At 35.3% G+C, this 287,125-nt stretch overlaps 25 protein-coding genes, 3 long non-coding RNA genes and 1 other non-coding gene across 45 annotated transcripts; 14 read left to right on the forward strand and 15 right to left on the reverse strand.

The window, feature by feature from the left end:
- Positions 1-402: 402 nt before the first annotated feature.
- Positions 403-475, forward strand: TRNAK-CUU. Its single transcript has one exon. It is a non-coding gene; the product is annotated as a tRNA-Lys (tRNA).
- A 5,424-nt stretch (positions 476-5,899) lies between these two features.
- LOC122274155 lies at positions 5,900-9,994 on the forward strand. Its single transcript, XM_043083126.1, has 5 exons — positions 5,900-6,303; positions 6,411-6,484; positions 8,484-8,613; positions 8,704-8,988; positions 9,486-9,994. Exons 1-5 carry the CDS (start codon positions 6,172-6,174, stop codon positions 9,756-9,758), a joined length of 894 nt encoding a protein of 297 aa, XP_042939060.1. The 5' UTR covers positions 5,900-6,171; the 3' UTR covers positions 9,759-9,994.
- A 2,661-nt stretch (positions 9,995-12,655) lies between these two features.
- Positions 12,656-23,803, forward strand: LOC122319309. Its single transcript, XM_043137321.1, has 5 exons — positions 12,656-14,623; positions 14,728-14,890; positions 15,622-15,785; positions 23,034-23,289; positions 23,423-23,803. The coding sequence occupies exons 1-5, from the start codon at positions 13,092-13,094 to the stop codon at positions 23,525-23,527; spliced, it is 2,220 nt and encodes a 739-aa protein (XP_042993255.1). The 5' UTR covers positions 12,656-13,091; the 3' UTR covers positions 23,528-23,803.
- On the reverse strand, positions 18,272-22,057 carry LOC122319310. 2 transcript variants are annotated; one of them, XM_043137323.1, is made up of 3 exons: positions 21,787-22,057; positions 19,153-19,592; positions 18,272-19,064 (listed from the first exon to the last, which is right to left on the reverse strand). In XM_043137323.1, exons 2-3 carry the CDS (start codon positions 19,588-19,590, stop codon positions 18,378-18,380), a joined length of 1,125 nt encoding a protein of 374 aa, XP_042993257.1. In that variant the 5' UTR covers positions 19,591-19,592; positions 21,787-22,057; the 3' UTR covers positions 18,272-18,377. The 2 variants fall into 2 exon arrangements, with proteins under 2 accessions (XP_042993257.1, XP_042993256.1); XM_043137322.1 differs by lacking the exon at positions 21,787-22,057 and having other exon boundaries at positions 19,153-21,153.
- Positions 23,804-24,227: 424 nt separating the features above from the next.
- LOC122319308 (MDIS1-interacting receptor like kinase 2-like) lies at positions 24,228-27,805 on the reverse strand. Of its 2 annotated transcripts, XM_043137320.1 has the most exons (3): positions 27,484-27,805; positions 24,991-27,048; positions 24,228-24,911 (listed from the first exon to the last, which is right to left on the reverse strand). In XM_043137320.1, the coding sequence occupies exons 1-3, from the start codon at positions 27,779-27,781 to the stop codon at positions 24,583-24,585; spliced, it is 2,685 nt and encodes an 894-aa protein (XP_042993254.1). In that variant the 5' UTR covers positions 27,782-27,805; the 3' UTR covers positions 24,228-24,582. The 2 variants fall into 2 exon arrangements, with proteins under 2 accessions (XP_042993254.1, XP_042993253.1); XM_043137319.1 differs by having other exon boundaries at positions 24,991-27,805.
- A 3,110-nt stretch (positions 27,806-30,915) lies between these two features.
- On the reverse strand, positions 30,916-35,703 carry LOC122319188 (serine/arginine-rich splicing factor SC35-like). Its single transcript, XM_043137140.1, has 9 exons — positions 35,503-35,703; positions 35,315-35,393; positions 35,149-35,228; positions 35,003-35,069; positions 34,511-34,582; positions 32,554-32,787; positions 32,058-32,305; positions 31,411-31,555; positions 30,916-31,317 (listed from the first exon to the last, which is right to left on the reverse strand). Exons 1-7 carry the CDS (start codon positions 35,576-35,578, stop codon positions 32,068-32,070), a joined length of 846 nt encoding a protein of 281 aa, XP_042993074.1. The 5' UTR covers positions 35,579-35,703; the 3' UTR covers positions 30,916-31,317; positions 31,411-31,555; positions 32,058-32,067.
- Positions 35,704-50,145: 14,442 nt separating this feature from the next.
- LOC122318131 lies at positions 50,146-51,345 on the forward strand. Its single transcript, XM_043135302.1, has 2 exons — positions 50,146-50,444; positions 50,622-51,345. Exons 1-2 carry the CDS (start codon positions 50,232-50,234, stop codon positions 51,093-51,095), a joined length of 687 nt encoding a protein of 228 aa, XP_042991236.1. The 5' UTR covers positions 50,146-50,231; the 3' UTR covers positions 51,096-51,345.
- Positions 51,346-56,488: 5,143 nt separating this feature from the next.
- LOC122318329 (carbon catabolite repressor protein 4 homolog 1-like) lies at positions 56,489-64,676 on the reverse strand. The gene is made up of 11 exons (XM_043135578.1): positions 64,258-64,676; positions 61,255-61,927; positions 61,046-61,132; positions 59,275-59,358; positions 59,113-59,196; positions 58,926-59,006; positions 58,796-58,849; positions 58,616-58,704; positions 57,858-57,966; positions 57,600-57,708; positions 56,489-56,910 (listed from the first exon to the last, which is right to left on the reverse strand). Exons 1-11 carry the CDS (start codon positions 64,413-64,415, stop codon positions 56,732-56,734), a joined length of 1,707 nt encoding a protein of 568 aa, XP_042991512.1. The 5' UTR covers positions 64,416-64,676; the 3' UTR covers positions 56,489-56,731.
- A 1,683-nt stretch (positions 64,677-66,359) lies between these two features.
- Positions 66,360-67,049, forward strand: LOC122319252. Its single transcript, XR_006245042.1, has 2 exons — positions 66,360-66,598; positions 66,693-67,049. It is a non-coding gene; the product is annotated as an uncharacterized LOC122319252 (long non-coding RNA).
- Positions 67,050-68,124: 1,075 nt separating this feature from the next.
- On the reverse strand, positions 68,125-76,712 carry LOC122274323 (synaptonemal complex protein 1-like). 3 transcript variants are annotated; one of them, XR_006228297.1, is made up of 20 exons: positions 76,324-76,708; positions 76,183-76,232; positions 75,733-75,940; positions 75,528-75,653; positions 75,242-75,340; positions 73,522-74,198; positions 73,188-73,436; positions 72,977-73,105; positions 72,822-72,890; positions 72,638-72,748; positions 71,975-72,082; positions 71,776-71,886; positions 71,607-71,693; positions 70,798-70,887; positions 70,581-70,688; positions 70,366-70,452; positions 70,153-70,215; positions 69,676-69,779; positions 68,411-68,507; positions 68,125-68,315 (listed from the first exon to the last, which is right to left on the reverse strand). XR_006228297.1 is itself a non-coding variant. In XM_043083364.1 (19 exons), the coding sequence occupies exons 1-18, from the start codon at positions 76,478-76,480 to the stop codon at positions 69,678-69,680; spliced, it is 2,607 nt and encodes an 868-aa protein (XP_042939298.1). In that variant the 5' UTR covers positions 76,481-76,712; the 3' UTR covers positions 69,092-69,426; positions 69,676-69,677. The 3 variants fall into 3 exon arrangements, 2 of the variants coding, with proteins under 2 accessions (XP_042939298.1, XP_042939296.1); XM_043083364.1 differs by lacking the exons at positions 68,125-68,315; positions 68,411-68,507 and adding an exon at positions 69,092-69,426 and having other exon boundaries at positions 70,822-70,887; positions 76,324-76,712; XM_043083362.1 differs by lacking the exons at positions 68,125-68,315; positions 68,411-68,507 and adding an exon at positions 69,092-69,426 and having other exon boundaries at positions 76,324-76,707.
- On the forward strand, positions 68,201-69,042 carry LOC122274324. Its single transcript, XR_006228298.1, has 2 exons — positions 68,201-68,512; positions 68,606-69,042. It is a non-coding gene; the product is annotated as an uncharacterized LOC122274324 (long non-coding RNA).
- Positions 76,713-78,059: 1,347 nt separating the features above from the next.
- On the reverse strand, positions 78,060-78,686 carry LOC122317982 (multifunctional methyltransferase subunit TRM112 homolog A). The gene has a single exon (XM_043135087.1). The coding sequence runs from the start codon at positions 78,611-78,613 to the stop codon at positions 78,245-78,247; it is 369 nt and encodes a 122-aa protein (XP_042991021.1). The 5' UTR covers positions 78,614-78,686; the 3' UTR covers positions 78,060-78,244.
- An 8,035-nt stretch (positions 78,687-86,721) lies between these two features.
- Positions 86,722-88,543, forward strand: LOC122318257 (transcription factor MYB93-like). The gene is made up of 3 exons (XM_043135468.1): positions 86,722-87,048; positions 87,176-87,305; positions 87,416-88,543. The coding sequence occupies exons 1-3, from the start codon at positions 86,916-86,918 to the stop codon at positions 88,221-88,223; spliced, it is 1,071 nt and encodes a 356-aa protein (XP_042991402.1). The 5' UTR covers positions 86,722-86,915; the 3' UTR covers positions 88,224-88,543.
- An 11,848-nt stretch (positions 88,544-100,391) lies between these two features.
- LOC122318548 (cryptochrome-1) lies at positions 100,392-106,037 on the forward strand. Of its 2 annotated transcripts, none has more exons than XM_043136005.1 (5): positions 100,392-100,953; positions 101,596-101,814; positions 102,655-103,361; positions 104,155-104,933; positions 105,678-106,037. In XM_043136005.1, exons 1-5 carry the CDS (start codon positions 100,641-100,643, stop codon positions 105,679-105,681), a joined length of 2,022 nt encoding a protein of 673 aa, XP_042991939.1. In that variant the 5' UTR covers positions 100,392-100,640; the 3' UTR covers positions 105,682-106,037. The 2 variants fall into 2 exon arrangements, with proteins under 2 accessions (XP_042991939.1, XP_042991940.1); XM_043136006.1 differs by having other exon boundaries at positions 100,394-100,953; positions 104,161-104,933.
- Positions 106,038-107,291: 1,254 nt separating this feature from the next.
- On the forward strand, positions 107,292-111,594 carry LOC122318463 (probable protein phosphatase 2C 9). Of its 2 annotated transcripts, none has more exons than XM_043135823.1 (7): positions 107,292-107,371; positions 107,659-107,739; positions 107,933-108,102; positions 109,414-109,653; positions 109,736-110,012; positions 110,895-111,049; positions 111,202-111,594. In XM_043135823.1, the coding sequence occupies exons 3-7, from the start codon at positions 108,064-108,066 to the stop codon at positions 111,340-111,342; spliced, it is 852 nt and encodes a 283-aa protein (XP_042991757.1). In that variant the 5' UTR covers positions 107,292-107,371; positions 107,659-107,739; positions 107,933-108,063; the 3' UTR covers positions 111,343-111,594. The 2 variants fall into 2 exon arrangements, with proteins under 2 accessions (XP_042991757.1, XP_042991758.1); XM_043135824.1 differs by having other exon boundaries at positions 107,338-107,371; positions 107,656-107,739.
- Positions 111,595-112,495: 901 nt separating this feature from the next.
- Positions 112,496-116,506, reverse strand: LOC122318464 (14-3-3 protein 7). The gene is made up of 7 exons (XM_043135825.1): positions 116,144-116,506; positions 114,766-115,072; positions 114,273-114,360; positions 114,039-114,148; positions 113,815-113,963; positions 112,926-112,960; positions 112,496-112,731 (listed from the first exon to the last, which is right to left on the reverse strand). Exons 1-7 carry the CDS (start codon positions 116,208-116,210, stop codon positions 112,726-112,728), a joined length of 762 nt encoding a protein of 253 aa, XP_042991759.1. The 5' UTR covers positions 116,211-116,506; the 3' UTR covers positions 112,496-112,725.
- A 1,068-nt stretch (positions 116,507-117,574) lies between these two features.
- LOC122317828 (melanoma-associated antigen 12) lies at positions 117,575-121,926 on the forward strand. Of its 3 annotated transcripts, XR_006244658.1 has the most exons (9): positions 117,575-117,788; positions 118,501-118,549; positions 118,644-118,890; positions 119,838-119,990; positions 120,340-120,445; positions 120,558-120,669; positions 121,227-121,310; positions 121,396-121,469; positions 121,598-121,926. XR_006244658.1 is itself a non-coding variant. In XM_043134863.1 (8 exons), exons 2-7 carry the CDS (start codon positions 118,502-118,504, stop codon positions 121,432-121,434), a joined length of 705 nt encoding a protein of 234 aa, XP_042990797.1. In that variant the 5' UTR covers positions 117,577-117,788; position 118,501; the 3' UTR covers positions 121,435-121,469; positions 121,598-121,926. The 3 variants fall into 3 exon arrangements, 1 of the variants encoding a protein (XP_042990797.1); XR_006244657.1 differs by lacking the exon at positions 121,227-121,310 and having other exon boundaries at positions 121,379-121,469; XM_043134863.1 differs by lacking the exon at positions 121,227-121,310 and having other exon boundaries at positions 117,577-117,788.
- A 473-nt stretch (positions 121,927-122,399) lies between these two features.
- Positions 122,400-125,756, reverse strand: LOC122319121 (5'-adenylylsulfate reductase-like 4). Of its 3 annotated transcripts, none has more exons than XM_043137038.1 (5): positions 125,559-125,756; positions 125,050-125,268; positions 123,953-124,140; positions 123,741-123,865; positions 122,400-123,138 (listed from the first exon to the last, which is right to left on the reverse strand). In XM_043137038.1, the coding sequence occupies exons 2-5, from the start codon at positions 125,254-125,256 to the stop codon at positions 122,684-122,686; spliced, it is 975 nt and encodes a 324-aa protein (XP_042992972.1). In that variant the 5' UTR covers positions 125,257-125,268; positions 125,559-125,756; the 3' UTR covers positions 122,400-122,683. The 3 variants fall into 3 exon arrangements, with proteins under 3 accessions (XP_042992972.1, XP_042992970.1, XP_042992969.1); XM_043137036.1 differs by having other exon boundaries at positions 125,050-125,307; XM_043137035.1 differs by having other exon boundaries at positions 125,050-125,756.
- A 2,223-nt stretch (positions 125,757-127,979) lies between these two features.
- On the reverse strand, positions 127,980-132,342 carry LOC122318743 (methyl-CpG-binding domain-containing protein 8-like). Its single transcript, XM_043136335.1, is given in 5 exon segments — positions 127,980-128,417; positions 128,802-130,347; positions 131,114-131,343; positions 131,346-131,408; positions 131,750-132,342. Coding segments are annotated over 4 exon segments (1,269 nt in total). The 5' UTR covers positions 132,122-132,342; the 3' UTR covers positions 127,980-128,417; positions 128,802-129,743.
- A 3,408-nt stretch (positions 132,343-135,750) lies between these two features.
- LOC122319370 lies at positions 135,751-139,376 on the forward strand. The gene is made up of 5 exons (XM_043137414.1): positions 135,751-136,039; positions 136,425-136,834; positions 136,943-138,284; positions 138,376-138,522; positions 138,632-139,376. Exons 2-5 carry the CDS (start codon positions 136,781-136,783, stop codon positions 139,153-139,155), a joined length of 2,067 nt encoding a protein of 688 aa, XP_042993348.1. The 5' UTR covers positions 135,751-136,039; positions 136,425-136,780; the 3' UTR covers positions 139,156-139,376.
- Positions 139,377-140,456: 1,080 nt separating this feature from the next.
- Positions 140,457-142,010, reverse strand: LOC122319371 (protein WHAT'S THIS FACTOR 1 homolog, chloroplastic). The gene has a single exon (XM_043137415.1). It carries the CDS (start codon positions 141,945-141,947, stop codon positions 140,700-140,702), a length of 1,248 nt encoding a protein of 415 aa, XP_042993349.1. The 5' UTR covers positions 141,948-142,010; the 3' UTR covers positions 140,457-140,699.
- A 258-nt stretch (positions 142,011-142,268) lies between these two features.
- On the reverse strand, positions 142,269-149,516 carry LOC122319369 (probable pectin methyltransferase QUA2). 4 transcript variants are annotated; one of them, XR_006245066.1, is made up of 11 exons: positions 149,167-149,516; positions 147,803-148,517; positions 147,580-147,712; positions 146,745-146,985; positions 146,005-146,230; positions 145,636-145,811; positions 145,203-145,506; positions 144,272-144,410; positions 143,144-143,518; positions 142,673-142,742; positions 142,271-142,589 (listed from the first exon to the last, which is right to left on the reverse strand). XR_006245066.1 is itself a non-coding variant. In XM_043137411.1 (9 exons), the coding sequence occupies exons 2-9, from the start codon at positions 148,507-148,509 to the stop codon at positions 143,354-143,356; spliced, it is 2,091 nt and encodes a 696-aa protein (XP_042993345.1). In that variant the 5' UTR covers positions 148,510-148,517; positions 149,167-149,516; the 3' UTR covers positions 142,851-143,353. The 4 variants fall into 4 exon arrangements, 2 of the variants coding, with proteins under 2 accessions (XP_042993345.1, XP_042993347.1); XR_006245065.1 differs by having other exon boundaries at positions 142,269-142,742; XM_043137411.1 differs by lacking the exons at positions 142,271-142,589; positions 142,673-142,742 and having other exon boundaries at positions 142,851-143,518.
- A 12,875-nt stretch (positions 149,517-162,391) lies between these two features.
- Positions 162,392-166,415, forward strand: LOC122318082 (RNA-binding protein 38-like). Of its 2 annotated transcripts, none has more exons than XM_043135214.1 (6): positions 162,392-163,040; positions 163,168-163,291; positions 163,442-163,577; positions 164,875-164,911; positions 165,033-165,252; positions 166,228-166,415. In XM_043135214.1, exons 1-6 carry the CDS (start codon positions 162,801-162,803, stop codon positions 166,308-166,310), a joined length of 840 nt encoding a protein of 279 aa, XP_042991148.1. In that variant the 5' UTR covers positions 162,392-162,800; the 3' UTR covers positions 166,311-166,415. The 2 variants fall into 2 exon arrangements, with proteins under 2 accessions (XP_042991148.1, XP_042991149.1); XM_043135215.1 differs by having other exon boundaries at positions 162,396-163,040; positions 166,234-166,415.
- A 2,524-nt stretch (positions 166,416-168,939) lies between these two features.
- On the forward strand, positions 168,940-170,463 carry LOC122274135 (protein TRANSPARENT TESTA 1). Of its 2 annotated transcripts, XM_043083101.1 has the most exons (3): positions 168,942-169,469; positions 169,572-169,968; positions 170,217-170,463. In XM_043083101.1, the coding sequence occupies exons 1-2, from the start codon at positions 169,065-169,067 to the stop codon at positions 169,962-169,964; spliced, it is 798 nt and encodes a 265-aa protein (XP_042939035.1). In that variant the 5' UTR covers positions 168,942-169,064; the 3' UTR covers positions 169,965-169,968; positions 170,217-170,463. The 2 variants fall into 2 exon arrangements, with proteins under 2 accessions (XP_042939036.1, XP_042939035.1); XM_043083102.1 differs by lacking the exon at positions 170,217-170,463 and having other exon boundaries at positions 168,940-169,469; positions 169,572-170,151.
- Positions 170,464-192,786: 22,323 nt separating this feature from the next.
- LOC122318744 lies at positions 192,787-193,695 on the reverse strand. The gene has a single exon (XM_043136336.1). The coding sequence runs from the start codon at positions 193,693-193,695 to the stop codon at positions 192,787-192,789; it is 909 nt and encodes a 302-aa protein (XP_042992270.1).
- Positions 193,696-213,925: 20,230 nt separating this feature from the next.
- Positions 213,926-215,888, reverse strand: LOC122318100 (7-deoxyloganetin glucosyltransferase-like). Its single transcript, XM_043135238.1, has 2 exons — positions 215,240-215,888; positions 213,926-215,076 (listed from the first exon to the last, which is right to left on the reverse strand). Exons 1-2 carry the CDS (start codon positions 215,736-215,738, stop codon positions 214,133-214,135), a joined length of 1,443 nt encoding a protein of 480 aa, XP_042991172.1. The 5' UTR covers positions 215,739-215,888; the 3' UTR covers positions 213,926-214,132.
- Positions 215,889-255,149: 39,261 nt separating this feature from the next.
- LOC122274725 (7-deoxyloganetin glucosyltransferase-like) lies at positions 255,150-256,981 on the reverse strand. Its single transcript, XM_043083734.1, has 2 exons — positions 256,348-256,981; positions 255,150-256,184 (listed from the first exon to the last, which is right to left on the reverse strand). Exons 1-2 carry the CDS (start codon positions 256,844-256,846, stop codon positions 255,241-255,243), a joined length of 1,443 nt encoding a protein of 480 aa, XP_042939668.1. The 5' UTR covers positions 256,847-256,981; the 3' UTR covers positions 255,150-255,240.
- An 11,925-nt stretch (positions 256,982-268,906) lies between these two features.
- LOC122317751 (7-deoxyloganetin glucosyltransferase-like) lies at positions 268,907-271,069 on the reverse strand. 2 transcript variants are annotated; one of them, XR_006244633.1, is made up of 3 exons: positions 270,364-271,069; positions 269,130-270,200; positions 268,907-268,973 (listed from the first exon to the last, which is right to left on the reverse strand). XR_006244633.1 is itself a non-coding variant. In XM_043134743.1 (2 exons), exons 1-2 carry the CDS (start codon positions 270,860-270,862, stop codon positions 269,257-269,259), a joined length of 1,443 nt encoding a protein of 480 aa, XP_042990677.1. In that variant the 5' UTR covers positions 270,863-271,069; the 3' UTR covers positions 268,907-269,256. The 2 variants fall into 2 exon arrangements, 1 of the variants encoding a protein (XP_042990677.1); XM_043134743.1 differs by having other exon boundaries at positions 268,907-270,200.
- Positions 271,070-273,828: 2,759 nt separating this feature from the next.
- LOC122317752 lies at positions 273,829-277,635 on the forward strand. Its single transcript, XR_006244634.1, has 2 exons — positions 273,829-274,170; positions 277,149-277,635. It is a non-coding gene; the product is annotated as an uncharacterized LOC122317752 (long non-coding RNA).
- The last annotated feature ends 9,490 nt before the right edge of the window (positions 277,636-287,125 follow it).

A 287,125-nucleotide genomic window follows, 5' to 3' on the forward strand; every position in this document is an offset into this window, starting at 1 on the left:
TTTCATATATCTAAATATTACCAATTTTATATATCAAATTGACCACTTTTATCAATAAATATTAATATATACTAAAAAAACACTTTGTATCATCAACTTAATATATCAAAATCATCTTAAAACAAATTTCACAAAATTGATTTTAATGGATAGGAGAGAAAAATAATAATAAAATAATATTTGAAGAGTGGATTATGCTTCTTCAAAATTGAATAAATACTATTCATAATTATGTAAAATTTAATATAAATTAATTTAAAAGAATATTATACAAATATGAAGATGAATAGGCCATTATAAGGTAATTGCCAAGGACGTCCATTTCATGGTATGCAAAACAAACATTGCTAGGGATTCAACATTTAAAAGTCAATTAAAAGAGTTATAGATCTTCTAATAAATGCCCGTCTAGCTCAGCCGGTAGAGCGCAAGGCTCTTAACCTTGTGGTCGTGGGTTCGAGCCCCACGGTGGGCGTACAATTTTTAGTCCATTATTCCAAATCTTTTTCTCTGTTTTAGTTTAATAAGTTAGGTCAAATGGAGCATTAACAGTCAACAGAAGTGTCCAACAAAATAGCACTATGATTAGTTAATTAATTTGGCCCATTTAGGTTTTCGGTACCATGTTTCATCTGATCTTCGTCTTGTTGCCGACATAGTAACATACACACATTTCTCTCTCCCCTTGGCCCATCATGAATACGACCATTCGAGTCGATCCCCTTCTCTTATTTATTCTTCTAAATTAATGATTAGCTAGTTGGGTAATTAGATTGATTGATGTTTAGTTATTAAACAATTAGAATCAAGTGAAAACATTTCCTCGCCCTCTAGTGTTTAACAATGTCGACGTGGCTTCTTCGCTTGATAATTATGGATGTCGCTCAACCTCATTGACAATGATTATTTAATTGAAGGAAAAAGTTACCTTGTCCCCGCTCGACGTGGCACTCTCACCTAGTTGCCACGTGACATTTATAAAATAAAAACAAAAACTCCAAAGAAAAGCATGAGGGGCTCATTTCAAATTTTAATGGAAGAAGAACTAATGAATCAATACACTGTTCGATGAATTTTATACACTCTCTGTATTTAATAATGGATACTATAGAATATAATCAACTTTTCTGTATTTATTTATTAAAGATCCAATTTCGAATACAAAATTAAAATGATATATTTTTCCTTATTAACTACTTAACATAACAACTTCTGATGAGATTAGCATTTGGGTGCTACTACGTTGATCCAAGGGGGGGTGCATCGGTCACCACCTCCAATCCCCGAACGATCGACGAGGGCGTGGGGCTGACAGCTGTGATACTTTAATTGGGAACTGTATTTAGATGACTTACCAACCAATGATCATGATGGCGGTCGTAGTTAATTATAGCGACACTGACGATATTTAATTGGTAAGATGATATACATAAATCATATCTAGTAAAAGGCCGACGTTTCAGCTTCTTCCGGGAACCATTTTATTACTATTATTAATATTATTTAAAGATGGTGGGCCCACTTTTATTATCTATTTAATAATAAATCTTCTCTGTCTCTTGGGCATCTTCCATTCCTCGTCCTGTAATAAGGACTCTCCTTAGCTGGATTGACATTGATTCACCCACGAAGTTGATTAAAATAATAGAGGTGTTATCTTAACTTACTAATTTTTTTTTACGACGAATGCTAGTCAACCTTTCTAATCTCTATTTATCATATTTTTTTTAAAAACAAATTAATATTTTAAAAAAAAATTTAATTTATTTTTTTAAATTAATTAAAATTTTCTATTCATTATTCATATATTAAATTTTTAATAAAAGAAAAAAATAATAAAAATTAAAAAAAATATGGTGTGTAGAGGTGGTGTGAATAGTAAGAAGTTGTGTAGATTTTTTCTTTTTTTATATGATATTTTATATTTATTTTATAATAAAAATAATTTGATAATTTAACACATCATATCATATTATATCAGTCTATAAATTTATTTTTATTAAATTTTTTTATAATTAAAATATTTTTCTTAAAAAAATATCATATCAAATTAAAAAGCTAATTGGTTATTTATTTTAAATACAGCAATGAATAAATAAGACTATTTAATAAGACGCTTGAGATCGATTTGATCAAATTTCTTTGTATAAAACGCGTGTGCTTGCTCAACTTTTATTAATTTGAATAATTTTGTATTTATTATTTTTTAAGATTATAATATAAATATCTTAATTTTGAATAATGTTGCTTAATTACATCCTTTCCAATATAATAATTTTCATGTGACTATGTAGACTATATAATTATATGATACTTACAAAAAACCCAATTTTTTTAAAAAAACTTCTACATAAAGTTATATATATATATATATATATATATATATATATAATCTATTTCCTCAAAATTAAATATCTCGTAAATAAGCTGGTCTGACTTGAAAACTAATTGAATTGTTAATGAATATAAAATATAACTAGACAATAAGTTGAAGTTATTTTTGTGTTTGAATCAAACTTAAAAGAATAATTTTGATTATTCTTTGTTTGCTCAAATTCGACTCTTTTTTACACACTCTATATAATTATAGGATATATAGTAGAAAGTCTGTTTGTTTGATCCATAACTAGCCTTTTAAAACCTTTTACTACTGGCAACGATTGAATTTATAGACCCCACAACATAAAACATATTGTTTGTAAATAAAATGAAATCTGCAACCGCTAAGGTGATAGCCCAATTGATAAAGAAGTTCAGAGAATCGTTTTTTCATCCCTCGCTCGAGATTACAAGTTTGAAATAATTTATCTCAGTAAAACTTATGAACCAAAATTTTAGAGATTTTTGCATACTGGCACCTTAATGAGGTTACGATAATAGACTATTCCAAATAAGATTAGTAGTTATGACCCAATATTCGATAGTGAAAATCTTTATAGTCACGTCTAGAAGGGAAAGCCATACTAGCACCCTCCCCACTCTTTTGAGGAAAAAAAAAAAAAAGAAGAGAAAGGGTAAAATCTATCATTAAATTAATTAATTACTGTAAAATTCATTTGCTGTATTTTTAGTTCTGCAAATTATAAAGAAGAATGTTGAGATAAGAACTTTATACTTTAATGTCCTTTTTATTACTCCGTCCAATGTTTTTCCCGACAAGAAAATTTGCCGAAGAAAGAAAAAGAGAGAGAACGTCAACAAGAGTCAAGACCCATGCGCATCAAAGTATGATGATAGAATATAGATGGATGGGCGGGCGTTCAGAACACGCGATTGCTCTTTTGACGTACCCGGCCCACGTATGAATAAGCAAGCATATTATTACGTGCTTAAAAATTCATGGCAGATTTCACATGGGGTTGTTGCAGAGCCCAAGGACGATTTGCTTCGCCAAAAAGAAAGGATAGAGCACTCCGCAGAGGTATATTATTTTAAAATTTTAATATAAAATTATTTTTACAATTTTTTATATATTCTATTAATTTATTATTTTATTTTTTTAATTTAAAATAATTACTTTTACTCCTCTCTTTGAACTACTTAACTCACGGTTTGCATGCATATATGCCAAAGTTTTATGATCACACAGGCATCTAATTCGTATTTGGTAATCATTTGTTTCATTTTACGAGCATCTAAAAGATTAATAATTCTATTTATTATTCCAATACGTCATATATTATATCTGTTTTTTTTATAACATATATAACATATGAATAATAAATAAAATAATTTAATTAATTTAATAAAAATAATATTAAAATATATGATATGAAATGATAAGTAATATTTCTTCTAAAAGAATATTGCTATTATGTCTTCTAAAACGAACGCTCATTTTGATTGCTAGATTAATTTATAAAAAAAAGCACACACATTTTTGTGGTAGAGGTCAAAATAAGCGGTTAGTTTTAAGGGTGTAAAAAAACACCGATAAACTGGTAAATCAGACCGGACCGGATCAAACCGGTGAGATCGGTCCGGTCCCGAGTTTAGTTCAGTCCGGTACCGATTTTATTTTTCTTAAAATCGGTCCGGTTCTAATTTTTCTTTCTCTAAAATTGGACTGAACCGAACCAGACCGGTATATATATATTAATTTTTTATATTGTATATAATATTTATATATAATGTATAACTATATATAAATTAGTTTTGTATTATATGATAAATTACTAACTAATATAATATTAAATTTTAAAATCTTATATCATTTTGTTTATTGTATTAATAGTTATACTAATATTATAAAGCTATTAATAGTTATACTAATATTATATCACTATATATTATAATATACTATAATATATTATCACTATAATATTATATATTATAATATACTATATTATATGATATATAATATAGTACATTAAAACCGGTAAAACCGAATCGAACCGGACTGAAAATCGATAAAACCGGATTACCAGTTTAGGAAGTTAACGGGTACGTAATCGGTTTTGAAAAATATAAAACCGGTACATACCGGTTCGATCCTAAAGTTTGTCCAAAATCAGACCAAACCGAACCAGTTACACTCCTAATTAATTTGCAAGCAACAACATAGCATTTTTCCATCTAAAAATACACATAATTCCATATTAACATCTCTATATAGCTTTCAAAAGTTCGAAATGGTAAACGACCTCGACCCTTGAGGTACCTCCGGAAAGCTTATCTTCAAATTTTAAGAATAACGACTATTTCATAATTTATTTTGTAATATATTTATTTATTTATTTTTTAAATGTAAATATTGCGCCGTTATCCATAATTTTCAAAATAAAATTGTGAAAGAGTCAACTTAACTTGACTTGCTGAAAGTACGCAGACGCGACGGCTCCAGACTTCTCTGCCTTTCTGTCGACGGGCATTTGGATTTTGGCGTCTGAAATTCTGAATACAATGAAAGGGACATCTTGGTAATTATGGAATAAATTTAAAATAACCGGTAGATCCTCTTCAATATTCGGCATGTGGCGGTACGATATTCAAATTTAGGGAGGCAAAAGGCAGTAATGTACCCTCCCCATCTGTTTTCCATTTTTTTTTTTTATAAAAAAAATATCTATTTACTTTTTTATTTTTTCATCATTTTATCATCATTTCATAATATATGTTATTAAATAATAAATTTATAAATAAAATATAATAAATAATTTTTAATAATCTAATATTACGTCATGAGATGATAAAAATTGAGATAAAAAGTAATTTTTTTAATATATTTTCTATTGGATTTTCAAGAAATTTATCAATTGCTTTAAACAAAAAGAAGCTTAGGAGATGTTTAGAAATATTTTTTATCTTATTTTATCTTATCTAAATCTCATCTCACTTTTTTTTCTAAATATCATTTAAATATAAATACTTACAAACTAAATCATTTCAATTTTTTTAAAATTAATCATTATAATTTTCTCAATTTTTTAAATAATACATAAAAATTAACTCAAATTTTTTAAATTTTAATACAAAAATTATATTATAACAATATTTTAACTTTATAATATTATTTATTTAACTTTTTCTTTTTTAATTTCTAAAATTTAATAAATATTAATCTCAAATTATTTTAATATTATTTAGAGTCTATCTTACTACTATGAATTCATAAGATTATAATCTCATATCATTTCTTAAAGCATTCCCTTATAGCAGCAACTGCTGATCTTATAAATTCCCATCCAATCCGCTGAATGATAAAAGTAAAGAGTTACATCTTATGTTATAATTCATAAACATAATATTTTATGGATATTAATATATTATATTTAAATTAATATTTGTATAAATAAAATTAATAAGAGGAGACTTTAATACAACAGTAGGCAGAACGCAGAATCAAGCAAAAAGCTGTCGAAGTAAAGCAAAATAAAAGTAGGAAAAATTAAAAAAAAGAGTTGTTCCAGATCGAGAGGGCATCGTCGTCACTTTGCAGCGACCCGATCTCTCTGCCTGGAGAGTGAGCGAAGCACTGTACCTTTTTTTAATTTTTTTAGGAAGAAAGAGGGGAGGACGACGAGGAGAAAGACAACCTCCCCCCCCTTCTCTCTCTCTCTCTCTCTCTCTCTCTCTCACTGTTACTGTTGGGCTTGCATTAATTTCCAATTCGGGCAACTGGTTGCTGTTGTTGGTCAAAGCAGGAGAAGGACCAGGAATTCGAAGCAAGGAATGGAGAGGAGCACTCCGGTGAGGAAGCCACACACATCCACCGCAGATCTGCTCACTTGGCCCGAAAACCCCACCGTCAATTCATCGGCCTTTACGTCTGCGGCTTCGCTATCCGCCGTTCGCTCCCACCAGGTAACAGTCTCCAATGTCTTATTTCTCTCCTAACTCACACCACCTAAGGCTCTATTTTACTCATTTAGAGACTGAATTCATTCGGTTTTGTGCGAAATTAATCTTAGCCCTCGGATGGGATCAGTAAGGTGGTGTTCGGAGGTCAGGTGACGGATGAGGAGGTCGAGAGCTTAAACAAACGGTGAGATCTGGTTCTGTTTTTTGCTTCTCGTAATCATGTTATCGCATTTATTTATCATGCTCAGTTCTTTTTTGGTTTCTATTTCTTTTTTCGGTCACAATCGAGTGCAGTTAGAAGCCTGGATTTCTTATAAAGAAATGATTATTTCAGATTTTGGTTCATGCTCTGCTTTTCGTCTACTTTATTATCGGTTCTCACTGTGTTCGCGTGCCTGCTTCTATTTTATCTACAACTTGCAGTCTCGGAGTTTTTACTCGAGGTTGACTGCGTGTTTTCCGTAAATTGTGCTTTTTATAAAAAATGAAGTTCTGCTTTTCCTAATTTTAGTTTAATCCCGGGGTTTGATCTATTCAATGATCTGTGGTTGATCTCCACGCACGCACGGTGAATGAGCGGATTTAAGTCTAAATCTCTCTCTCTCTCTCTCTCTCTGTGAATTATGTTGCGTATCATTTGAGATAAAAATCTCTGAATGTATTGAATTAAAACGCCTAATCTTTCGACCTAGAATGTTTCTAGTATTGGCTCCCACATCTTAGTCGTGAAGACTATTCGGAGTCCCTTCTATGAACAGACTGGGAGTTCATCTTAGTCGTGAAGACTATTCCGAGTCCTTTCTATGAACAGACTGGGAGTTGATAGCTTTTCATGCTCCATTTTTCCATTCAGTTGCTCGTTTCGCCCAAAATCTCTCTTGGTCTAACGTTTAGGTTAACTTCAAACGGCTAAATAAGGAGGAATCTAAACCACACCCCGCGCTCCCCCCCCCCCCCCCCCCCCAGGGGTTCACTGATCTTAATCTTAATTAGGTTTGATCGAATTTGGAAGCATATGGTTTTTAAAAGTGTTGCTACAGCTGAATATCCTTGTTAGTTGGAGACAGGTGCATGGCTTCTGTATTTGGTAACCATCCAGTGAAAATCCATCTGTGGCTAAATTTTGAGGGAATTGAAGAAAATGGTTTTTGAAGAAAATGTTACCAAGCAAATTCCATGCCTAGATTTATGAGCAAATTATCTACGAGTTTTTCAATGCGTTATATCTCATAGCTTCTTCTTCTTTTTTTTTTTTTTTTTGGTGTGTTGGGGGATTTGGAGAAAAAAAGGGGGGGGGAGGGGTTGTTTTTGGATCAGAGTTCTTAATTAGAATTGCGATCTTCAAGCAGATTGAGATCCTTAAAATTTTTTGCTCAAATTGTTGGGTCTAAAAAGTGGGTGGGAGAGAGACGCATGAAAAGTAAGCTCTACAACATTTATAGCTGCCGGATTAAGTTTCTTAGGCAACATTTAATGCTCAATAGATGTTGTAGAGTCCACTTTATTTCTTTTTTCTCTTACTTTGGGCCTTAATATTTTTGGGTAAGAAGTTTGGAGGATTTGAATCTGTCTCTGGGGTCTAGACAGCTTTAGGAGTTAATGTATGCCACTTTTTCTTACCACGTGATTTTGCTTAATTGTGGCATTGATCAGAACATAAATGACTTTTTAGGACGTTAATTGTGAAAAAAATACTCGTTCTATTTTGGTTATCAATTGAAAGCATTTAATTGTATTCAGTCCATCAGAGTACATGGTAGTTATCATCTCTGCTATGAGATCAGTTTCTGGTAATTTTTAAAATGAAACAGCATACTGTTCTTTTACAAACATTGCTGAAATACCATGTAAAATGGAATTGACTCATTCAATTATGTGCATCAGTTATTCCATAGCTTTAGCCATTATATTCTATGAGCCAGAATACTCATACCATTTAATTTTAGTATCTCATCATTATGTCATGTTGTGCAGTACTATGTTTTTTTGCCAATACCACAATATTTGATTCAAACAAAAGAATGGATCTATAATCATGTCTTCAATCAAATTATGCGTTAAAAGGAACCTCTGTTTTCCATTTGATTATTTTGGACCTTCTTGTCCAAAGATGTTGTAGGGCCATATCATTGTGTACACTTTTTGTCCAAGGTTTCCAAAACAAATTACTTTGTGATTTTCAGGAAACCTTGTTCAGGGTATAAAATGAAGGAGATGACTGGTAGTGGCATATTTAATGGAGAAAATGATAAAGAAGAATCTGGCAGTGCCAACCCTATATTGACTAGCAGAACAGGAATACGCATGTACCAGGTATTTATCAATTTCTTTTTGACAGAATATTCTATGAATGGATCTCTGCACCTTAACATTGACTTGGATATAATGGGTTGGATTTGCCAGCAAGTAATTGCCGGAATTAGCCATATTTCATTTGGTGAGGAAGAGAGTGTTTCTCCCAAAAAGCCTACTAGTGGGCCTGAGGTAGCAAAGCAACGTGAACTAAGCGGGACCCTGGATAGTGAGTCAGAGGCAACGTTGAAGAAGCAGTTTTCTAATGCAAAGTGCAAGGAACTTTCTGGACATGACATCTTTGCACCCCCTCCCGAAATTTTACCTCAGCCAGTAACTGCTCGCATATTAGACTTGAAAGGAAGCATAGAAATTGGGGAACGTGCTTCGCATAATGTAGGTACATCTGTCAAAGTTTCTATTGTGAGTGAATTACCTGGATGTTCAAGTCTCTCTCTCTCTCTCTCTCTCTCTCAATATATATATATATAAAGAGAGAGATCCCAAAACTTGTGCATATATGTATGCGTGTGTGTGTATGTATGTCGATGTGTATTTTTACATTGCCTTGAAGGAACTGTGCAATCTGGGGTGGGAGAGGTTGCAAAATCCTTCTCCCCCTGGGTTGGCCACGGAGAATGTTTTGAATTTGATCCATTAGGAAGTTACTCAAAAACTAGGTTCTTCCAAATTGTACATATAGTTTTTTATTTCTCTGATGGTTAGACTACATATAATGAGTTCATAGGATCTCGTTATGTCAAATGTTTTCTTCCCTTGTGTTTTCTTGCCTTCAAGCTGCACCTTTCTTCTCTATTAATACATTTTGTTCTGTTCTTTACTGTGTACGTTATCCAAACATCTACTTGTTCCTACTTTGGGTTTATTCATAGCCTGCTGGAGGTCAGAGAAATATCATGTCCAGTGAGGAACCTGTGATGAAGACAGCCAAGAAAATATATAACCAGAAATTTTCTCAGCTTTCCGGAAATGACATATTCAAGGGTGATGTTCCCCTGTCATCTGCTGAGAAACCACCGAGTACAGCAAAATTGCGAGAGATGAGTGGCAGTGACATCTTTGCTGATGGGAAGGTAGAGTCTCGAGACTATCTAGGTGGTGTGCGCAAGCCCCCGGGCGGCGAGAGCAGCATTGCCTTGGTTTAATTCTCGTTAGATCTAACTCCTGCAGTTCTATCACATGGTGTTTGGGTTTTTGTTTTCAGTCTTAGTGGGATGTGTGATTATATTATTTCGCATTTCATTCTGGTCTCAGGAGTTGTCCTAGGTTGTAACGAGTCGACCAGCATTTGGACTATATACTAATTAATTGGTGTTTTATGTCCATAATTGTGTTGTTTCACTGCTTGAGGTATTATTACCAGGTTAATTTTTTTGAGTTATTAGTCCGTGTCGTTTGTTCTCGAATTTGATGCTTTAAGCCTTTAAAGCCGGCTCTCCAGGACCTTTCCGCTTAGAGAAATGCAAGAGGGGGATGGAAGTGGCTTTTTTTATCTTGGAAAGGGAAAACAGGCAGCCCAAGGGGCTAATATGCAGTTTGAGAGGTGAGGTGGAGATACATTGAGAGATTCAATCGATCCAACTTGGATTGAAACTAGTCTTGTGTTTGTTGGGGTGGTGGAATAATTCATGGGTTAGGATATAATTATTGTAAATAGGTATGGCTTGGGACAAAGGCAGATTCTACGAGTATGCTAATTATCGAGATATGTTCTAACAGAAAATATTTTTTTTTTGGAGAGAATCTCGTAAACAAAGTTACAGACCATACCGATACTTGATTTTCAGGCACGCATTCGAGGCCCAAAAATGTATAAATATTAATTTAAAATTGACATAATATATTATAATAAGATGAGGTAGGATGGTGCTAAAAAAAATTTTTTAAAAAAAAAAGAAAAAAAAAAGAAAAAGGATGAGGTAGGATGTGTTTCGTATTCTAAAAATATCTAATAATTATTTCAAATGTGTGTGAGCGGAAGCAGGAAAGGGATCAATTCGAACAGACCAGTGAAGACAAAAGTAAAATCTCTGTTCAAGAAAGTTGGTTTATTTTTTATGAATAATGTTAGATACGGTTATAGTTATAGATTGTATGAGTTATACTTTTTATAAAAAAAAGTAAGATTTATTATTAAAAAAAATTAATTTTTTACATGAATTTTATATTTATTCACATTTCTAAAATATATTACGTAATCTTACTCGGAAAAAACCGTGAAAGGAGTAAAAGAATTGTAGGTTACCAACCAAGAAGCTTCCTATAAAATACGCATGGGATATATTGAATCTTCTTTATCCCTTTCACTCCTTTCCGAGAGAGAGAGAGAGAGAGTTTGGGAATTGCGACAATATTTATGGTATGACTTTGTTATTCATCATCTTCACATATCATATACTATATTTTTTTAATTTATTTTAATTTATTTTTTTAAACTAATTGAATTTTTCTCTTTATTATCCAGATTCTAGATATTTGATAAGAGAAAAAAAAAAAAAAAAAAAAAGTGTGATGTGTGCACTGTGTAGACTTGTGTTTAAAATTTTTCTTTATGGTGAGGGTGGCTAACAAGGATGGAGCCTGGAAACGGTGTGTATCGAGTCTTGTCACATTAACACAATAGGAAGGACAATATACATACCATTGCTAGTTGAAACTTGAAAGTATGTATAATTTATATCCATTATATTATCTTCTTACCAATTAAATTATCTCCGAATTATAAGACTAAATTAAGAGGATTGGGATTCCCTTTTTTATATTTTAATTTTCGATTGGATTAGGATAGTCTAATTTAAAGATAGGGTAATACAACATTAAATATCTATACATGGATAACGTTAAGGACCTACATGTTATGTTTATCTAATCCATTCAATTTGGATGGAGAATCGAAGATGATTCTCAACCAAACGAAAGAGGGTAGCAAGAAAATGTAGGCACAACTAACTATTAAGTTTAAAAAATAAATTAAAATTATATTGTAAGATATTGTTCATTTCTTCTTAGTCTTTTATTATGAGTAAAAAATCCATATCCAAACTGAAAGAATAAAAAATAAAAAATAAACCAAAGATTGTTAGTAATTTACGCATTAAATTGATATATATACGATATATCACTAAATAGTAACTATATTTGTTCCCTCTCACGATCAATATTCTGGATCAAATTATCGTACCCTTAACTTTCCTATCAAAAAATGATATATATATATTAATTAATTAATGAGGCAAATTATTAGATAAATATATATAAAAATAGATAAATTCTATAGTGAAAGTCTTGCCTACATATTTCCATCTAATCAATATTTGTACGGCATTAAGTTTTATTTATAAATTGGAAAATGTTAAATGTATTTAAGAAAAATTTACAAAAAATTTACTTATTCATATGTTAGTTATTGATACGTTGAAAATTATGAAATTTGAATTTTAAAAGAAAACTAACAAAATGAATTTTTTAAGTAAAAATGTAAGTACGTATAGATAGCACTACTCTTTAGACATTTTGTCCATAGAGTGAAAGTCCTCTCCTCCACTGAAGGGTGAGGTTTGGAAACCCTGTCATCTTTTGAAGGGTGGATGATGAAATTTCTGCTTTAGACAGAGTGTTACCTCTCAGACGGTTGTCTGTAGAGAGTTATAGAAATTATGACCATATCAGTTACAAATAAATTTGTGTACTGAGAGAGTCTCAATTGTAAGTAATTTGCTTGTAATTATATCAGGTCATAGATGTAATTTCGTTTTCATGAATGAACGAAGTCCATTTCTAAAAAATATATATATACACAATTACTCTTATAAAATTTCTCGTAAAATTATATACGGAGATATATGTTTCGATGTAACGGAAAATATATTTTTTTATAAGCATGTAACAGAATATTTAAATGTTGGAGATTTGAGTATCCCTAAACTCAAGCCATGGAAGTTACGAGGAAGATTATCGAATGACTGAGCGAATCGATCAAAATAAAGTAAAAATGTAAAAGCATTAAAATTAAAATTAGACATTTTTCAGTCTGAAAATTTGTCTTCCTCGCTCTATTGGCTTCTCCTGTGTAGTGAGTGCGACGCCTTCTTCACACTTCAATGTTCATTTTAATGGCGTGAGCGTTAAGGGTGACAGAACCGTACAACCCGCACCGAAACAAACCATTAGAGACCAAAACCCTTCATTCGTGTCTCATTCTCTCTTCCCTTTCACATACTCGCATTACCAAATTGAATCGAATGTGCTATTCAAGTTAATAAAAAAAAAAAACAGCATTACATCCCAAACGAGTCGTCGCATGCTTGAGAGAGATTTTTCATGTGCCCTTGATTGATCAACTTTAGCGTCTCTGAACCCGTTCTTGATGTGGATTTTGGGATTTTGAGTCCTTTGGCTCTCTTTGTTTTCCTCGGATTTATTTATACGTAACTTTATCGTTTTTGTTTGTCCTTTGTTCATTTGTATGCATATAAAAAATGGTTGAGAAGGATCGGAGGGTTGTGGAGAACATGAAGAGGAGTGGAGAGCTTGGAATGTTGTTGAATGGGATTCCCAATTCAAATTCTTCTTACCTCAATATCTGTCATCGTCACCATCACAATCAGCTTGGGAATGGCTCACCGGTTGGTAGAGTTTCTCTGCGATCAGAGTCCTCTCCTTCGAGTTCTTTCTCTCATGGGTTTTGCTCCTCTGAGGATGCTTCACCATATCCTGATTCATTTGAGGAGGTTAAGAATCAAGCATCCAGTACCCAATACTTGAGCATCAATGGGAAGCCAGCGGATGACATGGGCTTGTGTGAGACTTTGTATAGAATACATATGGGTGTTGGACAGGGAGATAGTACTGATATGAGGGGATTTGAGGTGGGTTTCGATAGGTTTGGGTTTTATGGTCCTTATTTGGGTGTGACCACCCCATGGAATGTGAACCATGGGGAATGTAATGGTTTTAGCAACCGTTCTTCTGGCGTTGAGGGTTTTCAGTCCTCTCATCACCGCTTTGAGGGTTTTCAGTCCTCTCATCTCGGAGCTCCGGTGAGTTTCATCGAAGATAGGAGGTTGAAATCGCTTGGTTTGCAGGGTGGATATAGAGAGACTGATTCAACGGGGTCTTATCTCGCTCATCATCGGTTGAATGCTTTGGATTTTGGCCCCAGTTCTAACGCTAACCAAATGAATTATTCATTGGATAAAAGAAATGACAGTGGATGTTACTATGGTGGTATTCAAAGGCGGAATCAATCTACTGCTAGGCCTTACCTTAGAGACACTTCTGTTAGCTCACATTGGTGTGAAGTAAGTTGCAATGGAGTGACGAGTGTTATGGAGCCACTGAGTTCCCCTCCGTCAAAACAACACCCCAAGCTGGCTTTGAATGTGGATGATTCCTCAAGTAGTCGTCCCATTATAAATGAAAGGACTCGAGAAATCCTAAACATTGTGGTTCCTCAATCTTCAATGTCTACGAGAGGTGCAGAGGACGTGGAGGCTTTTTCTTGTGATGATAATTTCATCATAAAAGGTGGGCATTGTTTGAATTGTTCCATCAACGAGAAACCCAACAACACTTCAAGGAGTCATAAGAAGAATTGTCGCAATGAGATGGCAGAAACAAACCAACGAGGGAAAAGCTCTGAATGGGATAGTTACTGTAGTTTTGCAAATTGTTTTGAAAATGATCCGATTCCTAGTGGTGGTTGTCCGTTGTTCTTGCCACTACCTTCTTGTTCTTTGGTTGAAGTCCAGGGTTTTATATATTTCTTAGCAAAGGATCAATATGGTTGTCGCTTCTTACAGAGAGTGTTTGATAAGGGAGCATGTCAAGACGTGCAAATCATATTTAATGAAATTATCGGTCACGTTGTTGAACTTACCACCGACCCATTTGGAAATTACCTTGTGCAGAAGTTGTTGGATGTGTGCAATGAAGAACAGAGAATGCAGATAGTGCTCAAGGTGACAAGCCAACCAGGACAACTCATGAGAATATCTCTGGACCCACATGGGTAAATTCCTCATCTGTCATTTATTTTTGCTTTTATTCTATTAGAGCTACGATTATCTTGGCAATTTTTGTTGTTTCTGAATGGAATTGATTCTATGGTATTAGCACGCATGTGGTACAGAAGTTGATCGAGACCGTGGAAACTAAGAAACAGATTTCGCTGCTTAACTCAGCAATTGAACTGGGTTTTCTTACTCTTTTTAAGGATCCGAATGGCAACCATGTGATCCAACGTTGCTTGCAATGTTTTAGCAATGAAGATAATAAGGTTAGGTATTTTTTTTTTTAATTTCTCTATATTTTATTTCTCTTTTAATAGACTGTCGGATGTGGCTCTTGCACACCGGGGTGGGCATGTTGGGACGGGAAGAGAAGCCAATAAGCATTGTTCTATGCTGAGTTTACAGCAGAAATGTCGATAATAGGACCTAAAGTGATACTTCTTCAAGAACAAGAAAGTCTAGCAAATTAAAACGAGCAAATTTTCAAGGTCTTGAGACTATGGAGCTTTTCATTCAAATCACATAAAGGGTTGGCATTAAAAGGGGTGGAATGTACTTGCAAATAATCAACTCAACAACACTATGCACTCAACAGGTTGTTGCATCCATGCACTCTACTGATGAATAAATCCCTAGGCCTTTCACCTTCAGTGAGAGAACCTACAAGAAGACTAAGGGCCCTATATAGCTTTCCATTATACAAATTGTCTGGGACAACCAAGCAGGGGCCTAAAATAAAAAAAAATGGTTGTGTGCTATTTAGCTGAAGACAACTGTGGAATGCGAAATTCACACTAAAGGCTAGGATATTATTCATCACAGCATATGCGTTCACCAAAGCGAGATGCTTCTCGAGCATTTTTTCTTCTTGAATTATGAACTCAACCTATAACTATAATGCGGTTTTATTCTATTTCTTTGACCATTAAAAATATCTTCCTAGAGAGTTTTTTTGAAAAATATTCTAGACATGCTGTGTTCTTGTTTATCTTTGCAGTTTATTTTTGTTGCTGCTGCAAAGTTTTGTGTGGACATGGCAACTCATAGGCATGGATGTTGTGTACTGCAACGCTGCATTGCACGTTCAATTGCAGAACATCGAGAAAAGTTGATCACTGAAGTTTCTAGAGATGGAATTCTACTCGCTCAAGACCCATATGGGTAATCATTTGCAAACACTCAGAAATGAATCAGTTGCTTTTCCTTTATTTTCTGACCATATACTCCTGCTTTAACATGATAAACCACATGAATATATTTGGCATGTGGGTTCTTATTGCCAGTTCGTGATGAATTATAAAGTTTTAGTCACCTATATTTCAACCCACCTTGAGATTTTAGTGTAAGCTTGGGTTTATGATTATGGATTTGTTCACATTATTCTCTTGTACAACTTATGCTACAAACTTATTACACTATAGTCTATCTTAATGGAGAGTTTAAAGTGACACAATTGTTGAAATTTCTATGATCTAGAATTTATATCACAATCAGAGCACTCACATCAGCATCCCCATCCCCATCTCTATAATTTAACTTAAAATCACAATTTTTTAAATTTTTCTCTAAATTCTATTCATCTTCTAAAAACCTCCCACATCCCATTCCCCATCCCTATCTCTATTCTATTAAATAATATTTCTCTATTACTTTTTTATTACTTTTTTCTCTCTCTTCCATTTACAATCTTAACTACTAACTCTTTTGTCTTATTATCTTTTTTTTCAAATATCAATATCTATTAAATTTTTTTACGGTTTTGACTATCAAATACAGTAATTTTTTAACCGGAATTCGTATTATAAAAATAATAATTTTTTATTATTTTCGTAAATTTTCTAACATGATGGTCATATTTTATTATTTAGTATTCTTTATTCGTTTTTTTAAAATTTATACCCACGTATTGAATATAAAATTTAAACTCAATTTTTTAACGGTAACATTTTTTGTCTTTTCTCCAACGGTAACATTTTTCGTCTGTTCTCAAACGGTAACATTTTTTGTCTTCTCTCAAACGGTAACATTTTTCGTCCTATGTATAACGGTAACTTTTTTCTCTATAAATACGCATATTGCTAACATTCACTCTCACAAACTCTTCTTTATTTTGATCTATAGAACCGAATTTCAATAGTCTTCCCTGATCTCCCACTTCTTTCATCAAATGGCTCGTACTTTCTTTCGTAAATTGTTGACATACGTATCATCTGAAGATGATAGCGATGTTGTTTTTAATGAGGAGGCTGATGGACAGTCATCGAGGCATCGTAACAATCGCCAACGTCGTAAGTTTATTCGGCGTGATCATATTGAGGGGCACGAGCGGCTATTTCGCGATTATTTTGCAGAAAATCCAGTATATCCCTCGAATCTATTTCGAAGGAGATTTCGGATGAGCCGTCCCCTATTTCTTCGTATTCTAAATGAGGTAGAGTCTTACGAGCCGTACTTCGTCCAGAGAAGAGATTCCGCCGGAAGACTCGGTTTATCTTCTATGCAAAAGATAACTGCAGCACTTAGAATGATGGCGTATGGGGTGACTGGAGATTTTATGGATGAATACATACGTATTGGTGAAAGCACCGCAATGGAGAGCCTGAAAAAATTCTCTGAGACAATAGTAAGTGTTTTTTCAGATGAATATCTACGGTCTCCAAATGCCAATGATATTACCCGATTGCTTGCTGTAGCTGAACAACGAGGATTCCCAGGAATGCTGGGCAGCATTGACTGCATGCATTGGAAGTGGAAAAATTGTCCTGCAGCCTGGAAAGGTATGTATTCTGGCCACATCCGTGAACCCACTATTATTTTAGAAGCAGTTGCTTCATATGATCTCTGGATATGGCATGCATTTTTTGGTATGCCCGGTTCACATAACGACATTAATGTTCTAGAGAGATCTTTTATTTTCACGGAGCTTGCCCAAGGGCGTGCTCCTCCAGTCAATTACACAATCAATGGCAATGACTACACCATGGGGTATTACCTTGCTGACGGTATTTATCCCAAGTGGCGAACTTTTGTGAAGACGATTCCATCACCAAGAGGGAATAAGAAGAAAAATTTCGTGAAAGCACAAGAATCTGCAAGGAAAGATGTCGAGCGTGCATTCGGGGTTCTTCAACAACGATTTGCTATCATTAGGGGACCTTCCCGAATGTTCAAAGTGAAGGATCTAACAAATATAATGAAAGCATGTGTTATTCTACATAATATGATCATTGAGGACGAGCGTGATGATAATGAGAGTTTGAACATTGAGTATGATCAACTTGATGATGATCTCCCGGAATTGTCGCGTACTCATACTACTGAGCTTGGGGACTTCATCCAGCGTCATCATCAAATTAGAGACAGCTCGGCGCATAATCAGCTTCAAGAAGATCTAATTGAACACCAGTGGTTATTATATTCCCAAAATTAGTCGCGATCGCGTTATATTCTATTATTTCCACCAATGTTATTTTAAACTATGTTTGAGTTAATCTGCTTTGCATTTGTAATTCCTTAATATTAGTAGTGATTATATTATTTGTAATCAAGTTTGTTGTCGTATTTCTTTGAGTATAATAGCCGGGATTATTCGAGGTAATTTTCAGATGTCTGAATTTGTCTTATCCATTTTGACTTGCACAAAAATATCATTGGTGCTTTCACTAATCATAAGTACAAAAAATGTTCAATTTTACTTTTTACACATATATCATTGTCCGAAACTAAATAAATATCAAATACATAAATATAAAATCAATCCGGTCCTTGGGCATGACTTCGTCTCATGATGATTTCCCTCTGGAGTTGCTCGAAATATAGCCGCTGCATTTCTGGCATGACACTCACATCCATCATCATAATGCGCTGATCTGATTCCTTCTTCGCAAGCTCCACTTTCTCAGCCTCCAACCTCAGCCTTTCGTCCTCTTGACGGATTTTACTTTGCTCTTTTGCAGCTTCAATTTTAATCTTCTCTGCCTCCAACCTCAGTCTTTCATCTTCAAGCCGCAATTTTTTTTCCTCTTTCTCCTTGTCATACTCCATCTTCTCGGCCTTCAGGCGATAAAACTCTTTCTCCTGAGCGCGTGACTCCTCTAACATAGTATACTTCATCTTTCTGAGTTGGAAATTTTCCTCAGCTTGCCTGCCTTGGGCCTTTCGTTTTCCTTTTTCAGCTTTTCTTCCCATTGGCCGGTCCAATTCGATAACCTCATTCTCTATCACTGTCTCTGTCTCGAGATCAAAAACTGAATCCTCCGTAGCCGCGGAACATCGAGTCGGGGTCGGGGTCGGGGATGGGGACATCGTCTTCCTTCGCTTTGGATCCTCCTTTGTGGCGCGCCAAATCCACTTAGGTTGGTCCTTCAATAGGTGCCAACAATGCTCGAACTGAAAGGTGCATTTTTCTAACGACTGGTACATAATCTTCGCCTTGTCAAACTTACATGTAAACAAATAAAATTCATGTTAACAATACTTTCACAAAAAATAATGCGAACATAAAATACTAAGAGTAACAAAATTCTACCTTGTCTTGGTCGGTCATGCCACTTTGATTTAACCCTTCAATCTGAGCTAGTTTCGCACAAAATTTATTTGTGGCCTTTTGAATAACTGACCACCGATGTATTAGAGACTTTATTGTCCGCTCATTTGTGGTTTCCTTATATTGCTGAAAGTACTCAAAGATTTTTTCCCAAAGTTGGGAGTGTTTTTGATCCGTTCCTTGGACGGCATCAAGGCTACAATTTAGCCATGCAGAGACAAGTAACTTGTCTTCTTCAGGGGTGAAGTTCGCACCCCTGACTGATTTCCTAATGCCGATAGGCTCATTAGGGGGTAGGGGTGGAGAGTCACCAAGAGTCATAGGGGAGGATCCACTTTGCCCACCGGAAGTGGGGTCGAGTTGAGGATCTTGGCTAAGGAGGTTGGTGAAGTACATATGTCCATGGTCTTGTGAATCCATCTCTTCAAAAATGTTTAAATGTTAGAACCAACAAGTTTGGGGTCGGGGTGGGGGTCGGGGTCATTGGCTCAGAAACCGATTGGTGACATAATGGAAATTTGGCCACCCACTCATGGCTGCAACGTTCGGTTGCCACTACTTGATGGCCGTCCGGGTTACCTAGCCATTGAGGTGCCAACAAATTTCCGGAATGCGTGCCAAGTCGAAAACATCATCACAGCCGAGTTCGATTAGTTACCACAAGCCAATTGTATTACAACATAACAAGAAAACAACAACCAAACAACATGCAAATCATAAGAATTCAAGAAATAAGAGCATCCCCATCCGGATCTAAATAATATGTGGATATATATTTATAAATGTGGCTCAGTATGGTGTAAATATTGACAGCATGCGTAACAAAGTTGCCAAACATCAAATGGCTGCAAAACCCCACCCAAACCCCGATTGCCTTTTGTGGAAAGTACCACAAACTGCAATATGTCCATCTGGGTGGGGATTACCCCGCCATATTGATGGGACCCCATTAACACTTGTGAAACAACAACAACTAAGCACCATCATCATTGCCTAATAATACTCCCCCTTCCCCCACAGATCCGAGACACTGCAATGGACCCAAAATGATGTTAATCACAGCCTAATTAACACTTGCATGAACTTTTGTGAAAAAATAATGTTTTTAATAATGTATAATATGATATAACAGTTAGCTCTTAGGTATATTTGATATTAAGCAAGGACCCCACTGCATGTAAAAATTTCCTACATGATCATTAGATTGGCAATAAAAAGAGAATATATGCTAGATGCTAGTGGACCCCACAATAAAATATGGTTTACCATTTCCACAAATAGAATGTTGAATCCGAATATAGTATGTTGATATTAATCCATGAATATCACTGCATGTGCATCCAGCATATCACATGCTTAAACTAATCACAAGAGTAAACCATGCATCCAATTAAATAGTCCAAGTTATGACATAATAAAGGAAACGAAGATTGCATGAAAGGGGGGACAAATAACTCAGATTCTAATAGTTTAGCACAATAAATATTCTTTAATATTTAGAGCACGTTAAAGTTGCAATCTATTTTGAAGGAGAAATGTGACAATTCGGACAAGAGAGAGTTTAACTTCAAAATGGCAAAATATCATACCAATATGGGTCTGCACAGACCAACCCATAAAAATGGCATTCAAAACCAACAGCTTTAAAACCAACAATCAACAACCAAGTCTCATTTCAACCATCCATTACAACTAAGTTCAAAAACATAAAGCTCCATATTGTCACAACTACAATGGGTCTGCACAGACCAACCCATTAGAAGTATATATAGAATAGTACAATCAACCAAAACATATGGACTGAGTAGACATACAGAAAAGAGATGGCAATGTGTAAGTACATATGTGCAAGAATAAGATTTAGATATCCAGCCCCCAATAGATAGATATTTTTTTAACAATCTCACCCTACTTGGTACACCTAAATGAGATATCAAATACTAAAAAAGCAGCTAATATTGCACGGCATAAAGTCATATTATTCATCACAAAAAATCTCAGTGCAGTTCCACCACAAAACTCAGTACAATGCCAATACAAGTTGAAGATTTATCAACTTGCCAAACCCAGAGCTGAAATATACAACTACAGAAACATTTTTTGCCAAAAAATTCATACGTATTGCAGTGTTTTTGAGCAGAAAATTCCTAGCTATTGCAGAAAAAATTTCAGCCCCAAAGTCCAACAACCATTTCGGTCCTTCAACAGATCCCCATCCCCATATGTAATCTCATAGCAATGGTAATCATAACTTACAAATTCAGAGCAACCATAACCGAAACAACAAAATCAGAGCAACCCAAATCGAAGCAACAATTTCAGAGTAACCCAAATCCAAACTCAATCGGGGACATCAAGAATAGCTAGGGTTTTCAGACTGTATACATGGCAATTTAATCTATATTTTTCGCAATAATTGGTCTCCAAATACATGCAACCATGGAGGGAACCGAGTGAATTTCTCAGAAATGATAATGCAGTCCCTCGGTGGCCAACCATGGAGGATCCCGATTGAAACAAAGCCCAACAATTTTCAGATGCCGAAACTCAAGGTATGCAAGAGAGAATGTGAGAATCCGGCCATGGAGGAAACCGAAAGGGAAGAAAATCACTTACAATCGCTCGAAGACTGCTCGGATGGCGAGGGAGGAGGTGAAATCGCAACAGCACCCAACTGTCCAGAGCAAGAACCGCGGGACAAGAGAGAGAAAATCAAATTTGGGGATGTACAGTCGAGCAACAAATATGGGGATTTACTGTGCAAACCGGAAACCCAAACCCCATTTTAGGGAATGGGATGGAGGAGCCAAATTGGAGAAAACCCTATAATTTTCCCCAAATTATAGGGAAAGTATCGGTATGGGGATGCTGATGGGGATGCTCTCACAAAACCTTTGATCCGCTTGTGTTCTTTCTATGCTATTTAACCATGGTGCTGCACTTACTGGGTGCAATCCTGACATGGCTACACTATGATTAATAAGCTACACTCCTAGAGCTTGAAATGGTGTTTCTGCCTGGGTTTGATATTGAAGCAAAAGTGATATGTCAAATCAATTATAGTGCAGTCTCAACTTACTTTACTGGAAATTATTGCTGGCATGAACCTTCTTTTACGCACGTGTTATATTTCCTTTTTTCCTGCTACTTTTGTACCCAATATAATGTGTCTTTACTTCCCACATATTGTCTAGAGTATCCTCATAAGGTATGTGACATCGATACGGGTATTTACATCTGAGTTGGTTTCATTTGTGAGGCTACATTGAGTTGAGATATCACAATTTTATATAGTAAAGCACTCTTGTTTTGGAAGTATTTCATGAACTAGACATTGGTTCATTCTGTTCTTGCTCTTTTTCAATTTGTTATCTATCTCCTATAATTGATGGATTCTTTAGTTTCTTTGCGAACTACCCTATCACAAGATCTATTTGTACACACCAGATCATCTTTCATATTCATGGTTCCTTATCACCAATTTTGGTGAGAACATTGCACTCGTTTATAAGGGCTGGATGTGTGGCTTTTTCTCTACCTGTTGCATTCGCTCGATTTGTATAATTATGGGTATGATATGAAGAACAGCCATTTGATTGCTGTGTTCAATTATTCATCTGCCAGTTCCTAGCTATGATAATACCACATTGAATCAGAAAGTTGTAATTGATTTCAGAATTCACATTCCACTTTATACCTTTGTAAACATAGAAGTCAGTTTTCTCAAGGCCAAATCTCTCTCTCTCTCTCTCTCTCTCTCTCTCTCTCTCTCTCTCTCTCTCTCTCTCTCTCTCAATGTGAAATACTTCCCCAGAAATGTCAACAATCGGTCTCACCAAAAATATTTCTCTTTTGAGATGCAGAAATTACGTTGTTCAGTATCTTATAGAGCTAAAGATCCAATCTGCTATTTCCAAATTGATTTCTCAGTTTAAAGGGAACTACGCACAGCTCTCAATGCAGAAGTTCAGCAGCCATGTGGTTGAAAAATGCCTTACACATTTTGAAGAACATAGGTCAAGAATCATCTACGAATTACTCTCAGTGTCTCACTTTGACCAATTGCTGCAGGACCGTTTTGCAAACTATGTCATTCAACGTGCTTTAGCAGTTACCAAGGTATGAAAACTAAAATTCCCTCTCAAAATTGCTTTTATGCTTTGATAAGATATTATTCAATGGTGGATAATCTCTCTCTCTCTCTCTCTCTCTCTCTCTCTCTCTCTCTCTCTCTTAATTTTGTTCACTTCAGGGCCCTCTTCATGCTTCACTGGTTGAACAAGTAGAGGCTCACAAAATCTTAAGTACCAACCCATATTGTAGGAGGATTTTCTCACGGAAACTCCTGAAGAAGTGATGTGCATAAGCCTTTGGTAAAAATGTTGTTATTCTCTCAGATTGCCAAAAACTCCCGTTATCAATAACTACTTATCTATCTTGGGCACTAGTATATTAAATTTCTTGAGTCTTTTTCCAATCTCTAGAATGGAGGCTTTGTGAGCCTGAGGTGTAAAAATCGAGTTCCACTTCTATTGGCTCGTGATGAACGTATTTCTACACTGATCTGTTGCCTTGTTGTTCATCTATATTTAGTTATTTTTCATGTATGATATTTCACACGATTTGAGGAATAGTCAGTTATCTAATCAAGTCTGACGCATGCATTTCTTCTTGACATATTTCTTCTTCATTTTAGAAGCTTATTTGATAAAACCTCCTGGCATTGGGACCCAGAACTTGTATAGATTGAGGCAACATCCTCTAGACCACAAGTCTTTTGGTCTGACTGCTAATTGAAATACACATTTGCAAGGAAATGATATGTGGAACCCTTACCTCAGACCTTATTGAGGAACTCTAATGGGTTTAAAAACATTACCACGATCAATGAAACTAACAAAAACTTAAGACAATAATGTTTCTCATGTGACAACTAACAAAAGTTTCCATGTGTCTGATATGTTTGTGAAACTAACATTAACAGCTCAAGGATCCCCACACGCCAACCACCCCCCCCAAAAAAAAAAATCAGCGCCACCGTCAAAGACACCAACCACTATTGAGTGCTATCTCCGCTCCATCAATTACTTGCTTGTCAAAATACCTCTCAGGACAGAGTCGAACACTTAAACTATGTGTGTGCTCCTTGTGTCAAATTTATAACACGATTCTAATGTTAAATCAACTCAGAACTAAATCATAATAAATTGACTCCCAGGTTCAACAACTTTCTCACGAAAGACTTGACCATAAGAAGATTCACTAACCAGATAATTGTTGTACAAAATTACACGTGGTTCAAACAAGAAAATTATGGACTACATATTAGTTCTTGATAGTCTTGAACAAAGCACTCTACTTTCACAACTGTTGTCCTAAAGTGGTAGTGTCGGTACTGAATACTCATCTTGCTCATGACTTTCCTGGTGCCAGAAAACGATTTGCAGCATGGGTGGATAAGACTTGAGAAACCATGCGCATAGTAGGCCTCGATTGTGGATGGACATTTAAGCATTCTGTTGCAAGCTTTACAACTGTTTGTAGTTCATCCTCAACTTCAAGTGTTGGAGATGGAAGGCGTTGGTCCAACACATCTTTCAGCTGAATGTTTTCCTTAGCCGAAGGAGATGATAGTGAGGAGATGAAATCACCCGGGTGATTTCCCTTAATGACTTCTAATGTCAACACTCCAAAACTATATACATCACATTTCTCAGTCACCTTCGTTGTATAAGCAAGCTCTGTCAAGAAAATGGAAGAAAAAAAATTAACACATGCATGCCTTATATCTCAAACTAAAAGAACAACAAAATAAGCAACCTGGTGCTATATATCCATATGTGCCCCCAAGGGAAGTCCAACTAGACGACGAGTCTAGCTTTAGAAGCTTAGCAGAGCCAAAGTCTGAAACAAGGGCCTCATACAGTGAATCTAACAAGATGTTGCCACTTGATATGTCTCGATGTATAATTGGCGGTGAGCAATCATGGTGCATGTAAGACAAGGCATCAACCACACCTCTAACAATGTTCAACCTCTTATTCCAATCCACTACTTCAGCAACATCTCTGTTCCCCAAGATTTTGGCCAAGCTACCCCTTTCGACGTACTGATAAACCAAAAATGAATATCGTGCATTCGAACAGAAACCATGGAGTTTAACGATGTTTCGATGTCGTATTTCTGTTAATGCCACAATCTCATTTAAGAAATCTTTTTGGAATCCTTGCTCACCATCATGTCGTGGGTGGAGTTTCTTCACTGCTACAGTAACACCTGACGACAGCGTTGCTTTATAGACGCTTCCATACCCTCCCTTCCCAATGCAATATATGGCATCAAAACTGTTGGTCGTTTGTATGATATCTCGATACATTGTTCTTCCATCTAGCGTTGATGTTGGAAAAATTTCATGCATCTCACTTTCTTCGGGTTTTGGGTCTTTCTTTCTTCTTCGCATAATTTGAAAAATCGTTAAACAACTAAGCAGAACCAAAAGCGCTCCCAAAACAGGGAGAACGACAGCAAAATTGACTTTTTGGCCCTTTTTCGAGCAAGGTTGCAATCCTGTAACGTTACCACACAATCCCTTGTTCCCTTGTAATGCTTCAAACGGAGCATTTAGGAATGCATTGCTATTGGGAATTGGACCATGCAACTCGTTGTAGGATATGTCAACATGCAACAAGCCACGAATTTCTTTGAAGGCTGCTGGAATGAAACCAGAAAGATGATTGTGGGAGAGATTCAACTCCACCAAGCTATTCATTGTTGCAATTTCTGATGGTATACCCCCAGTTAAATAGTTATAGCTCATATCTAATTCAGAGACTTGAAATAAGCTCAGGAGGTTGGGTGGAATCCCTTCACTAAAATTGTTCTTGCTTAAATTCAAGTGGTGTAATTTCGTAAGGCCTCCAAAATTACTTGGAATTGACTTGCTAAGCCTATTCGAGGATAAGTCCAGAAATTCAAGATTAGTCAATGATCCAAATTCTATAGGTATAGCACCAGAGAGCTGATTGCCATTCAACCTCAATTGAACTAGAGACGTCAACCTTCCAAGTTCTTTTGGAATCACCCCAACTATACGATTGAGAGAAACATCAAGGACATGTAGTTGACTTAAGTTTTGAAGAATGCCGGGTGATATGCTTCCAACGATATTATTCCCTCTGATTTTCAAGGTTTTTAGTTGAGGGCACTGTCCCCAATTACCTGAGATTCTACCATAAAATCTATTATGGCTTAGATCCATGAAGGTCAAGTTTGGATAGTTACCAAAGTCTTCAGATATATCTCCAAGGAGTTGGTTACCTTCCAAGCGAACTCTGATCAAGCTCGTGCAATTTTTCAAGCTTTTAGGGATCCGGCCAATGAAATGGTTGTTGTTTGCAGTGAAATGTGTTAGAGATCCACCGTAACAAACGTTTGCAGGCAAAGAACCATTAAATTGGTTTGTGTCTAGTCCCAGATAAACCAAGTTCATGTGATCTCCAATCCCATGAGGAATAGGACCAGAAAGTTGGTTATCACGGAGAAATAAAGACTTCAAGTCACTCAAATTAGCAAATGAAGTTGGAATAGAACCAATAAGTTGGTTTCGGCTCAAGTATAGTCTATAGACATACTTCAATTTTCCTATCTCTTCGGGAATGGTACCGGAAAGATTGTTAAAGCTGAGTTCAAGAAGCATAAGATTGGCCAAATCGCCTAATGATGTTGGAATTGAACCATTAAGATGGTTTCCAACAAGGCTTAACTCCTCAAGGGACGTCATATTTCCTATTTCTGGAGGGATACGACCAGAAAGTGAATTGTTGTAAATATACAAGTAGTTCAGCATTTTCAAGTTCCCAAAAGTTGAAGGTATTGGACCTGTCAAACAGTTTGAGTCAATGAATAGTTCAACCAAATTGGAAAGATTTCCCATTTCTGGAGGAATGAAACCGGAAAGTTTATTGCCATAGAGATGCAAAGAAGCTAGGTCGCTCAAAATGCTTAAAGAAGTAGGAATGGAACCGTCTAAACTGTTGTTGCAAAGCTGAAGCTCACTTAGAGATTTAAGGTGACTTATTTCTTCAGGAATTGAGCCATTTAATTGATTTTCACAAAGGTAAAGGAATTGAAGATTAGTCAGGAAGCCAACTTCCGGTGGGATATTCCCTGACAACTTATTATAGGACAAATCAAGATAGATGAGTTTGGATAGAGATCTAATTTGAGACGGAATGGTACCAAGGAGAGTGTTTGAACTGAGATCAACAGATTCAAGATTTGGGAACAAGGAAAAAGAAAACTCGTGAAGCGTACCTTGTAATCCAGAGTTTGTAAGGTTTATTGTGATCACACTTCCAGCATGGTTGCAAGAAATACCAAACCAAGTACAGGGGTTAAGATTGGCAGAAGAATTGGTAGGAATGTCGGGAAGGGAAGACCATGAAAGTAGGAGGTATTGGGTTTCATTCTGAAGGCTGTTTTTCCATTTAAGAAGAGCAGTAGCTTCTTCTGCCATAGCAGAAGCAAAAGCAGCTTTTGGTGATGAAACCAACTGAACAAATAACACATAGGAGACTAGGATGCGTTGTTTCTTAAAGCTTGGCGATCCCATTGCTATTGCTTTTAGAGAATCTCTAATCGTTAAGGGCTTTATTTATAACCACCTACGTACCTAACACTCCTACAAAACTGTTCAACAAGTTCCCCATGACAATTTCGCTGCAATTAATGTTGAAAGACTATCTTGATGTTGAAAGAAGACCGCATTTTCTTCACGTTTTTCCCAAGTTAATGCGTCTTGTAGAAAGAGAAAATGTTGAAAGACTATCCTGATGTTGAAAGAAGACCGCATTTTCTACACCTTTTCCCAAGTTAACGCGTCTTGTAGAAAGAGAAAATGTTGAAAGACTACCTTGATGTTGAAAGAAGACTGTTGAGGAAAAAATGTGCGTATTGATATATTTTTATGAAAATTTGTATAAAATAGTGTTGTAACAAGTGCTGTTGCGGAAAGGTTTGAAGAATGGTCAAAGAAAGTGACTTCGCTCGACCCTCGCTCGACAGAGCGCTCGAGCGAACTTGGACAGATTGCACCGCTCGATCTTCGCTCGACATACAGCTCGAGCGAATTCAGGCAGATTCAACCGCTCGACCCTCGCTCGATACTGAGCTCGAGCGAACCCAGGCAGAGTGTGTCGCTCGACCCTCTCTCGACACTGAGCTCGAGCGAACCCAGGCAGAGTGTGTCGCTCAACCCTCACTCGACACTGAGCTCGAGCGAACTCAAGCAGAGTCGACCGCTCGATACTCGCTCGACAGGTCGCTCGAGCGAACTTTGGCAGATTGTGGCGTTCGACCTTCGCTCGAGCCAATGTTCCAGATCACTTACAATATAGGGTTTTGAACGCCTCATTTGATGGGAACTATAAATAGAACATGTTAACTTCTGTTCTATGTGTGGAGAATCAAAGCAAAAACCCTAAGGGCCTCCAAGATCTTCTTAGAGCAAACTCTCCTCCATTTGGTTGATTCTCTCTTGGATAAACATTTCTCCACCACAACACATTCAAAATCAACTCTTACTTGAGTCCATTGAAGTGGACATTTTTGTTGGCCGGAAGAGTCCGGAGTTGCCGTTGATGCAGAGATCGAGAGGTTCTCGTGGGAAGCTATAGGAAGGTCGGAGTTCCGACACTACATGCGTGTAGAGATCGAGTGGGTCACTCGTGGTGTTGCAAGCCAAGTTTAGCTACTACAAAGGTTTTGTGAGTGTCTCTAAATTGGTTGTAACAAACTAAAATTTCTATAGTAGATTTGAGGTGGTGCTTACACCTGGAGTGGTTTTAGATTTTGAAGATGTTCTTCAAATGAGTTTTCACTCCGTGATCAAAATCATGTGTTGATTATTTATGTTATTTGATTCATTTATTAACTACTTGTTTGTCTAATTTTCAAAAGGCTATAAAAATTAGATTACACCTATTCACCTCTCTTTAGGTGTAGTGTTGGGTAAAACCACTATTTTTTTAAAGACCGCAGTTTCTACACCTTTTTCCAAGTTAATGCGTCTTGTGGAAAGATAATCAGAGTGATAATTTGAGGCGTGAGAGTGCCTCTCCACTATGAATCAGTCTAAAGCAGTCAACCATGAGCTGAATGGTTAACTTAAACTTTGGTGGGGTTGGTTCAACGCGGTCGTTTTCAATCTTCAAATGAATTATGCCAGGCTCATCAGATTTCAAATGACATTTTCAATCTTTTCACCTTTTTATTTTTGTTTGAAAGTATGATTTTGATGACCACCATAAATTACTACTTCCTTTTCGTGTGGTTTGGTTTGGTAATAGAGAATTTTGAGTTTTAAGATAAAATATTAAAATATTATATTTTAATATTATTATTTTCAGATTTGAAAAAGTTAAGATAAAGTTAAATTATTTATTATATTTTATAAGGAATTTAAAAAAATTATAATAATAAGATAAAAATTTTGAGATTGAGATAAAAATTCTTATGTGCCAAATGGAACCTTAGAATTGTCCTTCATGAATATTTCCCATTGACGTTGATGAAGTCTTTGGATATGGATTCGCATCATTAAAATGAGCTAGTCTTCAAACTGAAGGAAAATAAAATGTTCCCAAAATATTAACTTATAGCTATTCTATTAAATTTCGCCCGCTCAAAAAGAAAAAAAAAAAAAAAAAAAAGTCGAAACAGGGCGAAACTATAAGTGAGACAGTAGCACGATTGCTAAAACTCCCACAAATTTAGGGGTGTTCGATCGGGTTTTGGACCGGATATTCAAGTATACCCAGTCTGAAATTCGGGTTTCAAATTCAGGCCGGGTATATCCAGATTATGACCCGGTCCGAAACTCGAATTTTTACAAATTGGAAATTTAGATTTGACTATAACCTGATTTTTTTTTTTTTTAATTGAAGTCATTCTATTATTAATTTTTTTATGTTGAAAAATGTTTATAAAAAATCCAATATTTTATTACAATTTTTTTAAGAAATAATGTTGAAATGCAAAATTTTTTTTATTATATAAAAACTCATTTTTTTTTTTTATATCATTGTCCATAATGATAAAAATATCAACTAATTAAGATGTTACATATCAACCAACGCTATAAACGTAATATATATAAATCCAGCCAGATTTTAAAATTGGATCTGGACCACATAGATCCGGATTATGTAATCCGGATTTTAGTCCAAAATTGATCCGGACTGAAATACATAATCGGAATCCGGACCTGAACATTTGCTGTGAAAATGGATCCTATCGTGTAATTATCGTGGCAGAAGAAGGATCTTATTAACGACGAAATAAGCAGTTGTCAAAACTTGAACATCGAGTTTCTTTTTTCAATAATAAGAAAGTAGATCATCAATGACAGACACTTGGTGCTAGGGTAACATAGCTCGTTACCTTAAACACTTGGATGCTAATAACAGGCTACAAATAGAAAGACCATGAAAGCAACAAAGCAAGAAAGCTGGAGCATCGATTGTTGATTATACCTATATAAAAAATAAAAAAATAAAAAGGATTGGTGATTTTCATGCTTCCATGATCGGTAATAATTACACCGCTCACTTGCGAAGAAACTGCAGTGTTTTAATCGTAATAAATTGATGTTAATATATAGTTGACTGGCCTTAATAGATGCAGGCAAAATGGTGAATCCTAAATCCCATACGTTCAATGAAAACATTAGCAGGAAATATAACATGATTGAAACCAAGACCGCAAAGAAATTAGTAAAACCAAAATCCAGTTCGAGGTGGGGTTTATAATAATACTACATTCAAAGAACACCTATGAGCTATTGTAGGATTATAACAATCATTAAAATAAAAAAATGAAAAGCGATGGGGAACGAGAAAATCATCAGGCGTTCTAATGACAATATCTATTAATTATAATTATCTCCTGCATCGGAGGTTGCCATTCACCAACACGGGCCAATCCCTATCAATGCAGACATTGCCACAAACAGCTAGCTACCCGAACCTTAGACCCCAATGAATCAAGCAGGCAGCATTCAAATGAACCTGCGCAACAGCTACATGTAAAGGCATGCGAGTTGCATCCATCTTGGGACAACCACAGCTACTAAAACTCCATGGGCCAAAACTTTGGATCAGCAAAGTTGAGAGAAGCATGGTCAGGTTTAAAAATCACAATCCCCATGGTTGTAGGACTTTAAATAGAACGAATGTCTCTTACCAATCAGAACATTATCAAAGAAAAAATGGTAAGACACAGTAGATTGCAACCAGCATGAACATGATATCCACCATCTGTGAGGCAAATCAGCACCACAGCTAGCACATCTCAGCAAACAGCAAAAATTCACTCTTCCCGCACACAACTATAGAAGGACAATATATTCGATAATGAGAAATTCCATCAACAGAAGAAAATAATAATCAATATGCAGATTCATATAAAATTTATGATGATCATAGAAAATAAAGGAAAGCAATCAAAAGATGAAGGGAAAAAAGGAGAGCAAAATGACGTAAAAGTAGGAAATGACCCACTGGAAGGAACTCTTAAGCAAGATAACAAAAACTATTCCGGAAAACTTCAAATGGTACAAACCTATAATAATCAGAATACATGAACTACCATCAAACATGAGTCAAGGACGGCATTGAATCCAACAAGGTAATGTTTAACCTCCCAAAAGGTCCATGCTGATAAAACCTAGCGATCAAGGTGTTGATCGTAGCATGCACAACTTAACATGTCCTCTCCATATCTAAAGCAGATAGACCAAATGCATTGAGCCAACGATATCTCCGTCACATCATATGCTACTCTTTCAATCCTACAAACATAATTACCACAACCAGTTTAGCTGCAAATACCTTAGTCCACTCAAAATAGAGCCAGCTTAAAGGGAAAAAACACCAAAAATGCAGCGCAGCAACTCACATCAGCATCAGGACTACGTGAAGCCGGGCTTTGAGAATCACTGCGTTGACCAAGCGGTGAAACAGTTTTTGACACAGGAGCTCCATTATGAGTGCGAGCATCAGGACTTTCAACGCCAGGAGGTGTCCTACGTGGAGATAGGCTCCTTCGAGGAAGGGGACTACGGCGAACCGGGGAAGCACTTCGACAAAATTTCCATTTGCCATCAGATAAAAAATCATGAATACATAATTTTCTGATTCAAAATTATTAATGTTTTTTATTGGCACCAGGTGTCCAACAACAAAGTCCTGGGTAATCCTGGCAGTACACAGGCCCTCAATAAGGAATTATCCTTCTTGAAGGGAGCATACCACCAAGACCAAGGCCCTTACCACTTGAGCCAACCCCTAGAGGTTCAAAATTATTAATGTACAAGTGATTGCATACCTATCATATGACCGGCTTCGACTACGCCGCTCATCTTCATGTCTGCCTCTCCCACGATCTTTCTGAGGAGCAGGACTTGCACTACGGCTCCTGCTCCGGCGACGATGCTGCTCCCTTTCCCTCCCACGAATCCTGTCACGATCAGATCGCTCCCTACTCCTACTACGACTTCTCCTTTTGTAATCCCTGTCCCTCTCCCTGTCCCTGTCCCTGTCCCTATCTTCATCCCGATGCCTGAAAAAGTATTCAATATACCATGACATAGTGAATGTGAAGAACTGAATTGCAAAAATGGAGTATGTAGAAATAGTTTGCAACACTTATCTATGAGAAGTCAATTTTCATACGATTAGTTAATAAGATCATGGTTAGCTCTATAAATGTCCTATGTCTAGTTCATGTCAATAAAATTCTTCTTTACTGACCAAAAAAAAAAGTGTCAAACAAGCCCACACTTGTCATTTCTGGTTGATGAAGACTCAAATATACAAAATGTAGGTTCTAAGGACATAAAAAAAAAAAAATAGAACAAGATGAACAAGCAGTATAGAAAGACACTCCGCCTAATAAATCATCAGGCAAAGAAAAAAAAAAACTGATTTGGGCACCTAACTTGCACCATCATCACTTCTATTCCATCTACTACTTGTACAATACGCCTTCCAGAAAATTGATATCACCCCCATTCTATTCTTAGTTCAGTAAGCAAAGGTATGCAAGCATTTTTAGTCAAGGCTACGTCCCATGGAATAAAATAATCAATTGCAAACTCCTTCCATAACATAAGCCCACAAAAATAGGACAATAATTTGGTTCTTGAGCCACCAGTTAGTATCTTACTACCTGTGAGGACTGTGTACACAGACTTAGGGTCCATTTAAATCATTAGAATATCTCAATTTATTTGTGAATAGTAGTGAAATGATTTGAGTTAAAGATGTTTTATTGGGTTTTGCAAAAGGAGAGTTGAATAAAATTTGTTTGAATATTATTTTTGTTTTGAAATTTGAAAAATTAGTATTGTTTTTTGTGTTTTGTTTGAGAGTTTAGAAAAGTTGTAATGATTAGATGAAAGTTGAATATCTGAAATTAAAAAATATTTTATGTTTGAGTGATGTTTGAAAATGAAATATCTTAGCATACTTGAGAATAGCTGTGTTGCCAAACAAACCCTAAGAACAGGTTTGAAGAGTGAGATGAGATGAGAATTTTGTGAATAGTAGTAAGATAATTTATGAATAGTAGTGAGATAATTTGAAATGAGTATTTTTTGAGTTTTGGGAAAGAAGAGAAAAAATTTTATAAAGTTAAAATAGTATAAGAATATAGTTTTATAAAATTATTTTTGTTTGAGGATTTGAAAATGTTGGAATTGTTTTTTCTTTTTAATTTGAAAGTTTGAAAATGTTGTAATGATTAGTTTGAAAATGTATTAATGATTAATTTGAAAATTTTGTATTTGAATTTTTCTTAAGAATAAGATAGAATGAGATTAGATGAGAATTTTGTGTCTAATCCCATACCCCAAACAAGCCCTTAGAGTGCATTTTATACCCATCAGGCGCAAAGTTTGTAACATAAACAATCAATGAGTCCCTACAAGCTGAACAAAGCTGAATATCAACAAGACCAAGTTAATATAGTAGTGCTACCCACAAGTTAAAGAGACATGATCATATGCTATTAAGGGTGACGAAGTAGAAGGAGGAGAGGCTGGTAGCGGTGCATTGGAGCACTCTCTCAACCCCCCCCCCCTCCCCCCCCCCCCCCCCCCAAGACGCAGCTCACACACACACAAACACAGGCCTTGCACTAAAAGCCACTTGGGATTTTCAGAAACTGTTAATTTTCATTTGGAATCAAATTATATTATACCTTCCACATAACTTACAATGCTGGAAAAGAGGTCCAGTTTAACACCCAAATTAGTAGCACTTCCACAGAAAAGGATCCTCACCTAGGACGAGGGCTCCGACTTCTTGACCTGCCTCTTGTCTTTGAAGTTGTCTCTGATATCTTTCCCTTGTGACTGAAAATTAAATCCAACATAAATTGATTAGACAACGACAAATCAGTCAAGCATGCCACTATGCAACTAGAAGTGAACACTATTAACATGTTGGTTCCAATCAAAATGTCACTTGTCTCATAACTGTCACTGTAAAGGCCATTCATTGAATTAAAATTGCTTCCCATGCCCAAGAATTCAAGACTTATCAGGCATAAATTCCAAAAACACCAATGTTGCCACCGCACAACACACTCTCGCTACCAAAGGTTTTGGAGGCGCCAGAGGAACACGAATGCCATAAATTAAGCTTGAAAGTGAGTAATTAACATTAGAACAATGGTGATAACAACAAAATTACTATAAAAAAAATAATGGTTCAAGGAGTAGTAGGGAGGCATTTACTGCAAATTTTATGCATCTCATAGTTAGCGAACTTACATTCGCTCCGCATTTGGGCCGTACTTGGCGAACTGAACCATAATCTCTCTGCCATCGACAATTTTTCCTGTAAAGCAAATAAGATCATAAATAAGACCAACCTATAATATGCTAGTATATGTCGGATTTTCGAAAGCAAAAGTAACCATCGAGCTTCTCCACGGCCTTCTGTGCCTCGTCCGCATACTTGTACCGAACAAACGCGAAACCTCGCGATTCTCCGGTCCTATAACCAATCAAAAAACAGAAAATTGAAAGCAGGAACTACCAAATTGAAATTAGAAACCGAGAGAGAGAGAGAGGGGGCGGAACCTTCGGTCTCTAGGGATAAAAACGTCGACGACCTTGCCGTACTTGTCGAAGAGAGGAAAAAGATCATCAGCGCTGGTTCCTAGCAAAAGACAAAAAAAAAAAAACGGAGGGAGGAATTAGGGATTGAGAGAGAGAGAGGCAGGGAAGGGGGAAAATCGAAAATTCGCGAGGACGAAAGGGGGAAATACTGAAAGTGATGTTGAGGACGAGGAGGGAGTAGGTGTCTCTGATATCCGGAGGTCCGGCTCTCCCAAAGTGCGACATATCTGCTGCTGCTGCTGCGAAGTGTAAATGTGAGCGCGAGAGAGATAGAGATAGAGATAGAGGAGAAAGGAAAGTAACGGGGGCTGAACTAAGCTAGGGTTTCGAAAATGAGCACACCGAAAATTAAAGAAACAAAATAATTAAGCTTTATATGAGAAGGGAAGAGATGAATTGAAATTAAATTTAAAAATTAAAAATAATATTAGTAAAACTAATAATATTATTTTTATATTAAACTTTTGAAAAATTAAATTATTTATTTTATTTTATATATAAATTTAAAAAATTATAATAATAAGATAAGATGAAATAGGATAAAAAAAATTATTTAAAAAAAATGAAGGTGGGAGGAGAAATGTTGGGATGCCGACAATTTTTTTTTTTTTTTTTTTTTTTTTTTGTATTTACAAAAATGTTATAGTCATCGATTTAGTGTTACGAGTATTCTCATCGATTTGCTTTTTTATTTTATTTTTATTTAATGATTACGTAAGAGTATTTTAATTATTCCATGATTTTTATTTATTTTTAAAACATATTTAAAGTGTGTAGAAAATGTTTAAAAAATAAACAAAATAAAAGATTTTTTTTTTCCTTCTTCGTAAGCATCCTCAATGAGGATGTTGTATTTTATTTTTAACTAAATATTTAAGTAAATATGTTTTTATTAATATTGTGAATTTTTTGAAAACAAGTTTTTATTTTTTAATAATAAAAAAAATATATGAAAAAAGAAATCTGCCACCCAAGGTCTCAACACGTAGTACACGTTCGAAATTGCGATAGAAAATATAACTTATAACTTAAATAATAAACCATTAAACCTTATACTTCAAAAGTTATTTATTATTCGATAAATATGAATTTAAAGTAATTTTAAAGTTAATTTCATTAATTTTTTTTAAAATATATAATTATCTGTATGAGTTTTTTGATAAAAGGTTTAATTTTGTGTTTTTAAAAAAAGTAAACTTTCAATTTTTTTAAGTGATTAAAATATTTTTTTATAAATTTATTAAACAATCAATTTTTTTCTTTAAAAGAAACAGTTAAAAACATCTTTTAAACTTTCAAACTCAATCCTAAATAGCCTTTTAAAGAATTACAGTAGAGTATAAACACTGAACAGAACCAAGTTAGCAGCTTATGGATGGATATGCCCTTAGCTTCTCAAAGCCAGATATAAGATTATGTTAATAATATAAATTCTACGTGAAGCCTTATATCACACTTATTCACTTAATAAGTATGTAATTTATTTATTTTTTATTCTTCTTTCTTTGTGCTTAAATATGTGTGGATTTAAATAAAATGATAAAAATAACAAATCATATGTTAATTAAGTAAATGTATGTAATGTAAGGTTTCTTCTATTTTTATGCTTAGCTCTAATATTGTGCAAAAATCACCGTGATATAATAAGAAGAAGGAAATGGAGAAAAGAATGGTAAATTTAATTATTTATATTATATTCTTAACAAAATTTACTGTACGTCTGCCAACAATTTTACACAATAATATTTTATTCATAACTCAACAGGCATAAATGTATTGAAAATGATATTTTTTAGCTTATGAGTCTATGACAAATCCCACTCCGGTTTCTTGGATTTTCTTGGCGTTGTTCATTTTTGAAGAATCGAAATAAAAATGGTGCCCAATGAAGATATTTTCAGCACATCCTATCTTGCCAAGTAATGATACATGTACAACATTTTTTTACAATCTTTATATATATATATATATAATATTATTATTTTTATAATTTATTTTATAAAAATATTATTATTTAAAATTGAATTACGTAAATAATTGTTAAAAGAGTTGTCTATATATAATTTTAGTCTGCCAATATCACTTTTCACAAAAAGAAACCATCAAGAAGTATTGTCACCTTTCTCTAGTGTGCAAATAGAGATGCAACTTTCAATGACGGATTTATTTATTGGAGAATGATATTATGCTGTCTAAGTTTGTCCTTTTAATTTTATTACTCATATATTTTATTTTATTTTTAAAATATATTTTTTACTTAATAGTTAAGGAAATAATTATTAGTGTACTAGTGTTTAAAAAAAAAAACACATTTAAAGATATTTAAAAATATATATATATACTTTGCATTAAGAACATACCAAATCGCCAAACTTAAGCAGCATAGATTGGATAGTAGCACTACCCTTATTTATTTCTAATGCCTTGTATTTCTAGTTATATCATCAACTATCATGTATTGGCTCAGATCATCTAATTGTCATTGATGGCCGTATTTGGAAAATGGCATCCACAATCGAGTCTCCCACGCCACCTCTCTACTCCATTGGATCAAACAGTTAATCAATACATTCGAAAAATGCATTAAAGGTACCATTTATTGTCATTGAAAAAGTACTGAAAATGCAGCATTGGCCAAATTTTACTGAGCAATAGCTAGTTTTTAACAGCATTCATGGTTGCTAGCCCGTAGCACCTCCTTTGCTGGTGCGGCGCAACTAATATTGTTGTGCCCGTCTTGGGCCGTATCTTGCTTGGTTTCGAGGTTGGGCTTCACTATCCATGTAAGGTTAGTTTTGTGGGCTAAAACTTATTGCCATGATAACTGTGCGATTTAGTACTACGATACTACATTTCTCTTTCACAAAGAGAAATTATTCTCATCAGTTACTATTCACTATTACACACCATACATCTTATAAAAACATCTATATATCTTATGAAAAGTGCCCATACATCCTATGAAAAAGTTAGAAGTGTGTGGTGTGAAATTAAATAATGGCTGATGCATATCAGTTCTCTTTCACAAATAGGCACCATTGAAAATTAGCTGCCTCTAACATGGTTATAAATTGTAGTTTTATTTTTATTTTTTCTGTTTTTTGTAGGATAGATGGTGTTTTACTCTTTATATTCTGAATGTATGTTAAAAATCTGAAAATCTGGGGCCCAGAAAGACCTCGTGCTGGGCGACAACAGCCCCACTTTGTGAAGCAACTTGCTGCCCAAACGTTTTAGGCTTTTTGTGGGTTTCAGAATGATGACATTTCTTCTGATGTCACTTTCTTTATTTTAAAAAAAAAAAAAAGAAGATAAATTTATTCTAATTTCTAGGTTACCTTATGTAAGAATTATAAATGGAGGAAGTAAAATAGAGAAGAGATATTATGAACTGATTGGCTTACTTTTCACTTTGTATTCAATCGTAATATATAGTAGACTACGTACAACAAACTGGAGAATTTTAAGGAATACAATCAGATTATGGTTTAATAGAATGAGAAGAATGTGTAGATGGTTCAGGTGGTTCAGGTGTTGCAACATAATCAGTGCCAGCTGCATATTTGCTGAACTGTCTTGATTCTTGTAACTGATCACTTGATTCTCGCAACTGATCATTGACTAAGTCACTGTATACTCTAACACCCCCTGCAAACTAATGGGTAGTTGGATAACCATGAGTTTGGACCTTAGAAATTGAAACCGAGCTGCAATCTGGCCTTTAGTAAACATATATGCTATCTGATATGTAGTAGAGATATATTTAACAACAATATCTTTATTTACTACATTTTCTCTAATAAAATGATAGTCAATTTCCACATGCTTGGTTCGGGAATGGAAGACAGGATTCGATGTTAAGGCTAGTGCTCCGATGTTGTCACACCAGATGGTAGGAGGCGATGAAAGATAAATCTGGAAGTCCTTCAATAACATTCTAACCCAATAAGCCTCTGCTGTAGCTAAAGCCATGCTTCGGTACTCAGCCTCGGTGCTTGAACGCGAGATGACAGCTTGTTTCTTGGCACACCATGATATTAAATTCTTTCCTTGGAAAATGCTGAATCCACTGGTGCTTCTCCTGTCATCAGGATTTCCAGCCTAGTCCGAGTTTGAGGAAACATTTAAGTTGACAGCAGAAGGTGCATAAAATTGGCCATAGTCAATTATGCCTTTCAAATAACGAAGGACCCGTTTTGTTGCGATCCAATGAGAGTCTCGTGGACTATGCATAAATTGACATAGCTGATTTACTGCATAAGAAATATCAGGACGTGTAATGGTGCAGTATTGCAATGCACCCACCACACGCCTATATTCAGTAGGATCCAATAAAAGTGTGCCATTTTCAGAAGAGAGTTTTGTTCCTGAAGTTGAAGGACAGGCCAGAGGTTTAGCACTAATCATTTTTGTGCTGTCAAGTAAATCCAAGATATATTTAGCCTGTCTGAGATGAAGGCCCCCATTGTTTCTTTGTGCTTCAATACCAAGGAAGTAACTTAGCTGTCCAATATCTCTGAGATGAAATTTTTCCTTCAAGCTGTTAATGAAAGAATGAATGGTAGAAGGGCTGGACCCAGTGACTATGATGTCATCTACGTAGACCAACACAAAAATTTTTAATGCGTTAATACAAAATATAAACAAAGAATAATCAACTTTGGATTCCTCAAAACCAAGCTCTAATAATTACTGAGATAGCCTTCGAAACCAAGCTCTTGGAGCTTGTTTGAGGCCGTAGATAGATTTATGAAGATGATACACTAGATCAGGTTGACTCTCATCAATAAATCCTTGAGGTTGTTCCATATAAACCTCTTCATCAAGGATGCCATGTAAGAATGCATTCGAGACATCTAATTGTCAGATCTGCCAACTGAATGTTACTACAAGTGATAAAACTAATTTGACCGTAGTTGGTTTAACTACTGGAGAGAAAGTGTTAAAGTAGTCGATTCTAGATTTTTTATCAAAGCCATTTGCCACAAGTCTGACTTTGTAGCATTCAATGCTACCATCAGGGTGTCGTTTAATTTTGAATACCCATTTATTCCTCACAACATGTTTACCATTTGGTCGTTGTTGCTCAGATGACTAACACAAGAGGGGGGGTGAATTGAGTTATATTTGAAAAAATAACAATTATAAATCAAATATACAATATAAAATATAAACAAAATGTGAAACAGTAATAAATATAAAGAGTAAGGGTAAGAGAGAAGCAAACTCAGTATGTTAACGAGGTTCGGCCCCAATGCCTACGTTCTCGCCTCAAGCTACCCCTTGAGAATCTCCAAATTCACTATTCAACCTACTTCAGGTGGAGATAGAAACCTATTACACCTTTGAACAACACCGCTACAAAGGATCTGTGTAGAACACCCTGTACACTTGCAATCACCTTACACGTGGTAATTCAACTATTCCCCGTGTAGAACACTTTCTACACGTACAAGGGTTATGCACACCCTTTTTCTGATACAAGAGCTGATAATGGGTAGGTTATTAGAAAACACTCATCAATGAGTGAAATAAGAACAATACAACGCAAACTATATCTCTCAAAATGAATAAGGATTAAGGCTCAATGCTTAGAGAAGATAGAATGAAAGCTTTGAATGAATGTTATATGCTCTGGATGTTGTGAATGTGAAGCTCTCAAATGATCTATTTATAGGCATATGAGACTTCATATTCAAATTTAAAAAGATTCACATGTCAAAAATAACATCATTCACTTTTTCAAAAAATTCAAATAAAAGGTTCTTCTTTTTCAATTGTCAAAGACAACATCATTCATTTTTCAAAAATTTCAAACCTAATATTTTACTTTTGGCATATGACAAAAGGAGCACACTTTACTTTTCAAATATTTCAAACCTAATATTTTACTTTTTGCATATGACAAAAGGAGCACACTTTACTTTTCAAATATTTCAAACAAAATCATCTACCTTTTGCATAAGTAAAAAAAAACATCAATCACTTTTGAAAATATTCAAATAAAATATGCACATGTTAAAGATGACAATCAATTATCTTTAATATTTTCAAAATTCAACCCTTTAATCAAAGATACAAATATAAAAGATGACAATCAATTATCTTTCAAAATTTTCAAATTTAATTTTCAAAAATATTCATGCATGTGTGAAAAATCTATTTTAATGCTTTATAATAAAATATTAATTTTGAGCATTAATCCTAATTTCAAATTTTGAAGAGATTTACAACATTACTCTATAACTTTAATGTAAACTTGTTCCCTTCTTGCTCATGCTTGTTTCCTTGATATGCTTGACTCCATTGTATAGACAACTTGAGCTTGAGACTTCTTTATTCTTTGAATTCATTTGTTATCATTAAAATTCATGTGTAGATATATAATTACACAAAACTTGAAACCTTGGATTCAACAGTCGTGGATAAAGAGACCATGTTTCATTCTCCATCAAAGCATCAAATTCACATCCCATAGCTTGTCTCCACTCAGGTTTTGCTACTGCTTGTGTATAGTAAGTTGGCTCAGATTCTATAGGGACATTAGTGAAACAATAGAAAGGATGATGAGTAGCATAAAACATTTTAAATCCAGGATATTCTTTAGGTTTTGAATTTCCTGTTTTAGAACGTGTTATGATAACTCTGTTAGGTTGTGGAGATGGAAGAGTGGGACTTGTCTGATGTAGAGATGAAGATGTGTCTAGGTGGGAAGCTGAAGGATTTTCAGGTGAGATGGTATCGTGGTCAGGAGAGGAAGGTAAAGCATGATTATTGTCTTGATCATGAGGAGAATCAGGGGCTATAATATTTGTAGAAACAGGAACAATTGAACTAGAAGTGGAATTGGTATTTAAATGTATTGGAAGTGTAGGGGATATGGGAAACAAACTTGTCGACATCTTGCTGTCATTTTCTGGTGAAATTTGGTTTTATCCTTTGCTGGAAATGAGTCCTTATCAAATATTACATGCCTCGAGATGTAGACCCTATCGGTGTCCAAAGCTAAACATCTATAACCCTTTTGTTGACCAGCATACCCAAGGAAGAGGCATTGTTTGCTTCGAAAGGATAACTTGTTATCTTCATAAGGTCTTAAGTATGGATAGCAGGAATATCCAAAGGTTCTAAGGGAACTGTATGATGGTAGCTTTTTATAGAGAATGAAGTAAGGAGAGAGATTGTGGAGGACTTTTGTAGGAAGGCGATTTATGAGAAAGACTGCTGTAAGAAAGGCATCAGTCCAATATTTAGTTGGTAGATGTGTTGTGGCTAATAAAGTTAAACCAGTTTCTTGTATATATCGATGTTTTCTTTCAGCAATACCATTTTGCTGTGAAGTATAAGGGCAAGTTAATCTATGATATATCCCATGTTTTGCTAAAAAGGATTTAAAATTGTTGGAAAGATATTCTCCCCCATTATCTGATTGTCGTTGCTGAATTTTAGTAAAAAATAAATTTTCCACAAGAGTTTTGTATTCTTGAAAAATAACAAATACATCAGATTTAAATCTCATGGGATACATCCATGTGAACTACTAAAATTATCGACAAAAAGAACATAATAGCGACAGCCACCAACAGAATTTATTGGAGAGACCCATACATCAGTGTGAACTAGCTGCAAAGGCTTTGTAGATTGACGGGTAGAATAAGGAAATGAGAGTTTTGTAGCTTTTCCTAATTGACAAGAGCTGCAGAAACTCAACTGTTTAGAAGGCTTAGAAAAAAACAGGTGAGGACACAAATGATCTAAGGTGGACTTGGCTGGATGCCCCATACCATTGTGCCAATGGTCCAACGAAGTTTTTATTCCTAGCTTGGCAGTGAGGCAACGTAATTTAAAGGCAACTGCAGACTTCCAGTGTACCTCTGAGAGGTGGCACCACCCAAATGGCAAGGTGCATTCAATACAGACTTTCAATTCTGCAGGGGGGTTGGAACTTGGGGTAGTTGCAGCCAACCAATTGCGTGAAACTGTATATGGCGCACTGCATGCTAAAAGCACAGCGATGATCAGCTAGTGATGGCGCCTAGATCACCCCCTCGGCCTTCCCATTGTACCCGCCGCTATAATGATAGTAGGTGCATGCAGCATTTCTTAGCGTCGGATACCCCCGGCCAGTAGCCTTAGCCTCGTGGATTAACGCATGCAGCAAGCTCGTACACAAGCTAAGCAATCCCTACTCAAAGTCAGAGCTAGGCACAACCGGTAATGCATGTACCGACCTCGGCTTGTGTTTTTCAATAGCTATACAATTCTTTAAACAGTTCATGATTAACTCTTAAAATATTTAATTTAATGACAAGCGAAGATTAAAATCGGAATTTGAATTCAGCTACCACTTATTTTAAGAATTTAAATTGATAAAAAATAAATAAATTTGGTTATTTAATTTATATTGCGAACGTCACTATAAGAGAAGCGGATTTTTATGACTAAAATTTAATTATCAAAAAGACTATTTTCGACGGTTTTATATGCTTGTTCAGACTTTAGGATCCTCTCAACTGTCCCATTCCAAGTGAAATATTAGGTATATCACATGTATGAAGATCCGAACAACATGCCAAAGTTAATGGATGTGCCTAGCCGTGAACTTCGCGACTTGTTTTCTCACTTTCACAAAAGTTTTTCATCTACCGGCTCTTGTATATATGCCGGCTGGATCGCAGTCTTAAGACTCTTATTGCACTTTCTTCGCCGGAGACGACGAGAATTCCTTTGGATCAATGTGTATGAAATTATCCTCCAGGCTTAGGCTTGGGCTTGGGCTTGGTCAAACTTAAGCCCAAGCAAGTATAAGGATAAAGGCTTGACCCAAATTCAAACCGAAAGCATGCAGCACAAGCCTTTTACTCTTAGGGATAGTTTATTTTTTAAAAAAACTATTCTTCATATCATATATCACACTTTATTTATTTTTAAATTTTTTTCTCTTACGAATGTCGTATAATATTTTATTTCAAGGAAAGAAACGCCCCCAACACCCCCCTCTTTCCCCCCAACCCCCCCCCCCCCCCCCCCCCCCCCAAAAAAAAAAGAAACCTTACATTTGCCACTACCCCTATTTTCAACAGATCAGAGAAAGTGGCTACAGAACATACTTCTGTATTCTTTTGGACTTCCAGTCAGAATATGCGTCCCATGGGTCATGGGTGCCTTGGGTACCTAAATACACTGAAGAATCGTAAAGAGGGCATGTTTTTAATTGATCCTATTGAAAAATGCTGGAAGAGTGAGAGGATAAGATAAACTGGGCGTTTCTATAAATTTTAAATAGATAAATGTTACGCAAGTTTTTATAAAAAAGTAAATTTCATCTTAAAAAAGTGTAAAAAAGTAAATTCTACCATGTTTGGTTATACAGATAAGAAGAGATTAGATGTTTTAAATGGTAATAAATAAAATATTGTTATAATATAATTTTTTAATATTAATTTATGTTGGGATTTAAAAAAGTTAAATTGATTATTATATTTTGTACAAGGATTTGAAAAGTTATAATGATGAATTGAGATGAGATGAGATTTTTGGTATTGTATAACCAATCTGGGATTTGTTAGAGGACCTACTTTTTAACAAAAGACTTAAAAATTTTTTTGTATATTTGAGACTTATATGTATAATTACACAATTAAATATGCTTATCCAAGCTCATAACTTGAGGTACGTACTATATATAGTGGGTTCGGACCATAAGAGTGGGTTACTAGTGAAGTAGTCTGGAAGATTGCTCTGAACATATTGCCTTCCTCGTGGCAATTTATCGGGAAGAAAGAGTTGCAGTTGGAGCCTTGGACGAATCCTATCTGTACAGGCAATATCTCTGCTGCCCAAGTCTGCTTTAGATCAACAAGACTAATTACGGGTGCATGTAACAGTTTGAAGAATCATGCACGTATCGATCCCTTACGGAGGATGGAACTTTGGATGTTCCTAATTAATGATTTTTTACCCTAGAATGCTCTAGAAACTTGAGAGGTTTACTTTTATTTTATTTTTATTTTTTGACATTCTACCAAATAACCTACAAGTTCAATATTGAGAATTGGATATGAATTGGGAGAAAAGTAAAATATCTGCTTGTTACAAATTTGGGTATATCTAAAAAGGACAATATTAATAGGGTGCACTCCAAATATGCACATTTGTGCAAATGGTGTTTTTTTTTTTTAAAGTATTTTTTAGACATATTTAATCATTAAGAAAAAAATACAAATTCATTAAGAAAAATTAAGATATCTCAGTGCAGAGTATATTTTGTGACCACATTTGAGAGTTATACTAGCATTTTTCATATGAAAAAACCTCATTTGAATCAAACGGGACATGGTATCCTTATCTCTCCTCCCCGAGGTTTCACTTTCAAGAAAACTCAACAGTATCGAAATATAAGAACAACCCCCACCCTAGTTTGGTTGTTGCCAGTTTGGGATCAAGTTGGGCGGTGTTACTCTCATTGCTGGGGCTCCCGCTAGTGATATTATTTTTATTTTTATTTTCCTATTTTTTCACATGTATTTTTTTAACATTTTTAAATTTTTTTTTTTAAAAAAATCACAATATTATAAAAAAAATATTTTAAAAAAAATAAAAAAGTCACAGTGGTAACTTCTAGCGGGAGCCGGGAAGAATAGCATTTTTCATTAGAAGCCGTCTAGATCTCTATATATATGGTTCATTAGATTTTGTTCACCAATTAATTGGTAAACGAAAAGATGAGATCGATGAATATTTTTTGGACAAATAATGATTTTTTGTTTGTGTTTTATGATCATGAGGAATAAATCCCTTTGGTTGACAGTCGTAAGTTTAAATTCTTCCTCGTTTTCAGGAGAAAATATCGCATACGTACTATATATGCTGTGCATTAAACCCATAATAGATAGCATTTGATTTTTTTTTCTTTATTTATATTTTTGTGATCTGTTCAAGATTCGATAGTCTTGTTCATTAATTATATATGGATGTGAGTAAATGCTCTAGGATTTATATATCATGTTCTTTAAGAACAAACAAAAATACTACCTGATTTCATCCCGTCCAGATCCTGGCTTACTTCAATTCAAATGCAATAAATTGCATGCGAAAATACAAAATGCATTAATTTTCACATTAGCGTATATCAAAGTGCTCAAATTCCATGAAATTTAAGATTGCTTCATATCCAATATTTATCCATGCATGATGATGATGCATTCAATGACACCTGCAGCTAGCAATATATGCATGCATGCATGCAGTTTTAATTTCTTGTTCCTTTTTCTTTTTTTTTTTATTAAAAAAAAATCCTCATAATTATTAGACGTATAAATTAGATGAAGGGTACATGATTTGAAGACGTCCTATTCAGTCTTCACAACCTTACCTAATAAAACTGGCACCGGCCAGCGACCGTCCGCAAACCTCTATGCATGATCTGCAGGTACTTCATGATCAGTTTGCTCAGTAAGGTAGGACCTCCTCAAAGATCGATTTTACGAACCCATGCAAATTGGACCCCATCCCAACATACAACTAGTTCCATCTAAATATAAAGTGAATGATTTCAGTACTAGTCATCATGCATTTTTCACTGGCCGGGGCGATGACGATTAATCAAGATCGGATCATGTACCTGAATTTGCAATTTTGTAACAATGAATCCTCTGTGTTCGATCGACTGTTTGTTGTGTAATTTGGTGTTGGCCAGGAGGCATGCATGACAATACAACTGCAGGATATGAGAGGACAAATATTCATGAAATATTATACATGATATTATATCATGTAGGGTTAGGCCGGAACTAAAAATGGGTTCCCCTAAGCACGTACCCGGCCAGCTTAATTCATATATATATATATATATACCCTAGTTATATATATATATATATATATATATATATATATATATATATATATGGCATGGAAAAACAATGGTCAGATCTGATTGTACAAAAATGCTTCTTCTTTGTTGGTGAACTTGGGTGCATGTATTAAACACCAATATTGCTTTCCCTTGTACTTTTTAATTCAACGCGAAACCTAACTGATATTTATATATTCTTTCCACTTTTCTAGCAAATAGGCACCATTTTATTTCTCAAACCATATTGCAATAAGGCATATATCCTCGATCCTAATTAATCTATAGTACTACTTCAGATCACTCATCAGCAAAGTATGGTCTTCCCAACATCATGATCATCGCTTAAATATTGGTGAGACTTCTGATCATTATTCACTTCATTTTTACACGCTAGCTAGCTAGAAGACGTTTCCAGTCCCAATCAAGAGTTTAAGAGTAAGACAAATTGCTCCATTTGACCCAGCAAAAGCAAAAAACTCATAAATGGCTACTTACTCACGATCTTATCTCGTTCGTGCCATTTAGTTTTCTTTTTAAAAAAAAAAATTATACCTTTTACGCAATCCATGGAGAGCCACTTTCTCGTTAAATTTCAGTTTCAGAAGGCTGCTGATGATCAATATCTATATATATCATGTAGTGTTGAGTTTTGCCACCTCGATCTTTCGATCCCATAATAAAAAAGTACTACATATGAGCATACGGATCAGACACTTTTAAGAATTCGTATGTATTAATAGATCAATCAGATAAAAATGAGACTAATATTTTAGAATGACTGTAATTAATGGAACGTACGAGTTGAATAGAATAAACTTTCAAATGATAAATATATGTGTATCCGCAGACTTAGCAGCTTTGTTAGGAAAATATAAACAGACCAACCAAATTGTCGGCTCAAACCACCTGATTCCATATTTCTTTCATGCACTTCTCACAACGATATTTATATATTTCAGATATTTTAATCTGGCGAGGCATGCAGTTCTGACATGATTTTTCTTTTGGTGGGACAACTTGCAATTAAGAATTTTAATTTGCGAAATTGACTAGTCGTATGGTAATTACATTATTAGTCTCTTTAACATTTATTCTTATATATATGTGTATGGGAGGAGTGGTTGAAACTTTGAGGCCATGAATGAAAGATAGGTAGTTTTAAAGAGGGAGAGGAAGGAAGAGAGGCTTAAAGAAAAAGCATAAATGAAGGGAAGGAGAGGTGGGTTGGGAGCATTAAACCGGAGGAAACAGGTGATGAGAGTGACGAAGAAAGATGTTGAACAAAGCATAGATGTTTCAATGGTCATCCTTGAATTTTCTGCATTTAAGTGAATTCAAGATGGAATTAATGAAGGCAGGTGGGCTTACTTGAAGTGAACCCTCTATCTCTCCTTCTCGATGCTTTTAATGGTTTGGGTCCCTTGATTTCCAGCATTTCTTTCTTTTAATTATTTTCCTCATCTCATTTTTCGAATTTTGCTGGCTATACCTTTTTTTTTTTTTTTTGGGTGGCTGTAGTACCTTACAATTAGAGTACTACCCTCTGTCCTATATCTACTGGATTAATTAATAAAATGGGCTTGGTATTTATGCTATTATATAAAGATTTGAGGACAATTTAAGTGTTAGGATCCCTCACCAATTCATTCATAGTTGGTGAAATTTAGCTGGCACCCTTTTCGCCTAATCCCTGATGTGTATGTTAGATCTTTTGCCAAACAGAGTAAGTTACTCAAAAAGGCCCTCAATACAGCATCTATTTTGTTGTCTTGTACACCGTATTGCGAGTGACAATTGCTAAACCCTTATCACGGCATAAGGTCATTGAGTAGTGTGCTGATCAGTTTGCATGTTGGCCAAGATCGAAGATGATAAATAAAGGAGAAGAAAACAATATTATATATAGATATTTTCTGTATATTGTATCCTTATCCAAAGGTGCTGAGATTAATCCCTTAGTATACTGTATAAAAGTAGAGGAAATACAGTTGGAGCTGGAGATTTAAGGAATGAACTCATGGGATCAATCGGTTGAGTTAATAGCCGAGAGAGGGTTGGGAGCTTTTAAAGCTCAGTTCTTGGGGGAGTGAATAATAATAAATAATAAAGGACGTCCATGGGTGTAGTTTTGTTTTAAATGACTGAGGGAGGGGTGTTGAGAGCTTTAAAAGTTTTAGTTTTTTGAGTGACCCAATTGTGGAAGTTGGAGTTATTGTGTACATTAAAGATCCATAGCATTCAAGGCTTTCCTTCAACTGTATACAGACTCCCCACATTTAATGAACCTTCCACACCTCTACCTCTTTTCCACGGCCTTCACCGCCTCTCATTAAACGAAATCTCTGGCCTTTGGCTTTTCGGTTTGGCTTAATCTCTCATGCATATTGACTCCAAATTCACATTAATATCACCAAGGTTAGGGATATTGGCCTATTAATGGGTGGCATCAAAATCAGGTGCGGCTGTTTAGTAAAAGCAGCAAGAGGTTACCAAAGAGCTAATAATCTATTAATATTCTCGAGTTTTTGTCCGAACTGTAAGACCTGTAATGAAGAGATATAGACACATATATAAACTATTTAATGGTATTTGAAATAATTCACATAGACAATTATAAATATTGTGAAATTCATTTTATGTATCTATTTCTTGATCCTCACCTTAATTCTAAGAGATCTTCATTAAGGGGGGAGATCAGGAGCATACTTCCAATGCCAGTTGGTTAGGATTTCACATCCTAAAATTTAAGAGTAGGCTAGGAGCTGCCAAGTCATTGAAGAAGAGCCAACAAGCAAGCACGTCATGCATAGGGAGGACAAGCCCTTCTAGTCCTACATTCAAAGTTTGCTCCAATATTAGATTCTGTCCCGCAGTTATAGTTGAACTCAGCCTATATAACTAGCAAAACATTTTCACCGTTTCATCACTACTAGTCTGTGAGAGAGAGAGAGAGAGAGAGAGAGAGAGAGAGAGAGAGAGAGAGAGAGAGAGAGAGAGAGAGAGAGAGGTCTTTGGAGTGAAGCGATGGTTTCCTTGCAACCAGCCCTTTCTCCAAATCCAAGAAAGGCAATCCCGGAGTTGGAGAATTTATCAAAGAAGAGAAAGTTGGAAGGTTCAAAAGCCGAACAGATTTTCGAGAAGCAATCAAAAATGGAAAGCACAACATCCATACTCGATATCGAGCTACACCTCGAGACTCCATTACCTCTAGAATGGCAACAATGCCTTGATATCCAGGTATACCCCAATGCAAGCTTGTTAATTGATCATTCAATTACAACAATAATATTGCAAGACTGATACTCCTCTACCATGAGTCTAAACCAGCTTTCTGGGTATTGTTCTCAAGCCAGAATAGCAGATAGATAATTCGAAATAACTTAACCAAAGTACTGCCATTCTTGGTGTATGCAGTCAGGTCAGATACACTTCTATAACACAAGGACCCAGAAGAGGACATCTAGGGATCCAAGGAGGAGCCCTGAGCCAGCTACTCCGGATGATGATCGTGATCATGAGCATATGAGCTTAGACCTCCAACTGACCCTACCATGCGAATCACTCAGAAAAAGCCAAGCGGACGACAATTTCACCAAGCCTACTTCAGGTAGGCCCGCACGTGGTTCAAATGACCATCGTATGTCTATGGAATTCAGCAGACAAGAGAAAAACTCGGAAGGCAGTGGCTGCACCACCGTGCAGAGTCCATCGTGGTTGACGCTCGAAGGGGATCGCCAAGAGATGGTAGCAACTGTGTGCACACACTGTCACATGTTGGTCATGCTGTGCAAGTCATCTCCTGCTTGTCCTAACTGCAAATTCATGCACCCACCAGATCAGAGCCCTCCAACCCTATTCAAGAGAAGGTGTACTACTCTCTTGTGCTAGTAAAATTAAGCAAAAAGTTTTAGTTTGTAGTGTTTGGGATCTGCTCAACTCACGTATGTTTACGTACAATTGAATCTATCTTTTAAAGCGAAGTATCTTGCTGGCTTAAGAGGCTTTAATTTGCTGGCTTTAGTTTTTCCGCCTAGCTCTACGATTGAACAGAAAAGAGTTCTGAGATTCAGAGAGAGAGAGAGAGAGAGAGACAGAGTTGTAAAAATAGTATGAGTATACGACTGTTTTTAACTTTTTATTGCCCGAAGTTTGTCTAATGCATGATCTTGTCTGGTAGAAGGTGACGACCCGCGGCTAAATAGCAGTGTCCCCGTTCCTGTACTTAGGATGGTAAAAAGTTGAAGAAGTTCTCCCACAGGTTGAGAATATAGACAACCACTCGGTCCGAACACCATCATCAAAATGATCCGCCGCATACGTACAGTATATATATATATATATACACATTTATTTTAGAGAAAATTAGCCAACCCCGTACAGGAAGATGAATGTGTTATTGACTCGAATTCAGTTTCATTCGTTAAATGAACCAAACTAGAACAAAGGGTATCTATCCTCTTTACTCTCAATAATTTAGGCGTAACTTAAATTCTTGTAAATATCAAATAATTAGTCCTTTAAAAATAATAATAATAATAATTAGTTGATATATATATGATCGTAAGAAAAGGGAATCCACTCTCTCTCTCTCTGATTTCATATAATTGGAAGCTATTCCAATACAGAGCACAGTACTCCTTAGATACGTTTTGATAGCACTGTTCATCTAGGCTTTAGGTCGGATATCCGGATATATCCGGTTCGGAATCTGGATTCCAAATTCGGGGTGAGTTTCAGCTCGGATATACCCGGGCTATAACCTAAGCCAAAACCCAGATGAATCCCGATTTTTATAACCCAAAAATTTGGGTTCCGGGCTGTATCTGGGTTGTTTTTTTTTTTTTTTTTTTACATATATATATATATATATATATATATAACAAAGGTTATACTATTAAATTTTTTTCCAGAAAAAGATATTGTAAAGCAATTGTTTTTTAAAAAAACTAAAACCTATATTCTATTACATTTGAGAAACATATTTTTTTTGATATATAAAACTAATTATCTTTTTAACTAAATGCATCTAAAAAATAGAAATTCAGTATTTATAATATAAAATGCATGCATCACATAATACAACCTACTTCATATTACATTATTTGGTATTTAATTACATTACAAAATATAAAATTACAAGCCATTATATTATCATTAGTTCAGTCAGAAAGAGCTTTTGCACTACTCTGCCAGATTCAAATCTCCTTCATTGCTCCATTTGGATCTTCATAGTCAAAATATCGACTCATCTAATGAACATCACATGAAACTAAATTTCAGATTTCTCAACTTAACAAGAACTGCTCTTGCTAATTAATAATTAAGCAAGTTATGAAAAGGCTAAAGAAAAATGGACTAAAATCTCAGCATTACTCTTATATAAAATGAAAAAATAAACTTTGGTCATTCTAGAAAAACTTGATCGAGGTTCCATGCTTGTAAGAAAATTGTATCTTATTGAAAAAAGAAAGACTTAAAAGACTATAGTATAACACACTATACATGTCATTTATCTAAGCTGATTAACAACTGATAGTACTTTGACATTTGGAATAAGCCATAAGTCACGACCGTCTAAAAACATGTCATTGAACACTTAGGGGTGTGTCTTTCTTAATATCAATTGATTTTAAGTGGATTAACAACTTTGTAACTGAAGCCAACTAAAGCAGGCCAAGACAGTCTAGTGTTTCATTTGAGAAGGTATATACATGAACTAAAAAGGGCCAGAGTTACCTATTGTTCACAAGGGCTGAATTTGCAACACATTTTGTTATCATTGTGTGTTGGTGCATGTGCATGCATTGCTAAAACTTTAGTTGTCCCTATTACAGACACAGTTTCTTGGGACTTAGGTAATGGTTAAGTAAGAGCGAATATTCACCTTAAAAATTCAAAAATATGTCTCCAGAAATTGTCAGTATTTAATGCAAAACAAGTTATGGCAAATAATTTGATGAGGAATTTATTTCATCTTGTATGTTTTTAGTAAAAGGATTGGGCAGGTGAAAAAATTACCCCCCTTTGGATGAGGCATCTTGTTGGCCTTAAAATTTCAAAAAGGAAAATCGAAGCCATCTTCTCAACAAATAGCAGATCCCAAAAAATTTAGCAAAGCATGGCAAAATGCAATTTCTACAAACCAACTTTCGATCTGCTTGGTGTCATATCTTGATGCACATAGAAAATAGAAGCAAGGAATCAAATAACAGTAAAATGATGTGTGCTTGAATGTAACACTTGCTTGGGATATAATTAATCATGATGATTAGGTATAGATCAATAAAGCATTATTATGATATTTATAAATATTGCATGTACGTCAACCATATCGAAGATCATTAATTTACTTAAGACTGGTAATTACACCAATCATAATGTCCACACTTTTTGAGCAGTTTTACTCAAGATCAAGCTCATAATGATTAGGTGTTACATACAAGCTGTTCACATCATAATCTGTATCACTTCCTTCAGATTTTCCTTAAAACATAGCCATCCATGCATATATACTTGTTCTTCCGCACAAATTATTTTCAACAGATAAGTACCCGCAACTTCAAAATTTCATTAAATATTGCTAAGAAATTAGGCACTGCATGCATATCCCAAATGAAGTAAAGAATATTGCCATACTTTTGAAACATATTCAACATACTCAACATACTTCTGAAATTTGTTAGATAGATTGATATGGGACATGGGTCTATATATATGGTAGATATATATAGCCAGTTCGTCCCTCCAAGAAACAAGCACTTATAAGGCAAGCACTTGCTCACCATTCAATTCGTCCTTGATCTCGCAAACCTGAAAATACTCGGGGAAATCTGCAATAAGGGTCAAAACATAATTACGAGGAAGACCCATGCCCCAAAACATCTCCCATTTTAGAGTTTTACTTGGTAGCCATGTGTCTCCAGCTTCTACAATTTGTTTCTTAGGCTCTCTTATGTAAATAGCAACAAACTCATTCTTCATATCTAAACTTAGGGGTGAGTTCGGTCCGGTCCGGAGAGGTTTTATGGATCAGATTGGACCTATTCGGTCCAGGGTTTTCCCACCCTGAACCGGACCGAACTCCCTCAGGATCGGTTCGGTCTGGTTCGGTCGGTCCATTCGGTCCACGGTTGACTTTTTATTTTTTATTTTTTTTAATCTAATGACATTTTGTTTAATACTTATGTAATTATATTGTGATATATTTAATATATATATAGTATACTATTATATATATTAGTAATACGCTAATACTATTAGTCTACTAGTACTAATAACTATACTAGTACTAATACTATAACTAATAACTATATGTAATGAAGTAATACTATATGTAATACTATATTAAATAATAGTAATACTCTTATTACTAATATTCTATGTAGTTATAGTGATTTAATACTAACATATTACATATTAAGCTAACTATACTAATACTATTATAAATTTACAAATATATGATATATTATAATTTATACTATAACTTTTATAATATGTTAATACATTAATATATATACTAGTACTATATATATTTTTTTGATCGGTTATACTAGTACTATATATTATAATTAATAGGTATACATTAAAGACTATAGTAATACATTGATACTAAATATATATAGTTATAGACTTATAATAATTTAGTTATTATGAATTTATGATTAGTATAACTATATAATTGTATTAGTATTAGACTATTAGTAATTCAATTTGATTATATTATATTAATAATATTAGTTATGTTGAATCAGTTAGTTAGTATAACTATATTCTACATTATTAGTATTAATATAAATATTAGTATTAGTTATAACTATATAGCCTATATTAGAATTGAGTCTTAGACTATATAATAGACTAATAGTATTAGTACAACTATATAAGTATATTGTATAGCTATATATTAGTTTTAATTATAGTGATTAGTATAACTATATAAAGTAGACTATTAGTATAACTATATATTAGTATCAGTTATATTGTTATGGTGATTTAGTATATTATAATTTATATATTATATTTATACTATAACTCTTATAATATATTAATATATACTAGTACTATATATTATAGTTATATATTAAATAATATAATAATACATTCATACTAAATATATATAGTTATATTTCTAGTGATTTAATTATTAACTTTTTTTTAGACTAGTTATTAACTTATTATAATTAGTATAACTATATAAATTATAATAGTATTAAACCATTAATATAGCTATATATTAATAATATTAGTTATGGTGAATCAGTGTTTTAGTATAACTATATAAATTATATAATAGTATATTAGTATTAATAGTAGACTATTAGTATAGGTCACTATAGCTATTGTTAAAGTATTAGTTATAGTGATTTAGTATAACTATATTAGTATAAGTATAACTATAATCTATATTAGACTATTAATATTTTTTTATACTATATATAATTATATAATTAATTATATACAACTATTATATATATAATATATATAAATAATATTTTTTTTTTAATTTTCTATTCGGTCCGGTCCAGTCCGAGGTGAAAAACCCCCGGACCGGACCGGTCTCAATTCGGTCCGGTCCAAATAGGACCGGTCCGGTCGGTTTATCCAGTCTGGACCGTCCGATTCTCAGCCCTATCTAAACCCATTCTTCCAATATTCCAAACATTCAAAATCAACAAATAGAGAACACAACAGAGGGAAGAAAGAAAACATATTCAAACGAAAATACATTATAATCCCTTGGATCCGAAAGCACTTCCACCGTTTGGTGAACCGTGCGATCAAAAGGAGATGATCGGTGAGCCGCGCGATCAAATTCAGGTTCCAGACAAAACAAAAGCGCTAGCGCTTGAAGGGATGAGAGAGAGAGAGAGAGAGAGAGAGAGAGAGAGAGGGAAATCAAAAGGGGGCGGTGCTAGAACTAGAAGTAGGGTTTTTTTTTTTTTTTTAGTTTATAAAACCCGGGTCCCCCAGACCAGATTAATCCGATTTTTTAAATCTGGATGCCAGCCCGAATTTGACTTGAGCCGTAAACCAAAACTAAAATCCGGTATAACCAGATTCCAAGCTGGCCAGATAAAATCCGGTCCGAATGAACAGCCCTACGTCATGAGACAGAGAGAAATTATATGCATGGGGGTTTCGTGGCTTGGACATGATTTGGTATTAATTTGTTGATGTGCTCGACGTGGCCAAATAAATAAAATAAAAAAGAAAAACTGGCAGAGTATGCAAATGGGGGGAAAGACATAATAGTTAACCCCTAACAACCATCACGTGAGCACTAAGGAATTATCACACATCTTTGCAAAAACCAACACAAAGTCAGGTCACATGCGACACAGGAACAGAGTTGTATGGGAATTATCACCATTTTTCAGTAATTATATACCAAAGTTTATCATATGATGAAACTTCAAAAAATGGACCAACCATAAAGATTGTTTAGACAGAACCGCATTTACATTCTGCTTTATATAACTCCCAGGCCTAACGAACTACTCGATCTGCCAATGTAGTACTACCGCTTACTGCCACGGGTTTAGAGGAAGAGGTAGCGCGTCTGGTCTCCTGAGGGAAGGTCGTTTGAGTCTGAATCTTGCCATAAGAGCAATATGATCTGATGACCAAACAGGTGATGGAAGGCTAGGATCAGTGTTTTCAAGGTACGGAAATTCCAACAAACCTTCAAGAATCATATCCTTCGCTGATTGGAAGTAAAGTAGGAAGTTAGTGGCAAAACTATTCAGAATAACTCGAAGATCAGAATATCATGAAATCATAGAAAGAAAGCAAAGCAATCTGTCTCAAAGTTCGAAGTCAACAGAATTAAACCGAAAATACTTCAGATATGAAGGGATGGCAACCTCTCTTTTGCATCTTCAGCATTGCAAAAAAGCCAAACAACATGCCTAATGAGTCAACAACTCAACGTCCCAGATAACATGGACAAAGAAATGCTAGCATTAAGGCATTATGATAACAAGCTGGGAGGATAGTATTATTCAGTTTAAGATTTGTATGCACAGATTCATCTTTACAATAATTGTTTCAGAATCATTCAGGATCTTTTTTCTTTATCATCATCATCACTATTATTATTTACTTTTTGGATTATCTGAAACGGGACCAATGCAAAATGAAAAGACTTATTGCAAGCATTACATAATATATAAATGGAATGACATGTTTTTTTCATTTTCTTCAGCATCTAATGCATTCCAAGCTAAAGGTTTAAATGCAATGTTTTTGACATGTAAAAACATGCAAAAAGATATTAAATTTGTTAAAGGAATCACAAGAAATCTTGACAAGATACTAAAATCATCCTACTGCAAAAGCCCTTTCACCAGTATTAAAAACAAAATTAGGGTAACAACTCAAGACATAAAATACCTGTGTAGAATATGTAATCTATGGTTCCACGGAAATCTCGTGTAACGTGAGTGAATACCGGCTCCTTGGTTCCAAGATCTGCTTGAGAGGAGGATGCATATGCACTTAACTGGAATAGAACCTTTTCATGCATTAGTGACATAATAATTAAAGTCACGATCCAACAATGATAGTACTACTGTATTATGCATGAAAGTAACCAATAACAACCATAATACAGTACGTACTAAATTATCATAGGAAAAGCAATTGCCTTACCAGACACAATGAATGATAAAGCTTGAGATACTGATATATACCCAATGAATCATCCACCCTTTCATGATTACGGTTAATTCTGCCACTGACTATAAAGGTATGAGGATCACTGCAATGTCATTGATAGTGCATTTGTGAGCATGATACACATCATTAGTCTTAAACCTTGGGAAGTGCTAGAAGAACATGTTATTAGAGAGAAGTTGTTTATAAGATCCTTGGTTCAACTCTTGGTACTCTCCAGTTTGCCAACTTTGGTTTTACGCATGCAAAGCCTGCATCTAGTTTAATATTATAGGCTGGCTTACAGATGAAGGGAGATTTTAGTATTAGTTTCTATAAAACAAAAAACAAATACAAAACTAGTCAAACATACTTGGTCCTTCCCAAGTCAATAATCAGGATAAACAAGTAAATAAAATTAGAGGAAAAGGTAAAATGTTAAACAAATAGGGTTCACTTTTTAGCCTAAAAAAGGTTCAAAGAAAATTAAATTAAATACGCTTCCTTCCTATATTTTCCTTCATTGATTATATTTCCTCTGTTTATTAAGTTCATCAATCAAAGGAAAATCAGTGACCATGAAAAAAATAAAGATTGGCAAATCAAAGCAGATTAGATCAGTGACATAAGATAACAAGATGCAAAACCACTACGGGTGACCAAGAACTTATTTCCTCCCACTTTTATGTTGCTTACCTATACAAGCTTGTTTGTCTTCTCAATGCGAGCCACTTTGCCAGAAACAAAAGACTAACCTTTGAGGAAGAGAGTTGATGTCCCCACACAATAGTAGAGGAATTTGTGACCGGGCAATTTTCTCAAGTCCATTTACAAGGTTTGCAACCTTGGGTCAGAAAAGAAGAAACAGTCAAACCCGTATAATTTGCTTAAAATGAAAATTTATTGAGAACATCTATGCACACATTAAACTGTACCTGAAATAATTTTACATCTGGATGTTTTGGATTTGCATGTATGTGGGTGTTTGCCTGATGATAAAAGGCCTGAGTATGCATAAATTCCCCGAATTAGCAATACAAAACTGTTAGAGTTGAAATACAGTACCACACAAATGCGAGTTTGAATGGCATCAGTGGTGCTGCCATTTTGCATTTTCTCTAATACAACGACAAGTGCAATATTGCTCTGCAAAACCAAATAGAATAAAAAAGGTGAAATGATAAACAGATGATGGAGAAGCAAGAATGACATACATATACAGCACAAGGAGGACTATGTAATAAATAAACACCTTCACCAGGCGGAAGCGGGCAGAATTTCTGAGTTCAGGCTTCAAAGCTTCAACCACTGACAATGCTGTTTTTTCAAACTCAATCTACACAAAAATACCTCCAAGTCATTTACCCTTTCAAATGGACATATTTTGTTATTCAACTGATCATATTTTGCTCACCTCATATTTCTTAATTGCTTGGAATAGATCCCTGCGGTAGAATGTTGCACACCCATCACTTACATACTTGTTGGCTGTATAAACCTGTAAGATATCAAAAAATTGGTTTTCTACATACCAAATGATAGGGTAAGTGAGTAACAAGTCATTAAGTCCCATGGATAAGAAAGCACTTCAACTACAAGAAGGGATATGTGGCAAAACATACAGAAATATTTGACAGACCTAGGATTTTATCATCATTCAAGTTGAGGGGCCACAAATTTGCCAAAGTTTTAAAAATCTAGTCAAAGGAGGTAAGTAGCATGTTTGAAAATTTATACACAAAAGAAACTATATATATTTCTTATTATTCTTTGATTTGATTCATGAAACATAAAAATCCTTGATCTAGAAGAGATAATGCTGATGTGTATTGTTGTCAAAAATATCAAAGCATAGTTCAATCACAAAACAAAGCAAACATACAAAGAAACAGAAAATTTAAGGTGGCTGTTTTTTTAATCTGATAAGTAGTGCGGTAGTTCCCTATAGTAAAGAAAGCACAGAAATAGAAGATGCGTCTCGTTCACACAGAAGTGATCAACAATGACAATGACAGAGACAGCAGTCTGACCATGTGGCCTTTATGGCGAGAGAGAAATGGCCATGCTTTTGAGGATTGAGAAATGTCAATGTTGAATTAGGAGCCAGTGGTTTTGGGTTGCTTTTGGACTGGATGGCTGCAATGGATTGCAGTGCTTTTATCTTGCTGCTTGATTTCTTAGATTTTCAAAATCCAGGAAACAGTTTTTTTCTCCTCCTTTGTTACCTTGTATATTTACTAGGTTGGCACCCTTTTTGCACTTTTTTAAAGAATTGCTATTTTATATATACATATAAAAGAATCATGGTTCTGTAATCCGCTGAGAATTGAAGTGCCATATATGTAAAGCTAAGCCACAATTTTTGAGTGGCTGAAAGCAAGATCATGACTGGAAGTAGCTAAACATATGATTAGATTAGGTCAAGATAGAATAGGTAGTAGCAAATTCCATGAATTAAATATGCTTAAGATCAGACAAAGAGACAGTTCTTCATAATCTGATGTATACAAACCATAGCATCAGTCAGTATCAATCTAACAAACTCATGCAGCTACAAGACCGGACACTCAACTGCAAAATACAATGTCAAGTAAAGCAATTAACAAGGACCAAAGAACACGTCTCCAGGTAGTTATCGATTAATCTTACTCTCACAATTTAAATTTTTCCAAAAGTTCCCAAATTTCAGAGCTTTATATAAAGTTCTCCAACATATATTAATATACATATAAGTGTTGATTGTAGGAATGCAATTAATAAATAATATTTATTTAAATTTTCAATGTTTTGTTGCAATTTTTCAATTTCTTTCATCCTATAAGTAATCTCACTAATCATATAAAAAGAAAGAGCACTTTTATTCTGTTCGTCTTTGATTTACATCTAATATAGATGTTAAGAACAAGGAAAAACTATAGAAACAATAATCCTTAGGTTTTTTTCAGATTACAAACCATTGCATTAGTCTCAAATACACTCGGGGTAAAGGATGGAGGGTGCAAACTGGTGGAGACCTGCAGCTCCACCCCATATGCAGGTCTCCATCTGTCACGCCCATCCCTCCTGATGGGTGTATGTTAAATACAAAGGTACCACATGTGTGGCAAAAGCATTTTAGGAACTCCATGGAAGAGAGGTGGATTTTAACAAATAACTGACTATATTCAGTAAGGTCTCAACCATACCCCTTGGGTCTTTCTCTTGTACACAGCTGAGTACCCACATTTTGCCAGCTGAGGCTCAAAGAAATTTTCGAAATGATCACTCTGCACCTGCCCACAAAGAAGGAACAATATATGAGCTAAAAACAATAATAAGCTACCAGGCACGACTAGGACCAACATTCATACTAAATATTCCAGGAAAAATACGCAGATAAATGTGAAAAGAAAACCTCCTGAAGACAAAGGATATCTGCACCATACTCAATAATCTCACGGAGCAAATTCTGTCGACGGTATTCCCATAAAAGAGCCCATGCTGGGCAGTAATCATAGATCCCTCTGATAGCATACATATCAGAAAGGACATTATAGGATAGCACAGTAAAAACTACATCATCAGAAGATTTCTGCATATGTCTAATTTGGACCATATGACGATGAGAAGTAGACGGAGGAGTAATCACAGGATCAGTCACTGTTATATTAACCGGAGACAAATGAATACCCTGTGAACAGTCTACAGCTGCAGATTCCAGCCTCAATCTCAAACCAACATCATCCATTGTGGGTACATAAGCTTTTGAGGAGCCCACCTTAATCCATTCTTTGCCTTCTCGTACTACCACCGTTGCACTCTGATGAAGTAATGAGGCATCACCGAAGGCAGGCCAAGAACCAGAACTCCTGAGTTTTCTAACTGATTGCTTATTGCCAGTTAAATTCCTACAGACAGCTTCAGCTGCATCATGATGACGGACCGTATGTATTTTCCATGAATCTAAGAAGCAACTTGCAGAGCAATGATAACTCTCCTTGGGAGGTAAATCCAATTCGACACAGGACATGCACTGAAAGGTACTCAACTTACCATGGTGGACAGAACAAGTAAACTGTTCTCGGTACCTAGATAAGACGATTTATTACAGAAGTTTCAGAAGCTCAACATTAGCTAAAAGCCACTATGTCTTTCAAGTAGTGAAAGAAAAACCGATTGCACTGCATGATCAGAGAATACCACCTCTTTTTGAAACAATGTTCAGGATCAACACAGGTTTGTGAACACACACACACACTACCTTCAAAGATAAGATTTCAGTATAATTAATTAAATTTGGTAAATAAATGCTAATTGAACACTGGACAGTAAAGCAAAGACTGCCAATTACGATGCATTAAATTATCTCTCTCAGTTTTTTTCCCTTAACAGGCAATACACAAATCAGATTTTATTTTCAGCGTGTAGCTGAAGTTCATATGCGCTCGTGTGTGTGATTTATTGTTGCCATATTTAATTAAAATTGAAAATTCGAGGGGGATTTGGTGAATGTTAAATTTACTGTTCCATCAACCATCGAGAAGGAACCCCACTATTAAGGATTTTTGGAAAGTGGATACACCTTTTCATGGAAAAATAAAGATATTAACCTTACATGTAAACACCACGGCTCCTGGGCCCAAAAATGTAAACTCAAAAACATAAGAACAGAAAAATAAAGTTCGCACTGCCAAATTAGATACTAGAATTAACTAACTAAAACTCACTGCAGAACTTAAGCAGGGCTGAAAGAAAGATGATATATCCACTATCGCCGTACTACTGGTATGAGTGCAATAAGAGGAATGCTATTCTTCATCTTAATCCTTGTCATTCCCAGTCCCTGATGTGTCATATTTCAAATGGCCTCTTCTGTCAACCACTTAAATGACACCTACTTGAAATCTGTCACATCAACATGTGTGACTGAGGATAACAATGATTAGGATGAAGAGTATTACCCCTGTAATAATTATCCTACAAGGTGTCTCGCACACCCATGCAACCTTATAAATTATTATGGGTTTAAACTAACCGAAAGTTAAAGATATGTGAGTTATAGAGGGACAAAAATACACCGGCTTTTCATGATGGCTGGGAATCCTCTCTAAGGGCAGAATTCTCGCCTGTAACATAATTTGTAAGGGGATCCTATCAAATCAAATTATCAAATTTTTTCTTGTAGTAACAACAATGGAGGGAGGTATGTTTATATTTTTCAAATTAATACTATCATATTCAATATTTTTCAAATTAAGGTTCTTATAAAATTGATATTTTCATTGAATTAAGAAATTTAACCATGAGGATCCTTATAATATTACCTTCGTATATTAGGATTAGACTATGAGTCAACCTTATATATGGCTATATTACCACGTTATAATGACTTAGGAAAAATTCCACCTCCGTATAGAACATTTAAGGTTCTTGTTCTTCAAAACAGCCTTCCATATTTCTCGTGCACAGTGCCTTGTAATGCTACACCTTAATGAGAGACAATGGAAGAAAAATAATAAAAAATTTTGTCGACAAACTCTTGTTGAATGTCTTCGGCTAGTGCCTAGACTCGTGTTCCCTCGTAGCTTTAACTGGAAAAGAAAAGAAAAATGAAAGAAAGAAAAATTCAACCCACCTCAGCTAAGTTCAATTGCCTAACTTAAAAGGGTCGGGAAATTATATTCCGTTATATTTTTTAAGAAACCAAAAATTGGGACAGCTGATTTTTTTTAAAATTCTTTCTCACAGTTTTCTCAGATGTTAAACAGAGCTCAGCGTCCCAAAGATTTATGTTACGTTTGAATGATGAGCTGAGTTGAGTTCTTTATTAATAGTAATGAGTTGAAAAAGTGAAATGAATTTTATAGAACCTACTTAAGATGAGTTTAGATATTAAGATAAGTATAAAATATTTATAAAAAATTCAAAAAAATTGTTGATCTCACATATAAAGAGATATTAAATTAAAAAAGTTATGGTCTACATATAAAAAAATTTCAATTGAAATAAGTTTAACAATTTAAAAATAAGTGTTTGATCGTTAAAGTCAACTTAAAATTAGATTAAATTGAATTTACGTTGAGTCTAAAAAACCAAACGGGATTACTCATCTTACGGGAAATGAAATCAACCAAAAAACGTAGAGATCGAAAGTTGAAACCTAAATTCTCCATTTGATTTCAAGATTCCGTTGGGTTCAAGAAGCTAAAACCGTTTCTCTTTATAAGGGCGAAAATTCTCGCTTCCCTTCCCATTTCTTTCTAAGCTACCAAATGGACAGTTTCGCATACACGAATATGCTAATTAACGTAAGCACGTAATTCAGATTCACATACGAGATAAAGAAACAAAGCACGAGAAAAGGCGCACAATATAAAGAAAGATATTCCGACAAAAAGAAAGAAACGATGAGACCAACCAGTTGCAAGCCAGTGAATGCGGTGGTGGGTCTATGTGAGACCCTGGGCTCCATACCCGTATGTGGGGATTGATCTCGCAGTCGACGACCGGAGTTTCCGAAAGCAGACTCACCCACAATTCGAGCTCCGTGGTCTCTGATGATTCTTGGGGACCCATCTGAGAGGGGACACCTGAATACGGCTGACAAGCATATTACACACTCAGCAACAAGAAAAGATCAATTGGGCCTCCGATTGGAGCGCTTCTTGGCAATGAAGAAGATGATTTGAGGGTATAAAGTTTGCGGTTTTGGGTCTGAAGGCAGAGGGGTTTTGGATTTCTGCTGTATCAGTTTCAGCTTGTGCTGGAATATTGGAAAGGCGCTTGCTATATACGTTGAGCTTAATAAAGACCCTCGGGCATGGGTTTTGGCTCGTAAACGTTTGCCGCCAGTTTTGCATGAGCGTTGTAATGCAACGTGGATGGCAAAATATGAAACAAATATATGAAGAAAAATTTTAAACATAAACTCACACGTCACTTTTTTTTATTTTTTATTTTATTTTTATTAAATATTTAAGATACAGATAATGAATAAAATAATTCAATTAATATAAGAATAATCAATTCAAAAATAATTTAAAAATAATAAAAAAGTATGATATGTGAACTTATGTAAGACAAGACTTATATATAAAATATTGAAAACTTTAAGAGAAAATAATATATTTATTATGTGAACTAAAAATTTATTTTCAGATTTATTTCCCAACCAGAAAATTAATGTGCTTTCAACTACCCACATCGTGCGTAGCTATTTTTATCAAAAATTAAAATAAGAAATTATCACAATATGGCATATTAAGTCATCAATAATTCTCTCTAAAATTCACAACATATACTGCCCATGCAGCAGGACTGACAGTTGATCCATCTGACAGAAAGAGATTGGATTTATGCTCAATGTCTATCTTAAGAGGATTCTGAATGTCTAGCCACAATTAATCCCTCGCCTGATTGAATAAGGCACAAGAGAGAGAGCATATGTTTATTAATCGAGTAATGCTACATATAGTTATTTTTGTGTACTTTCTATGAACTCCACTGATATGATTAGCTGGATTATTTTTTTTTAATACGCAATCAATCATATCACTGGAGTGCACAAAGGAGTCCGCGAAAATGACTATACATAAAATTTTCTTTATTAATTATATGGTTGATATTCCCGACTTGATCAGAGTTCATATCCCATTAAGTTATTGGCATATATAGCTAGGTAGATCTTGGAAAGGCGTCCGGCCATCTCTATTTTCTCCACTAAATTATTTGGGTGGTTAAAAACGATCTACATAAATTAGGACGATTTCGTATACAACTCATGTACGTACCTACTCATCACATGAATTAATATAGTAAAATTCAATATGCAAGGGGTATAAAATATTTGAAGTAGTACAGTTGTTATTTTTTTTTAATAATATTAGATACATTAATTTTAGGCTGTACAAGCTAATTGTATACTCATTTTGAAAATAAAAAATTGAGTCTATTATTAAAAAATAATTATTTCATGTGAATCTCAAATTTATTTATTAATTTACGAAACTTATATACTCTAAAACTACACTAATCATTCATCTAAAACTTAAGCAACAACACTCTAAATTTGTCCCTGCCAATTTCACAAGATAGTTAGTCAAGATCCCATTGCATGCCTTCTAACCAGACCACAAAAATTTTTCTCATCGTCCTCACACAATACACAATACTATTTTTTTAATTTTTTTCTCTTACAAAATCTGTAGTGTAGAGAAAAATTTTCCATTTAAAATGTCAACTTCCGCCATCTATCCAAAAACTCAACTGTCAAACCTCAATACTATCATTATCATGTGTATATTGTATGGATCCAAAATCTCGACTCACCTGTTTCAACTAAGAATAATGTTAGCATGCCTTCTCATTTATTACTTATATATTTATTTATTTATTATTGATTAAGAAAGTAATTATTAATATATTGATATTTTTTTATTTTAAAAAATTGTTAAAAAAATAAAATTACAAAAAACAACCCGAATCCAACAAGAAATCCAACAAAAGGTCCACTTGGTTAATCTTTAAGCCCATGCCCCCTGATGCCCAAGCCTCTCGTTTAATTATCCGGCTCCTCCCGATAACCGTTGAGAGAGAGAGAGAGAGAGAGACAGAGAGGGATGAGAATGAAAGGCGTGGGTATGGAAGCCACAGAGAAATCGAAATTAGTGATTCGCTGTGCTAAAGCTGCGCTCCTGCTATCTGAGATCAAATCCTTTCCAAACCGCTGCACGAATTGCGAGGAATACGACCGATTCGAGGTCACCACGTCACCTCTCTCTCTCTCTCCCTCTCTCTCTCTCTTACAGATCCCGGAATTTTCTTAAATTTTCCACCATTTGGAATTTTTGGCAGGGAGATGAAATGCTGAGGAGAAAAATCGGAGAGCTGAAGATTGCATTAGTGAGAGAGAGGTTGAAAACCAAGAGAATTAAGCTATGTGGCTTGATGGAGGTTGTGCTTCAAGTCGCGCTGGTTCTATCTCTTTCCACGTTCTTCTTGACGCTCACGTAGCGCTCTCTCTCATTGATTGAGCTGCGATGTGACGGCCATGTCTACGTTTTCGTTGGTGTTTGATTCTACTGCATATTTTAGTTTGATTCTGCTAGTTAGTTCCATTTAGATCATTTGCAAATGCAGAAATATGATTTTCTGAAAATAGATAAACTGTCTCTGTTTCCATGAAGGAATGAAATCATGTGATAGTTTTTTGTCAATTTCTCGTTCTCGTTTCCCAACACCCAAAAAATTACTCCACGTTGTCTTTCAAATCTGCAAGTCTCAACTCCTCTCTCTCTCTCTCTCTCCTGGAAGACTCCAAAATGATTTTAAAGTCACCACCGTTCCAATTTATTCATGTCTGTCTCTCCATGTCTCCAATCGATCCATCATCTTCACCTCCAAAATCTTTCATACCGGCAAAGAGACTATTCTTGCGATGGTAGCTCTTACTTGGCATTTTGGAATTAAAAGCGATCAGAGCTCACGGGGAATTTCATTATGGCCGGTGCAGTTGCTATCGGTGAAATTACACAATAATGTAATAAAAATTATAATAAAATTAAAATTGAAAAGAAATTAATTTAAACTGAGAGATGAAAATTTCACTTTTTTTTAAGAAGATTCAAGCCATCTACGGTGTCAAGGTCTCAAATTTATCGGTGTAACAGAATTTTTTTTGACTTAATTCATCTAAGATATAACAGTTTAACTAATCGTCGTATAGTCTAAATTCAAAGTTCCACTCAAAGAATACATCTCTATTATCTAAAAATTCTCTCTAAATATATATATATATATATATGCACGTATTTTTTTCTATCTTTTTATCCATCAAACTCTTCTTCATTATATCTCCAAAAAATAAATCGTTAGACCCTTTTTAAAAACACCATACGTGCTAAACCCTATAAAGATATTGTTTCAAATCAAGAAATAAAAGCCAAATAAATAACACCTCAATAAAGCTGAAAAATTATGAAAAAAACGTACAAAGCCATAAGGGTACTAAAAAGTCCAGCTATGAGGTATTAACACCAATGTTCGGATAAGAATTAAAAGATAACGGCAGCAAAATAATTTATTTTCACAGATAACGGTTTGTTTTTATTTAAAAAAAAGCCGGGCTATTGAATGAAAGGAAATTCAGTAAGGTTAAAGAAAATAACTACAGTCAATGTTAATCATAAACTTAAACGTTACCCACTTGAATTACCAAACAGTAATGACTCTTAAGAAAACGTTATTAATAAATATTATTTATTAAAAAAAAAAAAAACCCAACAGTTGCATTTTGTCCCTTCCGAACGTACGTAGTTACTTCACTGTCCCAACTCGCAAACAACTTTTCCAACCTTTATCCCTGTTTATATCCCAGCGGCCCAATAGCACTTTAAAGAGATATCCTGCCCTGGACTCTGGAGCTCGAGTAGCTCTTTTAGACAGCTCAGAATAATGGATTTTAGTCGAATTCCGGGGCTGCAAGAACATGGGAATCTACTCGTTACCATGAATAGTTCAAAAGTCGAAAAACCGCTGCTCTAATCCAACCGAGCTGTGGCAGGGTGATTTACCTTTGTGTTATCCAATTCCGGGAATGAATCGTTCGCTCGCTTCCTAAGCAGGCTAAGGTAGAACTTGTATTGTAATCTTGCATCTTCTTCCCAGCACCTAAGGTACATCCAAATGTGGCAAACGCAGTCGTTTAGTCATCTCTAATACGATAATATCCCACTCTTCCTAACAAATATTGTTCCTCCCACGCGCAGGTATATATACTTTTGACGGGCGGAACCAGAAATTTTAATTTGGGTGCATATATAGTTCCTCTGAGTCGTAGTTGGACTGCAGATGGCTGGATGAACCAGTTTTGAAATATCTTAGGCATGGTCAGGATGGAGTTAATCTCAAGTGAAAGCGTGGATAAAAATCTAAGCCAACTCGATGGTCACATTGAACTTCAGTTCAGGTAAGCGGACCAACTACGAAGTACCAACAACCTTAATGGCCAGTATTTACTACTTGTCTAGCAAACTTGTTGAGCCCCACAAAAAATCAATTGCACCACTGTTCTATGTGGTCGGAACCTAGACAAAGAATACGGGAAAATGTGAACTTGTTTATATATGACGTCGGACATTTGTAATATAAACTGGAAATGGAAAAAGGTGGGGTGGGGAAGGGAAAGAATATTGGTTTGTATACTCTTAAGTCATTGTACATTTCACTTTGGACGAAGAGTTTGTCATATGTCCTTCTTCAAAACATCCTAATTATTTATTTACAAAAAGAGCCAAGTATTTGTCGTTCAAAAATGGCAAAGTAATCCGAATAAGCAAAGTCAAACCGCAGAGATCCTTCGAATTTACAGTGTTAAGAGAAGAAGAAGAAGAAGAAGAATATACACGTCCCTTACACAGGCCAAAAAAAATGCCATGCTGCTAGCAGTGAAGCAGCTCAAGTCTACTCTGACCTGGAAGAAAACAAGAAGGCTGTTCTCATGCTTTATGCATGGTCTACCATTTTATAATATGATTTGCAGCAAGAAGAAGAATCCATCCATCGTAACAGAGGAAACAATGTGAATTCTCTGGACACGGGAAAACCAAGATCATATCAAACAATACTGGTTATAAGCAAACCACACAATCAAAGTAACAGAGGCAATTCGTTCTCCAAGGTATTTCAATTTTCAACAATCCCACCCAGAATGACAATTGAGAAATAAGAGTCGATGGAAAAGCTCGCAGACAGGTGCGCAAGAATAATGGGGCCTGCGGTATTTTAATTCTGAGGGACTAAAGGGAACATAATAATTAGAATGATTAATTGCAATTACCTCTAATCAAATGCATAGGGATCATCTGCATAGGGATTGAGAGACCCTTCCGAAAACAAATCACCTATGTTTGAAGGATGTGGATGACCTCCTCCTTTGACTCCCTGCACAATCAATTAATGAGAAGGAACTTCGCATAGGTCGAATCAAAAGAAGAATCATGGCACAATATTTGAACATGAAAGTATATAGTAGAAACCATATTCATTTACTATCTACCAAAGGGCGGCTTCAAATTCTCTCAAAAATCACTCAGAACGAATAAACAACTCAAGACAAAGAACTTACGAAACCAACATGGCCAAGGCTCCCTTGCCAAAGTCATTGTTAAGAAGCTCCTTAAGCAATACAAAAATGAAATTTGTGGAAGAAAGTCGGGAAAAAAATTGCTGCTGAGGTTAATTTTTTTGTTGTTTTGCTCCACTGTAAAACGAGCTCATCAAGCAAAGATGGTTAATTAGTTTAGGTTTTAGTTACCTTGACTATACTTCTGGGGGTATTGACCTTTGGCGTACTAATCTTTCTTTGTTTTCTTCGGTCCTGGTGTAACAGAAAAACGAAATTCGGCATTAGGAAATGTATGTAGGAAAAGGAATCTTCAAGGCCAGAAGCCAATCCGTTGACATACAAATGTATTTAGTAAATAGGATGCATAGGCTTAATGGTTCTCCCAGATGGCCAGGTACATACCTCAAACATGACAGTACTTCTCGTTTTCCTTCGCTTGGTAATTGTTCTTCCATTAGAAGTTTCAACTTCATATTCGTGGTGAGTTACCTGCCATCCATGAGGTATGGGACATTAGAGTATGCTCGAGTCCAACCGGAATATGTTAGCAAGTGAAATAAATTCTTCAACCATCAAATAACACACAAGTATATGTATACTCTACAGAAGTAACCAACCTTCTTATGGTGTGGGGGAATGCTCATTACACTTCCTGTGTTCACATTCTCTACTTTCTTCAGCAACTTTGACACTGGTGTCTGCATTCCTCCCAGGGAAGGAGAATTCTGTACACAAAATAAAAGATAAGACTAAAAGTGACTGTAATATCTTAACTCGGCAAAAGCTAAATTTATTGGGAAAGGCAGGTAAAATGATCTCCATTTTTTTGGTCACCTTATCTTCGTTCTCCGGTCTTACCAGAGAGTGCTGATTTCTTTTGCCACCTCCATGATTTCTCATCTTGCTTGATGAAATGGAGTAATCCTACAGTTGTAAAGTTAAGTTGATCATGTTCATAATAAAATATATAGTATTAAAATTTCACACACCAAACTTACTTAAAGCAAACTCGTTACAATCGGTTTTGCCATCTTTTATATAGAATTCGAGTGTCATATTAACTTCTTCTGTCATATAGAGAATCATCTGTCATTCTCCCTACACCACCACCACACCCCTTAATAAAATAATATATATTTACTGAAATGAAACTCATTTGAAATATCTGTGAAGGATATTTACCAATTTCATACAAATTTATTTACTCTAAGATATAGCACAACTTGTCAACTGTTCTTGGTGCAACATCAGAAAATCTTCAGGAGTTGGGAATAAGAAAATTTCCACGAAGTTTTATAAACGTATACAGTTGAAAATCTTATATCAACCCAAAACATCAATCTTGTTTTTGGATACAAAGCCTTTCTGAGTGCAGAATGAGAGGGCTGAAATCTAAATTTACCACCAACTGCCAAGCATGTAAAACTTTCCTATCAGCCTCCTGTAGTCCCATGCAATTTAAATTCTAACTGTGAAGTGGCGATCCAAACTGTCTGAACCCGCTAAGAGATGGGACAGACTAAGAAGTACTATATCTTATTTTGCATCCAAGAACGTTCATATTAACTTATCTCACAAACACTATCTTTGCTTGAAGACAAGACCACAAACATGAGAAAAGTCTATTGATTATAGTAGATTACCTTTTTTGAGTTCACTTCTTGGTCGTCCTGTGGCTTGTCACCCATCACTTTCCACTGCAACTGCAACAAAGCTCTCTGCCTCTCTTCCTGCAGTATAATATTTTTTTTTTTTAAAAGTTATTAAGGTGAGGATAAAGCGATCGGATTTGAATTGCAGGAAAATATATACTTTGGACTTCTGAAGATCCAACTCCTCTTGCAGCTTCTTACACTCATCTTCATGCTCACACCTCAAAGCTCTCGTCTGAGCTTCATGTTCACTCCTGAGTAATGTTGTTTTCTAAAAAATATATATACATATATATTGAGCAATAGAAACAAACTCTGGTTAGATCAATAACTTGAACCTAATTATGAAGCTAATGCACCTCTCTCAATTCTTTTTCAGATTGAAGTTGGGCACGTTTTAGCTCTTCAGTGTGATCAGCTTTAAGGGCCAATTCCTTTCTGTCATGCTCCTGCTGAATACGGCTGACCTACGATGGACAGTGCCAGGGTTTAAACTATTTGTTAAGGCTTCTTGTATAAAACTCGGAATAAACATCACAAGACTTTCCCTCAAAATTTAGTACCTTCCCACACAAAAGAATGGCATTTATGTAATAAGGATGAAGTTTAAACTAGGAAAGTTATGTTAATCTAATGCTATGCTCACTTTTAAATTGCTCATAAACTTATCTAACTTATTTGATAGGTCGAGACTAAAAGTTACAAGCTGAATTAAAATGTGATCTAAAATTATGGATTAAACAGATCAATTTAAAAGTTAGATGCTACCAAGTGGAAAACCAATGTCTTAAAAGCATGCAGGTAATGAAGTTTTCAGCACCGAAAAAAAAATACTCCCCCAAACATAAGAAACTGTTGATAATATCAGCGGGTTGCATGAGGAAAATATAACAAGTCTGAAATGAAATAACTCAAGCCCGATAAACTACACTGATAAACACAGAAAGTAGCAAATCCAATCTTATTGAATGCGTCGTATGCAGAAAGAAAATGATACAAGGCTCAAACTTTGAGATGCATACCAGAGCAGCGTGTTCCTCCTGCACATGCATCAAGTATAGCCTTGATTCTTCCTTACATTCTGTGAGTTTTTGGTCACATTTTCTTTCCATTTCTTCAACAGCTTTGTCCGCCTGAAGGTTTAAACAGATGAGGAGCACAATTCACAGATAATCATATTGCAACTGATGATAATAATGAGTGAACCTTCTCTTTTTCCATATTAACAATTTCCAGCTTCTCCATCTCATACTTCGTCCTCATGTCATTAATTGCCTAATCAATTTCAGCTTAGTATCAGTCTGCAGGTACTTGCACAAACTCATAGAATGTTGCATGAACTAAAGGGTTTAACATAAAACCTGATCATTCCTCAGAGATATTTCTTTCAAATGCCTTGACAACTCCAATTGTTTACTCTCTAACATCTGATCATATTGCTTCTTAGCGTCCACAAGTTTACTTTCAGCAGCAGTTAGCAATTCCTGATTCTGCTACAAACAAAAGGATATAAAAATAAATATATGTGTGGGAGAACTCCACATATTAAAAGGATATAACTGCTTTTAAAACCTCCTCCATTTGATCTTCCAGCTTCTTCTCTCTCTCCTTACAATGCATAATAAGCTGTTCCTTTTCCTCCGCAAGATCATGACTATGGCTGATTTGTTTCTCCAGCAAATCTACATGCTGCCTATGTGCCTCACACTCCTTTTGCAAAATATCTACTTCTTCTGCTTTTTTCTGTATCTCTGACTGTAATTTCTCATAATTACCTTTGTTCTCCATTTCTAAAGATGAAAGTTTCAGCAATAAATCTTGCTGCCATATATTACATTAAAAGAATTAGTGTAGCAACCAAGCATTGTAAAATGTAGTATGAAGAAGAACAAGAAAGTTTGCAGACCCTTTTATTTTCAGATGATCTCAAACTTTCTGACAGGGTACCAATGTTCTCCTCTAATTTGGACACCAACATTTCTGTTTGAAGCTTCTCAGAGACCCGCTTTTCTGCTTCAAACTCCAATTTTTGAATTCTCTCCCCAGCTAAACGGCACTCCTCTGAAAGTTGTGCCTGAACAGATTCTTGGACTTTCTGAAGTTCAATACACTTATTGTTTAACTCCTGATTTATTAGTTGTAATGCATCCATTTCTGATTTTCTGTATAAGAACTTATCATGAAGTTGATCATATTGTTTTTTGGCATGTGTTGCAGCAAGGTCTCTCTCCTGCTGGACCAACTTAAAGCAAGATTCATAAAGAGCGTTCAGATCATCAAACTTGTATGAAAAAGTCAAGTTTTGTTTGTCCAATTCAACCAACTGTGCAGCCAACACTTGAGCCAAACCTTCGAGGTTTCTTATCTCCTTTGAGGACATATCTAATTTTCTAGCAAGGTCACTGTTGTGCAGTTGAAAATCACTCTTCTCTTTCTCCAAATTTTCCTGAGTGAATATCAATTGTTTAATATCATCTTCTTTCAGTTTCAACTGAAGGCACACCTCTTCCAATTTAGAGTTCAAACTCTCTGTCACCAATCTATTAGCTGCTACTGTTTCCTCAAACTTCTTGATCATAGCATCTGTACTCAAAACATCATGATATTTATAAATCAATGATTAACAAGTAGAAGCCAAAACCTTCGAAATCCAATCAAACTATCAAAGGTGCAATTGGTGGCCGCAACATGGGACATAAGCCTTATAGTGTATGCCTTTAACAACATGGTATTTCTTTTTGAAACGGAAGCAAAGAACCTCTGGTCTCTACTAGGCCTCAAGCAGTGCCAATGGAGTAGGAAATAGGAATATCCTTGAGTTATATATTTTCCAACCGAATCGCTTGGGAGGGATTCAAAAGCAGTTCCCACTCCGTTAAACAAGAATCCTTAGGAAGACTCATCATAAAAAAATAAAATAAAAATGGAGAGGAGAGAAAAAGAAAGAAGAAGAAGAAGAAGAAGGAGGAGGAGGAGGAGGAGGAGGAGGAGGAGGAGGAGGGGGGGGGGGGAGCAGAGTGTTGCATAAAGCCATCCTTCTTACACTGTACATACTGGAATGGCTTATCTACCAACCAGCTTGTCAATTGTTTTTGTTGTGCTCCTTTCATAGAAGAGCTACCTAAATTAACTTAAACTTGCTACAAAATATAAATAACAATTATATTAAAGTTCAAATCAACCCAATGTAACTGATGTGGGACCAGGTAAAATATGGATAGTAATAACAACCACAATGATGATGAATACAACGAATAACAATATGACAATATGATGGTAATCACCAACTAAATCAACAACTTAAATTTAGTAGGTGAATGGTTGGATAATTCCACAAACCTAAAGAAAGATTGAAAAGAATAGCCATAGATTAATTTTCTGACTCTTTAAGCAGTGAATTGAACAATTACATGCAAGTTCTATGCTGTTTTGATTCTTAAGCTTATCTTCCAAAACACTGAGCATATCACAAATTGAAGCTTAATCATGCTCTTCCGCAAGCGCGTCAACCTAAATTCGTTAGGTTTCAATATTTGCCCTAAGTGTCATATTAACAAGCAATCCAAACAAGAAGGAAGTTGCCAACCTTCAGCAATAAAAATGAAAAGGCGAAGCAAAATGTTTACCCTTTTCGTCTATGAGATTGGCAGTCTTGCGCTGTTCATCTCTGAGAATTTTATCCTTTTCCTCCTCCTCAATTTTGAGTTTCTCCAGCTCCTTCCCACCTATAAGCAGGATTCAAACACAATACACAATGCCTATTAAATATGGTGCAAACACACTATTCTTAATTAACTTATTTTTATAGTTATAATACAGTTCAAATAGTCCTTACTTTACAAATTGAATATTTTCCGGAGGAAATAAAATATATATTTTTTAGAGGAAACATATCTCGAAGAATAAACTTACGAATTCTAACAGTTTCTTCTGCAGACTCTAATTTCAGGGACAGAGCATGCATTTGTTGATTCAAACCATCGAGAACTAATGAACTTGAAGATAGTTTTTCTTCAAAAAACTCCTTATCTTTCTCAGCTGTTGGAACAAGGTAGACACTATTACAACAGTGATGCTAATAAAGTATTAAGGTTCACGAGCTTGAAAGAAAACCTACCATCTTGAACCTGAACAGCCAAGTGCTGTAAAGTCTCGGTAAGTTGATCACACAGGGTTTTAGTTGAAGAGAACTTAGATTCCAACCCTTTCCAGAGCTTCTCATCTTCTTTCTGCTTCACCTTAAGCTTAGCATTTTCATTAAAGGCATTCTGCAATTTTTCCTCTAAAGCCCGGATGTGCTCCATGGATTTCTTCAGCTTGTTATTCTGAAATTGTTAAAAATGTTCACCACATCACCTTTCAATTCATGGTATATACAAGTTCCTTTCTCCCTAAAAATCGAGTGGCATGCACTTATCGGGCAAACCGTAATTAGTGAACAATGGTTCAGAAATCGAAGCACAAACGCTAGCATAAGCGCACACACGCATAGAGAGAGTGGGAGAGAAGAGACGAACACAAACAAGAAAAATCCCAGGGATATAGGGAGAAATAGAGAATATCATACCGAAATTTCCAGATCAGTCTTCACAGAAGCTTGTTCTTTCACCAATTTCTCTGAAAACAAAGAAATCAACCACACACATAATAAAATATTCTGTATTTTTTGAGATAATGAAACATACAACCAAAATCCTCCCATCAAAACCTGCGGTCAGCTTCAAATTCGCGAAACTTCCCGAAGAAATCGAATCCGAAGCAGGACGCGAAGAGAACGAGAAACTCTTCGAGGTTGCAGGGACCGATCCTGCTAATGACTTGAAGTGATCCAAACTCTTCATGCTTGGAAATCCTAGCCTCTGCATTTTCGAAAACGAACTGCAGCTACAAATTGTAGAAACTAGAAATTTGTGTACATATTTCTCCCTCGCTCTCTCTCGCTATGGAGCTCTGAGTCCTGGCTTTTCAGGGTGCACTTGGAACTGAATTAGGCGCGAAGGTTATGCGTATTTATAGCGACCGGCTTTTGAGAGTTGTAAACGTACTACTCAACGTCACGCGGTGGGACTTACGTTTGCAATTTTATCATTGTATATACTTCACACTATATTTTTATAAATCTTTTTTCCATTTTCTTAATTTTATTTCGGCTAAATTAATTAAATTATTCTATTTATTATCCATATATAACATATTTAATAAAAAAATTATGTTTAATATATAATAAAGTAATTACTCATGATAAGTAAAATTTTTCTTTAAATTTTAAGTTAGGGGACACTACTTACTTTTTTTCGAGTAATTATACATATAACTACAAAATACATAAATACTACATAATCGTTTTAAAAAATAATAAAATCTCCTATAAAAAAATAAATTCTTTTTATGTGAATCCTGTATTTTAATCTTTTTATTTTTTCAAAGCGATCACCTCTCCCATCTTCCTTGTCTTTACATCAATTTGCCTTTACAAGGTTCTACCCGAGCGTTTTCCAATGTTGCTCACCCCTCTGCATTGGTTGGTCTCTCAAACCTCTTTAACCGTCGTTGATTTAACTGAAGTTCATAATTTTTACTTGCTTATTTGTGAGTATCTTAAACAACACTCTCAATGTAGCTCAGAAAGGAGACAGGAAGAGGTTAAATGGCTCTCCAAAGACCCCAATTTGGATGAGGAAGGCATCAGACCCTACAGGTAAGTTGCTCCTAACTGATCTCTAGTCCTTGTTTACAAGGCACCACGGTGAATGTGACAAATTTGCTGGCAAAAACGTCTTTTACCTTAGAGATTAGCCGAGAACCAAAGCCTTATATGGGGCAGTAAAAGTTCTCGGATACCTCGTCATCCAAAAAACCAAAAAATTAGCTCAGAAAATGTTTGTGTTGTTCATTGTTGAGGATAATGACTTCTGAAATTTAGAGATCCCAATTCTATGGTTTTATTAGGATGTGGAAATCCCTGCTGCTCTTCAGGATTTTCGACAGATGTAGCATTCCAATTTCTAATGGTGGCAATGGGAACGGCAGAGGACTAAACTCCAACCATTTAATTATAACTGAAATGCGTGCTTACAAGATGTATGCTTTGGCTTTTGCGTGCATTGCATCTTATATGTTCCTGCGCAGTTCCCAACTGGCCTGGCATTCGCCAATGACAAGAAAAGCACAAAGCAGGCGAGCTGAGATATCCCTTCACTGCCTAGCCCTGCAATTGAGAGCTTCTTCACATGTATGGCTGAAGCTGGATATATGCGTCTATCGAAGAATTTGAAGAGAGCTAATGTGGTGATATTTAGTTTATCATCAGCCTAAAAATTTCAACAGATGTCAAAGATTCAAGATTAATCCAAGTCCTCGCACATAAGTTTGAAGCAAATTAGGTTGAGCCATTAACTGACATATGATTTGAGCTGAAACCGTCGCCACAAAATAAAATTAAAATTGAAAAAAGAGACCCTTATCATTTTCCTATTGATAACTGATAAAGCCGAAAAAAAAAAAACCCTAATTCATATTCATCACCACTTCAGACGACAGAGACTTCCTTTCCGAAAACAACACACTTTCTTCTAGGCACCCCCACACTATTAGCCAAAAATCACTGTATCTATAGTAGATTTAAGATTTCAGACCTCGTCCTCGTGAAGGAGCATGTTGGGAATACCCTTGTTGACAGGAAAGCGGCGACCGGTCTCGGGACAGATGAGAGCGCCTTCCTCGAGGTGGAGCTCCAGGAGGGCGTGGTGGAACTTGTCCAAGAAGTCGTCGGAGCCAAGAAATGAAGAGTCCGCATCCTCGGGGAGCTCGGCGTAGCCCAAGGTCCTGGCCGCTTCGGCGAAGGCCTTCCATTCGATCTTGGGGAAAATGTTCCGAAGGAAGTCGGCGTTTAACTCCACTTTCTTTTCCACCACCTTCTCCACCTCGATGCGGAGAGGGAAGCCGTTGGCGACGCCCTTGATGTTCGACGACAGCATGTTGTGAGTTAGCAACCTCATCTCTCTCTCTCTCTGCCGCTCTCTCTTTTCTAACTCTGTAATGGACTGGGAGGGTTCCTTTCGCTTCTCTGCGAAGGGTCTAGGCTTTTCCGATGGACGAAAATGCCTTTTTTTTTCTTACACTTGGCAGGGGTAAAATGGGTAAATGAACAATATTATTTCAATGTGTAGGTCTGTAGGAAGGCCCGATATACCCTACCATAAATGATTGATTTCATTTCATATTATTATTACCATTTTTATATATTTTTATATAAAATATAATAAAATAATTTAATTTTTTATTAAAATAATTTAAATTTTTTATCTTAAAATAATAATAATATTAAAAATATTAAAAAATAATATTTTATTCAAATTTTAATTTTTATATCAACTCATCAAATCTCATTTCATTATACAAACCACAAACCACACCTAAAGCAATCCAATACCAAATGAATAATCTTATTTAAAGACATTTACATAATATATTATGCATAATTTAATTTGAAAAACAGATTTTAAAATTTAAATTTTATAAATTAAATTATACTATGTGAATAATGTGTAGTGTAAATGCCTATTCAATTTCTTGAAAATTTTGAATCATATATAATAGTTAAAATAAATCGTATTTGCACTTACATCTTTTAAAAAAAGAGTGTTTCCACTCTTACCAATTTTATCATATCAAAGTTATTATTAGTGCAATTGCATTTTCTTTTTCTTTCGAATATATTTTAAACATTTTTAAAAAATACATAACTTTTATAACAGTCACTTTCATAATTTTTAAGAAAAATATCAAAATACATGAACAATAATTTTGAAGGGTAAAAGAATGGAGCCAACTAACATTATTATTTAAAAAAATAAATAAATATGAGATTTATATAAATAATTAATTAAATTTTTAATATTAAATTTTATATTTTTTTAAATATAGGTGACATTTACCCAATCTATATATATAGCATTAATTTAAAAAAATAATAATACTTGGCTTATACTTGGATCATATAGATAAGTTTGCCCATGTACGCTGGAAAGTTCTGTGGCATGGCAGGGGTGGGCGGAAAGGTGCAGACACAGTATTGCAAGTTTGCTTAGATCAAGTTGTTTAGCCCAAAATTGAACCTCCTTTATTCCGGCCTTCTAGTACTAGTTCTGTTCACATTTTTGGACCACTCAATTGGGCCTTAGACCTGCTACATAAAGCAGGCTCATTAGGTCTTATCATCCTACAAAATAAGGTCGCTATAACTGATCATGGACTGGATCGATGAACAATATGTTTGATTTTTCAAAAGTTGTATTAAAAATAACAATAAATTATAAAATTAATTAAAAATGAAAATTAATTAGATGAAAGTTGGTGTGGAATTTTATGATTTTGAAGTCTTAAAGTGATCAATTGAGGACCGAATAATGTATATGTCAAAGAGATTAGGCAGGCTCTGATCAATTGTCCTAATTCCCATCAAGGTTCGGTAAAGTGATTGTAGAAAACAAGAAAAGCCCCCCCCCCCCCCCCTCAAAAAAAATAATAATAAAAAAAAAATGAACTAATACGCCAATAGATAATGTATTGTTCATTATCTTAGCAGAGTTCCTTCCTTCACTGATCAATCAGCAAGGGATCTTGGCTTCAACTTGTTTGAATTTGTTGATTGACTTGGAGACAATAGAATTGGAAAAGAAAATAACTAATAACTAATTATAAGTTAACTTTAATTGTGAGCTAATTACTATTAATTTGGTGCATTTTGGACGACAGTGTGGTCTAGAATCTCGATCGACCAACACGGCAACATGCAAGCCAACACGGAAAGGATCCAGCTGCTGCTGTATTAATATATGTTGTTTTAGTAGCATGCAGGTTATAGCATGGCGCCCCAAGATCAGGCGTGTGTGATATTTATAATGTTAGAATTATAATTATATATGTGGGATTTGCAGGAATGGGAATATTGGATAGCACTGCTACTTGATCATGGAAGTTTTGTTTTACTTGCATGATCATTTATGTATTGGATATATGAGTAATGTACAAGTTCTAAATTATATACAAATTCCGTGCAAGTCTTTAATTTGTAAAAAAATGAGTCTTAATTACTAAAATAATATTTTTTACATTTCTTTAAGGTAGAGTTTATTTTTTTACAAAGTTTTTCTATTTAGAACTCTTATAGAGAGAGAGAGAGAGAGAGAGAGAGAGAGAGAGAGAGAGAGAGAGAGAGAGAGAGAGAGAGAGAGAGAGAGAGGAGGCTTCGGCAATTAACAAAAGTCAATATATATATAACGAATTTGTTGAAAGGAAACGCCAGTGATCAGGGAATGAGGGAAAGATAATAATGCTTCAAATTGACTAAATGAACACGGGAACCAGACTCAAAATTCATGATATCTCTCTCCATAAGTCGGCACGCATTAATGGATAGTATTCAGCCTGAATGTTGACTGCTGTAGCTGAGCAACATTAATATGAATCTCTACAGAACATATATAATTTTTTATTATTATTGAAATCTCTCGTAATATCCTAAATTTTCGAATTCATTGTTTTATCGCAATATATATATATACACAATATAGTATAATATAATCGCTAATTTTCTCTGCAGCCCGATGGCCTGTGACATGATATCACTGCTGAATGCAGACCAAGGGCGGCTAAGAATTACCTGCAGCTAGCTACCTGGGATTACATTTACAATAATTAATATATATATATATAGGATTACATTTACAATAATTAATATATATATATATAATAGGAAACAGTATATACATTTGGTATTCCATTATTTTTCTCTCAAGTGATGCAACAATATTAATAATATAATGCATTGTCTTCTTGGGTTGATCTAAACTCTCATGACTTTCGAAGGGAGAGAGCTTCGATCATAAAATGCATGCAATTTCTATTCGTAACTCAAGATCAGCATGCAATTATTAGTGAGTTCTCTAAACATTAAAAGCAAAAAATTAAAAAACGTGGTGTATTATCACAATGATCAAGAGTAGCTATATTCTCTAAATCTTAAAAAAAAATAAAAATACATGTATATCATGAAATTTAGAACTTTTCAGCAGACGAGTTAGGTCCATGCGCGCAGTTCGCTCCTAGTAGTGATGATCATGATCTTAGGTCCAGGCGCTGGAATTGTTTGAATGGAGTACGTAAGACCCTGTACGTACCGAGCTATCGTGGTATAACTAAAAGTCAATTATGTTATCTTGTGCGGTTTCTTTAAACTTGCAAAGTCCTGGTTAGGCTACCCATGATGAAGCACTTACACAAGTTACTCTGATCGATCGCAAAGGACCCGATTCCCTATCAAATATTAATATTAATCCACACACTCATGCATATACATACACACACACAGTACTATACACATACATGCATGCATGCATATATATCCTTACCATCTCAGACCCATATATGTCCAATGCGCGCTCTTCAATCTACAATATCTATATCTATGACGTTCTATCTCATTAGGCATTTCTGAGTTACTTTGTGAGACATGCAAATCAAGAACTATGTACAACGAGGTTCTAACTTACGTTCCTGATCACCTAAAAGTCAACAGTCAAAATAATAATATGATAATGATAATAATTAAAAACTCAAGTTTGAATTCAACTGTCAAAAACTTTACTTCGAACTATATATATACATGCATGCATGCATGCATGCATGCATGGTATTTTGTGTGAAAAAATATCTGTACTATATGTATGCATGGAGATCACAAAACAGACATAAAACGTGGCGCGGTTAGGCGAACGATCGAGTAGATGGCCATAAAGTCTGGGTTTTAGATGTATTGGTTGGAAACCTATTGAAGCAAGCAAATCAGTTGTTTAGCTGACGCCACATGAAACAATGATTATTTTAGAATAATTACAAACACTACACGAATTTGTCTGACATCAGAGATCAGACTCCTTTATTGAAATGCATGATACAAGTCCATCCGACAAGGAACGTTCTTGGCTGAAGGGCAAAACTCTGATCTCCGCGAGTGTATTTGTGAATTGTGCGTGATTGAGTATGGCTCTGTGATCGACAGATCAGAAAGAAAGAAAGAGAAAAACGCTTATAAAAATGGCCAGCTTCCTGGCTCGGTTCTCAGCTTTCTGTTTACAATTGACACTCATGAAACCAGACTAGCTAGGTTTATTAATATTAAATCAGAAATTAGGTTTGAAACTTGCCTGTTGAAGCAAAATCTTCAGCTTTTCATTTTTTTTTGGGGGGGCGGCTGGGTGTGTGTGTGTATATCTTTATATATATAAAGTGGCTATCTAACGGAATTTTATTGGTTTAACGGTTTTTGTTGTTTTACCGTTAAAATTAACGCCGTTAGTTACATGAATAAATTAAAGTGACTCTCTCTTCTTAAAAGTTCTTAATTTTTTAATCTCTCTCCCCAATCACTTATGAATAAATTCATAATTATTAAAATTCATGCAGCATGCATAATCCTGTAACCTATGCATTGATGATCATTTATTTATGAGGTATATTAGATATCTATATATATATATATATTCTATTATATATATCTATATAAATTATATAAATATATATTCTATATTCTATTATATATATATATGATCTTTTATATAAATTATAATTTATATATCAATTTATTTATGTGATTTAAAATTTTTATTCATTCCTTATATAAACAAAGAGAAATGTAAAATAATTAAGTTTAAATATATTTACCAACTACATTTATGAATACAATTATCCTAATAAAATATTATTTATTTATCAATTTAAATTCATTATGAAACATTAAAATCAAATAATAATATCTTATAAAAACCTTAGTATTTTATTTCTTTATAAAAATTATGTTACTTTTTAAAAATAATCGCTTTATTAAATCAAGAAAACGTGCTATGCACGTTCCTTTACTGTTAACAGTTTATCTCCTGTGCTGCACATGTTTGTTTCAAGATTTTTTTTTTTTTTTTTTTTTTTTTTTTTTTTTTATAAATTCTAAATGCTTTAAAACTGATTTAAGTCTATCTTACTATTTGATGTTAGAATTTATATATTTTTTTTCTAAAAATAGTACATTATTATTCAAAATTTTTTTCTTAATAAAAATAATATTTCTATACACTGGACGAACGTCCCTTGGACGTTGCCCAACTACTAGTATATATATATGTGTGTATATATATATGCTGAAGATTTGATAATAAGCCATATATTAATTAGTTGCCCCAAAATGATCCGGGTTCATCTCAATTCTTAGAACCTTGATCGGTTGCAATACTTGGTAATTACGCAATCTGACCTGCTTTAATTAATACACTGCCTTTCGCTATACATGGGATATTAATTAACCTTTATATAATTATATTACGTATTACGTACTTAATTAATTAGTCTTAAAGGAATTACATACCACGACTGCATGGAGAAATTTTGTATAAGAACAAGGAGAATGAGGACAAGACACCAAAGAATTCCATTGAAGTATTCTCAAGCGTGTATGTACAGATCAATGCAGTCATATATATATATATATATATATATATTAAGGACGTTACAAATTATGGTGTCGCTTAGGGCGTCGATCTGCTACACCAACTTCCGCTAGCTAACTGCTCTACCCTCTGGAAGGTCTCTGGGTCAAATGAATCACATCCTCCAGCCTCTTATGTCGTCTCTTTCTAAAGAAAAATAAGAAATATTCTTAAATATGTAACTGCTAGCTATAGCAGCATTCCTTTTCTTTTCTTTCTATGTTCATTTCTTCATGTTTGTTTTATATCGACCTCATGCTTTGATCTAATTTATAAAGTAGCGAACATGCATGAGCTTATCGTGTACTGCTTAAGCATGATTTTCAGCACCATGTTAGCAATAGGAGGTGCCAGCAGGCAGCTTCTGGTTGCAGGCCGGCCTCGACGAACATGACCAATGTATAAGTGCTAGTTTGGGTACTCTTCAAATTATAATAATTAGGGTCCAAACGTGGTCGACGTTTCAACCTTGGTTAGAAGTATATATAGCTGAAATTTTACTACATACAAGTAAAGTCGCGTACTAATCTGCATATCAATATTAATTCCTTCATATTTAAAATTTAAATTATTACTGTTTTCAATAAAATCAAATTTTTAACCAATCACGTTAGATTAATTCACATTATATATTAATATGCAGTTGTACTTGTAACTAAATTTTTTTATATAGTCATACGTATGTCGTGCCTCATGCTGATATGGCTAGGGAAATGATTTTGTTATTACCAAGAAATCCCATAAAACTTTTATATACCGTAAATGATCATTTGAAACTAGGTACAAACTTGAGCAATGCTTAATTTGTCACATCATTTTGTAGGAATACTTCCTACTAGCTACTTTGTAATTAAGAATTATACCAAGTATCCAATAATGTCAAACGCTGATCAGACTTTCTTGAAAAAATGGATCTAAATTTCAACCTTTTTTTTTGTTTTTTGTTTTTTTGTTTTTCTTAGGCACGACTCATTAAGGACTTATCAATTATTTATCCATTATTATAGTTTTCATCGTGACTTTCTTCCGTGCAGTTGGTTAGTTATTCGTAATGAAAATTAAAATTAATCACATAAAGATTACTGTGTGGAACGCGGTTCACATCCAGTACTGTACATCAGATCATATGAAGGAGATTGACGAAGATCATCAGTTGGCCGGCCCTGTAATACTACTGCCTAGCTAGCTCATGATGGAGTAGAAAATGATCATAAGACGCAATCTTTTATATAATTATTGTTTTAAGTAAATGAAATTTTTTGTAATTAATAATCATCCATTTAAAATGGAGTTGTAAGAAAAATTATGCTTCTGCCCAACGTACGTGTATATAGATAGCAGCTTAATTATCTATATATATAAGCTTAATTATATGCATGCAACTGCCAGCTGTGTCATGAATAGAAAGCTCATGTGCTGGATTTCCAAACATAATAAACCAGAACACAGAGATTCCCTAGGGCGATATGCTCCAAAATGAATGACGCAAGTCCTTTGAACTTTGAGGCCATGCAAACAGTGACGATCAGAGGCTCCTTCTTGCGTGCATGGAATGAGTTCCTCCTCTGTCAAGTTGGCACGACGTCGCACGCGCCTATGTTGTACGTGCTGCGCAATCTGATATTTCGAAATTAATTAGGTTCTAGCCTTGCCATTGCCTGCTTAATTAAGGATATTACTTTAGTACTACTGCAGGAAGTAAATACGAAACAATATTAAGTTTTAGGCTTTAGCCGATAAGGACTGCAAGTTGTCTTCTCCTTGTATTTATTTTATAATTTGTACATATATTTCCAGGTTCTCCAGGACTACTGATATCAAAATTAATGTTTTCATGGCACAAAGCGTACTACGTTATGTTCATTATGACTTGATCATGTTGTTTAATTACCATATGATCATCTTCTTGGGGCCAGTGCCAAAGTTATGTTGGACACTTCCTACACGTGTATTTAATTTATGCTTATAAACTTAATAATTAAGTTGACATATCTAACTAAAAAAAACGGAAATTTTCTAGCACATGCCTATAAGTTTGAAGATAGGCACATGATCACCAAATGCATGCCTATATATCTACAAATAACCAGATTCATATGTATTTTAGGAGAGATATATAGTTTTTGAAAACAAGAATTAGACCTACAAGTGCTACTAATTTTTGTTTGGCCGCAAATGGATCGTTCCTCTTTTTTATATTCCATTAAATACGGAGAAGAAAATAAAAGATTGATATTCTTTAAAAAAAGAGTAAATAAGAAGTTATTCTAATTTTATTAATAACTCTCACTAATTATGTAAGAGGAATATATTGTACAAGAAAAAACTTGGGATTACAATATTATTGATATATATATATATAGGCACACAAATTGATTAAGAAAAATTAGCTTTCTCAATTTGATTAAATTAAACTAATTTCTGGGTTTTGTCTCCAATCACTGAGCGCGTACATGGTACATCCGACCGCTAGGTACCTGCTCAATTTGCTCATATATATCGGCAAGATATGAAACACGAACGTGAAAGGAATCTATATTTGTCATTTCCGGGAAGATCGATGGCCGATCCCGGATCCAGTGTCCCAATCTTGATCCACCAAACGAAAATGAGAGATATTATTTATTTAACTAAGATAATGATCAACGACCAGAATTCCTTTTAAATAGCAAGCTATAGTTTCTGTGGCCCAAGTGAGGGAAACAGCTACCAAAATAAACGCAATAAAGGTCAAGATATATCGGCCGGGAACAGTACTACAATGGGAAGGTCTCCTTGCTGTGATGAGAATGGCCTCAAGAAAGGACCCTGGACTCCTGAAGAAGACGAAAAGCTTGCCCAGTACATCCATAAGCATGGCCATGGAAGTTGGAGAGCCCTTCCCAAGCTTGCAGGTTAGTTGCTTTTTTTTTTTTTTTTTTTTTTTTTTTTTAAATTATATTAACGTACAAATTAAACCAACATCGATATATATCTCTCTCATGGCCGGATTTTCTTAATTTCCTAATATTCTCTTGGCAGGTCTTAACAGATGCGGCAAGAGCTGCAGGTTAAGATGGACAAATTACCTGAGGCCAGATATCAAGAGAGGGAAATTTTCTCAGGATGAGGAGCAGACAATTCTCCATCTCCATTCCGTCCTCGGAAACAAGTAATTCTTTCCAACCATAATTTGCGCCTTCTATTCTCAAGTACTCATGTTCCTGTTATGTACGTTCATCAAAACTAAGTTTTATATATCTGCATTAAATTGTCTGCAAGATGGTCGGCTATTGCGACGCACCTACCAGGCCGGACCGACAATGAAATCAAGAATTTCTGGAACACACATCTGAAGAAGAAGTTGATTCAGATGGGTTTTGATCCAATGACCCACCAGCCAATTAGAACTGACCTGTTTTCTAGCCTTCCTCATCTTTTAGCTCTTGCTAACTTCAGAGACCTGATCATGGACCATCACCCTATAGATGAACATGCTATGAGATTACAAGCAGAAGCTGTCCAATTGGCCAAGCTTCAATACTTCCAGCATCTTCTCCAATCCGCGGCTTCGATAACAGTGCCCAACTCATCTTATGGCCAAAATGGCATAACAGACATGGAGGCTGCAGTCAATCTGTTGAATTCAATTCCTTCTATCAAAGAAAACCCACTTCTAAATCCATCACAAGTAGTACTGGAGATAAACCCAGCTGCCTCATTTTCTCGGCCTGGAAATTCTACCTCTCAACCACTCCACCACCCAAGCTTATTAGCTCACCTGTCAGACCCACAAATCCCTTTCAGTCTTCAAACATCTTTCAATGGTACTGAGATATTGGGCCGAGGTTCTGAATTTACGTTGGTCAGCCAAGGATCAGATAACCCACCGGATGATCATGATCCCTCCTCTTGGGTTAATCAGCTTCCCTTTACCACTTCTTCTGTGGAACTTCCAGCTTTGGTCGATCATGACTCTTCAATAAGCAATCCTGGAGATGCCACCAGTAGTACCCCTAGCTATGGAGGAGTTTCTTCATATTGGTCTGAACTATTTTTTGACGATCCTATCATGCATGAAATTGCCTAGTTTATTTATTACTTCAGTTTTTAGGAGGTTTGGATTTGCATCACCTTAATTTGCATGTTTGCTAGCTGCTACGTATTAATATTGTTTATTCCCACTATAGACTTAATTTAATGTGTATATAGGCACACCAACCTGCTAGTACGTACGTGAGTATGTGATCCATGCATGCATGTATACGTACAGCATATATTTACATACCATCCTTACAGATTTTGTATAGTTATATATATATATATATATATGATTGTATTACATGATCACTTTGAATTGTTTGCTTCATCGATCCTTATATATCTAACATTACTGATCTGTCATCCTCATCCGATCCTCCACAGAGTATATATGTTAATTTCGGCCTGCTCTTTAGCCTTTAATTTCTTTCCTTTATTTCTTATCCTTTTTCTTTATATATGTTGCTATTCATGCAATTTGTTTATAATTTGCGAATTGTTATAATTTCTGTCTATTTCATTAGACTATATATGGGAATTAAGGATTTAATTTTGATAATATTTTCCAGATAATAATTTAAAGAAAAGGTACTGGTCAAAGTACGTTAGTCAACGTGGGTGCTTTAGGAACTGAAATTTAATTCTAACAAGGGAGTACTACTTGGAGTAAAGATCACGTGGAATTGACGAGAGGGTACTATATATAAATATATATATATATAAATATTCAGGATGGCTATTTAACAGCAAATTAGATCTATATAATTTTACTATTTCGTTTATTATTTTCCAATATTGTAATAATTATGCATGGTAATTAATTCTAATCATCATCATCATGAACCTGCTCCATGTTTCCGCCTTCATTCAGCGAGTCAAGAAAGGGATGCTAGCATGGCTTTCCGGCCATGATGGAGCCGAATAATTTATAAATGATGCATGTTAATTGAACTCTAAGTTACAAGGCCAACATATATATATCAAATGTTTAATTAAAAAAATATGGAAATTCGAGCTGAGAATATATTATATATGCTTCTTATAATATCATGAATGCTAATTACCTAGTCATGAAAGAATATCGAATATCCCACAAATTTAAGCTAATTAACGGTGAGGTGTAAATTAATTTAATATATACTTGAGTACCATGCGCACCTTAATTAGCTTTTAATGTACGTACATGAATTCCAACCACGAATTCCTCTGATGACCTTCAAATTTATTCAAAAGATCTATAACTAATTCCTAAAAGAGAAAGTTGTTAACGAAAATATCGCTTAATTGGGTAATTTCTTGAGCAATACCCCATGCGCAAACGCCACGCATGCATTATCATCTTCATCTCACAATAATAGATCAAGAAACTCAAACTTGGCAACTAGCACTCATGCACTTTGACTTGTGACCATGTTGATCAGCTCCACTCCCACATGCTAGTCTAAACCTGTAATGTACCTTACTTTTGACCTTTTAAACTTTTGTCGGCCGGGCTTTGTACTCATGCATGTGCTGGGGGGATCGATCGATGGATGTTTATTAATTCTCGATACGCTTGCATGCTATATATGAACAGTTCAGACGTTCAATAATGCGGGCCAGTCTAGCTTTGCCCTTCCAATCAAGTCTTTCACAACACGAGAGCTAGACTCCATACATATGAAATTAATTTAAATATTGGATATGACAGTACTATTTATTGGAATAATTTAACGCAATTATATAGAGTTATGGTACATACCATCATTTTTGTATACTTCTTGTATATTTTACTAATATAATTGATTAAAATAGTTTTTTAATATTAAAAAAAATAACTCAACCAATCATATTAGTGTATTGTGTAAAAAATATATAAAAATAACTGTACATAAAATTTTTGTTATATTTAAGTATAGAGTAGAAACAATAATATTTGTAACAGAAATGCTAAAGCTCCCGAATTTAGGAACTTTTCTTTTTACCGAATTCTTTTTTTGTCTTTTTATCTTTTTTTACTTAGTGATTAAGTAAATTTTTTTAAGTGTTGTTGTGAATTTTTTTAAAAAAAATTACTTCAGAATATAAAAAAATTAATGAACAAAAAAATCAAAATTAAAAAAAAAATTAACTGCATTTGTTGAGTTGTCGGTACATTTTTTCAATACCTGTAGCACTACTCTATTTGTAATTAGCATTGTTTTATTTATATGATGAGTACTATCCCTATCAGGATGATTTAAATATGCAGATAGTCCCAATTGTTTCTTAGGATTGAAAAAGATGTAAAATGCATGAACAAGGCGCAGTCTCTAATTTCTTTTGTGAGCAGTTAGAGTACTTCATTTTCTCTTACAACAAATTAGACTGCTACAGTACCCTTAAACTTAGATTATTATTTATATATAGTGAGTTGGGTCAAGTATTAATACTAGTACGTACTGGTCGTGTTTGTCAAATCAGCATAGAAAAACCGGATCATATGGTTAGGTTTTCTTACGTACGATCTTTCTTAATTAATTTTTTATTTCCTATATATTAATTAAAAAGAGAGGAAGATTTTCCCCACCTAATCCATCCCCCACCCCATTTGTTGGATGCATTAACGTACTCAAATCATTAGTTTCTTATAATGATAATGTCATGGCATTAATCATCATGTGAAATTAGAATTTCGTGTATAATTTTACACGCCTTATAAATTATTATATATATGTATAGCACACATCGTGCGACGGATGAATTGAAATTTGAGACTACTCCATGCATGCATGCATGCATGCATCATGTGATGATAGAATATGTATATCTAGAGCTGCATGCATGGTGGCGAGGACATGGAAAGATGGCTCCAAGTGGAACATCGAGAGTAGTACTATTTAATATTTAATATATATTGAGTATATATATATTTATTTAAATATTACACACCTATCATAAATTTAATCACACGCTTAATTAACTGACTCTCTTAATTTTTCTTAGCAATAAATTATATTTATAGTTCTAAGTGGAGGATTGCGTGTGCAGACCCATTTATATATGGGGACAGGGAAAAAAGTATCATTTTAATAAGTATATTATAATAATTTTTATAAAAAAATTAAAGATAACCATATAGAGTGCATAAGTAGTTCCCAAATGGGACTGTGCATAGACTCTTTCTTAGCTAATTAGTTTAGATAGTTACAGCCTCAAATATGTGCCACTTTTCATCAATTGAGGTACATTTTTCAAGGGACTTGAACAATCGAAAAAGCTGCTGGGCCAGTATACAGGCTCATAAAGCCCACATATGTCAAAAGGAGCCCAGTCATAAGTAAGGGCCAGTATAAGGTCCATACATATCGGCCGAAGATGGCTACCTAAGTTTTGGTCAAATTGAAATGGACGATGCTACTCACACCACTCCCACCTACCGTTAGGTATAAGTGTATTTTTTTATATGTATTTTTATAATATTTTTAATATTTTTTAAAAAAATAAAAAATTTATAACATTATTAAAAAATACTTCATTAATCACGAAATAAAAAAATTAAAAACAATTCAAATTATCAACAATATAGCTAAGAGCGGTGTTACTATCATTTTCCAATTGAAATATTGTTGCAGTCTCTACATTTTCTGACCCACTTGTTTGAAAATTTACACATTGGACAATATTCATCCTGTAATTAATTAACCATAATGTCGTATTACCAAACCTGATTGGTCAAAATTTAAGTTTTTTCACGGTCCATTTTTCTCTTTCACACACACACGTCTTCTCTTTTGTCCGCAAGCAATTGGGTTTTTTCAACCCTTACTTGAGAGCCTTCAATAATTCTTAATTAGAACATCTTATTTATTTATTTTACAATTATATATAGAATTCAAGACAGTACTCCCAATCCCCGCCACTCTTCAAACCAACGAGTCAAAGGAGAAATGATCAAAGAGACCTGGGACATTTTCCGACCCACATAACTTTAATGTTGTCTGCGTTGGTTCTTTGAGATTGGAAGATAATAACTCCCACATCTTTAACTGCAGATTCTTTTTCAAAAAACAAAAACACCGCAGATTCTCTTATTATTAAAGGTACTTGAAATGTAGCCATTGTAGCGTAGTGGACTGCTGTCTTGGTCGGTAGATATATATGATCACAATTCACAGAGAGCCTCGGGAGGCCCCCCCCTCCACGACTAATTATAGTACTACTGGGGAAATGTATCGCACCCACATGATGACACGTGTGCTTGTGTCAATGCTCTTCCTTTTCTAGTTACTTCTCTTGTTGCGTTACATTTGTCAAGAGTGGACAATTATAGAGGGAGAGGGCCGGATTTTAAACCAAAAGTGATCCAATTATGACACGTGAAAGTGAAACACGTGTTCAATGGTAAAATAAGATAAATGATGTTTATTATTATAGAGTGTATATATTTTAAAAAAATAAATATAAGATTTATATAAAAATTTATTTTTTTAAATAGACTTTACTTTTTTTTTTTAAATGTTACATTTGTATAAGCATTGGCTGTACTTAACATTCCGCGTAGAATATATTTTCTATTAATCCATTAATTTTAGAAATTATAGTTTATATCGTTTTATTTTTATTTTTCCATTTACAAATAATTATCACTATATCCATGGAGAGATGTAGCGCGAATTGCCATTGAAAAAGGTTAAAAAGAAAAATTCATTATTTTTTCATATTCTTAAATATTTTTTTATTTTAAAAATTTAAAATATCATTAAAAAATACTTTTTTAATTATTAAATAAATAAATAAATAATTTTTGGGACACTTTTTGGATCTAGAATTCGAGCCTTCGGGATCTAAAGTGTTTCTCTTTTCATAATAAGCTTTGGTCATTTATACACGTTGAGCAATGCTACATACAGTCACTTTTATATATTTCCTGTGCACTCCACTGATATGATTAGTTGGATTAATTTTTTTTTTAATATTCAATCAATCATATCACTGGAGTGCACAAAAAAGTGTATAAAAAAAGCTGCACATAAAATTTTTGATACACGTTATATCGATTATGAGAGATTACAATGATGGACACAGATTCAAACTTTTAAGAGTCTTGATCTTTGCATTATATTCTCATCATGTCTAAGGTTGGAGTACTAGATGCAAATAATTTATATATATGTCCATCGGACTAGAAAATTTTTCTTCAGGTTATTTTTAGATGTACTTACAAAAATACTTTTTATTGAAAGTTTATAAAATAGAATTGTAGGAATATCATTAATTTTTAAATAATATATTTTATTTAAAATAGATTTGTAAAAGAAAATGTGTTTCTATCCTTACTAAAGCAAATAAACAAATAACTTATTCAACTAAAAACTCTCTCTCCACAGACTCTTGGATTAATCTCCCAATTGAAGGAGCTCATTCATTTGGATTGAGAGATTCTATCTCGTATTTTCTGATTATTATAATTCTTTTAAATTCATACATAAAATATAATAAATAATTTTATTTTTTTAATCTAAAAATAAAAATAATATTTTAATAATATTTTATTTAACTTTTAACTCATCTTATCCAATCTCAACTTATTATTCAAACCTTCCCTTAACTTGTATAGTTGACATTTTCAATAATTATTACATAATATGATAATATGATTATGATGGCATGCATTACTTCCACCCTTGATGTAACGCCCCCAAATTTCGTTTGGGATCGGACGGACATTTGAAGCATCGAGACATGCAACACAAGGTTACCTGTCCCCGTTCATGACAAATAAGATGCAATATTCCTAACATGCATCTAACAATATGCAATATTCGCAGTGGATAAATTTTTTTCTTTAGCAATACTATGCATCAAATTGAAAATATCTCAAATACTTAAAACATACTTCATACATAAAAATCCATTGAACAACTAAGATCACAACACTAGTCCAAAATGGTTATGATCCAAAAAGTACTAGAGATCCAACTCAATCGTACAAGTAGTAATTTACGTTAATTACTATATTAACATTTATGTCGCACCGTCGCTTAGTCAACTGTGTCTAGTTGATCAGCTCTTGATTCTCCTTCAGGTCTTGTAACAAGATCTATCATTCGGGGGGGAATGGTAGTTGAGACTACCAAAATGAAATTTGATTACAAATCTCAGTAAGTTAACAAAAAACTTCCACACAAGCTAATAATGTATGAATGACAGTAAAAGTATAAATGTATAATCAAATTCATAAGTAATTAAAACATAACTTGGTGTACAACATAGCATAATTGACATAACTTAAATTGAAACATGAACTGAACTTGACTTGACATGAACTTGATCTGAAACTTGACTTAGCATGAACTTGCTTTGAAACTTGAATTAACATGAAAAATACATACTCCACAGTTGTTATGGCCCCATGTATTCTACGTGTAAATACATATTGCACAGTTGTTGTGGCCCCATGTATTCTACACAAACTTGACTTAACATGAAAAATACATACTCCACAGTTGTTGTGACCCCATGTATTCTACGTGTAAATACATACTCCACAGTTATTGTGGCCCCATGTATTCTACGGAAACTTATTCTTTAACTGCTTAAATACATACTCCACAGTTGTTGTGGCCCCATGTATTCTACGTGTCACAATTGCTGTGTCTCACGTAGTGTATGCGCCACAATTGTTGTGATCCCATACATAAGTAATCGAGATGAAACGTGACTGGAATACGAAATGACTGAAGCCATGACATAACATAACGTGACTTGAACATAACTTGAAATACATGACCAACTTGAGATAGAAACATTTCGTAACATGGCATAACATATAATAGACAACATATTTAATATGACATACTTGCAACAGTGAATATTACATGACTTGACATACATTTAATAGATGGCATACTTAGCATGACGTACTTGTAAGGTACAGTAATACATGACAGAATATATTATGTAATAGATAAAAAATTGATGACAGAATAAATTCTGTATAATAGACAATTACGTGATAACTTGGCATGGCATGGCATGACATATATGATAACACACATACATACACTGTAGTTCCTTTACTTAGCATACATACACAGTAGACTGCTAGTAAGTTAAAAGCTAACTTACCTCGATTTTTGCGTTTCTTATAAAACTTCAAGTGCGATCACAAGGAACTGTAATTAGTGATTCTAAAAGTTAGAACTAAATCACTAATAATTTGAAAAATGGAAAATACTAACTTAAAGAGTAAAATTTTCATTTTACTCTCTACATGTGGGAAAATGACCTTTAACTTAAGGATTTTGCATACTAACTCCAAAAGTTTCCAAAATTTACATTCCTCATGTAAATTTTGTCCTAAACTTAAATATCAACTTAGAAAAATTTAAAACAAAACACAACTATGAAGAACACACTATGGCCGAAACATCCATAGGCCATTTCCCTTGATTTTTGTTGCAATTCCTTTCAATTTCAAAACTCATGCTTAAACCAAAATTTTGCAACAAACATCTTCCAATCCTAAGTTCAAAACCATACTTAAAACATCCATTTAGAAAAAACTAATAATTAACACCAAACTTTTTTGTAAAAAGATCCAAGTACTTGAATCACAAGTTTTGACCTTAAATAAAAACATCTCCAAGAATTTCAAAAATCAAATCTTACTTCTAACATATTCATAATATCATCCTAACATCAACCATGCTTTAAATCATTAAACTAAAGTCACTAAAATCACAAAATAACATTTGGAGTTTTTGGTTTTACACTTAGTCCAAAAACAGAAACTTTTTCCTCAACTAGTTTTGATAAATCTCTTGATCTATGACTTATAAATATATGATCTTCAAACCAAACCATCACATGGTTTAAAAAGATGTCCTAAAACATATATAAGCTTCTAATTCAAGATCACATGGTTAGAAATTAACCAAAACATAAATTTAGCCAAGAATATCCACATTTTCGCTTATCTGAATATCTTTTTGCATAAAATTTCATATATTTGAAACTAATATCAAATATATTCAAAATAATAATATAACATGTATATAATATGCTTAGGATCTTCCAATAAAATTATTAAAGTCATTAGAATAGGTTTAGACCACCAAAGAGTTAAACTTTCTCAAAACAGAAACTGTTTTTCTTCTTCCAGTTTCTAAGTTTCTAAATCTAAGAAAATCTTTCATCAAAACCTTTAATCATGCAAAAATACTCAACCAATAGTCACATATACATGTTAACAATACTCCATAAAAATTTCGGACCAATATCTATCCATTAGCTTGGTCAAAAACTCCAAACTATAACATATTCTCCAATTTATCTCCTAGAATGACCTTTTTATAATTTATATAATATTTTACTGACCAAATGATCTTCAAATGGGGCAAATAATATATCCATGTAAACTAGACTAAAAAAGAAACAACTTATATGAAGAAGACTTTATAATAAAACACTTACAAAAGTTTTGAAATGGGCGTACAAAAAAATTCCTAAAAGCTGTCCGAGAGAAAGTATTTGATATTCTTTTAAAGGAACGTGTAAATGAAGATAAGTTTGTAGGTGATTGCTGGAGCTACTTATGAACGAGATAAGGAAGATGATAAGGCTGGAGTTGAGAGTTGAGTGTAGTTTTCTTCTACCCAAAATATCTATAAAAGATTATCTCATAATATTCTATCCAATAATATCTACAAAAAATCAACTTAAGATATTTTTATCTAATAATATCTATAAAAATCAATTCAAAATATTTTTACCCAATAATATTCACGAAAATTACCTCAAGATATTTCTTTTTATCCAATAATATCTACAGTTTTGAACAGACGTTTTGTCCGAAAATATGAAAAAATGTTATTGCGCCATAAGACTTTAAATAACCCTCCGAGTCTAATGGCACAAACCATAATACATTTTGACACTTCTAACTATCTCCAATAATCAAAAATACACTTCTGATACCATAGTAAATAATAACACTAACTATGTAGTTAGACAAAAACCTATATGATTAATGGATTCGTGAAAATTTATGGGGTTTTCACGAGATTTCTAAAGTTAATAGAAATTTCACAATTGAATTTCTAATGGGCTGTTACACTTGAGCTCGGCAACTGCTTTTAGTCGGATTTTAGAAAATAAATCTATAAAATAATAGTATTTGATGCAATATGTTATATTATAAATTTACTTTATTATAAAATATAATTAAGGTATTATATGAAATTATATTAATTTATAAATTTAATTTTGTGCAATATTTTATAACTATAACAGTTCTATTTTAATTGCATGGGCTCAGCCCTGAGGCATTGATTCTAAGGACAGTACGACAAAAGAAAATCAGCATAAAAGAGTAGGATGGGTCGCGCCAAGCCAAGAAGGGCAAAGCCGGCCGAGGAAGCCCAAAAAGAAGCAGCAAAATAGTACACGCAGGACATGGACTTGGGTACAAAAGACTTAACACCTCTACTGGCCAACAATCCACTCACACAGGGTCAAGGACAACTTTGGCTGCTAGGCATTGACGGTTGGGCATACCTAGAAGGTGGGCGTGCTTGACTGAAGTTATATTGTATTTAATGAAGGATAGAGACAGTCATGCCACGACACGAACATTGGATTGTCAGCGGTCGCCACAATTAGGCATGAATGGCCTGTTGCATGGCAAAACATTGGAAAATGGCACAACTTGAGTACAGAGTAACATCACTATGATCGGCTTGCCAAGGGCCCGCCCTTACAAGGAATATATACTCTTCCTTGTAGGGAGACTCTCTAAGCACTTTCATTTTGAGCTCCCTTAAATCATTAATGAGAATCCCAACTAACTTAGGCATTTGAGGTATCCACCACCATCCTAAGCCTTTATTTCCTATATTTGCGGGAATAGACAAATCTACTGTAGAGTTATTGTCAGAATTCTAAGGAAAGTGGCATCAGGCCACACCTTGACATTGCCCTTAGCATGTCAGGACAACCCCACTGCCCAGCCATGACACGCCCCTGACACTCAGTAGCAAGGCTAGTGGCATGTTTTAGCAGGAATGCCATCCAACACATGCCTCTAGCCCGTGCCATGCAGACGAGGCTAGTGGCATGCTCATCAGGCATGTCATCCAACGCATGACACCAGCCTGTGCTTTGCAGTATCAACACCCAGGCCACCTGCATAGGCCATGTAGAGTTAGCGCACGGCACCATGCTGTGCCTACCAGCAAGTCAACACAAAGCACTATGTCGTGCCCACCATCAAGCCAACGCACAGCACCATGCCATGCCCACTAGCAGACATGAGCCAGACTAGTCCAGCATTAGGCCATGAACCACACTAACCCATCCATTGGCCATTGCATGTCACTGGCCACCATGGCCCTTGCAAGACTATTTTATTACTTTTATTTACTTTTATTTAAGTATTTTTCAATGGACCTTTTGGGAGTTTCCACTCTGTAATCTTTATATATAGGACCTTTAGTCATTTCTTTTACATCTTTTGTCAAATTCCTTAGAGGACGGCTACATTGTTCTTAATAGTATTTTTTGGTGCTTATGCACTTGAGCTACTTGAGTGCAATCCCTGAATCACAAGGAGAGGATCACCACATTTCAATTCGCAAACATGTGTGATTCATTCTATTTAATATATTAGAAGTTTCCTTTCAACATTATGCAATTCGTGAAGTGATGTTGAATTGTTTATCATTGTGTTCTTGCTTATTTCATACGTGTTTTTCATATTTTCCATTGTGTTCATCCATTTTCTTGCATATATCCCACCTCCCAAACACACTACACGCCCACCATATTACCCTCCATACTTTTCTTACTAGGCGTTACCATAAATTGACATTCTTCCAATTTCTCAATTGACCTAGCCGAAATCCTCACTTACCATATAAGATTTCCTAAACTTTAGGAACTCTAATTACCTCCCATAATCAAACCCTTATCCCTTTTGTCAACTGGTCATACCTTCCATAAATAACTCCTGCATTCTAGGAATTCAATGAATCTCTCTCATCAAATCAATCACCATCCTTTGACCCTAGCTGAAATCAATCACTCCTAAATTACCTCCCAAAATTTTGAAACCATTGTCCAACCCTAGCCTCCATTTGCATCCAAACTCTAATTCCATCTCAAGGTAGTGCTAACTCCAAGAACAAGCATCAAGCCGTGCCTCTTGGAACCAAGTTTACAAGTTTATCACTTAGATCACCCTTTGCATCATCATACATTATTCTACCACTAAATACTAAACCTCCATTAACTTAGGGATCAATCTTTGCTAGGATTTGTTCAAGGCCAAGTAATATGGCTACCACATTTGGTCATGACAAGGAGAATCAAAACGAGAGGAGCATAGTATTTAAGAACTAGATCGAAGTATTTAATAGTTACTTGGACCGTGAAACATGAAATCAATAACTTTAAATCTCATTTATTATATTATAAATTATAAATAATTATATATATCAGTTGAAGTAATTTGTGTGATAAAATTTATGAAAAACATAATTTAAGGGAAAAAAACATTAATGAATAGGAAAATGATTTATACACAATATTTTTTACAATAAATTTCATAATAATGTGTTAAATGAGGGGTATTTTTGTAAAATATCTTATAAAAATAATATTATTTAAAAAAAATATTTTTATCTTATAATATTATTATGAAATATGTTGTAAAAATATATTGTGTGCATCATTAATAAATATTTTGAAGACCAAAACATGGGGGCTTTCTGCACAAAACAGAAACTCTGTTCTGTTGGACAATAACATATTGATGGCTTTTCGCCAATAGGTGCTCCAGTCTATTAAAATAATGGCTTCGAAAAAACAGACTACAAATAAAGCAGAAAAATATAATTTACAAATTTCCACTCTGTCAAAGAGAGGATTAGGGAAGAAACTAGAGAGGTGGGTGCGGATTCGTTGTTGTTGCATAGGATAAGAAAAAACATAAATAAAAAAATCTATGAGAAAAAAAGTTGTGGCTGCAATTTGCCGATCAATTCGTATCCCCACCTCCACTACCCAATGGTCGTCACTCGCCCTCCAATCTCTCTCTCTCTCTCTCTCTCTCTCTCTCTCCCCCCTGCAAAGAGCATTTTGGCTGCAACTAGTCTAATAAAGACTACGCATGAAAAGGAAACTCACCCATGACCCAACAAAGTGGGAAAATGAATAAATAAATATTATATTTGATCATATCTGAAAGAGAAGAAAAGATAAATGCAAAATATTTCCACCCCAAAATGGATCGCGCTTTATTCCTGCTTATGGTCTTAAATCCCTCTCCACATTACCAAAATGGTATACGGAAAAAACAAAAGATAAGGATTAATTACAATACCCTTTTGTGCTCAACAACGAGAGAGAGAGAGAGAGAGAGAGGATATGGTCTAGTTGAGAAAGAGAGGGGGGGTGTGTGTGTGTCTCGATTGAGGTTAGTAGTTTTTTTTCTTTTTTTTTGGAGATGTCAGGTGGAGGATGTAGTATTGTATGGTTCAGGAGAGATCTGAGACTTGAGGATAACCCAGCTCTGGCCGCTGGAGTGAGAGCAGGTGCTGTGGTTCCTGTCTTCATCTGGGCACCCGAGGAGGAAGGCCACTTCCACCCAGGAAGGGTTTCAAGGTGGTGGCTTAAGAACAGTTTGGCTCACCTTGATTCCTCTTTGAGGAGCCTTGGCACTTTTCTTGTCACCAAGAGATCAACTGACAGTGTTTCTTCTCTTCTTGAGGTTGTCAAGTCGACCGGTGCTACTCAAGTCTTCTTCAACCATTTATATGGTCTGTTTCTATGATTTCCTCCTGTTTTATGGAACATGTTGATTGGCCTTGATTATACTTATTGTTGTCATACGCTTTTACCATTTTTCTTCTTTTGAGTTTTGGTTAATTTATTATTTTCTTATTTTGATTTGGGACTATGAACTTTTGGATGGCCAATTAACTCTGTTTACATTCTTAATTACCCAAGAAACTGTTTATATTCTTTAAAACTTCCAAGATTGTTTGTTATGGTGAATGTATGGGATGAAGTGGGGTCGCTTTTTCTATCATATTTTGTTTTGGGTAATTTATTGATCATTAGATGCTTACAATATAATGGGTTTGATACTTGCTCTATGGGTGCCATCTATATGATATAAACATATATATTGGGATTTTTCTTTTTCTTCATCCGTTTGTGTTCATCTTGTCCACGACATCGGATAAGATCAATCACTTTCTTTTATATCTATTCATCTTTCTTGACCAAAGTTTTGAGCATAAAAATTTTATTTGATATACTGAAAAGGGAAAAGGGTTTCTCTACTCTGCATAAAGTTATTCATATTCATCATCTGCTTACAGAATATCCAATTGTGGTTCAAGTCAACAGATTTCACTTTTCCATTTTAAATTTACTGGCTAATTTCTGTGTTTTAGACCCTTTGTCACTTGTTAGGGATCACCGGGCAAAGGAGGTTTTAAGTGCCCAAGGGATAGCTGTCCGTTCCTTTAATGCGGATTTGCTCTATGAACCGTGGGATGTTAATGATGCTTATGGCCAACCGTTCACAACTTTCGCCTCCTTCTGGGAAAGATGCCTTAGCATGCCTTATGACCCGGAGGCACCACTTCTCCCACCTAAGAGGATAATTTCAGGTCAATGTTCGTCCAAATCTCTATGTATTTTTATGAGGATGAAATCTTTGATTTTTTAACAAGAGATTGCGTATTGAATTTATTCAAAATGGCAAGCCCCCTGATATGGGAGATCTTGTATGCTTGCTCTCAGTTCTAATTAGGCAATTACTTGGAAAGTATCACAAACATTGGTAAAAATCAAGAGAACAAAATGGTTTATGTGGATTTCCAGTGGTGAAATAATCAAATTGTGTTATGTTAGCTATTTAACGTGGCACATTGTGTGCTGACAGTATTGAAGCTAATAAAAAGGACTTTATTGCAAAGATTGCAACTTTTAAATGTCTAGACAGATTATAGTTCAGGTGGCATGATTAACAGATAATCCAGACCATAAAAACGTGGTGAAACTTTTAACTGGCCTTCACAAGTTACCTATTGACCACTGGTTGGGGCCACGGAGTACTTGTCGGAAAAAACTAAAAACCCGATAAAAAAAAGTTACCTATTGACATGGAAAGTTGGAAACTTTTTTAGCCTGTCTACCAAGTGATGCATATTCTATGTCCTGTTCTTCCCTCTCATTTACCGAGGCATCTTAGCCTCCAAAATATCTGATGGATCTTAGAATGTCGCAACTCACCCCGAGGGGCTAATACGACCATGTTAACATCTAAATGAAATTACTACTTGGAAATAAAAAAAGAATATAGGAATAAGTTTTTCAACATTTAAAGTGGATAATATTACCAAACCAAGGTTGCAGTTAACTCTAAGATGTTATAATTTAGAAGTATGAACAAGGACCTTATGTGTCTCCAAGCCTCACGTCTTTTCTTGCATCCTTCGCATTCTCAGGTGATGTATCAAGGTGCCCATCAGATGCATTAATTTTTGAAGATGAATCAGAGAAGGGAAGCAATGCACTTCTTGCTCGAGCATGGTCACCCGGTTGGAGCAATGCTGATAAGGCTCTGACTACGTTCATAAATGGGCCATTGTTAGAGTATTCTAAAAATCGCAGGAAAGCAGATAGTGCCACGACCTCATTCCTCTCTCCCCACCTGCATTTTGGGGAGGTGAGTGTGCGGAAAGTATTTCATCTTGTCCGCATCAAGCAGGTTCTATGGGCCAATGAAGGAAACGAGGCCGGTGAAGAGAGTGTAAACTTATTTCTGAAGTCTATCGGTCTTAGAGAATATTCAAGATACTTGAGTTTTAACCATCCTAACAGCCATGAAAGGCCTCTTCTTGGACACCTCAAGTACTTCCCTTGGGTCGTGAATGAAGGTTATTTTAAGGCATGGAGACAAGGTAGAACTGGTTATCCATTGGTGGATGCTGGGATGAGGGAGCTATGGGCCACTGGATGGTTGCATGATCGGATACGAGTAGTGGTTTCTAGTTTCTTTGTGAAGGTTCTTCAACTTCCCTGGAGATGGGGGATGAAATACTTTTGGGATACACTCCTAGATGCGGATCTTGAGAGTGACGCTCTTGGTTGGCAGTATATATCTGGTACTGTCCCTGACGGCCGTGAATTTGACCGAATAGATAATCCACAGGTGAGGATGGATTTACCTAGTTCTGGCCAACTTGGTTCTGTTTCTGACCTTCCAGATACCACCACATCTTTAAATCTATGCTAATTCTGATTTACTGTTCTACATATTCTCTGGACTTTCCAATATAGATGTATTACCTCAGATCAAGATTCTAGCTTTCCTAATCGAAGGCTTTTAAAGAATAATTTGTGTCCTAGCATAACTTCTTGTCAGCCTCTGCACCTGTCTGTCTGAATGAGTGCATGTGGTGGAAATGTAGGAGACATGTTTGTGAGGTTATGCCTGGGTAACCTGGTGAAGCCCTGAGGACTGATCAAGTGGTATCAAATTCATACCTGGGCTTATGTTCTTATGCTTAAAGTTAACAGTGTTTTTCCCTTCAGAAACCTGCGTACTGTATTCTATAGCTTAGTTTTGGGGGCTTTCAGCAGGCTCCAGGTTCATGCTCTAGTTGGTTTACATTCGGATTTTGCATGGCTCTTAATGCATTTTTTTTTTCTTTGTATTCAAATATAGTTCAAAAGATTTTGCCCGTGGGCATAACCACACACATGACATTGAGAACCTTGTATTGCAAAATTTATTTTTCTGAAACATTTCATATTAATCAAGGTTCCCCCAACTCTGCATTCAACTTTAAAAATGCAAAGTTGTGAAAGGAATATGGAGATAGAACTCTGAGAATGCAATCATAAAACATTGACATTTGACTCGTGCATTAATATTAGCTGCAGAGCTGCTCGTGGATGATATCTTTTAGTAAGGAAATAACTAGGTTATTATTTTCTGACAGTTTCAGGGTTACAAGTTTGACCCTAATGGAGAGTATGTACGACGTTGGCTTCCTGAACTTGCCAGGCTACCAACTGAGTGGATACACCACCCGTGGAATGCACCAGAATCTGTGCTCCAAGCTGCTGGAATTGAGCTGGGATCAAACTATCCTCTTCCCATTGTAGAGATAGATGCAGCAAAAGCCAGGTTGCAAGAAGCACTATCAGAGATGTGGCAGCAAGAATCAGCATCAAGAGCTGCTATTGAAAATGGAACTGAGGAAGGGCTTGGAGAGTCTGATTCAACCCCGATTGCCTTTCCTCAAGATATACAAATGGAGGAAAATCTTGAACCGGTGAGGAACAACCCCTCTACTACAATTCGTCGCTATGAGGATCAAATGGTCCCGAGCATGACTTCTTCTTTGGTGAGAGTGGAGGAGGAAGAACCTTCTGTGGATCTTCAAAATTTGGCAGTAGATAACAGAGGTGAAGTGCCAACCAATTTAAACGGAAATCAAGAAGCAATGAGGAACACATTAAACCAACCAGTTCTTCAGACTGTTCGGAGAGACAACCTGCCACAATTTGGTACTCCAACAGTGCTCCGGAATGGCCCTGAAGATTCCACGGCAGAATCTTCTAGCAGTAGTAGGCGAGAGAGGGATGGAGGTGTGGTACCAGTTTGGTCTCCTTCAACTCCTACCTACTCAGAGCAGTTTGTGGGTGACGAATCATACTTGCCAAGGCATCCTCAGTCTCACCAAATACTTAACTGGAGGCAGCTATCTCAAACTGGGTAAGAACTCTTGAAGCATTGGTATGATGAATATAATCTTCAATTCTGAACACAACTGTTAAAACCGAGAAGGAGAATGATTTTATTTAATCTGTATGTCTGATTTGTGTACATCTTTACAAATAAATAGATTTACAAGAAACTAAGTATAGAAACATGTACATATGGTAAGTGGACTTTTTACCCCAGAATTAAGGTGATTGCTAATTTTTTGGAGGCTAAGTATATGGGAAGATATATAGCTGTCAATACTCCCCCTCAAGTTGGTGCATGTAGATCTGTAATACCCAACTTGCGTGAAAAATGGTGAAAAAGATCATGACCTAAGGCTTTGATGAAGATGTCGGCAACTTGTTCTTTTGAAGAAATATGAATGGCTTTGAGAAGACCCAAGCGAATCTTTTCACGAATAATGTGACAATCAATCTTAATGTGTTTGGTATACTCATGAAACACGAGATTGTGTGAAATATAGAGGGTAGGTTGATTGTTGCAATGTAAGGTGAATAACAACAGCGATGAACAGTTTGTGCCTTGGGTTGTCTTGTTTTAGCAATGCCTTTTTGCCAATCAGCTTGAGAAAGTTATTGGCAACATGAAGTTGGTTTAGCTGCTCTCATATACTTAAGGTTTCTACTTTCCCGATGTTATTGGGATCAAGATAATGTTTATTTTTCTCATTTGTTTTCAGTATTTCCTGAAAGAAAATCCTCATAGTTGTCTAAATGTTTCTTTCTTCAACAGGTAGAACGTCTATAGACAAGAGGATCAGTAGTTCGGAGGTGGAGATCATGAGTGTCATGCTCAACTCTTGGCAAATGGGATGTTGAACCGGTATCCCACATATATCAGGCGCCCCCTTTTGGTTTCACCGGACTAACCCGATCAGCTAGCCGACCTACTTTGGATACGAGCAGCTCATCTGGCTAGCCGCTTTCCTTTCTTTGTTGTACCATATATGTAGCTATGCTGTATAGTAAATGTTGTAAGGGAAGAATAGAGTCATAATAGGGTTGTGTAGTCCTCCAATAAACCAGGTTTGTGCTTGCTTTCTCAATTTACCGATTAGGCTGATATTCTATTCCAATTTTTTTGTTTTTGTTATCCCATTGCAACATCCCCTGCTGCATTACCTATATATAGATGTAAATTCAAATTAAGTAATGATATACATAAAAGACCTCTCTTTCAACTTTCTTTTAAATGGACGACAGTTGAATTAAAAAAAAGAAGAACGAGTATTTTTAATGAGATTTCCTATCCCATTAATTAATTGTAAAATGAGTTATATGGATACCGTACAGCTTGAAAACTTACAAATTAAGGAGCTTCTTATCTCCTCTCCCTTTGGTACATTGCTACCTTGACCTGGGCAAACTGTTTTCTTCCTAGTTCCTATTCTGCTTAAAGTATTTTATTGGATTTTGAGAAATGTAAGATAAAAAGTTAAATATAAATATTATAAAGTTAAAAAATTATAATATATTTTATGTAAAATTTTAAAAAAATTATAAAAAGTGATAAGTTGATTCTTTTGTTAAAATTTTAAAAATAATAGAAAATGGAAAGTAAATATTATTAGGGCTCGTTCGGATATTTAGGACCCATTTGGATAACAAAAATATTTCAGTATTTTTGTGAATAGTAATAAAATAATTTGTGTTAAAATATTCTATTGAGTTTTAAAAAATGTGAAAGAAAAATTTAAATATAAATATTAGAAAGTTAAAAAGTTATTTGAATATAATTTTTTCGTATTATTTTTTTTTAAATTTAAAAAAATATTATTATATTTTTGTATTTTGCTTAAGAGTTTGAAAAAATTGTAATCACTAATTAATGATTAGATAAAAAAATTAAATATTTAAAATTGAAAAGTGCTGTATTTCAGTTATATTTGGGAAGAAAATATATGATAATATTTTATAAGAATATTTTATATATGTTGTGTTGCAAAACTGGACCTTGAAATATCTTAACATATTTGTCATTTGTAAATGGTAATAAAATGATTTATGAATAATATTAAAATAATTTAAATTAAGATATTTTATTGTATTTTAGAAAATGAGAGAGAAAGATTTGAGTAAAAATATTATAAAGTTAAAATTGTTTGAATATAATTTTTTAATATAATTTTTGTTTTAAAATTTGAAAATGTTGTATTATTTTTTGTGTTTTATAATTTTGGTGAGAGTTTAAAAAATTTATAATAATGAGATAATAATTAAAAAATTAAAAATTAAAAAATATTTTATATTTAAATTATGTTTGCAAATGACATATATGACTTGGCCGTTGTCAAATTGGAGCATTTATTTCAACGTTGATGGTCGTTGGGAATGGAATAAATAGTCGAGCAACCAATGAGTTACAGGAATGGGAACCTCGAAACGGAGACGGCAGAAGCAAGAAGCGTCAAAGTCAACAGCAAAGAAGTATGCTGGTGGCCTTTCTTTTTTCCTTCATTATTATAAAAAACTTTCCATTGCCAAGACTTCCGAAACGGTTGTAAATTATCACGGAAAACCATAGGCCTCGTTCGACTCTTCCTCCCTTTCACAGACTTTGTATACATAATATTTCGTTTTTTTCTTCTCTCTTTAGAAAAGAGTTTCAAATGATCTATCTCCCTCTCCATTCTTTTTTATTTCTACCTTTTGCTTCGTTTTATATTTTTAATTATCATTAATTTCTTCGATTACTTGTGGGAACTAATAAGAAGAAGAAGAAGCGGCCGCAACACTGCAGCAGCATAAACAACCAAAACAACTAGCTCAGCAATTTTTGGCTTCCAATTGGACTGGTGAGAGGAAATTTTGATTGCCCAATTCCTGTCTCAAAATTTTTTTTTTTTAATAATTTTTTATACCTTTCTGGAGATTTTTTGTTTTGGGGGGGGGGGGGGGGGGGGGGCGGTTGGTGTCCCGTTCTAAACCTCTATTTTAAGGGGTTTTGTTTCATATGCATACCGACCGAGTATGTTTTTGACTGTGCAGCTTGTGAATTAGAGGAAGCTTTGTGATTTCGGGTTGTGGATGGGTGGGTTGTTTTGAAACTTGGATTGGAGGTGACTATAGGAGTGGGATGTTCAAACAAAGAACTTGAAGGGGCTTTTGAGTATCTTTTTATGGATAGGTTATGTTGTTTCAATGCTTCCTACCCTCAGGTAAGGATACTTCTCTACTTCATGTCTTTCAGTGGTACTTTTATCATAACTAATATGCCATGCCATGTTGTGTGAAAGCTTAACCAAGAAGCTGGAAAGGCATGGTATTCAATTTTTGTGAGGGCTATTTGTGTGATTGATTGAGGAAGTTTTTTTAGGCGTTCCAATTTTCTTTTAGAGTTACAGACTATGGATGAATATGATAATTGTAATTTTATTGAGTTGAATTGATCAGTTTTCACAGGTTATGGAGGCGTTATTGATCATTCTTTGTTGTTTAATTACTTGTATAACTATGGTCTATGAGCATATCTGGTACATTTAAGTGCCTTAAAAATGTCCTCGAATACAAGTGCCTCATATATCCCCTTGCTTCTTTAGTGGGTTTGATGGGGATATCTTGGTCCAGAGTTAGACTCCTTTTTGCTGGGTTGCTGAAATTCTGTGCAAGAGATTTTGAACGTGTAACACTATTAAGCCACTTAGTAGGATGGACTAATGCTCTGAATTGAACCATGTTATGACGTTGAGGGTTAAAGGTTTAATCATATTAGTATCCAATAGTCCTAAGGCTTTTGGATCAATGATTAGGTCTTTAACAATTGGTATTAGAGCAGAGACCACGTCATTCAAGTCATTGGTACTATGTATGTACATAGTGTTGTTAAGTTAATGAATACTAATAGATGAGTGAAGCAGTCAAAAGGGAAAGGGCTACCACTGGGTCAATGTCGGTTGATTGGGCCGCTGTTGACGTCGGATTCGGAAGCGTGGTGGAATTTTATGATGCTGAGGGTTAAAGGTTTAATCAAATTAGTATCCAACAGTCCTAGGGCTTTTGGATCAATGGTTGGGTCTTTAACAAACTCTATATTCTAGGACTCACAAGGCCTTTGGTATTTTTTCCTATGTAGCAAGGTGGAGAGAAGAGAAGGATCTTATACATTGCCGTTGACATAATTTAGAACTTTAGTGGCCCTTTTTCTACCTCCCCCTCTCTTGATTAACACACATATTCACATTCCTGAAAAGGTGTAGAAAAGTAATATATACAGAATAAGAGGAAAAGGAAGAAGCAATTTCCCATGATTGCTCAGAAAAAAGGCCCCATTTCGATAACTTTCAGTGCTTATCTGTATGAGATGATAATATGCTAATTATGTTAGTTAGTTCTTTCTTTAATTTTCTTCCTTATGTGTATAAATGGTTTTAAATTTGCAACTGCTAATTATTTTCTTTTGTGCCTCATGGCTGTCTCTAAACCATGCTGGATTTATATTGGGGTTTATAATTCATAGTTTTGTTATGTAGCTTGTAGGACAGCGATCCTCATCTAGCTCTGGTAAAGGAACAAGCAATGAAAGGTTAATAAAGTATGGTTTCAGCCTAGTGAAAGGGAAAGCTGATCATCCAATGGAGGATTTTTGTGTTGCTAAATTTATGCAGGTTCAGGAACATGAATTAGGGCTGTTTGCCATATATGACGGCCATTCTGGAGATACAGTTCCTGCCTACCTACAGAAACATCTATTTTCCAATATCCTAAAGGAGGTGCATAGTTGCTTCAAAGATTAACAGATCATTGCAAATTTCTTGTGGTTGTGTTCTTAAACTTTCTAATTTCTCATTCTAGGAAGAATTTTGGGTTGACCCCCACAGATCTATTTTAAAAGCCTATGAGAAGACAGACCATGCAATTCTCTCACACAGTTCTGACCTGGGGCGGGGTGGGTCCACAGCTGTAACTGCAATTTTGATAAATGGCCAAAGATTATGGATAGCCAATGTTGGAGATTCTCGGGCAGTTCTCTCTAGAGGGGGCCAGGCAATACAGATGACTACGGACCATGACCCCAATGCTGAACGAGGCAACATCGAGAACAAAGGTGGTTTTGTCTCAAACATGCCAGGTTTCTCCCAAGCACTTCTCTTTATAAATTTCGTCCTGATGTCTACTTATCTAAAATTAAACCAGTCAATATCTATGAATCATCTTGTAAGTGGGACTGCGACTTGAAATTTCTAGTATGGCTTTTGTGGTTTTTAGATATTGCTGCATCTTTATCTATAGATTGTGTTCCCCAGGAAAGATAAATTATATCAAAGTCATCAATCATCACCTAGAAGAAACTCTTTCTTAAGCACTTAAAAATGTTGGCGAATCTCTGTACTTATTGTATAAATAAATCAATCCACCTAAGTTATTGGCTTATCCAGATTCACTGTTGCATTAGTGGGATTACACAGTGAGGTAGCTGGCTATTCTATTCTCTTTGATATGTGCCAAAATAATCTTGAAAGTAAAATAGTGAATCGCGTGCTTTGTTTCCACTTGATTAAGCCTGGGAACTTCTAGGCTCGTTCTTGAGATATTTTGTTGTGGACTGATCACTTCCCTGTGTCATAAAGAAAACTCTGTTGGTCCTCCTTGCATAGATTATATGTTCTAAGGGGCATCTTTGCACATAATCTTGAATGACAACTTTACTAACATGGTGGTCTCCATAATTTATGTTTGAAGTCCTGAGTAACTTCAATGCTACTTGCCAATAATGGAAAAACAGATTTAAACCAAAGATAGTGTGGGATGCATCTGGGACTTGCATATATCATCGAATGGAATTTAGCAGCCATTTTTTTCTTTCCCTTTTTTTCATATTTAAGAAAGAACTCCTTTGGTGATCTTTCATATTAAACTTTTGGATGTAGTATGCTATTTGAAAAGTTGTTTCGTGAGTTGGAAGTTGGATAACGTTTACAGTGTTAACACTGATTTCTGCTGCACCTCTCAGGGGATGTACCAAGAGTCAACGGACAGCTGGCAGTTTCTCGTGCTTTTGGAGACAAGTGCCTTAAACCATACTTGCGATCTGACCCAGATATACAGAGTACTATTAAAGATATTAATACTGATATTCTAATCCTTGCTAGTGATGGTCTTTGGAAGGTAATTGTCTAGAGATGTGTTTCCTTACTGGCATTGGCAGTAGCCACTGTTACACATTCACACAAAAATGGCATATGATTGTTCTCATGGCTCTTGCATTAGAGAAAGCCTGTAAAAAGATCAATTTTCCCTTTTTCCATGTTTATAACCAGGTGATGGCCAATCAAGAAGCAGTTGATATTGCAAGAAAGATCAAAGACCCACAGAAGGCAGCTAAGCGATTAACAGCAGAAGCATTGAAAAGAGACAGCAAAGACGATATATCTTGCGTTGTTGTTAGATTTAGGGGGTAAGCCTCGTTAAATCAGGTTGCTCTTCAGGTGCAGTATATATCTATAATAAGAGTCATTTCACATAAGAATCTATTTGCTATCCTACTTATTGACATATTAAATACACCAATGGTGTGGAAGCATGGCAGATAAGCTGGCATAAAAATATGTGGGTATGTTTTAATTTGCAAACTGGCGTTGCTTGACTTATATTATAATTTATAAAGTAATTTTATTATCAAGTATATATAAAAAATTTAATTTGTAAATTTATTTTTATAATCTCTTTGTGAGTATAACACACACACACACACACACACACACACACACACATATATATATATATATATATATATATACGCTCGTGCATGGCTACCTCTTCTTTCGGCTGCAAGGGCTGAGATCTAAAAGAGTCGATTTCTTGACGGCTTTGTTCTAAGGCATATATGAATTTCAGTTCCAAAGGTCTTGGAGTTCTTCCTAGTCCAGATTAGTGGCCTCGTACTTCTCTGGTCTCCACATACTTTCCGCGCATTTCAGTTCAAGTTTATTCAGTTTAATTTTATTATCGTTTTCGGCTTTATTCAAATCTCTGTGATTTAGTTGTGTTTCGCCTCTCTTCTCTCGGGCGGTTGATTTTCTTTACCCAAATAGGTTTTTCTTTGTTATCTAGGTAGAGCTAGAAGAAGTGTCTCCATTGAAATTGCATATTAAAAAGGAAATTTGGATTCGTTAAGAGTTCCTCAAGAGTCTAGAGGTAAAGAAAGGTAGACATAAAATGAGCTCCACAACATTTATTAAGCATTTGTTGCTGAAAACATGAAGCCTAATTAATATGACTATCTTTTCTCCCATTTTAAGCTCTAGAGTTTGGGTATGAACCCTAAGATTCCAGGATCTAAATCCTTCAAAAGGTACAATGCACAAAAAGTTATGTTGCATATAACAACAATTAACCATTCAATAAAACAACTTTTAATTTCGTACAACTAGTTTATCGCTAAATATTGTTCGGAAGTAACATGGGAAATTTAATTTAATTAAACATATTAGATTTAGGTATCCATATGTTTAAAAGCAAGAGACAATCCATTTCAAAGAAGATATGGTAATACCATTTGTGTCAACATGGCAAGCATCCAATTAGCAAAGAAGAGCAATTGCAGCCTGCGAATGAGGTTCATAACGGACAACGTCGATAAGGTAAATCATGCAGTGAGGAAATCCCCATCATAACAATAAATGTAGCAGATAACAGTAATTAAGAGAAAAGATCACAATACAATCCATCCAGTCACAAATCCTGGCCCTACTACTACTACTACTAGTAAGAAAATAAGTCCTGCACACGCCCTACCATTCATTCCTCCACGTACCCTGGCTCAAAGAATCACTCTTGCCTGATTAACTCTGCAAAGTCGATGCTTGCAAGTTATTGAACAAAATAAAAAAAATAAAAAAAAATAAATCTTAAAAAAAAGAACTAAGAAGAGCTAACAGACATGTTAGACTCGCCAAAATTCAAATTTAACCAAAAGGTCAAAATTGTTTTTATTTTTTTTCACCCTTTTCAAACTGCATATAGATAGAATGAAATATCTCACCTCGGTTTGAATTTCATCAGCTTTAGAGTGCTCACCTACAAGTTTGCCAAATCAAAATAGAAGGAATCAGAAACTGTTGAATGTGAAAGCCACACAAAGGAATTTCATCAGCTTAAGAGTGTTTATTTCAATATATTTCCAAGTGCAATTCGGTCCCGCAAGAACAAATTCTAAATTTCTTAACACTTGCAATGCCGTTGTGGAAAATGAAGATTCACCCCCCCTCCCTCTAAAAATAAATAGAATGAAACAAAAAACAGAACAAGTTCTATAGTCCAATAGAGCGACTAAGTGGAAGAGGGATTGCCATACAACTCTCATATAACCTGCCTTTTATAAGTAGTAACCTGCTCACACCAGACAACTGAAAATGACTCTTTATATTTATTTATTTCTTGCACCCAAACTAAACTTGTCCCAGATTCTATCAGGCAGCAACTTAGCGGGCACTTCCAAAAGACAAAATTCTTGCGAATTAATCTATATATAGACATGCACAGCCCAAGTACACGGGATGAATACAAAACAAACACCCATCTAGGATTTATAACTGCTAACAACATATACTATGCTAAGTCTCGAAAAAGTTCATTTTCAACGGAACTTTTTGTCCTAGAACCAAACCTTTTTTACAAGTAAAACTTTTCTTAAATATTGACACGTACACTGGATGATAAAAGACATTTTATCCTCGAACCAACCCTTCATATCCTCAACAAAAAATATGAGTAGAAGAATAAAATAAAAAAAATTGAAATTATACATAGGTTAACACTAGGCTCAAAATTCCCAGGCACGCACGTGCATGCACACAGAGAGAGAGAGAGAGAGAGAGAGAGAGAGAGAGAGAGAGAGAGAGAGAGAGAGAGAGAGAGAGAGAGAGAGTTACCTCCCTCCTCTGGCAGATCTGAGGTCCATAACGTGAGATTGTCCCTAAGGAGCTGCATAATAAGGGTACTGTCCTTGTAGGATTCTTCATTCAGACTGTCAAGTTCAGCAATAGCCTCATCAAAAGCTTCCTTAGCAAGGTGGCAGGCCCTGCACAATCCAGACACCGTCAAACAAGCTCAAAAGAGGCACTACTACTAGAGAGAGAGAGAGATGCATGTCAACCTCTCAGGAGAGTTCAAAATCTCGTAGTAAAAGACAGAAAAGTTCAGGGCCAGGCCAAGTCTAATTGGATGAGTTGGAGGCAAATCAGAAGTAGCAGTACTAGTTGCAGCCTATAGAGTAAGAGGGAACGCAGATATATCAGAGTATAACTATAAAAGGAAGCATGAAAGGTGGGAAATCTGAAAAAATGTGAGGCAGTAATGAGCTTCGGCAGAGAAGCCAAATTCAACGCACCTCATACGCCTTCAGTGACTTATCTGCTGCTTCCTTACGATCATCACCTGCTTTAAACTCAGCTAGATAGCGGTAGTAATCACCTTTCCTGCAACAGGGAGACAAGGATCACAATGCAAACGTATTCCCCCAGTCTTGCATACAAATACACAAGTTCCATATTCAAAACAAACTGCATAACCCCATAATCTATGGACAAAATGAAAATGCAAAATCAAGACATAAGCATTTCCAAAGCCTATATGTTGCATTACTTCAGATGGTAAGATCTGATATCGATAGTCTTGCTCATATAGACACATATGCAGGTAAACATTCACCTTGATAATTGCCATTGGCCAAGAATCAAACTGCACTAATTCAAGTAAACGGTTCGACCCTATTAAACAGTTATGCCTCCAGATAAAACTGCTATTAGTGTCATATTCAGGAGTTCATTAGTTCAAAGTACCTCGCAACCTAAAATCTAGTAGATCAGTAAAAGAATCCTCACATCTTGTGGTAAAAAACAGCTGATTCCCCTGTTGAGGAAGATGGAAGGAGGTGGTCATCAATGACTGATAATATGTCATTGCAGATCTTTGCGAGCTCATCTTCAACCCTCTGCCTGTACTCCTTTATCCTCTTTGCATTCTGTTCATTCCCTTTGCCCTCCTCCTTCTGTTCAATGGAAGACAATATCCGCCACGAAGCCCTTCTTGCCCCGATAACATTCTTATAACCAACAGACACCAGGTTTCTCTCTTCCACTGTCAATTCCACATCCAATTTAGCAACTGCCTTCATTGCTTCAACCATCTCTGCAACAAGAAAATACGACAAGACACATCAAATCTAAATAAAATTAAATTAACAAAAAAACTAGTGTAAGTATGATACAGCTCACTATAGTGAATACTGGATCATGGGAGGAAAATATACACCTATGAAGGTCCCATATAACATAAAGATCCAAATTCTTTTCATATATGTGATCAATGATTTTTTTATTTATTTATTTTTTTAATGTTGGGGAATCTTTCCAAGGTAGGGCCTTTCGGACCCACCCCTGCATGGTAAACCTCGGTCCTGTACACTGCACCCTCGGAAATTTTCCTACACGGAACTAGTTAAATCGCTGGCCTTTTACCAGGACATGTGGCCCCAAATGATTGTTTGCATCCATGAGAGGTTGAACCTTGGACCTTGAAGGGAGGATATCCCAAGACCAAGGCCTTCACCACTTGGGCCAATCCCTTGGGGTTAAACTATAGCACGAACAATCCCTACGCTTGCGCCACAAATGACACCAGACATAAAATTACCTAGCGGAAAGATTAACTCACTTTACAATATGCGTCTTTAAAACATCTGCATCAATTCATGTCATATGCTAGGGAAACCACAGGTCCACACCTCATCATCAGGGCTTCTTTTAGTTCTGGGTAAATATAAGGGATGGAACAACACCGATAATGGATGAGATCCCTTGAGCTTTTTTTTTTTTTTTTTCCATAAACAGTTGTATTAGTATTCTCCCAACCTATTATTCGTCCTATTCTAAGCGGAAATGAAATTACCACGCGCACTACGATGATCCTCTACCTTGATATAAACTAAGATGAAGTATGGTACGAATTGTTTTCATCTTAGCACCCAACTGCCTCCTTACTCTCAAATTTGCTAATAGAATTCATCAGATTTCGACAAATAAGTTAGGTTTAGTTTAAGCTTGGTCCGATGGTCAAAAATCCAGCAGGGAAACACTTGGCGAAAGACTATCAGTACTAATTACATGATAAAACAACACCAATCGAACAAAACCATAATCAAAATAACAAAATCCTGAAATCGATAGGGGAAAAAAAAAGCAGAGAGAACAAAAAGAATACCTTCGTATCTCTCAGCCTGCTCCGCAAGTCTTGCCAAGTAAACCTGTTGCTCTCTCTCCTTCTCCATCGCCTCTCTGTCTCTCTGTCTCTGTCTCTCTGTCTCTCGCAAGTCTATTTTGCTCTTGCCAACCGCTTGCTGATATGCAGTACTAGGGGATCAAACCGTTGGATGCGATGATTGGAGTAGCCGGGGGGGTAAGATCGATGGTCGAAACTGGGGCTTGGATTATGCGAACTCCCTTGGATCCTGGGAAGGCGAGATCCGGGCCGTTGGATGAGAATTATAGGTATGATTGAAATGGAAAGAAGGAAGGGGAGTTGATATTGACTGGGACGAGCACTGACGGCTAGAGATTGATAAGAAGAGCAGGAGGTGATGGCGAAACGTGGGCTCCACTCGCGCCTCAACAGAGACCATTTCGTAAGCTTTCTTCGTAAGGAACGAACGTGCCGGTTTTTTTTTGTGTGTACCGTTGTACAATCCCCAACCGCATCATGTGTAATAATTCCGCACAACGCAGGAAATAGGCAATTGTCATGTGCCACGGCACTTCTCGTAGTTCTCCATAGCCTTCCAATTTCCATATTTTTGACTTTTGTTCTTCATCAATCAATACAATCATTATCCATGGAATAAAAGTTCTTTTATATTTCTCCCTAAATTATCAAAAGGGTTAATTTTTAATGTGATTAATTATTATTTAATCCTTAAAATCTATTTATTAGTATTTTTTTTTACTGATCTAAAAATTTGAATGTAGAAAGTTCTTTTTTATCTATCCTAAATAATTTCTTTCCTATAAAATTAGATTTTATTAGTAGAAAAAATGAATTATCCACCCTCTATTTATAATCAAGAACGGTTATAATTACATAATTTGATATGATATGTTAGATTTACTTTATAATAAAAATGATTTTATAATCTAACATATCACATTAAATTATATTAGTTTGTAAATTTAATTTTGTGAAATCTTTTTGTGACCAAAAAATTTCTCTTTATAATTATGCATTCTTTGAAAGTTGAAACTATGATCAAGTTATGAATTCATCCCTAATATTCGTTTAATGTGTTTTACTTATATTTAGTTACAAAATAATTAAATATATTTTATTATATAAATAAACAGCTAATATCAATTAAAAGAATAATGTTAGATATAATTTTCGGATATATAAGTTCCGTACATTTCCTTCAAAAAAAAATTACGGTTTATTATTAAAAAAATAAAATTTCATATGAATTTCAGATTTTTTACTCAAAAAAATGTGTAAGATTTACGTAGTTAAAATTGTAAATATAATTTCTTTAATTAAAACAAATTATTTAATCTTTTTAACTAATATTTTTTTAAACTAAATATCCAAGTCCATATGAAAGGTTCCAAAGGCCCAAAATGCGAACCATATATCAGCTGGGCCTAGTTCAGCTCTCGGAGAGGGCAAATATCATTGGATTTTCCCGCCATTTTGTGACTAGGGCTTCGAAGTCTCCAGTTACTTGATCTCCAGTCCTCCATCCTCAATCAATTCTATAATCAAACCAAACGTTCGGGGAAGTTCGGGGAAGACGCACTCTGTAGCCAGACCGTGCCGCCAACCGCGTCGTCTATTGCTGACGCCTACGTTTATCCACGACCAGGTAAACCGGTTTCTAATAATTGATGTATGCTTTGTTTGTTAGTAACGGAGGAGCGTGTAGGGGTCCCCTAAACCCAATTGCATAACGAACATTGGTGCTGTAGCCTGTCTGAACAGGCCTGAGGTTTGAGGTTTGAGACCTACCTCGAATTAGCTTGATCAGATAGGTATGTTTCACATTGTGCATGTACAAAAAACAAGGCAAAGTCGAAACCAAGCATGGTGTCATGGTATTTGATGTAGAAATCCACAGTAGTAAAACCTTTTCAAATGGTGTATTTTTCTCGACATGCATGCATCGGAGATGACCTATCTTCTTGCTTAGTTCTGATGTAATTTTTTCCCTCTTGTCTTGGCCTCTTTATCTTTTCTCTTTACTGTTGTTTGATGGGTGCTCTGACTTTTTGATTTTCAAGACCCTCTCCAGAGAGAGGGAGGGAGACTGAGAAAGAGAGACAGGGAGAACAAGAAGAATCATCCCCTGAGGCCATAGTTTGTAACGGACGAAGTGTCTATGACCTTCTACTTTCAATTGTAACCTTTAGCTAGGTGTTTCTCATGTATACTACCTGTGTAACTGGGCCTTGCCTATTTCTATGAATAAAATTTCTTGATTATCTATCAAAAAAAAAAAAAAAATATCACCTGAGGTTTTACCGTTCTGATGTATATTCACCGCTATTTTATTTTGTATGATAATGCTTTTGCTGCAGGATGGGGAGTGCTACAGAAGATCTTTCTCAGTTTGATCTTTCAAAAGAGGTGTAGTTTTCTGTTTCAATTCCACTTGATGAGTCTCATGCCGTTGGTTTAGAAAATATATTTGCTCTAATGCGCAAACAATATTCTTCCCCAGGAAAAGGACAAGCTTGTTGCAGAAGTAATCCGTTATGTCCTTTTCAAAACCCACCAAAATTCAGGGTGCCCAATTAAGAGGGATGAGCTTACTCAACTGGTTACTAAAAACTATCGTCAGCGTGCTCTTCCGTCTCTTGTGATTAATGAGGCTAAAGAAAAGATTTCAAGCATTTTTGGCTATGAGATGAGGGAACTACAAAGATCCCGTCCTTCATCAACAAATCAAGGGCGTGCTTCCCAGCAAAGTGAGGAACTATTACCTTAGATTTGTATCAAATAGCGTGTTAATATGTTTCTCTCATTAACACGTAATTTGTAAGTGGATTGGACTTGTGACCAAATATAGGATTATCTAATCACATTTGGTGGAGAAATTTGAATTTAAATTCCATCACGGTTTTTACAAAATTTAAGAAATTGAACTGATTTGATTCCTCTTACTGTGGAGTATCGAGTACTATGATTGAAGCATATTTTCTGGACAGAGGGTTTGGGTTTGGGTCCACAATTATGTTCGTTGGTTCAAAATGGAAAACTGGGGATAAATTCTGTTTGGGATAAAGAACTCGTGCGTGACAGTCACTTGAGCATGACATGGTGTATAAGAATATAATCAAATAAACAAACAATTATACATATGTGGATGTGCATGTATCTATGGAGGCGGATTATCTTATCATGATTTGTTTGGTTGCTTATTTCATCAACTTGTGCCTGGTTGATGATTCATCAGACTCTTGAATTCTATTTCTTATTCATCAATGAGTTTCAAGAACTACTCCCTTTGTCTACCCTGTTGCAGGAGTTCTCCATCAGTGGCTTTAATTTTCTTTTCATGTCTGTGCTTCTTTCCAACAGTCCTGAGTTACCATTATGATAACCACCAAGATAACCTCTGACTGTAATTTCATTACACCTATTAGTTGAGGTTATAAATTTATAGTGGAAACAAATAATCTTTTGGTACATTAAAAGCCTGTTTACGTTCAAACTTCTCTAGTTTGTTGTTTTGATTAATTCTAAATAACTTGTTGGCATGTTTGATACTCAAGAATAAAAAGCAGTATCTTGAGCTGTGCCCCACCATCTGAGATGGTGTGCAGTGCTGATACATCTATTCCCTTGTTTTTTCTTTTCTTTTTCAGTTATGCTTTTTTGGCTCTAATACAGTAACATAAATCTGATGCCCCAGGTGTTGCAGACTCAAAATCCTATGTCCTCATAAGTCAGCTACCTGCCGATGTTTATAGAAGATATGTTGAGGATGTAAATATGACACATCTGACTGGTTTCAATTTCGTCATACTTAGTATTGTACATCTAGCTGGTGGCAAAATCCCGGAAGGTATATTTAGTGTTAAAATTATTCTGACAAGGTAAACTCTAGAAATACAGGCCGAGATGGTGAGAGAATATTTCTGTTTGAAGCAGCCTATATTGGAGGAAAATTCATGGTTAAAATTTGTATTGAGACCCGGGCTATCTGCTTTGTGGGCTCTATGGATTTATTGTGATTCTAGTGGGTTTTTTACCAAAATGGGACATATCAGATTGTTACCATCACCTTGTGAGGTTGTTGGCAGCTTTTGATTCTCACTTAAAAATAAAGAGGGTAAAAGTTCCATTTTATGTTGCTTTTCTTCTTGGGCTTTCCTAACATAATGGAGCTTACATTTGTGGTGTAAGTGTTGCAGATAGTCTTTGGCATCATTTGAAGCGAATGGGATTGTCTGATAGTGATGAAATCGATCCCATTCTTGGAAACGTTAAGCAGGCATTGGAGGCACTTGTCCAGCAAAGGTTAGAATATTTGGATAGGGGGGAGTTTTTTTAGTCCGTATTTAACTTGTCATTGATAATGCTCTTAAATGACATAGACAGTTGCATTTATCCCCCTTGCTTTTGTTAGCAGATATTTGCAGAAGGAAAAAGTTAGTGGTCCTGAAGCTAATACTTTTTATGAGCTCGCTGAGAGAGCTTTAGATGAACCAGTTAATGAGAGGCTTAAAGAATACATATCACAGGTACTGATTAGCAGTTGAGTGTGTTTCATTAAGTCAGTTTATGTTATAGAATCAGTTTTAATTTGAAATGATTGAAATCTGTCTCTAACAAGTTACAGGAGAATTTAACAATTGTTGATGAATGTATGAATGTACTTGCTTGATTTTCAAATTTTTTATCAATAGATTTACTGAGAAAAAAAAATGAATGTACTTGCTGCTGGATCTCTTCCACCTTATTGATATATTCCATTGTCTTCTATTTTGCGTGACAAGCTTTTTATTGCCCATGTTTATCTGGTCAGAAGTATTGATGTGTAGAATATCTCCTTTTGGACTCGTTTGATAGTTGCTGCATATTTGCAATATTCGTTGTTCGAGGTTGTAGCAGATATGGTACAAGGGGGCTTGAATAGCTTCGTGGAGACAGTATATAAAGCAGTGTGATTTTTATGATATTTTAGAAACTTTTGGCGGGATTGTAACATTGTTATTGATAGAAAAAAATAAAATAAACCTTGGAATATGTAGGCAATAACGTTTTACAGTGGTATAATACTCTACTTGTTTGAGTCCAGGTACATGTGTTGATCCTATGATAGTTATCCTATAGTTTACGGTGATAAATTATTTCTAAGTCAAGGAACACGTTTGTGAAGCTGGTACTTATTCCTTTTTGATTCTCCTTTCGGGAGGGGGTTTATACTCATTTCCGTATGGCTTTCTGAAGGTGTTCTATGTCAACAGATTGTGAAGAAAGATGTCGCCTCTGTGGATGTTGACTAGTGTTCTACAATTCTCTATCAGCTTACAGAGTTGAGGTATAATTTGATCTGCCTTTTTCTTTTACTGTAAAAAATGGGAAAAAATTCAAATAGCTTTTTGCCTCCATCTTATTCAAGAAAAAGCATGATGCTCATGAAATGTCATTTTGCATTGCGGACCGCAGGATTTTGGGGAATTAGGATTTTTGTGAATTGATTGTTGAATGGTGATATGGAGGACCTGCTTATCTGCACACCATTGAGGGAGGTTAACTAACAGGTGGAAGAAGCTATCCGGCTTGGCCAATTCTCAGCCTACCAGGATATCTTTTTCTGTTTTAAAATGCCATCTATCTAATTTAAGGGGTCTATGTTTATTATATAGATCTAGGCGTCAAATATAATCTTCTCCATTTCAACTTTAAATGGATGGTATACATGTAGACTAGGGTATTATTGACAACTAAAAATTTATCAACATATTCCCGTAAATGCACATAAAACATTACTATCACGACGAATCTAGCCCCAACATTCTTTCTCGAGCTTATTCGTAGATCAATCTTAAGGGCTAATTTGATTGTTGGAATGTATTGAGATTAACTCAGTTCAATTTAATTTTAAGTTGGGTATAACATTTAAACACATGACTCTTAAATTACTAAACTAATCTTAATTTAAAACTTGTTTACATGGGAAATTTATAATTTTTTTTTTTAACTCAACACCTTTTTACTTATGAAATTTACAATTTTTTAAACTTCTCATAAATATTACTAAACTCATCTTAATATTCAAACATATCTAAATTCATTTTAGATATGTCTTATAAAATTTATTTCATCATCTCAACTCACTATCATTCATAAAGAATTAAGCTCAGTTCAGCTTAACATACGCAGAACGCAGATATGATGCAGTCAAATAGCAAGCAGGATTGGAACTATTTCTGGAACTATTTCCTTAATAAACATAATGAGTCAAATAAATGTAAAGAGGCGGGCTTTTAAACGATTAAAGGATACACAATTGGAAGTTTAGTCAATTTAAAATGAACTATTCACAGATAGAGGTCTAAAATTTCTGCCCTTTTCACTAATAATAAAGTTGTAATCTAAATCATCTAGCTAACGAGATGAATGACTACCTCAAGATAAGATAGACATGGCTACATCAAAATAATGTAATCACGGGTATCATGAAGATTATACCAAACAAAAGGAGCTCCTGGAAATAGTTTCTGAAGCCAGCCAAAGGCTTTATGTGAAACATCAGTGACATTCACCTCCAGGCAAACCCCGGCAGGTACCTGCATCCCCAATTGAGACTGTCGCTAGGGACTTGGAAGCCCACGCCCTGGCATTCATTGCTCCTTCCTGTAAATTGCTTTTCTTGCAAGGCTCCTTTAGAGAATTGAATAACTGAATTGCGCACTTCAGATATGCCAAAGGATGCTCCCACAAACTCCCTAATCTCATATTTCGAATGTGTCTTCTCCAAGCACATTGAGCACATTGAAGTACAGTTGGAAGATAGAAATATAGCAATCTCAGAAGCACAAATGCGGTGGCCAAAACTAAATATGTCTCCTGCCGAAGCAATTTCTCTGGAGATCTTGCCCGTGAGAATGAAAAGCTTTCCTGCTTGGTGTTATCATGCTTCTCATGATTTGATGGAAATACAACTTTTTCCAGGGATGTTAGATCCAATGGTGCCATCTTAATGCCTAAACCCATACGTTAAGTTCAACAAATATCACACAGAATAAGCTTCAATTAGATCATGCAATAAGTGAATGTAAGAAAGTCAGATGCTCAATTGAAAAAAGTAAAAAAGGAAGAGCAGAGGAAATGTAGTTAAATCCACATGCAGATGCAGACTACTAACGAGCAAAAAGGCATCCAATCACTTTTGGTTGATACCAAACGTACTCTTGATAGGCCCTCCCATGCATGTGCGAACATGTATTTTCCAACAAAGCAGGTGGAGAAAAGACACAAACATTAAAAATAGTTGGCCTATTCAAAGGCATAACCACCAACTCCATTAACCAAAACATAAAAAATCTCAAATAACAATTAAAAAAGGCAAGCATGTCCAATGACCTATTAAATGCTAATTAATTTAATTAAGGATACATCAGTAAAAAAACAGCTTGCAGATTGGAATAAAAAACCTCTCTTCTCAATATCTACAAAATCAAGCTTCTAATTCTTTTTAACTGATTCTTCTCTATGACTCGCTATGTTAATTCATCGTAGACAGAGGTTACTCAAGAATTCTAAACAGAAGCCCCAGGTAAATAAGTTCCAAAATGAAATGGCTTACCAGTCACATCAATATAGAAAGCAATGAGAGAAGTAAGGGTCCGGGAGCCAAGGTAGTGAACACGCATTGTGGAGTTCAAAAGGAAAACAGTGGGAAACCCATGAACTCCATACTTTGAAAGTATGCTGCATTAAGTCAACCAATGTTATTCTCACCCGCAACAGGATATAATTGCAAAGCACAAACCGAAAGAAAGTTAGTGATATACAAACCTAGGCCTGACGTTCGATTCTTCAATTGCATAATGGGGGATGGAGGGATACAAAAGCGACAGGATGGAGAAGATTGGCCTAAAAGTCCTGGAGAAAGGGCACCAAGATGCATAGAAGAGCACAGCTACATATTGATGGCTGTTCGTGTGAACCATATTTAATGCCAATAGCAGTGAAAGCTCATCTCCCTTTGCAGTAAAAAAGTGTAAATTCCCTTCAGATACTAAAAGATTTATAAATATAAAGCTAAAATACTTATAAAAGCGACCAACTTCTCAGCTTGATCCTGAGTTGTTGTTAAGTTTCATTTCTTCACAATGTGAGCAGAGAAATATCATAAAAACACTACTAAAGTACCTTCTCAGTTTTTCCCCTTGAAACACAAATTGATATCTTTTTTTTTTTATATAAGTTTTTTTTATATCTACTCCACTACCTACTAAATTTTATTGAAGTTGCGATGATTTTAAGCCTAAAGAAACTCAAAAACAATTTGGATGGCATAAAAAGAAGGTAGGAAAGGGATTCAACATTAAAGATATTGGCCGCATTACTGCTTCAGATATAGCTCAATTAGCACCGAGAACAATTTTCTTCTTAGTATCTTGAGTAATACCCAAAGCACTTTTTTTTTTTTTTTTTTTTCCTAAGCAGCAAGAGCAATGCTTCCAAAATGCGTATAAAAATAACTGCAATTTTTCCAGAATTTTGCAATCCTTCATCTCCCGTTGGCATGGTTGTCAGTATTATTTTATGAGTTCTTGACTCTAAAATCACTAATTAACAGCATCATTAAAAATTAAGGACCTAAGTTACAGAATATCCAAATTTCAATTCCTACTAGAACAAACAATGCATAAGACATATTTCACATATTGAACACAACCTCATCAGATGCTTAAACTCACAAAAAAAAATCTTTCACCCCAAACAATTAAACAAGAACAAAAAAATAAAAAATCGAGATTTTTTTGGGGGGGGGGGGGGGGGGGGGGGGGGGGGGGGGGGGGTTGAAGATGTTGCAATTTAAGAAATATGCTGAATACAGAATACTGACTTAAAACCCAGAATCGTAAAAGGAAAAGGTGGACACGTACCTCGGTAGCCGCTACGAGACCAAGGGATCTAGAATCTTCGTTTAAGGGGCAATTCCGATTGCGAAACCTTAGGATCGAATCGGAAGCGGATTCCACAGGACAAACGGCGGTAAACGGCGAAACCCTAAACGGCTTGGAAGCGGACGCTAGCCTAACCCACACCACCAACGCCACGAAGATCCCCGCTCCCCAACCCCTCATCCCCATGAACGAATGACCCTAGATACCAACTGAATCGTAAGCCCACAAAAATCTATACTGGAAAAAAAGAAAAAAGAAAAAAGAAAAGGTCAAGGTCAAAAACGGAGAGAAGAGAAAGGGAGAGGACAGCTAAGCCGGCACATTTTTGCGAGGGGTTGGGACTGAAGGAAGAAAAAGGAAAGAGTCACGACGACACCGGGCTATTTTTATTAAAAACAATGTTGGAAAGAAACAAAGAGAGATAAGGGATTGATTGATACGTTGAGAAGTTTTTGAAAAACGGATATATCAAAAAATGAATTTCATACGTTTTGCCGTGTTGGGGAGTTTCCGTTGAATAATTTGGGTCAGGAGTATTGATAAATTTGGGGCAATCGTCGTCTTCGTCGAAGGAAGATTGCTCTTGCTCTGGCTCTTGCTCTGGGAGAACGAAGTCACCACACCGTACGTGGCTTTGCTCAGACCTGTAGGTGATCCGTAAGTGTGCGAGTGTGGGCAAAGCTTGGACTTCCCATTGGCTGCCCTTTTTTTTTTTTTAATTTTTTCTTTGTTTTTTTCTCCGTGCTGTTTGAATTTTCGAAAAGCCCAAAAACAAAATGAGGAAGAACCTGTAAAATTAATTTAAAAATAACTAACTTGAACACGAATCGTGACGATTGATTTGCGGTGTTCTTATCTAAAAGTCCAAAAATTAAAAACAAAAAATCAAGATTTTTCTTATTTTTTCTCTATTTATTTATATAAAAAATAAATTAATTATATTCTCAATTCGACATATAAGATATATTTTATAAAAAATTTATATGAAATAATTTAATTTAAAAAATTTTAATTTTAATAAAACTTATAAACTAAACACTATTACATTTAAATGAAATGATATGATATATTTTATTTTATATTATAAGACCCGGCCGCCAAGGACGTGCCTCTTTGTCTCTTACTCCTCGTTTGATTGGTGAATTCGTCAAATGAGATAAAGATAATAATAAAATAATTTATAAACAGTAATAAAATAATTTGAATTAAAATATTTTAAATAATTTTAAAAAATTAGATATAAAATTGAATTAAAAATTGTAAAAATACTATCACATTATAATTTTTATTTTGAAATTTTAAAAAATGATTTTTTTTTGGTTTTGTTTAAAAATTTAAAAAAGTTATAATGATTAAATGAAAAATTTAAAAATAAAAAATATTTATATTTGAATCGTATTTAAATGTTGAACTGAGATGACATGAATTGAGACTAAATGTTAAACTATACGAGAACTTATTGTCCTTAATTATATTTCTAGCATTGCCAAAAGAGATCCTAAAGGCCCCTTAATGTAGTAGAATATCTATCTCAGTATATTTTTGAAAAATATTAAAATAGTTTGAGTTAAAATATTTTATTAAATTTTAAAAAATTTAAAAAAAATTTAAATAAAAATATTATAGTTAGTTCTTTTTAATATTATGTTTATTTTGCAATTTGAAAAGTAGTCTTGTTTTTTATCTTTTATTTAAGAGTTTAAAAACATTATAATGATTAGATAATAATTAGATAAAAAATTAAAAATTTTAAATTAAAAAGTATCATGTATTTAAATGATATTTTAAAAAGATATTTTAAAAAACTTAAGAACATTTTATGTTGCTAGACGGTCCCTAATTTATTGGCAAATGGGATTTGTACCTTTTTTTGTTTTTTGGAAAAAGATATTTTACACTCGAATTAACACTTTTTTTTTTTTTTTATCAGTTTACATCATATCAATTCAAACAGATTATTGATATCAACAAATATTAAAACTTGATTACTTTTACTCGACTAAAATCAAATTATCAAGATCATTGAAAGATAAGATACGCGAGACTAACGGTAATATTTTAAATTATCAACAACAATCGTGCAAGTGCATTTTTATTTTTATTTTTTCAGCCTTTCTAGATCAGGATAGCTTGGCAGATCAAAAGATAAAAAGCAATCAAACTAGATATGGAGGGTCAGTTTTCTATTGCATTTCAGGTTATAAAAAGTGTCTCAAAAGTTAGTGATAAAATGTCGTTGTTTGGTTGCTATATATTAAATTATTTTTTAATATTAAAATAATTAAAAAATACTTTCAAGAAAAGTATTAGTTTTCATTTTAGATAATGAAAAACGTAGTTTCAATTTTAAAAAAAATTGTCAATAGATAATTACATCTTTATCTTTTGATCTTATCACAAACACAACTTTCAAATGAATTTTTATGTCATTTTTATTTCAAAAAACACTTCTTTACATTATTTCCAATCAAAGGTAATATATTTTAAAAAAATTTAGATATATGGTTACTAAACAGTAAATATATTTTTAATAATAAATCTTATTACTTAAACTCAATAACTAAAAACCTTAAAAGCTAAAAGCTATATTACTCCCACAATTTCAAACATGCACGGAATCATAGATTATTGGTTAAGGAAGTGATCGATTAAATTTTTAATTTTTTTTTTTTTTTACATAATAGTTAAGGAAATGAATATTAGTGAATTTGTATTTTTTTTTTTAATTTTTAAAAATGTTTAAAGATGTATAAAAAAACATTAAAGAAAAAGAATAAAACAATAAAAACAATGCATTTGTATTTATCGGTTGAGTTCTTCCATTAAAGTCTCGGTCCTTGTAGCACAGTACTAAAAAGTATTGTAGATGAAACCGAATAGCTTGTACTTATCTCACACGTGCAATCATCTGCATGTAACGAAGACGAATTCTTCTATAATTAATATTTTAATGTATAAGGTTTCTGCAACATTCAAGGAAGCCAGATTTTTCATTTGCAACATTCTTTTGTCACCTATGGGCTATGTTCATGACGTGAGTTTATCATGTCAAGGATAATGGCACAGTCGAAAGTTGATTTGAAGACCTCAAGATAAGAACAAAAGAGGTTACGCGAGAAATTTTCTCCAGGTCAATCCGCAAAACCACTCATAATACAATGAATTCCGAACAGAGTGATCTTCAGCGAGAAACAAAAGAGAGCAGCGTACCAGAATTTCTTCAGTGAGAAACAAAAGAGAGCAGCATACCAGAATTGCAAAATCAGTCTCCTAGATAGGAAGACCGTGGATTAATTGACAAGTTATCAGCAAACCATTGTTGTCTTCAAGCCAGTCTCCACCATTACCTGGAAAATTTAGAGCTATCAATGTAAATAATTATTACCATCCAAATTAAAACAAACTTGCCAGCTCACCCATGTAATGATATCTCCTGAACAAAAGAGAACAGCATGTCAGGGACCTCTTTAAGGCAGGGCCCTTTTGGACCCACCCCTACAAATTAAACCTCGGTCCCGTGCACCGTATCCTCAAAAGTTTCCATATACTGAACTAGTTAAATCACTGGCTTTTCACCAGAGGGTGTGACCCCAAAGGATTGTTTGCACCTATGATCTAGTTAAAGCAATAAGCGAGCAGCAGTACTCAGGCCTCTTAAAAATATCAAAAACTTTTAAAAACTTCCCAAGTAGTAGAACAAATGCATCGATGCAATTAGATATGGCAATTACCTCATAGTTTATCCTTGCGAAGAAAGTTGGTCATTAATTCTGCCATGACATCCTCACTTGATTGAAATCAATCGCTAAGTCATAATCCATAAGACTTTCCCTTTTTTCTGATCTGGGTAGCTCCCTCACTGTGCTCGTAGAGACCCTATTCACCTTGTTTCCAATTTGGTCAAAAGTAGATGAATGCGGCACCCTGTTTCAGAACCTCTTTCATGCTTAAGCTCCCCCCACTGTGCTGCTACGAACACCAATTACGGTAGTATTACTGGATGGTGTTTGTTTGTTCTCAGAAAGAACAAGAGAACAGCCTTCAAAACTTTGTCCCTGCATACTGCATAGCGCCTCCCGCATCTGCATCTATTCCTGCCTGGGTGCCAAAATCAAAGTATACTTCGGTATTCGAAAAGCTTTTAACTTTCTTATACTTCGGTATTCGAAAGCTTTTAACTTTCTTGTGTTTGGCCTCATATATTGAGCCACAGGAAACCTTATTATCCATATTATCATGGTTTTGTTTGTAGCCAAACTGGCTATGTAAACCACTTTAAGATGAACTGGTTACCAGTTTAAACTCACCCATTGTACTACTTTTTAAACCATATCTATCCTCTTCTGTAGATGAAACAAGTAAAGAACCGTTGAAACATCTTTCCTGCCCGCTGCAAACAGTAATACTGGTATCTACTTCAGTTTTGTTCCTGTGCAAAGAAATATATAACTCATGAATTTTACAATTTCTGAAATCATCAGGATTTATCCCCTCCACTGCACCAATAGAAACCTTGTCATATCACTTCCAAAGCCAGATCTTTGCTTGATAATAGATTAAGCATATTCATTGTTTTTAGAACACTTTTCACTTAAATAGTCCTTCCCCGGTGCAGTTTGAACTGTTATTCGCATCATTTTCAACAATATATTGCTCATTCCAAGATGAAATAATTAAACAGATTTTGAACTCCCTTCTTGCTTACTGCCGATTACAGCTTTGTCATTTTGTGAAGCATGGTTATTCCCGAAACCAACAGTAATTACATGATTACCAAAGGTATTGACCTCAGTACAAACATGATTGCCAAAATCAGATGCAGATTCACTATTCTCGCATGTAGAACCACCATCAACTTTCATATCTCCCACTGCACTAGTAAAACGTTTAACCTCAATATCTTCACCACTAGATGTTTTATCCTTACCATTCAAACCACTTTCAGAACCTATTTCCAGCTTTTGCTCCTCCACTGACGGGAAAGATACCTTGATCACATTGTTCTCAACAATAAAAGTTCTCTCATTTCCAGGTGGAGCTGGCCACTGGGTTTCAGAATCCTGTTGTAAACCTTGTAAATAAGTATATAAATGAAACAAAAATTGGTAAGACAATGATCCCAGACACTGACTTACATCTCCAAAATCCATTTTCCTGCCCAACAGATAATTGGCATCAGGATGACCAGATCTTAGTTGGCTTCCATGTTGGAGTCCAAAAGAGGAGAAAAAGTATGAAGAAACATCCTTGCACGACACAAACTGCCATCCATTAGGGCTGGATGGTTCCGAATTAGGCAGTAAGAGCAACACAGACGTTAAGCCCCACTTGGTTAACCAAAACCAAAAATCTCATCTCAACTTATTATTACAACTTTTTCAAATCTCTATACAAAATATAATAAACAATCTAACTTTTTCAAATTACAATACAAAATTAATATTAAAAAATTATATTATAACAATGTTTTATTTATTACTATTCAAAATATCTCAACTCATCTCATCTCATCTGTGTAACCAAACGGGACCTTATGAAAGAATAAGCACCACAATCAAGTAGCTTCGCACACTCTTTTACAACTAGCATAACCAACAAAAAAATCTAAAAACGACACTTCTTGTATGAAAGGAAGATTATGTTGTACATTCTGTGTTCAAGACTGACTCTATTGACACCCCCTTGAACACCCCAAGGTTTGTGTAACCACTCAAGTTAGCTTAAAATATTTATTTAGCTGACTGTAAGAACGGAAAAACTACTTCCAGAAGATGTATAAATACTACCATAAGTTCTCTCACACACTCCACACATGTTGACGGAACATAAAACTCCTCGACCCTTGTACAATTCAAGAACAAAAACATGGAATCCATATTATTCATCATAAAACATCGAACCCATATCGGTTAAATTCTAATTAATCTATCACCCTAGTTCGATAATTTTCTATTCCTGAGAAATATTTATTACATTCGAATTACTAAAAAGAAAATGAAAAGCAGGCGGAAATTGGTAGAGTGAGAAAAATCATTATAAAAACCTTACGTATCGGCGGCAGTGCAACCGTACACGGCCGGCTCTCTTCTTTATTGAAAGCATAAGTTTCCAGCCATTGGGCAACGCATGGCCGAAATCGCTAGCCGTCACGATCCTCTTTTTCCTACTCTTTCTCCACCACTCGCCACGCAACCCACTCAAAAACCCCAAGAAATCCGCCTCAGTCTGCAACACCTCCGTCCTCCTCTTCAACTCCTCGCCATATGGATCCTCCACAAGTCCACATTCCCCAACGCAGCCAAACCCGTCACATCCCCTTTCTTGTTCACCACCACCACCTACTCCATCTCCTTTTGCTTCTTTCCCGCACTCTTATAGACCGCCGCCATCTCTCTCTCCGATTGGCAGCTCTCGGTCAATAGATTCTCGTTCTTAAGCGGTCTCCCTCGCTTTCGCTTCATTTCTCCCTCATTGGCAACTACATTGATTGGAATACTTCGCTCGGCTTTACACTACACATTTCGCTCAATCATCCGATTCTCATTCTTCGGCGGCCGCCCCCGCTTCCGTGTCTCCTCTTCACGACCGGAAGAAGCAACAGCAACCGGAATAATTTGCAAGCCCGCACTCGAGGAATCGGGCAGGGACTCTTCAAATTCAACCGGGACTAGAACTAGGCCATCGTCGTCTGCGTAGGGGAAGTTTCGGCGGCAAAGAGTTGTTTAAGGAGGGAGATGATTTGGGAGTTTTCTTCGTCGAGAGGTTCAGGGATTTGGCGGGCTGTAGAAGAGAAAGAAGAACGGGTGGGGGATTGGGGTTTGCGAGGGGCGAGGCGGAGACGAGAGTAGGTCTGTTTGCGGCTACCTGCAGATTCGTTGAAGACGGAGCGGTCGATTTTGGGGATTAAAAAGTCGTCGTTGCCATATGTAGAGGAAAAAGAAGGATCGGAAGAGGAGGAGCAGAGGACGAGGGAGTAGAGCTCCGGTTGAGAAAGGAGGCGGATGTCGACAAGAGAGAGGGCTTCTAGGCGTATGACGGAAGAGGAGGCCATGCCACGGGTGGCGTGCGAGCTAGTTGAGACTGACGAAAGGAGAAATGATTCCCTGACCTCACAGTCCCAGTCACAGGCTATGTGTCCGTTGATGGCGGCACGTGCACTTCGTTGTCTGATCTACATCCGCAAGACTCCGCTGTCCACACTAGTCCACTCTCCCCCACCTCGGTTGGATTCGTTCGGCTTCGCACTCTACAATGGCCCCCCTAATACAAGCTTTACTTTCACCTAGAACCCAATTATCCGAACCCAGCGCAATTACTAACAAAATTGGCTTACTTTTAGAAGTTGTTTCGACAGTGAAATAAGATGATTTTAAATAAAAATTAAATGTTAAATAAAATAATATCTTTTTTTAAGATTTGAAAATTTTAAATTATTTATTATATTTTTTGTAAAAATTTTAAAAAAAATTGTAATAATAAAATAAGATGAGATGAAATAAATTAATAGTGTTTTTCAATCCAAACGATGTCATAGTTTTCGATTCTTTTAGGCGTTCAAAATTGTGATAAAAAAAAGATTCATTCATGGGAAATTGGGAATTACTAATTATTTAATGGGTGATATGTTGGTGAATGTGGATCAAATGAAAGGTCTTGTTTGAACACTTCAGTGCCTCATGAATTTCCGCAACCACTTATATGTTTTAGTATTTTTTATTTAATGATTAAGAAAGTGAGTATTAATATATTAATATAAGCACTGTCATTAATATTAATATTGTGGCTTTATTAGATCACAAGCATATATCTCTCATGTTTTAATGATTAGGGTTAGAGAATTAATCCTTCTTTAATAAAGGGAAGTGACGAATAATTGAAAGCAAATAATGAATGAATATCTGGATTGAAGTCCGAAAGAATAGCTTGATTTGCAAGGGAAATTAAAGTAGTAGGAGCCGATGCCATTTTTCATGCTCGTTGATTTGAAGATTATAATAAGCAAATGCATGATCATGAACATGGCAATTATATAAGTACACATGCATGCTCAAGCAAATGGAATATATACAATTATCCCACTTTATTTTTTTTATAATTTTCAACCAATACGGAATAATTGGTAATTTGGCATTGGAGAAAAGTAGAAATATTGCCTGGCTAAAACATTAAATATATATATATTCTATCTGCTACAAAAATATTATAATAATAATAAACAGGATTATTGCACTTATTCAAATTATTGTGAAGGATAAAGGGCTCATAAATTCGGAAGGGAAGAAGGATCTATTCTTGGTTTCGTTGAGGTTGTTCTAGGCCTGAATCGATATTGTGTGAAGCCCCAGTAGTGGTCCAATGCAGCTATATAATATCCGTACGTACATCGATAACAGTAAATAGTAAATAAATACAAGAAAATAAATAAAAAGAGACACACAAATTTATATAATTCGGTACTAGATCTATGTCCAAGAGGGTTTGAAAATGAGAGAATCCATTATAATAAAATTGTTTTATAGTCTTTCGTGGTCTCTCATATCCACTGTACAATAGATCTCAAAGGTCTGCCTTTAGGTTCAGATCCTGTCGCTAGAACCTCTGTCTTGAGGTTGAAAAAGTCTTTTTGGAAAAGTCTGGCCAAAAGTCTCAAAAGTCGTATGTGTCTGTGTCTTTTATCTGATCTTGCTCCTCTCTTGTTTTAGGTCATCTCACTCTTCACTTATGTCCCCTCCTCTCTTTTTCTCATAACACCCTACACCTTGTCTTCTCTTATCCCTCTTCTGTCCCATTTTTCTCTCTCTTTTTTTTTTTTATTTTTTATTTTTATTTTTTTTTGTGATGACCCTTTGATAGATTGGGTTTTAAGAATCATTTTGGACCTGATATATTTTACCCAATCAATCACTATATATATAGCTAAAATTTATGGTAAATTAATTCATCTTGTGTTTAAAAGAAGTGAATGCTCGCTGCAAATGATCAAACCATGTTTAGGATTAACCAATTAAGTGAAAATCAATGGAATTTTTCGATTTTAGGAGTTAAGACTAAGGGAGGTTTTAGCTTAGGATATATAGGCAGGAAGGGAGCAAGCATGCATGCACATTGCACAGGGAAACAAACATGGCAAGAGGTTGAATTTGAACATCCATGGCTTACATGGTCGTTATCGTAAAATTCGTATGCATAATGCATGTAAAAACAACAAAAGTGAGATTGGTTTTACTCTTAGATCAAGTGCTATTTATTATTCTCTAATAATATGGTACTAAATGATTGAAAAATTATTTATTATCCAATTATTAGATGCCACGTAAGGAAGTGGGGATTAAGAGAATGATGGGGATTAATGAATTTTACCATGGATTGGAATTTGGAACCCAAATCCCCCACTCCAATGGGCATGTTGCAAAAAGTGATATTTTTAGAATTTTTGGTTAAGAATGGAGTCGGGACTATATACCCTTTATAATTTATGAATTTTGCTATATATAGACTGGTATATTAATACTTTACTTATAGTGGGACTTATTATAATTTAAAAATAAAAACTAAAATGCCAATCATTTATTAACATAATTGATGTGGAAGATTTTTATATTAACGGTGTGTTCGGTGCGTAAAAAATAAGGTTTGTAAATAAATTTTCTCATAATCTATTGTTAAGTCTATGAAGGGTATAAAAAAAAATCTATTATTAATAGATATGTTATCCCGACGAATTGTAAATATGACTTTTCTTTAACGAAGCTTGGATTGTTTATATTTGAAACAGAAATGATTTGTGCAGTCGGAAAATGCAGTCGGCTGTAAAAAAAAAATTAATACAGGATTTATATGAAAAAAAAAAATTATTTTTATAACTTTTTATAATTCATGTAGGTCTCCCTGAATATAAAACAATTTTTTTGTAATTTTTTTTTATTCATTCCGTACAGCCGACTGCACGTCGACTGCATTTTCCGACTGTATGTAGCAAAGCCCACAGGCAAAAAAAACAGTACATTTTGAAAAGTAGATAGTTACATGCACATTGATTTGGAATAGCTCCAGAAACTAGAAGCCCCTGGAAAATGGAAGAATTTAGTAAGGCCATTGAAATTTGCACGACCTCCTTTTCACATGGACGTTTATTTCCGTACATGTGTTTGTTTACGAGCTGCTGGGCAAAACTCTAGCTTCCAGAACCTGGAAATGTCAATGGCTTGGATTGAGTCAGGCATGCAATTACGGATGGGATTTTATTCAATAACCCTAGTTAGCAGCAATCTAGATGGTACATATATATCAATGAGTAATGCCAGTGACAATTTCTAAATGCAAAAGTTCTGGATCATTCTTTTGTAAAAAAGGTAAATTTTATTATGAAAAACTGTGAAAGTACATTTAGGATTTGTATATATCATTATTTTTTATAAATTATAATTATATAAGACATGACCCCAAAATTCCAACAAAAAGAAAAATATCCCAAATATATATACCATGTGTCGTAATAATTTTGTCCAGTAAGACAAGAAGAAAGAAAGAGGTAGAAGGTACTGAATCACGACAGAGGACATATAACAATATTCATACATTATTATCAGTCAGACAGCATATATTATAAAGTATTTTGTGGTTAGAGACTCCGCGTTACAGCCGCGTATATGTTGCACTCACTCCTTTATTTTAGTCCCCATATAAAACTCCTACGTATTTCTGGTCTTTTCCACCCCTTCATCCAGATTCCATACACCCCAACTCTTAACCCTTTAAAAAGGAGCAGCAAACAGGACGACCCTTTAACAACCACCACCTCATGACTCTCTCTCTCTCGTTGGTCTTATTCTCTGGGATATAAGATGTAAACAGTTTAGATTGTGAACTGAATTACCCTGCAACAGTTCCCGATTTATGCTGCTGGAGAAAGGAAAACGACTGCAGTTCACAGCACCATAGACAAGCTGGCAGAGTTTGGCTTCAAAAGGTACCACTTTCAATCCATATCCGCATAGTTTTTAACTTTTCTTTATATATATATATTTACATATATATTTCTAACCTTACCCATATCTATCAGAACCATATCAAAAGACCAAATTAAAGATTTGGTTTCATGTGTCAAATCCTTTTTCGGGTAGTGTCGGTTTTTTAAATTCTATCAATACTTGATTACTTCCTTAACCGGATATGGATCATCACGTTTTGGTTTGCTGTGAGCTTGGAATTTTCTTGATACGAGTTCACTCAAGTTTGCAAACTCAAAAAAGCTGGACACGAAGCATCTTTGATGTTTTGTTTAATGGTGTTTTATGCCGTTATGGAGCTTTCTCATATGGGGTTTGCTTCTTGATTTTTTGGTATGGAACCAGGAGAGTTTTTGAAGGAACGTTGTTTGGTGAAGCTTCCAGAGAGAAGCCGCTGTGATCACAACTCTGGCATCTTCTGAATCCAGTGCATGCGCTGGTCCTTCTTTTTCCAATCTCCGTTCGTGTTTGAGTTGGTCCCCGTCATTAGTTTCACGCCTTCCCATTGATTATGGCTAACTTTGATTCAAAAAGGGGGAAGATTTCCAATGTAATCTACTTTTACTGAGATTTCTCTGCCTTCGTTCAAGTGTCAGCCATTAGAGTTGTGAGCAGCAATAGCATAGAAGGAAGAGGACAAAATCAACAAAGGTGCAGTACTACCATTTTCTTTAGGATTTTGAGCCAGCGCATCTGCTAAAATGATAAAATTCAACTGCTTCACTTCACTTTTCAGAAGGAAGAAGAAAAATAAGGTGAGAATCAGTTGAATTCTAAACTATATATGATATTGTTATTGGGACTTGGGAGTCATCTATCTTGTGATTTCCCAACTTCATCCATCTTTCCTTCGTTTGCTTTAGGGGGATGAGGATACTCTGAAAAATGGTGAACGCAAGGGCCTGCAAACACTGCAAGTCAAGATTGAACGGCCGATGAAATCGCCTGAGACTGAAGAGTTGAAATTGACCACTTTCAGCTTTGCAGTACCTTTTAGTATCCACGACAACTCTCAGTGCAGTGTCAAGATTATGAACCAGGAGAATCCTGTTAGGATTGAGACGGCAGAGATAGCTTATGAAGGTGAGGATGAGCATGAAGAGAATTCCCCAATCAAGAGGGATTTCTCTGACCTCGATCTCACAGCTCATGAAGATATTTCTAGTGACAAAGACTTATATTCCAGAAACAAAAACAGGGATTTCTTCGATGCATTTGATACTAGGGTGGAAGAACAATTTGATGACAAAGCTGAGAAAGAGATTGAAAATGGTATTGAGATGAGTAAAAGCGGACATGTTAGTGATCCTGGGATTGGGAAAGCAGAGTTTTGGACTTGCCCAAAGCTTCAGCGCTCCTGCTCCAACGTAGAATCAAGGAATGTGCTTAGGAAGATCGTTAATCAGTTGCCTCTCTCCAAGTCACAGTCTTTTGAAGAGTTGGGGTATTTATCTGAAAAGGTGAGGGAGAAAGTTGAAACTGGCAGCCCCAGATCTGAAATAACCCACTTTAGTGCGGACAGAGTGATGTTAAAGAAGCATTCCTCAAGCCAAGTTCTCCCCTCCAGGAGTAGAAGATTGTGGTGGAAATTGTTCCTCTGGAGCCATAGAAACTTGCATAATGCACGAACCCTGAAATTACAATCACCTCCTGCTGCTGCTGCTTTGAATCCGCAAGGTGGGTACTCTTCTGATACACTAGAACCAAACCAAACCATCGAGTCGATCAAAATGGCATCACCTGGATCATTTACTGGTGAATCTATGAACAAAGGACACAATAACAACAATAATGATTACAAAAGCTTGAATACTTTTCAATATGGAGTTTCTGGTTTGTGGCACCAGAATCAATGGGTTGCCTTCTCTTCGGAATCATCACCCTTTGCAAGAGTGGATGAGTGGGTGAAAGATCTGGAAATCCAATATCCGCTGCCAGTAAATGATTACTGTAAAAATGAGGAGGATATTCTCTTCCCCCCTTCTCCTAAGACTGCTAGATCACCAGCAAGGAGTACAACCCAATTGATCCGTGGGCGGCATGAGATCAATCTTTCCGAGGAGATTTTGCATGCCAATAGTATCATCCAGTCTCTGAATTCATCATCAACTGTGGCCCACATCTCGGGTATTGGCTTAAAAGTTATCCCCACCATTTCAAGCTTCTCCAGGCTTCGATCTATAAACTTGTCAAATAACTTCATAGGTAATGCTCCTAGCACAAAAGAAATTTTTCACAAGTTGCACAACTTAATTCATAATTGAGCTAATTGGTTGTGTTCTTCGTTGAACCGCAGTCCAAATTACTCCAGGATCTCTTCCAAAGGGCCTACACACACTCAATTTGTCAAGAAACAAGATCAGTACCATTGAAGGACTCAGAGAACTAACACGACTGCGGGTGCTTGATCTCAGTTACAACCGCATCTCTAGAATCGGACATGGTACTTATCCTAATTGTGCCTGTTCTATAAGCTTGAATATTATGTTATGGAAGATTAACAATTCATTTCTGAACTCATTAAATATTCACTCTTGCTTTGGAATAATCAGGGTTGTCATACTGTACATTAATCAAGGAGCTATATCTTGTCGGGAACAGGATTAGTGATGTTGAAGGGCTACATAGGCTATCGAAGTTAACAGTCCTGGATCTGAGCTTCAACAAAATAACGACAACAAAAGCACTGGGCCAGCTTGTAGCCAACAACGACACTCTGCAGGCACTCGATCTGTTGGGAAATTCAATCCAGAGCAATATCAGTGATGACCAGCTGCGCAAAGCAGTTTGCGATCTCCTTCCAAAGCTAGTGTACCTGAACAAGCAGCCAATTAAATCTCAGAGAGCAAGAGAGGTCCTGACACATAGTGTTGCCAAAGCTGCACTCGGGAACAGCAGTCCGAGCTCTTCTAGAAAAACAGGAAAGAGAGTGAGCCAAGGGAGATCACTTTCCACCATTGGGCATAAGAGCAGTGCAAATGCTTCACAAAAAAGTAGGAGCAGGTCAAAAAGTCGAACTAATCAGCAGTTATCCCTAAAGATAGCGCCACCTGCACAGGTTGCTGCGTCCCATTAGACGTTTTCACTTCCTTCTCAAATCTATTCAATACATAAGTTTTCTCAAGTTTTCAGGAACCTCATTTCTGGGGTGGTGGTTGTGTGTGACTGTTGTAGACACGAAATGCAATGCAGTCTTGAGCTCTTTTAAATCTCGTTTGCTCTGATTCACTAAGGGCATGCACAAAATATTGTTCTCTCTTTTAATCAAAATGGATTGATCTGGGGTTAAACTTTTTATTTTTATTGGCACCGGATGTCTGGAACAGCGTCCTGACTAATTATAGGAATGCACAGGCCCTTGACAAGAAATTTTTCGTAAGTGCATCTCGAGTAATTCAAAGAAAAAATCTACTAACCCGATGACCCCGAGAGATTATTTGCACCCAAAGAGATTTGAACCTTAAAGTCCAAGGTATTTACCACATGAGCCAACTCTCAAGGGGGTTCATTTTTTTTTTTTTTTATTTGCACCACGGGTGTTTGAGAATAAATTTTCGACTAATCTCATGATGCACAAGCTCTAGACAAGGGGTTTCCACAAGTGTACATTAAGTAATTCAAGAGAAGTTCCCTAGTCCGATGGTCCCTAAAAATTATTTTTGCTCAAAAGGATTTGACTTTAAATATAGAGGGAGCATACCACCAAAACTTTTACCACTTGAGTTAACTAGCATGTGCATTCACCTCTATGTTAATTTGATTGAGTCAAATTCTATTGGGAGCTCAATGCAACTAGGGGTGTAACTAATCAGATTTGATCTGATTTTGTACAAATTTTGAGACTGAACTGATATACATCGATTTTGCATTTTCAACAACTGGTCCCGGAGTAGTTATCCTCTTAAACCAGTACTTCAAGTTTCACCGATTTCAGTTCGGTCTCCTCCAATTTGCTAATTTTAATCAAATGTCAATGTATATATATATATATATATATATTTAAGAATAAAATTTTATGTTATAAATTAAAATATAAAATATATTATAAACCATCTATAATCCATCTATAAACTTGATGGGAGCATGACATGAGTCCGTAAACAAGTTTGGACTAGAAAGTACCGAGAATCTAGGAACCAAAGAAACGATTTTTTTCCTTTTGATTCTTTTTCATTCATTATATATCATTCATGTCCATGAGAAGATAGTCTTTTGTTTTCAAGTAGGACTGTACCCCATTATTCAAAACAGTAAAACCATACACATCAAAATAAAATACTAGACAACTAAGCCAAGAGAACATGGCTATAGATTATTATTTTTTTATACGTAGAACATGGTCATAGATTCAAGACAATCCACAGAGAAAACTCGAACTTCAGAAAAATTGAGTTAATGCATTTCAGTGGTGGGGATATAAATAAGGAATGCCATATTTTCCAGAAGATTGGTACAAGAACACAACACAAAAATGTCAGATATCAATCAATGATACCTCACAAATCTACAATGTGATCCGCCCTAATTATCCTTGTGTGAAGAGTGATGATACTAGTCCACAACGGTAAGAGAGCCTAAGAACGGCCTTAACGATCTCTCGCTGATTCAGCAAACGAAAAATCATCTCTTCTCAATACCAAAACCCGGCTCCAGTTCGAGCATTTGAGCAATTTTATACAGTTTCTCGTTGAAAACCACCTGCGGGTCCTTCTTTATCAAAACCCCATTTTCATCATACGCGTCTTTCAAGAAAACAACCCAGTTCATTTCCGTCCCCGCCAAATAAAACGTCCTCGGCTGCTTCAAAAGCATCCGGTAAGTGTGCTTATTTAAGCTGAACTCCTCTTTGAACTCCACAACGTGATGTATAGAAGCCCTCTTCTCCAATGTCAAGCTCAAGAACTCGTGCAAAACCCCGACCCTATACTTCTCCGCCTCCAACGTCCAAATATCCAATCTCGACCCGTCCGAGTAGGGCGACACCAGCGGAAGCGTGTTCAAGAAATTGAGCTTCCTTGTATCGTCCTCGTCCAAATCCAGATCCTTTCCATGCTTCACTGGAAACTTAAACGCCCTCTTAACCTTATCCTCGTCGACTATAAATTCCCTCTCTAACGCACTCACCGCCAGCAATGGGTCCCAATTCAACAATTCAAGCACTCTCTTTCCATCTCCCTCAACTATAATCCGAAAATAGTTCGGATACTTGACTACCCGGTCCCGAAAGTCCTCCGGTATACCAAACAACGACCTGCAATGGTAGATCTTGCTCAATGGAATACGCTTATTTGCGGACATCATGAGCAACTTGCGCACGATATTGACCCTATCGACCTCCATCGAGTCCGCGATGGCTCGCTCCTCTTCGAGCAAGTCCTCCATGAGCTCCGTGAACCCGAACCACATTTTTCCATCAGTGTGGCGGTAGGTCTGGAAGAGCAAAGGGTATTTCTCGATGAAGCGGGAGACCTTGCGGCCCCGGGGGAAGCCGAGCTCCCGGTGGAGCTTGCCAGCGTCGTCGAGGCGAAGGACATGTTCGGGCTGCTTGGAGAGGAAGTCCTTGGACTTTGTAACGAATCGAAGGAAGGCGTCGCGCTCGACGATGTGCTCGAAGTGAGAAATGCGATTGGGCTCCGATTGAACCAGTTGGGTGCGGGGACTTACTTTCTTTGTGCGTTTTTTCTTGAATTTTTTGGGGGTTTTGGTGACCAGGAAGGAGGTGGAGAATGGAGAGGTGAGAAATTGCTTCAAGGGGTTAGGGTTAAGGAGTGGGCGTACCGAAGGCTGAGGAGATATGGCTAGTGCTAGGGTTTTGGCGAGAGAGGAGTTGGGTCCATGGGTTTTGTTAAGGAGGAGACGCCAAGCCATGGAATTTTTGGATCTATTTGGTTGGGGTTAATTAACGAGTTTTTCATGCCCATTAACAAAAAACACAACAAAAAAAAAAAAAAAAAAAAAAACAGAGTATTTCTGAGTTCGATAAAATCATAATGAAGAATGTAATTTAAGAAAGAGAAATGCTACATGTCATTCCACATTATATATTTTATATATTAAAATAATATTTTTTATTTTTTTTATTTTTTATTTTATTTTATTCTTATTAAACTAATTAAATTATTATATTTATCATCTACACACTACATATTTATTATAGAAAAAATAATAAAAAAATTAAAATAAATGTAGTGTGTGAAGTGTGAGGATGATAAAAAGAATTTTCCTATACTAATTTTACGACACTCCCAAATTAAGCCCCGAACAGCCGAACTGACCCATGCCGTGCGTGCCAGAATAGATGGAAAAAGCTCTCTCCTTCCGCCCGTCACAACCAGCTCAGACTCGCCATCTCCATGGTTATGAATAAAATGCAAGAAAACTTCTCTCGGCTCTATCTGCTTTGAATCTTGTGGCATCGTCGGCGTATGTGTAGCAACACATGCCCGCTTTAATTGGTGTATTTTGGACGGACTTCTTGAGTTCTTTCTTTGAGAAATAGCGTTTTCTATCCTACTTTTGTAAAAAATTAGGAGGAAGAGCAAGTAAGACCTCGCAATTGGTTAACCAAAACAATGAAACGCAACGCATCTCACCTCATTTGGACTCTTCATAGTCATTACACGTGCAATGCATCTCGTCTTGTTGCCACTTGCCATTGTATTACTGTTGTCCATTAACAACAAGTGTTACAACAAGTGTTAATAAAACGACAAAATTTAAGTTAAAGAGTAGAAAAAAATTAATGTGAACGTTACAAAGACAAAAGTAAAATGGACGTTAAAGAATGTTCATATTAGCTTAACAGAACCGGTCTTGCTGATGAAGAAAAAAGACAAGCAAATTGGTCGGCAATAATGAATGGGCTGTCAGGCATTTTACATACTAAAAAGCAAACAGCAGTGGATTATTCTGTAATCTTCTTCACAATCTTAATCATGTGGTTGTATAGTTATACTTTGACATCACATATGAAAATTGAATCTCATCCTGTACTTCTTGGCTTGCTCTGCGCCTAAATTGCGTACTTACTTTTTGACTCATAGCCCTATAAATTGCGTACTTACATGGCCCTATGAAAGCCTTACGGCTCCATAGTTGTTGTGGTTGATTCCACAAAGATTCTCGTGTTTCTCTATCACTCTGTTTTCTTGATTCTTCTGCTCAAAAATTATCAATCCCCCTTTCATGGTGGAGCTCTATGATGATTAATCAACACCCAGAAAATAAATACAGAATACTTCTTCGAATGTAGCTTCTTCTTCCCCCTCTGAAACTCATGATTGGATTGCTTGCCTCTTGAAGAAAGGTTTCTGGCAAATAAGAAGTCTCTCGTCACTGTTACTTTCCATTTCTACAACTCGTGCATCCCACTTCAGCCTTGACGTAAGAGCTCTTGCTGATTCAATGAGGGGAGCTGTGTCACGGAAAATCACCCAACCCTGCAGCAACCACTAATGTCAGCATATATATCGTGATGGAGCAAACAGAAAGCTGTTCAAGACAGCAAGTAATATGAGCATATTCAGTTTTGGTGGTATTTAAAATAATAAGCTCGCAAAACTCATTTGAATAATATAACCATCCAGGTTCTGTTTAATTATGGACAATCTTTTTTATTTACATTTGTTTTGAGTTTATTTTCTCAAGCTGCACTATTCTTGAGTTTGGTCTTCTTATACAGTCATATGGTACAGAAAACAAATTGAAATTAAGGTATAGATATAGGTCAGTAGATTATGAACTCGTAACACTGGTTTTCATAAGATTACGACTTACAAAAAGTTCAATCAATTAGACTACAGAACCTCAAGTCAATGTACATGGCGCCCCCCAATTTTTTTACATCTATTTTATAAAGAGGCATATAACGCTTTAAACACTAGAACAAAAATAATATGCAACTCGTTAAATAGAATGATGAAAAATCATGTCTTGACGGTCTACCAGAAATCAGCAAAGAAGAACATGATAACAGAACAAGTGTACGGTACAAGGATGACAAAAATTTAGCCTCACAAAAATGGTCCAATGAAAAAATGTTAATTGAATGCAATCTCATATAATTCTATGTAAATCAATTGCTTTGAGTATGTCTAATTGATATTTTGCCACAACTTAGCAATTAATAATAAAATAATCATGTCACAATAACAATAAAAGCAACATATAGAAAGAACTATATGATTTGGTACCTCTGGACGAAGTAGTCGATCAATCTCAGAGAAAAGATCAAGTGTGGTGCACCTGCGCTGCTGACCAATTTCAAGGGATAGAAGTCCTGCCGCATGGACCAAGTCATAAGTTCTCGGATATGTTGGAAAGGATTCACACCTGATAGAGAAATGAAATTATATCATAAGCACAAGTTGAAACAATAAACAAACCATAGATTATTTACAATATTGTTAGACAGAAGAACAAGACAGTGGCCAACAGATAAAGTATTCATTCCTTAAATCATACATTACTCGAAAAAATCATTCTACAAAAATGCTCAGTTTTTATGGGTTCCTTGAACTGTATTTAGATTCTTGGAAGATGGCATATCCATTAGAATGCACCATGGATTTAGGAAACCTTTTCATTAATATTCCAAACTAACTCCAAAGCTCCAAAATATTTGAATGCTAAAAGTCGTATCACGAATACTGATTTAGAAACTAGGCAGCATTATAATTCTCAACACATACATATTTGAGTTATAAATTTGGCAGGTAACCACCAAAAAATTAAAATAACTGCTAATTTTCTAAATCAACACTTCCGCTAATGGACATGTCAAGCAAATGAAGTTTAACAGAAGGATCGTAAGGTCAAGCCCCTTTAAATGGTTATAACTTATGCATTCTGTTTTAGATGACCCAACAAATAGATCATTGAAATAAATTCCAGGAAAAAGGTGACCAATGAATATCTGAAGGACTAGGTTGATGCACTTCCCCATGAATCTCCTATCCCTCCAGTTAGAAAGAAAACATGTATCATGGATCAATATATGACCTCACTAACTAAACTTATTAAGCTGATATACTATCCTTGCATATAGATGAAGCACTGGAACAACATGCATACCAACATGTATGGTATATAGCGAGAACAGTGGAAGGTAGAAGGTGGCATTACCAATCATGTAATACACCAACAAAGCCCCTATCCATGATCAAGGGAAGGTAGTTGGGTCCATTTGTAGGGACCACATTCATGACCCACACGGACTTCCTGGCTTCCAATAACGCTGAATTGAAACCACCAAAATTAGCATTCATGTCCAGCACATTTCTAAGCATGTTATATGGTGGCGAGGGATCCTCATCACCAGGTCTCTTTGGATGATCAGAGAATATTAATGGTGACAGAAGGGACCAATAATTACGGACTGCCGCTTTCCAGTTGTCAGTATCATCAGCAACTTCTTCCGGGTGCAGACCTGACAGAATATTTCAATATAGAATATGGAATATAATAAGACAAGGATTTGCATACTATGCAGTTTTTCTTTAGTAATATATCATTATTAGATTGCTGCTTAAGAGCTGTGTCCAAACATTAGAATTACCATAGAGAGCAAGTTCACTCTTGTTCAAGTTAGCTCTTGATGGCCAGCTTGTCCTCTCCTCAATAGGAATCCATCGGCGGCTCTGTGCTCCCGCTATGCAGGCTTGAAGTGGTTGATAATATGGGGATTCAACATCATGGTTTTTGCTACATAAAGAAGGGCCTGAGCCAGGTTTCCTACAATTACAAGCAAGTTATACTAGGAATCAGAACTGCCTTAAATTACTTATGGACAAAACCGCCTGCACTCTATAAAATATAAATTTCATTATATCTATGAACACCTACATACAGATCTCTACATACACACATACAGAAGCATGTGTGAGCGTTTGGGAGTGCATGTGTACCCTTATGCTTGTAGTCTTACCGCGAATTGTAACAATTCCTTTTACTAGTCTTTTTCCATACGATAGTTTCATCTTGCTGTGACAACATCTCCCAGCACAGTTTATCTGCAAAATCACGAAAAAAATTCCCCATTTTTTTACGCTCTTTGGTTCGGAGTACTCCTTGAAAATTGGTAAGCGGCGATGTCCAGACAAAGTATCCACCAGGTTTTAACACTCTATCAACTTCAATCAGGTAAATGCCATCTGTACCACATGATATGAACATACGGTTACTACCCAACTCGAAAGCCAAATGGATTAACAAATGTCTGAAAGAGGAAAGACAAAATCTCAGAAAGAAGAAGAAAACAGGTATTAATGCATCTTGTCAAATTGGGTGGCAACATTAAATAAAAGGATCTTATTTCATTTGGACATTTTTCCCTAGTCCTGGACGCTAGAAAATGAGCATACTTTAGGCAACAAAGAAGACAAAAAGAAACATGTGAAAGAAGGCAAATTATGGAGGCAGCATCTTTACCTCCTCCATAATTTGCCTTTCATGGATAAAAACTCACATATGCTCACCCTTTATGGATGCTTATTCAATTATGTTCTGAATTTAGTGTCCTTTTGATATTTGACTTGAAGCATACTTACCTATTTGGATAAACATTCACATGTATGGTCAATACGTTCTTCATAAATTTTTATTTAATTATGTCCTTAATTTAGAATCACTTTGATATTTGACTTTAAAGTTTCATATACTGAATACCTTTTTGGTCCCAATCAATGCCGCATCGTGCACAATGCAACATATCAAAAGAGAGAGATGGATATGGTAACTGTTTTGAAGAAAAAGAAGCAATCATTGCAGGAAGACCCCTTTCGAGAGTCAGTTGAACTTGACTGCCCAAAGCCTCATAGTTTGCAATGCACATGGTTAAGAGCTCATTGGAAAAAAGATGTGCTCCAAAGCTACCATAACCACATCCTATATCCAGGATGGTTCTAACCTGCAAAATTTAGGAGGTAATCACATTCAATCACCATTTCAGACAAGGGAAGGTAATGTCAAAATCAAGCATTTGAGAATTGGTGATCATGACCATACAATAAAAGGATATTGACAAACACGTTGCATACACACGTATATACATCACGATCTCCAATGTAGAGCTTTGATAAATAGATCGGATAACAATATTTATACAACAACATGATGCTGACTATTGTGTCAAAATGATAGCATCATAAACCATAAGATGATCTGCCATGTTTGAAAAATCAAACAGAAGACACCAGCCCGGATAGAAAGTTCCATAATACCAAAGGTTTTTTTATAATTATTTTTCAAAGGGCATACCCTACATCCAGCACGGTGATTTGGCATGGACCCTACCAATTCACATTAAAAAGGCTTGTGCCCACAGAGTCTGTCACATTCATTGCAGTCAGAATGATCCAAGTCAAGGTTAAAGAGTTATAGCACAAAGGAATATGACTACAGAATGGATGATATTGATGGGGAAGGAAAATCAAAAGGATAAAACAAAATAAAAAATGTGAATAACCACGAACAAAACAAAAAAATGTACATAATTACTAACCCCGGCATGAATGAAGTTAGATTCATTTCTCAGCCCAATCATTTCTGCAATTTGATGGGAGTAATCTTCAATGCCATCAAACATGAGAGAGGCTGAACGGAAGGAGATCTGCTCTTCATCCAACATCATCATCCTGAAACCACCATATGGAACGGAGAAATTATAGAAAGAAAAAGGAGAATGTAAAGCTCATATAAGAGAGGTAGTAAGAGGCTCTGCTCACCTCTTGGTCAAACTTCCGGAAGACATTACCTCCTGTGCAGTAATTTTGACATTTGCAAACCAGATGACATCTCTTCCAGTAGGCCACCGAAGAGGAATTTTATAATTAAGAGGTGCAAGAGCCAAACAGTTTTGCCTCGGCTCGTGCCCACAGACCCTGTCATATTCACTGCCATCAGAATATCCCAAAGCAAGATTTGCCGAAACATTGAAGCAAGGAACATGATTTTCAAAGTCCTGAGGACAGAATTCCAACTCTTTCAACCTTGAGGAACCCAGAGAAAGCTCCCCAATATCCCACAAGTCTAAAACAAGTTGTTCTTGGAGTCGCCTATAACCACGGAATATGTGACCTCTCGATGTTGTAGAAATAGAAATCGCCCACCAAAAGGATCCAGTGAGAGCAAGAATTACAATCAATACTAGACTGAGCTTTAAAATCAGCATTGTTATTCTCTGCCTAATTCTCGGACTTCCAACGAGCAATGAATCAGATGCAAAACCATTTTCTGCGATACCATTTTTAGGAGTAGAATTATCTGGGAGAAGTAACCGAAAAGGAAACCTCAGGGCAAAATAACTCTGATCAGAACCTCTTCTATCCAGCTCTTCCTTTTCTGTTTTCTCTTTCATTTGAGAGTCCCACAAATCATTGTTGCTCCCGTTGCTCCCAGAGATCCGTGCACCCCTATGCAGAGGCCTGGACATCCTCTGACCTGGAAACCCCACCACACGAAAATTTGCAGTAAGGAAAAAGAGGACATAAACAGAGTCAAAATAAAAAGAAACAAAGAAATCACCCATTCAAAAAATAAAATTAAACGAATAGAGCCTATTAAATAAAAATGTCCAGAAATCTTTCTCGATAAGAAAATAATAATTTTCACTGCCGGGATTTGAACCCGGATTCTAACAACTATTTAGAATCTTTATTCACCCAAACAAATCAAATCCTAAAAAGCATGTAAACCCAGAATAGATTTCCAGTCAAAAGAACTAAAACACGGAGCATGAGCTATGGTGTCATTGCATACAGTGCACACAATTCACGATAATAGATCCACAAACCGAATTAGCAGGAAGAAGCTTCCCAAAAAATAATGTAAGCTGAACCCAGGAAAGGGAAAAAAAATAGTGATTGAAATTCAGATAAAACGAAGGGAAAGCGAAGCAGATACATTTCGCTATAACATAACATACTATAGTTACTGAGTTGCGAAACCCGAAACTAACAAAACGGCACATATCCCATTTACATCAATTCAATCGGTGTCACGGATCAGCAGCACATCATACAAAACCCAAATCAAAATACAAAACATATCAAGCAAAAGTGAGAGGTAGTAGTCGAAAACTAAACACTACCTTATTCTATGGGCAGTAGAGCTGGAGAGAAAGCAAGAGGGAGAGGGAGAGAGATAGAAATGGAGCAAGAATCCCTGAAAATCAGCGTGAATTCACGGGGGTTTGGTTAAGCCACAAAACACCCCCTGTATTGTCTGTCTTCTTTGGCTGTTTCACGCAGTATCTTTTGCTGTGCTGAACGCTTAAAAGAAAGAGGAGAGAGGGAGAGAGAGCACAGCGCGAGAGCAGCAGACTTTGTACCGATCCAATCATGACAGAGCTCGTGAAAACTCTCTGTTTATTTAAATAATCTTTTCTAAAATTATAAAGAAACTATATGAAATGCATCCCTACAATAAATGTGAGATAAAATAATAATAATAATAATAATTGCATCCCTACCACAAAAAAAAAAAAAAACAAGGCACTGTATCATAAATAATGTACACTCTCCCAGCCCCTTTATTAGATACCCATTTTTCTAAACACTAAACTCCAACCCAACTGTAATTCTCTCTTCATTTTTTATTTTAAACCAATCAAATCTCAATTCCTCCTGAAATTTACTCGTTACATTTAAATAAAAATAATTTTATAATTTAATGTATAAAATTTTTATGTAAATTAAATATTTCTCCTTGCACACACAGCACCGAGCACATTTCAATGCATGGAACCTGCCTTTCTGTGTAAGACAAAAATATAACACGTTTCTCTGTACAACAATGGGAAGCTTATTTACTTGGTGGCACGATGTCGCGTACACATATACGTGGTAGATCTGATAGAGAAGGAGACAATCTTGACATCGAAAATTATATTAAAGATTGGTATATGGATCTCATTTGAATTGCATCTTATTTGTCGGACTCTGACTCCATTATTGTCCTATTTTGCCAGTACTAACATTCATACAGCACACACTTTTGTATATTTCCATGCAATTTACCGGCACTGAAAATAAATTCTACGAAAAATTAAAAAGGATATGTTCATCGGCTGTGTACGTTGTCGCCGGTGTCGAGCATTCTGGAGACGAAATGATGAGGACTTTGGGGGTTTAAAAAGGAACATAATTAAGACAGATTGTCAACAGCCGTAATTACAACGCGTTAATCGCTCTGGCAAATTAGATTTGTCACTGTCAGAGAGCTCGAAAAGCTATTCCCAGACTGTTTTGAGATTCCGCTTTTTAACCTATGTGAGAACGAATGGATGATCTCGCTCAGAGAATCAGAAAGGGAATATTAATTGTTAATGGAAATGCAATGGCTTTGCGGAATTAAATAAATGTTTCCAGAATGATGCGTTTAATTGATCAAAGAAGAAAGAAGTAGCAGAGTGCAGTTTTTTGTGTGTGCGCGCGCGCGCAGAGAGAGAAGTCACATGCGGGAGTGTACTGCAAGTCAAGTTTTGGAGGTCTGTCGGTGAGCGAAGGTTTCAAACGCGTAGGCCATATTGCGGAGCGGTGAGATCTGTGCGCGTGTCACCTAGTCACTTACAGCTTTGTTTTGGCCACCGTCTCCGTTGTCCGCTTGTAATCGTGGGTGGTGTAAACGCGGTTTTGAATTTTTACTTTGAATTGAATTGAATTGAATTTCGAGGGCACGAGTTTTCACGGGGCGTGGTTTTCACATTCATGTGTAGAGGAAGGAGGAAATTAATATTTTTCAACTTTTTGGTCACGGGGTGCATAAGTTAAATAAAATGGGGTCCAAAGTGTCGACGGATAAGGCTCTTGATTTATTAATCCTTATTAATCCCGTGAGCATTTTTTAACTCTATCTTATAATATTTACAATTTTTGCGTGAATAAACAGAATTTGAATTATAAAACTGTTGGTGAATAAATTTTATATTGCATGTAGATAATATTTTGGATATGTTTATAAGCAGTGAGCAAATTCTCTCTTATTGAATTAATTTTATGAGATGAGTTAGGTGCATGAATTTTTTTATGATATTATAGTCTGTCACAGAACGAACGGAGACCCACACTATTTATCTCATGACAAGTATCTGAAAAAATACTAGCATATACGTGAGGGATGATATTGAGGAATAAATTCTACGTTACCTGTAAATAAGGTCTTGTACATGTTTATAAAGAATGAACAATCCTATTTTATTAAACTAATTTTATGAGATAAATTAGACCCATAAATCTATTAAAAAAACAACTTAATTATCATTTTTTTACAAATTAAAACTTATAATATCGACAATATGGAGTATTTATCGAGTTTTTCATATATTTAAATAGCTTTTTATCCGTAAATAACCTAAAGAAATTGTGGTTTTTGCATGTTGTAATGCACCAAAGTAATGTTGCCCAGTAACTTATACCGATGTAATAAAGATGATGGCATTGTCCATGCCGTTGACACTCTACAGCTGACTTTGATCGTTGACTTAATGAGTGCTATTTTTGGTAATTTTCAAGATACGTTTTTTAAATCAAGAGAAAAGACACTGACCCACAATTTTCGATTCTTGGCCCTCTAACTACGAAAGATGATATCATATTGTTGTTTCGTGGGAGAATTAGAAATGTCAAATATCAATTGCAAGAGGACGGATCGATTTAACAAATTTAGTCTAAGCTTGTTGGTTGATGAAAACCGAAAACATAACAAGGAATTAGTCGACATTGAAGTTGTACTGTAAATGATCGGTAAACAGGATGAACGATCAAGATGCTTTTATGGAATCAACTAGCTGAAGAGTACAAGCCAGATGTCAAAATTATTAATTTATGAACATTTGTGGATTATATTGTTATTAATTAAAAACTTGAAAATGGGTATCATAATCGTATTTTCTACAAGTCTTTTTACCATGCAATTTGACAAGCCTTCATTTTCCCAGTTGATTCCTGACCTAAAAAAAAAAAAAAAAGTTGATTCCTGGACCGACCCTATCCCGGAACAGATCATTCCGGGCCCACCTTTTGTCAATGCATGATTACCGAAATGGGCCCACTTTTAATTTTGCACCCAAGTATTTCAGCCGGCAATATTACCTGGGTACCAGATTTTCCACCCTACAAAGAAGAAAGTGTTCAACATTGATTGAAGTCCATTCTGTATGATCCTTAGTTTCCATTGTAAACTTACAAAAGCTGCTTCGGTGGGGTTGCTTTTCTGCCATTAACTCATTTTTAATGCTTTTGCCAAGTCCGAATTCAAACGTACTGTTTTGCTTTTTGTTTTTTGGGGAGATATTTCGGAGAAAATATGCACCCTATGAGGAAAGAAGTCAGTGCATGGCTACCTACTTTCATTCCTCATTTTATTAATTTAAACTTACCAATCCTGATCCATAGGAAATATAAGTTTTAGTAGGAGTGTATATCTGGATGGTTATCTGTCCGGATTGCATCCAGGCAGATAGAATATTATTCTACCCGTCTGGATTCGGTTCTTTAAACTAAAATAAGTGTGGGTTTTTTATTCATGTATTAAGAAAGTGTCAATCACTATCAGACTCACGATTACCAAACACTTCAGTGGATCGTGATCATCCAATGTTGACTCCAAGAATTTTTTTTTTGTCCTAATGATTCACGAAAAACAACGAAAAGTAGTAGTAGTACGAAATTAATAAACGGAAGGTGAAGGATCTTAGGATATTGAGCTATGGAAGTCAAAACATGTTCATGCGATGATGTTGATGCGTATTCATGTAAATTAGCAATGCATCGAGTGTTTGAGCCTTTGACTTTAAAAAATAGATATATGTATGTATCGAACGGTGTTCCACTGTCGACGCAATAATTTGCACGTTTTACGCCTTAATAGCAGCGGACGGAGTCGACAAAATGACAAGCCAAGGCCCAGCACCACCGTTGTAACTTGCCTTTCTCGTCTACCTTATTTTTGGGGCCATTAATACTGTGTTTATTGATCATGGATCATGACTATCTTAAGCCCCCCATATATTTAGCTGCCACGTCGAAATTAAATATAATTAACAGTAGAATTTAAAAATTGACAAATGAACTAAAACTTAGGAAAACTAAAATTAGAAAAACTGAAACTAAAAGGATAATTGTGGAAATTTTTTTAAATTAATGAAATATATGACAATTAGTGCAGTATTAATGTTAAACGTTGTGATCAACAGAGCAATTCATAAAAAGGATAGCTTGGACTGATGCATATTGAAAGAACAAAAAAAGAAAAAAAAAAAAAAGGAAAATGATACACATGCAACTATTTTTACAATTATTTACATAATTTTTTTTAATGATAGAAATTTTTATAAAATAACTAACAAAATTAACATCATTTTATAAAAATATTCTCAATTTAAAATATGATTGTATGGATTAAGACTATAAAATGATATTTGTAGATCATGTATGATTACTAAAAATTATGTTATGCGCATTGAATTCGGATTCTTTCAGTTTCAGATAGCTTGGCATATAAGAGAGAACACTATCATTTTCGATTAAAGAAGACACATGGATCCATCTTTAATATATGCGGCTGTCATTAGTCCAAGATGATAGTAAGCTGAAAGTCGAATCCGAGCCTAACATGCCAATGAACTCTCAGTACTTTTGAATGGGAAACAACGATATATATGAAGACAGATGACACCCTTGGCCTCGCATCCATGAGGGCTGTCGATCGTCTGCATCAAATGGCCGGCCGAGACATTATAATTTTCCATCAATTTCGTTAGAAAAATACGCACAAGGCCACCCATTATCCCGAAGATGAGTTGATGTAGCAGGCGAAAAGGAGCTAGCTAGCCCACCTACCCACCTAGTGGGTGGCCCACCACAAGACCACAATCAATTAAACTTTGTGGAAAATTAACCATAATTAGGCTGATAGCCATGCATGACTATGATGTTTTTGGCAGCAACGCACACATATCATAAAGTATGATAACTGATCTCACTGTTCATGAAGTTTACCAAAACGAATTAGGTAATTTGCAAGCTGCATGCATGCCTGTAATCACTTAATTCTTTGCAACAATAATTGCACCCCTATTTCCACCGCAGCCCGCAAGTTGCTTGGAATTAGCCCCAGTCCCCCCCACTCACTCCCACAAGAGGTACGTAATTCGATGGATCATGACGATGCAGTGACGGAATCAGGAAATTGAAGTTGGAGAAACAAATTAAATTATGAAAATGTTTTTTTAGGAGATGATAAAAACGCTTGTAATTTTTAGAAAATCCAAATTAAAAGTGGTTTCGCAGGGCCGGCCTGGGCCTACGACGGGACCCCGCTCATGACCATTGCATGTGAGGTGTTCAATCTGGGGGCACGTATAGAGTAGTTGGATTATTTTTCCATGTTTGGTGATGATCATTTAGGAATTAAGAAGGCTGTGCGCCCCATGTCTATCCAAATTGCATGCATTGATATCATGCATGGTCGACAGTTATATGTGATGCATGCATGCATGTGCCTTTCCACATCAGCAAATTTATATAAGCTTACACCTGCATGAGGTCTCATGCATGCATATATATATGCATGATCGATGATTCCATGATTTGTAAAAGCTTTTAGCTGGCTAGGTTTAGCCTTCAATAAAGTAATGAGAAGTATACGAAAGCAACCGCATCTTTAATGCAATTATTAGGGACATGAGAAACATAAAGAAAAATGCTTTTTAAAAGAATCAAATTAGGGTAAGTGATGGCTATGTAGCACGTGAAGGTATGAGAGGAATTGATCGAAGGCCGTTCTTACATATGAATCCCTGCTCTGAGGTAATAAACAGAAGTACTCGTCTTTTAGTTTTTCAATCCCATGCATAAATAATGCACCGACCATATTCTTAATCACAACCCAACCCCGAAAATGATCATACCCCCCGGGGGGCGGGGGGCGGGGGGCGGGGGGGAAGAGAACCAGAAAATTAGGTAAATATATATAGAAAGATTAAAAAAACATAAAGAGGCCAGTAGCTTATAATAATTGGCTCAACACATGTATGGGTGAATACAATCGCCATTCCTGGTCCATACCATTGAAAGGGTATAACACATCATTAAAATCAGCAAAAAATCATAGGCAGAGAGCCAGATATTACCTTTCACTGCAATTCTTGCCATCATCAAGATCATCATGAAGCTGCTAGCATGCATGCATGCTCTGTCAACACTTTTGTCATGACTACGCCACCAATCTTTGGCATCCATATCCACGGGTAAAAGCGACGTAGCATGTTCGTGATAAGGGTGGTGGGCCGGTGGCAGTTATATTAATTGTAGATAGCAGGAGTAGAGCCCCATAACCATATATAATGAGGCAAGCGAAGGCAACGGAGGTCATTGAATTTTGGATTTATCGGCATGGGAACTGTGTATGATCCCAAAATGCATGTTATCTATATATGCGAAGTCCAGTTATTTGGTACCTAGCTAGTACTCTTCACATGCAAATTCGATCCACTTCCAGATAAATCTTGTAAGGCCTGGCATGCAGCACGCACAGTGTTAGCTATTGCAAGCTTTCGGCCGAAAACGTTGCCACACTAGCTTGCAAACAAATTTCCCTCAAAGAGTCAAATTCATGTTATCCAAATTAAAAGACTTAAGTATGATATATATATTAAATGGGTTTTACAACATTTATTTCTCATTTAATACTACTGTCTCTAATACTATAGGAAAATTTCATACACCATACTACTATCCTACTTACATTCCGCTAAGTAAGATGTGACACATTTATCACCATTGAATGATCATTTATCACATACTTCTTTATCATCAAATCGTGATAAATGAGCATCATATATAGTAGGATGAAAGTAAGATAGTGGTGTAGTATATAGTATTACTCATTCGGATAACATAAGAAGACCTTGATCTGTAGTTTGCATATATCCCCTTGAATAATTCCAAGCACATATCATTGCTGCAAAAATTTCATGCACACAGATTACTAATTCAAAGTCTCGTGATCAACCCATTGTAATTAAAATGCTGATTCTCTGACATTTGTGGTTACAACACATGAATTCACTCACATGCCAACTATATATGTACACATCTATTTGAGGTTCGGTAGTAATTAGGAGCTGTTCAGTCAATTTCTCTGCAATGACGGGAATCTTAGAGGTTATAAATACTAAGAAATTAAGAATGCATTGTCCAGAGAATAGGCATTAAATTATTAATTAACTTGAATAGAGATGTCTCATAACCATAAAAGCAACATAGTCAATAAATAATGCATGTGTTTCACCAACCACGTGCAACAAGATTAATGCCAAAGAGAGGAAAATCAATTTAAAGGGAAAAAAAAAGACGTCTCATAATAATTATATGTATTGAATGAACGAATATCACTGGGATAGTGCAATCTTTTTAAAAGAGAAATGTCATTTGAAGTTTTAAAACACTACTTTTTTTTATAAAAAAATAAATAAATTTGGGACTTACAATGAATTTTTTTTAATAATAGATCTCATTTTTTTAAAGGAATGTATGAGCTTTACGCACCTAAAACTATATCTAGTATTACTTCTTTTAGAACTGGATTTAATAAAGTACATTTACCTTTTAAGGTCATTACACATCATGTTGAGGAAGCCGAGTAATGAAAGAAAATGACATATTCTGTCTCCAGCAAGTCATATTCTTTAATAGAAAGTTGGGTTTTTGTCACTTCTTTGCTAGTGTCCGCCTGGACCGCCTCAATCTATTTCAAATTAATTATTGATGTAATTTCTTATTTTTTTAACTTTTCTTAAAAATTTAAACTCATCTTAATTTATTTCATATATTTAAACACATATCTCAACCTATTTATGTTCAAATATATCTCAATAACTTACAAAATATTATTATTTATAAATCTACTCAAACCACTATATACAAATCAACTCAAACTATCTAAAATCACCTCAACATCTAAACCAGCCTACCCTCTCCAACAATAGGACCACATGCGGTGGAAGTCCAGGGCGTGAGGAAGTTTTGGTTCATCGGGGGAATCCGAAATTTCCCGTACGTGCAGATCCCACGGTCCACCTAAAAATAGAATTCTTGCAACCTCTTTTCGTATGGGCCATTGTCAAGAACCCATAAAGTCTCCGCCCTTTGGGTCTAGTCTTATAAAGCTTGTCATCCGCCCACTCAATCTGAAATGAGAGAGCCCGGGTTTTGTGCCATTTTTGGAACTCAGCCATCTTGATTCTTGAACCGTCCCTACAAAATAATGCAGTATTTTGAAAATATTTCATCACTACTTTTTATTATTATTTATTAATATTTAATATTTTATTTTTTTATTACTCTTTTACTATTATTCACAAAATATCTAAAATCATTTCACTACTTAAACACAAATTAAGACTTGTTTGAAAAGTGAGACGATCTCGTATTATCTTAAAATTTCTCATAATTTTATTCTCAAACATCATTTCAATATAAATATTTTTCAATTTCAAATTTTTAACATTTTATCTAATCATTACCTAATTATTACAAATTTCTTAAACTTCTAAAAAACACAAAATTATATTGTTTTTTCATATTTCAAAACAAAAATTATATTAAAATTTTATATTCTAACAATATTTTGACTTTATTATATTTTATTCAACCTTTTATTTCTTATTTTCTAAAACCTAATAAAACACATTAACTCAAACAATTTTAATATTATTTACAAACTATTTCACTATTATTATTTACAAAATTATTTCTCATCTCACTTCTCAAACATGTCCTCAGAGTATTCATATTGGCCTCCCTATATTATTTGCCAAATTTTAGTCAAACATGTATTCTATATTTTAACTACTCACTTTTCTAAAACCTCATACATCTCATACTCTCTATTTTTTCTCTATTTTACTAAAATAATCATTCTTTATTATGTTTTAAACTCATTTCTTTTCAACATTTTTTAGACAAGAATTATGTATTTTCGTCATGTTTTCAATTCTTTATCTCCAACGATCATTTTTTAAAAACATAAATGTCAGTAGAAAAAAATAAGTTATAAAATAGACAAAAAAAATTATTAACATATTTTGTAGGAAAAAACATTTAAAAGAAGCAGAATAGAAAATAAAAAATAAAAAATAAAAATAAAGTAAGTATGCCTTTGCTACAAAGGCTCAGATTTTGGCTCAAAAGTCTTTGTAGGGGCAGGATGAGATAGTTTAGATCAATTGATTTTTAGAATTGTTTAACATAGCTACGCTTATTATAAATAATTCTAATATATGATATAAAATTATATCATCTTATAAATTAATTTTTATAATATCTTTGACTTTGATGAAAGAGCAGTGCTACATCTATCGAGAATGTAGTATGAGCTCTATTCCGAGAAAGAATAAAAGTTTTTTTTTTTTATATTCTTTTATATTTTTAGATTTTAAAAAAAAAAATTTACAATATCATTAATTTTTTTTTTCTTTGAATCGGGTCCCAATCCATTCCTCGGTGAGCATATAGCATTTGAAAAAATCTAATTACAAGCATACTTGTGCATTAATATGTGCACTAATTTATTATGATTGGTCAAAAAGTAGATTTTATTGAAAACAATATTAATTTAAATTTTAAATATAAAAGAATTAGTATTGATACGTAGATTAGTACATAACTTTACTTATATGTAGTAAAACTCGTACCATTTTTGTTAACGAAAGCATATGCACTTCACATCTAAAAACCCTAACTTTTCTGATCGACCCTACGTCAAGTAACAATGGAAGGGCTTTAAGGCCCACAGTTGCGTTAAAGTCCATTTATCATGGCCCGTCAAAACTCTCTCAAATAGGGCCCAGTTCTTTATTTTCACTGCCTCCTCCTCCTCCTCCCTTCTCCCAGATTGCCACCGGGTAAAATATAAAAGGGAAAAAAGATAAAAATAAAGACTAAAGAAAGAGAAACCAAAAAGAAAACAAAAAAAAAAAAAAAAAAATCTGGCAGAGAGAAATGTGCAATAAAACCACACACCTATAAGACCATAAACATGAGTTAGCCTGTGGGTGAACAATTCAAATCTTATCGGTGACAATTAGCATCAAATATTAAACGACTAGCTCCTTGTTTTTTTTTTTTTAAAAAACAATTAAGCATATAAGATATGGAGATTATGCACTTAAACATGGAAGATTGGGTCTTCGAGCAACATGTTTCGTATGCATATATATAGCTTGGAGAGGTATATACATTATAAAAAAAAAAAAAGATTATTTGTGACAAATTATATGAAATGAAAATAATTATTTGATATTAAAACAGATTTATTTTAATAAAAAATAATTATTTTTACAAAAAATAACTTGAACACAATTTTCTTTTACAGTGATATATGGGCCTAAAATTTCTCCCGAGACTGTTTATTAATTAATTTTGGGAATCGTATGGTTTTGGCCCTTGGGGTAGTTGCATATAAATAAGTTTAGGCTAAACAAGAGGTGTAATCGGTAGAGTAGAAAAAGAAAGAAGCAGAAGATCTGTCAAAGGTACAGCATTTCAGGTTGTCAATCATTTCATGAAAAGAAAGCCACCCAACGCAACAAACAAAAAGTCTTATTGGGGGGTTGAGAGAAATGGAGCTTTGCTGGCTAGCTACCATAAGTGGAGCACTTTGAGGAAGAATATTTTCCATTTATAAAAGCTCAAAGCATGAAGGCAAGTTGGGGTTGGGGAAATGACTTGCTGATCAATTCCTACTTTGCACAGAAACTGCAGCTTTAAATAGCCATCGATAGGCCTGCGGGTGTTGGGACGTTCTTGGGAGATTGATATTGGAGCCTACAAGTGGCATGGGTCTCTACTTGAATATAGGATTTTAGCTCTTGGTGTAAATTAAAATAGTAGATGGAAATCCAGCTCATATTTTTCAAAGAGTGAAAGGACCCATGTGGGAAGGAGGACTACTGCATGCCGGCCAGTTGAAAAACTTGTACAGATTTTATTCATAAAACTAGATCATGATGATCTTCATCTAGCTGTCTCCACGTCCCACACGCTGGCAAACAAGCTCTATAATCACTGCTTCTGCTCCTTTTCTCTTTTAAGTCTTACCGACTCTTTCTCTTCTTGATCTATATATGCTTGTGCTTATTACGTCACAACTGATCACAGCAAAAAGTTATATTTATATATAAATATACATGAATATCGTTCGTCTTATATGGTATAGAATTAGTCAATTTGACACTTCAATACATAATTTAATTCTGTCAGCCTCTTTGAAAAATAGGAAATACGAGATCGATATATGTATGGGATGACAGATGCAATTCCAGGAAGCAGGAATAATGAATTGTTCAAAGTCGTAGCCCCGAAGACTTTGATTGTCATTGTCAGGGTGTTATAGCGGGACAAGATATATATTAACAGTCTTCCATTAGCATATATATTATATAGGTGATCATTGACCAGGGAATGATTCGACGGAGATGGATATATACAAATCCATAGTTTAGATGTTTCTTTTTCATCTATCGTTGCTGTCCGTGCTTCATGATCTCATTGCACAAGATGATTTTCTTTCTATATATATGTCTGCGTCGATTGAGGTCTTGATCGATCCAGTACTGCACGCAGCAATCCTGCCCTCGTGGTGACGAGACGGCAAAGCAGCTCATAAAGCTGCATGTTTTCCAAACCCTTACAGTTCTGAATAGACCTGTTTTAAGTATAAATTAAGACCAATTCTCTGCTTCCCATGGCATGCATACATAAATTTTCTTTTCCGTAAAATCAACGTTAGATAATAAAATCATCCGAAATCCTTAAATGTATCGCGCACTCTAATTCCCAAGTTGTAGGATGGGTTGAAATTAAGAACAGGATCACCAAAATAAAAAATTAATCTTTGATAATTTCACTAAGATCTTTAGGCCTAGCTAGCAATTGAGACATTTTCTTCTAACCTAAAATTGATTTTTTGAAAATCTTATCAAGTACACGTGGAATGCTTTCTGCATAATTATTACAAAACTATTCCATCGTAGAAAATAATTTAGAAAATAATTGAAAAATGAGATTTGGCATCCCGGTCGTTTTGACTGTCATATTTAACAACGGATCCCTCCATTTCTTTCCTAAACTTCATGACGTCTTCAAGTAGAAATTAAGTGGGTTATATAATATTTATGGAATACTTTAGGACTCACTTCATAGGTACAATTATTGTGTTTAAAAACTCAAATTCCATCGTGAGAATCTTAAGAACTATCAATAGAAATCAAAGTTCTTTTTCCAAAATTTTGAATTTTTAAAAAATTATCTTTATTGATAGTTGCTCATTATAATTGTTAAATCATAGGTACTTCCTAATGTTTTGAATATCATATCGTATCGGTTGGTACTGTTGGAATTTATTATGTCAGAATAGTACCCAGCACGGGAGATGTACGTGTTTCATACTGGGTCAAATATTGGTTATATCGGTGTGTTTCGATCAATACCAACCGGTTTTTAGTGTATCAGCCAATTCAATACGTTTAGGTTGATACCGACTGGTTGTGGTATTTTTGTAATTAATGTAAAATTCTAATTTTTTCTTAATTTTCACTCAAATTCACACAATTGAATATTCTTATCTGTGTTTTAAATTTTTAAGATTTGCATTGATGTTATTTAAAAATATAATTTATACATATATAATTAATTTATTCATATATAAATAATTCCGAAAATGTACTAATACCGAAATATTTCATTCTAGTACCTTAATCGAAACGGTTATAAATACAATATTCAAAACTTTGGTACTTCCAATAGAAGTCATAATATATAAATAATAATAGTTATTATTATTATTCTTTCACGCATATTTTGTATACATATATACCTTTCATCATTATACATATATAAACCATATAATTATATGGTTATGAGATCAGTTGAAGTCTAATTTAAATTCAATATATAGTGATATAACAAAAAAAAAAAGCTACAAAATAGATGGATATCAAAAAACTTAAATAGGAAACGAGGGGCCATCTAATAATGAGACGAAGTCCATCTTTAACGTGTCGCTGACCCCATCATGAGCACAAATATGGGCGCACATTCACAAACCTAGCAACCAATCAGCTGTCCTAATTAAAAGGTCACTTGTATATTTGAAATGAAATTAATAACATTTAGAGAGAGAGAGAGAGAGAGAGAGCAAACCCAAAAACAGCCATGGAGACGAACAAAAATAAAGTAAATAACTAGAGAAAATATGGGAGATAAGGGTAATTGACTGGAGGGTGGTAGGGTATAATAATTCAGAGACAGAGGGGCAGACTCCAAAGTTCATTAGTCATGCAGCTGTCATTCGGTTCTGCAAAGCCAACCCCCGCCTCTTCCCCTTCTATACCGCAAATTATCGTTTGCAGCTGTCGAATCTTTCTCTCTCTCCACTTTTTCTTTCCTTCCTCTCACACTTGATGTTCCAAACAACTCATCAAATAATGACAGCAACAACAATAACATCATAAACTATATCCACCTCTCGCTCTGTCTCTCTGACCCCTTTCAATAATTTTTTCACTGATCTGAAAGAGGGCGAATGGAGTTGGAGGCATATATAGAGCTCAAAGCTAGCAAAGAAAATGATTTCGACACAGATTAAGGTATAGCTAGCCTAGTCCGCTATCTCTTGTACCAAGCCTGAGGGCTAGCCATAAAGTGATATGCCGGAGCGTTCATGCACAACGAGGGATACCAGCCATTCGTCATTGGTTTTGATGATTTAGATGCCAATATGGCTTCCCCACAATACCGATCACAGTTCGGAGACACCACGTTTACCAAAGTGTTTGTCGGAGGCCTTGCGTGGGAAACACCGACCGAAGAAATGCGCAGATATTTCGAGCGGTTTGGGGAGATTCTCGAAGCTGTGATAATCACCGATAAGAGTACAGGAAAATCTAAGGGATACGGATTCGTAAGTACTTTTCCCATTTCCTGTCCTTACGCCGGTAATTCTACATGATATCGGGCGTTATAAAGTTCTCTCTCCTTTTCTTTTCTTTTTTTCTTTTTAAAAAAAATTTGTTTAAAATAATTATCAGGTGACTTTTCGCGACCCGGAATCGGCGAGGAGGGCTTGTGCTGAACCAAACCCTGTGATCGATGGGCGGAGAGCCAACTGTAATATCGCTTCGTTTGGACGACCCCGACCTTCACCGCCCCGAGGTCCATGCATTTTGTAGCTTAATTGCACAATTAATTATAATTTATAAGCCGTTTCTCCTTTTTATTACATACAGTAATATTGCTAGTCACGATGAAAAGTGAAAACTACGCACACAACAATTAAAAGAAATTAATTTGTTGTTAATACAGGAAGAAATCAAGGAAGTAGTTCTTACCAAGGACGTGCACCACAGCCACCAGAGCCATATGGTGCACTACCGTATAGCGGAATCCCGGCTGCCTTACCTCCGCCGCCTCCTCTTCCTGTCATTTATCCGAATTTTGGGTAAGCTGCTTAATGTCTCTTTACTTCTGCCGTAATATATATATATATATATTTATATATTATATATAAATGGTCCCCATATGGCCAGTCTATCACTTTGTGTATATATATGACCAGTTGGTAAAGAAAAAGGAGAGAGTGTATGATTTGGTATGAGGGAGGGTCTACATTGTCGATTCCTCGGCAGATGTGCATAAATCTAACGTGCAAGGGGCAGCTGCAATGGACGGGGCGACCCACTCAAACGTGTGCCCTCACCTTAATTAGATCAAATAATCATACATACATGTACTCACACACACACACACACACACACACGTGTATATATACATAGATGTTAGGCTGTTAGCGGTGGAAAAGTATCCTGAATTATCGAGAAAACAACCTTTTGTTATTTATCAGTTTCTCATTGATCTCGGGTGCTAGTACTACTTGTGATTAGAATGTTTAATTTGTGTCGTTAAGAAATGTCCTCATGTGCGCGGGCTTTAAAATTTTGGTTAAATATAGTATTTCTTGTTAAATAATAATTTAAAATTTTTTACTTTACAACATGATTTAATTTTAAAAAATAAACTTAAAAAATTTAAATTAATAATCATCAATTGGCTCTTGATCAAGCATTGACACGGCCTGGATGAAAAAGAAAAAATAAAAAATGAAAAATAGATATATGCTAAGTCAATTTTAATATAGAATAATGTTACGTACAGTTGTGGAGTGCACAAGCGCTGTGTAGTCGTTTTTAAAGAGAGATAGGTCTACTATTAAAAAAAGAATTTCTTTTCATGTAAGTTTTATATTTATTCATTTTTTTTAAAATAATTACATGTTGTTTGCACATTCACGACTATAAATATTATTTCTAATTACATGCTTGTCCCTTAGTGGTAACTAGCATTGGTACAAGCATGCTACATTGTGTCATTACAAACAAAATATTTTAAGAAAATATTTTAATCACAAAAGAATTACATAAAACGAAATTATAAACTGACATGATTTGATGATACGTCAGATTATAAAATTATTTTTATTATATAATAAATTTAAAAAGTCTCACAAAGATTTTTTAATACGTAGGTTTACGTAATCTATTTGTAAAAGTTATAATTTTGTTTTATCATTTCTGCTCTATCCGTGCTAAGTTGTTGCTTTATCATTTTTGCAACAGACAAGCTAAAGCTAGTACAACATGAGTTTTCCTTTTCTCCCGCTTAGAACAAGAAAAAAAAAGAGTAACAGTTTGCTGTATATAATCATTAGAGCTCATGAATGCAACTTCTCGATCTTGCAGGTATCCAACCTACGCGACTGGTTATGGCTACCACCAAGTTAGTCTCTCTCTCTCTCTCTCTCTCTCTCGATCGTAGCTTATGAATGACAATAATACAGCATGGTAGATGATAATAATTGTGTAACACAATATTGGTGCGTGGTATTAATCATGGACAGGCTCTATATAACACACAACTCCAACAGCCACAATACTACCAGAATTTGTACGGCACATCTTCTCCCTATTACTATGGTTTCTCGTCATCCGAATCCCCAATCAGGAGAACATCTTCTACAGTAACCCGGGGCCAACGCTCACCCGGATCCCTACTCCCTACCTATCCTTCTCCACCACTTCAACCACCCACTAGACATCCTGTTCCGTACGCTTCTACCGGTAACACTCTTTCTTTTCTCCATTCTTTCTCATAGTTCATGTTCAACGTCGAAAAATGATTTCTGCCAGGCTAGGTCGTACAAGTCTCATGCAACTAGAGTTTTTGGTCGCTTTCATTTATTTTTTTTAAATATACGAGACTTGTATGTCCTAAACTTATATCAACCATTGCTTAATCAACATCTTTCTTTTACAATACATATATTAATTACTTTTATATACAAATTCTCTTACGAAACGAGATAAGATAAAAGAGTATTGCTGCAAATAATTATAAGTCGTGTGTAAGCACATATTTAACTTAGGCTAAGTTTAAGTCGTGAGTCAAAATATCAGTAGTTTTTTATAATGGCTGATGCAGAAGACTTATGCAAGTTATGAACGTATAATTAAAAACATTTTACGTAATAGAATTTTCTTTACGATAAAATACAAACACGAGGTTTAATAATTAGGCTGTGAACGGCCCTAGCAGCTTGTCACGTGTCACTGTATAATATATAGAAAGTAGCTAGTCATAAGAGACGAGCGTAATTATAATTCTGTAAATTAACAGTGACTCCACGTGGTTTCAGTATGAAATTAAGATGACGGTTGATTCTAGAAATTGTCCTCTTTGTTGTCGTCGAAAAGAATCCCACATGTACAGTATACTGCAATTTGTTAATTAGATCATTCTGTGCATGGAATATATTCTATAATATTCCTAACATTAGAAACGGCTGTAGATTGATCAGATATCAAATGATATGAAATTTACCTAAAATAGATACATAAAAAAATCTTGATATGTATAGGTTAGGAGGATGATTTGAGAATGGAAATATATATATATATTTTAAAAGAGGTATATATATGGTAGATATAATGGGAGATCAAAGATTCCCTTGAGTTCTTGGTATATTATGGCGGGGGTTGAGGAGAAATTTTCAAGAGAAAAAACTAAGGAGGCAGTGTTAATATTTTCTTTGGTAGCTGCAGATTCACAGACGCAACAGCGAATTGTTTCCACAGAAACGGAAGCGCAAGTCGTTCCTTCAGAAAGTCCAAATAACTAAAGCGCTTTAGTCATTCATCAACAATATATACACATGGTTTGGCCACAAGTTTCAATTGTATGATATTGACAAGTTTAATGGCTAGCTATCATCTCTTTTTATTTCTGAAATTCTCCACAATTTACACGATTCTTTGGTAAAAATTAGCTGTGGCATCACTAATGCTTCGAGAGAGACTTCGATGATCTTCTGGATCGGCAATGGCTGGCAAAGATGGACTCGACTACCAAAATTTGGATTTTAATTAAACATCATGCCGGCCAACCTTAGAAATTTATCTTGTTTTTAGATATATCAGCTCAACAAGACATGATACATGGATGATCATATGCATATATGCATGGTTTAAGTCTAGAAATGCATACATGATTTAAGTAAATGATTGTGCAGTTCGATTACTTTTAAATTAAAACAAAAACAAAATAATAAAAAGAACTCTCGTGCATGCTTAGCTAATTGTGACTTGGCAGTGCAACACAGAGCCCAACATGATTTGTTGTCCTGCGTGGCTGAATCAAAATCCATGATTCCTCATGATGTCTATTCGATCTCGAGGCCAGATACGTACGTAGCATAAAACTGATTGATTTTCTAATTTCAACTATCTTAATTATGAATAAATCTTCTCAACCCCCAACATCCCACCTCTTTTTTATTTTTTAATATTTTTTTAATATTTTTTTTTGAATTTATTTTTTTTAAATTAATTTAATTATTTTATTTATTATTTATATATTAAATAATAAATAATAAATAAAATAATAAAAATTAAAAAATAAGTGGAGTGTTGGGGGGTTGGAGGGTTGTGTAGCATGACTCCTTAATTATTGGGGTCCAATTCGTAATGCATGTCTTCTAGCTAGATCCTTAGAATTTTAGATTGTTCTAGTCAACTAGAGACAGGTTCCAGTTTAGGACCGTCAACTGAGTCCAATGCATTCTAGCTACTTTCAACTTTTGATTAAAAAAATAAAAATGGTAATAGATCAAGATCTTTTTAAAGGCTTAAATCTCCACTATTATATTTGGATAATAAGATGAGATGAGAACTTTTCTAAACTTATCACAATTTACTTTTCAAACATCATTCAAATACAAAATATTTTTTAATTTTTATTTTTTAACCTTTTCATATAATTATTATTTAATTATTATAATTTTTATAAACTTCAAAATAAAAATAATATTAAAAAATTATGTCAAACAATTTTTTAACTATATAATATTTTCATAAGGTTTTTTTTTCCATTTATCAAAGTTCAAGAAAGTATTTTAACTCAAATAATTTTACTAATATTTACAAAACTTTGAGTTTTAAAATACTTTAAGAATCCAAGTGTTCAGAAGAGTCCACAATTATTAAATATTTAATATTATCCAAAAAAATCTTTGCAGACAACGATAAATATTGTAGAACTATATTTTAACACGAGAAAGTATATTTTTTCATGGAAGCGTAAGTGCGGTAGGGGAGGGACTAGCCTACTAGGGAGGAGATCATGAATTTGGATCGTATACGTACAAAAGAAATCGGGCCCATTTGTTGGGATTCCGGGCCTTATATTTCGAAGATCTGAGTATTTAGATAGGGTAAAGGCCCAAGGGAGTGCAGATAAACCTGTGGACCAAAATTTTTGATATACTATAGGGTAGAGGGTTCCTAGCCTGGGCGATCTTAATACATGTACAGACTACTTATATATAGATTATCATTAAAGTCTAATGGTAAGAGTACTGCACTGCATTCACATAGGATGTTGATGAAGTGAATTGCGATTTTAAATATCATTAAAACGACCAAGTACCACGGCAATGATCAATGTAAAATGTTGTCAAGAGTTATAATCACCTGCTCAAGTTGATATACATGTAAGGAAAATATTGCTAGTATGACTAGCTCCCGTGCCCACTTATATACTTTAATTTTTAATTTTTTTAATAATTAAAAAAGTTACTATTAGTAAATTTATTTATTTTTATTTTGTCTTAATGGTTAAGTATGTTTAAAAAATATAATCATTATTCTAATTCTCATTATCATATAATATGTCATTAAATAATTAAAAATGATTTATTATATTTTTCTCATTAACCTATCATTTAATACTATATTATGGAATAATAAGCGAATTATATTTTTTTTTCTCTAACATTGTCCTACACGCTAACCCACATCCACCTTGTACACTGTCGTACGTAATTTCCTCTCTTAAGACGAGAAAATGCCACGTGGGAATAAACTGCATGCGGGGAATATAAATGTGAGAATTAAACGTACGGAAGCGATGCTTAATAATGAAACGTCCACGTGCACGTCACAAACAGAATATAATCTTTTACCCACGCAATTCATCTCTCTCTCTCTCGCTCTACGTAGAACGATGTAAATGCTGGTGTTGACTTGTTGGAAGTTAAAGGCTATTAACCAGACTGAATATATAATACGTTTCCATAGATTTTCAACCCTCTGCAGCGCCAATCTTGCTAAATTCAGAAGCCATGGGCCAGAGGAATTAACTATTTTCCTTTAAATCGAAAAGTTGACAAACAGTACTCACAGCTGAGGATTATGACGCCCGCAGCAAAAGGCTCTTTTCCTTCAACTGCAATATCCTCCAGCCATCCTCTCTCTCTCGCCAGCTTGACCTTAAATCATAATATCTTCCGGCCTCAACCAACTCTGCCATCTCATTATAATAAAAACCACTTTCCGTTTGAAATATCATGAAGTAGTACTCGATCACAGGTGAGGTAATGCTAGTATTGCGCGCTAGTTCGTATACCATGAAACCGTTTGAAATTTCATTTAGCTTTCGTCTGTTAGCTACCTCTGATCCAGATCATGCTGATACTGAGCCCCTCAATCTTTTTCCAAGCGTGCACCAGTACTATACTGATCTTCATACCCCACCAGTGATGACAGTAGGAGATGAAAACCCGAGAGCATGCAGTACTAAAGGTAAAGAGGATGTCACCGTGGCCTTAAACATTGGCCTTCCTAATTGTTCAAGTGGCTCAATTAATCCAGATATAATATGCAATGCAAATATAGCAGCTAGTAATTATTTGATACCCACTCCCGAAGAAATAAACACTGGCTTCACTCATTTCTCATGCCACATCTGCTTCAAAACCTTCAACCGCTACAACAATCTTCAGGTGCAATTACTAATTGCTTTCATTCTGCATTCTTTTTACAATTTATACCATAACAAATGAAATAATATAGGGACATTTTTCATGCAAAAATCTCCATGGCAGATGCATTTGTGGGCGCACGGTTCACAATATCGAAGGGGCCCGGAGTCGCTTAAGGGAACCCAACCCAAACCGATATTAGGCATTCCATGCTATTGTTACGCCGAAGGGTGCAAGAACAACATAAGGCACCCGAGCGGAAAGCCTCTAAAAGATTTCCGAACTTTGCAAAACCATTACAAGAGGAAGCACGGGACGAAGCCCTTCGCGTGTCGAAAGTGCGGGAAGCTCTTGGCAGTCAAAGGTGACTGGCGAACGCACGAGAAGAATTGCGGCAAGCGCTGGCTTTGCATTTGCGGTTCTGACTTCAGGCACAAGAGATCGCTCAAAGACCACGTTAAAGCATTCGGTTCTGGTCACAACCCATTTGCAAGGCCTGTACCCGGAAGTTGTTGAGCAGGTACGTTCTTCATTATTTGGAAGTACTTTGCCTTATCCTTCCGTGTATTATTACCAATCTAGAACAGCTACGTCCATAGCTAATCATAAGAACCACATTGGATTAACAATCTTGATTGGTACAAAGGTCTGTAGCTACAAAGGCCATCGAAGGAGACTTATAATTATTTGCTTCAAATTACTATTTCCGTTTATCTAATTAGTATTAATTGGTATGCGAAGCTTTACTGTGGCTACACATTAATGCAGATCCAAACTCGCGTCGACTAAGGTATCGATGGTACGTACGTACGCTTATTGCACCGTTTTTGCTGGTCAGAAGTCACGCGTGCGAGCATATCATAGCCGAATTGAAGGATATGTAGCACATCCATGACTCCGGGAAAGTAAATAAAAAATAATCGGCGTAGTTATAGTCTTGTCACGAAGTGTTTTGCCTACTGTATTGATGTAATTGATTATGTATTAAAAAAATTTATGCAGCTAATCACATCAATGAAATGTACAGACAATACGTAAAAGTGACTGTATGTAGTATTATTCTTAAAAAAATTAATGTAATCAATCATATTAGTGGAGTGCTCAGACAATACATAAAAGTGACTGTGTGTAGTATTATTCTTAAAAAAAATTAATATAATCAATCACATCAATAAAATACGTAAAAAATATTCAAAAATAATTATACATAACATTAATTTTTTTCAAAAGAGCGGTGCTATATATAGTCCTCTCAAGAGGATTGTATTGCAGTCCCAATGTGTAAAATGACTCAACTGTCCCCATTTTGCAGTAAAAAATTACTACAACGCCATTATTTTCAACCTAAAGCAAAACAGACAAGAAAATCAGAGTCCTCTAGGTATGCTTTCTGCTTTCAAAGAGAAGGATTGGGTGAGGGGATGCGATGGGGACTTTTGAGATAGGGTGAGGGGAGGACGTTGGGGTGAAACGCAATGTTTCATTTATTAATGAAACATTGTCGTTTCATTTAGGCCTACAATACAATCCACATCTGTGGACTGCAATAAGAATTTTCCTTCCAGGAAATCTTTTGAATGATATTACTAGTCTTGCATGGGCGTGAGCTGTCTAAATATTTTATTTACATGAGCCTTTGTATCGAGGGCTTTGGAAATGATTTTGTTTTTTGTCTTGTATGTTTTGGAACTAAACTATTCTCTATTTTATTATTTTATTTATAAATAGACTAAAATAATTTATTATTATTTATAAGAGTAATACTAACATATAGTCTTAGGATATGCAAGTTTTGCATACTCATTTAAAAAAAAAAAAGTCAGAGCCAATGTATAAAAAAAAAAAGATTTTTCCATGTTGTAAATGCAAAAATTGGCCAGGATTAGACGACTGAATGATAAAACTTATCTTATCATTATATTTGAAATTGTTAGATGAATGTAAAATAATTATTGATTTATCTCTAAATAATATTGAGTCTATTTAGAACTCTCACTACAACATTTATGTCTTTTTGCGGCATTTTTAGTCTCAGCTAATACAACAAATTTCGCCGTTAATAATTATTGTTGCCCACTGTGTTTCGTTGCTACATGGTCGGTAGTACTCCGTCTCAAAAGACTTTATACAGCGCATGCATGAAGCATCGCAAATATAGTATTATTTTTGTCAATTTTGATCGCCCTAATAAGTCATCCAGCATAGACGCAAAAAAACATTTTTTGTCTGTATATTGCTTCAGTAACATCCATTTTCGTCGCCGTAAAAAATTTATTAGTGTCGTAAAAAATCTATTTATAGTGTCTCCCTCTTTGTTGCCAATAAGAGGATGGATCCTTATGCTATTTCCGTCCCATTCTCTATAGATCGACGCAATGGTCATTTACGGCAATAGTTTTTACTGCAATAACATTTTTTTGCAATCCAATTTTCCCGCTGTGAATGTTCTTGTACTTATCTAATTTTAGTCGCAAATATCATTAAATTCGCGGCAAACAACCAACCTTCTTGGTTGCAAATAGCAAAGAAATTCGTAGCAAAAACAATATATGGGTCACAAATGCCAATTTGTTGAAATATTCGCAACTGTATTTTTCCATCACGAATAATTTTGCATTCATCTAATCTTTGTCATAGATGTCAACAAATTGGCTGCAAAAGAGAATATAGAGGTCGCAAATGTCAATATATTTTTTACGTCGATAATGATTCTATTGCTACTATATTTTTCCGTCGTGAAATGTTTTACATTCATATCATTCTGGTCACAAATGTTGAGATATTCGCTGCAAATAACTAGCTTCTCGGTTGCAAATATGAAACAAATTCGCAGCAAATAACTAGCTTCTTGGTTGCAAATAGGAAACAAATTCGCAGCAAAGGGGGACATAGAGGTCGCAAATAGCAATATAATTTTTTACGTTGATAATGATTTTATTTCTACTGTATTTTTCGGTCGTGAAAAGTTTTGCATTCACCTAATTCTGGTCACAAATTTCGACATATTCCCTGCAAATAACTAGCTTTTTGATTGGAAATGGGAAACAAATTTGTAGCAAACTATGATATAGTGGTAGCAAATAGCAATATATTTTTACGTCCATAATGATTTTATTGCAACTGTATTTTTTCGCCGTGAATGGTTTTGCATTCATCTGATTCTGGTCACAAATGTCAATATATTCGCTGCCAATATATTTGTTTCTTAGTTGCAAATAATAAAGAAATTTGCAACAAACGGGGATATAGAGGTCGCAAACAATATAGTTTTTACGTCAATAATGATTTTAAAAAAAACTGTATTTTCCACCATGAATGATTTTGCATTCATCTAATTATTCTGATCACAAATGTCGGTATATTCACTAGACAAAAGTAGCGGTTGCTTGCCAATAGCATGACATTCGTAGAAAAAGTGAATAATTTGGTCACGACTGATTTAATGGCAGGTTACAAATATAATACTTGCTAACCCCGACTTTTTGTGAAACCCATCTAGTTCCTGGTGTTGATGTTCTAGATTAGTAAAATGGTTTATAGAATTTTACCTAAACTAGAGTAAAATGTTTTATCAAATTGATCATGATCATCAATATCAATTTGTGTAAGACAAATAGTCAAATATTTTCCCACTTATATATAACTAAATAATAGTATGCAATATAAATTTTTGGGTTAGAATTAGGTGATGAGCCATGGCCTAAATATAAATAAACTTCTGGATCTCAAATCAAATCATACATAAACCTCAAATGGTAAAAATAGCTACCTAGCTACTTAAAGCTGCAACTTAAAACGTGATTAACATGTTTTCCAACCTATTCATGGTCTCAAACAGAAATACGCATATTCCAACTAATTACAATAGTATCATTTATATTCCAACCAGTTCAAATGCACTAAAAGCTATCATAGTTTTAACGTACCATAGATTTGATTCGTCTTCATCCACTACCATTGATTTACCAATCACTCTATTACATATAATAGCAAGAAGGAAACAACATATATACCTAAATTAGCAACTTCTTACTCTTCAAGCACATATGAGGCAATAATTTTTGGACATTTAATACAAGGCAACTATAATATGTATATATATGCAAATAGTGTAGCCTAGCAGACAACATTTGAGTCTTTTCTGTCATGGAACCATCAGGATCCCTTCGCCCCAGAACCAGAAGTGCTCCTATCTATTATAGTTTTCACCAATCACCCATCAGCCCTCATCTTGCCCAACAGTTTTTCCCGCATCCAAATTTAATCTCAGTGCTGGTTAAATATTTCAAGTAATATCAATTTACAACAAACTACATCCATCAAGTACATTGCTTTTTAACTAAACATGAACCTGAGGTGAACAGATTTTATGTGGGGAACCTAGACCATCACAAGTGAGTTTACCCTGCTCATACCACTTAGAAAGAATTGGTTAATTGTGTTATTAAGTCCCTCCAAACTGCATCCTCAGTCCATATATGATTGAATTATTTAAAAATAATACCATCACAACATATTTTTTATTGTCTACCGTCTAAATTTACACATGCCATTCAGAACTACCAATTCCGATCATAAGTGTATGTATTAACTAAAATTACTTCATAACTAATATTATTACAAAGATCAACTAACCCCATAGTTCAATGGATTATATAACATAATTTATCCTCTTGAACGAAACAACCATTTAAATGCTCCTAAATTAATGCTGAGAAGGTAGTACCAAATTAGATGCTAGTAGTTTTTGATAAATACCTGTTTGAAAGGGTTGTTACCCCCACATGTATCGACGATGTCGCACGTATCTAACTCTTCAGTACCATCAACTTATCAACCCAAAGTCCCTTATGTCTATATAGACAGGAGGGAGTTCGTTACTACCCATAAAGCCAGGCTAAAAGCAATACTTATAAAACCCCATCTTTGTTGCCCAAACAGAAATACATCCACCTCTCTTGGCAAACACCCATCCATGATAACTCCAGAAAGACACTCACAAAATATCTCATTGTTGTCAACCAACGTCATTGTATGTACGTTACCATGTCCCGTTGCCTCTCAAAATAGTCCAAAAGTCCCAAAAAATCTACCTCAAAACTAACTTACACAGCCCTTGGAGTCTTCCTCGGAGACTCCCCTTGTGACAGCTGCTATGATTGAGTGTATGTCATAAATTTATCAAACTCCGCTTGCTTTACTAAAATCTCCTGAACATTTACCTTTAATCCCTCAAACTGCGCCTTCCAATACTGTGCATCCTCGCTCAATACACCTCCATTGTCATTAGTTTGGGCTATTCCATGTATTACGGGCATTACCTTCTCCCCCAAACCCCTCTCATATCCTCATCTTCTCCTTAGGACCTCCCTAAATACTGTAGCCGCTGCCTCTTTAGTGCGCTCTTCCGATTGTATTTCATTCAGCTTTTCCACCATTTTTTCCTTTCAACATGAAAATATTTCAATTTTAAATATTTTACTTACTACGTGTAACAAGTAATTTTAATAACCATATTGTAGGTATAAATAATTTACAACAGTTTTAGATATGAAGTTTTACAACACAAATGTAGATGTTATGTTAATTACAACAGAAATATGAAGTTTTAAATAATTTTACTGGATACTCACATACAGCTCTTCACTCATGTTGGCTACAAACCCGTTCTTTTTCTTTGACCATCGTGTCTCTTTAAAAAATTCTACCAAATTATTAACACTCTCTTGTTGAAACATACAATTAAAATTTCATCAATTGTCCAACCTAAAGTTCCCATAACCATATTGTAAGCATAACTTCTTAGTACAATTCAAATTAATAATAATCACACATTTGTCACATAATAATTACCTGCTCTTTGAATATTCAAACAAAGGATTTCCTACCAGCAGTATGGTTGGTGAGCTATTTGCCTCTATTAGCCTTGTGTTGCAGCGACAAGGCCTACTCCAGGAAGTAAATTATCGGCAATGAGCCTTTTTTGTTTTTATATAGGAATGTTTGATAAGTTGCAATGAAAGTTAAAGGAATAATTATAAACGCGCAAAGGATTAATTTCAAAGAGCCTTGCAGGGTTATTAATATTCATACCTTGAACTCCTTGCTACCTCAGTGCATGCATAATTTCCTCCACATTGCATGATCCACCAAATCGGTCCCTCTTACTAGAGCAACTTTATGACTCCCATACCCGAGGTATATCTTGTGTAAGTCATAGTGGAAAGAATTGAACCATCTACGTAGTTGCTCAATAACCGTCTTCCAATGGTTTTCTTTTTCCCATTGTATGATAAAGTCAGCCTAATCAAGTACACAGAAGTTCAAAATTCACTATGAGGTAAGTATAAAAAATAAAAGACATTAATCCCGATACATTGTGATAAGTAGTATTGCTTACTCAGACACGACTACACAACTCCTCCTATTCAGCTTCTGGCACTTCATTTCAACAATTGTAACCCATGTTAGCATAATACTTTATGATCCTTGTCACCCGTCCACTGAAAATGTTTGCATTTTGACATAACACCTTAGTGTCTTCATTTTTGATAAGCAACAAAATTGGGCCCATTTTTTGAAGCATGTTAAATTTTGTATTCTTGGCTTGTCCACGGCCTTGTTTCTTACTCATAACTACCCATGTAACCAAATTATATCCACAATTAAAATTATTATAGTTGTGTAAAACTCAACATATCACTGAAGTGCACAGCATGGAATAAGTATTTACTCTTGTAGTAAGTAAATTAAGGTTGGAAATAATTACAAATTATACTAGAGATACTTGTACCATCCAATTATTTTGGAAACTTAGTCTCAAAGATGACATCGGGTGGTTAGGTTGAGTCGTCTGATGATGAGGAGTCAATCTAGTCTCTCAGGGTTGGTTCATTACTTCTGGGTGGTGACTGCGCTTCTTGTATAATTGGCCTGTGCAGTAATATGCCCTGAAATCCTCCTCTGCGTCCACGAACTCCTCTGTGTACACTTCGCACCATATCGTTATGAGCTACATATATACCCCTTGTTCTAATACACCGAACTTTACTGCAATTGTAAAATCAGTAGCTGTTACAACATGCATATACATCGACCTGATCCTATTGTGTTTATGTTAACAAGATACCATACTCCATGAAACTGACATGCTGTTTAAACTGGGGGACCCACAGTTCTTAAACTCTGCTAGGTTACTCCAAATTAACCTTGTTCAGCTGTTGTGGAATCATGACTAGGCCTAGGAACTGAACTAGTAAAAGGCTGGTGGCTTTTGTCCATGAAATTTTGAGCTTGACCCACCTTAATTATTTGCCAAGCTGTGCGCTAATGCATATATGTGAAGCCCACTGAGTTATGCTATTAGACATTTAGATACCAACAGATTAGAGGGTGGAAAGAGCATTCACTTAATGGAGGAAATGATTACCATGCGATTCCTAATTCTGGTCATAAATATTGCTAATTGAGCTTGGTGTTCCCTAGTTGCACAACATGGTATGCCCCAGTTGACAGATTTAACCCCCCAAGTTTAAAATTTTTTTAATATGGAAAGCATGCACTTGAATGGGATTAGATTGTGATAACAGAGAATGAAAATATTGTTTGATATATATTGGTATTGCACTGACTACTGGGGATGCTACTTATAGTTATATCAGAAGTTTATCATTGAGTTCTATTTGGTAACATGGACTTGCTTGCTTACGAACATATTTCCCCCCACATGCTCGTTGAGATAAATTACATAGGTCTTAGTCTATTTTCTGAGAGAATGTTAAGAGAACAATGTAAAGCATTGGCCGTTGACCTTTGAGCTTGAGAAAGCAAAAACCTAACCATCAATGCCACTTGCCATTGACCTTTAACTTGAGAACCCCAATCCTAGAAAGAGGGTCATTAGCAAGCCTCTTCTCTTGATTGTGTAAGAGCAAATCTCCTGGCAAAAAAAAATCTATGTACTTTTGTATTGTACTTTTATGGCATCTACAAGTAAGCTGTCTGATCATTAGAATATTATTGACATTGTTATATTGGTGGTTGATAAGTAATATGTGGAAGCCTTGAATGTGTTCTGTTATTTAAAATTTTAAACAATAGAAAGAATGTCGTGCATTGTTAATGGATTATGTATATGTAAATAATTTTAATAAATATAAGATAAATTTAGATTATAGCTATTTGATTTACATAATTTTTCATATTGAAATAATTATTTTTTATTATATAACAACAAAATAATATAAGATGAATTTGGTTTTAGCTATTCACATCAAATCTCCACATTGGATTATCTATTTATTTATTATATAGTAATGAGTAATTAATAATTTAAAAAATATTTAATTTTTTAATTATTAATTTATTTTATTTTATCATATTTTAATTATTAATTTATTTAATTTTATCACATTTTACTATTTAATTTAAAGAAACTGATGAAAGTTTGTGGATGTAGATGGAGAGAAGAGAGAGAGTGTGATGAAAATAATAAAATAAGTATTTGGTCTATAAACAGTAGATATCAAATTTGGTATTCTCTTTACAATTACCATGTAGCTAAAAACTACAAAATTTGCTATTGGCTAATCCATTGCAAGTGAATTTTTTGTCTAATAGTTATAAAGTGCAGTTTATTTTGGATATAGATAATCCGGTGAGAGTGCTCTAAGAGCATTGTTATTGAATTATGCATATGTAAAAGATAATTTTAATGAATGTAAGATAAATTTAGATTTTATCTATTTTATTTACATAAATCTCCACATTGGAATAGCTATTTTTTGTTATATAACAATAAAATAATATAAAATGAATTTGACTTTGGCTATTAACATCAAATCTCTATATTGGATTATCCATTTATTTATTATATAGTAATAAATAATCAATAAATTAAATAATTTTTAAAATTTTTAATTTTTAATTTATTTAATTTTAAGAATGCAAATAGAGAAAGAAACCTTGAGCAAAACATTCACCGTAAAATAAAAGTAGAGTATAACCCAAAAAGAAAATGTAATGCTACCATAGAAGTCCATTCTACTACCAAGCTCAGAAGCACACATTTTGAAGGCACTGGAGATGGCGACCTCTTTCCCTTTGCCGCCGGTGATGGGTCTCTCTGCACTACAGCCACGTTCGTCTTCCCTCTTGATACTGATCTTTTAGCACTTGCAGAAGACGAGAACCTCTTAGGCCTATCCGAAGTCTTTGGTTCATCATAATTCCCCACATTTCCAACAAGTACATTATCTCAAGGTGATAGAGCCTACCTTGATCTGCCCTTTTCAGCCTTCGACTCAAGCTTCAATGATTCCTTATTTTTGCTTCAAGCTTCCTCTCACTTCTTGCTGGGCAAATAAATATCGAATGTAGAAGGGAATCGAAGCTTCGAGCTTTCAGCCTCTGACTCAAGTTGAGGGAATTAGAGAGCTGGACGTAGAAGCCATGGTTGGGCTAGAGGTCATAACCAGGGAGATGAAGGAAGAAGACGTGAAAATGTGAAAAAGAAATCGAAGGAAATATAACTGCCATTAGTTGTTTTGAAAATATCCAGAGGAGAGAGGGACAGTTAAAGAAAAATAATAAAATAAGCATTTGCTAGGCGTACAGTAATGATCAAATTTGCTTTTATTTTTGCATTTACTGTAACTGAAAGTTAAAAAGTTTAGTTATAGATAATCCGATGTAGGTCGTTTTTCTCTTTAATAGTTAAAAAGTGAGATAATTTTTGAATATAAATAAACCGGTGAGGATGCTCTAACTAATGGCAACGTATTCTAATGTGTATTAATCTTAAAATGATTTCCAAATCTAAACTTTATAGCACCATACTGCCCAGATTTATGAGTAGCTCGTATAACCGAGTTAATTATTTTATATCAAATTTTATTATAATTATAATACATGAATTTATATTAATGTTAATTAATTATAATAAATGAATTAATTAATTTATTAATTCATTATAGTAAATGAATTAATATTAATTTATTATTTCCCATTATATTAATATTAATTTATTATAATAAATTAATATGTATGCTGAATAACATTCTTCCCAAATGAAGTTACTCCTTTTAAAATTCTTGTAATGCGATGCACTGTTAATAACCTCTACCATCTACCACGCGTCTTCTAACCTTTGTTCATATCCAAAACACTTCTTCGATTATCTAACATCAAATAACTGATCACCACCTTTTTGGCACAATAAACTGGCAATATGTAAATTCTCCGTTGAGATTTCATGGCCCCACTTCGATACAAACATCTTCGAAGCATTACACCACACATCCACATGAATAATTACAAAATACTAAACAATGAGTCGTTGTACTAGTTATCACAAACCACTAGCCATATGTTGATATATATATATTATATTTAACTTGAGGACAATAAGGTAAGGGGCTCGGCAAGAATGCCGACATGACTTTGTTCTCCAACTCTTCTTTATCCATCTACTGCCATCATCCTTGATTCATCATCTTCATCACACCACCAACAAACTTGTCTCATCTGTTTAAAGCATTACAGACCAAATACCAAATCAAGCAAGTCGTTAATAAATCTTGAAGCAACAGGGGCCAGAGAATATGGACACGGATACACACATACTTAACCATATTTTAATCAACTACCCATGCCCGCAAACCATAATTCATGTATGCCAATCACATGAATCCGTTGGAAATAAACATGTGTAAATAACACTTCATTATGCATGCATTGCATTGTAAATAAAAGATATCCCTTCCTTTTGTTGGATCTGACAATAATTCATGTATGCATAATGTCATAGTAGAAGGGAACTGTTTTCACCTCCAAACAATTGAACTTACCTATCCCATGCATCTTGTATAATTTATGAGATGCAGTATTACTTGAAGGCCTTCTTTATATGAGCCATAAAATTCCCCTATTAGTCTTTTTTTCCTTACATTTTATTCAACTCAACACCCCAATATTCATGGGCACATACAGTTTCAATATCAATATATACAAGAGTATATATTATCAAGTATGCAATTATAATAAATGGAATTAATTGCCGATAACACCATATTTCCTCTTGTACATTACTAAAGGTATAATATGATGCATTCTGTAATTGAAAGCTATATGATTAAGAATATGGTTTGTGGAAGTGAAACCTTAGCTTGAATCCCATCCTCGATCAGTGTCATCACTAGGAGAGGAGTCAACATCAGTCTCTGCATCGGTGGCATCAAGATGTTCCTCCTCACAAGATCTGTTAGACATGGTATCACTGGAATAATATTCTTCCTTTGAAATGTCGTCGATATTACCCTGGTTGTTGACATTGTGAGTACTTCCCCTAGCCAATGCAGTATTGGCTATCGTGGCCGACTGAACATCTGGCCTTACCCATTGGGTGTGATCGACATTATGCTCAATGTCCACATCTACTGCTTCTTCTGGAGTTTGTTCTTCTTGGAAGACATTGGACTCACTAGGTTCATCTACATCATCATGGCGATCCAATTGTGAAACGTCATAGACATTCCTATACGTGTTCTTTTGCACAATGTGCCAAGAACCAGTGTGACGCCCCCAAATCCCCACGCCCGAACACGGGAAAATTGAGACGTTCGGATGGTGACAACCCGGGTCACCATCCCATCGACGGGTGCCGAGTGTGTGTAAGGCAACGGATGTGTACAGAGAAACACGCAGCGGATAACGAAAGTCATAACTAAGTACCAGAATTCTTTCTTAACGTAATACAAGCTGTTTAAAACGTACATAGATAAAATATTACAAAACACAAATACAGCTTTAACAAATATAAAAGATAGCATCAGCAACCCGGCGGAGCCGCATCCTCGGGCTTAGCCTCCTCCTCTTCGTCCTCTAACTCTGCACCAAAAGCTACGGAACCACGAATGGTACCGCAGGTAAGTAAAACCCAAACACTACCAGATAAAAACACATAAAACTCAAACAAGATGCATGAACCATGCCCAATGCACAAAGCCCATAAAACACCAGTTTTCCACACACGCCAAAAACCCATTTGGCCCAAAAACACATCCTTTCCGAAAAACACGCCAAAAGTCACATTTGGCCGCCAAAAGTCCATTTGGCCCAATATCTCACCAGAAGTCCATCTGGCCCAATATCTCGCCAGAAGTCCATCTGGCCCACGCCAAAAGTCCCATTTGGCCTCATAAACCATTATCCAATTTTAACCGTATGCACCATGACCTCCCCTAGGGGTCATCCGCACACCCTGGCTCCAGTGTCACACCGTAGAGTACCACCACGCATGTGACACCTAACGAGCGATGCCCAGTTCCGCGCCCCGCGCGTGCGTAGCCAAGCATCCTCTAGCCCTCGCCAGCGAAGGGCCACGGAGTCGGTGAGTAGGGCGATGCCCGATTCCGCGCCCGGCGCGTTCGTAGCCAAGCATCCCCTAGCCCCGCTCCCGTCATCGCTCTCGACAACTCAGGGGACATCACTCAGTTTATTCCGCTCCCGAGTGACCAGAGGAGCTCCACCGAGATAATAACCCATCCCGGCTTGGGCTCGTGATACACACGCACCCGTAAAACCACTCACGCCAATACACAGGCTTTTCACACAAATCCCACAAACACACGTGCATGCACCATGTAATGCCATAACAATGCATAATAAAATAAACCAACAATCATAACTCAAATAAACAGGCAACTCCGTCCTCCATCCATCCGACCCCCGAAACTCCTCGGACTCAGTCCGGAATCAACAACCAACAACAGTAAATAATTGAATGAGCAATATATATTAAAATCTGAAAATAGGGTTTGGAAAATACTTACAGCGCTATACGGTAATTTTAGAAAACAAGTGGCGTTGCAAACGGCGGAAAAACAGCAACGTCACAGTGAAAATTCACTGTGGCCGTGGGTTTGAAAAACCCACTTTTGAATGGGGACAAACTAGGACACGAGATTGATAGGGTATGGTCTAGGGATGGTTGTGAAGCTATTGGAAGTGGTGGTTGGCCGTGGGTGGCGGCGGAATCGCCGGAAATGGCCGGATTACCCAAAACGGAAACTAAGCTCGTAGGAGCTGTTCCGGTGGTCGTTGGAGGCCGGAAATGGGTGGGTTAGGACGGCAAGGAGTCGGTGATGAAGTGGTGAAGAAATGGTGGCCGGAGGTGGAGCGACGGCGGCGGATCGGAGCCAAAACCGTGCGGCTTTGCTGGGCTTTTTCCGGCCGAATGGCCAGCCGGTTGGGGGTGAGCTTGGGTGGGGTGGTGCACCGGAGGGAGGGGAAGAGAATGGGACCGGTGGGGGGCCGAACGGTGGCCGGACGGCGGCGGTAGGGGCTGAAGAAGGGGACGCCGGCGTGAGGGAGAGGGAGGAGAGAGAGAGAGCACGGGGGAGGGGGTTCCGAATCGGGGAGAGAGAAGAGAGAAAAAGAAAAAAAAAGAAAAAAAAGAAAAAAGAAGGAAAAATAAAAGAAGGGAAAAAGAAAAAAGGAAAAAAAGAGAAAAAGGAAAAAGAGAAAAAAAGGAAAAAAGATGGGAAAAGAAATGAGGTCCAATCCTCATTCCGGGAAACGAAACTAAACCGCCAAAATGATTAAAAACCACAAAACAACTTAAAGAAATAAAACACAACATCAAATAAATTAAATTAAATTAAAAACCAAAATTTAAAACGCAAATAAATTAAAATAAATAACTGATATATTAATTAAAATAAAAACAATTATTTCAGCGAAAATACACTTAAAAGCGGGTCATCACATCCTCCCCTCCTTAAAAACAATTTCGTCCTCGAAATTGCAAATCAACCACCAACTTAAAGCAAGCCACATAAACGCTCATAAACCAACTGAGATCAAGATTAAAATACATACCTTCATCATTCGAACAAATACGGGTACTGCTCCCTTATGTCCGCTGCTCGCTCCCAAGAGAAGTCTTGAGCTAACGGATCTCCCCAAGCTACTTTAACTAAAGGTATCGTCTTGGACCTTAACTGTTGCTCCTTCCAATCCAAAATCTGCGACGGAACAACTTCGTAAGTGAGATCCGGTTGCAACTGAATACCTGCTGGGTCGACGAAACGTGGCTCTTGCTGCCCAAAACTCTTCTTCAGGGATGATACGTGGAAGAGATCATGAACATCCCCAAAATAATCTGGCAAAGCAACCCTATAGGCGACGGACCCTACTCTCTCCAGAATCTGAAAAGGGCCGACGTACCTCGGATCTAGTTTCCTTTTCTTAACAAAACGCTTAACACCTCTCATGGGAGAGACTTTAAGATAAACCCAATCACCAACTTCAAAAGACAACTCTCTCCTCCGGGTGTCAGCATAGCTTTTCTGGCGACTCTGAGCTGCCGCCATTTTGTCTCTAATGATCCGGACTTGGCTTTGCATTTCTTGAATTATTTCGTGTCCAATTACCCTACTCTCCCCAACTTCATCCCAACACAAGGGCGACCTACACTTTCTCCCATAAAGAGCTTCATAGGGAGCCATCTGGATGGTCGCATGGTAGCTGTTATTGTAGGCAAACTCAATGAGTGGCAAATGATTTTCCCAACTCCCTTGGAACTCTATGACACATGCTCGCAGCATGTCTTCCAGGGTCTGTATGGTGCGCTCTGACTGGCCGTCTGTCTGCGGGTGATAAGCAGTGCTGAACTTCAACTTAGTACCCAAAGCTGCCTGCAAACTCTTCCAGAACTGCGACGTAAACCTCGGGTCTCGATCCGACACTATACTCTTTGGTACGCCGTGTAGTCGCACTATCTCTTTGACATACAAACGGGTCAACTTACCCAAAGAGTCGGTATTATTAACAGGCAGAAAATGAGCGCTCTTCGTTAACCGGTCCACAATCACCCAAACAGAATTCTTTCCACTAGGTGTTCTCGGCAAACCCACTACGAAGTCCATCGTGATGTCATCCCATTTCCACTCAGGAATTGGGAGGGGTTGGAGCATACCTGCAGGTCTCTGATGCTCGGCCTTTACCTGACGGCACGTGTGGCATTTCTCCACATATAAGGCAACGTCCTTCTTCATTCCATCCCACCAGTAAGTTTTCTTCAAGTCTCGATACATCTTTGTACTGCCGGGATGAACTGAATACGGGGCCGCATGAGCTGCCGCCATGATCCGTTCTTTGAAATCTGAGTCCTTTGGGACCACTCTGCGATCTCGGAACCGAAGTACCCCATCACTATCCATGCTATAGTGCAACGGCCCTCGAGATTTTTGGACTCTTTTCCTGATGTTCAGCAGCTTCGGATCCTTTCTTTGGAGAGCTTTCAATTCTTCAAAATCAGTTACCCGAATATCAAGAACTGAAGACAAAATCTCTACTTGCTGCGAACTCTCTATAAGGAGCCTTCTCATCCCACAAAGCAACGATTCCAATTCTGACGGCTCGGCTTCATCTTCCAAATGAGACTTCCGGCTCAAAGCATCAGCAACTATATTAGCCTTCCCCGGGTGGTACTTGATCTCACACTGATAGTCACTGATTAGCTCCAGCCATCGCCTCTGCCTCATAGTCAGATTTTTCTGGGAAAACAAATGCTTCAAGCTCTTGTGATCGGTAAATACCTCGCAAGCTTCCCCATACAAGAAGTGCCGCTAGATCTTAAGGGCAAAGACAATCGCAGCCAATTCTAGATCATGCGTCGGATAATTCTTTTCATGGTCCTTTAGCTGACGGGATGCATAGGCTACAACCCGTCCTTCCTGCATAAGGACACAACCCAAACCAAACTTAGACGCATCACTGAAGACTACGAATGGCTTATGCGGTTCTGGGAGCGCTAACACTGGTGCCGTTGTCAACCTGTTCTTCAATTCCTGGAAGCTTCTCTCACATTTCTCTGACCACACAAATTCTGTATTCTTCCGAGTCAAAGCTGTGAGAGGTCCGGATAGGCGAGCAAAACCCTCTACAAACCTTCGGTAGTATCCGGCGAGCCCCAAGAAACTCCTGATCTCATGTACTGTAGTTGGGCGTGGCCATGACAAAATGGCTTCTACCTTACTAGGATCAACTGCCACTCCGCCCAGGGAAATTACCTGCCCAAGAAATTTAACTTCTTCCAACCAGAACTCACACTTGCTAAGCTTGGCGTATAGCTGGTGTTCTCTCAATCTCTCAAGTACCAGACTAAGATGATACACATGCTCTTCAACATCTCGGGAATAAATCAGTATATCATCAATAAATACTACCACAAAGGAATCCAGGTAAGGTTGAAACACCCTATTCATCAAATCCATGAACGCTGCAGGGGCATTAGCTAACCCAAACGGCATCACCTTAAATTCATAATGTCCATACCTCGACCTGAAAGCAGTTTTAGGCACATCCTGGTTTCTGATTCTCAGCTGGTAATATCCCGACCTCAGATCAATCTTAGAGAACACGGCTGCTCCTTGAAGCTGGTCAAACAAATCATCAATCCGCGGGAGAGGGTATTTATTTTTGATGGTCACCTTATTCAATTCCCGATAGTCAATGCACATACGGAGGGTTCCATCTTTCTTCTTAACAAATAAAATTGGTGCACCCCACGGCGACGTACTAGGCTGAATAAATCCCTTCTCTACCAGTTCTTGCAATTGAGTCTTCAACTCTTTCAATTCAGCCGGTGCCATGCGATAAGGAGCTTTATGCACAGGAGCCGCTCCAGGTTCCAAGTCTATGACAAACTCCATCTCCCGAACAGGGGGTAGTCCGAGCAAGTCATCCACAAACACATCGGGGAACTCTTCCACAACTGGAATGTCTGCCAAAGACTTCTTCTCAGACGGCGTGGACACCATCTGCACCAAGAATGCATCCGCTCCCCATGTAATCTCTCGTCTTGCCTGAATCGCCGATATAATTATCGGTTTCTCTTTTAATCTACTCCCCGCAAATTCCAAACAATCACCATCTGGAAGCTGAAAGCTAATTATCCGACTTCTGCAATTAATACTCGCAGAATATCGGTATAGCCAATCCATTCCGAGTATAATATCAAAACCCAACAGCTTGAACACCACCAAATCCGCATCCAAGAATCTTCCCTCAAAATTTAACGGGCACCCCAAAGCAACCTTGGAACACCACACCATCTCGCCATCGGGTAGCACCACTACCATAGCCTTCGGCAACGGTTACGTGACCAAGTTACACACCCGAGCAGACGTGGAAGACACAAACGATCGTGAAGCACCGGAATCAAACAAAGTACAAGCATAAAACTCATACAAACGGACTCTTCCTGTGATTACTCCAGCATCATGGGTCGCTGGTGCCTCATCATCCACCTCTCCGGGTGTGACAGCATAAACCCGGGCTTGCACTGCTTGTCTCGGGTTGGTTCTTCCGCCGTGTCTACCTCCACGGCTTCCTTGAACTCTGACGGGGCAATCCCGAGCGATATGTCCCACTTGGCCGCACCGATAACACTGGGGTCCGCTACTCGTCCGACACTCGCCCTCATGAGCTCTATTACAAACTCCACAGACAGGCATACGTCCTCCCATGCGAACACTTGAGGATGCTTGAGGTCGAGTTCCGGTCCGCTGAACAAACTTCTGAGGCGAACCTGAGCTGCTTCCTTCACCAGAAAAACTCCGCCTCTTTTGCCCTGGAGGGGAGCCCATACTCAAATTATTTTCCCGCTCTATAAGGGTGGCCACATCCACTAACTCCTGAAAAGTGGATATCCGATGGCTGACCACCATACGGCGTATGTCATGACGCAGCCCCTCCTGGAAACGATCTGCTCGCATCTCCTCAGTGGCGACAAGGTGAGGAGCAAACCGCTCAAGTTCTATGAACCTCCGGGCGTACAGCTCCACTGTCGCACCCCCTTGGACCAGATTGGAGAACTCTCTTGCCTTTTGCTTCCTTACCGATGCGGGAAAGAAGCGGTCATTGAACTCTTTCTTGAAACGCTGCCAGGTCACCGCAGCGAAAGATCCCAGTTCAGATTCCAATAGCACCCTTTTGGTATCCCACCAATCCGAAGCGGTACCTTGCAAGAGATAGCTGGCGTAAAGTACTTGCTGTGCCTCAGTGCACCCACACACCTCAAAAGTCTTCTCCAGATCTTTGATCCATTTTCCAGCCTGAATTGGATCCTCATTTCCCGTGAAGTGAAGAGTCCTATGCGCCAAGAAGCGCTCATAGGTGCATCCGGCTTGCACCATGCTACTGGACCCTCCTGGATACATCCAAGGCCCTCCCTGATATGGCCAGGGACCTCCTGGTTGTGGCCAATACCCTCCTTATTGCGGGCAAGGCTCTCCTGACGGTGGATAAGGCCCTCCTGATGGTGGACAAGGCCCTCCTGATGGTGGCCAAGGATCCCCTTGTGGTGGCCAAGGTCCTTGTGGTGGCTAAGGCCCTGCCTATTGAGACCTCGCACTCTGTTGCATAAACTCCGTCATCTGCCGAATTGTTTCGGCTATGGAGTCATCTCTGGAGGTATTTTCCTGTGGTTCCTGACTATTTTTCCTTGGTCTCCCTGGTCTCCCCATACTCTTGCCACAACACCACTCTTGACTCTCCTTTACGAAAACAAATAAAACCATAAAAAACAAAACAGCACTACACAGCAAGAAACAAAAGAAACCAGCATGCCAAAACATAACTAAATAAATAAAAACAAACAAACAAGCTCACACAAATAAAACAAATAAAACAACTATACTCAACATAATTTTCAAAACACAACTTTAAAAAACATTCTGGTACTACCTACGGGACAAGTGGTTTTACCCAGAGCCAAACCTGGCTCTGATACCACCTGTGACGCCCCCAAATCCCCATGCCCGAACACGGGGAAATTGAGACGTCCGGATGGTGACAACCCGGGTCACCATCCCATCGACGGGTGCCGAGTGTGTGTAAGGCAACGGATGTGTACAGAGAAACACGCAGCGGATAACGAAAGTCATAACTAAGTACCAGAATTCTTTCTTAACGTAATACAAGCTGTTTAAAACGTACATAGATAAAATATTACAAAACACAAATACAGCTTTAACAAATATAAAAGATAGCATCAGCAACCCGGCGGAGCCGCATCCTCGGGCTCAGCCTCCTCCTCTTCGTCCTCTAACTCTACACCAAAAGCTACGGAACCACGAATGGTACCGCAGGTAAGTAAAACCCAAACACTACCAGATAAAAACACATAAAACTCAAACAAGATGCATGAACCATGCCTAATGCACAAAGCCCATAAAACACCAGTTTTCCACACACGCCAAAAACCCATTTGGCCCAAAAACACATCCTTTCCAAAAAACACGCCAAAAGTCACATTTGGCCGCCAAAAGTACATTTGGCCGCCAAAAGTCCATTTGGCCCAATATCTCGCCAGAAGTCCATCTGGCCCAATATCTCGCCAAAAGTCCATCTGGCCCACGCCAAAAGTCCCATTTGGCCTCATAAACCATTATCCAATTTTAACCGTATGCACCATGACCTCCCCTAGGGGTCATCCGCACACCCTGGCTCCAGTGTCACACCGTAGAGTACCACCACGCATGTGACACCTAACGAGCGATGCCCAGTTCCGCGTCCCGCGCGTGCGTAGCCAAGCATCCTCTAGCCCTCTCCAGCGAAGGGCCACGGAGTCGGTGAGTAGGGCGATGCCCGGTTCCGCGCCCGGCGCGTTCGTAGCCAAGCATCCCCTAGCCCCGCTCCCGTCATCGCTCTCGACAACTCAGGGGACATCACTCAGTTTATTCCGCTCCCGAGTGACCAGAGGAGCTCCACCGAGATAATAACCCATCCCGGCTTGGGCTCGTGATACACACGCACCCGTAAAACCACTCACGCCAATACACAGGCTTTTCACACAAATCCCACAAACACACGTGCATGCACCATGTAATGCCATAACAATGCATAATAAAATAAACCAACAATCATAACTCAAATAAACAGGCAACTCCGTCCTCCATCCATCCGACCCCCGAAACTCCTCGGACTCAGTCCGGAATCAACAACCAACAACAGTAAATAATTGAATGAGCAATATATATTAAAATCTGAAAATAGGGTTTGGAAAATACTTACAGCGCTATACGGTAATTTTAGAAAACAAGCGGCGTTGCAAACGGCGGAAAAACAGCAACGTCACAGTGAAAATTCACTGTGGCCGTGGGTTTGAAAAACCCACTTTTGAATGGGGACAAACTAGGACACGAGATTGATAGGGTATGGTCTAGGGATGGTTGTGAAGCTATTGGAAGTGGTGGTTGGCCGTGGGTGGCGGCGGAATCGCCGGAAATGGCCGGATTACCCAAAACGGAAACTAAGCTCGTAGGAGCTGTTCCGGTGGTCGTTGGAGGCCGGAAATGGGTGGGTTAGGACGGCAAGGAGTCGGTGATGAAGTGGTGAAGAAATGGTGGCCGGAGGTGGAGCGACGGCGGCGGATCGGAGCTAAAACCGTGAGGCTTTGCTGGGCTTTTTCCGGCCGAATGGCCAGCCGGTTGGGGGTGAGCTTGGGTGGGGTGGTGCACCGGAGGGAGGGGAAGAGAATGGGACCGGTGGGGGGCCGAACGGTGGCCGGACGGCGGCGGTAGGGGCTGAAGAAGGGGACGCCGGCGTGAGGGAGAGGGAGGAGAGAGAGAGAGCACGGGGGGGGTTCCGAATCGGGGAGAGAGAAGAGAGAAAAAGAAAAAAAAAGAAAAAAAAGAAAAAAGAAGGAAAAATAAAAGAAGGGAAAAAGAAAAAAGGAAAAAAAGAGAAAAAGGAAAAAGAGAAAAAAAGGAAAAAAGATGGGAAAAGAAATGAGGTCCAATCCTCATTCCGGGAAACGAAACTAAACCGTCAAAATGATTAAAAACCACAAAACAACTTAAAGAAATAAAACACAACATCAAATAAATTAAATTAAATTAAAAACTAAATTTTAAAACGCAAATAAATTAAAATAAATAACTGATATATTAATTAAAATAAAAATAATTATTTCAGCGAAAATACACTTAAAAGCGGGTCATCACAACCAGATAAACCCGTATCTTTGAGGTAAAATACTTTTGAAGATTGGCAAGCCAATATGAATGGCTCATCCTTATACCAAGTTCTACTATGATTGACACTTGTGAAATGCTCACCAACCTTGATCCCTCGAATTGGATCACCAACATCAAACCAATCGCAACTAAATAACCACACACGCCACCATCCCATGTACCTCACCTCCAATATGTCATTCAGAACACCATAGAAATCAATCATACTCGATTGGTGCTCACTTATAACTAGAACACCACTATTTTGTGTCCTACGTCTCATTTCCTGGAGCTATGTATGAAATCGTATACCGTTCATTATACACCCTGGATATGAACCCACCCAAGGGTCAGGCCCACAAGCTACTGCATAAAGATCGTCAGATACTATGTGGGGATCCCTAGCATGTAACACTTGAATCTAAAATGATGACATGAAGACAAGAAAGGCAATGGACATGAATAAGTAGTATTGATTAATGGAAATAAAGTGGGGTAGATATTATGTAAGTCAATTGAACTTACACATTTCCTAAACCACGATGGAAATTTAGCTTCATGCTTCCTTTCAATGTTAGATATGCTCTGCTCCTTCAAGATGTTGTAGTGCTCCCTACACGAAAGACATAAAGTATTTTAGCAAGCATCACTACATAACGGCTAACCAATAATGGTAAAGGTAGCTTCTTTTTTGTACATCAATTAGTTCAAGGTTCTTACTCCAAGAACTGTTCAATCTTGGTGCAATTGTTGAGGGCGTACCATCGGGCAATTTTAAATAGTTTCTTCTCCAACTAGATAGGTGTTGAGATACCGAGTGGGTGGAATTTTTGATAAAAAATCCCAAAGGCTGATATCTTGGATGTTTGGACACCAACATCGATGTTTCGATCATCTCAAGTGAAGCAGGTTGGTACATCATGCAGATACATTGATGCGAATGTCAAGCATTCAACATGAATATAAGCCTCAGCAATGGATCCTTTTGGGTGGGCTTTGTTTTTCACGTACCGCTTAAACTTGCCCAAATACCTCTCGAATGGATACATCTATCGGTATTGAACTGGTCCTGCTAGCAACAACTCTTGGGGCAAATGGACAGGTAGGTGAACCATTACATCAAAAAAGTTTGGTGGAAATATTGTTTCTAGCTTGCAAAGAATGAGGACAATGTTAGTCTCAAGTTGTAAAACTACTTCTTTCTTTCATGTTCGTGCACATAAAATCTTGAAAAACGTGCTAAGTTCGATCAATTTCATATGTATATCATGAGGTAAGTACCCTGCGATTGCTGCTGGCAATAGCCTTTGCATGAATATGTGGACATCATGACTTGTTATACTAGATATTTTACACTCACTAACATTAACACATATCGAAATGTTAGATGCAAAACCATCAGGGAATTTTACACCTTTCAACCATGCACAAAACTCTTTCCTCTCATCTCCATGCAACATGAACTAGGCATGAGGGATAATAATTCGATCTCCAACTTCTTTCAAATGTAATTCTTTCCAGCTTATACCAAGTTCGGCCAAGTCTTGGCAAGCATTGATACCATTCTTTGTTTTACTTGGAATATTCATCAATGTACCCAAGATATTGTCAAATATGTTCTTCTCGATGTGCTATCAAGATTATGTCTAAGTTTCAGAGCTGGCCAATAGGGTAGATCAAAGAAGACACTCCTTTTTGTCCAGTTTAACTCCTCAGGGGTGCACTTTCTCCACTTAGTACCCTTGCCAAAATCTACATGATCAATCCTATTTAATTGATGCATTATATCTTCCCCTGAAAGCTGCATAGGTGGCATGTGTAGATCTTCTTTTCCATTGAAAATAATCTTCTTGGTTCTCAAGATGTGACTTGTTGGAAGGAAGCGGCGATGACCCATGTAACAATGCTTTTACCCATGTGTCAACCACAAAGATTCTGTATGTAGATTGTAACAAAGGCATGCCAACTTCCCTTTAGTGCTCAAATCAGAAATGTTACCATATGCAGGAAAATCATTGATAATCCACAATAAAGCCGCATGTAATCGAAATCGTTGGCCAACCATGGCATCATACGTATCAACCACATTTTCCCACAAATCTAGTAGTTCATCAACTAAAGGGCGTAAGTAAACATCAATCTCATTCCTCAGTGATTTCAGCTCAGGAATTAGTGTAGACAACATGAAGAATGGATCTTTTATACATAACCATGAAGGCAAATTATATGGAACTAGAATCACTGGCCATATGCTATATGGTTTACTCATTATTGAATGAATTGAACCCATTAGTAGCAAGCTTGAGCCTCACATTTCAAGGATCTTGGGCAAACCAACGATGCTCGGCATCAAATATGGTCCACACCTCAGAGTCAGTTGGATGGCACAAAGTGCTTTTATCTTGTACCCTTTCTTCATGATGCCACCTCATGGATACAACTGTTTTCTTGGACATAAATAGTCTTTGCAGCCTTGGCTTCAAGGGAAAATACCTCACTACCTTTTGGGGCACTGGTCGTTTAGAAGGTGTGGCTGACAACCCATAGGGTATGCAATCGTTTAGGTAGGCATGAAATTTAATGTATCTAAATCCCAACCCTCGCTCCAATGTGCGTGCCTCATGAAAAGATTCTACCAAGAGTGAATCAGGAAAAATTGTTTTCAATAGTTTTATCAACATGTCAAAGGACTTTACACTCCAACCGCCAATAGTTTTGATGCAGAGAAACTTAACAATGAATGATAGTTTGGAAAATGCTTTGCAACCATCACAAAGTAGACGACGAGCATCTTCCAGCAGCTTCTCAAAGGTGGTTGGTTCGGGTTCAACCGTGCTGGGCTCCCTGGGGTGTGGAGCCATGTCTTCTTCTTGCCCTACATTGTTTGCCACATGAATGTCACCCAACATATCGTCGATGTCATCAATATAACTATTGTCGCCATCATCAGGTGTATCATCTTTGTCCTCGGCCATGAAATTAATGGGGTTTTGCTCCCCATGAAAAATCCAATTATTATAATTTGGATCAATACCTGTAATAAACAAATGTCTTTCTACCTCGTTGATTGGCAAGAAGGAATTATTACGACATTTACGGCATGGACACTTCATCATTGTATTTCCTTGGGCATGAGCTCGAGCCATTGTGAGGAATTGCCTAACCCCAATGCGATATTCCCTTGACTTAAACCTATCGGTGAGGTGTATCCGACTTTTGTCCATCTGAAAAAGGAATATTTCAACACTTGGTTTTACTTTGATAGACATCGGATCTCACAAACATCTAATGATGTAAGGAAAATAAGATAAATATTTCATAAGAGGAATGTTTGGTGTTTTTGATCGATTAGAAAGCACTCTAGTGGTGGTATAGAAAAATACGAAGTGTATAGATGTTTTATGAACTTCTATATCTATAGGATATCAAGTACAAAAGTTCAATATGGGGATGAAGTTTGAGAATGTATTTATGAAGGGTTCGTATTTGCTGAAAAAAGGCAATAGCCATTGGTAAAAAAATGGACATGTCTGGATAATCCTAACTCACACCTCAGTTTGTATTCACCATGATAGAAATGTGTAAGTACCAAAGGACTTGTGTGGTAGTGGGTGATTTTGTTTAGAGGGACCAAGGTTTGCATAAAAAAAATTTTGCTAAGTTACGATGATTCAAGAGAATTTCTAGATGCAGAATCTGAAATGTTCGTGCACAAATTTTAATATCAGCGTTGGTTTAGGTAAGAAGGAATCACATATGAAACTAGAATTGTTTGATTGTTTAGTTAACCTAAATCAATGAAAGAGTTGTTTAAGGGTCACTAATAGTACTAACTTGTACTAAAGCAAACATAATGGTCTACCATTATCGGTTGCTAAACTAGTTTTGAAGGGACATATTATTCGAATAGAGAAATTCAAATTAACAAAAGGAGCCAATGCAGTAAGCAACAACTAGTCTAATTGGCAAAAAATTCAACTGTCATGGTCATCTCTGTTATTTCAACATGTATTAAGCACTTGAAAACATAATAATTTCAAGCCAACCAATTCAACAAAGAGCAAAACAAATGACAAAAGTAAATATGATTGATTATAACAAGTATGCATGGGAACACTACTTATTAATTATCATGATTATCAGCAACATCTAATCAGTTCATTCACATGACAAAGACGTAGTATATTATTTGACTATTATACATCAAGGTTGACAGATGTAACATATCCTGAAAAATCCTAAAAAAAAAGAAAAAGGGAGCCTAGAGATGCAACATGTCCAAACTCATGGGTATATGTAGTCCAACTAGTTCCTATAGGGAAGTCATGAATGCATAAAAGAGATGATAAGGGCAGGGTCATCAATCGATTTTAGTCAATTTTCAGCTGTCATAAAATTAAGGAATATAGATCAAAATATCGTAATTTTTTATGTTCAAGTATTGCTACTTAGAGGTCAATAACCCCCAAACAGGCTATTGTTAGACTAATTTAGAAGTTTTACAATAGTAAATTTTGTGTGTCACAAAGCTACCTTGCAAATAAGATAAATATTTCATAAGAAAAATATTTGGTTCACAAAAAAAGACCTCACAAGAAAAAAAAATTTACAAACTCGTTGTGGTTAAAAAAAAGTTGTAACATTATTTTTAGTATAAAATTGATCTAATATGTCTCTGTTTAGTTCTATTACAAAAACAAAAAACAAAAAAAAATGCACTAATTTAATGGCAAATCTTCGATTCTTATTTAAAAGTTTCCCCAATTACTTTTATAGGATTTAACATGATGAAACTAATATTAGCCTATTCTAGATATAGGCAAGCTTTTAGATAAGCTCCAAGCTGCTTATAATGCATATATATAAGTATATGTTTCAATACCAATATATATATACACTCTATTTGATATGAAACTCAAGGTTTCAGCATTCACGCTGGACTGAATTAATGGGCTACGGTAAACTTACAATAGTTTTGATGGGTAGATGGTTGGAAAAGTCATGTAACGAATTAGCTCACAAAGATGTGAGCATACAACATGATCCAACCCACCCTCATTGCATTTAAATCCTAAGGTCTTACTCACGTTCAGTTATCACAATTAAGCTAGACTTGTGCTGGCGGCTTATTTCCTCCAGATATCAGACATTTAAATTAACATGAGGAGCCAATGGCAGTAAGCAACATGTGAATATAGTAAAAATAAAAATCTGAAATTCATTGTAAAAAATTTTGCAGCTTGTATTAAGCACTAGAAATAGTCAATAATTTCAAACCCCCATGCAGAAACAGAGAGCCCAACTCACGACAAAAGTAAATATGATTGTGCACTAAATTTACAATCATATCATTCATGAATTTGAGGGTTTCATTCAATGGATTGTAGTCAAACAATCATCAACAATATTACACAAGAACCACGTCAAAGATAGCGGTAGGGCAAGAAATACTTAAAGATGGGGGTGAAACAGACCTAGTCATGAATGTGGAATGGGAAAGGAAAATCATTGAGTGGAAAAGAAAATATTACAAGTATGTACCTTATTGTTGGGGCGGCAAGATTATGGGCTGGAGAAAATGTCAGACAGAGGGCAAGAGCTGGTTTTCAATCGACAGCAATTTGATTGATTTTTGCTGTAGAGAGAGAGAAATTACTTGCTGCGTTTGGCAGTGACAAGGCGGCGTGGGGTACTTCCTTTAATGTTTACACAGACCATGTAGGGTATCAGGGTGGGCAACAAGGAAAACAGGGGCCTTATATTTATTCCCCTATTTGTTACAGCGAGAAAAGGCAATCCATGGTCAAATTTGATTATGCGTGGATTTATTGTGTCGGATAAAAATCGCTGTAATAAATCATAATCTGTTGCAAAGGCAATCCATGGTCAAATTTAAAGCGGCGATTGTAATTTTGGTTGCAACAAATCATCTTTAGCATCATTGTGTTGGTCACCGTAAGATAATGGACTTCATTTGATTTTTGTGTCAAAAGCATACGACGCTAGAAATAATTCGGCCGCAAAAACACATATGTGTTGTAGTGTCTTAGGTATTGTTTAGATAAGTCATTGAGGTAAAAATCGAGTCCAGGAGGAGTTGTATTTATCTAGAATAAAGCTGAACAGAGATCAGTCAATACAAAAGAATGTTACCGCGAAATGTCAGTAGTCCATCTGACACGTCTTTGCGATTGTTGCTAACCGTTAGCAGAATCCTACTTTGACTATAACTCTTTCAAGACTTTCTATTTAAAGGGATTTGGTTTTGTAACTCAGTAAGTAGTTTGAGCCACGAATTCTAGAGAATATATTTTGAGCATTTGTGAGAGAAAATTCACTTGAGAATTTTCACCTAATTTTTCATCTTTTATTGAGTGTGATCGTGCTTAAAGTGTGAAGGAATATCGATTGGATTTCAGTCATTGGAGTTTTAGGAGGGAAGTCAATAGTTTGAATATCACCAGAGGTTCTGGCTACTACTGCGGTGGAAGACAAATGGGTCATTTGTCTAAATAAGTAAGAGAGTTAAGTTATAAAGATTTTGTAATTGAGAATTACTTATAATTGATTTTTAAAAATAAGATTGACTTTTTTGGGTTTGGTTGCCCCTTTGTGTCTTACAAATTTGTTTATTCTCTTTAAGTATTTTGATTCGTTTAATAATCATAATATTGAGATCTAACCAATTTGTTCAAGAAAATTAGTAGACAATTTTGTAATTTTATAGGGGTACGTTGGGAATTTTAATTAGCATCAGAGCGTGGTTCACTCATTCTAGTGTGATCCGTGCCCTTGCAATATGTCATCTTTGACTGCCCCGCCGCACTTCAATGGTGAAAATTATGCATATTGAAAAGTACGCATGAAAGCTTTCCTTAAATCGTTGGATGAACGAGTGTGGTATTCGGTTGTACGAGGATGGACCAAAATTAAAACAAATATTGATGCTTGGACGAAAGATGAGATTAGCAATTGTAATTGGAATAGCAAGGGACTGAATGCTATATTCATGGCTGTATCTCCAAAAGAATTTAAGAGAATCTCCATGTGTGAGATTGCTAAAGAGGTATGGGATATCCTGGAGGTTACGCATAAAGAAACAAAAATTATGAAAAACTCAAAATTACAATCGTTAACCTCTAAGTTTGAAGAGACTAAAATGTTAGAAGATGAAAATTTTAATGACTTTTATGCTAAACTTAATGATATTGTGAATTCTAGGTTTAATCTTGGAGAAAAATTTCAAGATTCAAGAGTTGTGAGGAAGATTCTAAGGTCTTTATCTGAAAGATTTCGACCCAAAATTACTGCTATTGAAGAAAGTAAAGATTTGGATGCAATAAGGATAGAAAAGCTGGTAGATTCTTTACAAACATATGAATCTTTGTTTCCTCAAGCAAGAAAAGGTAAGTCAATTGCGTTAAAAACTATAGAAAAAAAATTAGGGCTGTGCTCCGATTCCGACGGAATTCCGAATTCCGAATTCCGAACGGAATTCCGAATTCCGAATTCCGTTCGGAATTCGGAATTCCGATTACTGTCGGTAGTCGGATTTCCGATCGAGGTCGGAATTCCGACTTCCGACTTTGATACGTTTTTATCTTTTTTCCTTTTTTTTTTTTTTTTTAAATTTGTTTTTTTGTTTTAAAATTCATTTTATCCTTATTTTTAAAGCTTGAAAATTATATAATGACTTGAACACGTTAAAGCGTATAATTAATTAATGAATTAATTAATTTTCCTGGTATAATAAGTATTATGGACAATATTTTTAATCACGTTAAAACGTATAATTAATTAATAAATTAATTAATTTTCCTGGTATTGTCGAGTATTATGGACAATATTTTCAATCACGTTAAAGCGTATAATTAATTAATAAACAATGCATTTTCCTGGTATAACGAGTATTATGGACAATATTTTCAATGCAAAAGGTCAAATATATTTGAGCACGTTAGACTGCATAATTAATTATTATACATAAATCAGAAAGTCCTAAACAATTAATAATAGGAATAACAACCTATTTCAAAGTTGCAGTAAACAGTCCATAAAAATAAACATTTTGATTCAACCAAAATAAAAAACATAATTTGCACTGTGCAGCATCGTACTTGGTCATGCGAAGTACCTGAAATTAAGATAAAAAAGTATTCAATCAATAAATATAACTAAATATTGATACAGAAAATTGAACACAATAAAAGTAAAATTTAATTACCATTAATACCAATAAAGATTAAGTTAATTCTGACATCAACTTATCTTTATCCATACTCCATCATTCATCGGCAACTATACTGGGGTTCACAATTACATCTGTGAAATGATAAAAAAATATAAATTAAATAAATTTCCGAAATCATAAAAACAATTAAAATAATCAATAATAAAAAATCAAGTAAAATAAGGTTACCATCTTCAAGCCTATAGCTCTCATCATCAATGCCAATGCTATCTAGTCCAATGGGTGTATCACTAATCCAGTTCTGTGTGCAAACGATGGCCTCCACGGTTGACGGTGACAAAGAACTCCGAAAAGCATCCAAGACTCGACCTCCAGTGCTAAACGCCGACTCAGATGCAACCGTCGTAATAGGAATGGCTAGCACATCTCGGGCAATACGGGAAAGGATAGGATACTTGATGGAATTAGCCTTCCACCAAATGCATATCTCAAATGCAGGACTAGGTGCCTCGACCTCTTCCATAAAATACCGTTCAACCTCTGAAGTACACCCCATAATATTCTTCGATGCAACCAGCTGATGATACTCGTTCATGATGTCGTAATTCCTACGGCGTCGAGGCAATGTGTCAGTCGGGCTAAAGTCATCAGAGGGAGGTGTCGGAGTCACGTGTGAGGTACCCGCTGAAGATGAAGGCTGTCCACTATTTTTGTAGTGGTTGTACAAGTCATCGAGATCAGTTTTTAGCGCTGTAATAAACCATGCAGCCTTCATTGCCCCGAGGACGGAATTTGCCCAATATTCTATCACGGCCAACTTGATTCGGGGGTCAAGGATCACAGCTACAAAGAGTAATCTATTTATCTTCTCTATTTGCCCCCAATATTTATTATATTTGGACAACATCCTCTGAGCCATACCAGATAACAGTCCGCTAGGGTCATCGCAACCATCTTCCAAGTGGTGGTGTAGTGTCGAGATCTGACTGAACCACAAGTTTGCAGTCGTGTATGCGGATCCAGATATTTTCATTGTAATATCATAAAAATTATGCAAAAATGTGACAAAGAATCCTACACTCGTCCAATCATGTGTGTCCGGCGGACCGAGCCCCTTTCCTGCAGGCTCCAGCAAAGCATACCGCAGACCCCCATCTTCCACCTCCATCCGCTCAAACACTTTTTGGTACCTCTGTGCCACATCCAACATCATGTATGTAGAGTTCCATCGAGTGGGAACGTCCAAGCACAGCGTCCGAGAATGTTTTATCCCAAGTTGTTCTTCTATTGCCCTGAATTTTTTCAGCCTTTGCGGGGAAGCCCTCACATACCGCACAATGTTGCGGACTTTTGTAATGGAATCGTTAACCTCTTTTAACCCCTCAGTCACAATCAGGTTGATTATGTGAGCACAACAACGAACATGGATAAACTCATGGTCCCGGATGACATCATCTCTCACTCTCGTATTCCGCTTGAACCATTCAATTGCAGTATCATTAGCACTGGCATTGTCAACTGTAATGCATAAAACCTTCTGTATTCCCCAATCTTTTAAGCAATCATCCATCGCTGCCCCAATTGATGCACCCTTATGATCAATTATTTCTTTGAATCCAATAATCCGTTTTTTTAAAGTCCATGAACTGTCTATGTAGTGTGCTGTAATACACATGTATGAAACATTCTGTATAGACGTCCATGTGTCAGTCGTAAATGAGACTCTCTGGCCAGTCGTCACAAACATCTTTCTCATCTCAGCCTTCTCTTTCAGATGCCTTTTCATACAATCTCGCATCACTGTATACCGTGACGGCATTGGGAATCGTGGCTCAATAAGCTTGATAAACGATCGGAACCCTGTTTTCTCAACTGTAGTAAAAGGCATCTCATCTTTGATGATCATCTCGGCAAGCGCCTCTCTCAACATCTTCTCACTATATTGAGGGATGACCATTTTCCTGGCTTGCGTACCATCAGTTGCAGTAGAAGCTTCATAACTTAGCGTTGTCTGATCTCGGGCCGCCAATCCTTTCGCTATCTTATACCTCTGGCAACTATTTAGATGTGATATCAAGCCAGCAGTGCCTTGTTTCTTTGAATGACATGCAACTTCTGTGCCACAATGGCTGCAAGCTGCGTGCGGCTCCGAGGGATCACCGTCAACCTTTGTGAAATGTTCCCACGTCCACGACCTTTTTTTATTTGATCGTGGACGTGGTGGTCTGGTCCTCGTGGATGAAGGTGGTGGTACATCCGGCTCATCCCCAAGCCCCATCTCCTCCTCATCATTAAATGTATCCTCATCTTCTATGTTTACCGGGAGTGGGAATCGACTACTTGCACATGAAGTTTGTGTTCTGGAAGTGGGTCTGGATCTCGGTGCTGGGGACGGAATTGTGGCATCCTGATCTTGTTCTGGCATCCCATATGGTTCTTCCTCCATAGCTTGAAATCTGACACATTTAGTTAGATATACATAATTAGTCATTCATGGTGAATCACTGAATCATATAATAAATGGATGGCAATACAGCTAAATGAATATGTTACCCACCATCACTGTTTTCAATCAAATCTATTTTTTTACCAATCACATCACATTGGTGCAAAAATTAATGCACAATTATGCTTGCAACTATATTTTTCCATATATATATATATATATAATATATGTATAGAAAATAGAGAGATTTGAAGATGCGTCACTGCTTACCTAAGATGTCACAATTCCAAAGTTGCTCTTTTTGGTTAGGAAAATGTATGATTGCCGTTCAATGTGTTTACAGCAATGTTCTAAATTTGGTTGAGATGATAATTTCGATTTAAGTATTGAAATGGAATATTTGGTATCAGTGTATTTTGTGAAATTTTCTAGATTAATTATATATTATTTATAAATATTTATATATATATATATAAACTAATAACTAATAGAATAAATATATATATATATATATATATGTACGTGCGTATCATGTATATATGTATATATATATGGAAGAATTGAAGATTTATAAAATGAATATGTATTGAGAAAGTCACAAACTTGAGTTGAGACACTAAAAGAATAGAGAAATTATTAAAAATAATGATATTTAAAAAAAAAGAATAATAAAACATATTTAAAGTTACAAAAGAATTAAAATTCTATAAATACATGTTATATTTTAGAATTAATCAAATACATCTGGATTTAAAATTTATAAAAATATCATCCAAGCATAAAAAATTACAAAAACAATCCTAAAGAAAATAGGAACCAAAATGCCAATTCTGGCCAAAACAATTGAAATTGGACCAGAATAGCCAAAACATACTAGAATTTGGAATGAAGTAGTGTACTAGATACGACACTAGAACCATCTCATCTGGCTCTAAGTGCTTTTTCAACAATGGCAATGGGAATTCAAGTTCCTCGCTTAATCAGCACAAAGGATCACTGCCCATAGTTCACAACACACACGAAGCACACAGTTTTTCCAACGGTAACAGCAGTAGCAATGGCCTGTCATCAACTTACCATTCACTGTTTAGTGATGGTAAGGAGTCAGATTGCTTGGGTCAGCAGAGAGAGAGCATGCAGGTGAACAGGGTTGCACATGGGGCACATACCAACGGTAAGAAAAGCTACGATTGAATGGAGGTGTGGTTGCCTATAACAGCCCTCCATCCCATAGGGAGGTTGAGATAAGGGGTTGGGAGGAAATTTAGAAAGTCTGGTTTCTCCTTGGTTCATTTCGTGTATGAGCCCCAGATGTCATGCTTATGGAGGTGTTGATTCTGGCATACATCAGACTGAAAATCATAAGTTTATTCTCAATTTTTTTCTTGCAAAATACTTGTCAAAAATTTTTTTTTTCTTGCAAATAGACAGCCAATCCGGATCAGAGCTTATAGTCTGCATCATTAGCAAACTAAATCGAAAAATAAATATTTTGGCATCAAATAAATTCTTTCCCGAAGCTTTTAGATTTTTCTTTGAAGAAAAGAAAACACTCAATAGACATATAAAAGAATTTGATGAAAGTAAATTTATAAAGTGGTATAGTTTTAAGTAAATCTATTAAATTTATTTTGCTACATGAAAAATAAGTGGTGTACTTCTTTTGCTACATGAAAAAAGAAGTACGTAGTGGGCACTGGGCAACGAGACTCTCATTGTGACATTTTCACAAACAGGTGGAGTTCTATAACTATCACACTTGTACGTAGTGGCCGATCGAGTACGTACCCACCGGGCCACCAAGTTACCAACGCAGACCACCTCTATTAATCTTATGAGATCTATACTCTAGTCAATATCTAGTAGAGAATATGAGTTAGGCATGATCGTTACTCTAGTCACCGATTGGGAAAATATACCTGGATTTGGCACTGCGGTCGTGCGGCGATGCTACCTTTGGCAGTCTACGGCCGACGTAGGTCCGTCAGGGGCTGCGGCGTGCGGCGTGAGAGCAACGAGCTACGGAGGTCTCAACTGTCAAGGTGAGACCGTGAGACTTGGTCACTTGAGAGCACTGAGAGTAAAGAACCCTGTGTTCTTTAGTTCTTGCAGTGATGGCAGTCGGGAAGAACTAGGGGCGAAGAACGGTGCCGTGATTCAAAACGGCGTCGTTCCCATTTAAATGGAACGACGCCGTTTCAGTCAATAAGGGTGCAAAACGACGTCGTTTTGCACCTGGATATTTTTTTTAAAAAAATAAGTCGGAATTCGGAATCGGAAGTCGGAACCAAAACGGTCACCGAATCCGATTCCGACTTCCGACTCGGAATCGGAATTACTCCGATTCCGATTCCGAGTTCCGAAACTTCCGACTCCGCCGGAGTCGGAATCGGAGCGGAACCGGACGGAATCGGAGGTTTCGGAATTTTGCACACCCCTAAAAAAAATCATAAGGATTTTGCTGATGAAGAAAGTCTAAATGATGAGAAGATTGCTCTACTTGCGAGGAAGTTCTGAAAATTTATTTTTAATAAAAATGCTAGTGGTAAACAAAAAGGAGGAAGAGATGTTTTTGTTAAGACAAAGGAATCTAAAAATTGGAAGAAAAAAAAAATGAACTAGAAAACAGAATATAGATGAGCCAAAATCAAAACATGATAAAGTTTTCTTCTCTGTTTGCCACTGCTTTCCCCCTCTGGTGCTGCTGCTCCCTGATTACGCCCAAAGAATAACGCGGTAGTTGTAGCACAGCTTTGGGGTGTCGATTCCACAGGGAGACAAATTAAAAAAATAGTAAGAGGAACAAAGAAACTAAAGAAAAATATTAAATAAGTAATAGAGAACAAAGATTAATTTTAAATGTAAATTAAAGTGAAGCAAAGTGATTAACAGAAAAAGTACTCAAATTTGACAAACAGTAGAGCGTCGGGAATTCCTTGCACAAATCTGGTATTTTGATTATTCTTAATTCATTGGATAACTCAATTAGGAACTCAATTCTCGCAATTCCCAATCGGAAGGTATAGAATTTATAAACTAGACTTAAATAAAATGTAACCCTTTGAAAAAACATTCACCACTTTTAAAAAACGTGAATTACTACTCATATTGATAAAATCCAATAACGACAATATACTCAGGAAGCAATATTGCAGCAAAAAATTAAATCAACATAGATAAATAATTGATCCAAACATAATCAAAGAACTAATCCATTCAATAGAAAAAGCATGACTAAATCCATAAACAGAATAAATTCTATGATTATTTGGAGAAGAAAACATCAACGATGAATTGAGAATGATAAAACAAAAGAATTTTAGAAATTGAAAATCAAATACATGAATTAAGAATAAATTAGAAATACCATCTAATGTGCAAGTTCATCCCTAACCCTACTAGAGAATTTAGTTACCCATAAATATACTGGACAACAAAAATTTCCAGAAAAAACTGAAATGAACAGTGGCCATGGAAGTGATTTTCTCCTCTCTTCAGATCTGCCTCTTGTGCCTCCTCCTCCCCCCTCCATTTCGTGCTAATGATATGCTTATATATGGTAGGAAAGAAACCCTAATGTTCTCTTAATTTCAACATAAAAAAATCACCTAAATTTTAAGACTTATCTTGGCAGCCATGTACGGCCTTCAGGAGTTTGAATTTGGAAATCCTTATTAGACATAAAGTTATAGCCCTTTAAGATAGCTTTCTAATGCATCAAGAATCGCATAAATACGATATGTGAGTAAAAAGATACAGTCAAAAGACTAAAGTATGTCCAGACTGTCTCCTAGCGAATTTTGAACTTGGACTTCTTGTGGTTTCATTTTGTGATTTTTTTTTCTTTTCTTCAAAATTGCTCTCAAACCCCATGAATGTCCTCCTTTGAATTTGACTAGGCTTGACCTGCTCTTTTATAAATTCTGAAATTAAACATAAAAAAAACTGCTTATGAGTATCCCAACGTAAATAGAAATTCAATTAAAGAATACACATTAATTCCTATGATTTCTATTCACATTTTATCATTTTAGTCTAATAATAGGGTATATAGAGTGCACTTTCGCACACTCATCACTCCCCCTCAAATGTTTCTCCCCCTTTTTGTCAGCAATCAACCATGGAAATCTTTAGTTCCTCATCAGAATTAACTACATTTGCCATGATGTGTTGTACATCTAAAGAAAGTTGAACCAATTAATCATTTACTTGAACACAATCAGAGCGCACAACAACCAATTGTTGCTCTAACTTGGACTGACATGCCTTCCATTTAGCAGTAAAACCATCAATCTTTTGAGACAACAGAGAGATTTGCTCAAGAACTTGAGATATAGGTATGGCTGATTCAGGTGGTGAAGATGCTGACTCATTAGTTTGGAGTCGCTTTTTAGTGATGACAATCTCAAATTTGACCATATTTAAGGCTGAAATAGGCTTGGCATCTTTATGGTACGTTCATTTGCCCTAAGTGGAACTTTAGCAATTATAGCCAACTTGGTAATTAAACTACCAAAAGGAAGGTTTAACTCTTTTTCCACATGAGAGCTATGAATAATATCAATAACATGCTGTGAAAAATCAATAGAGACCCCAGTAGCGAGGGCTATTAATAAAATTGGGGTACCGTCATTTTCTTAAAAAAAAAAAAAAAAAGCTCTCTCTAGAGTAATTTATGTGTGACGAGTAATGGGCCAAAGATTTGTGAGCAATATTTTGGCCAAGAGACGAAACTGATAAAGCATATGATTTAGAGGCAGTCTATAAGTTTTGACAGTCCATTTAGGGCAATTGGGACCAACAAAAAAATTACGCATAACAGTCTTTGTTGGAGCTCCCATCCCCTTGTATGGGTATAGAGGTGCTTCCACCTCAGAAAGGTTAAATAAGCCTCTGAGGACAATAGGGGAAACCTCAATTTGAGTTCCTCGAACTATAGAAATGATACTATGATCATCTAAGTTGAAATGGGCTATGTTTAAATAAAATTCACGGACAACCTCAACACAGGGTGTGGGAGATGCATGAGTAAGTTTCTCCCAACCTCTTTCATTGAAGATACGTCTAATAAGTTGAAAGTCATCCGAAGGAAAATCATTTATACTTACCTCCCTTTCACCCAACATAGGTCTCTTGGAGAATGTATTACAATATGCATTTTCAGTTTCAACAAAAGTAAACCGATCAGTAGTGGCACCTGTGGGAGCAGTCATAGATGGAGATGAAGGAGGAGCTAAAGTTTCTCCTAACTGCAAAGGTTCTAGTAGCTGTACATCCTCACTTGGGGAGTTCTCAGATGGCACGGGTGGAATGATCTTCTTTTGCTTTGTCCTTTCTTTGAACCTCATCTGGATCCACACAATAATCAAGTTAAAAAAAAAAAAATAGCCAAAATCAAAGTGTGAGGATCGGTTGATATTAAAACCCCTTGATCAATTATTTATTTATTTATTTTTATGTAAAACACATATATGATTTGCTTACGCTTATGGGCTTGTTATATGTATAGGAGAACCATTTTAAATAGCAACAAATAAAGGGTCTGAGTTGATCCAGTAATTATCACAAACACTTGGTGTGCACCTGTGAGAAATTGAATGCAAGAATCTCGCAACCCACAAAAATCTTCTCCTAAATACATGCAAACAAGATTTGGAGAGAGCAATCTAGTCACTATCTAGGCAACCCAAACTCAAATCAAATCCAATACTTTGCATAATCAAACTTCTCCAAAAAAAAACCGAGCCCTAGTCTTTGAAAAGGAAACAAACAAGTCAAAAACTACCTTGTTGGATTAGTGATTCAAACCACTCGAAACCAAGGCCCTAACAAGTGATGCAAAAAAAAAAAAAAAAAAACATGGAATGGCTATGGCTTGCAGTTGAGATTAGCTATAGGCTCTGCCTTGAGAAAATTTTGGAGAGGAGAATATGGGTGATCGCATATGACATTCCCGTGGGTGAGTCTTCCTAGAGTGCAGCTTAAGACTCTTTAGTGGCCCACGTGCTAGGCACGGGCCTTCCTCTCTTATTTTTAAGTCCCTACCAAGACTTACTACAAGAATCCTACTGGGACTTATGCCACTCATTCCGGAACTAAGTGTCAGACTTAGACTCATATCAAATACTGATAAAAAAAAAAAACTTTATATTTATATTTTTGTATTTATTTTATGAATGAAGATAGAAATAAAATATCACAAAATATTGCAAGTATGAATATTGCAAGGAATATTAACTGATTTAACAAGTAACATGCTTCACATCATCTCAGTTCAACCATAGTGGATTTCACAAAAAAAAAAAAAAAACATCTAATCATAAACACTATCAATTACTCTCTTTGGATGTTCACTCCTCATAGGAGTGTGTGAGTGAGTAACTTTATACCATAACACTTTTATATCTTCTTTTTTTAATATATTTTTAGTACTATTATTCAGAGTATTTTCTTCTTATGGATGCTCACAAGAATTCGTTACACACCTTAAAAATCAAACTTTATGCTAAGGCCTAGATACATGAGCATCTCCTCCAACCACTAGTTTGCACAAACCCCCATTCCTTTTTTTGTCCATTTTTGTTGCTCATCTTTTTCCATAATGATTTAGAGCAACGATTCTTTCTATAAGGACTTAAGGAGATAGATCCATATAAAGTTTTAATCTTTTTCTGCAATGATTTAACACTGACTTTTTCTCTATGGATTAATTCTTTGTGTTTGGCAATGGGAGAGCTCGTTATAATTATATTAGGTTCAACTAGTATTAATCAATTCAGGGCATGAACTCCTTCTAGGATGAGCATCTTAATAACCAATATAAATTTCAATTATAAAAGTTCCTCACAGTGCTTTGTAAATGAACTTTACCAAGATGATTTATAGGGTTAATATGCATAAAGTATACTGCACAAAAGAGAACAGTGCATAAGTTTAGCAATTTTTAAAGTAATATCACACGCTCAAACTTTGATATATCAACCATGTACCTTAAAAAAAAAACCAAACAAAATGGTTTTTTTTTTTTAATTTTTATTTAATGTAGTTTTTATTCGAAACTTAAAAGAAAAAACAGGAAATTTTTTATTTTTTTTAAATAAAATAGAAAATAGAACACACAAATCCTAAACTAATAAGATAAAATGCCTCTCACTTGGAATCACACACACCAATGGCTTTTTCTTAAAAACTCAAACCTAAGGCCATCCAAAGGTTTAATAAACAAGTCAGCCAGTTAATATTCAGTAGACACATGTTTCAATGATACTATTTTAGACTCAACCATGTCTCTCATAAATTGATGTCTAATATCAATGTGCTTGATTCGAGAGTGCTGAACAGGATTTTTTGAAATACTTATAGCAGTAGAATTATCACAATATATTATCATAGTGTCTTGAGAAAAGCCATAATCATCAAGCATTTTTTTCATCCACAAAAGCTGTGTACAACAACTCCCTGCAGATATGTATTCGACTTCAATAGTAGATAAGGAGATTGAGTTTTGCTTTTTACTCATCCAAGCTACAAGATTTCCACCTATATAAAAACACCCACCCATAGTACTCTTTCTATCATCAACATTCACAGCCCAATCAACATCTGAATAACCAACAAGTGTTAGATTAGTGTCTTTGGAATACCATATCCCATAATCAACAGTTGCATTATGATATTTTATGATTCTTTTTATTGCAATAAGATGAGATTTTTTAGAATTAGCTTGAAATCTAGTACACACACCAACACTGAAAGCTATATCGGGTCTACTTGCTGTAATATATAATAGGCTTCCTATCATGCTTCTATAAAGAGTGGGATCAATGTTTTTACCTATAGAGTAATTGCTGATTTTTACTGAAGTGCTCATGGGAGTGCGAGCATTGTTTTTCCCTTCTATTCCAAACTTCTTCACAAGGTCTCTTGCATACTTAGATTGTGAAATAAAAATTCATTTTTTACATTGTTTTACTTGAATACCCAAGAAAACATTTAACTCACCAATCATACTCATCTCAAATTCAGATTTTATTTCATTTGCAAAGTCATATGCAAGAGACTCAAGTGTTGCTCCAAAAACAATATCGTTTAATTAAGAGTTGTTTACCTAATCTCCTTATAAATAGAGTCCTCTCAGCTTGTCCTCTAACATAGCCATGATCAAGTAAGTAAGCTGTCAACCTTTCATACCAAGCACGAGGTGCTTGTTTCAGTCCATACAACACTTTCTTCAACTTGTAAACATATTCAAGATAAAGGAGATTAATAAATCCTTTAGGTTGTTTAACATATACCTCTTTTTGTAAAAATCCATTTAGGAAGACACTTTTGACATCCATTTGATATAATTTGAAGTTTAGATGACAAGTAAGTGCAAGTAGAATACAGATAGATTCCAACCTGGCCATAATGCAAATGTTTCATCAAAATCAATCCCTTCTACTTGTGTGTAATCTTGTGCAACCAGACTTACTTTATTTCTCATAATAGTGCCATACTCATCAAACTTGTTCTTAAAGATTCACTTAGTCCCAATAATGTTATAGTTTTTTGGTCTAGGAACTAACTTGCATACATCATTTCTAGTGAATTGATGGAATTCTTCATACATGGAGTTGACCCAACTTTCATCATTTAATGCTTCATCAACTTTATTGGGTTCAACGTATGAAAAATAACACACAAAAGAAACCTGATTTAGCTCATCGAGAATATTTTCCCTTCCAAGTCTTACACTCTTCTTCTAAGTCTCATACTTTCATCTAGCTCACCGAGAATATTTTCCTTAGGGTGATTTTGAGTAACTCTTGAAGAGAGTTCTTTATCTTGTGGATTTTGTGGTATCTCCTCTATGTGATCCTCCTCATCTTGCACTCGTGGGTCTTCTTCAATGGTCTGCACCAGCTCCTTCATATTTTCAAGCTCCTTCATGGTAGTCTCAGCTGAAATGTCATCCACAATTACGTTAATTGATTCCATAACAGATTTTATACGAAAGTTGTAAACTCTATAAGCTTTACTATTAGAAGAATAACCAAGAAACACTCCCTCATCACTCTTGCTTTCAAATTTATGAGTGTTTTCTCAGTCTCTTAAGATATAGCACTTGCTACCAAAAATTCTGAAATACTTTACCGTATGCTTTTTATTTTTCCACAAACCATAAGGTGTTTGTTTGGTGCCGGGTCTTAGAACCACTTGATTCAAGATATGATTTGTTGTATTTACAGTTTCTTCCAAAAAATATAAAGTCATCTTCTTGTTGCTCAACATTGTTCGTGTCATTTCTTGAATCGCTCTATTTTTCCTTTCCACCACTCTATTTTGTTATGGAGTAATAGGTGTAGAAAATTCTTGATATATTCCCCGTTCATCACAAAAAGAAGTAAAATCAGTATTCTCAAATTCTCGACCATTATCAATATGTATTCTAGAGATAGAGACTTCCTTTTTTGTTTGTAGTTTCTTGAAAAGCTTCTTAGCAAGATCAAAAGCTTCAGATTTTTCTCTCAAGATCATAATCCACGTAAATCTTGAAAAGTCATCTACAGTCACTATGATATACTTCTTTTCTCCAAAACTCCCGATTTGTGTTGGACCCATCAAATCCATATGCAATAGCTCAAAAGGTCGAGATGTAAGAATATGAGAAGTCTTCTTGTGTTGAGCTCTAGTTTGTTTTCCTTCTTAGCATGCTCCACACACTATTTTCTTAACCTTAATCACCTTGGGCAGTCCATCAATAGTTTTTCTTTTTGAGATCTTTGATCAATTTTTAAAATTAATGTGCCTAAGGCGTTGATGCCATAATTTAGCTTCATCAACCGTGACTCTATGATAGTTCAACATCAATTTTGAAAAGATTCTATAGCAATTGTTTGTGGTTCTAGTACCTTTTAAGATCCATTCTACACCTTGATCATATACGTTGCATTCATCTTTTGAAAACTGCACAAAAAAATTCTCGTCACAAAACTGACTAATGCTGAGTAAATTAGCTTTCAGACTATTAACAAATAAAACATCATGCAAAACAAGTAATCCTGGTATTTCAATACTCCATTTCCCTTCTACAACAACCTTGCTCCCATCTTCAAAAGTCATGGTGCCTCTATGGGATGACTCAACTGTCTTGAATAAGGTTTTATCTCCAGACATGTGTCTCGAACAAGCACTATCCAGGTACCAAAGGCAGTCTTACATTGATCTAAGTGCTGTGTGAGCAACAAGACACACCGCATCTTCCTTTCTCACCCATTTTGCCTTGAGTTTTGACTTTTTTATTTATTTATTTTGAAGGCAAATATCTGCTAGTTCCCCAAGCTTGAGACTTATGAAATTGATTTGTTGACTCATGTCATCAACTTGATTCTGTAGGCTCTTCCCTTTTCTTTTACCTTCAATTTTCTGCACTTGGTACACGTTAAAGCCATGTGGTTTTATATGACCAACCACACCACACTTATGACATGTAGGAACAAATTTACCATGCAAATTTTTTGAATAAACTGGCTTAACTTCAGCATGATTTTGAACACTTTTACCTTGACTTCCTTTAACAAAAACAACACCTTTGGATGTAGTAGCAGCGGATGATGAGATTATTTTTCATGGCTACTTTATCATATTTTGATTTTGGCTCATCTATATTCTGTTTTCTAGTTCAGTTTTTTTTTTTTTTTTGTAATTCAGATAGAATTTGGTATGTGTTTACTTATACTTTTATTAGGATGACAAACAATTATGCTTTTATTGAATCACAACTCTTTAGAATTTTCTATATATATATATATATATCTATATATTTTGTGGTTTGCTAATTGAAATGGTTTCAGGGAATTTACATTCATCAAGCTGGTTTCGTCGCCAATCCATCAAAGGTGGAGATTGTAAAGGCAAAAATTGGTTAGAATTAGATGACTAGATGATAAGGCTTATCTTATCATTATATTTGAAATTGTAGGATGAATGTAAAATAATTATTGACTTATCTCTAAATAATATTGAATCTATCTAGAAGACTTAGGTGTTGTTTAGATAAGTCATTGAAGTAAAAATCAAGTCCAGCAGGAGTTGAATTTATTCAGAAGAAAGTTGAACAGCGATCAGTCAATACAGAACAATGTTATTGTGAAATGTCAGCAGTCCGTCGGAACATGTCTTCACGATTGTTGCTAACCGTTAGCAGAATCCTACTTTGAGTAGAACTCTTTTCAAAATTTTTATTTAAATGGATTCGGTTTTATAGCTTAGTAAGCAGTTTGATCCACGAATTCTAGAGAGTATATTCTGAATATTTGTGAGAGAAAAATCACTTGAGAATTTTCACTTAGTTTGTCATATTTTCTTGAGTGTGATGGTGCTTCAAGTGTGAAGGAATATCGATTGGATTTCAGCCACTGGAGTTTTAAGAGAGAAGTCAATAGTTTGAAAATCGTCAAAGGCTCTGGCTGTTGCTGCGGTAGAAGACAAATGAGTCATTTGTTTGGATAAGTACGAAAGTCAAGTTATAAAGGTTTTGTAATTGAGAATTACTTATAATTGATTTTTTAAAAATAAAATTGACATTTTTGGGTTTGGCTATCCTGTAGAGTTTTACCTTTAAAGAGTTCTTTAAAAACTTTGCTTTCGTAACCAATCGTTATATTTTACAAATTTGTTTATTCTCTTTGAGTTTAATAATCATAATATTGAGATTTAACTAATTTGTTCAAAAAAATTAATAAATAATTTCGGAGTACGTTGGGAATTTTACATGTATACGTAAGTAACAGAATTTTAAATCCAAGAGAAATGAAAAGCATTTCAGTTATAAAATATGATGAAAGTAAGATAAAAATAAAGCATATATCGTTACTCCTTTTAAAACCATTGAGATCTATCCTATTATAACAATCTATTTAAAAGAATTTTTTTAAAACGTTATGCCAACAATATCTCATGACTGGAGCTCAAACCATCAGGGAAATGCAAGGCCAGCCGCCGATGCAAATGAGGTGTTCAACTTGCTATCGCAGAGGCTGATCCTCTGGAGGCTTGAGAAGTGGTCCTCCCAATATTTTTTTAATAAATTCTCGTATAAAGGAGTCAAATTGTATAAAGGAGTCAAACGAGCAACTTTCTTTTGGTGGGCCAAATTCTCGCTACAATTTCGGAGCGTCTACAGCCAAGGTCTCGTTTGAGTGTTAGGTTTTCTATAGCCAAGGTCTCGTTTGAACGTTAGGTTAGGTCGAGTTGAATTGAAATTTTTATAAATAGTTATGAGATGAAATTGTGAAGTTAAATTTGTGAAGTCTACTTAAAATCAATTTAAATATATTTAAATATTAATATAAGTTTAGATATATTTATAAAAAATTAAAAAATATTATAAGTCTCGTATATAAAAAAATATTGATTTGAAAAAAATTATGAGTTATACATATAAAAAAGTTTTAAAGTGAGATGAGTTTAATAATTTAAAAATTAAATATTTTAACGTTAAATTCATTTTAGAATTAAAATAAACAGATCAATTCAGTCAAATTCCAAATCGAACGAAATCGTTGAATTGTCCAATAAATTATGCTATTCCAAGAGTCAAACGCATGCAGCAACTTTCTTTTGGCTGGCCAAATTCTGGCTGTAATTTCTCGAGTCCAGATTGTTCAATTGTGCTATTGCTGTCGGCCGTGTACATTATTCCACTAGCGACATTAATTACAGTACTCTCAACTCGAAAGGGAGACCTGATTTGTACGTACAAGATACTCGAAAAATGGTTAGCCCCGAAAAATTACAAAGTGCAGTAAATTGGTTTGGGTTACATTAAAAGTAGAATTTAGATTTAGAAAAACATAATTTTAAAATTCTATTTTTTTTTTTTTTGAATAAAACCAACGTTCATTTAGAAAAAACTAGTTCAGACAACACATCAGGTCGATCTGATACATACAGGGAACATCTTCCACGTCTATAAGTACTTGATTACAAGATAATGCTTAATTTTGCTAAATGAGGAGCGACTTGATTGGCATCCCTTCTATTATTCTCTTGCAGATCGAATTAGCACTCGATTAGTCATTTTGTCTAAATTCGCGTAAGATGAGCCAATCGGTTTACTTGTGGCGGCTTCCTCCGCCAAATTCTTCCATTCTTCAGCTTTCTTCCTCAACTCTCTCCCCTTTTCTCCCAGCATCAGCTCTCTCACAAGGCTCTCTATTTTCTCTCTGCTTGCATCTCCCTCAATCTCCATGCCCACGCCCCATTCATTGCAAGAGAACCTACAATTGGTTTGTTGCTCAGCAACGAGCGGCCAACAGATCATTGGCACTCCGCTGCTCAAGCTTTCGATCGTGGAATTCCATCCGCTGTGCGTCAGAAATCCTCCAACGGACGGATGGCTGAGAACTTGTTCTTGAGGACACCAACTTGCTAAAAGACTCCTTTCTTTGGTCTGCGCCAAGAACTCAGGTGGAAGAATGGACAAATCACCCTTCACGAGATCAGGCCTTATAATCCACAGGAATGTTTGATTACTATTTGCAAGTCCCCAAGCAAAATCAATTAATTGCTTGCTTTTCATGACCGTTATGCTTCCAAAATTGACGTAAACAACGGAGTTGGGTTCTTTTTTGTCCAGCCACTCCAGACACGAATATTCTTCTTTCCATAGGTTTGATCCAATTGATTTATATTCACCATCCGGCATCTGGTTTACGAGAAGTTGTAGGGGACCGACGGCGTAAATGGGGGGAAACATGGATGAAAGTGCGTCCAAAACTTCTTGCTCTAAGGTCTCAAACGTATTAAAGATAAGTGCAGAAGCCTTTCGAGCCCTCTCGCTTTCGACCATTGCAAAACTTAACAGAAATTCATCAGGATCTGTGGTTCTAACGAAACTTGGAAGATCTCTGAAACGGATACCTTTCATACCAGGAATCCAATCTATGACCATATCCAAATACCCATTGGTTAAATAACTGGCATCTGCACATCAAAGAAATTGGACAGTCGATACATCAGATCAGTTCATGACAATAGTCAAAGTTCTACTTACAAGGTTAGTGTTTAGCCGTACATGAAACGAGAATTAGCGGCTTTGAAAATAAAAGAATGAAGTTGTACTGGATTGGTAAGTTAGTAGTAGTACCTTTGAGTGGAGTTAGACCTTCCTCCACGAGACGGCGATATTGAGCGTAGCCCATGAAACCACAGGCACTGGTCGTCCAGAAAAGAACCTCAGGGACGCCCAGTTCTGCAGCTGCGTCAAGAGTGAAACTCATGATACCGTCGGAAACTATGCAAGAGACCGGGGGGACGTTTGAAGAAGAGGTGTCGTTCAGTTTCCGAAGAAGATTTTTGAAGGGAGTTGAGCAATGTTTTTTCGTGGATTTGCACAGGGACCGAATGTCCTGGGTGGCTTCGGCATCGGACTCAGGAAGGCCGTCGGGGATTGTTGTGAATCGGAAGGAGGGAAGACCGTCGAGAGAGTTGGGACCTCGGGATTTCAAGAGACGTCTGTGGTTGAACTCTGTGTTGACGAAAGTGATATGAAAGCCTCTGTAGTGCAGGAGTTTGGCCAAGTTTAACATCGGTTTTATGTGGCCTTGAGCTGGGTAGGGGATGCAGACTGCATGGGGCTTCTCCATTAATTAAGGCCTTGGGAATCAACACACACTCTCTCTCTCGGCACAGATCAATTGAAAATGGGATAATCTTGGAGAGAGAATTGGCTTGGTTTTTATAGAGCTAGTAAGGGAAGTTAGTCCTCCTCCTCCACCTTTGCCACCTCAAATCTCCCCCCCCCCCCCCTCCCCCCGCGCGAGATTTGGAAGTCGGCCATAAAATCTTTAATTTTATCAGCCGAAGCGTGCTATGGACAATCTACCGCTCTCATTTACTATTGAGAAAATCTTGAGAGTAGCCACTGTTTGGCAGCAGCCATTGCATACATTATGTGTAGACCAGGTTCACTAACAAGTGAACTGGTTCTGCCCTAAACAACCCCATCCCTTCGAAACCCCTCAGTCCCGCGACTTTTCTGTAGCTCCCCCCCTCTCTTCACAACCTTCAACGCCCTCGGTCTAGCGTTGCCCCCCCATCCCAAGACCCTTCTTTGTGGCTCCCCCTCCCTTCACCCATGAGCCTTCAACGCCCTCAATCTCACGATGGCAACGCGGTTGCCTACTCGGTCTCGCGATGGAGACACAAGCCTTCAGCGCCCTCAGTCTCACGATGGCAACATAGTTGCTCCCTCGGTCTCGTGATGGCGACGTAGTTGCCCCCTCAGTCCCGTGACCCTTCTTCTGTGGCTCCCCCTCGCTGTGATTTCTTGGTTTTTTATTTGAATGTCTCTAAACCCCAAATTGATAATAATCTAGGGTTTTAGTCTGTGATTTGCCCCAACCCACCCCACCCCCGACTTCTCTATGATTTCTTCCTACGGATTTCTTGGTTTTTGTAATTTGCCCCAAATTGATAATAATCTTGGGTTTTTGTCCATGATTTGAATTTGGTGATGGTATAGCATTAGTGGAGAGGTGGGATATTGCAGATATGCTAGAGGGTTGAAAATTTATTATCACTGGTTGATGTGTGGAGTAGATGTCATTAGTGACAGAAATCTCACAAATTTTGCTTCACTATGGAGATCAAGTTCAATCAATGTCATTATTTCCATATGAGAATCTTGAGTTATATGCTCTTTCAACTTCTATGAACTTCATTACCTACTATTAATCTATCGATTACAAAACTAAATAGACATGATTTGAGAAAATCTAAGCATCTCTGTTTCAAGAGAGTTGGATTGCATGCCAATATCATGCAATAGCTGACTTAGTTCCAGTATGATGCAATGGCTAGATTGCATGCCGATTTTGCTAATGTGATAGGATCAACGGTATGCTGTAAAGGGATTTGATGTGTTGCTAAATGGACATGAGTTGAGAAAATCATAATGCAATGGCTGGTCCACATTTATACGTATTTGGGTATTTGTAAAGGGATTTGATGTGTTGTTTCCATTATGATTGCTTTGGTTACCCTATTATGAGTAATGTTTATCTTTTATATTTTTGAATTTTCTCTTTATTATTTGATTATTCATAACATACCATTGAGAAGATATGGCAGATTGCTCTATTTCAAAAAATGTCATTGAGGTGTTCCACTTTATGCGATCTGTAAAATGGCTACCTTAAGTTTCATTAAGACAGATGATTTTTGCTATAACCTTTTTTAAGTTGCCATGAATAAGCTGTCATGTTTTTAATGGTGGTAGTAGGATCATGAAGTTGGTGTTTTAGTTGCTACCAAAAGTATCTTATCTCATGTGTTTGAAGTGCCATTCCAAGCTTGTCTTCCAAATGGCCCGCATGTTTCTTGTTCTATTGTTTCATTGTTTCTTACTGTGTGCAGGGAGATACAAGGTGTGAATTCTTCATAGGGGCGAATATGCTCCTTTTGCTTCACTATAGAGCCCTCGAAACAATACATTATCTCAAGTCAAGAAAATAGATTAATATAGATTATTTTTTCTAGCCTTAAAATCATTGAAGTAGAAATCACATGTACATGGTATATATCCAACTTAAAATCATTCAAATGTAGCAATCTTGTCTCTCTCAAGATATACAAAGATCACGACATGCTTAGCAACCACATACCAAAATTCAATTTTCTAAATACATAGCCTCTCTGTTTCCTTACAATGCCAACCACATGACATGAATGAATATTGTGAGATCCAATCAAAATCTTTGCAAAAAGAGTAACATCTTCAGTGAATCCTTTGACAACCCTTTGGATGCAATCCCACCAAAAACACCATGAAAGAACAAAAGTATGGTGTTGCTCAGGGGTTGGATAAGCAAACAGCAACAAGAGGCCTAGGGTGGCCCAAAATGAAGTACTTGCAGCAGTAGAGTGCATAGTTAATGAAAACACAAAGCCAAGTTGCTGAATTTGAAAATGCATGTCCTATCTCCTTTTAAATCCAAAATATCCATGAAGCTAAAATAGGACTATGTTTGAAAAAAATACAAATCATAAAGCCAGCTTTCCTAAGCATGTGCATGAATCTTTCAAGCAATGCTCTAATTGGTTGACGTGAATACAGCTAGTAGGTTGGAAAAGTACAAACTAAACATGGGCCTGGATAAAGAAGCTTGAACCATCGATCATGAGGCATGATTTGTAAGCCTCTGAACATGAATTAGACACATTCGATGCCCATAAGCGAGCAAGACCTTTAATATATTATTTTTTATAAGAAGACCTTTAATACATTATGCACACTTATGCCCAAATTCCCTTAAAAAAGAACCTACTAAACGCGCTGCTAAATTTGCCTAAATGACCACCACCTACATAAAACAGAGGGAAAAAAAGGCCAGATGAGGGACAGAAATCTGGTCCCAGATAAGCAAACCGTGTGAAGAGTATGAGAAGAGGGCAATCCATATTCCATTGCATTATCTTCCTCGCCTTTCGTGGCAATTATTCTCCAAACAGGTGGTGAACTGGCCACTGAGCCTTATAACTGATACCACATCCTAAACACCACACAGTTATATTCACAAAGAAGCTCCTTCTAGTAATCACCTAAACAAGAAAAAAAGAATTATAAAAAGTTATTGGGATAGGAATAAACATTACTATAGACATTAGGATACAAATCGAACAACAAATCGATATTTAGGAGTATTATACTGAGGAGTATTAAGTGGATCCGAGCCCAGTAGTCTCTTCCCCTCTGGAAATATTTAGAAAATCTTATTGTCATGATAGAAATAACACCAACTTAAGAATTATAACCACGAATCATTAAACACAATGCATACCTCGCCTTCTCTTAAACTTGACTTCAAATCGCTTGAAGTAGGCCTTGGATTTTAATTGAGCTTTATCTTAGGTTGGTTAATTCTTAATTTTTTGTACGTAGCTCATGATCAACTTGCTTTAATTGAAATTTACTTGCAAAAAGAAAAGTCTCAAACCAGAACCAAAAACAATGAGAATTGTGTTTGAGAACAGATCATCGAAGAATGATCAAATTGAAGCAACGAGAAGGGTTGAAGTTACAGAGTAGCTAACAAAGTAATGCATGTGAAAAATCACTTGCTATATCATTACAATCCATTGTCAGTTCATAAAATGCAATATTATTTAGAGTATAAGTTGAGAAAAGAAAATGACACCATAGAAAAACTTAAAGATCTTAATTTTAAACAAAAAATTAATGGCTATAAATAAGCCTAATGTAATCAAAAGTGGTCTCACTGCTCGATGAAATAAGCCTAATGTAAATAAGCCTACTGTCTCAACTTGTGTTCCTTTTGGGGAGATAACTCCAAAATCATCAAGAGCAGGTCTCTCCATATCCTTGCTCTGATCTTTGGGGTCAGAGTCTATTGGTGCCACAATTTCCTTATCAACATGCAGCATGGTTTCATTACCATCTTCTTCAATTTTAGCATCATAAAAAAAAATTAAAAAAAAAGGCTAAATAATAACAAGGACTGAACAATAAGTATTGTAGAGCTTGGCTCTATTCAATCTTTACTCTCCACAAGTTTCCAAGGATAGAAAATAAGATTTGGGTTGAACACCCTCAAGGGCCACAGTGTGACGCCCCCAAATTTCGTTTGGGATCGGACGGACATTTGAAGCGTCGAGACATGCAACACAAGGTTACCTGCCCCCGTTCATGACATATAAGATGCAATATTCTTAACATGCATCTAACAATATGCAATATTCTCAGCGGATAAATTTTTTTCTTTAGCAATACTATGCACCAAAGTGAAAATATCCCAAATGCTTAAAATATATTTCATACATAAAAATCCATTGAACAACTAAGATCACAACATTAGTCCAAAATGGTTATGATCTAAAAAGTACTAGAGATGCAACTCAATCGTAAAAGTAGTAATTTACGTTAATTACTATATTAACATTGATGTCGCACCGTCGCTTGGTCAACTGTGTCTAGTTGATCAGCTACTGATTCTCCTTCAGGTCCTGTAACAAGATCTACCATTCGGGGGGAATGGTAGTTGGGATTACCAAAGTAAGATTTGATTACAAATCTCAGTAAGTTAACAAAAAACTTCCACACAAACTAATGATGCATGGATGACAGAAAAAGCATAAATGCATAATCAAATTCATAAGTAATTAAAGCATAACTTGGCATACAACATAGCATAATTGACATAACTTAAATTGAAACATGAACTGAACTTTATTTGACATGAACTTGATCTGAAACTTGACTTAGCATGAACTTGCTTTGAAACTTGAATTAACATGAAAAATAAATACTCCACAGTTGTTGTGGCCCCATGTATTTTACGTGTAAATACATACTCCACAATTGTTGTGGCCCCATGTATTCTACACAAACTTGACTTAACATGAAAAATACATACTCCACAGTTGTTATGGCCCCATGTATTCTACGGAAACTTATTCTTTAACTGCTTAAATACATACTCCACAGTTGTTGTGACCCCATGTATTCTACGTGTCACAATTGTTGTGTCTCACGTAGTGTATGCATCACAATTGCTGTGACCCCATACATAAGTAATCAAGATGAAACGTGACTGGAATACGAAAGGACTGAAACTCTGACGTAACATAACGTGACTTGAACATAACTTGAAATACATGACCAACTTGAGATAGAAATATTTCGTAACATGGCATAACATATAATAGACAACATATTTAACATGACATACTTGCAACAGTGAATATTACATTACTTGACATACATGTGATAGATGGCATACTTAGCATGATGTACTTGTAATGAACAGTGATACATGACAGAATATATTATGTAACAGATAAAAACTGATAACAGAATAAATTCTGTATAACAGAATATATTACGTAATGACTTGGCATGGCATGACATATATTATAACACACATACATACACTGTAGTTCCTTTACTTAGCACATATACACAGTAGACTGCTAGTAAGTTAAAAGCTAACTTACCTCGATCTCTGCGTTTCTTATAAAACCTTAAGCGCGATCACGAGGAACTGTAATTAGTGATTCTAAAAGTTAGCATTAAATCACTAATAAATTAAAATATGAAAAATACTAACTTAAAGAGTAAAATTTCCATTTTACTCTCTGCATGTAGGAAAATGACCGTTTTACCTATAACTTAAGGATTTTGCATACTAACTCCAGATGTCACCAAAATTTACATACCTCATGTAAATTTTATCTTCAATTCAAATATCAAGTTAGAAAAATTTAAAACTAATCACAACTATTAAAACTCCATAGGGCTGAAATTCTCATATGCTATTTCCATTGATTTTTGTTTTCTAACTTGTTTTGATCAACCTTTTGATCTATGACTTATAAATATGTGATCTTCAAACCAAACCATCACATGGTTTAAAAAGATGTCCTAAAATATATATAAGCTCCTAATTCAAGATCACATGGTTAGAAATTAACCAAAACATAAATTTAGCCAAGAACATCCACACTTTGGCTTATCTGAATATCTCTTTGCATAAAATTTCATATCTTTGAAGCTAACATCAAATATTTTCAAAATAATAATATAACATGTATATAAGATTCTTAGGATCCTCCAATGAAATTATCAAAGTCGTTGGAATAGGTTTAGACCACCAAAGAGTTAAACTTTCTCAAAACAGAAACTGTTTTTCCTCTTCCAGTTTCTAAGTTTCTAAATCTAAGAAAATATTTCATCAAAACCTTTAATCATGCAAAAATCCTCAACCAATAGTCATATATACATGTTAACAATACTCCATAAAAATTTCGGACCAATATCTATCCATTAGCTTGGTCAAAAACTCTAAACTCTAACATATTCTCCAGTTTATCTTCCAGAATGACCTTTTTATAGTTTACATAATATTTGACTGACCAAATGATTTTCAAATGGGACAAATAAGATATCCACGTAAGCTAGACTAAAAAAGGAACAACTTATATGAAGGATGATTTATGATAAAATACTTAAAAAAGCTTTGAAATGGGCATGCAAAAGAACTCATAAAAACTGTCTGAGAGAGAGTGTTTGATATTCTTTTAATGGAAAGTATAAATGAAAATAATTTCGTGGGGAGAGGTGGCTGGAGATACTTATGGATGAGATATGGAAGAGATGAGGCTGGAGTGAGAGTTAAGTGTAGGACTTTCTTACCTGGAGTGAGAGTTAAGTATAGGACTTTCTTACCTGAAGTGAGAGTTAAGTGTAGGACTCTCTTACCCGGAGTGAGAGTGGAGTGTAAGACTCTCTTATCTAATAATATCTACAAAAATCAATTCAAGATATTTTTACCCAATAATATCCAGGAAATTAGCTTAAAATATTTTTATCTAATAATATCAACAAAATTAGCTTAAGATATTTTTATCCAATAATATCTACAATTTTGAACATACTTTTTGTCCGAAAATATGAAAAAATGTTATTGCGCCATAAGACCTTAAATAACCCTCTGAGTCTAATGGCACAAACCATAATACATTTTGACACTTCTAACTATCTGCAATAATCAAAAACACACTTCTGATACCATAGTAAATAATAACACTAATTATGTAGTTAGACAAAAACCTATACGATTAATGGATTCGTGAAAACTTATGGGGTCTTCACGAGGTTCGTAAAGTTAATAGAAATTTCAGAATTGAATTTCTAGCGGGCTGTTACAATCTCCCCTCCTAAAAAAAAAAATTCATCCTCGAAATCGAAGTAAGAATTAACAAGTTAAGGAATAGGTGTTGCTTACCAACTTGCTGTCTATCCCGTATATATTTGCTTTTGAGATTATGTCATTCATTAACTCTCTTACTTTAATCAACAATTATATTATACTTATTTCCACAAGGTTGGCCAAGTTGTATTGACACACTCTCCAAACCTAAAACTTCAAGTAAATAATCTTCCGAAACTCTTCTTTAGAAAAACATAGGCGATATACTTTAAGTGTTCTTATAAATACCATAATTAGTAAAGAATTCATCAAAATTAAGCCATTAACCTCTCTCTCTCTCTCCTTTTGTTTTTTTTTTTAACAAAATCGGTGGCCCTCTGTTTTAGACCAGACAACTCTGATCCGCATAATTTTTATAGGACTTCTGTAGCTATCAGGCGCCGCATAGCTATGACACTACTTTGTTCTTCTGTAGTTGTCAGGCACCGCAGCTATGATACTACATTGCTCTTGTCTCTTGTAGAGAAATGCTTCACAAGAGATGATTCGTCATAATTTTCTCTATAAAAGAATTATTCAGTTCATCTTCTTTTACATCTCATCTTCTTCACTTTCTGAAATTAATCTGTATTCTTACTCTGCAATCTCTTTCTGCTTACTCACTTTGCAATTGCTCAGCAATCTTCTCATTACCAAAACATGAGGTATTCTGCACCTCGTTCACCAGTTGTTTATACTTCTTCCGTAGGTGTTATAATGCAATCCAATAATGATCTGACTAATAAGTCAGATAATGAACTTATCTAGAGCTTGTGAGTTTCGGTACTCGATACTCATCAGCCATTGTCGCATATTCTCAACGACTGCAATCCAGGATTGGTGGGGTTGACAAACTCCACAAGAATATTTCTATTCTTCAAAGGCTTCTTATGGAATCTAACATGAAGATAGAAGCAGTAAAGCGAGAGAACAGAAATTTAAAATCTTTGCTTAACTCTTCTTTTCGAGTGGCTACTCCTTTAAATAGGAAAGGCATGCAAATTTTTGAAGAGCATGAGCGTTTAAAGATTGAGGCAAAGAGCCTCAAATTTTTGTAATTTTGCTTTATGATAATAAAATAATACTTCACAAATATTCCTATTTGTGTTTCTATCTTCTGATATATGTTTTATGTGTTCCATTTTATTTCTTTCAGGGATTTTCATATATATGACATGATTCAATGACTCATATAAATAGGCATTTAATCATGCATATCCAAACTCCCAGTAATCTTCAAGTTAATAAAAACCTCAAGGAGTTCTACTAGTTTAGGACTAACTTACTTCTTTATAATCGCAACAATCAGTCCTCTTCCTATGTGGTACTTCGATAACTGACCAGTTAATAACTTAAACTTAAGACTTTCTCTCTTATGATTATCATAACTCTTCTATCTATCATGTAAATGATTTGTTCCTAATGTTCACATAAATCCTCAAAACTAAGATTTTACTCCCCATAAAATAGTATCCAAAAAGAAGATCAATCTATGTATCCATAAAAATAGTGCTTTGCCAGAGATCATTTACTGGCAGAGTGGTAAAACTATTATCATAAATGAATCCTACTATGGCTAAAGCTTCTCCTAATCAAATTACTCTTCCAAACACAATTTCTATCGTATTCTCAGAATCAAAACAATTTTCCAAATATGTAGAATACCATTTATCAACCCTAAATATCCTTTCTCATATTATTAAAAGGTATTCTATATTTACATTGGTATGAACAATAATACTTCTAATGAAAATTGTTACTCTTACCACTAGGGTAACAATTCAGCTTCCAAACTGAATTCTCAAGTACTACTTCAATTAATAGAAACAATCACTCGTTTGAATCAAACAATGTACAATTTATCAACCCCAATGACTTGACATACTCCAAAATAACCATAATGTAATACTACCATCAATTGTAATCAAATCAACTTTAACTATGTTTAACCACACATAGGTCCTAGTAAAATACCAGTGACGATACCAGCTCCTGCAATTCCTAGGGCGCCAGCATCTACGTCTCTCTGAGTGACAGCATATACTCTAATGAGTATGTGCACTTGCCGTAGTTGTGAATGTCTAAACACGTTAGTCAGCAAACTTACCACCTCAGCTAATCCTTCATCCATCGAGGAATTCTGATCCTCTTGATTGTTATCTCCCTTAGGATTCCGAGGTATTCTACCCCGAGTCATGTGTTTATTCTTGAAACACACGAGTATATGTATTAAAACCACATACTACCTTTCATACCTTAAGAAATTCAAGCCTACTGACGACTAAAATTTCAAGCCTAATGTTTGGTGCATTTCCTAAGGACATGTGGATTTACTGCCCAGAGACGTATTGCTTTGATACCACCCTGTGACGCCCCCAAATTCTGTTTGGGATCGAACCGACATTTGAAGCGTCGAGACATGCAACACAAGGTTATCTGCCCCCGTTCATGACATATAAGATGCAATATTCCTAACATGCATCTAACAATATGCAATATTCGCAGCGGATAAATTTTTTTCTTTAGCAATACTATGCACCAAATTGAAAATATCCCAAATGCTTAAAACATACTTCATACATAAAAATCCATTGAACAACTAAGATCACAACATTAGTCCAAAATGGTTATGATCCAAAAAGTACTAGAGATGCAACTCAATCGTACAAGTAGTAATTTACGTTAATTACTATATTAACATTGATGTCGCACCGTCGTTTAGTCAACTGTGTCTAGTTGATCAGCTCCTGACTCTCCTTCAGGTCCTGTAAAAAGATCTACCATTCAGAGGGAATGGTAGTTGGGACTACCAAAGTGAGATTTGATTACAAATCTCAGTAAGTTAACAAAAAACTTCCACACAAACTAATGATGCATGGATGACAGTAAAAGCATAAATGCATAATCAAATTCATAAGTAATTAAAGCATAACTTGGCGTACAACATAGCATAATTGACATAACTTAAATTGAAACATGAACTGACCTTGACTTGACATGAACTTGATCTGAAACTTGACTTAGCATGAAATTGCTTTAAAACTTGAATTAACATGAAAAATACATACTCCACAGTTGTTGTGGCCCCATGTATTCTACGTGTAAATACATACTCCACAGTTGTTGTGGCCCCATGTATTCTACACAAACTTGACTTAACATGAAAAATACATACTCCACAGTTGTTGTGGCCCCATGTATTCTACGTGTAAATACATACTCCACAGTTGTTGTGGCCCCATGTATTCTACGGAAACTTATTCTTTGACTGCTTAAATACATACTCCACAGTTGTTGTGGCCCCATGTATTCTACGTGTCACAATTGTTGTGTCTCACGTAGTGTATGCATCACAATTGTTGTGACCCCATACATAAGTAATCAAGATGAAACGTGACTAGAATACGAAAGGACTGAAGCCCTGACGTAACATAACGTGACTTGAACATAACTTGAAATATATGACCAACTTGAGATAGAAATATTTCGTAACATGACATAACATATAATAGACAACATATTTAACATGACATACTTGCAACAGTGAATATTACATTACTTGACATACATGTAATAGATGGCATACTTAGCATGATGTACTTGTAATGTATAGTAATACATGACAGAATATATTATGTAACAGATAAAAACTGATGACAAGAATAAATTCTGTATAACAAACAATTACGTGATGACTTGGTATGGCATGACATATATTATAAAACACATACATATACTGTAGTTCATTTACTTAGCACACATACACAGTAGACTGCTAGTAAGTTAAAAGCTAACTTACCTCGATCTCTGCGTTTCTTATAAAACCTTAAGCGCGATCACGAGGAACTGTAATTAGTGATTCTAAAAGTTAGCATTAAATCACTAATAAATTAAAATATGAAAAATACTAACTTAAAGAGTAAAATTTCCATTTTACTCTCTGCATGTAGGAAAATGACCGTTTTACCCATAACTTAAGGATTTTGCATACTAATTCCAGATGTCACTAAAATTTACATACCTCATGTAAATTTTATCTTCAATTCAAATATCAATTTAGAAAAATTTAAAACTAATCACAACTATTAAAACTCCATAGGGCCGAAATTCTCATATGCTATTTCCATTGATTTTTGTTTTCTAACTTGTTTTGATCAACCTTTTGATCTATGACTTATAAATATGTGATCTTCAAACCAAACCATCACATGGTTTAAAAAGATGTCCTAAAACATATATAAGCTTCTAATTCAAGATCACATGGTTAGAAATTAACCAAAACATAAATTTAGCCAAGAGCATCCACACTTTGGCTTATCTGAATATCTCTTTGCATAAAATTTCATATCTTTGAAACTAACATCAAATATCTTCAAAATAATAATATAACATGTATATAAGATGCTTAGGATCCTCCAATAAAATTATCAAAGTTGTTGGAATAGGTTTAAACCACCAAAGAGTTAAACTTTCTCAAAACAGAAACTGTTTTTCCTCTTCCAGTTTCTAAGTTTCTAAATCTAAGAAAATATTTCATCAAAACCTTTAATCATGCAAAAATCCTCAACCAATAGTCATATATACATGTTAACAATACTCCATAAAAATTTTGGACCAATATCTATCCATTAGCTTGGTCAAAAGCTCCAAACTATAACATATTCTCTAGTTTATCTTCCAGAATGACCTTTCTATACTTTACATAATATTTGACTAACCAAATGATCTTCAAATGGTACAAATAAGATATCCACGTAAACTAAACTAAAAAAGGAACAACTTATATGAAGGAGACTTTATGATAAAATACTTACAAAAGCTTCGAAATGGGCATGCAAAAGAACTCCTAAAAGCTGTCCGAGAGAGAGTGTTTGATATTCTTTTAATGGAAAGTATAAATGAAAATAATTTCGTGGGGAGAGGTGGCTGAAGATACTTAGGGATGAGATATGAAAGAGATGAGACTGGAGTGAGAGTTAAGTGTAGGACTCTCTTACCTGAAGTGAGAGTTAAGTGTAGGACTCTCTTACCCGGAGTGAGAGTGGAGTGTAGGACTCTCTTACCTAATAATATCTACAAAAATCAATTCAAGATATTTTTACCCAATAATATCCACGAAATTAGCTTAAATATTTTTATCTAATAATATCCACAAAATTAGCTTAAGATATTTTTATCCAATAATATCTACAGTTTTAAACAGACATTTTGTCCGAAAATATGAAAAAATGTTATTGCGACATAAAACCTTAAATAACCCTCCGAGTCTAATGGCACAAACCATAATACATTTTGACACTTCTAACTATCTGCGATAATCAAAAACACACTTCTGATACCATAGTAAATAATAACACTAACTATGTAGTTAGCCAAAAACCTATACGATTAATGGATTCGTGAAAACTTATAGGGTCTTCACGAGGTTCGTAAAGTTAATAGAAATTTCACAATTGAATTTCTAGCGGACTGTTACACACAAGGCATTCCGATGAAGGAGGCAAATCTTTCTCCAATTTTTTCAATAAAATTCAAAATAATAAAGAAACCAAACAACAGAGAACGGAAAATTACCCCAAACAGTGTGAGAAAGAACTAGTAGTGCCAATTAACCTCCACAAGCATCGATTAAGGCTTAGAAGCAAAGAAACGAAAGAGGAATTAACTTCAGCATAGCTCAAGGCTAAATCAGTCCATGCGGTTCATCCTATTCATACTTAATTCTAACCAGCACTTCATTGCAATGCCCTAGAAATGAAAACGCACGTATATCTTGAACTTATTTCCTTCTAGATTCTTTAACAAAAAATGGGTAACAGGCGCTGAATCCGACCAATGCCAACAATGCCCCACCATATGATCTTGCTATTCATAAAATATTTTATGCAAAGAGAGAGAGAGAGAGCGAGAGAGGGATGATGAAGTGGCCTCTTCTTGGAGAGAAATTATGGTGGGTTTGGCACAACACGAGGACATGCAAGTGATTAGGATCCCTTAGCTATCAACAAAAAATAGCAATCTACAAGCAACCCACCACCCACAATCTACGAGCAAAGAGAGACAAAGCATCAATGAGAAAGCACCCATGACCTCGCTCAGCAAATTTACAAGTAAAGAGAGACAAACCACCCATGACCTCGCTCAGCAAATTTACCTAGTGGAGTTACCTCTCTCAGTACACAAGCAATAGCAAGGGGGCTCACAATGGAAATGGACCTAGGAATGGCCATCGATGGGTGGCGCTGGGCCAAGGGATGGTCGTTACAGGGTGGTGCTAAGCAGGCAACTCGACGCTGGTGCTGGGGCAACACGGGATGTGTAAATTCAAGGGGCAACAGAGGAGAAATGAACGGCGGCATAGGACAAAGGGATGGGCGGGGCAGGGCGGTTCTGGACTGAGGGATGGCTGTCGCTGGGTGGCGTTGGACAGGCGACTTGGGTGCTGGGCAACGAGGGTGCTGAAGATGCAGTTCAATCTAAAATTTGAAATTCATTGGCCGGGTAAAACAAGCATTTCAACTGATGTACATCAAACAAAAAACACGTTTTTTTTTTTTAAAGAGCAAGCACGTAGGGTGTACACTGTGTGCATCACTATAGTGGCTATTCTATAGAATTACTTTTAATAATATACTAACTTCAATGAATCTACACCACCAACGTCAAGTAAAGAAAGCTACAGATCCGAATCCTTTTTTTTCTTTTTTCTTTTTTTATTTTATTTTAAAGGGGGGTATCCGTCCAAATAAATCTGATAGAAATACAGGCGTATAATTGAATTTGGGCATATGTTAAACTTGGATATCCGGTTTTATACCTTTTTTTTTTAAATCTTATTAACTTTTTCTAAAAGACTTTTTGGGCTTTTTTATGTTTAAAATCTTATTAAGAGGATTGTAACTGGACTCATTCTATATTTATTATTTAAAAAAAAAAAAAACCGTGAAAAACTCATTATTCTGAACTTATTTTGGGCCTTTTATGTACAAACTTTTTTAAGGTTTTTAAATACATATTTTATAATTCTTTTATGTTACTTATTTTTTTAGATTTTATTTATAAAAAAAAAAAAAAAACTTTATAGCTAATTCAAATTTTTACAAGAGAAAGATATAAATAATGTTGAAAAAATACATGCAAGAACAAAATATAAGTCAATGGCAGATATTTAATATTTTCTCCGGCTAAGCTATTTTGTCGCTATGATAGCTCCTTCTAATTATGACTAATCCCTTTGAAAAAAACATACGTGAAAGATTTTCCTTTGAAGCTAATGTAGACCTGTGACCAAAAATTAAATTCTTTCAATCCCCAAATTGAATAGAAAATCTAAGAAAGAAATGCAAGCAGTTTATTGCATAAAAAATGAAAAACCATCCAAAGCTCGTGCCCCTTTCTGTCCTTCAAGAGAAATAAAAGAGACTTCAAAACCCCTGTTCACTAAAAATATTCATAGTTTTAAATGCTGCATTGTAACATTTTTTAAAAGTTAGTCTAAAAACAAATAAATGTAAGCCTACTGCATTGGGTTAATCCAGACATTTATTAGCGTGGTTTTAAGAGTCATTTGTTTAGGTACGGTGCTACAGATACTGTTAGTGGCTCCCGCTGGGAGTTACCGTTAGGTAAAAAAAAAAATTTTATCTTTTTAATTTTTTTTTAAAATTATTTTTTAATACTTTTAAATATTTTAAAAATATATAACAAAATTATAATAATATTATAAAAAAAATTACTTAATCATTAAAAATAAAATAAAATAAGACCAACGGTACCCAGCAAGGGCCACCAGCGGTAGCTCTACCATTTTCCTTTGTTTAGTGAAAACCAATGACAGAGGGTTTGTCAGCCATTGCAGTAGCCTCCATCTTTGACTTGATCACGTCTTGACCATATACTTTGAATGGATCAATAGCTATAGTTGTCTGAGGTCACCTCTAGATAGTAAAGTAGCACCGTTGGTAATAAAATTCAGTAGTCAATGTAGTGATTTTTAACCTGGTCAAAGGGGCAACATTAATAGCGTCCTGATAATGATATTTTTACCATTTTTTTTTATTATTTTATCACTTATAATATATTTATTTTTTATTATTATTTTTAAATATCTTTTTAATATTCTTAGTTATTAAGAAAAAATTTAAAAAATATATAATTTTAATAAAAGTCAAGTAAAAGAAAAAATTTTTAAAAATTAAAAATTAAAAAAAATAATAAAATAATAATAAAAGAGTGATAAGTGTATTATTATTTATATAATCAATAAAGGATCTCTTCAACCCTCTAAACGGGTTATTAGACCCGTAAAACACGTTAGAAAGACTTTGCAGGAAAAGGAAAAACCCTCTTATAAATTGTTATTAAAATTTAATAGCAAAAGGCGAAAAAGCTAGTGTGATAAATAATGCACTTGCTTTTACATGATACTTAATCCTTGCAAAATCATATTGCGAATGGAAACTTTGTTCAGTGCTATATCAAAATCTAAAAAAATGGGTATATATTAAAAATAATAATTTATTATGTTATTATAAAAATATTATTATTATTATTATTATTTTACCTTAAACCTCAATTTATATCTTCTAGTTTTTGCTTGAACTTTTCTGTTCATTTCAATAACAGCCTGAAACAAAATTTTAATAAGACCCTAAGGAGAAAATCGGCTCTAATATGAATGGGCTTCGTTGAATTGGGTTCACTAACTTCACTCGAACCATAGCCTAATAGAATTTTAGGCTTGAAAGTACGGTCAATCTAAAAAATAAGGAAATCGTCGATTTTCTAAAAGAGAATGTAACGCACTCAATTTTTTGGAACTGATTCCGTTGAGGTAAAAAATGTTAACTTAATAAATAAAAATAAAAAGAACTAAAAACTTTCATATATAAATTGAATTCAAAATATTAAAATAATTTAAACTGTTCGTACATAAAACCAACACTAACTAAAATTCAAATTATTCTATAAAAAGACATTTTTTCTATCACTCTTATTCAAATCCTTTCACATGTTATCTAAGTCCTATTTTCGTCTTGCTCTTTTTTGATATTTATAAAATAAAATTTTATAGGTAAAAGATAAATTAAATAGAAATGATTAAGTAGCAATGATGAAAACTCCACCAACGTATCAGGATGTCTAGTGTTTAAAGCAACTCTACAGTTGTAAGAAAACAAATTAGAAACACGACCAAGAATTTCCAACCAGTAGTAGAGCTTTAGTAAGAGACTAACCAATACGATTACTGATCAGAAATTAGAGTCCAAATGGAAAAAATCCTTTTGCCCTCAGACACGTTCCGACAAATTGTAAACAAAAAAATAACTGCAACTTTGCGTTGCCGCACAGCATAAATTCTTCAATTTAATGCACAATACGTCAACCTCATCTTCAATTTACAAAGACTTTTTTTTTTTTTTATAGCCATGTTGATATCTCATTAATTATTGCTAAAATCATAAACATCACTCAACTCAAATTCTCTTAATATATGGGACTTACTACTTTTTTCAACTTAGTAAGGCTGAACAATGATACGTCAGCGTCAATTTTGGTGCCAAACCGAAACCCTACCAATGTGGGAGAATGATGCTTAAAACTGACCTAAACGGGTCAACTGGGGGAAAGAAAACCAATTTCATTATCTTGACATGTGTCGGCGCAGTCTTCAGTCTTGTTGAGACCCCAACAAAAATCGCCCTAGGACAAAGTCCTAAACATGCATGGACAACCGAGATTGGGCCACATATGGGGTCGAGCCTAGCTATGGAAGACTTCTCTAAGGGTCTAGTGCAAACCCTAGGAAGATTGTTGGAGTGGCACAGATCAATTGAAAGATGGCTCAAATATTTCCATTTGACTGAGTCATGGCTCAGCCCTAATAGCCCATTGACACTATTGTTGACATGTCATGATAGCCCCACAGGTCATACCTTGACATGCCCTGATAGCCTCACAGGCCATCAACATGTCCAGCACCATCAGCATACCCAACAGCCAATCAGCATGCCCACAGGTATGCGATAGCCCCAACCATGGCACGCCCCTAACAGCTTCGCAGGCATGCCATGGCCCCTGCCATGGCACACACTTGACAGCACCACCATCATGCCATGGCACGCACTTAACAGCATCGCTAGTATGCCATGGCACACTCATGTCAGCCGCACAAACATGCCGTAGGTGTGCCATGGCAAGAGGACAATCACACAGCTAGCTTGCTTACATGCCTTGGCTCATGCCCTGACACGCAGCAGGCGCCCATGGAGGCTACTGGTCATGTGCAGACCATGCGTGCAGGCCTACACATTCCCTCGACCCTATGCACCTACGCACATGCATGCGCGCCCCAGTACCACTTAGCGAGGATAGTGGCCTGCTCTCTCAGGCAAGCCATCCAGCGCACGGCTCCAACCCACTGGGCATGTCATCCAGTTCACGACTCTAGCATATGCCCTGCAGTCCTAACGCCCAGACTGTCGGCTTAAGCCATGCAAGCCCATTGCCCAAGCCACCAGCCGGAGCCATGCCTGACCACCGCCCAAGCCACTTGACTAGGCACTACAGCAGAAGCACAGCTCCACCATGTGCCCACCATCAGGCTTAGGTTTGGCACCATGCCATGCCACCATCAGCAAGCCATGCATAGCGTCATACCGTGCCAACCACTAGACCACGCATGGCACCATGCCATGCCATGCAGTCGTGCCATTCAACAGACCCATGCGTGGCACCATGCCACACCTAGCAACAAGCCATGCACGGCCCCAAGTCGTACCAACCATCAAGCCATGCACGGCATCATGCCATGCATATCATGAGCCACCATGTCCCGCCCATCACTATGTTGTTGCTTTAGTTTATTTATTTAATTTATTTTGCTAGGGGCCTTTTGGTGTTTTCCAACTTATAAGCTCTATAAATAGGACTCTTAGTCATTTCATTTGTATCTTTTGGCATTTACTCTAGAGGGAGATTATTTGTTAGGAGATCATCTTTCGATGCTTGAGTACTTGGGCTACTTGGGTGCAATTCATGAATCCCAATGAGAGGATCATCACCCTGCAATTCGTGAATTGGTGTTGATTCAATGTATCAATCTTATAAGTATTTTCCTTTTTCCATTCAATTAGCAATCTTTGTTCTTGTTTATTTCCTAGTTTGTTCATCTATATTTTCTTACCTATCAAACATAGTCTAAGCATTATTCTTACTTTTCTTTGATTTCTCAAACTATTCATATATATCAAAAAGTGAGTTTTCATCTTTTCTTTGTTGAGTCATTTATTCTTTTTTCATATCTATTTTCCCATTGATCTTATATTTTCTTGCATCTTCTCATATTCCAAACACAAATCATGCCTAGCCCATTCCAATTCCATAATTCTTTTGTTCTTTATTCATATAACATTCTAGATCTACCATTCCCAAGAGATCTAGCCAAAATACCAATTACCACATACTTTCCATACACTTTCCTACCACCCAAACACTAATTTGGCCTCCGTTAATCCATAATTCATCCTAGATCTAATTTCCATCATCATAAAACCCTAAATCTATCATAGATCTATTCCATAAAGCCATGAAACCCTAGATCTAGCCTAGATCTATTGCCTCCAACAAGCCTAGCCGTAAACCCTAATTTCCATAAGGATTTCCTTCATTTTAGGAAACCCTAATCCTAGCCTCCAATTCCTACATTTTTGGATCTCATTCTACACATCACAAACCCTAAGATCTGACTCATTTTTGACCTAACCAAAACCCTAGACCACCAAAAACAACTCTTCCAAAATTCGCAGCCCTATCCATTCACCTTCAAACCCTAGCCTCGGTTCACCATACCAACCCTAAACATCACCCAAGTGTTACCAACACTAAGGGTCATCATCAAGTCATCCTACGTTGTATCAAACACACAAATTCACCACTTAGATCACCCGAATTCATTATCATCATCAAATCCACCACTAAACAGCATACCTTCATTAACCTAGGAACCCTTCATTACCATATCATAGCTGAGACCAAGCAAGACGATGAGGAACATTCGGTCATCATAAGGTGACGCGAGACTCGTGGAACCTAATGTTTGGAGACTAGATCGAGGTCCCCAATAGCTCTGCCATCGGCATCGTCAATGACTCTGCCATGAGTCTACGAAGAAGGGTCTAGCAAATGAGAAGAAACCCTAAATGATTGAGGAAGAAGAAGACGGAGAAGAAAGGGGGCGGCAACATTCGTAACTTCGTTTAATCCTATTTTGGAACGACGAAATTTGACTCACCACCCCCTTTCTTCCTCATCTTCTTCTTACTCAATCATTTAGGATTTCTTCTCATTTGCCAGACCCTTCTTCGTTTAATCCCATTTTGGAACGATGACATTTCACTCTATTTAACTCGTCTGCCGACCGGTTCTTCACTGGTTTCTGTCGGTTCTTAAGTCCAGCAGCCGGTTTCCATTAGTGGAGATCGGTTTTTCGGTTTGGTGAACAACCCTACAACTCAACACCTCATTACACGACAGACCCACAGCCTTTTTCAACCTCCCATCCAAACACATCTAAAATCATCTTAACATCCAAATATATCTTAACCCATCTTAACATCCAAACACATCTTATAAAACTCACTCCACCATCTCAACTCACTACTATTTATAAAGAATTTAATCAATCTCAATTCAACTCAACATCCAAACAAAGCCTAAATGTTGTTTGGATAGTGAGTTAAGATTAGATAAGTTGAGATAAAAGTTAAAAATTGAAAAAAATATTGTTATAATATTATTTTTTAATATTATTATTATTTTGAGATTTAAAAAAGTTAAATTGTTTGTTATATATTGTATGTGAATTTGAAAAAATTGTAATGATAAAATGAGATGAGATGAAACAGTTTCATTATCTAAACAGGGCCTTACACCGACTTAGTATAACAAAACTCTTTCTAAAAGCCTACCTCTGTTTAGTTACATGTTAATTGTTATTGATGGAAATTACCAGTCTAATAATTTAAAACTAATATCAAGCCCTATCAACATTTTATTTGCATATGTACACACACACATCTTAAATATAATAGCGCAAATAAGCATAGAGATGTCGTTTAAGATATTTGTTTCCATTTTGCATGCATCTCAGAATCACCTTTTCATTCCTGCATTCCTATTTTGTCTATATTCCTAAATTCATTCAACCGCCTTCTTCAATTTTCTAGAACATCAATCTACAGTATTTTATCTTTTTACATTTCTGAATTTGTCTCTCCTTTCTACTGCTTTCTTCAATTTTTATAACATCAGCCCATGTTTGAATCACCGCTTCACTCACTTTCTAGCACATCAACCCATCCACTACCTTCATATTTTTTCACAATCACTTTCTGGACTTAAACTTTTGGATATTTATACCTTCCTTACTTCTTTCTATCCGTCACTTTTTTGCACAAAAATTTCCTTGCGTCTGGAATTTCTCTTCATCCTTCTGAATCTCTGCATTCCATGGTTATGGTTTCTAATTCTTCTCCTCTCAGTTCAACATGTTTTAATTCCTACACCATTATGAAATTTATGATAGGCATACACGAGTTTAAAAAAAATAAAAAAATAAAAACCCAAACACAGAGAGTATTAAATTTGAAATTAAAATTCATTGAAACCAAACAAACAAAATAAAAACTTGCAGAAAATCATCTCAAACCCAATGTTTGAAGCCGCAGATTAAATCCAGAATGAGACAAGTTCTTTTGCTGCCGAACAAGAGCTGTCATGCACGGCCAACCACCACATGACAAACACAATGCAAACAGCTTAATCATGTACATCATATGCATATATGTGACAGGAGAAAAATTTTCCAAACAGTGAACCATATCTTCTCGTTTTTATCACTTCAATAAGAAAACCATGTTAATATACATAAAAGTAGACAAATCATTGAGAATTTTTTATATGAATAGAAGCTCCAGCAAAGACATTATACCAAAAAAGAGGTCAACAAGAAAATAAAAAATTTACCCAAACATATACAAAAGAAAATGAAAAAAAAAAAATCCCAACTTTCCGAAGATTTTTACAAAATCATAGAACTTTGAATCAAATAACAACGAGATGGAAACATTTTTTAAAGCTACCCTTCATATTTATATCACACTGAGAGAAAAGAAAGGGGATCTAAAAAAAAACAAGACTAAAGCACACCCACAAGAAAGAACAAGAAATTTCACATCCAACTGATTTACAAACCCAACCAAAAAAATCCATTTTGAGGAATAGATATCCAGCAATCACATTTACATCCAACAAACAAAAAATCAAGAAGAAAAATCCAGCAAATAGAGAAACAAAAAAAATGAAAAACACACACACATCCCTGGTCTTAGTTTATGCAATGCGTCATCTTAATCAGTGTTGTTCTCGAAGGGCTTCTGTTTGCGATTCAGGTGGAGGATGAAAGTTTCTTGTAATTTTCATTCTTGTTGGTGTTTGTGGCACTAAGATGAAGGCCACACAGCTGTTTGTAGGGTCACGATGCGAGTATGAGACAGATAGAAAGACGGAAATGTGGAGGATGACGGTTTGTCACCGTTGGTGTTCTTGTTGGTGTTGGTGGGGCTGAGACGATGGGCTTGCGGCCTTTTGTAGGGTCATGGTGAAGATATGAGACAGGGAGAAAGAGGGAAAGAGGAGACGGAGACGGAGAAATAAGGGGGAGAGAACGAGAGGATGTTAAGAAATGGAAGGCTTCGGTGTAGGGGGTGAAGAAGGTGGAATAATGGAGAGGAGAATAGAGAGAAAATGAGATATGGAAGATGGAGTGTTAGGAGAGAGACGGACCTTTGTGAGAAAGTGGCGAGGCTGTCGCCGAAAAGAGTAAGAATTAGACCCAAAAAAATAAGGAGTTTCCCACTTTCTTTAAACCGTGTCACAGGAGGAATTTATGCCTTCAATAACAAAACTGATATTAATAACAACTTTAATATTTTCAAAATATGATATTATTTGATGAATAATAAATTTCTTATTAATAACAAATCTTATATTGATAACATTGTTAATAGTTTAATAACACTACTAATAAGAAATTTCATTTCTTGCATTCTTCTATTCTGTTTAATTTTGGATAGTATAAATATTGAATTTATTTATTAGATCTTTTATTGTTGTTAATATTTTAATATAGTCTTATTTAACAAATATGACTATACAAATACTATGTTCTTTTTTTTCTAATGTCTTCTTTGTAACAGCTTTGCTGCTTCTATTCTTATTTCACTGTTTCTCATTCCGCTCAGTGTTTATTTTCTCTACTTCTACTATTCTTTTGCTGATCCTCTACTTCCTAGTACGTTCTCTTTTTTTTCATTTGAAAAATTCTTATTTGTCATGATTCAAACAATAACAAATTGATAAAATACATAACTATCATATTTTTGTTAACTATTTGTTAAGAACAAGATTAGTCAAATTGTTCATAATTCATCTTTTCTAATATTATTAAAGAAAAATTAATGTAGGTATTTACAGTTAAAAAAACATAATTATCAAAAGAAAATCATTTGTTTTATATTAAAATAAATGCACATGTATTTAAGATAGTATTTAGAGTGCATGGGTTTAGGGTTACTTCAATAAATTTATTCCTTTAATAACAAATCTTTTCTTTTAGATTGTATAGAACGACACATTTTAGGAAAAATTGGTCTAATTTTTTAAGAAATAGAATTTAGTGATAGATGTGAAAGGTAAAATAAGTTCTCCGATGCCATTAAGAAATTTGATATTTGCACAATATAATATTAATTGTTTAATATTAATTTTTATATTAGTAAAAAATGTGATACTCATAACAAATTGTTGTATTAAAAACAGAATTGATAACAAATTTCATTTGTTGCATTATTTCTTTCCTTCCAAATTTTTTTCCTATAAATACCCAATTTATATATTTAATCTTTTATTATGTTAATATAGTCCGATTTAAGAAATATAACTATACAATTCCTGTTTATTTTTTCTAATCTAATTTTTTTTTTATATAGATTTACTACTTTTGTTCTTACTGTACTGTTCTTTAATCCAGTTGTTGTCAATTTCGTCTATTTTCACTATTCTTTTACTTGTCCTCTACTTTCTGGTACATTCTATTCTATCTCATCCGAAAAAATGTTATTCAAATATATATTTTTTTATATAAATGCACTTGTAGCCAAAAAAAAAAAAAATTGTTGGCATTATATGTTTGTTTTATGAATATTTCATTTCCTCGTGATATTTATCAGATTCGTTCTATTCTAAGATATACTATCTTATTTGGTTCGTTTGATATAATCTGTATAAAATTATTTGGAATTAGCTGCTTTCATATTTTGCTTTAGCTATAAATGCTTGTAATATTTGTTATGTATCATGTCTCCCTATATATAGATATCTATTTACATCTTTGGTATGCTCTAAAATATTTTTTAGATTATATTTTGAAATCGACGTAGAATTTATAGCATTCTATAATTTTATACTGTGATATGTATGTCAATACATTTATATGTTACTCTATTTGTTTAATAAACTAACGTACTCTTTTATCTGTGTAATAAGTGGAGGTGCTGTGTTCGAGGAAAGATCAGGGCCGTTGATTTATTTAAGTGATGAGCTACCTGTCCACGTGAGGAGCCCGTGCTCCCATCTGGATCTTCATAAGCCAAGCCGCTGGATCATTACACTTGTCACCATCTGTTGTATCATATATATTGCATACTTACCGTGTAAACCCTAAGGGTGTTGGGTCCTTTTTTGTATGCAGCGGCTGGGTCTTTCTCGAGAGGTAGAGAGATAGAGAGAAAAGAGAGAAGGGGGTTGTTTTAGGGTTTCTGTGTTTGATCTCTAGAGAGAAATCTGTGCGATTTCTTGTGAGGGCTTGTAATCCTATTGAACTGAGGCTTCTCTGTGCTGTAATCTTTATCAATAAAGATCTCTGAGGCCATTCCTGCCGTGGATGTAGACCATTAGGGTCGAACCACGTATCTCGGTGTGTTCTTTCTATGTTTTTGCTTATTTTCATATTTCATTATTCATTCTTATTTCCTTGCTAATTTCTGGTGTATATATGCTCTCGGTTATTTGTTGATTCGTGATTATATACTGGATCTGGAAGTGCTGTATATTCTTGGATATATCTGTGTTGGTATTCTGCTGGTTTTGTGAATCTTGTGAACATATTTGATAACAGAGTGGTTATTGTGAATCTTGTGCATTTTGGTTTTGAGTCAAGAAACAGTAATACTCTTGTTGGGTTTTTCTGAAACGAAACTTATAAGATTTGTTATCTGTATTGAATTGTTTTTATTACAAATCTTGGCAATATTTTGTATCTGTAAAACACTAGTTTTATAACATATACCGATTGGTAAGACCATATTATTAAAATCATTGACACAAATTATCTTCATTTTTATTTAACTTCTTCTATAAATAAACGTTGAAGAGCGTGAAATATATCCAGCAAGAAGAAATTTGTATGCTGCTCAATTAGATGAGAAAAATGAAAAGATTTACCCAAAAAAAAAGAGAGAGATATATGCTGAGTTGAAAAAACCTCTAAATGATAAAATTCAAACGCAAAAACAGTCTCAACATGTTCTATTTTCTTGTTCAAACGAGAATGAAATCATTTATATAAGAGAAACTGGATCGTCTTCAAATATCAATTCTTCTAAAACTAACGTGCATAACGATGCTTCCGCTTTAGCGAAGATAACACTTCTTACATCCAACGATATCGCTAAAACTTCGACACTTCATCAAAGAGATTTATGCTATCACAACATAATTGCCTCTACTTCAATGTTAAGCGATCAATTTATTCATAAGCATCTATTATTATAAAACATTTTCTTCATTTTCTTTCCCATTTATATCAATAAATATTAAAAAAAAAATCTGATTATCTATATGAATAGGAATTCAAATCTAAAAAGACGTCAGAATTTGGTTCAGGTAGAGTACAAATTAACAACTTCTTTCATTGATTCCTACATCTATATTTAATACTACATCCTCGATTATTTTATTATTTCTTTTCTTTTTTTAGAAAAATTAAAAACCAAATCTGCTCATTTTAAATTAATACGACGAATCGTACCAAAATAAACTGAATGTGCTCTATGTTAATGTCGTTCCTGAGATAGAAAATTCAGTATTTTAAATATCTCCTTTGAAACTTATCGCTCTATGTGACCTGGTTCTTGTAAGTTTATGTATAGTTATAAAGATCATGGAGATTGTTTGTAGAATGGTACTTCCCATTAATATTAATATTCTTAATCATTATCCATCCTGTATTTATATATTTATTCGTACATGTAACGTAGACTCAGCGGTGTAAGGATTAATCGGGAAAAATTGGACCAACCAGCCCGAACTAATGGAACTGGTTTGATTTTGGACCAGTCTAGTCCACGACCTGTTCCCCTAGTTCCAAAACCAACGGGTATCGGTCTGGTTCCGGCTCTATACTTTTTAGGAGCAGACCGGTTCGCTATATTATATATTTTAAATTAATTTATTTGATATTATATATAATATTTTCATATTATATATATAATAATGTAAATTATAATTATATATAAGATAATGTTATTATAATCTATAACATAAAATTTTAATTTTAATAATGAAAATTTATTTGATCATATGCTTTAATCATAAAATATATATATTAATAACATTTTATGGCTTGATAAATTCTCAATATAATCTTTTTTATAAGTATATTAGTAAATTAGTAATACCAATATACATTAGTATATACTGTATATTAATTACAATTTACATTTTATGGCCTAATACTAATAATCTAATACTATATTACTATCAGTAATATATTTTAAGTCTATATACAAACTATTATATAAATTACTATACTATATAATTATATATAAAATAATGATATAGTAATACTAATACTATCACTATCAATGATATAGTTATAATAAATTAAAATCACTATAACAAATACTAATATATAGTTATTCTAATCACTATAACTTACGGGGCGGGGCCACCCATTCCCCGCCCCTCGTCCTGCATGGGCATGAACGAGAATTTTTTCTTCTTAATCCGCCCCCGTCCATGTGGGAGTGAGATACCCTGTCTGCTACATGAGGTGCAAGAGTAGACCTCCATCCGTTCACCCATCGCCCCCATCCTCCCCTCCCTAGCTCCCCCAATCGATTACAACAAACCCAAACACCAAAACAAGTTACAAAGATCAAGACAGATTCATCTAACTCGTTGCCTCGGTGTCTGTTACAACAATGAACAAGTCACAAACCCAGATCAACATCTACCTCGGCATCTATTACTTTCATAGTAAACGAAATCGATTCCTCTCTACCAGCGTCTGATCGATACTTTCATGACAAACAAGATTAAGAGAGTTTGGGACAAGAGAAATCGAGAGAGATCGTAAGAGTTTGAGACGAGAGAGTTCGAGAGAGTTTAGGAAACTAAGTTGGGGGGTTGGGTTGGCCTTTTACATGTGGGGGCGGGGCAGGGTGGGGCAGGGGATTTACGGAACGGGGTTGAGCCCCCTCTGTCCCCCGCCTCCACAATACCCCTTTCATACAAGGCGGGGCACCTGTGCGGAGTGGATCCACCGCCCCACCCAGGCAGAGGCGAGGCGAACAGGGAAGTGCAGCGGGTGGTGGGCACCCCTAAAGGTGATTGGCGAACGCACGAAAAGAATTGTAGCAAGCACTGGCTTTGCATTAGCGGTTCTAACTTCAGGCACAAGAGATCGCTCAAAGATCACGTTAAAGCATTCGGTTCTGGTCACAGCCCATTTGCACGGCCTGTACCTAGAAGTTGCTGAGCAGGTACGTTCTTCATTATTTGGAAGTACTTTGCCATATCCTTCCGTGTATTATTACCAATCTAGAACAAGTACGTCCATAGCTAATCATAAGAACTACATTGGATTAACAATCTTGATTGGTACAAAGTTCTGTACGTAGCTACAAAGACCATCGGAGGAGACTTATAATTATTGGTTTAAACGTACTATTTCCGTTTATGTAATTAGTATTAATTGGCTCTTCAACTTCTAGCAAGCTCTCATCTTAGGACTCCTCTCTCTGCCCTAGAGTAGAGGCTTGTTTTTTCTCGTCGGCGTACGAGTATTCCATAGACTGAATCAGATGGCTGAGGGATTGGATTCCCTGTATGCCTCGCTATCTCTCACGGAGAAAGAAAATGAAGAAGTGGTGGTGGAGGCTAGTATGGTGGAAGAGGTTCTCGATAGGGGGAAACATTGCTTGATTATGAGTCTTCTCACCAGGAAACACTATAATCACGAAGCGTTCAAGGCTACCATGAAGAAAGTGTGGAGACCAATTTTTGGGATAAAGTTTCGGGATCTGAACACTGTATTCACTCTGGTGGAGTTCGAAAATGAGGGGGATAAATCAAAAGTTGAGAGGGATGGTCCATGGCATTTCGACAAACAATTGATACTCCTGAAACCGTTTGAAGGTAAGTTGCAACTCAGTTCAATGCAAATCAAACATGCTGCATTTTGGGTGCGTCTCCATGACCTCCCTTTAATGGCTCGGAACTATTATGTGGGGAAAAGGGTGGGAAGCATGCTGGGCGAGTTTGTGGAACTGGATTTGGAAAAAGGGGAAGTCGAATGGGGTGAATACATGAGAGTTAGGGTAATGGTGGATATTACCCAACCGCTCCAAAGGAGGAAACGGTTGAAAATCGAAGACGGTGAGTCCTGCTGGGTTCAGTTTTCGTACGAACGATTACCGGACCTATGCTATTTCTGTGGAGTGGTTGGGCACACAATGAGAGAATGCGAAAAAGCTCCGATGGAGGCTTCTCCCGAGCAGGTACAGTACGGTGAATGGTTGAGGGCGTCCCATGGGTCGAATCGAAGAGAAGGGAAATGGGAGCACAGGCCGTGGCGTGGGTTTCATCAAACAGCGAATCAGGGGACCCCATCGGATTCACCGGTAAAGGAAACAGAGGAACCAAATCTCCCGAAGCCACCTCAGGTTACACCGTACCAAACCCAGCCTGCAGTGGTGATCTCGACAGAGGGGTCTTCTCCTAAAGCCCCTTCGAAAGCGATCCCAGTAGCCTTCGTAGAGGCTGCGTCCGAGGATAGATCTCCCCCATCTGAAAAAGTATCTCCAAGTGGTGGCTCCGATGATGGATATCCTCCAGTGGTGGCGTCGACGATCTCAGAAGAAATATCAGTGGCTCTGGTGGAGGTTCCGATTGTGGGTTGTATGGACTTGGAGCCGGGTGGTACTGCGTTGGAGTTGGGCCCTCAGCCCTTTGGGTTTTCTAGCCCAAGTGTATTGCCTGTGAGGAACCAGTGTAGTCCGAAGGCCTCAGTTATTCCTAGGAAGGCCTGCTCCAAAGGTTGGCCTCTTCAAAAGGTGATCAGTCTCGGTGGAGAGCAGAGTATCATGCAGAAACAAAGCTCATCTAGAACCAGTAGCTTAAGTGGTCGAAAGAGAAAAGGAAAAGAAGTTGCAGAAGAAGAAGTGGTCACTAGGAAGAAACACCATGGGATGGAACCCCTTAATTCCGAGATATTGGTGGCGGCTGAGGATCAGCCCCGACGTGACCTGCTTACGAAGGAAGATCCCGACGTGGTATTCTTGCAAGAAACTCGCTTGACAGCATCTCAATGGGTCTTCTGTAAGTATACTCTTGGCTTTAAAAACTGTTTTGTTGTTGATCATGTGGGTCGTAGTGGTGGTTTAGCTTTGTTATGGAAAGATGAGTGTGATTTGCTTGTCATTAACTACTCTAAGCACCATATACATGCCTTTATTAAGAATTCCATGTTTGAGGGGGGGCGGGTTTAATTACGGGTATTTATGGCCATCCATAAACAGGAAGGAGGGAGGAGGTGTGGAACTTGATCAAATCTTTAGGGCAGGGAGTAGTTAGTCAATGGTTGGTATTTGGAGATTTTGATGAAATCCTCAACCAATCCGAGAAAAATGGGGGGGCGTATAGAAGTGAGAGACAGATTGAAGGGTTTAAATCTGTTTTAAATGAAAGGGGCCTTAGGGACTTAGGTTTTTCAGGTAGACCTTTTACGTGGAATAACAGGAGGGAAGGAAATGTGATAAGTGAGAGATTAGATCGTTTTCTAGGGAATACACAGTGGTGTGAGGCATTCTCTTTTGGGCAAGTACAACAAGGGATGGCAGCATATTCGGATCATATTCCGATATGGCTGGATACAAATGGGAGGCTGATAAGAAAAAGGGGCAAGAGACTTTTCAGGTTCGAAGCAATGTGGGTAGGCAATAAGGATTGCTCAAGTATAGTGGAGAGGATTTTGGGAGAGGGAGAAAATTCTGCTCAAAATAACCACCTTATGGAAAATATATCTAAATGTGGGGATAAATTGTCACAATGGAATAAAAGATCTTTTGGTAATGTCCAAAAAGAATTGGCTTCGGCCAAAGACAAACTAAAAGGGATAGAAGAAATGGACCCAAATTTCCAACATACTTCTCTACACAAAGAAGCCAGGGAGGAGGTTCAGAAATGGTTGGAAAGGGATGAACTGATGTGGAAACAAAGATCTAGAGTGCAGTGGTTAAAAGAAGGGGATAGGAATTCGCGGTTCTTTCACCATAAAGCAAATGCTAGGAGGAAAAAGAATGGATTCCATCAATTGCAAGATGAATGTAGAAATTGGAAAAGGGGAGATCAGATGGGGGTCTTAATTGTGGATTTTTTCAAGAATTTATTTTCTTCAGATTCACAACCAGAATTTCCAGAATGCTTTTCAGAAGTGGGGGTGAGGGTGTCTCCTCAAATGAACGAAGAGTTACTTCTTCCGTATGTGGTGGAAGAAGTTGAGGTGGCTGTTCAACAAATGCATCCCTCGACAGCCCCTGGCCCGGACGGTATGTCTCCTGTTTTTTACCAAAAGTACTGGAGTAAGGTGGGAAAGTCAGTTACTGTTTTTGTCTTAAATGCATTAAATAATGGTGTTTTTCCTAAGGAGCTAAACCATACTTTCATTTCTCTGATTCCTAAGAAAAACAATCCCTCCAAAGTGTCTGACTTTCGACCCATTAGCCTTTGCAACGTCCTTTATAAGATAATATCAAAATTCATTGCAAACAGGCTCAAAAAAATTCTGCCTATGATTATTTCTGATACTCAGTGTGCTTTCGTCCCCGGGAGACAAATTACGGATAATGTGCTAGTGGCATATGAGACACTACACTATATTCGCAGTAAAAGAGTGGGTCGGAAAGGGTATATGTCCCTCAAATTAGATATGAGCAAAGCGTATGATAGAGTTGAATGGGGTTTTTTAAGGGGGATGATGAAGACTCTTGGTTTTGCCCATCAATGGATTGAGTTGGTTATGTGTTGCGTGTCTACAGTTTCCTTCTCTATACTGGTTAATAGCAGTCCAAAAGGCCCGATTTATCCATCTAGAGGCATTAGGCAAGGGGATCCCTTATCCCCTTACCTTTTCCTTCTATGCACAGAAGGGCTGATTAGCTTATTGAAAAGGAATGCTAATGAGGGAATGGTGGAAGGGATGAGAATTAGTAGAGGGGCTCCGCGAGTGAACCACCTATTATTTGCTGATGACAGTGTAATTTTTTGCCAAGCGGATGTATCTACTAATGCTAATATTCTATCTCTGCTGGAATTGTATGAAAGAGCATCAGGGCAATGCATTAATAAAGAAAAGACTTCGATGGTCTTTAGTAAAAATGTTGATGAGGACGTGAGAGCAAACATTATGGCAATGTGGGGTGGGAGTAACACTCATCAATTTGAGAAATATTTGGGCTTGCCTCCCATGGTAGGGAGATCAAAACAAAGAGCCTTTGCTGATATTAAGCAAAAATTGTGGCAGAAAATTCAGATGTGGAAAGGAAATTTGCTATCTCAAGGGGATAAAGAGATCCTATTAAAAGCAATAGCTATGTCCATCCCGACATATGCAATGAGTTGCTTTTTACTCCCTAAAACCTTATGTCATGAGATGAAAATGATGATGGCCAGATTTTGGTGGGTTAATCAAGCTCAAGAGAGGAAAATTCATTGGGTAGGGTGGCAGAAATTGAGTGCATCTAAATTTAGAGGAGGGCTGGGGTTCAAAAACTTATATGATTTCAATATGTCCCTCTTAGCTAAACAGGGGTGGAGGCTTCTTACTAACTGTGATTCACTTCTCTACAAGATCTTCAAAGCAAGGTATTTTCCAAAGAGCTCTCTGTTTGAAGCAAAGATTGGTTTCAATTCATCATACGTGTGGAAAGGTATTCATAGTGCCTTACCTCTATTGAAAGCTGGATGTATCAGAAGAGTGGGGAATGGGGTGGAAACAAAGGTTTTTAAAGACAATTGGATTCCTGGTATTCAACCATTAGTTTTGCTAGGTGAAACGATAGGTCATCCACAGGAGAATCTGCAACTGCAGGATTTAATGGATAGTAGCTCGGGTTGGTGGAATGTTGATGCATTAAGAGCTCTCTTCAATCCAAGAACAGTATCTCAGATTTTAAGAATTAATGTGGCTCCCAACTATGAGGATTCCTGGTATTGGTTAGAAGAAAAAAGTAGATCCTTTTCAGTTAGAAGTGGGTACAGAAATATTCAAAAATCCTATGCTCTAATAGAAGGGGAAGGATCTCGGGTTCAACTTCTAGCTCCCTTTTGGAAGGGTATGTGGAATCTGAAAATTCCCTTAAAGATGAAGATTTTTGTATGGAAAAGCTTTTTAGAAATTCTACCTACATATCGAAATCTTGTGAGGAAAAAAATTCTGGAGAGTGATGTCTGTTTGTTTTGCAATCAATGTAGAGAGGATGCAGCACATGCCTTATTTTACTATAGTTCTATCAACTCCTTATGTATCCAATTTCAACCCCTGCTGGGGGAGATAGGTTGTGGGAAATCCTTTGGGAAAATTGTGCTGGAAGTAAAGGAAAGAGGCAACGAGGAAGAGGTTTTGAAATTTATAGCAATGGCTTGGGGCCTTTGGTATAGAAGAAATAAATTTATCTATGATAACTCTTTTTGTGACGCCCCCAAATTCCGTTTGGGATCGGACAGACATTTGAAGCGTCGAGACATGCAACACAAGGTTACCTGCCCCCGTTCATGACATATAAGATGCAATATTCCTAACATGCATATAGCAATATGCAATATTCGCAGCGGATAAATTTTTTCTTTAGCAATACTATGTACCAAATTGAAAATATCCCAAATGCTTAAAACATACTTCATACAAAAAAATCCATTAAACAACTAGGATCACAACACTAGTCCAAAATGGTTATGATCCAAAAAGTACTAGATATGCAACTCAATCGTACAAGTAGTAATTTACGTTAATTACTTGTTGAACCCAAGATTTCAAGTTTTGTGTAATTATATATTTACACATGGATTTTGATGATAACAAATGAATTCAAAGAATAAAGAAGTCTCAAGCTCAAATTGTCTACACAATGGAGTCAAGCACATCAAGGAAACAAGCATGAGCAAGAAGGGAACAAGTTCACATTAAAATTATAGAGTAATGTTGTAAATCTCTTCAAAATTTGAAATTAGGATTAATGCTCAAAATTAATATTTTATCATAAAGCATTAAAATACATTTTCCACATGTACATGAATATTTTTGAAAATTAAATTTGAAATTTTTGAAAGATGATCGATTGTTATCTTTTGCATGTGCATGCCTTGATTAAAGGGTTGAACTTTGAAAATATTAAAGATGATTGATTGTCATCTTTTGCATGTGCATGCCTTGATTAAAGGGTTAAACTTTGAAAATATTAAAGATGATTGATTGTCATCTTTCACATGTGCATGTTTTATTTGAATATTTTCAAAAGTGATTGATACTTTTTTAGACTTATACAAAAAGTAAAAGATTAGGTTTGAGTTTTTTGAAAATGAAAGTGTGCTCATTTTGTCATATGCCAAAACTAAAAGATTAGGTTTGATTTTTTTGAAAAAGTGAATGATGTTGTCTTTGACAATTGAAAAAGAAGAACCTTTTATTTGAATTCTTTGAAAAAGTGAATGATGTTGTCTTTGACAATTGAAAAAGAAGAACCTTTTATTTGAATTTTTTGAAAAAGTGAATGATGTTGTCTTTGACATGTGAATCTTTTTAAATTTGAATATGAAGTCTCATATGCCTATAAATAGATCATTTGAGAGTTTCACATTCACAACACCAAGAGCATACAACATTCATTCAAAGCTTTTATTATCTCTTCTCTAAACATTGAGCCTTAATCCTTGTTCATTTTGAGAGATATAGTTTGCGCTGTATTGTTCTTATTTCACTCATTGAGGAGTGTTTTCTGATAACCTACCCACTATCAGCTCTTGTATCAGAAAAAGGGTGTGTATAACCCTTGTGTGTGTAGAAAGTATTCTACACGAGGAATAGTTGAATCACCACGTGTAAGGTGATTGCAAGTGTAGAGGGTGTTCTACACGGATCCTTTGTAGCGGTATTGTTCAAATGTGTAATAGGTTTCTATCTCCACCTGAAGGAGGTTGAATAGTGAATTTGGGAATCCTCAAGGGGTAGCTTGAGGCGAGGACGTAGGCAGTGGGGCCGAACCTCGTTAACATACTGAGTTTGCTTCTCTCTTACCCTTACTCTTTATATTTATTGTTATTTCATATTTTGTTTATATTTTATATTATATATTTGATTTATAATTATTATTTTTTTTAATACAACTCAATTCACCCCCCATCTTGTGTTAGTCATCTGGGCAACATTACTATATTAACATTTATGTCGTACCGTCGCTTAGTCAACTGTGTCTAGTTGATCAGCTCCTGATTCTCCTTCAGGTCCTGTAACAAGATCTACCATTCGGGGGGAATGGTAGTTGGGACTACCAAAGTGAGATTTGATTACAAATCTCAGTAAGTTAACAAAAAACTTCCACACAAGCTAATAATGCATGGATGACAGCAAAAGCATAAATGCATAATCAAATTCATAAGTAATTAAAGCATAACTTGGCATACAACATAGCATAATTGACATAACTTAAATTGAAACATGAACTGAACTTGACTTGACATGAACTTGATCTGAAACTTGACTTAGCATGAACTTGCTTTGAAACTTGAATTAACATGAAAAATACATACTCCACAGTTGTTGTGACCCCATGTATTCTACGTGTAAATACATACTCCACAGTTGTTGTGACCCCATGTATTCTACGGAAACTTATTCTTTAACTGCTTAAATGCATACTCCACAGTTGTTGTGGCCCCATGTATTCTACGTGTCACAATTGATGTATCTCACGTAGTGTATGCGCCACAATTGCTGTGACCCCATACATAAGTAATCAAGATGAAACGTGACTGGAATACGAAATGACTGAAGCTCTGACGTAACATAACGTGACTTGAACATAACTTGAAATACATGACCAACTTGAGATAGAAACATTTCGTAACATGGCATAACATATAATAGATAACATATTTAACATGACATACTTGCAACAGTGAATATTACATGACTTGACATACATGTAATAGATGGCATACTTAGCATGACGTACTTGTAAGGTACAGTAATACATGACAGAATATATCATGTAACAGATAAAAATTGATGACAGAATAAATTCTGTATAATAGACAATTACGTGATAACTTGGCATGGCATAACATATATGATAACACACATACATACACTGCAGTTCCTTTACTTAGCACACATACATAATAGACTGCTAGTAAGTTAAAATCTAACTTACCTAGATCTTCGCGTTTCTTATAAAACTTCAAGTGCGACCACGAGGAACTGTAATTAGTGATTCTAAAAATTAGAACTAAATCATTAATAATTTGAAATATGGAAAATACTAACTTAAAGAGTAAAATTTTCATTTTACTCTCTACATGTGAGAAAATGACCGTTTTACCCATAACTTAAGGATTTTGCATACTAACTCCAAAAGTTTCCAATATTTACATTCCTCATGTAAATTTTGTCCTAATCTTAAATATCAACTCAGAAAAATTTAAAACAAAACACAACTATGAAGAACACACTATGGCCGAAACATCCATAAGCCATTTCCCTTGATTTTTGTTGTAATTTCTTCCAACTTCAAAACTCATGCTTAAACCAAAATTTTGCAACAAACATCTTCCAATCTTAAGTTCAAAACCATACTTAAAACATCCATTTAGAAAAAGCTAATAATTAACACCAAACTTTTTTGTAAAAAGATCCAAGCACTTGAATCACAAGTTTTGACCTTAAATCAAAACATCTCCAAGAATTTCAAAAATCAAATCTTACTTCTAACATATTCATAATATCATCCTAACATCAACCATGCTTTAAATCATCAAACTAAAGTCACCAAAATCACAAAATAACATTTGGAGTTTTTGGTTTTACACTTAGTCCAAAAACAGAAACTTTTTCCTCAACTAGTTTTAATAAATCTCTTGATCTATGACTTATAAATATATGATCTTCAAACCAAACCATCACATGGTTTAAAAAGATGTCCTAAAACATATATAAGATTCTAATTCAAGATCACATGGTTAGAAATTAACCAAAACATAAATTTAGCCAAGAATATCCACACTTTGGCTTATTTGAATATCTCTTTACATAAAATTTCATATCTTTGAAACTAACATAAAATATCTTCAAAATAATAATATAACATGTATATAAGATACTTAGGATCCTCAAATAAAATTATTAAAGTCATTAGAATAGGTTTAGACCACCAAAGAGTTAAACTTTCTCAAAACAGAAACTGTTTTTCTTCTTCCAGTTTCTAAGTTTCTAAATCTAAGAAAATCTTTCATCAAAACCTTTAATCATGCAAAAATCCTCAACCAATAGTCACATATACATGTTAACAATACTTCATAAAAATTTCGGACCAATATCTATCCATTAGCTTGGTCAAAAACTCCAAACTATAACATATTCTCCAGTTTATCTCCCAGAATGACCTTTCTATAGTTTACACAATATTTGACTGACCAAATGATCTTCAAATGGGGCAAATAAGATATCCATGTAAACTAGACTCAAAAAGGAACAACTTATATGAAGGAGACTTTATGATCAAATACTTACAAAAGCTTCGAAATGGGTGTGCAAAAGACCTCCTAAAAGCTGTCCGAGAGAGAGTGTTTGATATTCTTTCAATGGAAAGTGTAAATGAAGATAATTTCGTGGAGAGAAGTGGCTGGAGATACTTATGGATGAGATATGGAAGAGATGAGGCTGGAGTTGAGAGTTGAGTGTAGTTTTCTCCTACCCAAAATATCTATAAAAGATTATCTCATAATATTCTATCCAATAGTATCTACAAAAAATCAACTTAAAATATTTTTATCTAATAATATCTATAAAAATCAACTCAAAATATTTTTACCCAATAATATTCATGAAATTACCTCAAGATATTTCTTTTTATCCAATAATATCTACAGTTTTGAACAGACGTTTTGTCCGAAAATATGAAAAAATGTTATTGCGCCATAAAACTTTAAATAACCCTCCGAGTCTAACGGCACAAACCATAATACATTTTGACACTTCTAACTATCTCCAATAATCAAAAACACACTTCTGATACCATAGTAAATAATAACACTAACTATGTAGTTAGACAAAAACCTATACGATTAATGGATTCGTGAAAACTTATAGGGTTTTCACGAGGTTCCTAAACTTAATAGAAATTTTACAATTGAATTTCTAGCGGGCTATTACACTTTTCTTCAGTTTTCTTCTGTTGTTTCTACAGCCCTATCTATGCAATCTGATTTCAAAAAAGCTCAGCTTCTGGAGAGTAGCAGCCGAGGCACCCCAAGGGCCCTAATCTGGAAACCTCCTCTAGAAGGTAGCTTGAAGATGAATGTGGATGATGCCACCTTCGGTGAGATCGATAAAGCTGGAATTGGTCTGATTTGAAGAGATCATGAAGGTAATGTTTTAATGGCTTGCAGCAAGATAGAGCATGCGGTTGCAAGCTCTGAATTTATTGAAGCCACAGCAGTGTTGCGAGGCCTCCAATTCGGACTGCAGTGGGGCATTAATAAATTGGTGATGGAATCTGATTGTTTGTTTTTAATTAATGCCTTAAATTCCTCCTCTGAATGTCTATTTGATTTTGCCTATGTAATAGATGAGATAAGAAGAATTAGATCTTATTTCCAAGAAATCTCCTTTGTGCATGTATGTAGGCAAGGTAACAACGTGGCGCATGGTTTAGCAAGATTTGCTAGGAATGTTGATGATGTAAGTGTCTGGCGTGATAGTTGTCCTTCGTGTGTTTCTCAAGCAACATGGCTTGATAGGCAGGTTTTTGTAATGACTTGATGTTAATGAGATGAGATTATCAAAAAAAAAAAAAAAAAAAAGTAGTATTAATTGGTATATGAAGTTTTATTGTGGCCACACATTAATGCAGATCCAATCTCGCGTCAACATAGCATTAGTATTGGTTTCATCAAAAGTCAATATATCTTTAAATTTTAATGAATTTATTTAAAATAAGCCTACATTAGATTTAGTAAATGGATTTTTGGGAATATTTGAGCTACAATATTTGTTGATCTTCCTTCAAATTTGAAAGTCTACTATTCCACATTCAAAGTAATATTTTATTCTAATTTTAATAGGCAATGATTTTATTTTGTTTTTCTTTCTAAATTAGTTGTGAATCAATTATTTAATTATCAAATTAAATTATTAATGTATATATGGTTAATGTAATCACAAAATATGAAAAAAAAAACTTAAAAATATTATTATTAAAAAAATAACATTATATTATATTTAATATAAAATTTTAGATAGAAAAATTTTAGATTTATAAAAATTTTATACTTTTTATTTAATTTTAAAGATAAATTTAATAAATCTAATGCTCATGATCTAAAGTATGAATGGTACGTACGTACTCTTATTGCACCGTTTTTGCTGTTGAGAAGTCAAGCGTGTGAGCATATCATAGGCCGAATTGAAGGATGGACGGTGCTACAAGCACTGCTAGTGGCTCCCGTCACCGTTAGGTTAACTCATTTTTTAATCCTTTTAAATATTTTTAAAAATATAAAAAAATTATAATAATATTTAAAAAATTTCTTAATCCAACATTAAGAAATTCCATGTATACATACCTAACATACTTTTTCTAAAAAAACAAAGTGAAATCCAACATTAAAAGGAAAAAAAAAATTCCATGTATACATACCTAACATAGAATTTTAAATCCAAGAGATATGAAAAGCATTTCAGTTACAAAATATGATGAACGTAGGAAAAAATAAAGTATATATCGTTACTGTTTTTAAAGCCATTGAGATCTATCCTATTATAACAATCTATTTAAAAGATTTTTTTTTAAAAAAAAAACATTATGCCCACAAAATCTCAAGACTGGAGCTCAAACCATCAGGGAAATGCAAGGCCAGCCGCCGATGCAAAAGAGGTCTTCAACTTGCCATCGCAGAAACTGATCCTCTCATTGTGTGGTCGAACAAACCCTGTAGAGGTTTGAGAAGTGGCCCTCCCAAGATTTTTTTAATAAATTGTCGGATTCTAATTCTATAAAGAAGTCAAACGCAGCAACTTTCTTCGGGTGCGCCAAATTGACGCTATAATTTCAAAGTTTATTAAAATGCAGTTGAGTCGAAAAATATTATAGATTTTATATATAAAAATTTATTAAATTAAAAAGAAATTATAATTTATATGTGTAAATAGATTTTAAATTAAAATAAATTTAAGAATTTAAGAATTAGATATTTAAATATTAACCTGAAATTAAAATTAGAGTAAACTGACTAATCCAGTCAAAATTCTAAATTGGACCAAATCGTTGAATTGTCAAATAAATTGTGCTATTGCTACAGCCTAGCGACATTAATTACACCCTGAACCCGAAAGGGAGACCAGATTTGTACAAGATACTCGAAGGGTGTGCAACGTAGTGGCCCCCGTGAGTTTAAAATAGTTAGCACTGAAAAATTAAATTGGTTTGGGTTTACATTGATTGTAGAATTTAGATTTAGAAAAACATAATTTTAAAATTCTTTTTTTTTTTTTAAAAAATGAAACCAACGTTCATTGAGAAAAAAATAGTTCAGACTATATTATTTTGACTCCAAAAATCCAATGATCCAAACAAATGTAAGAAGTAAAAGAAGAATGAGGGGACTGCGCACAGAAAATAATTCCCAGAAACAGAAGTGAAAGAAGTAGAATAATGAGGATACAAAGTTACAACACGATGCCAATAATTTAAGTAATCTGCTGTTCAGTCTATTCTCTTGCAGAACGAATTAGCACTTGATTAATCATTTTGTCTAAATTCGTGTAAGATGAGCCATTCGGTTTGCTTGTGACGGCTTCCTCCGCCAACCTCTTCCATTCTTCAGCTTTCTTCCTCAACTCTCTCCCCTTTTCTCCCAGCATCAGCTCTCTCACGAGGCTCTCTATTTTCTCTCTGCTTGCATCTCCCTCAATCTCCATGCCCACGCCCCATTCATTGCAAGAGAACCTACAATTGGTTTGTTGCTCTGCAAAGAACGGCCAACAGAGCATTGGCACTCCGCTGCTCAAGCTTTCGATCGTGGAATTCCATCCGCTGTGCGTCAAAAATCCTCCAACGGACGGATGGCTGAGAACTTGTTCTTGAGGACACCAACTTGCTAAAAGACTCCTTTCCTTGGTCTGTGCCAAGAACTCGGGTGGAAGAATGGACAAATCACCCTCCACGAGATCGGGCCTTATAATCCACAGGAATGTTTGATTACTATTTGCAAGTCCCCAAGCAAAATCAATTAATTGCTTGCTTGTCATGACCGTTATGCTTCCAAAGTTCACGTAAACAACGGATTTGGGTTCTTTTTTGTCCAGCCATTCCAGACACGAATATTCTTCTTTCCATAGGTTTGATCCAATTGTTTTATATTCACCACCCGGGATCTGGTTTACGAGAAGTTGTAGGGGACCGACAGTGTAAATGGGGGGAAACATGGATGAAAGTGAGTCCAAAACTTCTTGCTCTAATGGCTCAAACGTATTAAAGATAAGAGAAGAAGCCTTTCGAGCTCTCTCGGCTTCGACCATTGGAAAATTTAACATAATTTCATCAGGATCTGTGGTTCTAACGAAGCTTGGAAGATCTCTGAAACGGATACCTTTCATACCAGGAATCCAATCTATGACCATATCCAAATACCCATCGGTTAAATAACTCGCATCTGCACATCAAAGAAATTGCAAAATCGATACATCAGATCAGCTCATGCCAATAGTCAAAGTTCTACTTACAAGCCTACTGTTTAGCCGAAGATGAAACGAGAATTAGCGGCTATGAAAATAAAGGAATGAAATTATATATGATTGATAAGTTAGTAGTAGTACCTTTGAGTGGTGTTAGACCTTCCTCCACGAGACGGCGATATTGAGCGTAGCCCATGAAACCACAGGCACTGGTCGTCCAGAAAATAACCTCAGGGACGCCCAGCTCTGCTGCTGCGTCAAGAGTGAAACTCATGGCACCGTCGGAAACTATGCAAGAGACCGGAGGGACGTTTGACGAAGAGGTGTCGTTCAGTTTCCGAAGAAGGTTTCTGAAGGGAGTTAAGCAATGTTTTTTCGTGGATTCGCACAGGGACGGAATGTCCTGGGTGGCTTCGGCATCGGACTCAGGAAGGCCGTCGGGAATTGTTGTGAATCGAAAGGAGGGAAGGCCGTCGAGAGAGTTAGGACCTCGGGATTTCAGGAGACGTTTGTTGTTGAACTCTGTGTTGACGAAAGTGATATGAAATCCTCTGTAGTGCAGGAGTTTGGCCAACTTCATCATTGGGTTTATGTGGCCTTGAGCTGGGTAGGGGATGCAGACTGCATGGGGCTTCTCCATTAATTAAGGCCTTGGGAATCAACACTCTGTCTCTCTCTCTGTGGGCACAGATAAATTGAAAATGGGATATCTTAGCGAGAGAATTGGCTTGGTTTTTATAGAGCTAGTGAGGGAAATTAACTGAGCCATCCAGCTTTCCCACCTCAGCCGCCAGGGATTTGGAGGTCGGCCATAAAATCTAATTTTAAAGGTTTCTCTCTGGTTATGCATTTTTAAAATATATTATACTTTTTTATTATTAGATATAAAACATACTTGCAAGGAAATATATTAATAAAATTTACAACTTTTGACTACAGTATTGGTAAAGAAAAGATTAAATTTGGTCTATATTGCATAATAAGTGAATCTTATTTTTTTATTTATTTATAACACTCTCTCTCTCTTCTCTCTATTTACATCCACAAATTTTTATAAATTTCTTTAAATTAAGTAGCAAAATATGATAAAATAAAATAAACTAATAATTAATAATTAAAATATGATTAAATAAAATAAATTAATAATTAAAAAATTAAATATTTTTTAAATTATTATTTACTCATTACTATATAATAAATAAATAGATATACAATGTAGAGATTTGATGTAAATAGCTAAAGTTAAATTTATCTTATATTATTTTATTATATAATAAAAAAATAACTATTTCAATATGCAGACTTATATAAATGAAATAGTCAAAATTTAAATTTATCTTACATTTATCAAAATTATACTTTACATATGCATAATCCATTAACAATACTCTTATAAGCCAAAACGGACTATGGTCGATCTACGGCTCTCATTTAATAAAAGGTGTTGTTCAGCACCGCTCAAAAGTAACTGTTGGGCATGTCGGGCCAATTTTATTTTTTAAATTTAATTTATATATATAATCTTTAAATATTTTTAAAAATTTTAAAAAAATATCAAGACTTCTTTAGTCTTTGAGCGTCAAATCATGTTAATAGGTTATGTTCGTATCAAGTAAAAATATATATATTATACTATATAGATAAATTTAAACTTGACTCATTAAATTTATTATATCAAAATATCAAACTCTAGCACGATCAATTTATATAAAGAATCATATTGTATCAATCAATTTCAACAAATTTATATAAATAAATTGAATTGACCCAAAATTAACTTGTTTAAACTAATTAAATTTAGTATAATTTTATATTAATTTTAAAATCACAATATTTATAAAAATTATAAAACTAATTAGAAGTCTAAAATTACAATCTAAATAATAAAAATATTAAAATTAAAATTCTAAAAATGTTACTTTTATGTATAAGGGTATATTTGTAATATTTACTTTCTTAACGAGTCATAACAGATTATAACGTATCAAAATGAGTTGACTCATTATGAACTCGTTAAACAATTGTATTTTAACGAGTCAATCTGTTTTAATCTGAATATGTTAAAACTATACCCAAACTCACTATTTTCGTATCATATTTGTGTTGGATTAACGAATCATAACACATATTGCTAACCTTACTTTAATCTATAAATAAAAATATATATATCAAATACATAAACCGTCCTCAAAAAAATTGAAGCATTATTGTTTTATAAAAGGGTCATGCTAGGAGAGCTGATGGACGATGAGGCAATTGTACTTTTTTTTTTTCTTCTCTTATTTTAATTATTTTTTATACAGTTTTAAATATTTTTAAAAAATAATAAATTTCTTTCTTAATTATTAAAAAATTAAAAAGTAAAATTAAAAATTTATTTTATAACCATTTCCGTTGGTTCAATTAGCATTTTACTTAATAAAATACTGCTTCGATGAATCTACACCACCGAAGTCAAGTAGTCAAAGCTACAGAGAAATGAAGATGCACGAATTACGAGGGTCAACTATACGTGATTGATATGATAATTCTCTGACTAATTAAGGCAATGCGTGCAGAAAAATCAGATTTATTTATTAAAATAAAAAATTTAATTTTAAGCGATTCTATATATTAATACGTATATTTATTTAACATAATTATTAAAAAGTTAAATTTTAATAAAAATAATATTAATTTAAATTTTAAATATAAAAATAATAATATTAATAAAAGAACGATAAACGAATTCATTTATACGAAACAAAATCACTCTTTCATCAGACGTGACCCCAGCTTCTAATCATTATTACTGTGCACAACGCTTGATCAAGACAAAGATCTACAAGATTTGTTTATTTTATTATTTAATTGTAGCGGTAGATATTCGGCTGTAACAAATTTGTAAAGCATAAATTTCGTGAAATCAAATTTATAAATTAATATAATTTTATTAAATTATTAAATTATTTTTATTTTATATTAAAATTAATATATGATATAAAATCAGATTAATTAATAAATATATTTTTATAGAATCTGTTCACGCAATAGTAAGTTTTTTAAACTATTAGATTTGTATATTGACTTTGTGATCTTCGCGATGAAAGCAATTTTGAGTCGACGCGTACTTTTGAAATTTAAATTTGAGTTTTTTTATTAATCATTTTCAAATATTACATCATATATATATTTTTTTAAATTTGATTTGATTTTAATAAATTAATTGAATTTTTTTATTTATCATTTATATACTATATAGTTTATAAGAAAAAAATTAAAATGATATCAAGTTATGTAATATATTAAGATGATGAGTGAATTTTTTAGAATGATAACATGAAATGCCTTGAAGACCAATTATCACTTGGCTGTGAAATAATTGTCACTTTATATTGCTTCCCAAATAATTCTTTTACGTCCGTGAGGGGATTAATCAACAATTTGCCATTAACATTGACCTGTCACGTCTGCCGACGGAATCTTTTTGGGTTTTTTTTGGTTTTTTTGAGCCTTTCAAAACTTATGAAAAGAAACAAACAAGAGAGAAAAATCGTGATCAAAAGCAAATTCTACTGCCATGGCAAGGTGCCAAAAGGTCCGGAATATTTGGAAAGATTAATGATTCTTATAAGAACCACTAGTAAGGCACCACGTCTCACAACTCTAATATTGCTGAATTCAACTATAAATTGGCAGAATTTTATCTCCATTTTAACGCTTTCTTCGTGCTCACAAAAAACGTTACACACATTATTTATAACTATATCCATAACTATAACATATAACTTCTACAAACATATTTACAACTACATAGAAATATTTTGTATTTATACATTATAATAGCATAAAGTTTTTAAAAAATGTTTAAAATAGTAATTATACTCTTTCCGACATGATGTTGACAGACAATATATTAAACTTATTTTGACATAATCTATCATATTTATTCGTGTGCACGCTCAAAATCATCATTCATTTGTTATATTGTATTTTGTTTACAACATCTTTGAGATATGGAAGATGCTCAAAACATATAAAAAGATAATGTACTAATCTTTTTTTTACATATTTAAATGTATCTATTTTACTAAATGCGTGATATATGAATGATGAATAGAAAATTTTAATTAATTTAAAAATAATTAAAATAAATAAAAGTAATTATACTATATAATGTATAATGTGTGAATATGATATTTATAAGCATAAAATTTATAAAAACAATTATAAAATGATTAGTTTGATTTGATGCAATATATTTATTTTATAATAAAAAGTGTTTTAGAATTTGATATATTAGATAAATTTATTGCCGTTTGTAAGTTTTGTTTTATCGTGTAGATGCATTTGGAAATAAAATTTTAACTTATTTAGAAAATACAGTGATATTTTATAAGAAATTTTTTTTAATGAAAAAATATAGTTATAAGTACAACTGCATACTAATATGTATATTAATACAATATGATTAGTTAAAAAGTATATTTATTGAAAATAATATTAATTTAAATTTTAAATATAAATAAATCAGTATTGATGTGTAGATTAATATACGACTTTACTTATTTTTAATAAAAGTTTTTTCAAAATAGGCTGATATCGATTTTATATCTACTAGAATTTACTAGATTTTAAGAAATGAAATCTAGTAGGGGTGGGCAACGGGGCCCCGCACCCCGCTACCCCGCCCCCATTCGCCCCGCCCCAGCGACGGGGCGGGGTACACCGCCCCGCATCTAGTCCCCCTAGCGGGGGCGGGGGGCGGGGAGAGCCCAACCCCGCCCCGCCCTCACCTATATATATATTATATATATAAACATAAATATTTATATTTACAAAAACATAAATATATGTTTATATATATAAATATATATTTATATTTTACAAATTGTGTATATATAAATATATATATTATAATTTGTTAGACTTGTTCACAAATTATGTATTAGCAAATTTAAAAACTATATAGTTTAAAAACTATTACACTACAACTTACACAAAATATGCATTAGTAAATTTAAAAATGACATAATTTTTAAATTATAGTCATATTTACAAAATTTAAATTTACAATTTAGATCTAAACATATATTTTTTATCACTTTTAGATCTAGAAATAATTTTTTAAAATAATAAAATATAGTTAATATTTGAAGTGAAAATCAAACGGAGCGGATTGGGTATCCGCCCCGCACCCCGCCTAGTGGGGCGGGGTACCCCGCCCCTGGAGATGCGGGGGCGGGTGGCGGGGAGGAAAACCCCACCCCCGTATGGTGCGGGGCGAAGTGCGGGGAGGGGGCTACCCCGCACCGTATGGTGCGGGTAGCACCCCTAAAATCTAGTAAGTGGTGGATTTCTCTTCGAGAAGACAAGTTAAATTTCGGATTGAGGCTTTGGAGAGAAGAAACGGGAATTTAAAATGCAGGTAAGGGTAAAATAGAAACAAAAATATGTACAGTTAGTGGAAACGGTGATTAAAAAAAATAAAAAATAAAAAGTCATGAAATTGGCAATTTACCCTAAACAATAGGGGCAAATATGGAAAGTAAAAAAGCTATTTTGGTAAAAGAAATAAATTTACAAATATATACAGTCGGTGCAAAAGGTGGGAACAAAACAATCCCACTATTTAGTAATTTGATGAAAAAATTAGGGACAAGAATGGAAAAAAAATTCAAAACAAGGTACAAACAATACCGGCTAAAGAAGATTACAAAGGGGAAGTAAACATTAAAATCAAGAAGGTTCCAGTCGGTGACAGCAGAAGATAAACCTCGAAACTGTAAAAACTAAAAAGACAAAAAAGTTACTCGGCAAAGTACCAAACAAAAAATAAAGGACAGAACAGCACCGATTGAATTTGATTAAAAAATCGAGTAAAAGTATAAACAAACTGAACAAAATAAATAGATGATCAGCAAAAGTAAGCAATTTACACCTATAGACAGTCGGTGAAAACATAGAGCGAAACTAAATGGGAATTTAATCAGCCAAAGAGCGACAAAACTGGAAAACTAAAAGAAATGGGAATTTAACCAGACAACAGGGGTAAAAGTGAAAAGAAAGGTGACAAACAGGATAAAATTGGAATCAAAATTGTCAAACACAGTTGGCTGTTTATTGGAATAAAAAATAAAACAGAACGGTATTGTGGAATTTGGAATAAAAATGTGTTAAACAAAGATACCGTTTTCTCCTACATTTACGTTTATATATATAATAGATACTTCAAAATATATACATACATAATAAAATAAGGATATTTTTTTAAATGGTGATATTTTTATAAGATATTTTTGAAAGTAACCATCCTTGTATAAATTTTTTATAATTCTTTATAAATTCATATTCTAAAATAAAATTATTTATATAAAATGTTATTATTTTTATAAAGTACTTTATAAAAATTCAAATATAATTATATAAAAATTATAAAAAAGAATATATGTCTATTATTTTCTGTAAAAATATAGATGTAGTGAAAGAAAAAATGTGTTTATTATTTGTATTTTTTTTGGCCTTGAGGAAACCTCGCGTCTGCTTTGATCGTTCGGGTGCCAGGTACGATCAGTCTTATCTGGTTCCGCTGCTAGTATTTACAGTTGTCGCACGAACAGGCTGTGGTGTGACAGCAACGTGTGAGTGATCTCCGTTCCATCTTCTTGAATGTTGCATGGGTACGATATCGAAGGGCTCTTTAAAGTTAGGTCTCACATTTATTGCCATCTGTAGGTGACAGTACGTGGGTACGTTAGGCCATGGGTCATATCTCAATAATTGCATTAAATAATATATTCTTCTTTTATTAATGTATCATCCTACAGACAAAATTCACGCCACCGAATACGTTAAATTTGATTTTTTTATATATTTTTAAATATTTTTTTATAAAATATTTACAATAATTTTTAGAAACACTTCTTTAATTACATTAAATAAAAAAATCGATCAATACCATCAATAACTTTTATTTATGGATAAGCATTACCTTTTTTAATTAGATTGACTGTAACAGTGTTGCACGACTCTTCTATTTTATTCTTTTTTTGGGTGTAGACGGCAGATGCTGAATAATTGGCCCTACGGTTGCTGAGAATCTTCAACCGGCAACGACAAATAGGTTAAAAATCGAAATGATACATATAATATTCAAATACCGAAATTTTGTCTATTCTATACATCGATTTGAACAGAAAATAATTAAAAATAAGATTATAAAATTATCAATATTTTATAAAAATACAAATCATTTAAAAAGTAATTATTAAAATAAAAATAGAAGATTGATCATTGAAATCTAGCAGCCACTACTCTTTTTCAACAAGTGGCGTTCCCTAGTGGTGTAGTGATAGAGGAAGTTCAAGAAAACATTGACTTTCGTATATGATCAAGCCAGCATTTAACTACCATATATATATATATATTTAATAGTGACGTGAGGGATATAGAGTGCTACTCACGCCATACATAAATAATCTTTAAAACGTCTGTATCTATCGCTTTTAAAAGATAATTATAACTTTTAAGGCCTGTTTGAATACACTACCGTATATTAGTTTTCTTATCAAAATATACTACCTTTCATTTTTAAATTTAAAAATATTCATTTAAATAAATAGAAATGAGCAATATATAAATTGTAAAATCAAATAGTGAACAATACATAAATAGTAAAATTTGATAGTAAACAATATATAAACAGACAATAAACGGTACATGATCCGACTGAAAATTAAAAATTGTCTAATCTCATTTTATTATTAGAAAACATATTTTTTTACTAATTATTTCATCTCATCTTAATTTAAAAATTTTATTACTATTTAAAATATCTCATCTTACCTTATTTGAATAGTATTCAAACGAGACATTTTATCTTATTTTATTTCAAATGAATATATTATTCCTGCCTCGTATTATTAATTTATTATATTTTTAAAATCTTTTTATCTTATTTTCTTTTCTTGTATGTGTAGTTAAGCCATCGTAAAATGATATGGGAAGAAAAATTTATAAATAATAGTTAGATAAATTATAAATAAAAATTTTTTATTCATTATCTCTATAATTTAAAAAGAAAAACAAATGTGCTGTGTAATGTACGATGTGTCACTTGAGCAAGTGTGATTTAGGATGGACAAATAAAAAAATAATGTTATTTTTTTTATGATTGAGAACTTTTAAATTTTATGATCGAGTCAAACCAACACCATAATAAGAAAAAAGACAAACCAAACCAATAAATTTAAATAATTATTGCAAAAAAAAAGAGTAAATTCAATGAAATACAAACCGTAAAGCAGTATAAACTTCAAGTCAAAGAAAATAGATTTCTTATAAAAACCAAAGTAACAAGTTTAAAAACAAAAAGATCGCAAATTTAAAATTCAAACCATAGAAAGTCTCTAATAGGGGTTTAAATTTTAAGCCAACCTATCCCATTTTTTATTTTTTCGAAATTCCCATGTGACAGTGCCGTGAGGGAAGTGTTCGATGTTCATGGGCTTCCGCTATTTTCGATGGGGAAGTATTTAATAATAATAAAAGGAAAATGTTACACAACCTCTCAATACATTACATTCTATTTCTTTTTAATTTTTTAATATTTTTTTTAATTTATTTTTTTAATTAATTTAATTCTTTTATTCATTATTTATATATTAAATATTTAAGAAAAAATAAAATAATAAAAATTAAAAAATATAAAGTGTAGAATATTAAGAAATTGTGAAGATTTTTTCATAATAAAATGCAGCTCTGCTAATAGAGTGATTTGTCTTCCCAGTCAAACGGGCAACGCAGTAGTCATATAGATTGTCCATTCTCACCCTCGTTTTCTCGGTTGTTGTCCAAAATTTGAATAAGAAGAACCGACAAAAAAGGAAAATACCTTTATTGATTTTCAAAGGTTGTAATAGTGCTTAATTGCTTAAAAATATATTTATTTACAAATTATTCACCGAGAGCAGTGGCAGCAGTCAACCTAAAATATATATATATATATATATATATATATGAGCGTAAATTTTAAATAAGAATTATATAAATATTTTGTAATGGATTAATCAAATACTTGGTTAAAATATCTTTGGCTACAATACTTTCACATATTTATTTTCATAGTAATTTAAAATTTTATGTTTAAATATGTAATAGATTTTTATTTTCACTTAAAGGAGATTGAATTATAAATTTTAAAATTCATAAGGGGTAACTTGATACGAAAACATATGTAACGAGACTGAATCTCGTTAACATATTGAATTTGCTTCTTTTTTATCTTTACTCTTTATATTTATTATTGTTTCACATTTTATTCATATCTTATATTATGTATTTAATTTTTAATTGTTAATTTTTGTTACAACTCAATTCACCATTCTCTTATATTAGTCATTTGGACAACATATTTTTATAAAAATATATTTATTTATTTTTATTTTTTTGCGTTAAACCTCAATCTATATCTTCTAGTTTATGGTTTGAGCTTTTCTATTCATTTCAATAACAACTTGAAACAATTTTAAGAAGGCACTACGGAGAAAACTGGCCCCAAGGGCTTAGATTCCAGAATGGGCTTTGTTGAATTGGGTTCACTAACTTCACTCGAGGCATAGCTGTGATGCCCCTAACTTTCACGTACAGACACATGGAAATCGAGATGTCGGAATGATGACAACACGGATCACACATCCTATTGACTAGTGCCGAGTGTGTGTACATGCAATAAGTGTATAAATAAAAATACGCAGCGAATAATAAAAATCTTATAACTAAATATCAAAATTTTTGTTTAAATACAAACTCATTTAAACCATACATAATAAAATATTACAAGTCTCAAATATAGTTCGAAAACATAATACATGACATAAAAACTCCAAATCAAAACTCTGGCGGAGCCGCCTCCTAAGGTTCAGTCTCCTTCTCCTCATTCTCAACATCTGTATCAAAATCTACGGTACCAAAATGGTGCCACAGGTAAGTAATGATTCAAACGCCACAAGATAAAAATATATTAAACTCAACAATCTGCATGAAAGGATACCAAATATACATGTCCCATAAATCCACATTTTTCCACGCACGCCAAAAATCTCATTTGGCCCCAAAATCATATTACTTTCCAACTTACGCCAAAAGTTTCATTTAGCCTAAATCCAACTCAGTTCAATATCCAATTAATCTGAATACACCATGACCTCCCCTAGGGGTCATCCGCATACCCTGGCTCCCATCATCACATCACGGTTAACGACCATGCATGTGACTTTATAACGAGCGATGCCCAATTCTGCGCCCCACGCGTACGTAGTCAAGCATCCTCTAGCCCTCGCCAGCAAAAGCCACGGAGTCGGTACAAGAGCGTTACCATCCCTCCCGCTCCCATTGTTGCCCAGCGACAACTCAGGAGACGTCACTCAGTATATTACGCTCCCGAGTGACCAGAAGAGCTCCACCGAGATAATACCCCATCTCGGCTTGGGGTCGTGATACACACGCACCCAAAAATCCATTTACACAAATTAAACCAGTTTTTCTCAATTTAATATATGCACATGAATGCACCATGCAATGCACACCTCAAGACACAATTTATCAACAAATTACAACATCAATAACAACCAAACAACTCCATCCTCAAATTCATCCGACCCCCGACTTCTCGAATTCAGTCCGGAATAGCCAATCAGTCAATGAATTTATTGTAAAAGTAATAATATATTTAAATCTAAAATAGAGTTTAAAAAATACTTACAGTGCTATATAATAATTTTTGAAGGATCAAGAAGCTGCAAACGGTGGAGAAAACGCAACTTACCAGTGTAAAATATACTGTGGTCGTGGGTTGTAAAATATCGATTTTTGAACGGGAACAAACCAAGACTTGGGATTGATAGGGAATGACCTAGAGGTGTTTATAAAACTAGTGGAATTGAGAGTTGGCCGTAGGTGGCGGTGGAAATGACGGTGGATGCGAAAAAAGGGCAAAACAAATATGAGCTCGTGGGAGCTACTCCGGCAACGGATCGGAGCTGAAATTAGGTGGTTTAGGACGGAAAGAGGTAGGTGATAAAGTGGTGAAAATATGGTGGTCAGAGGTGAAACGACGGCGGCGAAATGGAGGAAAAACCATGTGGCTTGGAGGAGTTCGTGGCGGCTAACGGTGGCTCGGATGGAGGTGAAATTTGGTGGGGAGGTGCGCCGGCCGGAGGGAAAGATTTCTGGGTAGGTGGTTTCGACCATGTTGGCGGCGAGCGGCGGTGCTGGGCGACAGAAGGCAAAGGGTGATAGTGAGAGAGAGAGAGAGAGAGAGAGAGAGAGAGAGAGAGAGAGAGAGAGAGAGAGAGAGAGAGAGAGAGAGAGAGAGAGAGAGAGAGAGAGAGAGAGAGAGAGAGAGAGAGAGAGAGAGCGTAGCGCGTGCGGAAGAAGAACGGAAAGGAAGAAGAAAAAGAAAGAAAAAAGAAAAGAAAGAAAAGAGAAAAAGAAAAAGAGAAAAAGAAAAGATGGGGAAAATAAATGAGGTCCAATCCTCATCTCTGGAGTCCAAAAACTGATTCGACGAAAATAATTTTAAAAGCTATAAAACGATTAAAATAATTTAAACACCACAACAAGCTAAAATATAACAAGTAACTAGTGAAAACTAACAACATAATTTTAAATCATAAAACAAACTAAAATAAATTACACAGCAATTTAAACTCAAAACGATAATTAATATTAAGAAAGTTCTACAAAACAAATATTACAACTAAATGAATCCAATTAAAATACGATAATTTAAAATAAAAGAACTAATATTTAAATTAAATTAAAATACTACTTCAGTAAAAATATACATAAAAACGGAGTATCACAATAGCCTAATAGAATTTTAGGCTTTAAAGTACTGTCATTCTTAGACACAGGAAATCGTCGATTTTTTAAAAGAAAATGGAAAGGGCTTAGTACCTCTCCAAGGCTAAAATGGCTGCCACACGGGCCTAGGGTACCACGTGGGCACAATAGCCCTAGATCCTTCCTACGGGCCTGAGGTAGGACTTGGGCCAATAGCCTAAGATTCACCTTGAAGGCCTGATCGACCCAAACCATTGATAGAACAACTATTTGAGAGTCCATTGGACAAGGAGAGCTATCAAATCATTTGTTCATCCTTGTGTAGATAAGCTCTATATCTTGAGACTTAAATTTCGAATAGCAGATAAGTCCGCTATCGCATGGTAATAGAAATCTCAGGGGTTCCATAATACATATTGCTAAGGTACGTGAAGATCATCTAATTCATAGGATGGTAAAGGGAGTTTTCCATTATAATTATTGATTTAGGCATTAGAGGCATTCTCCAGAACTTCCAAGTCACTCAACTTTTTAGTTGCATATGATTGTGTGTGAGTATCCGTGAAACACGTTCACAACAACTTCCAATTTTCTAAATATTGGAAATGATTCCATTGAGGTAAAAAAAAAAATTGAGTTCTAAACATTAAACTAACTCAAACTGTTCGTACATAAAAACAACACCAACAAAAATTCAGATTATTCCATAAACGATATTTTTTTCATTACTCTTACTCTAATCCTTTCAGGTGTCATCTAAGTCCTATTTTGGTTTTTCTCCTCTTTGACATCTATAAAATAAAGTTTTATCGGTGGGAGATAAGTCTACGGCTTGTCAAGTATGAATGATTAAGCCAAGTGTGACATATGAGCCTCAATTTAAAACAATTGTAACTTTATAAGATCCTCAAATATGATTAAGTAGGAATGATGAAAACCCCCACCTGCGCATCAGCATGTATGGTGTTCAAAACAACTGTACAGTTATAAGAAAATAATGGGAAAAATAGGTGCACGTATGGGTTCAGTGCCGAGAAAACAAATTAGAAACACGAACAAGAATTTCCAACAAGTAGTAGGAGCTTTAATAAGAGACTAACCAATACGACTACCGATCGAATATTCAGCATCTCCCAATATTATTTCGCACGTTACAGAGAGCGATATCCATGCTATGGTGATGGAAAACGACACGATGGGAATAATTTTAGTAATCTGCCGTTAAGTCTATTCTCTTGCAGAACGAATTAGCACTTGATTAATCATTTTGTCTAAATTCGCGTAAGAAGAGCCTTTCGGTTTGCTTGTGACGGCTTCCTCCGCCAACCTCTTCCATTCTTCAGCTTTCTTCCTCAACTCTCTCCCCTTTTCTCCCAGCATCAGCTCTCTCACAAGGCTCTCTATTTTCTCTCTGCCTGCATCTCCCTCAATCTCCATGCCCACGCCCCACTCATTGCAAGAGAACCTACAATTGGTTAGTTGCTCAGAAAAGAACGGCCAACAGAGCATTGGCACTCCGCTGCTCAAGCTTTCGATCGTGGAATTCCATCCGCTGTGCGTCAGAAATCCTCCAACGGACGGATGGCTGAGAACTTGTTCTTGAGGACACCAACTTGCTAAAAGACTCCTTTCTTTGCTCTGCGCCAAGAACTCAGGTGGAAGAATGGACAAATCACCCTCCACGAGATCCGGCCTTATAACCCACAGGAATGTTTGATTACTATTTGCAAGTCCCCAAGCAAAATCAATTAATTGCTTGCTTGTCATGACCGTTACGCTTCCAAAATTCACGTAAACAACGGATTTGGGTTCTTTTTTGTCCAGCCATTCCAGACACGAATATTCTTCTTTCCATAGGTTTGATCCAATTGATTTATATTCACCACCCGGGATCTGGTTTACGAGAAGTTGTAGGGGACCGACGGTGTAAATGGGGGGAAACATGGATGAAAGTGCGTCCAAAACTTCTTGCTCTAATGGCTCAAACGTATTAAAGATAAGAGCAGAAGCCTTTCGAGCTCTCTCGGCTTCAACCATTGGAAAACTTAACAGAAATTCATCAGGATCTGTGGTTCTAATGAAGCTTGGAAGATCTCTGAAACGGATACCTTTCATACCAGGAATCCAATCTATGACCATATCCAAATACCCATTAGTTAAATAGCTCGCATCTGCACATCAAAGAAATTTGACAGTCGATACATCAGATCAGTTCATGACAATAGTTAAAGTTCTACTTACAAGCATAGTGTTTAGCAGAAGATGAAACGAGAATTAGCGGCTACGAAAATAAAAGAACGAAGTTGTACTTGATTGATAAGTTTGTAGTAGTACCTTTGAGTGGTGTTAGACCTTCCTCCACGAGACGGCGATATTGAGCGTAGCCCATGAAACCACAGGCACTGGTCGTCCAGAAAAGAACCTCAGGGACGCCCAGTTCTGCTGCTGCATCAAGAGTGAAACTCATGATACCGTCGGAAACTATGCAAGAGACCGGGGGGACGTTTGACGAAGAGGTGTCGTTCAGTTTCCGAAGAAGGTTTCTGAAGGGAGCTAAGCAATGCTTTTTCGTGGATTCGCACAGGGACGGAATGTCCTGGGTGGCATCGGCATCGGACTCAGGAAGGCCGTCGGGTATTGTTGTGAATCGGAAGGAGGGAAGGCCGTCGAGAGAGTTGGGACCTCGGGATTTCAAGAGACGTTTGCGGTTGAACTCTGTGTTGACGAAAGTGATGTGTAAGCCTCTGTAGTGCAGGAGTTTGGCCAGCTTTAGCATGGGGTTTATGTGACCTTGAGCTGGGAAGGGGATGCAGACTGCATGGGGCTTCTCCATTAATTAAGGCCTTGGGAATCAACACAGTTTCTCTCTCTGTCACTCTAGGCACAGATCAATTGAAAATGGGATAATCCTGGCGAGAGAATTGGCTTGGTTTTTATAGAGCTAGTAGGGAAAGGATCCCGAGTCGTCCTCCTTTCCCACCTCAGCCGCCAGAGATTTGGAGGTCGGCCATAAAATCTAGTTTTATAAGCCAAAACGCACTATGGTCGATCTACGGCTCTCATTTAATAAAATACTGACTTCAATGAATAATCTACACCACCGACGTCAAGTAGACAAAGCTACAGACGAATAAAGATGTCAGAACGGAATGAATTACCAGAGTATACCATACTTGATTGATATAATAATTCTCTTACTAATTATAGCAATGCGTGCATCAAAATCAGATGGGGCAGGCTACTATGCTGCCAGCGTTTATCCTGGCGTTCCGCTTAGTTATAAATTTAAAATTTTTTTTTTAATAAATTTAAATATTTTTAAAATATAAAAAATATATCAATATATTTAAAATTTCTTTTTTAATTACTAAATAAAAAAAAAAATTATCGAACGGTACAGATATGCTTGAACGGTACCGCCCGGCACAGCATTTTCCAAATCGTTCGTCAGACGTGGGGCCAGCTTTTAACCATTTTTACCGTGCACGATTCGTGATCGTGACAAAGATCTACACGACTTGTTTATTTTATTATTTATTGTAGTGGTAGGTATTCGACTGTAACAATATTGACGCACTCTCTTCGATTTCAAAATAGAGTTTTACAAGTTATCATTTTCATGAAGTATACATTAATTTTATTTTATGTTTTTTTAATTTTTAATTTTTTTTTAAAAATTAATTAAAATTTTCTACTCATTATTCAAATATTATATATTTAATAAAAAAATTAAAAAATTATATATAAAATATAGTGTGTAAAGTTGATGAGTAAAATTTTTTATAATTGTAACATGAAATGCTGTGAAGACCGATCATCACTTGGCTGTGAAATAATTGTCACTTTATATTTATTCTCAAATAAAAAGGTTAGGATGTTCAGTCGCTTAAAATTCTTTTACTTACGTGTGGAGATTATTCCACAGTTTGGCATTGACATTGCAAATTTGAAATGCTAATTGTCACGTCTGCGGAAGGAACCGTTTTGTTTTTTTTGTTTTTTTGTTTTTTTGTTTTTTGTTTTTTTATGAAAAGAAACAACACCGAAAAAACGTGACATTTTAAAACAAGGATATTTTATATAATAGCCATACTTATATAAATTTTTTATAATTCTTTATAAATTCATATTCTAAAATAAAAATATTTGCATAAAATGATATTATTTTTATAAATTACCCTTATAAAAATTAAAATATAATTAGATAAAAAAAATTATGAAAAAAAAAGATTGTATGTCTGTTATTTTCTATAAAAATATACCTTCCTTTAAAATATAGTTTCGAAATATGTTGCGGAAGATAAAATGTGTTTATTATTTGAAAAACTCTGTATGCAGTCGCTTGAGGTAAGCGCCGTGCAAACGGTTGCTGATGTGGCAAAATATCTGCAATTCACCGATTTGAAGATGATAGCCCTTTGAAGTCTCCATCCCCCTCAGTTTCTATTCGCCCCATTTTCATCTTTCATTTAAGAGTTCCGTTCCCTTTCGTTCCAGAGCTCCATTCCCCTTCGTCTTCCTCAAACAGGATTCTCTCTCATTCCCATGAAAGCCCCACTCGAAATCGAACCACTGCTCCCCTTCAAAATCGAAATCTTCTCACTTCCTTCAAAGCTGGCATCTCGTTTAGAAAGGTTGGGCTCCCTCTCCATCTCCATCTCCCTCTCTATTTGACCATTTCGTAACCCTTAGGCTCAGAGGATAATTCTAGGGATGAAGTTGTAAGAAATAGTTGAAATGGGTTTGGTGAGAAATCTATTAATCATGAAATCTAATAAATGAGTTTTTCTTTCTTCAAACTTCGCTTCCTCCATTTCAGAACCATTCTTTCTTCTTCCCCACAAACACATTTTTCCTATTTCTTCCAGTCATTCCAGAAATCTGTAGCAGTTCAACTTCGTCTTCCTTAAAAGCTTGAAAGTGTAGCTACGAACCTCTCCTTCCCACAGTCACAAATGTTAGCCATTTCACAGATCAATATTTTTTTTTGGGCTCTGTTTTCGTGGGGTTGGGAAATGGTTCATGGGTATGTGGTTTTGTGGGGTTGTTTTTCGGTGCAGCAATTTTGTGTAACAGATCAATATTCTAATTTTACAGAGGAAGGCACATACTTTTTTTTTTTTTTTTTTTTTGTGAGCTGTGAAATGGCATATTTGAGTTTTGAAGGGAAACTAATGGGAGAGATGAGACAATTGAGGAAGGAGAGAGAATGAAGAGAAGAAAATGATTTAAGGATAGTGAAGGAAGGAAATCGATTGAGTGAAGAAGATGAAGATGGAGCGTGCTGTGGGGAAGACGAAGAAATGGGTCTGAAATATGAACTCTCGAAAGTCAAAAGTCTACTTTTATATTTTTATTTTATTTTTTTGACAGAAGCTTTGCCACATTCGCACAGTTTACATGCCGCTTACGTAGTGGCGTTTGTACGTAGCAGAATTGTATATGGCTCTGCCGCGTGTCAACAGTTTTTACTTTTTTACAGTTGTTGCATGTATAGGCTGTGGTTTGACAGCAGCCTGTGAGTGATCACCGTTTCATATTTTTGACCGTTGCATGGGTGCGATAATTTAAGGGCTCCTTAAAGTCAAGGCTCACATTCATAGTCATCTATATGTTACAGTAAGTGGGTACGTTTGCCCATGAGACAAATCAAAAAAATTGCATTAAATAATTTATTCTTCTTTTCTTAATATATCATCCTACAGACAAAAATGCCAACCGAATCAAAAAGTCTATCCAGCTTTCGTTTTATTTTCCGCACGCCACACGCCTGACGTGGTAAATCGGGCGTGGGTCACATGTTACGATTTTATTAAGAAAGTATGAAATTGAAAACTTCAACCTGCAATTCATTCTCCCATTCTCCCTCTTCAATCTCCCTTTTCAATAGTTCTCATAGTCGAAGACCTCTTGACTACCTTCATTCAGGTGTGTTACGATTCTACCTCTCATTATTTCAACTATGGATCCAGAGTCAATCGAAGCTTGTTTCTCACCCCGAGGCCTCATTCGACTCTCACGCAAATGCCAAAACCACCCCCCATGTCCCAAACCCTAGAAATTAGGCCTTTTAGTATCGACGATCTTCTCCCTTTCGAACTCGAAGCCTAACCGAGCCGCTGGACCGATTCCTCCTCAAAGGTAGGTTTTTTATTTTTCTAATTCTGTGTAACTTGGATTTTGTCCAATTTTGTTTGCTCGAACCACTTCTCTCTCACCCATTTTCTGTCTCTCACCCATTATCTCCTATAGCCGTGAGCCATTGCAGGATTGAAGGTCAAAGGTACATTTTTGTTAAGTCTACATCGAATAGTATTTTGTAATCTTTAGCAATTTTTGTTCTTGGGTTATTAACCTAATTGTATACAAAATGATCTGATATTTATTTGGGTTATTGTTTTTGTACAATAATTTGAAACTTGTTGAAACTGTTTTGGAAATTCTGTGTTTGGTTAGCAGATTTTAGTTGCTTATTAATCCCAGCTTGGTTTATTGAGCTCGTCTCGTATGTAGTTATTTTGGTTTCATATCTTGTATTAGTCTAAGTTGTAGATCTATCCCCTTAGTACAGGAGATGTAAAGAAACATTGAGCTGTGAAATGAGAGTCATCTGAACCACTCAAGTTTTGTGTATCCTTTGAAATGTTGAATGGTGGCAATGGAGAGAAGTAGTCACTGCTATTGAATGTTGATGATTATTTTTTTTAGCTGAAGATATCTTATCTTGCCAATTATTGTCTTTGGTTTGCTGCAATGTTTTTATAGAATAGAAAATTAAAAAGGTTATTTTAGCTATAATAAATAGATTATTCATTATTATATATACATATGAAGAATGAATAGTCAATAAAAAATAGGGCACATGTTTTGATTATTCATTATTATAGTATAGTATTTTACTACCATGATAAATATGTTGTTGATATCCCATTTATTACATCAGGCCTAGCTTTTGGTTTACCCAAATAATGAGGTTGGTTCCTGTTATGACCCATGGAAGTTTCAAGGGAATGCTATTGACATGTATGAATAATTATAGTGTCTTTATTTTTTTAGCCCTTCATCACTACCTAACACATATGGTGTGCTAAGTAATAAATATTAGAGTATAGAGTCAAGATAGAGCATTACCTATCTCAAGCCTAGTACATATGACTATAACCAATCCTTATGTTATGTCTCTTGTTTGTGTCCTGTTTGTCTATGGGGGGATTGCATTTTCTTTCCTTTAAAGTCCGATGGGGAATTGTATGATTGTATACATCATGTGTACTTGTATGTTTCTTTCACGATTTTTATTGAAACTTTTATTACTACTCACCAAAAATAATCATTTCAATTTTGAATGGTGGCAATGGTGGGTTTACTGAAAGTGTAACTATTCTTCTTGGGGATCTTTTGTTCTCATTGGGTTTCCATAAGCACATAACTTTGTGCTTGTTCAAATTTTGAATTCTCCAAGCAAAGAGTAAAGGTCTTGGAGCATGCAATTTTATCTTTTCAAATTGACAATAGTGGGAATTTGACAAATTATTGTGCTCCAAAACAGCTACCTTTAGAATTGACAGGAAAAATTGGAAATGGTAAGAGAACATTGCAAATGTACATCAACTCTGCCTTGATGGCCACTGTGGCCTGTGCTGGGTTGAAACCTAACCCTACTTGGGTAAAGTAAGCACTGCATTTTAACGTTGCTCTTGTTTAGAATTTGCATTTTTGTTTTTCAATTTCTTGTTTAAAGTTGAGATTAACCATGTGTGATAAGTCATAAGTGCCTAGATTTATGCCTCTGTAATCTCAGTTTAGGTTTAATTATTTGAAAACTTGAGGGCCATGCTATCCCAACTTTTTATATCTTTGTAGGCTTAAGGTAGCTTGATCATTTTTGCAATTACTTGTTTTGTTTCCCAGCATGCATCCGATGCTTGCAAACTCTACTTTAGACAAAGGTTTCTCATGTTGACCTTTAGTAACTCGTATTCTCTTCAGTCGCGTGCTCATCTTATTAGACTAGCGTTATTACACTACAAACCTTTGTACATAAATTTATTGTTGATTTGAGGCATGTTTATAGAATGATACCTCTCTTTAATCTTTGGTGTGGCTCTATTTAAATAATGTGGAATGTCAGCATCTTTTTTATGAGAGATCTTGAATGTTGTATTGTTTAACATAGTCTGACCTTGAAGTTAATTGATAGTTCACTTCTTCCTCAACTCAACTATTTCTCAACTCTAATCTGACATGTAATGGTTTTTATTGAATAATGAGGAGGTTTTTGTATAGTCTTAGTCTTTCTCAACTCTATTGCTTTGTGGTTTTCACTAGTTTATGACCACTCCTTTTTTTGTACGTATGTCCTGTGTATACATGGGTCTCACAACTCTAGTTACTCTTTTGGAACTTCACATTAATTTTGTTAAAAGCAACTGTTATTGTTCTTATGGACGTAGAGATTTTCAACTAAATCCTAATAACAGAAAGCACAAAATGAAATTGCAAAAATTGTAAGGTAGGCCAAGCATGTTCTGCTGTTCAGTTTCAGATTTAACAATTTAATTATTTATTTGTTGTTGTCATCTTAGGTGGATCAAGATTCCTTTTCCAGTCGGAGAGCTTACCATGAACTTTTTGTGCTTTGTTTTGGTTTATTTATAGTGGTTGGGTGTTTATCTTTTTCTTCATGTCCCCTAAAACAATGCTATTTATGACTACACTAGGTTATTCTATATTGCTGCAGCATTGTAGAATGCTTTATCTTAGAAATCAGCCCTATACATGATGTTTTATATTTTGCTCCTAACTTCCAATAATTATGCTAATGATGTCTTGCACTTAATTGGATTTGGTTTTGTTTTGCACTTAAAGTAGTTACTACTATAAATATTGTGTAATATTTTTTGGGGATAATTTGTCAATCATCATCTAGATCAACTATGGCATCGAGTCAATCATCATCATCTGTAGTGAATGATCTTGAAATTGAATCACCGAGTTGTTGGTGTGCTTTGAAAGCACTATTAAAGATCTCCTGCACCCACAAAAATCCAAATAGGAAATTTTATGCTTGTCCGAATTATCAGACGGTAATTAACCTGCGCCTATTGTTCTTTGCCTAGGAATGCATGTAGATGTTTATTGAGTAATGGGGGTTGAAATTCCTTTTATTGTACACAAGGAGAAAGAAGATGTCAATTCTTCTTTTGGGACGATATACTTCAATCAGTAGTACGTGAGAGTGTCAAGCAGACAAGAGAGAATGAACTTCGAAAGAGGAAGGATGCTTTATTGTTGCGTGAATATGAAGCATAAAAAGAGAAGGACAAACTAATAGAGAGAGAGAGAATATGCTTAACAAACAAGAAGACGACCTGGGAAGAAGGATAGTAGAGAATATGATTGTACATTTTTTGTTGTGTATTTTTTGGTTTGAATCTCTTGTAAGATTTTTTGGTTGGTTCTGAATGCCTACGTATCATGCTAGTTAGGCATGTGTAAATAACTCTAAACTCGTAGACAAACATGTATGATATAGTCTCTAACTATGTTTAAACTTATATGCTTGTTGTGGATAACATGTGATATTTTCAGCAGTAGTTGTTGTACTGATTTTGGGCATTGGCAACATTTTTTGGTTTGGAAAAAAGTCATGGACAGCTGTGGGATACATGGATCCAACCCCACTGTGTGCCTCCAATGATTGAAATTACCTTGGCCATAGCCGGACATGTGTAAATACATTACCCAAGTTCTCACGCATATAGCAATTACCCAGAAAGTGCCCAGATATTGGTTACCTCATTCATTTTCTTATGAGGTTTGTATTTTTCACTCAACTCAATCTTGCTTCCATCATCAAATTAAAAATAAAAAACACATGCCTTCTAGATCCCTTTGTTTTTCTGACGCTGGGGGTTGTATAAAAATGTGCAGTTAGTCCAAAGTGCTTCCTTATATATATGTATATATTAGCAAAAAACTGAAAATTTTAATACCCACGACTTCTGCTTCCTAATATATATAGTACCAATAACTGAGTTGTAGTTTATAAACATACAACTATTTCAACAACTATTTCAACCTTTATTGGTAGAAAGATCATTATCGATACCTGTTCTCAAGTGGCATCAACTTCACATTTTTACAAGATGTTCTCCCAATATTAGATGGGATACCTTGCACATGTGCATATGGGTCATACCAAAACTCGGGACATAAATTACAAAAGAATATGTAATGTCTTTAACATACCTTCTAGAAAATCCATCATGTGACATATAAATTCATTCAAAATATCCACACTGCAATCCGTGTGGACTCAAAATTAAAATCTTGTACCTCATGTGACATATAAATTCATTCAAAATATCCTCGCTTCCATTAACCACAATTATTTACAACAAAATAAAGCACTCCATATACAATTCTATCTACAAATCTTAATTCCACATACAATTCTATTTACAAATTTTGCAAGGTTGTACTCTGAGTAATAGATTCCAGTGGTAGAATTGACATCCCTTTACAAAATAAATTTGGCCAACAAGCACCTTGACAAATATCCAAAGTGATGATCAGGATCAGGTTCAAAAGCACCCATCTGCCCACTGCAAGATGATCAACAAGATATTAAATGCAAAGCCAATACCATTTATGAACTTCCTACACATATATAATAAAATTTAACAAATATGTAGACTTTCAGCATATTTAGAAAGCACAATGGATGCGAACGCAAGCTTCTAAACCCCCTCTAAATAGAATATTGTAATCTCATTGGTATGTTATGTTTCACTTCATATAGGTCGAACGCCGAGATAATATGGTTACACTTCCCACAATCCAATGGTAGAAGACTAAGCTTGTAAGTGATCATTCTCTCCCCCCATACAAAACTGATACTGCACAACCAGAAAGATGTTAAATTTCCAGGAAAATTCTGATCCATGTCCAAGGCAGTTCCTGGAAATGCCAGAGACCACTTGGATTATATATATATATAGAACAAATGAAATAATGCTTTATCATATCACCTATTTTCCTTACCCACCCAAAATTACACCATTTGTGCACAATAAATTTCATAGAAAAGGGCACAAGTATGTGTATTATCACACGAAGGACGTTTAAAACAAGGGATTATTCGCCTAAGTTCTGCTGAATGGCATTGTGAGACCTAGAAGAAAACAATGGTAGAATAAGTCAGCCTGTCCCTAAAACCTCTGCTGAATAACATAAATAAAATCCATTACCCAATAGCAGTCACATTTTCATGCACACTTTGTGATAATGGTGTTATTCTACAAAAATAAAAAATAGTAGCCTTGTAATGGACTCAAATGGCAGAAAAACATGACTACTGGATTGTCTTACTTTCTCCCGCTGGCCAGAATTTTGTAAAACATACCTTTTGTAGCAACATGGATACTGCAAGTTAGCTGAAAATAGTAACCAAAACAGGGTTAGAATGGTTCACAAAATGCTGACTTCTCCAACCACAAAGTTCACAAAATGCTGAGTTATCCAAAATAATTATTAGTAGACCATTAACACATTATCTGCTCCGGGACTTAATATCTATGCTAACTTCCATGTGGCAAGCTTGGGTCAGCCTGAAAAAATATGCCCAATGATCAATAATTACTATAATTACTATTACAAATTCATTTATTGCAGGGAAAAAATGTTTAAATTAATGACTCCAATTGTGGATATCACAATTTGTATTTCATAATTGGCAAGATTCGTTACTTGTGTTAGATTACTACATTGGGTTGGGCTAACAACCTCGTCAATAGTAGGTACAACTTTTGACACCGGTTTAGGGTCAACATTTTCTAATTCGTCGTCAAATATTTTTCTACAGGTCTTCGTTGGAAAATATAAAATAACATATATTAGTAGCAAAACTTTGGAAGTATAATCCAATATGTACAGAATAAATTCAGCAAACTGTAATATAATATATGTTTCTTCTTTCGCTTCCTTGCAGCCTTCTCGACCATCGGTACCTTTCTTCGAGTTGGCGGTCTCCCTTTCCTCCTCACAATGTGTGGACTTAATATTTTCTTACCCCTCTCAGCATCCACATTCTCTTTCAAATTGGTATGGCTAGACTCAAGCTATAACCCTATTGTCTTCTGCTCAAACTCATCTAAAACATGAAAGAATGAGTTCACATAATTATCATCGCAAATCTCATTAATCTCTTAACAACAAGGTCATGCAGCCATGCGTCCGGATTGACCCGACAATCATAATAGCTACTCTTAACCACTATGTAAGATCTCTTTACGTCTTTCCTCCATCTATCCAACACAAATTTATCTGGTAGCTGATGAATGTATTTCATCTGACAGACTTTTGTTGAACCCAAGATTTCAAACTTTGTGTAATCATATATCTACACATGGATTTTGATAATAACAAATGAATTCAAATCTCAAACTCAAATTGTCTACACAATGGAGTCAAGCACATCAAGGAACCAAGTATGAGCAAGAAGCGAACAAATTCACATTAAAGTCATAGAATAATGTTGTAAATCTCTTAAAAATTCAAAATTTGGATTAAGGCTCAAAATTAATATTTTATCATAAAACATTAAATACATTTTCTACATGTGCATGAATATTTTGAAAATTAAATTTAAAAATTTTGAAAGATGATTGATTGTCATCTTTCACATGTGCATTACATGATTAAAGGTTTGAACTTTGAAAATATTAAAGATGATTGATTGTCATCTTTTACATGTGCATGTTTTATTTGAATATTTTCAAAAATGATTGATACTTTTTTTGACTTATGTAAAATGTAGATGTTTTTATTTGAAAATTTTGAAAAGTAATGTGTGTTCCTTTTGGTATATGCAAAAAGTAAAAAGATTTGATTTAAAATTTTTGAAAAGTAAAGTGTGCTCTTTTTGGAATATGCAAAAAATAAAAAGATTAGGTTTGAAATTTTTGAAAAGTAAACTGTGTTCCTTTTGTCATATGTAAAAAGTAAAAAGATTAGGTTTGAATTTTTTGAAAAGTGAATGATGTTGTCTTTGACATGTGAATCTTTTTAAATTTGAATATGAAGTCTCATATGCCTATAAATAGATCATTTGAGAGTTTCACATTTACAACACCAAGAGTATGCAACATTCATTCAAAACTTTCATTCTCTCTTGTCTAAGTATTGAGTCTTAACCCTTTTTCATTTTGAGAGATATAGTTTGCGCTGTAATGTTCTTATTTCACTCATTGATGAGTGTTTTCTGATAACTTACCCACTATCAGCTCTTGTATCAGTAAAAGGGTGTGTATAACACTTGTGCGTGTAGAAAGTGTTCTACACAAGAAATAGTTGAATAACCACGTGTAAGGTGATTGTAAGTGTAGAGGGTGTTCTACACGGATCCTTTGTAGCGGTGTTGTTCAAAGATGTAATAGGTTTCTATCTCCACCTGAAAGATGTTGAATAGTAAATTTGGAGATCCTCAAGGGGTAGCTTGAGGCGAGGACGTAGGCAGTGGGGCCGAATCTCGTTAACATACTGAGTTTCCTTCTCTCTTACCTTTACTCTTTATATTTATTAGTATTTCGTATTTTGTTTATATTTTATATTGTATATTTGATTTATAATTGTTATTGTTTTAATACAAGTCAATTCACCCCCCCTCTTGTATTAGTCATCTGGGCAACAATTAGTATCAGAGCAAAGGCTCTATTATAAAATTAACTATATTTTGAGTTAAAATCTTATGGCTAACATTGCAGCTTCATTTCGTAAAGGTCAATACAGTAGTCGGTCTCAACTCTTTTTTGGAAACAATTACTCGTTCTGGAAAGTTAGAATGAGAATATTCTTTCAGGTTCCAGGTCAAGAAATCTGGAAATGTATTATAAATGGACCTTATATTCCAACAAAAGTGGTTGATGGAGTAAAAGTCAAAAAGGAAGAAGAAAAGTTTGATCGTGAAGATGATAGACTTTATATTTTGAATTTAACTTTTATGAATTTATTATATAATGCTCTCAATGGAAATGAGTTTAATAGAATAATGACTTGCGCTACGGCAAATGATTTGGGATAATTTGAAAGTTATTTATAAAGAAATTTCGCAACTTAAGAAATCAAAAATTTATATTTTTACTCATGAATATAAAATGTTTAAGATGAATGATGATGAATCTATTTCTAGTATACACACTCGTTTTACTAACATCATAAACAGTTTGACAGCACTTGGCAAAGTTTATTCCAAAGTGGAGATAGTGAGAAAAATTCTCAACTCTCTACCAAAACGTTGGGAATCAAAAGTTACAACGATTCTTGAAGTTAGAGACCTCAATAAGCTCGAAGTGAATGAACTCATCGGATCATTTATCACCCCTAAGTACACATTGAAAAGAGGAGAAGAAGAAAGAAAGTCAAAAAAGAGCTTGGCACTTAAAGCTGTTTCTCATGAAAGTGAAAGTGATGAAGATTAGGAAAATGACGACAAAGATGAAGGAGTTACGATGATAATAAGAAGAATTTAGAGATTCTTAAAGAAAAATAAAACTCCTTCAAGGAAATCCTTCAAAAAGTTTTCCAAGAATGATTCAGGTAAAAATGACACTTGAATTTATTATAAATGCAATAAGCCTAGTCATATTAAGTCAGATTGTCTTCTGCTAAAAAAAGATTGAAACAAGGGCAAGAAAGCAATGAAAGTTACATGGGATGATGATTCAAATAGCTCAGATAATGAAGCAAGTAATGGAGAATCATCAAATCTTTATCTTATGGCTAAAGATGATATTAAGGTAATAAATTTTGATAATATTGAAGATCCTTAATATGAAGAATTGTAAAATTTTTTAGAAAATGTATATGAGGAACTTGAAAAATTGGGTATCAAGTATACTGTTTTGAAAAAGAAAAATTATTCTTTAACAAACGAAATTAATATTTTAAGAAAAAAAATATCGTTTTAAAAGATGAAAATCTTGAGTTGAAGAAGAAGAAAACTGATTTAGAAAATATTGTTAAAAACTTTACGAATGGAAAAAGAAATTTTGAAAAACTTCTTAGTAGTCAAAGATGTGTTTTTGACAAGGCAGGCTTGAAAAATATGCCAAAACAAAAATACAAACCTTATAAAAACTTCTTTGATAATCCTTTTACATCAAAGTCCAGTATTCAAAATTCTTTTCATAAAATTAATTTTGTTAAAGAAAGATACTATTATAATCACTCAAATTCTTCATATATGCCACATGCTATTTGTAATTTTTATAATAGAAATGGTCATAATTATCATGCTTGTCCTATTAGAAGAAATCATACGATAACTATTAGGGCCATATGGGTACCTAAAAATCTTGTTTCTTCTAATACTAATAAATAAAGGACCTAAATAACTTGGATACCAGGAAAAATCATTTTAATTGTTTTTATAGGTATGCATGAAGTTCTCCACAAGCAAAAACAAATGATTTTTAGATAGTGGATATTCAAGACACATGACGGGAGACAAAACTAAGTTCTTTGATCTTAAATCTAAAGAAGAAGGACACGTGATATTTAGAGACAACTCGAAAGGGAAGATCGTGGGAATAGGTAAAATTGGTAATGAATCTTCTCTCGTAATTATAGATGTTTTACTTGTTGAAGGTTTAAAACATAATTTTTTGAGTATAAGTCAATTATGTGGTAAAATATTTACAGTTATTTTCAAAATAGATAAGTGCATTATTTTGAATGATCATAATTGTAATATTTGTTTTATTACTTTTGAAAACAACAATGTTTATACAATCAATTTTGAAGAAATTACCTCACAAGATGCTATTTGTTTTTCAGCTCAAAATGAAACTAGTTGGCTATGGCATAGAAAACTGGGTCATGCCAACATGAAACATATTTCCAAACTTTCAAAAAATGATCTTGTGATAGGTTTACCAAATAAAAATTTTCTTAAAGACAAAATTTGTGATGCATGCCCATTTGATAAACAAACAAAAACTTCTTTTAAAATCAAGAAATATATTTCTACTACTAGACCACTGCAGCTGATACACATGGATCTTTTTCGACCAAATAGAGTTGCAAGTTTAGGAGGAAAATATTATGTATTTGTTATTGTTGATAATTTCTCTAGATATATTTGGGTCATCTTTCTTGCTCATAAAAATAAGGCACATAATATCTTTACCAAGTTATACAAGAGAATTTAAAATGAAAATGGCTATACTATTTCAAGTATCCGAAGTGATAGGGGAAAATAGTTTGTTAATGAAAATATTGAAATATTTTGTGATGAAAATTATTTTGTGCATAATTTTTCTGCTCCTCAAACTCCTCAAAAAAATGAGGTAATAGAGAGAAAAAATATATCTCTTCAAGAGATGGCAAGAACAATGCTCAGTTAGAACAATTTGCCTTGTTATTTTTGGACCGAAGCGGTAAGTAATGCATGTTATGTTATAAATAAAGTTATGCTAAGTTCTAAATTAGATAAAACCCCCTATGAGTTTTTGAATGAGAAAAACCCAACATTAGTTACTTTCATGTATTTGGATGCAAATATTTTATTTTAAATGACAGGGATAATTTAGGCAAATTTGATGCAAAATCTGATGAATGTATCTTTATCGGGTATTCTACTAATAGTAAAGCTTATAGAGTATTCAATAAAAAGATTTTGACTGTACAAGAATATATGCATGTAGTATTTGATGAATCTAATTCTCTACTTTCCAAGAAATTTATTGATGAAGAAACAAGAGGTATAAATAATACGGAAAGTCTTAATCTCAACAAAGAGAACACAATAGAAGAAGTCCAACATAGAAACATTAGGAAAGATCATCAAAATTTAATACAAGATGCAACCAAACAGTTAAAATTTGTGAAAGATCATCCAGTGAAACAAATTCTGGGAGAACATTCACCAGGTGTAAGTATTCGATCATCTCTTAGAAATATTTACAATCATATTGTTTTTCTATCTCAGATTGAACCCAAAAGTATTGATGAAGCATTTCTTGATGAATCTTAGATTCTAACTATGCAAGAAGAGTTGAATCAATTTGAAAGAAATGATATTTGGACACTTGTTCCTAGATCCAAAAATCATACTATTATTAGAACAAAATGGGTTTTTAGAAATAAGAAAGATAAGTCCGGAGCTATTACTAGAAATAAAGCTCGACTTATAGCCCAAGGTTTCAATCAAGAAGAATGAATTGATTATGATGAGACATATACAACAGTCGCAAGATTAAAAATTATTCGAATGCTAATTACATATGCTTGTTATAAAAATTTCAAACTTTTTCAAATGGATGTTAAAAGTACTTTCTTAAATGGTTTTATAAAGGAAGAGGTATATGTTGAGCAACCTCCCGGTTTTGAAAATCATATTTTTCCAAATCATGTTTTCACACTCACAAAAGCACTGTATAGACTCAAACAAGCTCCTAGATATTGGTACGAGAGACTCAGTGATTTCTTGATTGAAAAAAGTTTTTCAAGAGGAAAAATCGACAAAATTCTTTTAATTAAATATGAAAATGATGATATTTTTTTGATTCAGATTTATGTTGATGATATAATATTCGGTGCTACTAATGAAAATATATGTCAAGTTTTTTACTAAGATTATACAGGAAGAATTTGAAATGAGCATGATGAGAAAACTTACATTCTTTTTCAGATTGTAAACTAAGCAAGTAAAAAGTGGAACATTCATCAATCAATCAACCAAAATATATTAAAGAATTATTGAAAAAGTTTGGGATGGAAGGTGTTAAGGAAATTGGAACACTGAGCCTATCAACTAAACTTAATAATGATGAAACTGATAAGTCAGTTGACTCGAAAGTATATCGATGTATGATTAATAGCTTATTATATTTGACAGCCAGTGGACCAGATATTATGTTTCGTGTGTGCTTATGTGCACGCTTTCAATCATCTCTAAAAGAATCTCATTTAATTGTCGTTAAGCGCATTCTTAGATATCTTTGTGGTACAATTAACCTAAGGTTATAGTACCCTAAATACACATCTTTCGCTCTAATCAGCTACATAGATGCTGATTATGCTGGTTGTAAAATAGATAAAAAAAAACACTAGTAGAACATGTCATTTCTTAGGTCATGCACTATTTTCCTGATTTAGTAAAAAATAAAATTCTGTTGCATTATCTACTGCTGAGGCAGAATATGTTGCTGCTGGTAGTTGTTATGCTCAAGTTCTTTACATGAAGCAACAACTTGAAAATTTTAAATTCATGTATAATCACACTCCAATCAAATGTGATAATACAAGTGCTATAAATCTTTCAAAGAATCCGATACAACATTCTAGAACTAAGCATATCGAAATAAGATATCATTTTCTTCGAAATCGTGTGCAGAAAGGCGATATAGTACTAGAGTTCACAAACACACACGATCAATTAGCAGATATTTTCATAAAACCTTTACCAGAAGATAGATTATATATGATTAGAAGAGAAATATGTATGATGCATGTTGTGAATATCTCTTAAAAGATAGACCAGAGTCAATAAAAATAGAGAGAGATTTTTTAAATACTTTTACATAAACATGAGATTCTTAGTCTCATGTTTGAGACGCTCATTCTCTTCATACAATATCATGTCATTCTTATCCATGAGAACTGGCAAGCGGAATGAAAAATCTAATAAAGATTTCAACTATTTATTCTTCTGCCGAATGATTTTTTCCCTTGTGTGAGACTCTTGAACAATTCGTTAAAGTATAACAATTTGTTTTTTAAGTTTTTCAACTTCATGATTTCTGACTTACAGCTATTGGGAAAAAGCAACAACAGAGGAAGAGTAGTGAGTCCCGAGACTCATCAAGTCGTAGATAACATCGGAATCTGAATTATTAGCTAAATTATTATTTTCTTATTGCAACATGGTACCAATGACAGCTGCAGAAAGAACATGAGGTTGAGGTGTAGAATACCTCATGGATGGATCTAGAGAAATGTTAGAAGAATGAGCCATTGAGAAAAGAATTGAAGGCTTAAAGCGAGAATGTTGAAGGAATGCATATGAGTTATGGAGATGAGAAGAAAATTTGAT

The sequence above is a fragment of the Carya illinoinensis genome, chromosome 8 (genome assembly GCF_018687715.1).
Source record: "Carya illinoinensis cultivar Pawnee chromosome 8, C.illinoinensisPawnee_v1, whole genome shotgun sequence".
NCBI lineage: Eukaryota > Viridiplantae > Streptophyta > Magnoliopsida > Fagales > Juglandaceae > Carya > Carya illinoinensis.

Excerpts from the sequence above, each read along its gene's own strand:
- LOC122274323 (XM_043083362.1), bottom strand. The coding sequence starts at position 76,480 with ATGCAGAGGCTAGGATTTCCAAGCATGAAGAGTTTGGATCACTTCAAG. Across the intron at positions 70,888-71,606 it reads AAGAAGTGAACTCAAAAAAG|GATTACTCCATTTCATCAAG; the intron begins GTAATCTACTAT and ends TTACAACTGTAG. Across the intron at positions 69,780-70,152 it reads CCCCCAGAAGTATAGTCAAG|GGAGTCAAAGGAGGAGGTCA; the intron begins GTAACTAAAACC and ends TTGATTGTGCAG.
- LOC122318329 (XM_043135578.1), bottom strand. The coding sequence starts at position 64,415 with ATGGGTCCCCAAGAATCATCAGAGACCACGGAGCTCGAATTGTGGGTG. Across the intron at positions 57,709-57,857 it reads TTTATCATTCATTGTGTCTG|TTAAGTGCATATGCATCCTC; the intron begins GTAAGGCAATTG and ends GTTCTATTCCAG. Across the intron at positions 56,911-57,599 it reads AGATTACATATTCTACACAG|CGAAGGATATGATTCTTGAA; the intron begins GTATTTTATGTC and ends ACTTCCAATCAG.
- LOC122318257 (XM_043135468.1), top strand. The coding sequence starts at position 86,916 with ATGGGAAGGTCTCCTTGCTGTGATGAGAATGGCCTCAAGAAAGGACCC. Across the intron at positions 87,049-87,175 it reads AGCCCTTCCCAAGCTTGCAG|GTCTTAACAGATGCGGCAAG; the intron begins GTTAGTTGCTTT and ends TTCTCTTGGCAG. Across the intron at positions 87,306-87,415 it reads CATTCCGTCCTCGGAAACAA|ATGGTCGGCTATTGCGACGC; the intron begins GTAATTCTTTCC and ends ATTGTCTGCAAG.
- LOC122274155 (XM_043083126.1), top strand. The coding sequence starts at position 6,172 with ATGGAGAGGAGCACTCCGGTGAGGAAGCCACACACATCCACCGCAGAT. Across the intron at positions 6,304-6,410 it reads CCGCCGTTCGCTCCCACCAG|CCCTCGGATGGGATCAGTAA; the intron begins GTAACAGTCTCC and ends AATTAATCTTAG. Across the intron at positions 8,614-8,703 it reads CAGGAATACGCATGTACCAG|CAAGTAATTGCCGGAATTAG; the intron begins GTATTTATCAAT and ends TGGATTTGCCAG.
- LOC122318131 (XM_043135302.1), top strand. The coding sequence starts at position 50,232 with ATGGTTTCCTTGCAACCAGCCCTTTCTCCAAATCCAAGAAAGGCAATC. Across the intron at positions 50,445-50,621 it reads AACAATGCCTTGATATCCAG|TCAGGTCAGATACACTTCTA; the intron begins GTATACCCCAAT and ends TGGTGTATGCAG.
- LOC122318744 (XM_043136336.1), bottom strand. The coding sequence starts at position 193,695 with ATGGACAAAAGTCGGATACACCTCACCGATAGGTTTAAGTCAAGGGAA.
- LOC122318548 (XM_043136005.1), top strand. The coding sequence starts at position 100,641 with ATGTCAGGTGGAGGATGTAGTATTGTATGGTTCAGGAGAGATCTGAGA. Across the intron at positions 100,954-101,595 it reads CTTCTTCAACCATTTATATG|ACCCTTTGTCACTTGTTAGG; the intron begins GTCTGTTTCTAT and ends TCTGTGTTTTAG. Across the intron at positions 103,362-104,154 it reads ACCGAATAGATAATCCACAG|TTTCAGGGTTACAAGTTTGA; the intron begins GTGAGGATGGAT and ends ATTTTCTGACAG.
- LOC122318082 (XM_043135214.1), top strand. The coding sequence starts at position 162,801 with ATGCACAACGAGGGATACCAGCCATTCGTCATTGGTTTTGATGATTTA. Across the intron at positions 163,041-163,167 it reads AATCTAAGGGATACGGATTC|GTGACTTTTCGCGACCCGGA; the intron begins GTAAGTACTTTT and ends AATAATTATCAG. Across the intron at positions 163,578-164,874 it reads GTCATTTATCCGAATTTTGG|GTATCCAACCTACGCGACTG; the intron begins GTAAGCTGCTTA and ends TCGATCTTGCAG.
- LOC122319188 (XM_043137140.1), bottom strand. The coding sequence starts at position 35,578 with ATGTCGCACTTTGGGAGAGCCGGACCTCCGGATATCAGAGACACCTAC. Across the intron at positions 35,229-35,314 it reads TTTATCCCTAGAGACCGAAG|GACCGGAGAATCGCGAGGTT; the intron begins GTTCCGCCCCCT and ends GATTGGTTATAG. Across the intron at positions 35,070-35,148 it reads GGCCGTGGAGAAGCTCGATG|GAAAAATTGTCGATGGCAGA; the intron begins GTTACTTTTGCT and ends TTTGCTTTACAG.
- LOC122319370 (XM_043137414.1), top strand. The coding sequence starts at position 136,781 with ATGATAAAATTCAACTGCTTCACTTCACTTTTCAGAAGGAAGAAGAAA. Across the intron at positions 136,835-136,942 it reads GAAGGAAGAAGAAAAATAAG|GGGGATGAGGATACTCTGAA; the intron begins GTGAGAATCAGT and ends CGTTTGCTTTAG. Across the intron at positions 138,523-138,631 it reads CATCTCTAGAATCGGACATG|GGTTGTCATACTGTACATTA; the intron begins GTACTTATCCTA and ends TGGAATAATCAG.
- LOC122317828 (XM_043134863.1), top strand. The coding sequence starts at position 118,502 with ATGGGGAGTGCTACAGAAGATCTTTCTCAGTTTGATCTTTCAAAAGAG. Across the intron at positions 118,550-118,643 it reads AGTTTGATCTTTCAAAAGAG|GAAAAGGACAAGCTTGTTGC; the intron begins GTGTAGTTTTCT and ends ATTCTTCCCCAG. Across the intron at positions 120,446-120,557 it reads GAGGCACTTGTCCAGCAAAG|ATATTTGCAGAAGGAAAAAG; the intron begins GTTAGAATATTT and ends TTTTGTTAGCAG.
- LOC122319308 (XM_043137319.1), bottom strand. The coding sequence starts at position 27,781 with ATGGGATCGCCAAGCTTTAAGAAACAACGCATCCTAGTCTCCTATGTG. Across the intron at positions 24,912-24,990 it reads ATATGGATATATAGCACCAG|AGCTTGCTTATACAACGAAG; the intron begins GTTGCTTATTTT and ends TTTTCTTGACAG.
- LOC122319121 (XM_043137038.1), bottom strand. The coding sequence starts at position 125,256 with ATGGGGATGAGGGGTTGGGGAGCGGGGATCTTCGTGGCGTTGGTGGTG. Across the intron at positions 124,141-125,049 it reads GTCTCGTAGCGGCTACCGAG|GGAGATGAGCTTTCACTGCT; the intron begins GTACGTGTCCAC and ends TTTACTGCAAAG. Across the intron at positions 123,139-123,740 it reads TTTCTATATTGATGTGACTG|GCATTAAGATGGCACCATTG; the intron begins GTAAGCCATTTC and ends GTATGGGTTTAG.
- LOC122318100 (XM_043135238.1), bottom strand. The coding sequence starts at position 215,738 with ATGGAGAAGCCCCATGCAGTCTGCATCCCCTACCCAGCTCAAGGCCAC. Across the intron at positions 215,077-215,239 it reads AGGTCTAACTCCACTCAAAG|ATGCCAGTTATTTAACCAAT; the intron begins GTACTACTACTA and ends TTTGATGTGCAG.
- LOC122274725 (XM_043083734.1), bottom strand. The coding sequence starts at position 256,846 with ATGGAGAAGCCCCATGCAGTCTGCATCCCCTACCCAGCTCAAGGCCAC. Across the intron at positions 256,185-256,347 it reads AGGTCTAACACCACTCAAAG|ATGCGAGTTATTTAACCGAT; the intron begins GTACTACTACTA and ends TTTGATGTGCAG.
- LOC122319371 (XM_043137415.1), bottom strand. The coding sequence starts at position 141,947 with ATGGCTTGGCGTCTCCTCCTTAACAAAACCCATGGACCCAACTCCTCT.
- LOC122318464 (XM_043135825.1), bottom strand. The coding sequence starts at position 116,210 with ATGGAGAAGGAGAGAGAGCAACAGGTTTACTTGGCAAGACTTGCGGAG. Across the intron at positions 114,149-114,272 it reads AGTCACTGAAGGCGTATGAG|GCTGCAACTAGTACTGCTAC; the intron begins GTGCGTTGAATT and ends CTTACTCTATAG. Across the intron at positions 113,964-114,038 it reads ATTTTGAACTCTCCTGAGAG|GGCCTGCCACCTTGCTAAGG; the intron begins GTTGACATGCAT and ends TGGATTGTGCAG.
- LOC122319369 (XM_043137411.1), bottom strand. The coding sequence starts at position 148,509 with ATGTCCAGGCCTCTGCATAGGGGTGCACGGATCTCTGGGAGCAACGGG. Across the intron at positions 145,507-145,635 it reads GAGTGAACTTGCTCTCTATG|GTCTGCACCCGGAAGAAGTT; the intron begins GTAATTCTAATG and ends ATATTCTGTCAG. Across the intron at positions 144,411-145,202 it reads GTTGGTGTATTACATGATTG|GTGTGAATCCTTTCCAACAT; the intron begins GTAATGCCACCT and ends TTTCTCTATCAG.
- LOC122317982 (XM_043135087.1), bottom strand. The coding sequence starts at position 78,613 with ATGAGGTTGCTAACTCACAACATGCTGTCGTCGAACATCAAGGGCGTC.
- LOC122319309 (XM_043137321.1), top strand. The coding sequence starts at position 13,092 with ATGGTTGAGAAGGATCGGAGGGTTGTGGAGAACATGAAGAGGAGTGGA. Across the intron at positions 15,786-23,033 it reads CTCGCTCAAGACCCATATGG|AAATTACGTTGTTCAGTATC; the intron begins GTAATCATTTGC and ends TTTGAGATGCAG. Across the intron at positions 23,290-23,422 it reads GTGCTTTAGCAGTTACCAAG|GGCCCTCTTCATGCTTCACT; the intron begins GTATGAAAACTA and ends TGTTCACTTCAG.
- LOC122317751 (XM_043134743.1), bottom strand. The coding sequence starts at position 270,862 with ATGGAGAAGCCCCATGCAGTCTGCATCCCCTTCCCAGCTCAAGGTCAC. Across the intron at positions 270,201-270,363 it reads AGGTCTAACACCACTCAAAG|ATGCGAGCTATTTAACTAAT; the intron begins GTACTACTACAA and ends TTTGATGTGCAG.
- LOC122318463 (XM_043135823.1), top strand. The coding sequence starts at position 108,064 with ATGGATAGGTTATGTTGTTTCAATGCTTCCTACCCTCAG. Across the intron at positions 109,654-109,735 it reads TTTCCAATATCCTAAAGGAG|GAAGAATTTTGGGTTGACCC; the intron begins GTGCATAGTTGC and ends TTCTCATTCTAG. Across the intron at positions 110,013-110,894 it reads TTTTGTCTCAAACATGCCAG|GGGATGTACCAAGAGTCAAC; the intron begins GTTTCTCCCAAG and ends TGCACCTCTCAG.
- LOC122319310 (XM_043137323.1), bottom strand. The coding sequence starts at position 19,590 with ATGGATTCACAAGACCATGGACATATGTACTTCACCAACCTCCTTAGC. Across the intron at positions 19,065-19,152 it reads GCATGACCGACCAAGACAAG|TTTGACAAGGCGAAGATTAT; the intron begins GTAGAATTTTGT and ends TTTACATGTAAG.
- LOC122274135 (XM_043083102.1), top strand. The coding sequence starts at position 169,065 with ATGCTAGTATTGCGCGCTAGTTCGTATACCATGAAACCGTTTGAAATT. Across the intron at positions 169,470-169,571 it reads ACCGCTACAACAATCTTCAG|ATGCATTTGTGGGCGCACGG; the intron begins GTGCAATTACTA and ends TCTCCATGGCAG.